This window comes from Anguilla rostrata, chromosome 2, assembly GCF_018555375.3.
Source record: "Anguilla rostrata isolate EN2019 chromosome 2, ASM1855537v3, whole genome shotgun sequence".
In the NCBI taxonomy this organism is placed as follows: Eukaryota; Metazoa; Chordata; class Actinopteri; order Anguilliformes; family Anguillidae; genus Anguilla; species Anguilla rostrata.
The window spans coordinates 16760298-17034551 of NC_057934.1; the positions used below are offsets into that span (position 1 = coordinate 16760298).

Here is a 274254-nt window from a genome sequence, read left to right on the forward strand (position 1 = left end):
CATTTCTCTCTCTCTCTCTCTCTCTCTCTCTCTCAGTGTAAGAAAGGAAAGTCATATTCAACTCAAAGAGAGCTCAGTGTGGTCATGCCAAACGGTCAGCGCATCCTGGTCAAGTGTGATGTTAAGTCCAAGAGTGGGGATGTCTTTGACATGGTCGTGGCTCATGCAAACCTGGTCGAGCACTTCTACTTTGGCCTTGCTTTCATCGACGGTGAATGTTTTTCCTCCACTGACAGCATTTTGCTGCCTATTTTGTCTAACACTGAGTAACATTGGGACCATTCTTTGAAATGCAAGCATTTCTTGACCATGCTTTTGTTTAGCGTTAATTGTATGTCTCATAAAGAGAAAATAAAACATTTTTCAATGCCACTAAGGATTTCATTTGGTTGACACCTTGTAAGTACCACTCTTGATAAATCCAGAAATGGAACATAAGGTCTAATGGGGGCTATAAAAATTGTCCTGCATTTTATCTATTATTGCTTTCACCATGATGCTTTTTTATATTGTTTTATTGATTCATCATTGTTACTTTTATTAATTTCATCATCATGACTTTGTTTTCTTGCTAGATGATGAATTTTTCTTTCTGGACCATGACACAAAAATCTCAAAAGTGGCCCCTGATTGTTGGAAAAAACAGCCTTCTACGAATTTCCTTCTTTTCCTCCGAGTTAAGTTTTTCGTGGATGACATCGATTTAATTTTGTACGTGTCACAAGTTTTTCATTGTCACTCATCTTTATTGTACCATGTGTGTATATGCAGACTAATACCAAACTTCCCATGCTGCTAAAATGGTTCTGATTATTACGGATGTATTTGTTATTTCTTTTTTGGCAATAGTATTTGGCTGTGGTTAGAGGCATAATGATGGTTTGGTTGGCTGCTTTTGGAAGGCACAGGCTCACCCGTCACCAGTACTATCTTCAGCTGCGGAAGGACATCCTGGAGGACAGGGTGCGCTGCGATGAAGAGACAAGCTTGTTCCTTGCTGCTCTGGCCCTACAAGCTGAATATGGGGACTACATCCCACAAGTATGCATAGCTATTATTATGATAACAAATATTCTATATCCATAGCAACAAAGATGGTAGAATCTCTGCAGATTGAAGAGCTGAGTTCAAATATTCTGAAATGGTCTGAATGATGAAGTGATGACTAATTCCATGGTCGCCTACATTCAGTAAGGCTGTACATTGATCCAGTTATATAACTTAGATTTGTTTCTGGATGGAGCAAAAAACAGAATCAAATCTTTGACCAGTGAACCATTTGCCTCCCCCTGTTGTAGAGTTTCGTCACTGCAAGAACTTTAAAGCTATTTAACATTCTATTTAATTTTATAGTGTCTAGTCTTCCTGGCAAAGATATTAAAGATAGTGTAAAGATATTAACCAAGGAATGTGGTAAATATGCATTGTAAAATTTTAAAAATAGGTTGAAAATAATGTGTTTCCATGTTATGGCCTGTAAGTAAAAGGTTCAGTAAATTAACAGCATATAACTTTGTTGCATGGAAAGTAAAGTGCGTGTATGATTTTTCACAAAGGTGTATGGGAAGAATTACTTTCAACCAGAGCAGTATGTGTCTCGGAGGTTGTTGGAGAAGATGGCCTTGCCCTGTTTAAAAGAGGAGTTACCCAGACTCCATGCCCAGTGTTTCCAGATGCTGCCACAGGAAGCTGAGCTGGAATTCCTGAAGGTAACAGTTGTCTACAGTCCTTATCTATAAACTCTTTCAAGATGGAGGACATCTCAGGTGTGCCCACTTCAGCCTGATGGGTGGGGTTGTGACATAATGGCTAGGGAACCAGGTTTGCAACTCCTAGGTCATAGGTTCAATTATTTTAGCAATGCAAGGCATCTAACATGAATTGCTGTAGTAAATATCCAGATGTATAAGTGGATTGTATGCAAAGAAAGTAAGCTGTGTCAGTATAGTCTCAATACGAGCATCTGCTAAATGTCTGAAATCCAATGTCATGAAAGATGTGTTGTGTTCTAGTATGAGAAGGCAGCCTGCGCCATGCTAATCAACAGTGCCCTCCTTAAGAAGCTATATCATATATGTCATTAAACAGCACTTTTTATGGGCAGTAGGGTATAGCAGAAAGTGTGCAGCATGCTATGCTCAGGGCTTGGGTGGGGGGGGCTCTAAAAGAACTTCCTGACCATCCACCCCCCGCCAATAGGTTACCCAGCAGCTACCAGAGTACGGAGTTATGTTTCACCGTGTTGCCCGGGAGAAAAAAGCTGCTATGGGGGAGCTGATCCTCGGAATATGTGCCAAAGGAATCATTGTGTACGAGGTCAAAAACAACTCCCGGATCAGCAGTCTCAGACTGCAGTGGAGTGAGACGGACAGCATTTCCTCTACAGTGAGCGCTCTTCCCAGCGTTATGGCCTGAATTCAACCACCCTTTGTCCTTTCACTTACTTTACATACCTGTACTTATCAACAAAGTCTAGCACTTGGTTGTTTTGTTTTAGTTTTTTGGTATTTTGATGAGATTTGTGATCTGTAATTTTAGTGCTAATCTCAAATTGTGTTTGTGAGGAAAAAACTATTGCTTGCATTTATTTGTAAGTCAAATGAGTAATCACTGAGTACCTCAGGATGTATGTATCTGTCTTTATATTCTGTCTTTATATTTATCTTAGTCACTTTCTATATGATTATTGATTAAATCTGAGCAGTGCTTTAATTGAATTAATGTGTACATATAGTGAATGCTAGTAACTGCTTACCCCCTCATTCTTTTTCCAAAGCGCCGTAAATTCAGTGTCCAGAACAGTGTCAGTCGGCGAAGACACACCTTTCTAATGGAGAGCTCAAAAATCTCCAAATATCTCCTCAATCTCTGCTGCGCCCAGCACAAGTTTTACAATGAAATGAACTCACGACAGCTCAGCCACAGCTTAGCCTCAGGTAAGAAACAGTTCAAAACTAATGCTACTGCTATCCCGACTGATAGCCTACTATTCCAGCTGCCGCTACTATTAATATTACTGTTACTACCGCTGCTACTACTGCTAGTATCACAAATAATACTCTTACTGCTACTCCTGCAATGATTAATACTACAAATGCTGAAACTTTTCTGTCCCAGAGGAGAGCATTGTGCTATACGCAACCATGTGCAAGCCCCCGCGTGGCCAGGAGAAGGCGCTGTCGTACTCAGAGGTCATGCTCAATGGCGGCGGCCCACACCTTTTGGGCACCCCGCCCAGTGACTCCATGAGCAAGCACTGTGATGACCTGGCGGCCAGGATGGAGGCACGCATCAAACAGCAGAGAGAGGAGAGAGAGCAGAGAGAGGCGAGAGAGACTCGTTTGCAGCAGGAAGACAAGGACAAGCGTCCGGTCTGGAGGTACACACCCCATACAACTTACTTGTAGTTTTCACCCCCCATATTTCTTTTATTTTGTCGTAATTGGGAATAGTCAGCTGTTTTTCCTGACCAATCACAGGGCAGCAAATTGCAGTGAACTCATTAAACAGTGTAATAGTTCTAATTGCATCTACTGTATATTTAAATCAAAATTAAGTGAAAATATTGATTGAATCCATATTTTGAAAAACATTTTTTTTTTGAAGTACTGACCTCAGTAAGTAGTACATCTGAGTGCAGTCCTCATATTCAGGCTGTTCAGTGAGACCTGTGTCAAGATTTGTGTGTCCTTTGCAACACTGTTGTTTTTTTTTCCAAGAGCTCCAGATCCAAGCCCCCGTAAAGAATCCACCTCATCATTACAGAAGCGAGATTCGGAGGTTCACTCTGTGGCTTCAACCTTCAGAGGTACGGATAGATTAACTTCGCTGAGCAAAATCGACCCCTAAACACGGCACAATCAGGGAAAGGATCAGTGTCGAAATCCTGGATTTCGATTCTCCGCAGACAGCACCTTAATCTTAATGGAAAGGTATTGACGTCCACTGTGAATGACATCACATCAGAGCACGAGGCGCTTAGTTACTTTTACAGATGGATGATTTAAGCTTAAAGGTGATCAGATACAATAAACGCAGGGTGTTCTAGTCCCATTGGTGTTCATTTTATATCTAGGTTGCAAACATAATACATTATGACTAAAGGAAGTGTTTTGTGCACATCTTGGTGTGGTGTTCCAAATTTAAATGTGAGGTCAGATTTTGCTCGTCAGCAGACAGCATGGATGTTTTAGCTGAAATATTCAGTTGTCTGCAAACGATCTGTGAACAGTACAAACATAATAGAACACATAGAAGCAGTGAGTGGTGTGTAACTCACCTTAGCATGTTAGTATGTGTGCTATCCTGATGGCTGTGGAAAATTATGGATTGTGTATTTTGTTATAAAATGTAAGCCTGGTTCAATGAATCCAGTCACTTTTGAATTGTGTATTTCACACAGTAGATACCCCAACAAGGTTTGCCATGCCCGAGAGAGAAATCGTCTGTGTTTCCCTGAAGAAGGATCCTAAACTGGGACTTGGTAGGTGTCTCTAAAAGTAAAGTTCCTTCAATTTAGTTTGAAAGAGCTTCTGACATTTACGACACAAATTAAATACATAACTATTTATTGCATTTAAACATTGCCTCTAATTTATGCTACTGAACATAACATCTTTTAACACAGTAATATAATTGATAGTGAATACTGATATGATTGTGATATTTGGTCAATTCATCTTTTAACAAAGCAATACATTGGATATACTCTTAGAAACTACAACACAAACTGTTCAACACAAGAACCACAGAGGTATTAACCTTTTGTTGTACCTACGTGTAGTTATTTAGGGAGAGTGTGACTCATTTCTGATTCATGCTACTGGTTTGCATTAATGATAATAACATGGAGGATCTACATATTCCATAATGAAGCTTGAAAATGCATAATTGCTTGGGCTACTTCTGGTTCTATGCCATTTGTTGAGTCCAAAACCATCAGGTTTGCATCTCTGAGGTTTTGCTATATAAGTATGGGGCATGCACCCAAAAAGACATAACTTGGCAAATGGCATTTGTAGCATCCCAAAATATATATTACATATACTACTCACTACTGTAACATTCAGTTAATGTATGCAACCATTAATTGAGCTTAGGGATGTGTAACTGTCTGATCTAGAGCTGTCCTTCATAAAGAAGCGCTAAATGCTGGAAGTCATCTTTTGTGTTTAGGCATTATAATCATCGGAGAAGAAAACACGGAGAACTTGGATCTGGGGATATTTATCGCATCCATCGTCCCTGATGGGCCGGCCGACAAAGATGGTCGTATAAAACCAGGTACCGAGCTGTAAATCAACAATGTGACTCTGAAGACACATAGATAAAAGCGCATGTTATATACGGTAGGTGTTAAATATGGAGAGTGTTTTTGGCTTATTAAAATGTCGAACAGATGGCTCACAGCAGGTGGGGACTGAGGAAATGCACAGATTTCTGTAAAACATGTATTATATGGTGACTTGTAGCTGCCCAAGACATGCTACAATAAGTGAAATATGGGTGACTCAAACTGTAATGTGCTGTAATGTAAAGAGACAGGTCTGATGAACTGAGCTGCTGATTTACCTGATTATGCCAAGAGACTCTGCCACTTTATTGCCAACAGAACTTACTTGAATTAATGAATTACTGATAAAATGAATTGAGATGAATTGTGCGTATCAAATGTACAGTCAAATTGTGAAAAATTGCCTCCCTCCATTACCAGGAGCCCAGCCGCGAAGCAGCCTGTCTCTGCCTGACTCTGGTCTTTGTGTGTGTCTCTGCAGGTGGTCGGCTGATTTCTCTCAACAAGACCAGTCTGGAGGGCGTGACCTTCAGCTCTGCGGCTGAGATCATACAGAGCTGCCCCGATGACGTGGAGCTCATCGTCTCCCAGCCCAGACGTGCGTTCATCGATTAAGTGACTCCTTTTGATAATTCATTAAAATACAATGTTATCGCCACCCTTGCATATGCATATTGCACTTAAAAATAATTGACGACGAGTCAATAAAGCCTTAATCGTTCTGCCTTTTGCTTATGGCTGCAAACTTAAAGGCCACCTTTAAAGCACACAAATCGATTCAGCGCTGTACATGCACAGAAACGGTTCTATACTGTATCTTGCAGATGTTTATTATGACTTGATGGGTTCATTGATACTGTGTAAGAAGTACATGTAGGTTTATTTCCTGACGCTTGCTTTTACAAAAAGGCATAAAAAAATAACTTGACAGTATTGTTTTGAAGTATCCATTAATTAATTAACAACCATATCCATCAGGAGACATTTTCATGGTGTTCTGCTTGCCTCTTGTCTGCTGCTTGTAGTGTATTAAATGAAAAGGAAAAAAGACCCCTCAGAACCTCAAGATTCATAAATAAAAGCATGTAACGTCTCAGTTTTATTCATGTACTGTATGTCTTTCAAAAGGTACTCCTGCACATAACCACGCAGGAGCCGTACTTGAACGAAACTACGACTCCCAGACTACGCTGACGGCTGAGTTCCGTCCCAGCGAGGATGACCCTGACGAGGTCCTGACCGTGGTGATGACCCCCAGATCTAGCAGCCGTCTGCCTGTACCCGTGGTTCGAGTAATGGATGCACAGGTGTGGTCCCCGTACCTCGTTTTCACCATGTCCCAAAACCGAATTTTTTAAAAGTTTGTTTTTTTGTTTTTCCCAGTGAAGGCACATTCTGTGAGAAGCGCACCAGTGTGGCAGGTTTTGTGAGTGTCTCCATGCTAATCCATCCCACAGGAGTGCTACTCCAGGTCGTCATCTTTTTCCAGCCTGAAAGATGATGAAGTGATCTCACTGGAGCTGAGGAAGATTGATGGTACTTTAGGACTGAGCATAACTGTGAGTAAATTAAGGGTTTTATTAATTACCGGCATACTGTATATATGTGGCAATACTGGCCATGTCTAGTACAGCATTGCTGTACATGCAGTAACTTATTTGTTATCTATTAATATAGTATGTTCATAACATATGAATTAATCATCTATTGTGTGTCTGAATATTAACTGAAATGATTCAAGCTACTGTAAGCATCTCACCTGGACAACAAAATTTTTTCACCAAAGATAACCAGACCAAAATGCAAGGGAGTTTAATATGTCTGGGTGTCCTGGCCTGGGAATTTAGCGCAGTGACGGGTACAGTAATTGACCTTTCAGCTTAGAAGGTGTGAGTTGAGCTGTGCATGCTGGGAGATACAGTAGCAGGCAACACATTTAAAACCCTTGTGGCCTTCAGTCACGACACCTATAAATTTCACACATATCCCTCTTTCACCATTTGCATCACCACATGCCTAAATACAAATCTATATGTGATTGCTTTGTAGTTTCCAAACTCCTCTGTCCTACCTCTGTTTAACTTGAAAACAGATGTAAGACTCTATTGTACTTCAATTAAAACATTAACAGTTGTTTGCCTGAATAGCATTTACATCACTGCAATGGCACATTACTAGATTTCCCTATCTTCTTTTGTCTTTAGGGGGGCATCGACACCAATGTGCGCGACGGTGGGGTCTACATTAAAAGTCTTGTGCCAGGAGGAGCTGCTGAACAAAATGGCCGCATCCAGATAGGTTTGTGTACACCTTGCATGGACTATACTATCTAGAGCAATGGCTGATGGGACAAGGCAGGTATATAGGGCAATGGACCTGTGCAGATGTGGCTAGGTCTAGCCAGGACTTTCTCACAATGCAAATGTAATCCTGCACTGAAGCTATGAGTAGTTTATGTTAGTCTTGCATATTTATATACTGCATTGTAGTTATTGTATACGGTGTAAACTTTATTCTGGTTTCTTATGGTTTTTGTTCTATTCAACAACCTGCAACTCTTATTCTGTGTATCTAAGTACTAAAATGCAGTACACCTCAGATATACAGATCTTGCCACTAGGTGTAAAGGTTAATTGAGTTATTTGCTGATTTGATGAATGCCAAAAAGGGCAATGCCAATATAAAATATGTGATGAAAATGTAATATCGACATCCTTGAAGGAGAACTCAGTTCCCACTCTTATACAGTGTGCACTTCAAACAGAAGTTCCTCTGTGTGTCTGCTCCAATGTAAATCATGCTTGTCCATTATTGGCTCTCGATACAAAGGAACAGCAGACATATGTAATAGTCGGCCTTCCATAGCAGTGCCTTATGGGAAAATGCGTCGTGACTCTGCGCTAAAACCACTGCTCTTTGTCGAGCTGTTGGGCTCCTCGCCGGCTGAGTGGCGGTGTGGGCGGGCGGACGCGGCGATGGGGGTGTGAGAGGTGTTAATTGGCCGCGCTGCCTCCGCACGGTGGACTCTGAGAGGGTGATGACGCTAGCGTCCGGCTCGCACCGACAGGTGACAGACTGCTGGCGGTGGACAGAGCCAGGATGAAGGGAGTCACCCACCGGCAGGCTGTGGAGACGCTGATGAGGACGGGAGAGGTATGCATTAACCCCGCGGCGAACAGTGCTCTTTAATGACGTCATTACATCATTACATCTAGCCTGTTTTGCTCATTCTGTTCAAGTGTTGAAGCAATGTCACTCGGCGAATGTGATGGGGAGTCAGTCTGTCAGGCTTCATCCTACACAGTAAAATGTCCAGCGTTAATTCAACACTAACAGTGTTAATTCAACTCAATGGGGACTGAACATTATCTGTTAGGGTTGAATTAACACTGTCAGAGTTTAATTAACACTGGTCATTGTACTGTGTATTAGGGGCAGAATGGGTCTTAAGTTGGCGATGCTTCCCACAGTTACACACCTAACACCCACAGGCTTCTCGTCATTATTGTGAGGTAAGCCTGTCCTCTTGACTGGTATTGACTCCCTGGGAAGTGCACAGGAGGAGTTGGTATGCATAACTGCGGTGCTCACTGTATGTGGGTGCAGGTGTTATAGTTGTCGAGTGGTATGATTTGCCTCTATAAATTGTGAAAAGGGAAGTTGGAAAAATTATAAAATAAACGATTGGATTGGGCTGAAGATGGCCAATCATGACACAGTACTGCCCGTCTCGTGTACGCATTGGCGTCTGTCCAGCAGCTTGGCTTGGTTTTGGTAATGATCTTCAGATTACCTGGGCGGTGTTCCATTAACATCTCTGACTGGGTTAATTGGTCGAGCGGTCACATGACATCCGGCTGGGTCAGGTTCAAAGGCGCAGTGCAGGGGGCACCTGTAGCTTAAGCTGCCCATGTGGTCTTAATCCTCTGTCTGCTGCCCGTGCTCGCTGATGAATACTGCTCTGCTCAATGCGACTGACCTTGGCATCTGTGGCACACAGGGCATCAGCCACAGAACAGATCCCAGCCAGGGGCTCAACGGTGCCAGTGCAGGTTTCCTTGACAGCCATGTAGCTGCCAGCAAACCCTCTGTTTGTCTTGTGGCGGTCAAGGATAGAGCACAGAGAAGCGATGTTATGATCTCTCTCCCTCTCTCTCTCTCTCTCTTGCTCTCTTGCTCTCTCTCTCTCTCTCTCTCTCGCTCAGACACAAAGCAATTACACACAGTAGGAAAGCATATGTTTACATTTGTTGTTATTTTTACTGTCGCTAATTAGATTGGGGCCCTAAGATGGGCTAAAACTTCCTTTCGTCTACCCGTCACATGGGCCAGCTGGCTCCATCCCCCACGAGGGGCAGGTGGAGAGAGGGGCTTACTGTAATCCCTCACCCCTCTCCCCACACGCAGCATTGTCCTCAGACTTATCTGTGTGAAACCAGGAAATGGCTGCCCAGCACTGGTTTGACTGGTGACTTGTCTTTTAGGTGGTGAACCTGGTTCTGCAGCGGGAGCTGCTGGCTGAGCTGTGCTCCAGCCCCGACACGCAGAATGCCCCGCCTACCCTGCAGGCCCTGCCCGCCCCTCGAAGCCCCCAGACCATCCATATCAGGAAGATCAGCTGCCCCGCCGTTCCCATGACGACATCCTTTTCCATCAAGGCCAAGGACAACAGCTTCATGTCGGCGGGTAGGCTGGGAGGCGTGTCCACGGGGCTTGACAGAAAGATTTGAGCCTGCTGTCGCAAAGTGACAGGGGACTAAACAAAAACACAATGACACTTCCTCTGGCTGTTTGAACTTCAGTTTGGCCAAAATGCTCTACATTTGACCTTCTGCTGTGTCAAACATGCAGGAAAATTGCTCACTCATATACAGTAGATTTAGAAAACACACTGTATTTAGTAATGATGTTCTAAATACATAATTTAGCAAATATGTAGTTTGCCAACATAATTGCTCAGCTTTATATTGAATAACTGACCACCATGTTCCGACCACCACAAAGTGCTACATTGTACCATATCCAAAATTATTTTATATAATTTTTTTATTTTCCTGCGGCATATATAACAGCATGCTCCTGTAGTCTGTCATTATAACACTGTTTTTGAGATTCATAAACAGGTCGTGTAACAGATGTGTCGTATCAAGAGAGAATGTTATTGCGGACCAGCGATTCCAGTGATAGCTGCCCTTTCCGCAGAATAGTGAGTGCTTTCGGTTTGTCTGCAGACAACACGGTGGACGTGATGGTGAGAAAGAGCCTTAGCGGCCTGGGGTTCAGCTTCATGATCTCACCCCTGGACACCCTGGGGGATTCTGGGACCCTTGTCCAGATCAAGAGGCTTTTCCCGGGCCAGCCGGCAGAGGAGTCGGGGCTGATCCAGGAAGGAGACATCATCTTAGCCGTCAATGGCCAGCCCCTCAGGGACATGTCCTATCAGGTACCAGGAAGGAAGGGACGTGTCCTTCAGTTTGACCATTTGAACCAATGTTCATTTCTAAGTCCTCGGAGTTCAGTGTTAATACCTCCTGACCCAGGTTAAGTTGTATGTGGGGATGGGGATTCACTGGGGGGAACTGACCTATCAGCTAACAAGAAGGGAGCGAATGCGTTGTTTCCTCTGAACACATGAACACATTCTACTTTTTTTTTCTTCAGACAAGAAGCACTCTTTATTTAATGAAAAACATTTTGTTTTGTCCTTACCTATTATTACTGTCAATCTCTGCAGATTTCTGTTGGCAGTCATTATTTTGTAGTGAATTGCCTGTCAGTCATGTATTATCTGTGTGCTTTTATATCTATTTAGTCCTGATAACAGATTTGATTGGTGAGACAAGCCGCTAATTTAACACCCCAGAAAAAGTCATGGTGGCTGATGAAAAAGAACAAGAAAAACTAGGAAATTAAATTATTAAATTGTTCCTTGACCTTCAAGTAGACTCACATTTCTAAGTAACCACAGTAACAGGCAGTGTCTCTCTCGATAAAACAGACATTCTTATTTTCATAACCTTACCCTGCCCTACTCCTGAGGAAAAAGGTGTCTTTCTGCTGCACTGAATAACTATGTTTTCATATCAGACAGGCTTCCTGATGCTTGAGGCACAATCTGTGATCTGTGAAGGGCAGACTTTGGCCCACAATGCATTGCATTGACCTCTGCTGACCAATTCTGGAACACAGAGTTCCCACAGTATAGTGATTTTGAGCCCTTTTGTGTCCTTCCATGACAGAAGTCTTCCACTGCATTGTAAATGATCCCTACTGTTCCCTCTCCTTGTAGAGATTTCCCACAATGCATTGCATCTGACTTGCTCTCTGGTCCCCTCCACAGAAAGTTCTCCACCTTTTGAGGGGAGTCCAGTCTGACGTCAGGCTGACCCTGTGTCGCCCTGCTGTGGGCAACCATATCAGGGTAAGGACAGCGGACCCTAAACTGCCCCCACTGTCTCCAGATTCGGCTTGAGAGCTTTCAGTCCATTAACCTCACTGTTTCTATTCCTGTAATAATTATTGTGGAGAAAACCATCATATGAAAAAAACTGGTTGCATCAGTGCATTTCAATATACCATAAAAGGCTGTATAACTAAATGCATCACATGAGATTGAGCTCTCTCTGCCCACCTGTCATTGGGCCACAAGTGAGGATCCTAAAAGAACAGTTCCTGGCTATTCATCGGCTTTTCATTGGCAGAATTGAACTCTTCCGCCCTGTCTTGTCTGTGTAGAGCCCTGCTTCCCTGGTGAGGGAAACCAGGTCAATGTCGCTCGACGTGCGGCCAAACTATGTCATTCCGCGCGGGAGCACAGGCTTCTCCGTGAAACGGGCCCAAGACACAGCTCCGAGATGAGCGCTGACCTCCCCTGCCCCCCTCCCCAAAAAAAAGAGGAAGAGGAACACAAACAAGAGCCCCAAGAGCCTCAGGAGGAGGCAGACAGTGGTGATGGTGGAGCGACCATGGGGAACTAAGAGCTAAGACCTGGACGCAGTCTGAAAGGTGATAATGCATTCCATGCGTATTGTACATTATACCACTGTCCATACAAAGATTTAAGGGACAGTATGTTGCTTTAAAGATGAATGCTCTTAAAGTTGTGCCAGTATCCACTTCAAATGGAACAGACAACACGTGTACACATACATACACACACGCACACACACACAAGCATACATCCGTAGTACACACAAGCACACACATACATGCACACATACATGCATACACAACCACACGCACATGCACACACAACTTGCATGCATACGGCGCGCACACATACACTCACATCCACTATCATACCAGATGCACATGCACACTCATACAAAGACACACAGTCAAGCATACAAGATACTAAATATTTTGCAGTTGTGGATGTGTGGCCTTCATCATAAGTAACATCTCATGGCCTTGTTTGCATTGTCATTACAGTTGATATGGGCATCAGCAAAGCCTCATGGGTAAATGAGGAGTCATTCTCTGCTGGTGGGGACTGCCAGATGATGGGCTTCAACTTAGAAAACCAACATCACCCCAGGGCCTCTTCCAGCAGTGACAGAGACACGAAGAGGAGGATGAGATGAAGGTGGGAGGTACTGTGATCGATCCTGTGTGTGTATTTCTGTATTGTTCAGATCCTTCCCATATTGGGAAACTTGCAAAATCTTAAGGCAATCTGGCCTGGTATTTCAATAAAAAACTCACCCCTAGTCTGTGAAAATAACAAGACAAATATAACCCAATGGTTTCTGACACTTGTTTTAAGTTTACTGATTGTGCTCAATGGCGAGATGCTGGCCCATAACTTGCCACAGGCCACACAGTCAGAGTACTGATCTTTTTTTCCACTCAATACTAAAACAGCTGGTGGGGGAAGGTGGCCAAATTAGAGGCAAAATTAAAAACTCTGCTTGCACTGCAGTAACTAGAAAAATCCCCCATTGCACTCTGGCCTGTCTGGATTATCCTGCTGTAGGAGGTGAGACTGCAAGGGCAGGAGATTACGCACCATGGTACAGAAGGGAATTAGCAGTCAGTATTCAGCCCAAGGAGTGCACAGTCTTGAGTGACAGTTCCTTTGGAGTGCCAGCTCAATCCCAACTGAGCCCCATTTCCAAGCTGCTAGAGCGTGTCTTACAGTAAATCACAGATCTTCTAAATGACCTCTTAATTGAATATCTTACACTGCCCTGGTGAGCGTGTCTGGGGGCATGGTTTGAGTGCCACTCTGAAAATACTGCGTCGGTCTCTGCCAGGTGGTACGGGCGCAAAGCCGACAGGGGCATTAAGCGTCTTTAGCGGGCGCAGGCATCCACTGCAAGTTCGGAGGGTGGACGCGCAGCTCAGAAGCTAAATCCTCCGTGGCCGTGGCAATGAATCATGGGAGTGACCCTGGTGTGAAGGGCTGCCTGCAGTTCGTCTGGAGAAAAAAAATACCAAGTAATATCACCGCAGTACATGTGGAGGGAATCCTCCTGAAAGCGCATTTATGTCTAGTGTTTAACTATATGTTTAATTTTTGAGAATAGATAAATATATATTGGAAACACATGAAACCCCTAATTTGGGAAATACTGTCAAATTGGATGTTGTGTATTGTGTAGCATTACCAGTCTATTTCATTGCCATTCCTTGTTACAGCATCTTGTTATTCACTGATGTTTCTCACTCTTATTATGGACTTAAAACACCTATGAATTTGTTTATTTAGGTTTTAAAAACGGGTTCCTCACAAATATAATATGGGTTCATATTTGTCATAAATTTCAGTAGCCCTCAGTTGTCTTCAACCAAAATATAGCATATCACAAGGGGGCAGCAGAGAACCATTAATGAAATACAGGACCTTCTATAAGGAGCTTAATGTAAATGCAATTTTCAGAATACATTTTTCCACATTTCTGGTAGCAGATATGTTTATTTTAAATTTTGGAAGGTTCAGTACATAGTTGGTACATATTCATGTCAGCATGAATATAAATAATTTATATTAAAGATGTTTTGATTAAAACGTTAATAACCCTCATGTAATTAATTGAATAATATTTACTTAACGGTAAAAGCAATAAAATATTATGGGGGAGTGAGATTTTATTATTGGATGTCTTCTTGAGATTCTTGAGCCAAAGACAGGGGAATGATAAAAACAGGAGGCAGGCATCTCCAAAACCAGAATGGCTGTTCAGTACAGTCAAAACCAGATTTGTCCCAGAATCCCCCTCTACTCACACTGACCTTTGACATTGGTTGACTAAAAAACAATACTTTAGAGCTATTGTACACTGGGCCCCATTTCATTGCGAATATCTTTAACCATTACAGGAGGAAAATAATTTCTGAAAGATGCCAGGCCATGTGCATTTGATCACCATATAAAAGGTAATATTTGGATTTAATACGTGAGAATGCCCCCTTTGTTTTCTTTAGGTCCTGAAACTGAAATCCTCTGACAACAACACTGTACAGGAGAAAAAGCGTGTGGGAGCACAAATTGTGACCCTTTTTAAGGTAGCGTAATCCAGTGGTTGGGGGGAAGTTGAACAACAAGCCTGCCAAGAACCTTCAGCATGAATCCCTTATTTTATTGCTTCTCATATTTAATATGTTTTATTACTGCTTTTCCATTTGCATGCTTTGATTTCCACACAAGCTACATTTAGTGGCACACCTTTCAAGGTTGACAGAGCTGAGGTATGTGGAGCAAGGTTGCTTTGCCTTGAGAGTAACAGAACATAAAATGAGAGACAAGTTCTGTGCACAGTTCTTCTCAGGTTGGTATGCCAGGTGTAGAATTACTTAGCTTTGCACCGCACTTGTATGCTATGTATCAAATTGCATGCATCTGTGCTAACAGAATGGGATTCTGCCCTTTGTGTCCATGGGCAAAATGTGAAAGTTATTAGTTGCACTCACATTTGCGTGCATTGTTTAGATCACATAGACACATAGCTGCTCATATATTTTTTAATCAGAAGCAAAGGAGAGGTTGCAACTACTGCTGTTGGTGCAGACTGGTATTTTAGCATGCCCAGACATGCCCGAAAACACTTTTGAAGTAAATCAGACTAAACAAAGATGGGTGTTGTGGATAGTATCTCAGTATAGGCAACACACTAAATGGGGGGGAAGTCGTTTGCCTTGTAGAAGGTGAGGTATACTCCCCACCTCCCCTTGCCAAATTTAGACTGTCAAACCCCCCCATAAGATTCCTTAGGTAATTACTTGGATCATTTTTACTCCAGTGGACCATAGATCATCCAGAAATTTCCAAAAGCAGAGTTGTGAGTCAGGCAAGTGTCTCCAGTTCTTCCCAGGAGCCTCCTGCTTCTTTCATTTCTGCTTTTCTGCTGCTGTTTCTTTTCACCCTGCAGGGCACCAGGTTAAGAACAGTCTTGTAACTTTGTTTCTTGGTTTTCTCGCCCTGCGTCCCCCTTAGAGTTCTACATGACAAGTATACAGTAGGCCTGTGTGAGTGGATACAGGTTCACAGTGAATCTCACTGTGAGACTGCACAGTAAACTGCACCCAAGATTATTTAAACCAGCCAGATACTATAATCAGCTCTGCATCCTTCACGCTGAAAGTGAATTGAAACCGTCTCCCCATCACTGAAGCTGAAACCATCTCATTTGATGTGTCTACTGAAAATTAATTAAAGTGCATGACCTAGGAGAGCACTGAGGCAATGGACATTCTGTACTGTTATATAGCACCAGATTCTTACCAACTGGCAGTAGTTAGGACACTACTGAGGGGATGGAAGAAATGCAGATGAGTCTAAAGAATCAATGGCTGCTCCTTCCCAGAATGCACTATTTGCTTTCACTCGTGCGTTTGCCGAGACTCTTCTGTGAAGGAAAGAAGGGGATGGTGAGGGTTGAGTTCTGCTGTTATTGCTGGAAGAACTTCAAAGGTGCAACCCACCTTTGTGGTCTCCATCCCCCCTCCCTTCACCCTCAATGACTGCCCAATATGTTTCTTAAATTATTTTCTTTGACCCTTTTAGGCATAAGATCATAAATATGTGATTAGAATGTTCTTAACTGAACATTATAATGCTGATGTAACAATCACTACTGGTAACTGAAAGCAATGGAGTTCTCGAACACTGAGTTGTAATGCAGATATAAAAAAAACATATCAAAGGGTTAAATTGTCAAATTGAAAAGGATTTTCCAGGAATATTCAAAGCAGCTTGAGGTCCGATGTTAGATGGCAGCCATACTTCATCCCTGAGATTGAGCATCTCTGCATTTAGTCTGGAAGCATCCATGTGTGTTTAATTTCCCTGAGGTAGTTCCTTATCTCTTCCCTGCCACACAGGGATAGAACGGCAGCTGGATCAGCGGAGAGAGATGGGACAGCAGCAGGATGGAGGTGTGGTTGGATGAGCTTTACAGCTGAAGACCAGTCCAGACGCAGCAGACAGCATGCCAACGCAGGAAGTGAGATTGGGTGAGGATGAGTGCCTCTGCTTAGTCCCCCATACAGAAGAGCTCAAAGCCCCTGTGATCTCACCTCCAAATCCAAAATGGTACAGGTCCATGCAACGATTATGCTGTTCTCGTGATGTAGAAAGAGGTGAGTGGGACATTTGATTATTATACTTTCTCAATGAGTTTTGTTTGCTGTGATTGTGCTGTGATATATGATTGTTTTTTTGTTTTTTGTTTCTTTTGTTTGTTTTTTTAGGAATCCTTCCATAATAAAAGTTTTTATGAAAAACAAAAAATATAGTAGCATTACTAACATTATAATTACTTAATAGTATAATTACATTTTTGTTCTCTGTATAATAGAACAAATGTTCTATAATGTTGTAATGGTTGTTATTTTAAGTCCTGCTTGGTAACAGGTTTGATATCGTTCACTGCAAAAATTGTCTCGTATAATCCTTTTTAAGATATGAATCACCGTTAAGTGTTCACAGGGAATTGTGGAGACTTATCCAGTCAGCCTGACCTTGCTTGTTGTGTTTCAGGGGCCCGGTTTCTTTTTGAGCCATGCCTACAGTATGTGGGTTCATTTTAAAGCATGAAGAAATTTGTACGTTTGACCTTTGACCTTGTGGCCCTGCACTGTGAGGCCCCAATGACCTCCTATTGCACGGGCGGTGTCGACAGGGCCAGGGGCCCCATCTGCACCAATTTCATCAATGGAGGTAAGAGCTTTCGCTGTCTACTCTCCCTCAACATCCCTTCATTTTCTCCCATCATCCATCTCTCCTGCAGTCTACCCACATCTGTTGTTCATCATCCAGATGCTACCCTCTCTCCTTTCACCTTATTTACATTCTCTACTTCAGTCTTATTCTGTCCTCCCTGCCAGTTTGCCCTCCACCGTTTCTTCTGCTTTTTTCCAACATCTATGATCCTATTTTCCCTCAAACCCGCTTCCTGTTCGCTCTCTCTTTTCACTTGATGCTCCCTTTTTCCTGACATTGTCCACCCTCCCTCGTTCATCCAGACTACATTAGTCTCTCCCTGTCCTCCCTACCTCCCAGCGTGTTTGTCCTTTTTGCTAATATTCTCCACCCTACTCTCCTCCCAGACTCCCTCTCTTTCTCTCACAGATGTTACATCCTGTCTGAAAGGTCTTTGTTTGCTGTAGGATTGTATGTGGACATAATACATGTGCTGTGCTGTTCCTACAGATGGGTGAAGGCAGTAATAGTGAAGACAGTGGAGAGACTGCAGAGGCTAGGTACTCTCAGAAACAGCGGGACACAGACTCCAGGGAACCCTTAAGATGAATAGAAGTTTATACTGAATCATTTGTTCCTTTCCTCGGCCCCTTCAACTGCAAGACAAATAGAGTATCAATCAAATTTTTATTTATATAGCTCATTTTAAAAAGGATTTGTCACAATATGCTTCACAGTTTATGCTGGCCTAAACCCCTACAGAGCAAGCCAGCGGCGAAAGTAGGCCACTGTAGAGCCTGAACCCCCACAAAGCAAGCCAGAAACAGCAGTAGGCCACTATAGAGCCTGAACCCGCCAGAGCAAGCCAGCAGCGAAAGTAGGCCACTGTAGAGCCTGAACCCCCACAGGGCAAGCCAGAGACAGCAGTAGGCCACTATAGAGCCTGAACCCGCCAGAGCAAGCCAGAGACAGCAGTAGGCCACTATAGAGCCTGAACCCCCCCAGAGCAAGCCAGAGGTGAAAGTAGGCCACTGTAGAATCTGAACCCCCACAGAGCAAGCCAGAGGCGACAGTAGGCCCCTGTAGAGCCTGAACCCCCTCAGAGCAAGCCAGAGGTGACAGTAGGCCACTATAGAGCCAGAAAATCTTCCACCCCAGATATTACCAGGTATTTTCCAACGAAACTCATAATTTGTCATTCAAATATCCTCTTCTTAGCTGTGGATATTGCTGCTTGCTTCACTCTAGTGATTGTTCCATCCTCCATAAGTGTGATGAATGGGAAATTGAGTGACAGAAAACTTCTGATATAGAATGCTGTATTATTGGGACCTAAATTCCATCTCGTTAGGAACTGCTCCTTCTTTGTTATAAAGGTTTCCTACACAACATGGTAACCAGTGGCAACAGCAGAAAACTCTAATTAAACATGCTCGCAGGCACAAGTAATTCTATCCCTCTCAAGGAAGAGAGTGAATTCATATTTAAGAGTGTGTTCATATATAAGATAAAAATATATTATATGATGAGGAGAACAGACCATTTAACCCATAGGTATATAATTTGCCTACCAAACATTATTAATGAAAGTTTTCATTCTTAAAACTGGCTTTGCCTATTGTATGGTATAATTTTATGTTTATTGCCTGTTATATGCAATGATTTTATGTTTATCCATATGTCGTGTGTGACATCTGATTATGTAAGAATTTAAGGATTATGAGTGATTGATTCTGCATGACATTGCATTTATTTAGCAGATTCTCTCATCCTGAGCAACTTAAAATAGAATACTTACAATGTAAGGGACATAGGTACATTCTGATTTACATAAACAAGAGTGCCAGACAGACCAGTGAATGTGTATGCAACATCACTAAAGCAATCATGCAAATGAATTATACCCTGGATATTTTGAACACACTACACTGAAATAAGCAATACAAGAAACAAGTTAACTTAGCCAAATAAATTCATAAAATTAAGCTGTAAATTATTAGCTGGTAAAACAATTATCTTTTTTCATGGAATGAACACCAGGCATGAAATTGTTCAGTGATTCAGAACATTCAAGAGCATTTTCACATCAACGTGTCTAGTTGATGCTATTACCATAGTTATATTTTGAAAACTACAACTTTTCAGTTATAACATTAATACTCTTTCTATAACTTTTACTAAAAATTGTTGAACAAATTTCTGTGTATCCTGTTTGTGACTGTCCAGTTTATGTTTGTCAGTGATTAGTAGTATGCACTGATTGCTTATGAATAACAAAAAAACAAAATTGCCATTATTATTAAAGGGACACTGGGAAAAAAAAATGTGTGCATTCATTATTGTCTATGTACTTGTTATATGTGGTTGTATATTCAGACAAATGTCTTAATGCATTTAATGTATTTTAAATTAATTAAAATAACTTCTGAAAGGGGTTTAAGATCAAACATGAGAAAAAAAACTTGTTTATGTCCCACACTTTTTAATCTTGTTTTCATTGCTAATAATTCTTGTAATGTTCTGTGTTGAATCACATATAGAAAAACTCTGAAATAGAAATACTCTGTTCTCTTGCCATTTTGATTATATTGGCAGTCATACTTATTATATTTATTTGGTACCACATTCAGTTGGACATAATGTACTTATAAATCATCCAAATAATTTCCACTGACATTGTGTGTGCTTATTATGTCTAACCAAACACTTTCTCTGGGGATAATTTTAGAAATTTTATTGACTTCTTCCAGAACCATTAAATGTGGTTTCATTTATACGGTAAAAAAACAAACAAATGCAATAAACTGCATGTAATAGTGATTACATGTACAATGTACAGTATATTTCACTTTATATTTTATCAAATGTATATTTTACATCGTATGTACTGTATATACATACTGTATGTCAGTTGGTACAGTTAAAGTACAAGTGTTTTCCTTTCAGAGAACAGCCCTAGGTGACCTTAAATGGTTGAAATTATACCTTCTTCCTGAGCTTTAGTAGCTTGCGATATTTTGCCACCAGTGAATGGTGTCATTGTTCGCGAGGCCATTGAAGTGAATTACAAGGTCAGGTATACGTTAGCGCCCATGATTTATCCCTTTCCCCTTGGTTTTTAAAGCGCTCAGTTTCCCCAATGAGACCCTCAGTCTTAGAGTAAATGGCAGCAAACCTGAATGGATCCCTCATGTGAAATGCATTTGCGACACGCAGTCCTGTGTTTGACTGGCTGACTGTCGAACGGACAGATTAACTGAATGGTTTGTTTCCTCACCTTTTCTTCACCCAGCAGATCTGCTCGAATACAGAGTTTTTGCACTCGTTTGCTCATGTGGCAGAAGTGTACTTATGGTTGCAGTGGAATATTATGTGTGATAGTGGTCAGTCAGACCTGTTAATCATCTGTCAGCGCTGTCATTTAGTGATAAATAGTGAATTATGTAATAATAATAATAATAATAATAATAATAATAATAATCCATCCATTATCTGCTTATCCTGGTTACAGATTGTGAGTGGTGCTGAAGCCTATCCCAGTGTGCATTGAGCGAGAGGCAGGAATACACCCAATCTATCGCAGGGCACATACATTCACTCACCATTCTCTCACACACTCATACGTATGGGCAATTTAGAGACTCCAATTAAACTACCTGCATGTCTTTGGACTGCGGGAGGAAAACGGAGTACCCGGAGGAAACCTATGCGGACACGGGGATAACATGCAAACTCCACACAGAAAGGCCCAGGCCGGATTCAAACCCAGGACCTTCTTGCTGTGAGGAGACAGTGCTACCCACTGCAATACTGTATTAGTATTATTATTATAAGTTATCACTTTGAGACTTATGAATGTATGTCATGTCTGTCAGTTATCTGTGTCAGGATTCTGCCCCTGCATTGCTGCAACTGCATGTATGTGCATTTGATTTTACAGACTGGAACTGCAGGAAAGGCCCAGACCCAGACCAAAGTGCATCTACTCCGGCTTCACCACTGAGTAAACAGCTCATTTCAGAGAGACATTTGTGACTATATGTTAAATGTTTGGTTTGACGCCCGAAACTAGGAAAGTGAAATAAAAGTCAGGACTTGTGGAGGAAACCGTAACCACTGAGTTTAATTAAATTCCACACTTTGTATTTGTTTAAAATCTGCTGGCCCCAACATGGTACACAATGTTGTGATACAGGAAACTTCCATGTCCTCTAGTCGGCATTTACCAGAAATGAACGCCACTTTTTCAAGTGGAACATTTTTGTGGGTTGTAAGAAAACAAATATGCAAACAGTTCAGCTTCCTGTCTTAAATGTGCGCACACTTGCACAAAATGCCAAAATGTTTTGATTGTAAGGCAGAAAAACCCACATATAAATGGAATACTGTCCTTCCTGTCGATGAATCCCTTTCCCTCATGGGGGTCTACAGTAGGTTTTGGACCTTCCTAAAGCCCCTTCCTTAAATGGACAGCTATTTTTCTTTTTTTGGAATCCAGAAGTCCATCTGGTCTGCATTTATGCTTCTGATCCCTTGAAAAATGGCCCAAATGTTTTCAATCTGTCAAGTTCAATAATGCCTTTAGGAGGCCTCCACAGAATGTTTCTTTATTCTTCATTTTCTTCTTCCTTTTTCTTCTTTAGCAACAGTGTCACTGTACTGATTCCTGTACTAACACTGTGTCTGGTAGCTTGCCCGTGTGGTGACTGATTACTGACATCCCATAGGCAGCGGTCTCCACACAGTTGTAAATATCTCCCAGCTTCCCCTGATCGTGAGAACAGGAGCCCCGCGTTTTTTAATCCAGCCTGCACTCTATGGTGCTTCGAGGGCAGACAACCCCCTGTGCAGAGCAAAGAGATGTCACGCGTTGCCAGGGGAATTGGGTCCACCGGTGTGCTAAAGTCATTTAGGGAAGAGGCCAAAAAACCTGTCCTGTGACTCAGGGACCCATGGAAAGTATGGGGATGACCTCACAGCCCACTTTTAAACCCTACTGTTGAGCTCACCTCATGGTGCACATCAATCTACTCTTTAGGTCTTTTTTTTTTGTTTCATATTTAAAATGAGCTCACATAACGTGCAGCCCTGTCCACCTCCTCCACCTCCATTAAAAAAGGAACAACAAAAAAAGACAATTTGCCTCAGGCAGCTGCAAACACTTTGTGCGCCTTCAAAAAATGAAAGCAAAGTAAATGTTCCTTTTTTTTCCGCAGCGATTACACAAGATCCGGCATCACATATGTAATCTAAAAAGTCCAAAGCCACATTGATGTTACCGGGCAGTTTCCTCAGAAGCGTAGCGTGGTATTAATGCGTTACGTCGGTAATGCAGTTAGTTTGACACCAGCTCTGTTTTCACTGTGAGAACCCCAAATTCATCACCTTCAGGGAGCTGGGATCTGAGAAAAGACATTTCTTCTAATCACGCTGAGATTTTCCAAGAAATAAATACACACTAGAATAATTACTGTTCAGGGGCTATGACTACTTTGGCACATTCCAATATTACTGACTTTTCCCCATCTGTTGATTCATCTACTGTCTCATACAGTATATGAATGTACACCCAGATATAATATGTACCGTACAACTTGAGGATGCGAGAAGAGAATGCAAATGTATAGCCCTGTTGAATATGGTGCACAAATGTCTTACAAAAAATGACAAGCCACACCAGTCATCGTGTCGATCTACAGTTTACATAACAGGACCTGGATCTTGTGTGAGTGAGTGACACACTCTAGCTTATGCTGCTGCATAATCACGGCCAAAAGACACAACTATTCTGGTTTTGAGTCCACATAAGCTGCTTTGTTTGGAAGCTGCTTTGTCTGAGTTGCTGAGTATGGGGGCGTAAGTGACTTACTATAGCCGCGTTTCCACCGCAGGAACTATACCCCGGAACTAGGAACCTTTTGAGGAACTCAGTGCGTTTCCACCGCAGGAACTAGGGTCTAAATTTAGTTCTGGGGGCTTTGTTTTACCCCCCAAAACGTTCCTGCTCGGAGGGTAGTACTTTCCGAAAGTACAGGAACCTTTTGGGTGGAGCTTGCAGCGCTGAACATTTCTGATTGGTCGAGTACTCGCAGCACTTGTGTTGTATTTATTTTCCGCCATTACCCGCCATGTTTGAAAATATGCCGGCGCAACCCGATTTATTTTCATAATAACTTCAAATCAAACTTGTATGTTATGCCGCGCAGTAGCCTAGTTTTGGTTATAGCCTGCCAACGTCTTGGAATTATAACGTGTGCTCTTCTGTTCTTTTCTTGCTTTAGTATTCGTTTTATAAAATGCTAAGCATTCGTGCTGGGACAGCATATTACGTACTAAAACATTCAAACGGATTAATTCGGTTGCTGAATATTTTCTTCCGGATTTTCTTTGTTAGCCCATTGTAATTGAATCAAAACGTTTGATTCAGTTATGTGAGGTATGCGGTAGTTCTGCGTAATTCACATTGGTGATACAGTAAAAGCAAACTGGAAATCACCTTCCGCACTTTTTGTCATGGTAAAATAACAGGTTAATTCCAGTAATAGTACCTTTAGCTTTTTCAGACTGCCGTAATTTTACTCTGCCATTCTTCAATTTCACAAAAAGACCAGGAAGACTATGGACTAATTTATGGTGCATGGTTCGCATCTGGAGGGCACACTTCGCTGCTCGGCTAGCAGTAACTCCGAAGGAAAACAAACGGTGGCTGTACCACTACTAATTTAAAATTTCACGCAAGTCCGAGTTTTCGTTCTATTCTTGTCATTTTGCGATTAGCCTATATAGAATTGACGATGAGAAAGTAATCAAACAGCAAATTGTTTACAACGTGTGCATGTTTTCTGCTGTTGTTGCCAGTTATATTGGAAATGTGAATGCATTCTGTCGCTTCGGATGTCAAGACATGAAAGCGAATGTTCGCATGAAAACATAATGAATGTGTTTGAGAGGATATATAAAACAGTTACAATCTGACTATTGGTCTGTTATATCCTATTTGTTGCATAACGGTCCAAGTTCAACTACCAACGACAGTTTTGCTTGACAACGGTAAAATATGCCCAAACGGCTGCAGAAGAATATTTCAATTCCATGTGATTAAATCGATAAAAATCAATAAATACAAAAGTAACCATATATAGTCATTGTTGGCAACCCGTTGTATATAAGTGGAATAAACCCCTCCGGGCTGTCCCGGTTATTAGAAAATAATGTAGGCTACTTCGGTGGTAGTATGGGGTTACAGAAGAAATCATATGACAGATGGACCGACGACAACGTCGCTTTTCCATACGTCAGTGGGCTAATTTGCCTAATCTTCGCGGGACTTTAGACCCCGGTGGAAACGCAGACAGCCATTGGTTGAAGGAACCTTTTAGTTCCTGGTAAAGCAGTTCCTGGGACTGAAAGTTCCGGGTAATTTTGGTGGAAACGCGGCTTATGCCATTGGCTAAGACATACAACTGGTAGCACATGCTTGAAATTGAGTATTGTGAAGCATTGATAAGGCCTTCCTCAGATCTAAATAGTGGTCATAACATGTTTTCTGTATATATACAGTGGAGGCCAAAAGTATTAGGCCAACTACGGTTTTAAAAAATAATTTTGGGTAGAAATGAATTCAGTTAAATCAAAGTAAAAACTTTTTTCTCCCTACAATAACACAAAAAGTTGAGTTTTACTTTAAAATAATCTTAAACACAACTTTCCTCAAAATAGTATGGATGACTTGTCCTTTTTGAAGGGACCATGAAGGAGAATGTTCGGTCATCTGTCTGCGAGCTGAAGCTGAAGCGTAATTTGGATATGCAGCAAGACGATGATCCAAAACACAAAATAAAGTCCACATCGGAATGGCTGAAAAGAAACAAAATTAAAGTTTTGGAATGGACTAGTCAAAATCCTGACTTGAACCCAGTAGAGATGCTGTGCCAGGACTTGAAACAAGCAGTTCATGCTCGAAAACCTACCCATTTTTTAAATTAAAGTGGGCTAATATTCCTCCACAGCGATGTCAAAAAACTGATATCAAATTATAGAAAGTGTTTGGTTGCAGTTATTGCTGCTGAAGGCAATGCAACCAGTCATTAAGTTCAAGAGGACAATGACTTTTTCACATGGGTAATATGGACCTTTGATAACCTTTTCCATGAAATTAATAATTTATCATTTTTGTTACTCAGGTTCCCTTTGTCTAATATTACATTTTGTCTAAAGACCGAGGCAGCAGTGTAGTATAATAGGTAAGGAACTGGCCTTGTAAGCTAGTCTAAGTTGCTCTGGAGTGTCTGCTAAATGCCTGTAATGTACATGCAATCTGAAACCATTCAGTGTGACAAATATTCAATAATAGAGGAAATCAGATCAAGGGGCAAATACTAATTTCAGAGCATTGGCTCATTTCATCGACTTTGAAAGCTTTGTATCTTTTGTATTTCGTATGATTTGTTTATTCTTTTAAGTCACTTTTCTACATACTTCACCATCTTACACAAACGGGATGCTGGAGGTGCTCATAGCGCCCCAGTGTTCCAGCAGAATGACGGACAGAGCTGGATTTCTATGGCTGCCATTTTTGGAGATGACCAGACCTGCCATTAAATCCTGATGGAAACCATCCTTCCACGTTTAATCAAATGCAATGGCACGGAATCCAAGAATGGTGCTTTGCACAAAAGCAAGGGATTGAACAAGCAGTAAAAGCACTTCGTATGTGATCTCGCTCAGTATTTTGCACTGTAGGCCTACAGTATCATTTATCCACAGCGGTGAGAAAGGATGATTGAAAAACCATTTTGTGCCTGGAACTTCTTTATGAACCATCTTCCCCTCTCAGAGGCCTGTAAATTGGATAACAGGACTTTGAATTTACTATTTGCGTATGATGTATGGTTCATCCAATTGCATGGTATTGCATATCCAACTAAATACTGTACATAATCCAATTTCAAAAGCACCCTTAGTGTGACTTCACTACATTGAATATATCACATTTCAAAACATGCCGTACATCCAGCATAGTAGGAGCCACATTAAAAGTGTGCACCTTGTTTTTAGCAACTTAAGAACTTAAGTGCTTTTCACACACCGATTAAATATAAAAATGTGCACTATCATAGTGGCAAAAAAATTGTGTGGGATGATGGATCATCTACCACTGCCACCTATCATCCACTAATAATTATTCAGGTACAGGTCCATGATTAGACTGAAGACATAGAAGCTCATTATCACTGGGGTCAGTCGCCTCCTCTCTAGCTCCTCTCTAGTTCCTGCTTCATCGCACATCACACAATTGGGTCATACAACCCCCCCACCCCCCTTCCCCCCAAAGGACCACCCACAAACCCACAGCGTGGGACGGGTCTGTCGCTGGGCCTTGTTAATGTCAGCGGGCTTGACACTTGAGGAGGCTGCAGCTCCGCGAACTACACTTTACAAGATGTCCTCCTTCCCCAAAGTCAATACTGCACATCAATTCCAAAGCAAATAAGTAAAGCAGAGGAATTTGGGATTTTTTTGGCCTGGAGTCAAGACGTGAAAAACCTGAACGTCGGCCAGTGCGGACAGAGAGGAATTCAGCTGCACCAGTGGACTGTGCTAAAGAGGTTTTAGCATATGCCATCCATATCTGCCTTTTCAACACCCTGTTCCGCCCCTCAGCAGAAGTAATAGTTCATGTTTTCACTCTTACACGTCTCTGCACATCCCATAGGGGAACAGTGCCTAACATGATTGAAAACCTATGCGCTGCATACCTACATCTCCTCATAAAGTTATTTTTATTTACTCGCAAGCACGTATGAAGGGCAACTCACAAGACCGTTGCTATCATTTGATTGGCCTGTCTTTTGCAGTTCTGTAGTCTTTAATACCCTTGGAAATTGTTATCTGCTCAATTTAATTTCGTAAACTGAAATGTCTACTCACCACCATTCGCATCCAACTTAAAAAAAAAAAAAGCAATCCAGAGAATGTTGGTCTCTGGTTAACTGTGACAGCCAGCTACATATCATCACTCGGACAACAGATGGCTGCACTAAGTACTCTACATCAGGAGTATCAAACACGTTCCTAGCGGGCTCTGACTACGAATGCTGGCTTCAGCTCCTGCCTCAGCTCTTAATGATGTAAGCTTCCCTTGTTATTGTTGGTGTTTTGTATTTTTGCTAAGGATACATCATACATTAAAATACTTGGTTACATAAATCTAATTTTACTGCAGTGCATTGTGGGAAATGAACAGGCAGCCAGTTAACCATTTGTTCCACAAAAGCCAGTGGAATTGGTTGAGACCTAAAGTATTAGCCAAACAGACATAGCGCCATCCAAAAATCAAGTTTGACACCTGAACTTGCTACTGAATTAGAGCACACCTTAAGTCTGGGCAGGAGGCCAGAGACCACAGACTGCGATCCCTCTGCACAGAGCACACCTGCAGGTATGTTGGAAAGCATCCACCTAACTGAACAGACATTAGATGTGTGCTCTTTGTCAAGCAGTCTACAGACTTACTTCATAATAAAGGGCTTGCATAACAATTCTTTCCATGAAACCATGTGTTTTGACTGGCAGCAGTGCTGTCTTCAGGTGACAGGTCCATTGAGTCATCTAATGCCCTAGGTCCATGACACATTGATAGGCAACAAACATGTTAAACATTTTAAATGTGTAATATCGCGCTTAATAATATGTATACCGGAATTCAGCATTTTATGACATATAAAACATGTAACACTTTGACAGAAAATACGTTTACATAGAGTATGATAAAATATGGGCTGCACTGTGGGGAGATACGGCAGAACAATGTGTTCCTCATGGTATTCATCTTGCTTATGGCAGTCAGTGAAAGGATACAAGTGACCACTTTCACATTCTGTCACTTTGGACAAAGTGTGCTGGTCATTTGTCACTTCACCTCACTACTGGCCATCATGTCTGAGGAGGATCAGAAAAGGTTGCACATTACATGGGTGCAGAGGGACTGAGAGGCAGATGGATGTCATGGAAGGGAAGCAAGGCATCTGCAGAAGCTTTCTTCATCAGCCAGTTTCAACCGTCTGGAGACAGAAAAGTATTTTGGATCTATTAAAATACACATAATGATATATTTTATTAAATAAAAATGTAGTAAAAACAGGACTGTTTTGGCACAAAAAAATGGAAAATAGCTATACAACATTTGCAGCGTTTTACAGTTTTGAAGATGTCGCAAGTGAAATATATTGTCCTCATAACAGGTTAAACAGTTCCAAATGGATCGTTCAGCCAGTGTTGGTCAGAGTGTCGTCAGTGTGTGCGTTCAACAGTGTCTCAGGTGACATATTTCTGGCTAGAGAAGAGCATCGCTCATTGGGATTGTTATGGTGGAGATAAAAACACACTCCAGACACCTGCAAGGGACGTGGGCCAGCACTTTCTCTAGTGCTGAATCCACACTCGTGAAGGGATTTAAGGATTTTAGAGTAATTACGGTCTCAAAATATTCAGCCAGGATTTAGAACAAGCCCATGTGATTCATTTTATTAATTCAATGACATCAGGATTTTTTTAACAACAATATTTTTTAACAGCATGTATAATTATTCTTCCCAGTCTGCTTTGTAAATTGTCCTTTCTACATGAAGTATTTGGGAGTGATGTCGTTATTAAAAAAAAATTCAGTTAAAATATAAATCAGTGTTATATATTCATTTCATATTTATTTAACATGTATATATTATTAAATGAATAGTATTACCTTTTATTTATAGGTTTTTATTTAATAATTTAATTTTATTTATAGATTTTTGCTGCGTTGGGTCATGCTATTTGGCTGACCAGTAGATGGTGCAAATAGGCCTTCAGCAAAGAATTCCAACTTTGTATATGTTTAGAATTCCTCCAAATACTTTGCAGGCAGTCGTTTTGAAGAACATTCAATAAGACAGCGGGAGATGTGAATACATGCCTGTACATTGAAGGGGGTTTCAGAAATTCTGTCTCCTTCTCCTCCCTAGGCTGGAGGCATTAGAAGGAGCCTGGACTTGCGAGCATCATGTCACTGTAGCCTGGCAAAGGGCATGGGAATAGCTTGGCTAAGTGCAGTTTCAAGGACAACTGTATAACTGACAATATTCACATACAGGGTTCATCCCCACAAGTGATTGACCCCTGTTCAGGCAATGGGCAAGGCATGTGGAAATATAGCAGCAGACATGCCAGAGGTGGATATGTTCAGTAGTATACATAAATCCTCTATTTACAGTCAATATTTTGTCTTTACTTCCTTGTGTGTGTGGGGGGGAGGGGGAGGGTGATTTATTGGTAGTTTCCACTGACATTGTTTTGCACTTTCTCCCTTGGCTCATCAAGACTCTCCATGAACAATGTTACAGTCAATGTCCTTTACCACACAGGACACAGACCTGTTTTCGTATTTTTTTCTCACCTATGATTGCTTTATCTGCTGGAGCTATGTTTTTTGGGGGTGTGAAAGGGTGGGTCTAATTGCTGTTTTTGTCATTTACACATCCATCATTCAACTCACGGGACAACCGCAGGTGAGGTTCCTGCCCCCTGAATGACCCCCCGCCCTTCCCTTCCCTCTATCACAGATGCCGCGGTTGCGTGAGAGGGAAATGCGCGCGGCAATGCGCCACAGGTGTTTTGACTCACTCTGTCGAGGTGAGAAATAAAAACAGCACGCTAGCGTTCACCCCCAGCGTCGGCGCCCGGCTGCGCGGCGTTCTCTCGTCTCCACTTGGATCAGCTGCCGCGTCAGTCTCGTTAGCAGGAGCCGCTGAGAGAAGCCGCGCGGGTCTTCTCTGTCACCAGCGCCAGATTCTCCAGCTGCGCTGCGAAATCAGCTAAAAATACGCACATGCGCGCTAATGCGCACCTACAAAAAAGCACGCGCAAACACATGCACATATGCTCAGCGATATGCAGAAGTGTAAAAACATCTCTAGCTGTTTATATTCGGGAACAGGGAGTCCAATGGGGACTGCTTTCTTGCACACACTCCCATGCATTTACGTATGCATGCACGCACATAAACACATGCAAACTCGTATGAGAAAAGACAAATTGTTTTTTTGTGCGCACAAACGTTCCATCTCTGGTCAACTGGTTACATTTTCAAAGCTCTCAGATCTGTTGTTTTTTTTAGCAAGTGCAGACCAAATCCTAAACGATTAACCTTCAAAACAACTCCTCGCGGACATCAGAGGTTTCTTCGCAGTTTCTCTGAAGCCTGCAGCAAACCCCCAGCTCCACAAAGCGCTTTCCTTTCTACTCACGGGCTATTCAGCAATTCACAGGAAAATTGCATAATTGCCCAGCAGCTAATGTCAACAGAAACACTGGACAACGAAGTGAAAACCGAGGTGACTTGCCTGAGTTCTGAGAGACAGGTTCACGGCTGGTTATGCGTGATGATGGGGGACTGAAAATTGGGCATGGGAAGAACAATTAAATTAGAGAAAAAAGAAGGCCGGGGATTACAGAGAGGAAACCAGGGAGGGAGGGCGAAGCAGCACCTGCAATTTAGCAGGAACTAATTAGGTCCAGGAACATGCGTGTCTGAGTCAAAATGGAGTTGGCTCTTGCCGCTGCATCACACGTGCATGCCCCCCCCCCCCCCCCCAATCCCTCTCCATACTTAATCACTGGAAATTGCAGGTTTTCCTTTTTTGTAATTGTCCTCAGATCTGGGGCCCTGGAAGAGAAAGAAAGCTCTCTGCTTTGTCCTTTCTGGGCCTCTTGAGTTACCGTTGGGGCGCCTGCACACGTGCATTGGGGAACAATGTATATGCGGCTGAAGCATATGCTCTCCTGTGATGCATTCCCAGGCCCATCGGTGACTACTTTACGCAGCACAGACCCCACAGAGCTGGTGTTGCTTGGAGGAGAGCCACAGCTCTCACTGACGTCAACGGGCAGTCTGCGGCCACCTGGCGTGTCCTTGAGAGGAACTAATGTAGAAGTAACGTGAGAAACCTTGGCTGACTTGAACCCCCCCCCCCCCTGCCCCGAATGGGACAAGGACAACTGTGTCCCACCAGAGCCAACTCCCCCAATCATAAACGACATAGTTATTCACCAGAGGCCGAGGGTCCACCTTCAAACTGTATCGATGGGACACAGCCTTTGCTTGTGGCAAGTCCTGTCACCAGCAGAAGCACTCAGGAGCCCGGCTTCCTCAGATGATATTAACAGGAAGCCAAAGCCACAGCTGAACTGCCCTGAAACAAATAGCTCTGGCTTTCGTCTTTCTTCCAGAGCAAGAAGTGCACGGATCGCAGACCCTATTAAAATATTGGGTTTCCTGAAATGGCCCCGATGGAAATGAGCGCACGAATGTAACTTCCAGAGCAAGGGCATCCGGCCGTCTCCTTTACCGTGCGTCACCGAGATCGTCTGCAATAATGTCTCCAGTCCAGGCACTCCTTTAGCGACAGTATTACTGTTTTTTTTTTTTTTTTTTTATGCAGTCGTAGTGAAATCTCATTTTCAAAAAAAAAAAATGTTCTAATGTGAATACAATACTGGCTTTGGATGGAGAGAGCGCTAATGTTTCAGTGCTAGTCCGGCCAATATCTCATTATGATGGAGTTAGTCGCCTTGCCCGGCGGTTGAGTATCACATCATCTTTTTATTAATCCCAGACCTCAGACCTTTTCAGATTTCCTGCTCTGAAAGCTGTCACTGGGAAAGAAAGTATTTTTGTATTCCGCTAATATAAATAAATAAATAAATAAAAGATACACTTTTCTTGGCACGCAGTTAGCTAGCAGATACCCTTTGTTCTAAATCTTCTTTAAAGTCTCAAACACCTCTTGGGCTAAAGTGTTACATTTGAAACCAGCAAAATCCTCTCATGAAAGCATTTCGATACTGGAGACTTGAAAGGAAATTGCAAGAGCTGGTATCTCCATCATCTCTGAAAATGAAATAGACCGCAAAAATCTTTATGAACCGCGGCTGTCGTCGCCGTCAAATAGATCTGAGATCAAAACATAAAATAAAACTGCTTGTCTCCTGCTGAGGCTCACGGCAAAGAGTGTATTAATATCTTTAAAAATAATAATAATAAAAATCATCTCTACTGTCATGATGAGGTTGTGCTCAATTAGACTGCTCACTCTGACATGCAGTATTTACTTTATCCCATATAACCCTGATCTCTCCTCGCTGTTAAGTACACTTGGCATAAACAGAAGACAGTGACACTTCAAATTAAGTTGACCTTACACACATGTACAATATACAAATAATCTAATTGAAATTATATTGCAATTACTTCAGAAGTTAGTGATGATGCGTTTTTACATAGCCAACACACAGCAACAACTGTGTAAGTTGTGTGATTACACAGGTTGCCTAAGTAAACCTTTCCCCTCCCCCATATCCCGACCTTCAGCTCTACCACTCATTATAATGTCAAATAGCCAAAGTCCTAAATATAAACAAATGAACCATAGCCATTTCTGTTATTGTACAGAGTGCATAGCAGTAACTGCTTCCCCTGGGGTCCAGAAATGTGACCAATGTACAACCGAATCAATTAGTTTATTAATTAACTAAAGGCTACACAGCACATGCTTGCAACTTGGTTTACATGAATTGAATTCATTGTTTTAAATGAAGGAGTAGTCCTAAGATTTCAGTCAGGCAATTAATGTAGACTATTATACAATGCTCTTTTTTATGAGGAACCTAATTTATCATGGCTGCAATAAGGTACTCCTGTTTCTGCTTGTATTTGTAAGATTTTTTTGTCATCTTATTGTCTGAATTGTGTTCTATTCTGCATTTTAAAGAACTTCTTCAACATCCAAACACCATACTCAAATGCTTCTCACATTATATTACACTGTAAGTGCTACTCATAATACCTATTTATTCACATTTACTTACATTTAAAGGGAATAATGCTTACAGTATAATTACAGTATAACCAAAACCATGAAAACATATCCTGTTTACAGATCCTCAAGAAATGCTTTCCTTTCTCTTTGTCTCTTTGAAGGAGCTCCTAAATGCGCCAAACGCCGACAACAATGCTGATGTCCGACTCACACTGATCGCGGAAATGGAATACAAAATGCGAGCTTTAGTTTCAGCTGCTTTGAGCTTTATACCCATAAACCATCACTTGTAAGCGTGACTAATTAACACTTATGAGAGCACTTATCGTTGGGGTGATTAGCAGTTCCCTCTTACGAGAGGCTCAGCAGGATGAGAGTGGGCCTCCTGGCATGGGCCTCGTTTCCCCGTACAACATCGGCGACAGCACGGGTGGTCATGGGAAAAGACCAGAGCCGCTCACCTGGCAATCATCCCAACACTTGATCATATTCAAAACTCGCCCCTGCTGCTTCTGCCAAAAGAAAACGCTTCAAAAAGCCCTTTTTACTTCAATTACACACTCCGTTTCCACGGGGTATTCACTGGTGGCAGTCAAACCAAGGCTGGCAAGAGAATCATCCAGGACGTGTCATACTGGCGTGCTGGAAACAAATGAAAAAAAGTTTTTTGACTTTGATTAAATAAACCAGCTGAATTGTATTTTTATTATTATTTTATTTTTAGTTTTTAAAAATGTATTTATCTATTTATTTGTTTGTTTATTTATTTATTTTTGCTGCCACTGAAACTGAAACCCTATCTGTAAGAATTGTGGTTGGCATTTACTGTAGTAAGAGCAAAATGATGCAATATTCGTTATAAACATCATCTGTAGACAGTTCTCCCCAAAAAGGTAAGTTATTTCTTACTGCAAATCTTTTGTGTCTAAATCTCAAAAAGGCCCTTGAACCCTGAACCCGTGACAGTTCTGAACTGGCCGTTAGGTCACACACAAGTCCAGGTGCCGTAGGAAACAGGTCTGAATGTCACTTTGTCCTGAGGCAAAACTATGCCCTCTCCGTAAGCATTGGGAGACCACCGCCCTGCTGGTGGGTCTACGTAATCAAAAATAGCACCGTATATGGAAACAGTTGTACAGATAGTAAATGACTCATAATGAGGGCTGGCTGTAGCCTAGTGAATCTGGACTGTTTAGACAGCAGGATTATGAGACTTCAATAAAAACGTGCTTGGCCAACAGCAGTGCACACTAATGAGGCCACACAGTGACCAAACCACCTTCATCTCTCTCTCTCTGTCTCTGTCTATCACTCTCTATCTCTCTGGTTTCTCTTTTTCCATCACCCACAAACTGTATGGTATGGCAGCAGTCACTGTTGTTTGGCTTTGGTCAAATTTTTTAAAACTTTTTATTTGAACCACAGTTATTTTTAATGAGATTTGATGCCTGACACATAGCCATGCCAAATTTCATGCATGCCCATTCATCTTTGCAAACACATACGCATCCTTGCTCATACAGACACCCAGATGCACACACACACCCACACACAAATTCACACAAAGACAGACAGATCATTATCTAAAAGCTCCACAATAGAGGTATGTGTTTGAATGTGCCTGCATAACAAGCAATTTGTGTGATGTTTGTTGTGGGACCCAATTTAGTCTAACTTACTGCTGGACCGAATTTATCACACAGTTTATTTATTCTTTCTGTAAATCATCAAAGCACAGTCTACAATCACTATAGCACTGATATAGTGCTTTTCATCCACAGACCTCAAAGCACTTTTATTGTACAACTGATATCAGTCTTTGTTGTGTTGATAGAGCAAAATGTTCCTTCCTCTTTTCCCTTCTGCCATCTTCCATACTCGGTTCTTAAGCTGAGTTCCCTATGACTCTAACTTTTTAAAATTGATGCGGAGGCATTTTTGACCGTTTAATCCTTCAGGGCATAAGATCATGTGGTTAGAATTATAAAATTATAATGTTCATGTAACAATCACTTCGAGTAATTTAAAGGAATGGAGTTCTAGAACCCTGACTTGGAATTTAGAAAAATATTCCAAAAAAACATTCAAAGTGTAACAATCAGGACTGGAAATTGAAAGCAATGGAGTCTTAGAGCACAAATTTAGAAAAAACATTTCACGAACGTATTCTACTAAGGGTTAAACCCGCTTGTATAAAAACTGCTCATTCCTTGCGCCAGTTTTGGTGTCTTCATGAATCATTTCACTTCCCAAAAGGAACATTTTTGTCGTGTAATTAAATGTGTAATTTGTAGAATTTCAGTTGATCTCTCCCCTGATAATTTGCCATTTCCCCAAATTAAATCATTTTAACAATTTAAAACTTTACCGGTTGTTTTCACCCAGACTGGCTGAAACCCATGAGATCAGCTATTCTTCTGGGAGAAGGACTGAGAGGTGTCTCGAGTCAGAAATGAAGCCTGAGAACGAGAGGCGCAAAAACACCTCGCCGCTCCAAGACAAACCCGCAGGCAGCCCTCGGGTTTATACTGGCCGGTCTCTGCGGCCGGGCTGTACCTGGGAGAAAAGCCGCATTGATGAGATCCAGCCCCGGCGTTTGAAGCGTGGCGAAGCGGCTGCCTGGGAGGAGACGCTGGCTTTTTCCACCACGCCGCGCCCCGCTGAAACACTTGTCTGGGCTGCGCTTTTGAGTCTTGTTTGGACAAGAATGTGAGAAACGCTCGCCGGTCCTCTGTGTTCATTTACTTAATTTCTCCTCGACAAATGTCCTTGGATATGCGCCTTTTGAGAAAACGTTAGGGTTTCTCAGTTTTTTTTAATCGCATGATTGTATAGTAAATATGGTTATGAATGCCTCTTTACATAAATCAAGGCGAGACCTTTAAAGTTAAAAGAAAATCAACATGGTATGCGTACTTTAAAGCCTTCCCGCATGCAAAGCCTGGCATATATCACCCAATACAATTATGAAGACTGAAAGAGAGTCGGATATAAATGACATAGTAAGTAGCATACATCTAAAAATGGAAAATCTCTGAAACTTTTTTGCATAACTTATTGGCCTGGTTTCAATAAACATTGGTCCTTAGCTTTGACTCATAATTACATGAAAGTGCTACTCTTATAAACACAGCAAGGTAGTCTTGTTCTATTTTTTTCCCACCAAAAAAGGAGCATTTGCATCAATGTAAGTGTTCCTCAAAGTTAAGGACAAATGTTGATTGAATCCAGGCAATTGTAATGAGGCACCGCCCTCACCAAGTGATTTAAAAGGAAAACAGACCTCAAACTCTGCAGTCCCATGTGACTTCAAGCATGCAGATTTTGATGGGGAAACATACAGGCAACTACTGGCGTTGGAGCAGCATTCTTTTCTATTTCCTGAAGAATCACCATCCAGTCGCAGGCTTATGTAACCTTTCTAGACTGTTGTTGCCCTTTGTCTCATTGTTGCCGCTATCCATTATTTCCAGTCTTTAATTTTAATACCAGTCCTTGCTCTTCCAGTTTAGAGCTCCCCTTTAGGACAGTACGCACCGCCCAACTTTAGCCATTAAGAAATTTTAGGTACTTCTGGGAGTTCATCACCCGATAATGACCTGAGGGGAGCATAATATGGAAATTCAAACAAGAGCTGCCTTTTTTAACGAGAATGGGGCTTACTGTTAAATTTCACATTATGGTAATGGGTAACGATACGCTCCGTTAAAAATACATTTTAGTGGTGAGGCCCAGGTATTTAAACTGTGGAATGCACACCGCCGCCCCCAAGCAAAAAACTGTGCTTTGATACGTACAGTACGGACAGAGAGATCGTAAAAAGATTAATGTTTCAGCCATCTGATAAGCATCCCATTGCGAGAGGTTCTCAGGTCTTTCTCAGCCACCGTGTGCTGTGGTTGGAACAGTGGAGCAATATGATAGGGCTCCTAAAGAAATATCCACACAGCACATAAAAATAAGAAATACAGCATCAGCACATTCGGTAGAACATTAATCACTTCGCGTGTGCAGTTTTCTCCTTTTTTTTCATTTTAATTTAGACAGTAAACGGCACATTGAGTAAAAGTATACCCACAAGGATGTTGCAGTGGAAGAAAAGCAACATTGGTTCTATTTGCTTGCATGAAGTTCTGACTGAGATGTCCAGTCTGATATCAGACTGAAGAAGGACAGGATCATTTGATGTGACTGACTTTGAACTGGTCCCCTTTTGAGTCCCGGCTCTTCCATTAACCGGGAGAGCCTACAAAGGAATCTCTTGATTTCCATCATTAGCGCAACCGAAACTAGCGGTTTCAGTGTGATTTGGATGAATTCCTGACAGAATGAAGCAGTGCCCAAGTTCGGTGGAAGGGACTTCTGTAGCTTCTGTGTTTTCCTTTGGTAAATACTTCTTCCCTTCCCCAGCCCCTTGGCCCCCTGCCACAGAAACCCCTGGGGAGTTTAAATGAGCCCAGCGTGTCACTGGAATATCGCTATGGTTTAGTCACTCACGGGCTGAGAATGCCAGCTGGTGCGAGTGTGTCGGCACGACAATGGCAACAATCCTCTCCGTAGCTGGGACCCGCGGCGGCAGGACGCATGACGAGCAACAACAGAGCAGAGGATTGTGGGAAGAAACGTACGGGGCACGAGGGAGCCGTAAAAGAGCTTTATTTAAGCAGAGGTCTGGAGAAAAACCACAGCATAAAAAGGAAAAAGAGCAATTAAGGAAACGGCTGTGCTCCACTGCCAGTCAAACAAAGCCAGTGTGTTTGGAAATCAAGAGTTTTAGAAAACCAAATGGAATGGTGCAACAGCCATACTGTACTTCTGCTGGCTTGATATAATCATTATGCTATTGCTGAGCTAAACGATCACCACGCATTTTGACAATGTAGATAGGAGCATGCTTTTTCCATAAGGAATGACTAATTTATTATTTAACACTTTTGTAAAGAATGCATACAGTATAAAGCTTAAAGATTGACTCAAAAGAATACAGCACCAGGTTGAATCCAAATAGTCAAGTCTTATCATGTCAGCCACAAAACCTGAAAATGACCTTAGAATAGTTGATTGCAATGAAGCCACACTTTTTTTCTTTTAAGAGCCATGAGACATTTTTCCTTTATGAGCCATTTCAAGGTCTGGAAGCGAAAACTGAACATATTGCAATCCAGTTTGGGGCTACCTACATTATTCTATTGCAATAATGACTGCTTCAGTCAATCAGACACCTACAGTACAGTCTGCTTGAAGCAGCTGCATGAGAAGTGCAGTGCTCTGATTACAGCATGACCAATACAGTTGTCATGTTGTTTCCCAGCCTGAGATCCCCCGGCATCACGGATAGCTTGACTTAAGGATCCGTGAAAAATTTCCCGCTTTTGCATGAACAGCTTCTCAGCTGGAAAGATGGTCCTTTGTCCCCACAATAGACACTCACTGTCTGGATTACTCTGCTGGTAGTACAGAAATGCACTCCTCTCCATCAACAAAAAACAGCATGTTCTGGTTCACAAAAAAAGCAGCACTTAAAATATTACTCAAAACAGGTAATAATATTGGCAGTCTGATCCAATTTAGAGAATTTTGATTGAGGAAGGCCTAACACTATGAGAGCCTGCCTGTGTAATCAAATGTGATTACCTTCTGGACATGTATGCTCCTGGCAGCTGCACTTGTGATAGATGTGGTAACAGACAGAGACTGGAGCGACCGTGCTGTGGTATTCTGCTGGCATGCAATGTTACTTTACCCTTTTGAAGACAGACTCAAAAAAAGAATAATAAGCCTTCAAACATGGCCTCAAGCGCTGTAACACATCTTTTCATATTTGTGTTTTTGTTTGTTTCGTTTTGTTCATTACTTGCCTTGTGGCCTTGTTCAGCATGGGACTGCTCAGTGCTTCAGGAAGACACTGCAAAACTACACAACATGGTAAACAGAACTAGGAAAAAGATAGATGTCAGACAGTATTTTTTTTTAAATGGTGCAGAAATCTGACTGGCCTTTTTGTCTGGAGTTGTCAAAGTTCATTACCCAGTCCTTTGACATGTATGGGGTGGGATGGACCACGATTCACATTCTTGTTTCAGACATTCGGTAAGAGTTAAGTCTAACTACTGGAGTGAGCTATTGAATATTTCAATATCCCGTAAAGCAGATGTATAGCATGTTGTCCAGCAGCTCCCTTCGGTCGTGCCATTGGTTGGGGTTGGAGTGCTGGTGGGGGTTAAGATGGTGGCCTGAAAGTGTGTGGAGCTCGAATTCTGGAGGAATTTTCTTCAGCCTCAATGGCTTTTCATTTTTTCAAGGTGCATATAGGTGACTGCATGGCAGTACATGAATCCTCACAGGGAGATGCAGAATAACCTTTTTCATAGTCTCATAGTCAAAAAACGATTGCTGTACATCATTTCTTCAAGTCCAAAATTGCTGTAACATCTTAAAACTTCCCAGTTGCATTGCATGAAAGAAAAAAAATAAACCAAGGGGAGACACAGGGATCCATTCACTCTAAAATCTTCAAGAGGAAGGCATGAATTTGGTGAATATTTGTCCTTATATTAAACTTACAAACAATTGCAAATCCACCCTATTTCCCCTCACAAATACAATTTCTGAGTTAACACCGAGTTAATTGTGAATCAAAGTTAACAACAAATGTTGTTTGGATCCAGGCCTTTTCTTTAACACATTAGACAGATGCTTGTAACTGAATGTGACTGATGTACATATAAACCATTATGACTATTTGTAGTTGTTAGATGGTGCTACAAGTTAAAGTACTGGTGATAATAAAGCAGGAGCAGCTGTGGATTTTATAGATGTCTGAAACAGCGTGACACACACAAACGACACGCTATTGTCATGGTTCGGTGCTAATTTATGCGGGAAAGCTTTTATGTTTCTAAAACACTGGTGCTGGTGCCCTTGTTAAGGTCTCCCCACATGTGTTTCATTAATGTTGTCAATCTCCTACCGTAGCACTGTTCGCTCAACAGTAAAAACTTTTGTTGCGCTGGAACGTACTGGCTGTGACTTAAAGACTCTTTTCCACAACACTGAGTCTGAACTGCACTTCAGTCTGGCCACCTACAGTGTGTCATCCATGATTCCCCTTACCTGAGATAGACTTTTGAGTGTGGTCAAACACAGGCCTGACTAGGCACTGCATGTACAGTACATATGTGCAGCTCGGAAGGGTTAGAATGTGCCGTGAGCAATTAGGCATAGCAAGGGAGAGGGGCAAGGTACAAAATTACAAAACCAAAAGAAAATATATTTTTTCAGCAGGAAAATAACTCACTTTAAGGCTTATAAAAATACCCATCACAGAATGTCCCTACCTTGCCGGTGTGTGTGTGTGTGTGTGTACTGCATGCATGCACTGTACCTTCATATGTGTATGAATATTTGACTGCGTCTATCACTTTATTTACTACAAACAAACAAATGTGATGCCGGTATGGATTCTATTTAGACTTATGCACAATTAACCATTTAAATGGAACCTATACAAAGCAACCCATATCACATGCAATGTGAAAATTTGATGAAGTATGAGGCCTGTAACTCCAAATCAATAATGGAAGACATGCTTGTAGTTGGAAACCACAACCATTACAGTAGTAGAAATCAATAATAATTTCATATTAATATGCAGGCTAATGAAGACCACTGTAAAATGAAAGGAGGAGAAATGTATTATAAATGTATATCATTGATGAAGGGGCTGCACAATAATGTATCAGACTCAACTGTAGCTTTGGGTAAAAATCAATGGCAATGTAAAATGAATCAGCATCTTTAAAGCATGCCACGCTGGCGAGGTATATGTTTCAGGTATTGCTGAATGAAGTGAAGTGCAAAAATCCAATATCAAATGCATTAAACGTAACAGCAGTCTTCCCTGAAGTCTAAATTTACGAACACTGTTATGTAATGACTGTAATTTTGCAATGTGGGTTATGAGGGACTTTATGACCAGCTCACATGGCTAATAAAAAGTTGATTGGGGGGGGCAGCATGTAATTTGCCTCTTGTGAGGTTTAGGGGCCTGGGGTTTCTCCATGGAGACTGCCGTTCTGTCTGCAGACAAAGAGCTGCTGTTCCCCTCGTATTATCACACGTCGTACGGAGCCCAGGGGGCTGGCAGTCGGGTACTACAGTAGGCTTATCAAACCTCTCTTCCAGATGCTTGGATTAGTTTCTGTAGGATTGATAGGTTGGAATGATTGTCTTCACATGCATTTTTGTCAGTCTGTATTTACTCCGGTGGAGTGAGTGGTGCTTTGTCAGGGTTCAATTATGAACTTTTATTACAATATGGACCATATGGTATTCTGGCACATATTTGTTGAAATCTTTATTTAAAAATTCATTAAAAATAAAATGTATAGCTACCATTCCTGATATGTGACAATTGATTCATTTATTTTAATGGAGTGCAGCCAAAGTTCTTTTAAATATAAGCAACTTATTTAAATGCAGGAGACACAAAATCAAAGGGGAAAAAATTACTCTAATCAAAACATTTTTTAGTGCAGCTGGATAATTTCACCACATCAAATGCAATGTAATTTCTAGTTTGATTTGTGATTGTCAAACTGCAGAGCAATATCTGTTTTCAAAGTCTTTATGCAATACCACCACCCACCCACACACCCTAGTTGTTCCCTTTGATGCATTTTCAAAATTTGTGATACAATAATCCACCCAACTTGCTCCAGAACACATGTTTAAAGCAAAGTAGTCAGGTTCATTAACTGACTAGGCTATATATTGCCATATCCTGAATACGTACCAAAAGACTATGACCTTAACCATCAGAGTGAGCCCTCAAAACTCAGTAGACTAAACCTAGCAGGAAATATTACAATTTACAGTCCTAGGGAATGCTAGAATGGCTTATGTTCCCTTTCCAGACTGTTGAGTAACTGGCTACTCCCTATAGGAAAAAAAATTAGTAGAGAGGTCCATACTGTGATGCAAGGGGGTTCGTCACTCACCAACTACATCATGTTTGCCTTTCTTTCAAGTATTAACAAGGGATGAATAATTACTATGTGTTCACATACAGTAAGGAGTATGGGATTGCTCAAAGTTAACAGAAAAGTGGATTAATATTTACCTGTGTATTCAAAACCAGTGATAGATTGTCATAGATTGTAGCCCAGAACATTTGTTAGTACACACATTCACATACATAATATATTTGATTGCCTAGAGATATTTTACAATTTTGGCAGTTTTGAGATACATCTTGAATCTATTTTACACATTGAATTTATTGATTGTACAAGGGTATATGTGCACATTATGAAGTATGTTAACCTGCATTTCCTTGTTTCTTTTACATACAGATATTGCGGAAGGCAAACAACTTTTCTCAATATATCACCTGTCTGGTCATACATCCTGACATTTGACAAAACTTTTATGGTTTTGTACTACTACATTGCAACTGATCCGTAGATTTAAAAAATAATAATAATAATTTACTTGAAGGTGAACTTCATATGCTCTTTCTATGCCTGCTTCTTTCCAGTCTGTAAAATCATGACCCAACTTATTAGCAGGACAATCAGGGTTGCTAACTAAAGTAGACAGTATGGGCAATGGAGTATGGCTATCAAAAACATTGTTCAAATCCCACTGCAGTTATGTAATCATTTTACTTGAATACAAAAAGATTAGATTTTTGTGAAAGTAAATCACAAGCTAAATTTTGAGGTCCGTTTTAAGTTTTCAGCAGACTGTTCTTGAATTTAATGGAAGACGAAAAATGGGGGTGGTATGTGAATTCGATACAACCTCACACTAGACAAAATGTCCGGTGGAGGTTTTGTGAAGATTATTTCTGTTGGGCCTATGTGCAGACTGGATTGAAAGCTTCAGAGACCAGCATCCCCAAAGTTTGTTTTCATAATGAGAGCAAAGATATTGTATGTCCTGGGTAGTTTTGTTGGCAGGTACCACTTCAACTATTTTAATGGTTCATTTTGAACAGCCTTCATGTCAAATTGTGCCTGCCTCTAGCACTTAACTGGACAAGATATGGGAGACTTCCAAATAAAGTCTCCCTCCACATGGATCAGTAATTTTCCATATACTATACCCATGTAAACACTTTTAATTTGATGTAGCTGGTTCTGAAATGATGTCATGTTGACAGAATGTGAGGGCTCGCTCTCTATCTTCTTTCTTTGTCTCTCTCTCTCCCTCTCTATGTAATTTGTAATGTTGTCAGCGGCATATCCAGAAATTTTGAAATTCCATACCAAAACAATGAACTTTGGAACTTGAGTAATTACTTTTCCAGCTTTTTAGTAATGATCTATTGCATATATTCCTATTGGGAGGGGGAGGGTCATCAGGTTCTCTGGGAGCAACTTCCACATATATTCATATCTCTGACATTTCAGGTGCGGGTTAAAACCCAAAAACTCTCTCATCTCCAACTGAAATGTTTACCTGGCATGAAATATAGAGGTTAAATATTGGCAAAGCATAATAACACATAACATGAAAAACAAGCATACATTTTCACCCAGTAAAATTAGTGAACTCCCTGACCCACTGAAGAAATCATAACATAGTATGTGTTCTGTGGTGGTGTTGCCTTAGGTTCTGGGCTTAGATTTCATGAAAGTGTACAGTTTGGATGTACTCAATTGTGTAAGTGCAGCGAAGGAGCTTGGGGCATACCTGGGCTACTGCTCCTGGTAGACTCTGAACCTGCAGAAGATGGGGTTGATAGTCTTGGTCTGAGCAGGGATTGGTTGGTAGCAGTTAGCCACATATGGCTGTGTTGCGCAAATGTGTGTGGGGAGGGGGTCCTGGAGTGAGGTAGAAGGGCTGATGAAGCCGTGAGTTCCACTGTTAGTTTGTCCAGACATATTTTTAATTCACCCATCAGTGTGTTGAGCATAATAACAAGCATTAAACATTATTTACAACCCTCCTGTTTTGAAAGTTACGTTTTTCTGGGTCCTGGTTCATGGTGAATTCTTTTGTATTGTGGATAATTTTAGGTAGCACATTTTTTTGGCTGAATACAGATTTAAACATGGTAAACATAAATAGCTGTAGTATCATAAAAAGGAATCGTTATAAAGGATGTATGTAGATTAAATATGTAAATATTTTCTCAAATCACCTCTACACAACGGAGTAATTATATCACAAAACTTTTATTTTTGCATTTCAGCTGAATAAAACCAACTAATGAATTTGACCAAAAATGCATTTTGTTAAGATTCCATAATATCATTACAAAATGTTTTCTGTGGGGCCATGTTAAGTGATGAAGTAGAATACAACTACACACAGTAGTCCTATGTATTAACTTCCCTCCAAATTCAATTAAACTGGATATTTCCTCAATAAATGGGGTTGCCAAATTGTCCAGGAACATTGATTTAATGTCAACAAAAGCCTTTTCTAACTTCCCCTTCTTTTCAATAAAACCAAATGAGCACTTGAGTTTCCATCATGCTATTTTTCCATGCTTGAAATAAGGCAGCTCGCCTGGCATTCTGGAAATGAAGGATTCCCCCAATGTGATTAATGGCCTAAATGAATGCTAAAAACTGCAGACCTGCTCTCTGGATCCTGTAATTAAAATGGTGTCCCTTCCTGTGCAAGTCCATTAGTTTTATTTATTTATTTATTTATTGTGTGCAATAGCAGTACCTGTTTAAAATAAGGATTGGTAGCATATTTCATCTGCGGGTACATAAATAACAAAATCTGACACTTTTGTAACATTTTCCGGCAGTCTGTCGTTTCCCCTGATGGCAATAATCAGCTTTATCGACTGTTAGGCTTCATCCTTCCAGCTGCAAACTGTATTTTACTGATTGCATGAATCTGAGCACCCTGAGGCAGCATTGCCCTCTAATCCCCGCCTCCGCCCTCGCCTGGCCCAGAAACCTGGCAGATGATGTGTTTTCATTGGCTCGGTATTAGAAAAAGGCTTGGCTGAATTGCACACAGGTAGAGAAATATGTTAAATGGGTCTAGACAAGGTGACTGCCACTGAGCAAAATGGGTTATTGGGGGAATGGTTCCCTATTTTATAACCACAAGAAGAATCTCCAGGTTTTAATCATGGTTAGCAGAGCATATTTTGACATCATATGATTACACATTCATTACACTTTGGCAAACAGCTGCTTCACTTACAAGAGGTTTTTATATTGACGATTCTCTGTGCACTGTACATGTTTGATTTCCTGAGCCAAGTGCAAGCAAGAAATACATAGTTTGTCAGCTATGAGGAAATCAATAGTGGTTCTGACAGCTGTGAACATATAAATGATGTTTGATAAAAGTTTAATTCATTATTAAAATGATAATATCATCATCTTTAATTAGAAATAAATCACAAACACAAATCAGAAAAAATAAGGAAACTTTCCTTCTTCTGCATGTTTACTACCAGAAAAAAATCCATTCTTCTCTGCTAACAGACATGCAGTCCAATGCCAGTCTTTTGGTGGTTAATCAAGCTCCGATTGGTTAAGTCATGCAGGTGTACATGCACACAAAAACAAAACAAATCAAGAACCCAAGACAGGGTTATGCTCAACTAAACAAAGACAAATTAAAAATAAACACTGTCACAGATGGGAGAGAAGTGATCTACTCACACAGTAATGGCTTGATCTGTGGGTTGTTTAATTTGAGATGATATAGCAATGAGCAATGCATCCCCTGCTTAATAGAGGGGTTGCTAGTATCCTTCCAATACATCGCCCTAAACTAGTCAGACCCCTTGAAAAGGGGTGTGTTATGTTGCAAGCAGAGGCTTCAGTGCAAGGACTATTTGAGAGCACATTCTTCCGTTCCACAACCACATTTGAAAAATAAATATGTGTCAACTGTTAAATGTGCCGAGCACAAACCATAAAAATTCCAGTCAGCCTGTAAATCGAACCCTAACATTGCTTTTCAACGCGTGCTGAACTGAGTCAGTTACACACCCCTGCCCCCCATTCCCCACCCCAGGCCCCCCCAAGGGCTGGGAGAAAGGGAATCAAATATCTGAGCAAGTGGTGCTTGGCAATCTGTAGCCAACTGTGTGTCCACTCCTCAACAAGGTGTCAGAGAGGCATAGGCTTTTACACAAAGCCGCAAAATGTACTTACTTTAGCAGAGAAATTGTTCAGAGGTCAAATGGACAAATGAGACAGCTGTCTTCTTGTGCACTGTAAAAGGAAATGTTCCCCCAATTTGTCGACAGAAGACTGTGGAAAAATTCAAATTTAAGATGGGTGATGTAACGCTTGGACACTATGAAAGCCTGGACAGAAAGCAATATTCTGTGAGAGAGTAGTTAGTGTTGAAATCATTTTGATGAAAGTATAGAGTGAGGTAACTGCTGGATCACACAAACAATCCTTAAGTGAGTCTCAGATGACCAAATTCAAGTTACAATTACATAAGATAACCTTTGTCTTCATATTTCGCAGTTTGAAGTCTTTCACTGTCAAACTACCATTGATGACTCATGAAAATACTGATACCAATTGTCCATTTTATGTTGTTTTCTCACACTGGTTCAGGGGACAAAATGGGAATGATCTATATATTTAGGGCCATATAGGGCCACATTTCCCCCAATGTACACAAGCTTCAACCATTTCACATGCTATATTTTCCTCTATGGCTATGTGAGGTAATGTAATGCAGAATGGACCATCCAGTGCAAGTATATTATATGGCCAACAAAACTTTGCCAGTGGAAGAATTTCATATTACTCTTATGGTCTTGCATGCTTTCTGTGTTCCATTTACACTAATTTTCTGTCTTTGCATCCTTGTTTGCATTAGAGTAATGGCCAAAAGGCCCATTTTACTTCACGTTTGCACCCAGGAATATTTCCCGATTTAATGTCAAAGCAAGGCTTTGAAAATATGATATTTCTTAACAATATTCCTATTAATTGGGTTAAGTGCTTGTGCCGATCATGCCTACTGAAGTTGGGGCTGATCAAGAGAGAATTTGTACATGCTGAACAACTAAGTTCTCTTTTCTGCCATCATGATGGACATTTATTTATTGAGCACAGGATCAGCAAAAGGAGCATGTTGGAGCAAACTTGGTCAAAAGGAACATTTCTTTATCTTTCTATAAACAAGACCAGGTCAAAACCTAGTATATGGCTGGACCATGTGTGGGTGTGCGAAAACTCGGCCGACCAATGGTGTAACTTCATCACTCAGCCACTCAGTCACAGACATTCGTGTTTATAGGGCTGGCCCCGCTGTTACAGTCCAGCCAAAAATAGTAATAAAAAGGTATCTGCAGGAAGGTAGCTACCATTTAATGACAAACACTAATTCTGTTGTCAGACCTAATCGGATGTCTGAGGGTTATAACTCATCTTCAAAAGCCTGCATGTGACAAACAGATTTCATCGTGGGTGTCATTTGCAGAAAACGTATCTAAAATAAATTGGAATGTATCTTTCTAAACTAATAATGATACAATGCCATATAAATTCAAGTGCAATATGTCATGGTAATAAACCTCATTAGTAATGGCATCAAGTGGGCAATACATATGGATGGCTGCTGAATGGATCCTAATGGAGTCATTATTAAGGGCAAAGAGTGAGTAGATGTATGCCTCAAAGTGAAACAAAAAGGAACATGCAGTCTTTTCAAAGCAATGATAAAAGACAGGACAGAGCGAGTAATATGATCATACTGAAAATGAAGTGAAACAATATGAAATTCTTGTGATTTATGAACATTGTGATTGCATAATGTGAGTTTGCCTGGCATCCATGAAAACAAATACTACTAGTAAATACAAGTTTGGATCAAATTAAAATAATCTCATAAGGAAAAACATGGAAGTAATATTCAATATAATGCAGCCTACATTTAATTCAATCTCCTGATACCCCAAGCAACTGCTCTTTTCCTAAATGTATTTCTTTTATATGAAATAAATGCTATTAATTGCACTAAATACTGTGGTTTGTGGAGTTGTGGAGTTATTATTTACGAGTAACCTACACTTGTGTTGTTTTCAATATTAGCTTTGTAGGTTGGTCTGGATAGAAGCATCTTTTAGGTGAATACTTGCAATACAGAGATTAATAAAAAGCTATAAGCAAAATTCTGGCTTCATATGTTCCAGAGGGTGGGGTGGGATTGTGCTTTTGAGACAAATTAAAAATCCTTTTGTATGAGGCATGGATTTTTGTTTCCATTCCGAACTGCTGGCAGGCTATTGCAAATTGCAGCTGGCTCCTCACAAAGTATCTGAATGGATGTCGAAATGCTAATAATGATCCTGTTTACAAGCCGATGGACCTCTGGCTGTTCGGTGGTCTGGGGGCGAGCGGATTGAAAGTGTGAGCCCCACAGCAACTCTCCCAGCAACCCACAGTTCTGCTATTTATTAACATCATTCGGCAAGAAGGCAAAAAAGAAAAAAAAGAAACTTTCACCCTATCCACAAAAATCCAGCATGGTGGCGGGGGATTTTTATGGAGCGGAGGGTGCAGATGTTAACTATCACTTCACATTTTTTTCACTGTCTTAGTGGGAGAATTATATCACCAACACATTTAAATTCAGTATAAATGTACACACAGTTAACCATATACACACATAAGAATAAGAATAAGAATAAGAATAAGAATAAGAATAAGAATAAGAATAAGAATAAGAATAAGAATAAGAATAAGAATAAGAATAAGAATAAGAATAAGAATAAGAATAAGAATAAGAATAATGCAAGGGCATTTATTGCTGACAATATGTCTGGATAGACCTGTATTTTTATTATTGTGGAGACCACAAATGTTTAATAGTTCTTGTTGTTGCTAATCAAGCTTGGCTGTCAGTGTTTGGGGTAGATTTAAACATCGAATTTGAATCGAATTTATTCGGTTTAATTTGGTTTCGTTAAAATGACCCCTATAGTGTATTGGGCTGACTCTGTTGCGCATTGATGGATGTGGTGCGTTCCTACTTTTCACTTCACGGGGCTTCCAAAGGAGATGTTGCGCAGTAGCAACTGCACTCGTTGGCTGGTAGCCGAAGACGTCAGCATCTTTCACTGCTTCAGCGTTACCCCTTGGCTTCTGGCGGTAAGAAGAAACAAGTGTGTTAAGTGTAAGGACCGCGTTAAATCTACATCAGAAGTTTCAGTGGTGCGCACGTTAAGAATTGCAAGAATACACTTTTCGAACAACCTGGATATAAAACTGACCGATTCTGAGAAGTTTATTTCTGACCTGAATTTTTGTCACTTCTGTTCCAAACATTTTTCTTTTAACAGGTGTATAATAAAAGCTGCAAATCCTAGTAAATATCAGGCATAATGTCAGTTATATTCGTGTTTCTGTTGCATGCATTCCTCTGTTTAAAAACTGGACTCGGGTCAGCCGCGTCTGAGGATGCCACAAGAAATGGGCAGGACAGCGGAGTGTTTGATGCAGCGGATGGTCAAACTTGGGACACCTCAACGACTGACAGATCGGTGCGAGACATGGTCTCAATACATATGTTCAAGCTCTATGATAAATACAACCGAGAGCTCAACCGACCGAGAGACGGGAATACTGTTAGAAGTTTAAAGGCAAGAGCAGGTGAGTTGGCAACTTTCAATATTTACTTATTTTTAATGAAAAAATAAATAAAATTGACAAGCAATGCTGCAACGTTAAATTGGGGGGGGGGGGGAGGGGGGGGGCGTTACAGAAACGTATTGACAAGTTGTCCCCATTTTTTATTTATTTTATTTTCTACTTTCGTCATTTGTTTTGTCATTTGTTTGTGGGTGTGTGTGTGTGTGTGTGTTCTTACTTTAAAAACTAATATTGTGAAAAATCGTGTTCAATTAAAGTATGTAATTGCGGCAAAATTAATCGCTCCGTCGTGTACAGTAAAACTTTGTTCTTTCAATTCTAAGAAAGACCAAATGAGCTGTAAAGTAGCATATCAGAAAAAAAGAACTTTACTCTATCATTGATTTAACACTATTTTAATTTTACAGTGGGCTCACCATTCTTCTGTGAGATTATCAAGCAGTTATCAAGTAGATGACTATGGTAATACAAATGACTATGAAGTCATAGAGCGCCACCTCTACATATGGCTATAAGTAAAATATTCACCTTCACACATCTATCATACACATATCAGTGAAGTTCATTTCCAGACACAATTAGAAAATTCCCTCCGGCGATACTGCATTTTTCTGTCGGAATCAAAAGATTGTCTGAGAATCCTTGAAAGTCATCTGTGGGTTACTAAGAGCTTCAGGCAGAGTTGTAAATCATTATTTATTTTTACTGTTTCATTCGCTGTGGCAGGGTTATTCTGCTCCGTGCAGAGTTGCCAGTTGCTATGTCAAATCTTCTTCTTCTTCTTCTTTTTAATAATAATAACAATAATAATAATAATAATAATAATAATAATAGTAACAACAACAACAACAACAACAATAATAATAATAATAATGATAATAATAATAATAGATAATAATGAAATAAATAATAATAATAATAATAAAACAGCACTTGTAAAACTAGTAATATTGGTCTTATTAAATTTAATGTTTGGTTTATCTCATTGTAAAAATTTATTTATTTATTTATTTTGTAACCCCCCTGCCCCGTGACTTTAACAAACCAAAATAATGAAGAAAGATGACAAATTAATTGAAAATACAAACTATTTACTGTTTATTATTACTGTAGTATTGTTCTTCCTAGGAGATGCAGATTACCTGTTTGATCCAATTCCTGGACAAAACCCTTAATGTACTAACACCTGTGTTGAAAGCTGTGCATGTTCCACTCAAATAAATGCATGATATGATTTGAAAGAATAAAATATAGGCAGCAGATACAGCCATAGATTTGAAAGGACAACGGCTATATGTCGCAGCCCAAAATAAAATATCTGGCCAAGTGTTGCAGTTCTGAGCCTAAATACAAAAGAGACAGTTTTTTTCCATTAATAATTGTGAGTTTTCCCCATATTTTTGTTTTCTGCAAAATAACAATTGAAATAGATAATATGATTTTTGGACTAAGTGTTTTTTAAAAGGGGCACTTTCAACTAAAGGAAAGCCCCCCTCTTCCCTATCCTGCACATCTATGATACAATTATGTTGGGGCTACAATTCCTCCTGGCTGGTTGAATGCATAGTTATTCTTAGCAGAATTCAGTGTGCTTTAAGAGTAAACAACAACATTTTCATTATATGGTGGACAACTCATTTATTGCTAATTGATTCCAGCACACAACATTGCCACTACATTCCCACTGGCTAATTTATGATGTCAAGTGGTATAACTAAAAAAAAAAGAAAAAAAAAGTCCCCCATTCTGGTTCTTTTCTCCCAATGCAAAGTTTCCCCAAGTAACTCAAGTTCCCTATAAATTAGGCGTTCATTACAACTTGGCAACACTGTTCCTGTGGATTCCCCATCCATATAGCTGGGATGGAATGTATTCCACCACAAGGGAAAACACCTAGGCCACTTGACAACGCAAAATGCAAATTTTATGACATGCAATCATACTATGATATATGAGAACAACACCACAGAAAAATGATGCTCTATAGCTTATACTCACTTTTTGCTGGAGGTTTTGACTGGTGGATCGATTTAATGTGGCAACATTGTGCAATTGCTTCAAATTACTGATTAACTTTTCAATGCCAAAGGGAAAAATGAAGTTCATATATTTTCCTTTGATACTGAGGGAATTTGCAGTATTTCTCCTAGACCCATTTCTTAACGCATAGCCTGTTTTATATTCACATATTATTGCATTCTAATTATAGGAATAAAAGGACCACAGAAAATAACACCTTCAAGGTGTCACAACAGTTTGATGTATGTGGGACTGTTTGATTAGCTCCTATTAAAAGCAGCCAGACATTATTAGAGGCTCATAGAATAGAAACCATAAGGTTGTTTTAGATAAGCATTTCCATATGGCTCAGCTTGATTCCAAAGTAATGCATGTCTTTCCTGTCCCGTGTACCTCACCAGGAGTCACACGCAAAGGAAATGTAGAACTGTTGTTCAAGCCAAAAGATGTAAGAATGAATATTGACCATTCCTCTACAATTCTCTTTTTCTATTCTTACTTTGTTTTTTAATTTAGACATCATCGGTCAGGACTTTTACCAGTTCAACTTGACCTCCATCACGGAGTCTGAGGTGGTACTTTCAGCCACAGTCCACTTCTTCTTCAACCAACGGCCACTGCAACGCTCCTGGGCCTGCAAGCGTTTCAGGGCCCCATCCTGTCGTCCGCAGCACCTCCAGCAGCTGCCCCCCTTCCACCTCATCTTCAGAGGAGCCTCACCAGGCAATGGCCATTGGACACTGCTGGGAAACATCACTTTCTTCCCCCACAAGAGAGGCACGTGGCAATCGAGAGACATATCACACGTCATCAAGGAGGCCAGGAAGATGGGTGAGCCCATGGTTTCAGTCGAGTTCAACTCCATCGCTGGGTACCAGAGACACCAGGATCGCCTCTCACCGTCCAACTTACCCTATGTGCTGGTCTTTGCCGATGACCACGCTATATCAGAACCAAACAGCGTGGCCGCGACCCTACAGAGGTATGACCCTTTCCCCCTCACCGAGGAGCACGCTCGATCCCCAAACACCTCCCCCGACGCACGAGCGAAGAGGGACACGCGTGTCCGGGACCCCATCCAAGACAACGAGCTCCCAGATGTGGAGTACCGCACTCTGAAGAACGCTGAGCTGTGGGAAAGCGCTTACTTGCCACCAAAGCCAAAGTCCTCGACCATGAAAGAGAGCCAGAGGAAAGGCTCAGGAGACACGGAAGGGCCCGGAAAGCCCCAGGTCCTGAGCTTTGATGAGAAGACCATGAAGAAGGCCAGGAGGCGCCAGTGGAGCGAGCCACGCATCTGTGCCAGGCGTTACCTAAAGGTGGACTTCGCCGACGTTGGCTGGAGCGAGTGGATAATTGCCCCAAAATCATTTGATGCCTACTACTGCTCTGGGACCTGCGGTTTTCCCCTCCCCAAGGTCAGAAAGCAAGAGTCCTGCTAACCACTTAATGTCCTAATTTAGTCAATCTTTTTCCATAATTTTGTTTCATGTTTAAATGCACGTTTCCTTTTTTCTTTTACAAACACATATTCGTTAGTTGAGGCATCACCAAATTTAACTGGTCAAACTCTGAAAGAAAAACAAAATTCATGAATTTATTTGTAAATTTTTGTAACCTGATGTTTAAAAAAATGTTTGTTGAGTTCATGGCTAATAACTGGGCCACTGTACACACAGCTGTAAATTCAAGATATCTTGGCACTTTTATAAGTCATTTTAGGCTTCTGTGAATATTGTGGATATTATTGTGTGTAAAACACACATCTGTCCTCAGAGATTAGGAAGCAATGTATTGTATTGCAATGGATATTAACTTTCTGTTGTACAGTATAGTAAGATTTATGTCTAACATCTACAAAGAATTAATCAGTTGTATTTTTCAAATATACAAATAAGGGGAGCTATGTGTAATTGTTTCTTGCTTTATGTCCATATACAATATTTTTCATTGAAGATCAGGCTAAAGAAACATTTCAGCCTCTGCCTTCATCAATACAATGTGTTAAGTGAAATCTATTAAATCTAAATCTGTTGGTTTGCTAAATCTGGAATTAACAGAGAGATACTTCACTGCATGTAATGCATGTTGATCTGTACTCGACTGCTCTAGTCATCCTCATTGATATGCAGTGTGTGGGCGGGTCAAAGAGAATCCCTCCCCCTAAGGAGGCAAGCTCTCTCTGACACCCCATTTTTTGCTTTCTCTGGCTTGATAGATTCTCCGACCATCCAATCACGCCACCATACAGAGCATCGTGAAAGCAGTGGGAATCACTCCCGGAATCCCCGAGCCCTGCTGCGTTCCGGACAAAATGAGCTCCCAGAGTGTCCTGTTCCTGGACGAGGCCAAGAACATGGTGTTAAAGATTTACCCCAACATGTCCGTCCAGACCTGCGCTTGTCGATAGAGAGATCCCAGGGGAGAATGCAAAGAACGAACTAAAACTTTGGTTGGACCAATGTCCTGCAGGCTTGCTGAAATGTAGGCTTGGTGCTGGGATCTGATGGAGGGGACTTGTTGTGTGATGCACAGCTGAGTGGTGGTCCAGGAGCTAGGCTTTTGGACGCACTGCGCTCCGAATGCCACACTGTTGATCAATGTTGTTTTTCTAAAAGTGTTCATAGCCTTCAGTCTGCAAAGTATGTCACCTAGTTTGTTGTTTGCCTCGATACACTTGTTCCTTGTGGCCAGTAACCTCCTGTTATTTAACTGGCCTCCCGACCATTTTTTACTGATTATCCCTTCCCTTTCATTTATCTTAATAATCCATCCTTTTGGCCCTATCATGTCCATTCTCTGCTGAGTTCATATCTTTGAGACAATAAGGACAAATTGTGGGAGTATATTTACACCTGACTTTCCAGAATTACTCTGTGTGCCTACCATTGGTATTATCACGTGTTATGGAGAATTATTTTCTTATTTTCAAATTCTTACCCTAAAAATGAGATTCTAAACACACAACGTCAGTATTTAATAAATTCTATTATTATTATTATTATTATTATTATTATTATTATTATTATTATTATAGAAGCAGAAGTATTAGTAGTATTATTATTTGCAGGCAATACACAGATTTAAAAGTATGGGCCCAAATGTGCCATTGGATCTATGAACCCAGCTAACCTGTCACATTGTTATTCTATACAGTTAAACATTATACAGTTCTATAATGTTGCTGTATTATTGTAATAACGTTACGTTACCAGTATTATTGGCATATTTAATCTCGCAATTTTCCATGATTAACAGAATGCTTGTGTTGAGTGCTTCAGGTGGTATCTATAATTCAATCAGTTCTATGATTTAAGAAATGTAAAAAGGTGATAGATAGGTCAGATAATTATATTTACCCATACTTATTACTATGCCATGTAAATATATACTGTGTTTTATCATTTTAAAAAAATATTATCATGACAAAGTTGGCAATATACATTTTCATCAGTTTCACCTGAGATAACATTTTATTTTCTTATGTTTTTTGGTATCCACAAAATGTTCTTCATTCTCACAAAAAAACAAGAAATATTTGTTTTCATTTGTATAGGTTTTTCATATAAGTCTTTAGTAGCAATATTGTTGTGTGGTTGTTGTTTCAATACTTGTAAATGATGAAGAATTAACTACCAATAACTACCATTATTTGTCAAAATAACGGTTCAGTAAACCAAATAAATTCACTTTTGTGTGAATAATAGTCACACGTGACCTTACTCCTATTCTCAGATAATTATTACAATGTTGACCCAGATGTAATTTAAAAAATAAAATGATCAGTTCCTGTTCTGAGTTTCTATTCAGTTTTCCCTTGTCTTTTTATCTCAATGGGCTGAATTGCACTATTGGAGATACACCAGTTTTAACTTGAACGGGCAATAGTCTCACTCTTTCCATTCTAAGTGAGTCTTTATTTTGTGTTTCCAGAATGAAAAACCAATTTAAAAATTTCCTCTTTCTGCCGAAATAGAATTTGTTAATTGCCATGCTTTCATTTATTTTTTCTGGCAAGCATTTGTAGATGAAGGCAGCCTAATATTGAGCATCGCCTGCTGTGTGAGATCACGCAGTGAAGATGTGAAGAAACTGGGGGCAATGTCCTCAAGGCTCTTAACCTTTCTCTCAGCTTCCCATGGTATAACCTTGGCTGCTGGTTGCAAGATATTCAGGGTATGTGGCACTTGCGGCAACAGATGTGGTGAGGAAACCTTATAGGAATCTTTTGTTGAAGGATGTACAACTCACTGTATATACAAGGTAGTGTCATTGCTGTGTGGGCCATTGCTATGAGGAACTTTTTAAGTACCATTTAGATATACACTCTGGCAATCATAAAGTCAGGCAGTGTTGTGTAATAATACTGTCGCAAACCATCCCATAAAATTGGGGGCAAATTATTATGGGGGGGGTGGCAAAAAAAAACAAAAAACAGATGCATACTTCAACCAACACTTTGAGGTTCTATTTATATACGCAAATGTGAATTCCGGACTTCCACACTGCTGACCCTAAAGTGGGAAGAGAAATTTGCTTCCTGATGACCTCGCGTAGCTTCTAATTTCCAGTGTCCATTCCTCATTACCCTCAAGTGTCCATGTTTACACTATCTTCATTAACTGCAAGCCTCTAGTGATAACAAAGGCTTAGGCAAGACATCAATGGCCCAGATAAGAGGAGATGAACCGTTCTCTTTCTGGTTGACAAGCGGGCGATGTTTACTGAAGACCATAAGAGCTAAACCAGGACTTTGGTTCCCATATTGAGAGTGAATTTAAAGATAATTGTCTGGAGAAAGCTTTCAGCTCATTGGTTTCAGGCATACCGACACAAAGCATAAAAATTCTGATCAAGGCAGAGATGCAGGCTGCGAGGAACCTCTTCATCCCCATCTGTTTCAGTTTGGTGGTGTCCATCGGATACTGCCGTTGCAAGACGTTAGCCAGCGCGGTTGCGAAGGAGGAGGCGGAGGACTTCTTCCACAGCGCTGAGGAAGACCTCTCTGTGGAGGAGGACGAGGACAAACAGGAGAGACAGGGGATCTTCCCCGAGGGCATGAAGGAGGAGTTCCTCCGCAAGCTGAACCTGTCTGGAGTCCCCCAGGAGCACAGCCGGATAGACCCTCCGCAGTTCATGATCGAGCTGTACAACAGATACGCCACCGACAAGTCATCCATGCCTCGATCGGACGTGATCCGCAGCTTCCTCCTCCAAGGTACGTAGAGGAGACAAACCCAAAGCTCTGGTGAACCCAGGACACCTGGGACTGTTCTCAGCAGCTTGCAAATGCCATTCAAGATTTGTATTGAACTGGAAGTCAACTCCTCTCTAAGTTTAATGCCAGGGAGTTTTTAAGAACCAGCCCTAACGAGAAGCCTTTGATCTGCAGGATTGGCAGTAAATACTTTCCCTTACTTAAATACTTCTCCTAGTTCCCCAAGTCTAAATGAAATGGCATTGCCATGTACAGACTTGTGAGAAAGCAATAGGAAATATTTGCACTCATATATAGTTTGTTTGAGCTAGTTTGTTTGGTAAAAAAAGACACTGTACACTTGAATACTATTAGATATTTCGATCTGATCACTTTAAAACATTAGGAATGGGATGGTAAGTGGGTATGTGTAGGGTATGTATCGGTTTTTGCACCTCAATGTGCACATACGCACATGTGTGTAAATGTGTATACTATTAGAGTATGTGTATGTATTTGTATACATTTCTGTATGCTGAGGACTTTCTAATGGCTGCATGTGCTTGTTTTATTTATTGAATTACTGTGTGTCCAAATGCCAAGCAGTGTGTCTGACTATTGCTTTTCTGCCCACCTGGTTCCCCGGTATAGAGATCACACACTCTGAAAAAAGTGACTACATGTCAAAGCACAGACTGCTTTTCAATGTTTCCATTCCTGCCCATGAGGAGGTCACCATGGCGGAACTAAGGTTATTCACCCTCCCCGAAGAGAGGTCAACAGTCGCGGCTCAGGCAACGATAAAAGTATACGCAGTGGAGTACAATGAGGCCGAGCTGACGCTCCGCTTCCTCAGCAGCGAGAACACGGAGGGGACCCACCGCTCCTGGGAGGCGTTCGACATCACCGACACCGTGCAAGACTGGCTGCGGTCAGGCCGTGGGGCCAACGAGCTGGAGGTGCACGTGGAGCGGAGGGGCTGCAGGGCCGTCGGCGGCGGGGGGCTGGACATCAGCCTCAACCTGAAGGGCAACAGCTCGGCGGCCCTCGTCGTGTTCTCGGACGACCTGGGCAGCCGAAAGAAAGAGGCCGCGAAGGAGCTCCGGGACATGATGGCCCACGAGGAGGAGGGGGCCTTCCTGGAGGCGGAAGTGCAAGCTGGGGGCGGCGGCGGCGACGGCAGCGACATCCCGGCCGACATCCTCGCCGGCTTCCCACTGGACGTCCACCTGAGGCAACGACGGCAGGTGCGCAAGGACTACTGCCGGAGGACCTCGCTCCGCGTCAACTTCAAAGACATCGGCTGGGACAAATGGATCGTGGCGCCAAAGGAGTACGACGCTTTCGAGTGCAGGGGCGTGTGCTACTTCCCGTTGACCGATGACCTCACCCCGTCCAAGCACGCCGTGATCCAAACGCTGGTTAACCTCAGGAACCCAAAAAAAGCCAACAAGGCGTGTTGCGTCCCAACCAAACTGGACCCAATTACTGTCCTGTATCGAGAGAAGGACGTAATCACCGTGCGGCAAATGTATGAAGAGATGCAAGTTGCGGAGTGCGGATGTAGGTAGTGAGGTAACATTCGAGCGGTCCCTATTTATCATGTAAATCTGTACATTCCTGGATTAAGTAGTAATTCTTTATTTAATGTATGTACAGTCATAGACGCACAAATAAGTGTAAATACTGAACTGGTCTTAGGCATAATATGCAATTGTAGATATTAATATGGGAAATCAAATATGTTTTTATGGGGGGCCTTTATTGGAATAATGACCAACTTGGTGGAGGAAATAGCTATGCATTATGTAAAGAATTCTGGTTTCATGATTTTCACATGTATGTCCTGTTATGTAAACACTGAAATTGTATTACTGCAATTCAGGGATATGTTATGAAACTATTTGTTTCTTTTTTTTTTTTTTTTTTTTTCTTTGGATTGTTGGTTTAGACTCATTCTGTACCTAGAACCTGAGAAAATTAAAATTGAATGTAGGAATACTTAAAATACTCTAGGTAGCTTTACATCAGCTAATAATACGTGAGCATAAATAATGTATGCATACTGTACAGCAACCAATGTAGCAGTAGGGTTTCAGTTAAACTTTTTAAATACGTTTTCATGCTTTTGTTGGAAAGTTAACTCTCAGAAAATACTGATGCTAAGATAGTATGAATGGATGAATCATTGCATTGATATATCACTTTTCTGAGTGCTGTACGGTGATTGGTGGGAACTCACTTCACCCACCACCAATGTGTAGCACCCACCTGGAGGATGCACGGCAGCCATTTTGCACCAGAACGCTCACCACACATTAAGGTGGAGAGGGAGAGACCATTTTTTAGCCAATTAAATTGCATTTGAGTACTACAGTCTATTTTATTAACCATTATTTTTCAGCCAACATGAGAAGTACGATCAAGTACGGTCAGGAACACAAAATCCTCTGGCAGTGACCATTAACAAATTGTAACATTTGATGTATGCCAATATGTGTAAACATTCTCATATTCGATCAAAGTATGTCTGCTGGGTCAAAAATTGAAAATTGAAAATTGTATTCTCTTCATTTTAAAAAGGGTGATGTATATAATATTTATGTTAGAGAGAATATAATTTTCATGTTGCAAAGCACAGCAGTAAAGGCACTTTTCATTTTTGATTGAAAATAACATTTTCATTATGCATTTTGCTTTATCATGAAAAATCAATATACTGTTTTTTTCATTAAGGAAATTTCTTGTTGATTAATCACTTGATTTAAATAAAATTACTTTCTAAAGAGTGACAATGTCATTAAGGGTTACACAGTCAACAGGGTTTGATTAAGAGGTCTTTGCTTCTCAATGACCTGCCGGTTATTGGCTAACTAAAAACACTAAATATGACAACTACTCTTCCGTTGTATAAATTAAAACTAAAAGAGCTCTTCAAAACACAATGTACTTTCCAAGTATTTTCTGGAACTAGGGGTTACATAGATGACATGCTGCCAACTGGAATAAAATCAAATAGCGTAGCTGTTTGATTTCATTCCAACTGGCAGTCTGTCATTTGCCCTAGCATTTGTTTGCGTGAACAATTTAGTCTGTTTGACTGTCAGCATGTTTGGTAACATATTGATCATTTTTCCCTGGGTGATTCTTGCAAGTGTGAACCATTTTATCTTCAAGGTTCTGCTACATAGCATAAACATACCAAGCAATTCAGAGTGACTAAATGACGCACTGCCCAAAACATACCCCTGGTGTTTGTGTAATTTATATTATATTGTTCTATTGAATTTTAAATGGTTTAAACCTGCTTCTGATGTACAAATGTGAATACAATAATTCAAATGAGATGTGCACTCACTGAATTTTTTTTACAATTCCTCCCCAGCAGGAATCTGATGGACCATGTTTTGAATACTATAATGTCTCAATCCTGATGTTGCATAATCATATTTGAAATATGTGATTACACCATGGTATAAAATTAATTTTAAGACCATTGCAAAGTGGTATTATCAGATAATGTCTTTTAACCATAAATAAAAGTTCCAAACCAATCATTTGTTGTTGATTGCCTACTGGTGTCTCAATATACCCAGTATATAATAAGTGACATTAAGACATGATGTCATGAGAAAAGAAAAAAAAAATCTATGCTCACTAATCTGTGAGGAGAGAGGATATATTCTCCAGTGTGTGTAACTACAAATGTGGAATCAATAAACAGAATAAACCACATCCATTAAAACCTACATGAAATAAACCATATGACTTGGGAGACTGGTAAATCTACACCTTTACAATGTATATATATATATATACATTGCCTCCTTTTTTCATGCAATTACTTAATAAACTTAGATTCTTACAAAAGGTGAGTCCTCAACATTGCCATAACATAATCAGTTCTATGTCTAAAAACTATTCATGTGAGGGATCTGGTATTTCAGTCCACAGTGTCTTAGTTTCTTTCGCTTCCTGCAGTTAAGCATTTCATTTCATTCAACTGCTGATTAAAAGGAAACCAAAGCAAAGTTTAGATATTATGGCTCTCCAGGACTTGAGTTTGAGACACCTAAATTGCATGTACAGCTTCTTTTCCTAGTCTAATTTAAAAGTGGAAGTGGTGATCTTGGTTTTACAGTGTGTAGACAGCACACTCTAGAGGTAAGACTGAATATCTTACACATGAAGCTCTAAGACTCACAGAACAATATCCAGTACTGAGAAATAAAATATACAAAATGAGGTCAGAATCAAGTACAACATACACCTTATCTTTAATTTCATTAGCCAGTGAACATTACATACAAAGTATCTCACCCATATCGATTCATTTATAAACTGGTTCATTGCTGAGAACCATTTGGATGACATGCAGGGTGCTGGAATGCATTTCAGAAAACATTCATATACATAACATATTTTGACATGAAGTACAACATATTCAAATAATTCAGGACTGTATTGAAAATACGTTAAAATACCTTTATACACAACTTGGAATTTTCTGCGTATGTTCATAAAGAACACAAAAAACTTTGTCCACCGTTAAGGGCTATTATGTTGTTGTACTTTAAAAAAAAGGGCTTCAATGAGGTTGATAAGGAGCAATGGACGTAATTAATATATTGTAAAGCTGAACAGGAACTAGCCGCCATCTACTCAGTTCAGCTCATCCTATCTTGATGAATGCCACTTGGTTTTCTCCAGCATCAGTACCAGATCCCTTCACAAGCTCTAAATGGTCCCAAGCACTGCTGCCACTCTTACCAACAACATGACTTGGTACTATACGAAGTCATGCTCAAGCTACAATATCAAGGTACAATGTCATTCCATGTTTACAGAAATCCAACAAACATTGCATGAGCATCAACTACAAAATCCTACTATTAACTACCAACCCACTCACACACTTATGCCCTCTACTGCTGATGGCCATGCAACTCCCTCATCTAACCTCCGCAATTTTGCTTTGTCAAGGGTTGGACCAAACCTTTGAAACGCCATCTTTCTTTAATGACGAACCCAACACCATCTTCCAGTCAAGACTGAAATCGTAACTCTTCTCCCTGGCTTTCCCCCTCTCGTTGCCAAAAGTTTCCCCCAACGTTTCCTCATCTAGCATCTCTCCCTACTGCCTCAGTGTACTGCTTTCCCCAATGCTGTTCATCTGTAATTGTGTGTTGTATGTATGATACTTACTGTTTCTGGATAATGTAAAGTGCCATTTGGCTCCTAATTACCTTAGAATGTACACATTTCTAATGTGAAGCCAGGGCGTAATGAGGCTGTAAAAGCCGTATATATTGCTAATTGCCTTTAAAACAATCACAGCTACATTGACATACACCTTTCTGTATTACAGATTTTTTTAATGAAGAAGCTGGGCCAGCTTTTAGCCTAATTGCTAATAGTGCAATTGCCTTAAATGGCACTCCCACTGGTGATCCTCTTTCTGTCCTGCCAAACATTGCCCCTGACTGATGTACTGAACAATGGCGTGCCATTTTTAGAATGAGAAACCTGATTCCCATTGGCTACCAGAAGTGGCCAGACAGGATTATGTAAACCAGGCGGTATTAAAAGTTAAGCTTGATTAACATTATACCATGGTGATTAGCAGGTGGAATACATGGTTGAAAAATGTAATCTAGTAACAAAGTAATTCAATAAATCTAAGTCTTTCTGGTATTATTTAGGGTATGAAAAAAATGTAACGCTCAAAATGGAAAAATAATTTCTTTCTTTGCCAGGATTTTGCAAATCCTCACAGACTGTGCATGCAATATAGCCTCAAAGGGCTTTTCTGTGCACATGAGAACACACAAGCGACTCGGACATTATGGATATTCTTTGAAATTTCTGTCCAACGCTTTGAGCTTCATGTGTGCATTGGCCATCCATACAAATACAGAAGCATTTCGCTCTACAAGTATTTATCAAGTCACCTTAGCGTGTGTTCACAAACTGTGTATTTATATCATCCACTCAAGGTAACCCAGACATGAACTCACAAAGCCTGACCTCACACTCCAAAAGTACTTTTGCCATGCTGTCAGGAAGGGAACTGATTTGAACATGGGGACTTCTGAATGTTCTGCAGGGAACTGAAGACGGTTCATTAAAAAAAATCAATAAAAGTGTCAGAATGTATCGTTTACTGAAATTGAAATGAAATATTTTATTGATCGTAACATATGCATGTGATTTTTTCAGTTATTTAATCATTTCAATTTGAATCATGGCTTTGGAAAAACCAGTGAATGAAAGTAAATAATGCAGCCTTACAAAAAATTCACCTAGGCAAAAGCAAAAAAAAAATTGTTTTAATTAAAGCAAGGTGGAATGCCGATGACAACTTGCTCATTAATTATTATCTTTCAGACAACATGTTGTACCTTAATTATTAGTCTCTTATTGTCTAACTGATGCACTGGAGATAATGCGATTAAAGGTTCATTAGGAGCAAAAGCTTCTTATGTTGTTTTTGTCTACAGCCATGCTGTGAAAACACTGTCTCTTCCTAACAAAGGGTTGTTCCTCTGAATGAATCCCAGTTGAACTGAGCACTGAAGGGAATGGATCAAAAACCAGCAATCTAAAGAATAAATAAATAAATTAAAAAATGCCAGGGACTTTGGTAGCTTTGGCAACTCTGATCTTCTTTAGCCACCTCTTTCCCATTACCACTTCTTTCCAACCGGACCTGGTGCGGGACATGGCTAAGGTTCTCCAGGAAAACTATTGCTTCCCAGAAAACCTAGTGGGTATGCAGGAAGCCATACAGCAGGCGATCAGCAGTGGGGAGATCCTGCACATATCAGATCGGCGGACTCTGGCGGCCATGCTGACCACTGGAGTGCAGGGTGCACTCAATGACCCCCGACTTAGCATCACCTACGAGCCCGACTACATCCCTGTGGCGCCATCTCCCCTCCCCCCGCTCCCGCCAGAGCAGCTCTTCAGCGCCATCCAGAGTTCTATCAAGGCAGAGGTCCTGGAGGGCAATGTGGGATACCTGAGGATTGATCGTGTGATCGGAAAGGACATTGCTGAGAAGATTGGGCCCCTCCTCTTGGACGCCATCTGGGATAGGGTGGTCCACACCTCCTCGCTGATCCTCGACCTCCGCTATTGTGCTAGAGGGGAAATGTCCGGCATCCCATACATTGTTTCGTACCTCATGGATGCCGAACCTCCTATTCACCTTGACACCGTGTATGACCGTCCTTTCAACACCACAACGGAGCTTTGGACTAGGCCCACAGTCGTGGGAGAGAGGTACGGAAAGGGGAAAGACGTGATGGTCCTCACCAGCAAGGGTACCATGGGTGTCTCTGAGGGGCTGGCCTATGCCCTGAAGCATCTGAAGAGGGCCATTATTGTTGGTGAAAGGTCCGCAGGGGGCTCTGTCAAAATCGAGAAACTGAGGATTGGAGAATCTGATTTTTATATGACAGTCCCCGTCGCCAGAGCAATTAGCCCAGTAACCGGAAGGAGCTGGGAGGTAGGCGGAGTCCTGCCAAACGTGCGCTTGCATGCTAAAGAGGCCGTTGACAGAGCCATATCTCTCATTGAGATCCGAAGAGCAATTCCAAAAATAATCCAGAACGTCACTGATATAATCAAAAGCTTCTATTCATTTACAGATAAGGTCCCAACCATCCTTCAACATCTTTCATCTATAGATTTATTTGAAATCATTTCAGAAGAAGACTTAGCCTCAAAGCTAAACTATGAATTACAGACTGTATCCAATGATCCCCGTTTGATTGTTAAAGTGCCGGCTGAACCCCCCGTCATTATCGAGGAGGATTCAGAGCCAGGAAAAATTCCCAACAATACATCGTTCCTTGAGGTTTTGGTGGACAACCTTTTTCAGGTGACCGTCCTTCCAGGGAACACTGGTTACCTCCGCTTTGATGAATTCGGCGAGGCCAGTATGCTAGCTAGACTGGGAGAGCAGATTGTAAAAAAGGTGTGGGACCCGATTAAAGACACAGACAACCTTGTCATTGACCTGCGCTTCAACATGGGGGGGTCATCAGCGGCTGTGCCCATTCTGCTGTCATACCTCTTTGACTCGACTCCAGCGGTTCATTTCTTCACCATCTATAACCGGATTAGTAACTCTACCACTGAGTTCCACACCTTGCCCAACCTTCTGGATACACCTTATGGTTCAAGACGCGGGGTCTATGTGCTCACAAGCCACCACACAGCGACGGCAGGTGAGGAGTTTGCATATCTTATGCAGACACTCCACCGGGCTACAGTCATTGGCGAAATCACATCAGGGACCCTTCTGCACTCCAAATCTCTCCAAGTTGAAGACACAAACATTGTTGTCACTGTCCCATTCATAAACTTCATCAACAACAATGGAGAGTGCTGGCTAGGAGGAGGTGTTGTCCCGGATGCCATTGTTTTAGCTGAAGAGGCACTGGAGAAAGCTTATGAGGTCATCAAGTTCCATCAGGAAATCCATTCTTTGGTGGAGGGGACAGGAGAGCTGTTGGAGGTCCACTATGCTATCCCAGAGGTTGCTGCGAAAGTCAGGAAGGTCCTAATGTCAAAGTGGGCCGAGGGCTTGTATCGATCTGTGGTGGACTATGAGTCACTAGCCTCCCAGCTCACAGCTGATCTCCAGGAAATGACAGGCGACCACCGCTTGGGCATTTTCTATTGTGACGCTGGGCCTGAGTCCTTCCAAGAGGTGCCTAAAATCCCCACCCCCGAGGAGGTACAACATGTTGTGGATGCCATTTTCAGGGTCGAGGTCCTGCCAGGAAATGTGGGCTACCTGAGGTTTGACATGATGGCAGATGCTGAGGTTCTGAAGGCGGTAAGCCCCCAGCTTCTGGACCTTGTTTGGAACAAATTGGTCAGCACCGATGCCTTGATCGTTGACATGCGGTACAACACCGATGGCAACTCCACCGCTGTCCCTCTCCTCTGCACATACTTCTTCAACACAAAGCCACTCCGGCATCTCTACACTGTGTTTGATCGCTCCACAACAACCATGACAGATGTCACGACTCTGCCCGAGGTGCTGGGCCAGAGATATGGGACAAAAAAGGACGTGTACATACTCACCAGTCACATGACAGGGTCCGCAGCAGAGGTCTTCACGAGAACCATGAAGGACCTGAACAGAGCTTTGGTCATTGGAGAGCCAACCACTGGGGGCTCCCTGTCGAGTGTTATCTATCGGATTGGGAAGAGCATCCTGTATGCATCCATTCCAAATCGAGTAGTTTTAAGTGCAGTGACTGGCAAAGTTTGGAGTGTCTCAGGAGTTGAGCCACATATTGCAACCCAGGCTAATGACGCTCTGAATGTGGCCCAAAAAATAATAGGAGCAAGACTTGTAAAACGGGATTCTTAGTTAATCATTATTATTGTTGTTATTGCTGTTGTTGTCGTTGTTGTTGTTGTGGTTGTTCTTGTTGTTTTTCTTGTTGTTCACTGTCATTTCTGCCAATGCGTTTAGAGTTTCTCTGCTGCTGGTCAATTTTGGTGGGATCACAATGCTGTTTTGAGCGATGTAGTGAAAATATTTAGTGATAATACCGAAACTAACATGTCGACCATAGCTATTCATTGGGTCCTTCCATGGACACAGCCATGAGCAGACCTTCCTTTTTAAGCTAGTGACCAATCCATTGTTGCAAACCAAATATCGATAACAGGTTATTTACCGATGGGACTAAGGCACACACTATCATGTTGACATTGTAACCATTTTGGATACACCTCTGCCCAAATTTCAACTCTGTGCATTCCAGTAATACATCAGCATCCTTTCTGGATTTCTGAAACCAACAATAATGTTATTTGAGATCAGCCATTGGTGCTGGTAGTTTTTTATAATCATATTTAGGATTCTATCTAATACCTGTGTAATTAATAGGGGGTGCATAAAGTTGTAATACAGGGCAGTGCAGTTTTATATCATTGTGTTATACAATATTGTAATTCAAGAGTTGACTACATTTGAAGTACAGTATGTTAACATTTTACTGATTGAGAAAATGCTCAGCAAACCTGCATGTGCTAACTTTAGAAACAACAGATTATGCAGCATGACTCCTTCACCCAGAATCGAATTTGAGACACTGTGGATTACTGACCTAATCTGCAACCAGGAAATTCTACTCTTTTTTTGTTTATGCTATAATTAGAAATGTCATTGCGCATTGTTTGTTATTATTTGCAATGTTATTACAGATGTCAGGGGATCCTGCAGAGCAACTGTGAATACAGAAATGAACAATTACTTAAAGTACAAAGTAATGTGAAGTATTTATTTTGAAGTTAATGTGCATACTCCCACACATTCACCCTTCCATTCTTTTGCTGAGCTATTTTGAGTTTCTTGAATTCTCTGTGCTGGACCAAGGATGGCATGATTATCAGGGAGGCAAATAAAGAGAAATTGATTGGGATGCATCTGATTTTTTTATTGACTCTAAATTTTTATTTTATTTGTACTGCTCGGGTGAAAAACCTTGTCCCATAACCCCGATTGACCTTAATTTGAATAGTACCACATATATAGCAACTATATTTCAGACAACATTCGGCACCTGTATTACTAGTTTGTTATAGTCTTAACAATGCACTGAAGATAATGCGATTAAAGGTTTATTGGGAGGAAAAGCCTCTTATGCGTATGTGCAGTGGAAAAGAGTGGCATTTAACAAAGGACCTCTCCCCCAGACGGAAGCTTGTTTTTCGAGAAGAGGTCTGAACAGCGGCAACATTAAGAATACACACTAAAATGGCCAGAGCCCTGCTACTGCTGGCCTCGCTCGTGGTCTTCGGCAATGTATACACCGTCCACTCTGCCTTCTCACCATCTCTGATCGTGGAGATGGCAAAGCTTTTCATGGATAACTACGCCTTCCCAGAGAAACTAGCCGGCATGCAGGAGGCCATAGGCGAAGCCACCAGCAACACGGAAATTCTCAACATTCCCGACGCGAGCACCTTGGCCTCCGTGCTAACCGCCGGCGTGCAGGGCACCATCAATGACCAGCGAGTGGTCGTCTCCTACGAGCCCAACTACGTGCCCATTTCAGCTCCTGCCGTACCCCCTCTCCCACCGGACCAGCTCATCGACATCATCAAGAGCTCCGTCAAGCTCGACGTTCTGGAGAACAACATCGGCTATATGAGGATCGACCACATCATGGGAGAGGCGATGGCCGAGAAGATAGGGCCCCTCCTGCTGGAAAACATCTGGAACAAAGTCCTCCCAACATCGGCGCTGATCTTTGACCTCCGGCACGCGGCCACCGGGGAGGTGTCGGGAATCCCGTACATCGTGTCTTACTTCACCGACGCCGAACCTGCCATACACATCGACGACGTGTACGACCGCCCCTCCGACACCACCACAGAGCTGTGGTCTCTGTCCACCCTCCTTGGCCAGAGGTACGGCACCACCAAAGACCTGATCGTCCTCACCAGCGCGCACACCACAGGCATTGCCGAGGATGTCGCCTATGCCCTGAAAAGCCTAAAGAGGGCCACCATAGTCGGAGAGAAAACCGCCGGTGGGTCTGTGAAGATCGACAAGCTGAAGGTCGGAGAGACAGACTTTTACGTCTCGGTGCCCGTCGCCAAGTCGACCAGCCCCATCACGGGGAAGACCTGGGAGGGCGTCGGAGTGACGCCCTGTGTCTCTGTGGACGCAGCGGAGGCCCTGGATGCTGCGGTCAAAATCATAACCCTCCGATCCCAGATCCCGGCCATTGTCCAGGCGGCGGCTGGCCTGGTGGCTGAGAACTATGCCTTCGCACAGATCGGGGCGGACGTGGCTGGGAAGCTGAAGGGGCTTTTGGAGAAGGGTCACTACGGCATGGTCAACTCTGAGGAGGAGTTGAAGGCTAAGCTCTCGGCTGACCTCATTGAGCTGTCTGGAGACAAAAACCTGAAGACCGCGGGCAATACCCTCGCTATGCTCCCTCTTGAGGTAAAAACTAGCTGGATGGACGCCACCAGTTAGTTGTTGATGTTAGGTTTTGTTTTCTTAATAAATGATATTTTTGGCACATATCTCGGTAGAATGTTGTGCAATGTCAGGTATGTGTTGTATAATACAATAAATTGCATGATGGGCAATGCAGACAGATTTGACAAAATGAAATAATATTTATAAACATTATAAACATTTATAAATGAGATAATGGCTCTTTTCAAAAATATCAAGCATAATTTTTTATATAAGATCGCTCAAAGTTTCCAAAATTAAAAATAATCTCTACATTTACAAGAGAAATTGTTATGATGCACTCCTTATTACAAACTCTGATAACCGCTCTACACATTCTTTCAAGTCTTTATATTTTAAATAATTTTTTATTAGAATCCAACACCCGAGATGTTGGCCGATCTGATCAAGCTCTCCTTCCACACGGATGTGCTGGAGAACAACATTGGCTACCTTCGCTTCGACATGTTCGGTGACTTTGACCAAGTCGCCGCCGTAGCCCAGATCATTGTGGAGCACATCTGGAGCAAGATTGTGAACACAGATGCCTTGATCCTAGACCTCAGGTAACACCGAGCCAAAAGGATCAGTTTCCTTTACATGAGAATCATTTGCATATTGTGTACACAAACATCCTTATGGATCTGTATTTAAACATAAGGAATGATTTTAAATCATCACTCTGGCAGTGGTGAATATAATAAAAGATCACATAGTTTGCATGAAAGACTTGATTTATTTACATCCTATTCTGCTGTCATATCCAGAAATTAATTTATCCCGTTTATATAATTGTGCAAACCTCTTAACAGGTACAACATAGGTGGACCCACCTCCTCCATTGCAGGCTTCTGTTCTTATTTTTTTGACGCGGACAAACAAATCCTGTTGGACAAACTGTACAACAGACGCACTGACGCCATCAGTGAAATGTGGACCCTGCCAGATCTCACAGGTAATTCATTCATTCATTCATTCATTAATAAATTTGTGTTCTCACAGATTGTATCATAATCCAAGTTTATTCAACGCGACTATACAGAACACAATATCCTAAAATTATACCTTCTAAAATTGGAATTCGTAGAGTAACCCAAGGTGACTTCGGTGTAGCTTATTACTACTGCAAGCTTAGTCATCTATAATTAGACTTTGTCTGTTTTGAGTCATGATCTGACGGACTTGTCGGATGTTTGACGTGTTTCCAAAGGCCCACGCTACGGACTGAAAAAGAGCCTGATCATCCTCACGAGCGAGGTGACCTCCGGGGCCGCGGAAGAGTTCGTGTACATCATGAAGAAGGTCGGCAGGGCCATGATCGTCGGGGAGGTGACCAACGGGGGCAGCCACCCGCCAGAGAAGTTCCGCGTGGGCAAGACGGACGTCTTCCTGAGCATTCCCGTCATCCACTCGGACACCGCGCAGGGACCCGCCTGGGAGGGCGCCGGAATCAGCCCGCACATCCCCGTACCCGCGGATTCCGCCCTGGACAAGGCCAAAGAGATCCTCAGCACGCACTTGGCCGGCCGGAAATGAATTGTCCGTGCCAGTCGAGAGAAAGGCAGCCAAAGGGTTTAATGCGTAAACTCCCAGGTAATTGTTGTGTCTCTTCAGGTTGGGAAGGCCAGCCTCAACACCTCAGCCTTCCCAAGCGTGTTGCTTTAGCGTTTTGAGCCTGGTAATGTATCAGACATGGCCGTAGTCTTTCTTTTTTTTTCTTCAAAACATTCTACTTGGCAATGACAATTCTAGAAAAATAAGGTTGAGGGTAGGCTATAGCATGCGTGGTGTTCTGTGGATTCGGCACTTAATTTGTTAACATGTCATTTAATGTGTAGCTGAAATGAGGATAAAATGTGTTTAATCCACACAGACCTTATCCATGTTGATTTCTTACTATTTTTAGCTTAGATATAATTTATGTAACTGGTAGAAATTGGACATAAATGTATTAATTTTGCTGTTAACCAGAACCACCAAGCCTTTCTTTGACAGAGAAGAAAGAAATCGACAAAGACTTATTCCAGGGTTCCTCAGGAATTTAAATATTTTGTGTGAAAATTGTTATTTATTACAATCTACCGACATAAACATTTTTAAACTAATGTAATTATGTGTGCTTTGCCATTCTTATAATTAACACTACTTTACTGATAATTACTGCTGTGGATTATTCAAATGATTTTCCCTGATTTGAATATTTGAATGTTAATGTTCGAAGCGGGTGTGTATTTCTTATGAATGGAGGTTGGAATGTGTTCATGGGTTTGGGCAGTTTGGGTTGTATCACTTCCAAATGTGGTAAAAACACAATAAAGATAATACATTTGAGTTTCATATCTGAATTTCTTCAATTGACAGCTTCGGAATGAACATGTAGAAGATCTCCCTTCTACTTCTCACTTCGAACTATTTGAGGGGTGGTTCATGTTGACTGTAGTTCCTTTACAGTCCAACAGATGGTAGCAATGTTGTACAGTATTTGTTTCCTGACAAATACTGCAAATGGAAGAAGCAATACTCTTTCCAGTAGACATACTGCCCAGATTTGGCTAACAAATTCCTATTACTGCAGGAAACATGGGTGCTTATACGGAAATTGGTTTTATAACCAAGCAAATTAAACTGAGTCCAGTTGTCAGCACATAATATGTCATACACAAGCAGCAATCTAAGTGTGTTTAACTGAACTCCAAACCCATATCAGTGGTGGAAAGCCTATGAGTCAGAAGCCCTGCATGTGTTTCTTCCACCCATTAACTGATTTCACTAATTAGTACTATCTCTTGGCCGAAAAATTGTGCCAATAAGCAAATCCAGATTATTGGACCAAAATACTGAGGTAGACTTATTTTCTGAACCTAGATTTTCCACCTCTGCAAGTGATGCTGAAATAAATCACCAATGCTAATCGCAAAATACAAATATGAATCCATAAAATTATATATTCCCTCCTCACACATACTGAAATGTAATTTTTGGCATAACTACTCTAAACTGGTATCTGGGGATACAGGACCAAGCACTTCCTCTCCCCTTTGTATTTAATGTGGAGAATCAACGGATCTTCTCTTATGATGCCCAGTTAACCTCAGGGAGCATGCTCTGTTCCAACTCTCCTTACATTGAGTTTTTGTCTGCTTTAAGATGAATAGTTGAGGCTGCAGTTAGCTCTGGTTCATGTGTGTTTATGTGACTAATCTTATTATCCTTAGAGATCCTGGTTTTCTTCAGCAGAATAGCACCCCTGGTCCGGGGCCTCTAACAATCTTTACCCTTCCTTTTCAATAGAAATAAGTGGATGGCATCTTTGGGTTTTTACACTTGTTTTGTGCATGCGTGGGTGCGTGCATGCGTGTGCGTGTGTGTGTGTGTGTGTGCGAGTGTTCTGTGCTCTCTGGCCATGTCATGGAATTCTGTGACTTGAAATTGCTATTTTGCATTTGAGGTTATTTATTTCCATGCATTTACATTCAACTCTTCCCAGATAACACTTGACACCACTCTGGAATGTGGGACCAAATGAAATCTGCAAAGAGTTTAATTAACACTTTTAGAGGTGAATTAACACTGGACATTTTACTGTGTAATTCCCAGGGATGTTTATTATTTATGGTCTTAGTACTTTTATGTCACTGAGTCACGACAGAAGAAAGAGTTCTTCATTGCACCATACAAGCAACTCTTTAATCTGCCATAAGGGGAAAGAGAATGTCACCACCCCCTTTCTATGAATGCCACTATATATTCATGATTCCTTATTGGCTTATGGCTTCCCCCCACCCTCAGCCAGGCACCACCATCAGGGGGTGGGGCCTTTCTGTTTCAGTTTATAAATAAATATGGGTGTTCATACACTGCAAAGCATGAAAAATAACAACACTATATTTTGACGGTTTCAAAAATTATTCTTTTATCATATTGAGTTTTGTGCTGTCTGCTTAGAACACATAATTGTGCATTCGCTCCACCTGTGAATAAGGGTGTTTTTAAAGCTAACACTTAAATGCTTCTACACCTTTTAAATGGTACTTAATAAGCCTAATTGCACAGTAATTATGCAAATAAGTACTGTGTAATTGCTGGAAACTGCTATGTGCGTACGCATTGTCACCTTGTGTAATTACAGGAATGGTTTGGGTTGGGATAGGGTTCACAACAGAGGTTAGGAGCAGGGGTTTGTTTGCAGTTTTTATCAGGGGTAAAGTTAATAGAACAATGCAAAATTACAATATCAGTAAAATACTGTTTGTAGCCATGTATGGTCTGCAGTCAAAGGTAACTTTATATGCTGAATCAACCAAATGAGTAAGCCTACAACACAGCATTGCAATTTATGAGTAGGCCGACATACAAAATATAAATAAATTGTTTTTCTGTTTGCAAATCGTATTACATTTCCTTAAAAAATTATCGGTTTTCAGACAATCAACATTTTTCTCCAGTTGCATGCCTGAAAAACTTAAAATAAATTCATTTATCACAAGGATCTAATCAAGAAAGGCAATGGTATTGTGTATGTTGTGAAGAACGTAAGGTTGAACGAAGCTCCAGTGAGAAGGGCCCACCAGTCTCTTGCAAACATAGTGGAGCTGCTCAGTGGCCAACAATAGAGGATTGTGGTTGTACTGGGCAGATCCCAGGTATGAATGTGTACGAGTGTGAAGCAGGGCGTTCCTGCAAAAGAGCATCCAAGCTCAGTGAACCTACCCTGGGTAAATAAAGGTTAAATGTATGGAGATTGCGTTGTGCTCCTGGGTGTTACACTGAGCTGAAATAGTTGCGCTTTGTGCAGTAGAGTGACCTACAGCCTGGCTCAAGGCTGTGTCAGTGACCGCTGTGACCGGGAGTTCCTTGAAGCTACAAATTATTAGCCACAGCACTGTCCAGGGAGGGAGGGAGCCAATCAGAAGGGTGCCCCAGCCTAATGGAGCAATAGAGAATCCTCTGACCAATGAGGACAGTGTTAAATGCTAAAACATTTTAAGGCATAAAAGAAAGCCAATCCATAGAAGCCGCATTAAGAGCTCCATTAATTAAACTTAAATTGATTCAGTTACCCACTTGAGATGGAGGTCTTCGTAATGCTTTGAATATAGTTATTAACGATTAATAAAGCATCCACAACTGCATGGGACATTATTAAACTAAAAACAGATTGTAGGCGTTTACTCCAGTATTAAGCCTCTGTAATTATATTGTCTGAACAAGTGGAAAATGGAAAACCAAGATTCCTCCAATTATGTGCAGGCGCACAGAATTGCAAACAAGGTGGCGCAAGTTCAGCATCTGACCCAGTATTTTTTTGTCTAAAGCAGAAATATGAAACCAGATTCATTTGCCAAGTCGTCTTGTAACCCTTGCAACTGCTTCCATTTCCCAAAGCGCTATCTCTGCACAACATCGCTCTCAATGAAAAATACATAGGCTACTTTCAAAAATCGCCTTTACCTATCGTATTCTGTTTTTGTACATTTTGGGACTTATTTTTGGCTTAAAAGTCCTGCTTTATTCCCCCTACTATATAAGAAGGAATCCTATTAATTTTAAACCAAAATAAAATCTGGGATTGTTTTTGGAGACCTTATATGTGTTGAATACGTAGTACAAGCATTTCCACAGTTTTTCTGGAAAGGGGAGCAGTTCCATAGGGTGTAAACTTTAGTATAGTAGAATCTTACCCTTCTGTTCAAAGTTGCGCGAAGAAAGACTTTCTGACGGTCTGAGTAATGCTCAAGAAACAGAGCCTCTTAGCGGAAGCAAAGAAAGCGTCACCAACAAGAACCGAGACCATCCTTTGTGCCTGACGCCTCCTGGACACATCTGCCGGGAGAAAACATTTTCAAGAATTTTGAGATAATGTGAAACGCCGCACAGCATTTATTCACTGTGTTTTTTGGAAATCTAGCGAACCAACTTTCTGGGGAAATGGCGAGCGCTTTGTCGAATTTCTCTCTTGTCCTAGTTTTGCTTGGATTTTTGATGTGCACGCTGCCCCTTGTCAAGGGAGAGCCGGGAGAACAAGAAGATGAGGAGCGATCTTGTCAAGGGGCTTTCGACTTGTACTTTGTCCTCGACAAGTAAGTGACAGTCACTTTGGCTATATTACTTTTTAATTGACCATTGTACTCACTGCACTCCAAACAACTAAACAGTGCAGTTTTTAGGCTGGAGTGCAGGGCGTAATGGTGATCTCCGCACGTTTGTTTCTTTTGTTCACAGATCAAACCAGTAAAACTCAATCCTTATGGTTATACATACACGTTTTATTTAAAACAAGAACATGGCAGTCATAACTAAGACAAACTTAAATAATAAAGGAACTTAATATCTTGCGAATGTTTCTGTAAAATTACAGTGATTTTGGATCTATGGTGTTTGCTAAAAGCTAGTTGTCACTTGAACTCGAAAAACAGATCACTGTATGGATGCATTTTGTTTCGGGTTTTTGTTTTTGGACAATACAACAAATGGTGCATGCCTTGTGTGCTATTGCCTACTAGAAAGCAAAGAAAACATCACATCCCCCACATCGGGGCAGGATGCGAGCTACATTTCACTCCAGCTGTTCGGTCTGTCTGCCCTGAGCAACAGGGCTGGAGTACAAAGTTTTCAAGCAAAAGGTGGAAAAGTGTGGGCCGTCTTCATTTACCATATTGCGAAGTAGATTTTTTTAGTGTTGGAAGTTTTTTTGCGACTGACGTCTTTTGTTCTTCAGCCACAAAGATGGTTAGCTTGCAATTTCTTCGTTCTTATGCAACACACTCTGTAGTCTTTTTTGCTAATTACTGCTGCAAATGAAAGCATTTAATGATGCAAAACAATGATCTCCGTGGGAAAAGTAAAACAATATATACATACGCATAAGTATGGTAGAATAGAAAAGAGGTGGAGTGCGCTGAATAAAGTTAACAATAAAGTTAGCTGACCATGCACTTTCGAAGATCGTGATTATGTTCCTTTGTGGTCGGTCTTTTTTCCCCTTGGATACTAATGGGAATTCATGTTACCGCGTCTGGGAACGAATCGTTTCCTTTCTCACAGTCCTGTGAACTGATAGAAACAGACTTTATTCCAAAGAACTGTGGGAATAAAACCTGTACATTTTCTGGGCAATCTTTGAATAATTTGACTCGGACACTTAATTACAATCGATTGCTAATTATTGTTGAATGTACATTGACTCTTTTTGGCTCATTTTCTGGCTGAAGAAAAAAGAATGGCCATAATAGTGCAATCAATGAACTTGAGTTAAAATACAGATTATGATCCTGTGGAGGATTTGATTGGTAGATCATTTATGATTAAAAAAAAAAAAACCATATGTCATCATATTGTGGGACAGTGTACCAGGCATATTTTGTGACTTTCATTACGTCAGTCTTTGAAACTCTCATTGGTGAAGTTCCGTTGATTCAGTAACCTCCAAATACCAGAAGCCCAGTATGTACCTTCACAAGTTCAATGCCTTTTGCATTCTAATGAGATCGGTGCAATGTCACATCTATTAGGACAGCAGTATGACTCCTGCCATGAAGGTTGTCAGTGCCTGCTGGTTTTTGGTGCGCTTCTGCACTGTATGATGCAAGTAACTCATTTGCTAAAGTCTGCACACCGTTTGTCCAAGGCCTAAATGTGCTGCTGGCTGAACATAAATGACAAAAAACGTCGAACACAGTGACCCTCTACGACTTGAGTTTAAAACCACTGCTATAGGATGAATATAGTTTCCCAAAGGAATCTAATATGTGCATCTAGAGATGTCAGTCATAGTATTCAAGCCCATAAAAAACTAATAAGTTGGTTATACAACACTCATAAATTGCTTATATATCCATGAAATTCTGTCAACTTAGCATACATCGAGCAAATTGTATAGAGTGCACACATGTCGTTTTCTCTTTGTGGACAGAAATAGAGTATAAATAAAGGGAAAGGACTCTTAAAAACAAATTAATTTAATGTTGCATTTGGCTCAGAACAAAGAGTTACAGTAAAAGTGATACATCAGTGTTACACACTGTCTTTTACAGCTGTTTTTCTACATGCATGTTTAAGAACCTTTGTTGGACTCTCATGTGGTGGATGACTAATTTGAAATTGTGTTCTCTGCAAGCAGGCAAGTCAGAAGCCTATCTGTGTTTTGATGATGAAATTTCTGTGACATTTAAAAAGTCTTTCGTCCAACTTCAGAAAGCGTCTAAGTAATCCCAGCAGAAGGCAGTAGTCATCCACACAATTTATACAGCTTTTCTGTTTTGATTATGTGAACTCAGATTGGCAGAAAAAAAATGGTACACAGTGAAATGTCCAGTGTTAATTCAACTCTAACAGTGTTTATTCAAGTCTTAACAGATAATATTTGGTCACATTCCAGAATGGGACCAGCTGTTGTCTGTTAAGAGTTGAATTAACACTGTTAGAGTTGAATTAAAACACAGGACATTTTACTGTGTAAGGATGCAGCTCTAGATAAGCGTATGTCTTGAGGCTTAAGGATGTATTGCTGAATACATATTTTTGCTAGTGTTCGGAAAATGGAAAATGTTCCTTTTATTAATGTTTTGAACTGAGAAATATACAACTTTTGGGTACATTGGATTTTGCCAAGGATACCCCTTGCAGCACTTGTTTTACCTTTGAACATTTGAAATCTGTCACAATCAGGGAGATTGATGTTTTTGAAAGTAAGCTATCTCAGTTGCTAGTCCCAGGAATAAGTGAAAAACTTGAATAAATGTAACAAACACTTTCTGCATATGGTGGTAAAGAAGGAACCATTGTCTTTAGATCTCTCCTGTTCAAACCCCAGTGTAATGTGCTCTTAGGAGTGTCTGTGGCTGTGGAAATTAGCTTGGTAGTTGAGGTAGTCAGGTCAAAGAAATCAATTGACAGCTTACAGTAAGTACAAAACAAATATAATACAGTCTGAACAGTATAGACAGTATATCATTTATAACAAAAGAATACAGAAAAAACAACATCATATTTAATTATATATTTTTTTAAAACATTCGTTTGCGTATATAACATGATCCAGGAATTGCTTCGGATAGTGATACACAAAACTACCATGGTTTCAGTGCCCCTCTGCCTAGTCTTAACCATTTACCTTCAGTGTTAAGATATAATATGTCCATGGTCATGTTGCTAGCTGATAAGTAGCCTACTCCAGGTTTCCTAATGAATTGGGCCAAGTAAAGTCAATGGATGTATCCATCCAGAGGCCAAAACTGTCATGTTGGGTCTTCCATGTGGAACAATCACTGTGTGTAGCCAAGGAACTGCAATGTTTCTGGTGAATTCACACTTAGAGGAGGCATGAAGGCTATGGTATCTGGGTGGTGTTTTTAATGACAGATTATTACTCAGGACTGGAAGTGCATTCTTCTATTAGATGGCCATTCATTTGTTTAACCTGTCTTGGACGGTTAGAAGACCCTGCATATTGAAATAGTAATTGCAGCCAGTCCTGTACCACTCCCCACTGAACAAGACTGCCGGGTCCTTACATGCTGTTTAATGGGGCCCACTAAACAATAGGGCTTGTTTCTCTGCTGGTTTGCCTTCACCACAGAGCATCTCCACTTTTTTCACTGAGAACAGTAGTGGTGGTATATGCTTCCATGGTCCATCATTATCATCAGAGTTTAAGAGTGCATGACAATCACAATGAATCATGACAATCACCAAAGCTACAGTGTGCTAAACCCATAGGGAAACTAGGCCGGAAAACATGGTCTAAAAATAAGCAAACCCAACAAGGGAGAAATCAATGGAGAAAGGAGTAGAATTTCCTGGTTTGGCTGTTTTCTTATTCATATTGCATCAGTAATTCATTTGTGGTTCAGTGGCTATATGACTAGTGATGAGCTCATAATGTTGTATTGGAAACCACCGAGCATATACTACTGGTAAAAAAGTGAAGAATCGTATGTCTGCTGTATAAGTTCTCATGTCCCATCTGTGCCTGACATTTTGTCTGCACACATTTGATGAAATTAGCTAATAATGCTGTGTACCTCCCGTCATGTTTTTCTAACTTTATTTATAGACATACCCTTGGATTCAAACAACCTTTGTTCACTTACAAATAAATGCAAATTTTGCACTTTCAATTGTCCTTAACATTCAACTTACAAAGGCAAATGTTGAATTCTTGCTTTTCAAAACGGACATTTTGTTTTCATTTATTTTGATTACTGTACTTGGCAGTTTGCCTTTGGGAAGATAAAGTAAGCTAAAGTTTAGTTTGAAAGTTTGGAGTTGTGAGGCATAGTTCAGGAAAGCTGCTGATTGTGTCCAGGGGTTATTTTGGGTTCTCATTAAGAAATATGAGCATGTGTGTGGGTATACATGTCTGTGCATATGGATGTGAAGAAGCGCAGAACACAGAAGAGCTCCTGAAGTATGTTGTGAACCCTGTGACCCAGCGACAAGATGAGCAACCAGAGGAAACCCAAATCTTCTGCATTTGAGAGAAACCCAAATCTTCCGCACACACTTTCCGCACAGCAGCTCGATCTGCACACATCATGTGAGATCGGCGTGTCTCTGTATCCCCCAACAGGTTTTCTAAAGCCTGTGGAGTTTCGGTTACAGCCTGATCTCCAGATGAAACACCTTACCCCAAATCCTGGTTGGTTGGTGGGGGGGGGGGGGGGCTATGGGGAGAAGGGGGGCTATTTTTGGAATCGATGGCAGTTTTTTTCTCCCCATGGGGGCGCTGTTCGGAGGAGCTACGTGTCGGGCTCTTGAAGTTGAAGCTGGCCACTGGAGAATTTTAATCACTGCAAAACGTTGTCAGATTCGCAAATTGTTATTTAACTTGCCGTGGCCTGGGCGTTAAGTCATGCTTCTAAAGACAGATGAGAGCGCCTAAGATACAGCTGCAAGCTATAAATAATGCAGACATGCCGAAACCTGCTACCTATGGAATGTGTTTTTCAGGGATGTAGAGCAGTAGGTTTTTAACCCAGTTAAACACCAGAGCCTTGAGGCCATGTCTTGCATCCCATTCCTTGCCAGTAAGGACTAATGAGACAAGAGAAAGCAGTGTTCAGCAAGGGCTTTGCTTAAGGGTCAGGTTCACGTTCCAAGGCTGGACCTACTGTTTTACCCCTAAGCAAGGTTGTGAAGGATGTCTACATGAATTGTTTCAGTGGAAATGCTGCTGTGTGAATGGATTATTTGGTTAAAAAAGTAAAATGAATATTACTCTGGATTAGGGAGTCTGATGAGAAAATCTTTTGAAAGTCTTAAATCTGAAATCCTTTCAGAACGTTTATCACCCCATTTTAGCAACGTTGAGTTTAAGGGTATCAAACCTTTTATTGTGCACCAGAAGTAAAGATGGCAGTCATTGTATGGAGTAAATCACTGGTCTGTTTGCAGAAGCATGTGTCAGAGAGGTTCTTAAATATGTTGTTTGAGGAGGCGAGGGCTGGGGATGCAGAGAAGGCCCCCGAGAGAAAGTAGGTTAGCGGTTTCAGCGCAAGCCCCAGCCCACACTGGCCTAAATGGGAGCAGCCCTTATTGGTTGCAGGCGGGGGAGGTTCTGTGCCAGCTTCTGCTGGAAGAGGATACAGCACCTCACAGCGCTGGAAGCGTGCTCCTTCCACGCTCGCGAGCGCTCGAGTGCATTCCACTCTCCAGATTGCGCAGATGAGGTCATCAACATATCGTCTCCACCAACCCGCCCCTCCCCCACCTCTCCTTTTGAAAATGCAAAGGATGTGCCTAAGTGATCTTGCAGTTGCTTACAATCTTTTTTTCTTTTTTTGTTGCCACATAATTCTAATTGTGTCCAGACAGGGATCAGTATTCGATAATTTCACTAATGCGTTTATTTCAATATTTATTTGTTTTACTTTCAGTTTCATCATACTTTATAGACATAAAGGGCGTGGCCTCCACAAGCTTCCTGGCTCTTGCTGCTCATCCCTGAAGCAGATCTTGGTGATTGTTATCACAAAATTTGACTGGGCAATATTGGTCTACTCATTAAAAAAATAAAACAAAATCCAATTTAGTGCATGTATAATGGAGCATGAGACTATAACCACAGTCTATTACCCTGTACAAAGGCATCGTCTTAGCAAACAAATAATAACTGTAATGAACACTCAGCGATGACTAACCATAACATGTTCTGTACGATTAAGCCATTTGCATTACTGGGCTCTTTGGTTGTTGTATTAAACTGGTCGGAAATATTTCATGGAGATATTGTCGCTGGTCTATGGAGACAAAACTTTCTATTCACAGTGGCGATAATATAGTTATATTCCGCATTCTCAAAACATTTTTGTTTCCCTGCATTATTTTATAAATAGATGTATGATGTTTTGTTTCCTTTCAGTCATGAACAATACCATGCCAGTTTGTATAGTATGCACAGGAAGCATATTAGAGGCACAATGTTTACTCATTTCCTTAATTTTCACAGTCTTCCTGAAGCCCTTGAAGCTTCTTGCTTATTGTTACATTTATCTGAAATGAGTTCCATAGATTCACCTGTATGTGCATTACATGTGTATATAAAGAGACTGGAGCGTTTGTTGAAATCTGTTTCATCTTAGTCATGTTCAGATAATCCTTAATTATATGTTTATATTGATATACTAAATACATTTAACGTACTGCATAGGTTGGCAACTTGGCACTAAAGCTGGTGAAAGTTGTGCTTTTGCTCTGGAAAAGTGAAGCTGGAAATTTTTATTTAAACACAGGCTGTCCACCTTAGATCAAACAAAGAACACCGCATGAAAAAAAGTCCTCTAATGGTATTTATATTGCTTTCATCGCAGATTTCACCAAGAAATTAGCCACATCCTTTTTTTATGCTGTTTGGACAGGTGAGGAAAGTGCAAGCAAGGCAGCAATCCCACAATTACCGATGGCTTGAAAAACCAAGACCACTAAAATCCATTGTGATGCAAAAAAAGATCTTAGAACTTCAAAAACCGAGACCCCAGTCTTCAGGTTACCCTCTGTTTTGGAAAAAAAGAACACACATATATATATATATATATATATATATATACACACACACACACACACACAAAATTTTCCAACAGCTGTCAACATCAAAGGGAACTAGGAGTTTGCTTCTTGTATAAAAGGCCGAACTCCGGAGTGTTTCAGAGTGGCTGGGTCCCCCTCCCGCTGCTGGTCACTGCATTCCAACCCTGTGTGTTCACGCCACTGCAGAATGGCTTTTCAGCACATTCGCTGTCCTCACAAATAAAACGCTGGCTTGCCTACGCAAGTGCAATTTGGGTTTTTGCGTTCGAGTTTCAAAGTCTGGCAGGGTTTCGGAGTGGTGCGGCAGTGCACATTTTTAAAAGAAAGTTCTTTCGTTCTCTGTCTTTCTCTCCATCCCTCTCTTTCTTGCTCCCTCTCTCCCATCTCTTTCTCAAACAAAATCATGAGGTTTGCATGGTAAAAAAAAAAGAAAATTTGTATTGGTCATAAAACCAAAACTGGGGAACTGATTTGTGTGTGATGTAAATACTCTCATAATCCCTTTAAATTCCATTATTAATGTAATGGTTCCAAAACGCTGGATTGGGACTTGGGTTGTGAGAAGGGTCAAAGCAGGTCACAGGATGCAGGATTAGGGTGACACTTCTAATTATTTTGTTAGCAAGCGATCTTAAATCTTTTAAAGCAAACTGTTTCTACCACATAAGAACAAAAATCCCCTGTTAATAATGCTTAATGCTTAATAGAAAACAAATTTGCTCCTGGGGACTGTAATGGTTGGGAACTGTTTTTCCAAACGATCTCAGACATCAATGCAGACATCAGTGTAAATGGTAAATATACTGAGGAGAGCTGCTGCCGCTCACCAGTCTAAATGTTTTATGTCTGCCTGGCAGTTGGATTTCTCTCATCGCTGTGCTATTTTCGCTGGGGGTTGAGAGGGGCCAGTGAGCTCACGTCTGTTTCGTCTAGCCCTCTGTCGCGCGTCATGTGCTGGTATGGTCTTACTAGCCCAAAAAGAAGGTACGGGGGCCCTTTCCTTCTGTGCTTTCCTCCCCCCGTCCCTCGGGGAGTTGAGCTCGGTGCTAAATTAGGTTAAGGAGCTGCCATTAAGTTATCAGTCGTTCTCCTCCTTTCCTCTCACCTTCGGAGAGGAGGTGGGGGAGGTGTCCCTCGGAAGTCAAATTAGTCACGGTTTATTTACGGCTTGTTTTTCTCTTTTTTTTCGGACTGAGAATTCGTTCGCTGCCATCTGCGACCGTTCAAATGGTCTGCTGCAAGGAGAAAAAAAGGGGGTGTCAAGCCTCACTTGCTTGTGCAGATACATCTGGCAAAAAAAAGGCAATTAGCCTACATGTGGAGCTCTCTTGGGCCTGCGATTAATCAGTGGTGCTGTGTTTATGTTGAAGGGTGTTCCAAGACATACAAAATGCGAGAAATGGATATAGCTAGGCATAATGATGGGAACTATGGATTACGGAGAGCTAGTAAAAATAATGTAGCAATGTTTTCGTCAGATAGGCTTCCAGCTGAATCGCTATTACTCAATCTCAATCAAAAGTGCAATTAAGTAAATGTACAGTATTCTCACTTACTGTGAATTGAAGATTTTGACTTTTTTCTTTCAGATCTGGAAGTGTGAAACATCACTGGATAGAGATCTACTCGTTTGTCGAACATCTGGCTGAAAAATTCATTAGGTAAAACCATTTTGAAGAGAAACCTTATAAAACTATACCATACAAAATCTTCAGATGATTTACATGGAAATAAGTTAATATTAAATATTTTAGTTTAGCATTGCATGTATAGTATGCAATTACTACATTCTGCCTGAGACAGTCGGTTGTATTAATGATGCTCCATCCCTATTCTTTTCCTCTTCCTGCTTGTCTGTCTGGTGGTGATGGAAGCATAAGGCTTCAGAACCTTCTCTATGGGTGGTGCCATCAAGGAAATGAAATTAACCAATAATAGTGCTTTGCTTTGGATTCCACTACCTTTTTATTGGTTCCTTCTGGTTAGAAATGAGCAGCAAATGTAGCTCTGCTCATCATTACATTCAGGAAGCCTTGTTGTTTTTCCATCAATGTTGTACTCTAACCGCCATATGATCATGTGATCACCAGCTTGTGTAATTTTGTATTTTATGACATTTTTAAACATTTTACTGTACTTGTGGCCAGCAGGAGATGTTTAACTGTGAGAAGAAACATTACCTCAACTCAGTGTGACACATTTCCTGTTTGGAATTCGTCCTGTTTTCATTTTTGTTTTCTTGCAGTCCAATGTTGCGGATGTCCTTCATCGTGTTCTCAACACGTGGAACTACAATAATGGAACTAACTGAGAACAGGTAAAGTTTGTTATGAATAAAAATGCTATCCCTTATTTGTTATTTACTCCCAATACGGAATGCCCATTCTCAGTCGTCAGCCAGCCTCTGTTCCGGTTTGACGGATCAAGGGCTAGTAGGCACAGCCTCCAAAAAACATGCTGCCAACTGCTGTTTCTGTCTGGCGTGCAGCTCACTAGCCAAGCTCCATAGCCACATGTACTAGAGCACTGCTCTGTTTATGCGGCTGGTAAAGGTGGAATCATCAATGATTGCATAATGAGGCAGGGACTAACTGGTTGATCTAATCCCTCATTCCCTAGGTTATAGGGTGCCCAATTATACACCAGCCTACAGGGCCGCTGACTGTAATTGGTTCTGGCACACGCTCTAACAAGTATTGTCTATTAAGTATTTTGTTGACCTGCAGTCAACAAAATACTTATGTTGGATGCTGATTGTTCTGTGTTGTGGTAATGTGGCTAGACCTTATGGGTCTGTCGTCCATGTTGTTTATTAATATTTTGTATTGGATTATTCTTCAGTTAAAACCTGTTGACGCATTACCCATTTCACTGTATCCAAAAAAACGAAACTATTGTGAGTGATATAGGGTTTCTGATATTTTTTCCTGTTGTTTTTAATTTTCTGATTTCAAGGGATGAAATACGAAAAGGGCTTAATTTCTTGAGAAGGGAGATACCAGGTGGGGATACCTTTATGCATCTCGGACTGGAAAAGGTAAATAATGTCCTTTTTCTTTTATTACTTTTTGCTGTTTAATATTGTCATTCCGTTGATATTTATTGTTGTACACGTGTTGTTTCAGGCAAATGAACAAATACGCAGAGAGAACTTTGGTAAGTATCTGTTTGGAAAAGCAGCTTTATGGACTGTTTTGTGGAAGAAAGGTGCTTTATATTGGCATGTGCTTTACAGGTACAGCAAGTGTCATCATCGCATTGACTGATGGAGAGCTAAATGAACATCAACTGACAGATGCACAGCAAGAGGTCAGTTAAGCAAACCTGTGGCAGCCTTTTGAGAGCTGGTGTGTTTTGGATGGATGTGGTATGAACAGCCTCCTTTTACCCTTATACAGGCAGAGAAAGCTAGGGCCTTAGGAGCCATCGTGTACTGCGTGGGAGTGAAAGACTTCAATGAGACACAGGTAAGACTGATCAGTTAATCAGTCCAACATTTTTCCCATAATGCCATTAACTGTCAGATTTTCCTTGAGCACTTTTTGCAAAATCGTTAGCATGGTAACACAGAAGATAAAGTGATTAATAAGTCAGTTAATAAGTGCCTTTGTAATGAGCATGGTTCTGGGGATTCCTAACTGCAATGCAGTCGAAGAGGTTCTATATTATGAAGAGCAAATTATGCTGTGAAATGTGGCCCTGGGGCACTGGGTTAACAATTAATTTTTTTCCCTCATAAAATCAGCTAAGAATAAGGCTCTGGACTTTTCACTTCCAACGTGTCTATAGCCTACTTTTATTTTAATGTATAGACATACATACACCTATATTTACGTTTTCAGTACTTCAGATGCCAACTTGGACGCAGTTGGCTTGTTTAAATAAATAAGACAGCTCATCTTTTTCCTTAGCTGGCTACCATCGCGGACACCATCGAACATGTGTTTCCTGTGATGGGTGGGTTCCAGGCGCTCAGAGGGATAATTGACTCGGTAAACTGAACGCCGACACTATAGAATATTACAGTAACATGTTAATCTGCTAAAACATGACCATTTTTAACACTTCAAAATTTTAAAAAAGTATTACATTTTAAACAAGCATTCCGTTACAAGACTAAAACATTTGTTAGTACTGTTTTCATTAGGTCACACCTACACATTAGAATTGGAAATTAAACAAGGAATGGCAAACACATACAAATATGCATGCATATAGACATAACACTGCAATGTCTATATGAGTGAAGTTATGAATGTAGCATATACTGCATCTCATGTTACTTCAAATACATTTTTCAGTATTCAGCAACTTAAATGTGGCATTACAACATGGCATACTGTTTGTTTATTTGGCATATTTTTAAATGTATTCAAAATTGCATGATTTTTTAAACCCATTCTAGATTATCAAGAAGTCTTGCATTGAGATTTTAGCAGCTGAGCCCTCCAGTGTCTGTGCGGGAGGTAAGAACCCCAGCGTTGAGACAGACTCCTGTGTTTTATCAACATCACGTGCGAGTGCTCGCTTTTTTCTTCACAATCAGTTATCGGGCTTAATTCTGGCGATTTATGAATGTGCCGAACTGCATCTGACATTTTTCAGCAAAGTTAAGGACGAGTGTTAATTGAATCCAGACCTGCGTGTATCACACGGCAGTGTCGATAACATTTAAAGCCTCTGGCATATTTACACAATACAGCTGTTACAATGATTACTCTGATGTCTAAGCCCTGCTTCAGGGTTTAGACATGTCTGCTGGGATGTCTTCTGGTGAACTTATGGCATCCATCCAAACAACACTAAAAGGAAAGAATTGGAGCCAAAATACTTTCGTGTTACTGAAATTCTGCGTTTAAGAAGGCAATATTACCATATGTAATGACTCTGACAATAGATCAATGGAAAGCACACCATGAGTAATGGTATAGGCCCATGTTTCCAGGTCTGATTAATTTACAGCTCCATTCATCAGGCTCTGGATTTGCATTAGTGCCCCCTGGAGGCCAGCTGCTGATGAAAATGGATGATGCCCGCAAATAAGAAATCCATGGAGACTCATTTCCATTGAGATAATGTAATACATTGGAGTGCCTTGCTTCTGGGTGTGCCGATGAAGTCAACTGAGGCTGAATTCACTTTCTGCCCTCAAGCCTTATGGAGCAGCTAATTGAATAAGTAGCTGGGTACCCATTAAAAAAATTCCTGGAACTGTAAGTGGAATGGGATCGTGGAATTTCTGCTAGCGCATGTGGTAACTAGGACAGACAGAAGCATTTCCGCTGAAACAAACCTTCTGGCTGTCTAGTGTACTCTTGACAATGAATAGAAATCCTGGGCCATATTGGTTTTAATCAGTGGTTCTTGACCCTGGACCTGAGCAGTGAAGAGAAGTAGTATTTATCATTCACTATGTATGTGTATTATACCAGTAGTTACATATTGTGATGTACATGTACTGGCATGGTGTGTATATATTTACGTACATACACACAGCACTAAAATGTATGTATTATGAAGCAATAAACAGGAAGTATCAAATGGGGCTTTATAAAGCTTTTTTATGCGTTTAATGCTGGGTGGTTAAATTGCGGTTGTGTGCTGTCAGCTGTGTTGTGAAATATGTGCAGCTGCAACAATTGTGTTTTTCCTTGGTGTGTCTAAATAATGATGTGTTTTACACAACCAGTCTTAGTTAATTGGCTGTTGGTTTCCTGCTGAGTGTGATTCAGCTGACTGAGCCTGCATTTTTAGCATTGGGTTCCTACTTTTATTATATAGGGGCCTGGTATTTTTCCTTACTCAAGCGTTTCCCTATGATGGGCAGCTCACTGATCTGTGGATGCCTTATATTATATCTCCCAAAAACACTAACGTGTTAAAATATTACATTTTTACAGATGTTTACTAATTGTTTACTAATATGTTTCTGGACTTGCTATGGATGTGTGAATCCAGAATTTTTATTTTTTCTTGGTTAGCATAGTTAAGTTGCACTTGTGCTTTTGTTGTGTTACACCTCTGCTTGCTAGTCTTGGAATGTTGTTAGCCAGACCGAGCACTGTTGCTCATATTAATTAGGTGTTTGCATTTATGTTTCTCCTGCATCCTCTGTTGCTCTGGATAAAAGTGTCTGCTAAATTAATGTAATGCTATATCAATACGAATGCTCAAAATCAACAAGCATGTCATTTGTAATACATGTTCAAACGTGTTATATGTATAAATTGGCAGTTTTAAATTCCTACCTATATATTGTGTATTCTCTGTAATAGAAGCATACATAAAACACCAGTAATTGTGTAATATCTGGTATATATTTTTTATAGTTCACGTGAATAGGTCTGCACATATTTTACTAGTTTGGAAGGTTTTTCCAAATTTCAAGATTTTGTTTGTCCTTCATTTTCAGAGTCGTTCCAAGTGGTCGTGAGAGGGAACGGGTTTTTACACGCCAGAAATATCGACCAGGTCCTATGTAGCTTCAAGGTCAATGACACAGTAACTGTCAGTAAGTACTCCTGTGTGTAATTCATGCTGTGCTCAGTGGAATTCACTCCTTTCTGAATCCTTCAGATAAGTAAAATGTCGATGTAGTGCCAGTTTGCATTAATGTTAGCCACTGGAAAGAACCTTTGAACTTGCTTTCTGCTTTTTTCAGGAAAGACAGCAGGCTTTTTTCAGTTAAAAGAAAAAAGATTTGTCTACATTTATTCTTAGTGTTTTAAAATACAGTTTCCACGTTAATTTGGAAGATAATGATAACATTTTTTTCGAAACGTTTGAACTAATAGCAATGCATATGTCTTTCTAGATACGAAACCTGCGGACATAGAAGACACATACTTGCTGTGCCCTGCACCAGTCATAGAAGAAGTTGGGAAGTAAGTGTCTATTAGTCTGCATTACTGTATTTTATGTGTTTCCTGAAAATGTATGAAAAACATTGACAATAACCTCTAAGCTTTATTAAAAAAATGATTTGTACAAAAGTTGTTGTTAAAAATTGTCAATGTCACTTGAAATTCTGCTTTACAGTGTGCAATTTCTCCCTAATCTAGACGGACAATCACTTTGTTATAAGTAAATCTGAGATGTCTGTTCAAGTTAGCCCTTCAGCCTGAAAATCCACTGCAGCTTCACTTAGTTTGACAAGCCTTTGTCTTGGCCTTTAGACAGCAGAACAGTCATGGCCTGGTCTGAAGACTAGCAGAACCATTCCAAAACAAGCTATAGTACAGCGCAGGGCAGGGAAGTTCCCATGTCTGGCTTTTGTTTTTCGGCACTGGCAGTGTTGAACCCCAAGTGGCCATCCAGCCCGACCCAAACACTCAGCTATCTGTTCAGCTGGCTGCAGACGGTGTGAGGAATGTGTCAGCCTTGGTCTTGTCTGGGAGAATTCTTGGGATTGTTCGAGCTTTTACTTTACTTGATGAAAGTGGACCACTGCCACCGCAGCTGATTTTTAGGCTTTTATTCAACCTGGCGTTTGCAATGTGCTGTTTGATCTCCAGCTAAGCAAGTTTGATTTGGTAAAAGTGTCACACACAGCAACTTTTTTTTTCCATTATTTTTTGAGGTTTCAGGTTAAGCTTGAAGCCTGAAGTTAAACCTTACATTATAGCCAAGTGTCTTCACTGGTGCCTTTGCCCTTTGTTTTTAGTTTTTAGCCACAGTGCAGTGTTTTATTATAGTCAGCTTTTTGTGGTTTTAAAAAAGGCTGTTTTTTTTTAGTCATTTCCTAATAATTATGTTGTTTGAAACCAGCAAATATTTGTGACCTTTTCTTTTTAGTCGGGGCAGGGGGGGCAGGGAGGCAAGTGGTTTCAACTTGACAAGAACCAAGTGAAAATATTAGTTGTATAAAAAAGGTTGAGAAAGCACAAAGATTATATTTTAAATCTGGGGATCAGAGGTGGAAATCCATGTTTGACACACCCTGTTATAAAATGTATCTAAATACTTGAATGAAGATTGCTGTTGGGTGAGCTTCCTACAGTATCCCCATCCACACATACTGTCCCTGTATAAACCCAACGTGTTCTCTTTTTGAGTGTAATAGATGTTTTTGAATGTAGAATTGTGTCTATTGGAATCAGACAGTAGCCTAAGCATCTGCTGTTGTGCTGGGAGAAATCAACCGTGACATGGGTTTCACGATTATGCTTTGGGGAAAATGATGACTTCAGGGGGCTTACAAAAGTGTTGTATTCTATTATAGTCAATGGTGCCTTCGCTGTCAACATGTGACCGCCTACTTTGATTTGATTTCCATGTTATTGGCTGAAAAATGCAACATTTTGGAGTTCTGACATGTTGACCTACTGTTCTCAAACGGTTTGAGCTACACAGTTCCAGACTGGATTCATCCTGCAGCAGAGCTCACACATGTATTAAATTAGCTGGTATGAAGTAGCCCAGGAGAGTCTTGTGATAAGTCACGTGTAAAGAAAATACCTTTCGTCTTTGCACCAAATCTGTATGATGAAATGATTTTTTAAAAATGTGGAGGGAGAGCTGCCTGTCTCCAGCTGCCCTCATTTGGTGAGTTATGGGGAAATTGTTCTGCGTTGTCTGGGAAACAGAATGAAACACTTATCCCATTTTTTGGCACCCGCATCAGGATGTTCAGCTGCGAGCTCCTGATTCAGTTGTTGCGGCGCTGTTTGTCTTTGTCATTATGCCTCCTCCTTGGCGTCCTTGATAACCACAGTGGCTCTCCAGAGACACAGATTTATCAGACTCCAGCTTCTAATGGCCATCGGTTGGATGTGCTTTGATTCTGTTAAAGATTATGGACAGAACTGCGCTGTGTCTGGGCTTATGGTACCATTCATATACACTGCTGTCCCTATGGAATGAGATGTATTATCTTTCTCATGTATGAAACCATTTATCTTGTTGCCATATTTGTCAAAATGTTGAGACATCATTGAGCAATAACTATCGCCAGATGTCGAGGTTTTTTCCAAGCCTGTTTCTGGATTTCCTTTGTTCTTTTTGTTCTAAAAATGACTAGATGTGTCAGTGGAAAAGCAACACTCGTGTGTGTTTATAAGTCAAAGTTAAGGACAAAATAGGATTGAATGAAGTCTGTTATGTTTTTTTCATACCACAATGTAGATATTTGCCACCAGAAACCTTTTGTTGCTTTTCTCTGTACTTGCTGACGAGTTTTTATGTCCTTCATGTAGTGTGGCGCTCAGATATGGACATAGTATTCTATAGAGCTAGATATTAGAGTTCTCCCCAATGACTCCACCATTATTAATAATGCACTTGTGTTGGTACAGCACTCTTGTTATATATCACAGCAGATTGCAGATTTTGCTGTTTTCCCCAACGTTTTGATTTGTCAACAAATTTGTGTTGTGGTGGGAGTTTGAAGATGTTTCACTTTGTTAGATAAGAGTAGTCTGTAACCACACACAGTTTCAATTAAGGAAGAGAGTATACAGATATAATCTGCTCAGCCTAAACACTGCATTTATCCTTCCAAACCCACAATTTCTTACAATCTCTTTTTGTCACCCCACCCCACCCTCGTTTCAAGCCCAATTATTGTGTGGCCTCTATTCCTCAACCACTGAGCCGTCTCTCCCTCCCTCCCTCGCTCCCTCCCCACAAATCCCCGATTTCTTCCTCTTCTCTCACCCATCCTGTCTCCTCCCTCCTCTCCGGTTCCTGGAATCATTACCTCTCCTCTCCCCCCTCGTTTCTCCCCCTGTTTTCTTCTATCTAACGGCATCTCCAAATGCCTCCTCTTCAGCGTAGCACAGCGCTGTTGGCTGGACTCACAGTCTTGTCCGCGCACGCTTATCCACACCTAAACGGCCGTTCCTGGGTCCGTTTCCCTTTTTCTGGTCCCGCCTCCTCTCCTCGCAGCCGAGCCCGGCCTTGGCAGCTGCCTGTCGGCACAGTGGCTCCCACCCCTGCCAGGTTCCAGCCTTTCTCCTTCCAGATTGGATGAGGCTCGTCAGTCAAATGACTCAGCTTTGCTCTCCCTGTCGGCCAGTTAAGCACACACGCACGCGCATGCACACACTAAATTAAAAAAATTAATAAATAAAAAGCCATTTTCAGGTCTGCTGGGTTGTGTTCAGTTTTCCCATTGATGGGGTTAGGATGGGATCTCCTCTCTCTGACTCCAGAAGAGTGATAGCACCTTGAGAAAAACATGCCAGACTGCATGTAAGGCATGCAGCGATAAAATGCAGCGAGAGGAATGCAGTAGACCCTATCGAGCGCAAGTCTGGTGTGCAGCCATCTTCTTTTGATTTCTTATGCTGTTATGGCAAACTTTATCCCTTTTTTCTGCTACTTCTGTGGGTGGAATTATAAGGTTAATTTGTAAGCCTGATGGAGGTATTACCATCAAATCTGCATGATTCACCGAGCTGCTATCTTAATGGAGCTGGTTTTATTTCCCTCCCCAGTTATAAAGCATAACAGATGTGGTGTTAGTCTACTTCACTGCACGGATCCTTCTAAATTTCTTAATTTCCTTCTTCTGCTCTTGATGGAAGTTCTGGTAATTGTGATGTAACTTCTGGTGTTATTGGAAGCACGTCATTTTGTTGTTCTCTTACTCTGAGCTGTTTAATAAAAAGCATCCAGTTAAAGCATTCTTATGCCCAGACATTTAATTTCACTAGAAACATTGCAGGTGAAACATTTAATGGACTTCGAATGTTATTCAATTGTGCTATTTTGTTAGCGACCTTATAAGCTAAACTGTTTCCTTGTGACTTGGAATGTTGGAAGGTTCTTGTCATAACATTTTCTCATAACCAAATGGAAATTTAACTGGAATGTTCCCCATGTTCTTGCCATGTTTTCTGTTAGCTGGGAAGGGGGATGGGAGGCAGGATGAAATGTGGGTGGAGAAGCCAAGTGTGACTGGTGAGGCGAGCCTGGACTTTTTCAGATGTATCACTGATGGGCATGCTCTCTCTCTCTCTCTCTCTCTCTCTCTCTCTCTCTCTCTCTCACTCTCTCTCTCTGTCTCTCTCTCTCTCATAGGGTTGTTTACCTGCAGGTCAGCATGAATGAGGGCCTGTCCTTCATTACCAGTTCTGTGCACATCACCAGCACTGAGTGTGTAAGTACCAAGCTACAATCTAATGCACAGGCACACGCTCATGGTTTCACACAATGATTTGGTACACATTCGTTTTTTAACTCCTTGGTTGAACCTATCCCCCACCTAACTGGGTTCCTACTCTGTACCTAAAAGGCTCAGTTTCATAAGCAGACATATATTGCTCAAGCAGTTATTGATAACTGGGTATAGATATTTGGCAGTGAACAGATGGATAAAAAACTGACAATTACTTCATTTCATTGGAGTGCAGAAGGAAATAAACTGAGCATAAACTTAAATCCATTTCTATTGATTCTAGAATAAGGAATTGAGGTTTTTTGAAATGTAAAATATGTGATAAAAATACTGATAATACCATAATAGCAATTCTGGGCAGACTCTGTCGGTATAAGAATGCAACAAATAGTTTCTTGGTTCATATTATTTCTTCTGTCTGTGCTTTTTGAGGATGATCTTTACATTACATTGTATTGCATGATCTTGTCTCATTTCTACATTTTCCCTTTTCCACTTGTAAGTTTATCTCTCTCTCTCTCTCTCTCTCTCTGTCTCTCTCTCTCTCTCTCTCTCTCTCTCTCTCTCTCTCTTTTCAATCAGATATCTAACAGTGGGGCCTGTGTGGTTATCTGCATTTAAAAGCCCACAGCCCCCACACTGGACTAAAGCAGAGTTCAGGGGCCGCACTGCATAAAGAAGGGGAGGAAGGCAAACAAACTAGCCTTATCTGAGCAGGAATCAGGATTCAAAGAACTTAACAGGGGGAATGGGCCTTTCATGCTGCTTTTTCCCACTGTCCTTATATCTCTCTGATCCTGCTGTCAGTGTTTTACACGATTTATGGACTCATGAGGGTCATGCTCATGTCAGGGGTCTTGTCTGTTCCCTCTTCAGTTTGATGGCACCATCCTGTTCATCACTCTGCTGGTGCTCTTCCTTCTCATGGCCCTCCTGTTCATGTGGTGGTTTTGGCCCCTGTGCTGTACCGTGGTAAGTGCCTACCTGGCTTATCTAGCTCTGCACAGGATTGTAAAAAAGTTTATTCAGCCCCATCTCACCCCATACATACTGTAATATTGTTAGTGTCTTATGAACTCTGACAAGCACCAAATGTATTCTATTAGTGGCAAATACTCTATCAGAGTTGATTTTACACTCAACATTTTGATGTTTAAGCCTGCCACTTTTAGTAGTCTAGATCTATGGTTCCAAAATAATTGCTTTGAGCCCAGCGAAGCATCTTGAGAAGGGTTGAGGTAGGTCGGAAGAGATACAGAATACACATGAAAATAGATGTTCTATCCATGTACAGTCACACTGAATGAGGACAGTACATTGTTTGACATAACGACATAGTGACACACAGTAGTGCCTACTCATTCATAGCTAAAGTAGTTCACAGACTGCATAGATCTTCAGCTATGCGTTTGTTATGTCAGGTATCATTCCATGAACATTGTATAAGCACATTCATTTTAAATGCAAAGTAGCATTTGTTGAAGCAGCAAAAAAAGTCTGTACAGTTCTTTCAGCTCAAATTGTTTGGATGCTATTTTTAATTTTCCATACATGTTTCAACAAGGTAGAATCAGCAGGTGTGCATGGTGTACTAATGTGTCCATTCAATGACCTTTTCAGTCTGCAGTGCAAGCACATTCTTAACCAAAGCAAAGGGCAAGCCTGTACACATCAAGCTTTTGTGCTGAGTATGTTATAATATGGGATTTTCCTCTGTCTGAATAAAGATTTTTATCTCATCATTTTTATCTGCAGGTCATCAAAGAACCCCCTCCTCCCCCTCCCCCAGAACCAGTAAGTCCCCCCCCCTCCCCCATCCACCAGCACACACCCATTTTCTCTCTTTTGTCCATAATTGAACATGAAAGTGTACATATTGATACACACAGAGTGTTCAGCACACTTTCATGTCCAACATCTGCCTACATGAATGCAAGTAACTAAAATAAAATGCAAACATCTCCTGCAAGGACAAGACATTCCAGTCTTCATTTGGGGATTGTGTCTGCTGGCTCCATGTTCAAAGTAGACTGGCAGAGCGTGTGTTTACCTTTTGCATGTCTCTGATGGTTTTATGGGAGGTAAATGAACAGAAGGCTTAACAGCAAGGCCTGGCTTTGAAGCTGGACATGACAGAGAAGGGCCGGTCTGCTCCAAAACAATCACAGCCTGGCTTGCCCTACTGGACAGAGGAATACGGAGGTGGCCCATCTGTAGAACACAGAGGTTCTTTCGATAAGATCTGTGCCATAATGGCTCTCTTGTGTTTTTGTGATTTTTCCCCCAAGGGTTAGACTTAAGCTGCCCTGGAGCCTGATTTCAAATAAAAGAGCTTTGTTAATTTTTTTTTAAATGGGAATAAATAGTTCTGGTTACGAAACAGGGCATCTCAGACTAAAGAGCTTTTAATCTGCCAGAGGTTCAGGACAGCTTACGTTCCCTCTTGGCCAATGCCTTTTTATAGCTGAAAGCGTGCATGGCCCAGTGCTCAAATACATCAGTGCGGCCCTTTAAGGGGATGGCTGCTCTTTTCTTTAGTGGTAGCAGTTGCAGGGTAGACCGCACCTACATTCAGTGCCCTCTGTTTGAATGCCACCTACACAGAGTGCTGTAGAGTTCACTTTCACATCTAATGTATTTTCTCTCGAGTGCCTGTTGGCTTAACAGGTGTGTTTTCTTTTTTTTCTTTTTCTTTTTTTGGATTACATTACAACATTTGTTTTGATTTGCAAATGGCCTCATTTCTAGGGCCGCTCAAAGCGCTCGAAACTTTATTCACTTCATGCAGTCCGTAATCCGTTTACACAGCTGGAGTTTTCTGGGGCAGTTGAAGCGACTTTGCCCTACGGTACAGCGGTTTTGCTCTGTTGGGGCTTTGAACCCATCACCACCTGTGTCTGGCTTTCTTAGCTGTGCGCATACGCTGGTGCTTGCTGATGACTTTATGCTTATATTAGCAGAAACCCTCTGTTCCCCTCGAGCATCGATCACCTTTTTGCATTTATACAAGTGAATATTTACTGGGCTTTGAACCTGAAACTGCTGACTTGAAAGTTCAGTTTTTAAACCCCTACACCTTGCTGCCACCCATCAGAACTGCATCAGTCATATTTAGAAGGTCAATTAGAGGGCATTGGATCCCATGGCTTTGGGTGGAACCAAACGTCTCGTATGAGGACAAAGAGCAGTCACCCACTCTTTTATACTTAAGAGCATACAACCCGAGTAATCTTAAGAGTAATCAACAATTTATGAATAGTTGGTTATTTGATATATTATGTATTGCTGTGCAGGCTTTTTAATACATGATCTGTTTTTTACTTGATGTTGAATGTTGGTCTGTCAGTCTCGTTTGAAGTTGTCTGTCTGTGTTCAGGTTTTGGTGGTTGTTCATTCATGCCTGCAACTGTTTTCAGGAGTCAGATGACGAGGACGGGATGCCCAAGAAGAAGTGGCCCACCGTGGACGCGTCCTATTATGGTGGGCGAGGGGTCGGGGGCATCAAGAGGATGGAGGTAATGCAGGCGCTGCTATACTCCGTATGCACCCTATGCACTTTCACCTGTAGCATTCCGTAGCTGGGCTGACCACCCACATGACATGGGAATATGGCAGGGATCTCATGTGATTTTTCCACTGGTAAAGGCAGAAGTAAGAACCACTTGTGTGGGAAAGTGGTCGTGCCTGACAGGTATGGGGCGTTTTGCATCTTGGTCTCACATTGGTAAAAACAACAGAGACCACCAATATTGTGGGAAATGCCTAATTGTCAGCAGAGTCGAAATAACAGGATAAGATCAGTATGTCCACCATAACCGTATGATTCTAAAGAGAGATAGCCCCGCCCAGGTCTGCTCGGTGTTTTCATGCATGAGATGTATCATCTTTCATACATTGTACACACTTACTCATGCTCAGAAACATGCACAAGCCTGGACAAATGTAACATCTGTCCTTTGCTTTGATTCATGCAATTAAATGCACGTGTTCAGAGATAAGCTAAACTGACTTAAACTGTGTTTGTGAAGAAAAAAATCCAACAGGCCACACAGATTTACACACATTCCCATATGGTCTCAACATACTCACTTGACGCACGAGTGAATGCACGCATGCACACACACACACACGCATATGCGTGCACGCACACGTACACAGACACAAAAGCACCCAAACAGACACACACGCACACCCACACTCACAGACACACACACCAGGCCCTTGTGTCTGAATTCAGTTCTCCAGTCACAGTACTCATTTCAGCATTTCATTGGCCACCTGCAGGTTCGCTGGGGAGGGAAGGGCTCCACAGAGGAGGGAGCCAAGCTGGAGAAGCCCAAGAACGCCGTTGTCAAAATGCCCGAGCAGGAATTTGAGCCCTTCGAACCCAAACCAAGGAAGGCAGGAGGCAGGAAGCAGGCGCAGGACAGGAAGTGGTACTCGCCCATCCAGGTAAAAGCGCTCGCGCACTCCTCAAAAGCTCACTTTGGCCCCTTTGGTTCCTCAGCCGAGCTCACGTTCTCCTCTCTCCTCCCTTCAGGGGAAACTGGACGCGCTGTGGGCCCTGTTTCGCCGTGGGTACGACCAGGTGTCTCTCATGAGGCCCAAACCCGGGGATCAGGTAAGCTCCGCCCCCTGCTCTCCCCCCAAACACACTCATCACACAGACTCTCTCGTCACAATCCCACAATTCCCCTGGTTGGCACCCCGTCAAGTGCCAAAATAAATCGCGAGGAAACGGCAACACCTGCCCCATGTCACTACCACTGAATGTGAAAAGAAACAGATGTGAAAACTCCAGGCCATTTTCAATGGCAACACTTGGCAGGTCGAGCACATACATCAACTCCCAAGTACCAAATTCTTCAATGTTCTGTAAAGTAGTTTTCAGTCCTTTTTTTGGCAGTTCTTGTAGAACCGGTTATGTTACTGTAGTCTGAGGTTGAGTTTTTAAGAGTAACCCACTACCCCTCTATAGAGAAAGATTAAGATTTCACCTTGGCGATGGAAGCCTTCCAGGTGCCAGTTCAAATTATGCATCATTTGCGGAAAGTAACTTGAGTAACATTTTTATTGGCATTCCTAACGTAAAAGAAGCAATCAACCCGGGAAGGCACAAAAAAGGATGTTGCCAGCTGTTTGTAGAGCCAACGAATGAACAAAGTCAACACACAGCTACGCAGAATCACAAACAGAATAGCGTATTTAGCCGTGGAAAATATTTTTAAAGGCTATTCTTGTTTTATGAATGTCTTTGTTGTGCAACCTGAAACTCACTGGAAGTTTTATTCGAGAAATATTTTAACAATACACACATGCAAAAAAAAAAGCTTTTAACAGATTAAATTTAATTTCAGAGGAAGTGTTTCTTCCTCTTTCTAGGCATCTGTGATGTGCATGTGTGAGGTTTAGCAATACACACGAAAAAGTCCCTGTACTAATCTGAATCACATTTCTACAGAATAGCTGTTTGTAAGCAGAGGGGGCTTTGGGTATTTTCCCGCCAGTCACTGCTCTGGTTGCTGTATGATTTTTGTCCTGGTCATCCACCATCTCTGTCCGCATCATTGATCATCTCCCTGTTTGAGCGTGTGTTTGGCTTACCACAGGGTTTGCCATGGTAACACAACTGTGGCTCTCTCAATGAAGCCATTCACGAAGCTTTGGCACAACAGTTTTATGTCCCCATTAAAACAGGGCAATTCCTTCCATTTCCCCCGTTTTGGGAGCGATCTGATTTACCCTGCATTCATTTTGTTTAGTGCTCTCTCGCCCTCTCCCATTCTCTCTCTCTCTCTTCCTCTCTTTATCTCTCTCTCTTTCATATTTACTTTTATTTTTCATTACTGTATGTATTATCATTATTATTATTGCTTTTATCTTTTATTCTTCTGTATTGAATTGACAATGATGTTCTAATAAAGGGGCATCAAAGTCTCTCTCTCAATCTCTCTCTTATTTACATTCATTTTTCATGACTGTACTGTGGCTACAATATATGGCTTTGAGGCCATTGTTGCATTAAGACTGGATTGAGGGTGCTGTATATTATGTTGCAAGGTGGTGGGTGCAGTGTGGCATGTGACAGATACGAGGTGCTGTGCATTGTGTGGCAGATGTGAGATAATATATATAATGGAGAATGAGTTTAGGATTATTCTGAAAATACCACCACACACTGTGGTCCAAGTGTGACTGGTTTATTTTGGGGTTCTGGGTTGTTGCCAGTCACAGCTAGGCTCCTCATCCCCCTTTGAAGTCTGTTGTTGTCTTTCTTTTATCTGCACACTTTACAAGGACAGAGACACTTTTTAACTACCTCTTTTTGGCCCCTGTTATTGTTATGATCTGCTCCTTAAAATCTGTTTCTCGGGATGGAAGAATGTTGAAAGGCATTTTCAAGAGGTGGCTATTCGTGCCTTAGAGTTAAGTTGTTTTCTACTAACTACTTAATGGAATGTCACAGTGGTTTCCAAAGAGACAGAGTATGGTCACCAGAGGAATTCGATTATTTTTTTCTCCTTCTTCATCTTGCATAATTTATAAGTAAGGATGAATGGAATGTGTTTTTGGTTTTTCTCATTGATTTTCTAGCGTTGTGGCTTTGTGTGTGTGTGTCTGGGTGGCTGTGTGTGTGTATCTGTGTGTCTGTGTCTGTGTGTGAATATTGGTTAGGGGAGGATTGGAGAGAAGGCAATTGCTGGTTTGGTTTACTAAAATATAACAGCCTGTCTCTTTAAGTGATGTGGGTGGATTAGGAGTGGAGGATAGTGAATTTATTGTAATGAGCTGTTATGGGAGGACTGGGAGAAGGAGTGGCAGAGAGTGATTTGAAAAGAGACAATTGGTGAGAATCCTTTTAAACGCATGCCCCTTGAGTGTTGGGGGTAGATACATATGTATTCAAGTTGGCAAGCAGCAAGTTGTTTGTGTCGCCATTGTTGCTGCTCCTGTTTTATGCATTAGCTGAGTTAAGTGTCCCCACATGCATGTGAGCATGCCCTGAATTCACTCACACACACACACACACACACACAACGTGACATGATGGGCTTGCTTGTTCTTGGTCGCTGGCTGGGTGGCTTTGCATTCTGAGTGTGTTCTCTCCCTGCAGGGTCGATGTATTAACTTCACACGGGTGAAAGAAGAGGCAGCCAGGGCCCCGCCCAGACCCAACTCTGCTCCGCCCCCGCCCGCCTACCAACCCCTGATCCAGCCCACCATGCCCCCTCCACAAAGCTGCCCGCCCCCAAACGGACCCCCCACAAAACCACCACCCAACGGGCTGCCTCACGGACCACCCCCGGCCCGCACGCCCCCCGGCCCCCCCGTCCCACCTCCCTCGCGCCCCCCGCCCTGCCCCGAAAGGAGGCTGTGAGAACAGCAGACGCCCCACCCACTTCAATGAACGCAAATGTTTCCCAAAAAAAAGAAGAAGAAAAAAGTCTCTCTCTTTTTACACCAGAATAGTATTTATTTGAAATTGGGGTTCAACTGAAGAGGTTTGTTGTTTGTTGCTGGACAGCAAAAAAAGAAAAAGAAAATGAAAAAAAAGAAAAAAATCCCTTTGAGAAAGACGTGAAATCAACTACTGAGGGTGCCCACAATGTCAGAGTCTAGAGGAGAGCAGCTGGGTTTTCAGGTGCACAGATTTGCCCTTCTGCCTTTCCTTGTAAAATAGACTAGATGTTCACTCCCTCCAACAGTCAGCAAACATTCGGTCTTTCCAGCCTCACATTAAAAATGAAGAGGGAGAAATCTGCATTTCTGAATACGGCGCATTTGCCAAAGATCAATTTTTTAACTAACATCCTAAATGAAAATGCAGTAGGGCACAGAGATGTCTATATGGAAGTAAAAACATGGGCACAGCACCCTTCAGTATTCCCACCAGATATAATCCTGGTTAGAAACACCCTCTGTTTTTTCCCTTCAGCCAATCAGGCATTAAGTTTTAGCCAAAGGCATGTCAGATTCTTAGTTAAAACCAAAGGAAATAATGACCGAATAATGACCAAAGTACTCCTTCCTCTGGGTGATTTTGCTGATCCATATCGGATGTGTACCCCCATTGAACACCCTTAAACATGGATTTATATAGTAAATTCAAACTTTGTGCTGGGATCCACTGTTATATGCTGGTTTATTTGACCCAGCAAGTATCTTGGTCAATTAAGGATCTTGAAATCATGTATATTTAAATGAATTATGCACTTTTGCGTATTCCCACGAAATGCAGGTTTGGCGTATTGTCATTTGCTGTCATTGAACTTCACGTTTCACAAATTGTTTAGGTTCAATGTCCAGGTGACCAGACTTTCATTATATTACATTGCAGTCACTTAGACGGTACTAATCCAGAACAATTTTGCCGAAGTGTAAAGCTCACAAATACAAAAGGGCCATGTTAAGCTCAGGAATACAAAAGTGCAATATTTCCTAGAAATCCCAAAAGGCACAAAAGTCACAAAATGGTGGCTGAAGGGGGTCTGGGGAGCTATGGTCCGATCTGAAGAGGTGGGTCTTTAGTCTGCGTCAGAAGATGGGCAGGGTTTCTGCTGTCCTGACTGTAGTGGGAAGCTCATTCCACCACCAGGTGGCCAGAACAGTCAGGGTACATACCTCGGAAGTGCAGGCATACTGGGGTGGAGAGGGCAATGTCAGGGATTTTATTTCACCTCTATAACTCATCTGTAATTGAATCAATTCAAAAATGTAACCTCTTTCAAAAAGTATCATTATTCCTGCAGCTCGTAACAGAAAATTAAAGCATTTGTCGATCTGACTGATTAAAAGTCCAAGGATATGAATATGGAATGTTTATTCTTTGTGGCATACAGCTATTTTAGATATAACATGACCATATGAGGCTAAATCATCCTTCAGTAGACATTGAGTGTCTAATTAAGAACAATGAACAGCTCATAACTATTCAGAGGTTACAATTATGGAAGAAATGAAAACCAGCATAAACAGTGGGTCCCCAGTTTGAAAAACGCCGCAGTAAATCACAACTTAGTGCTATTTGCATCTGCTCCAGCACAGGTTGCTTTTATATCTCATTTTTTTAAAAAGGACGCAGAACACCACAACTGCCATGGCATATTACCAGGACGTAAGGCCCATGGAAGTAAAGATTGTATAGTGAAGTTTTATGTACAGCGATTGTGAAATGACGCAGGAATCTCAAAACAGTATGTGCATCTAAGAAGCTTTAGGTATGTCCCGAAACAAAGATGTTCAGTGGAAAAAAGGAAGTGTGGTTACGAATGAATAAAAACTTGCTTTGTAAAGCAGATGAGACAATTTTGGAACAAAGAATGCATTATTTACCAGCATTGAGAAATGAATGTGGTAGCTATGGGTTCATTTCTTTATTTTTCGTGTTTTTTTTTTTTGTTTTGTTTTGTTTTTTTTGTTTTTACAAGAGGTCCGTCCCCTCCCACACACACATACAACACATATTTCACACAGAAATAGTCGGGTCAGTGTCTCAAAGCATATATATTCGATATTCCACAACTGTACAATATTATAATGTGTATGGGTATTGTTACGTTTTTACAAATTGATTCAGCAAACACATTGCAACTGCGGGGCAGTTCACAGCTTCTAATTTATTAACCCACAGTCAACACGAAGGTACTTGAATATGACAAGGTGTCCTCTGGTAATACAGGACACAATGCATGTGATGAGTAAAGAATTCATTTAACCTCATGTACCAAAAACAGTGCCTTCTGGATTTTTTGCGTTTTGAATTTTTGTACTTTTATAGTTTTGTAATTCACCTTGCTTCAGTAATGCAGATTTAGCTGTATTCTTTTGTTAGTTTGCACTGTTCACTTGTATGGAATAAGAAAAAGGGTGTTGCATGCATTTTTCCTGTTACAATGTTCTGAACATAAAATAGATGCAATGCAATTCCGTGGTATCTAAGATGTATGTGCATTCCACCAAGTGTCAACCATGATTTCCATACATTTGTGTAAACAGTTAGTGGTAATATCCTGCTTGAACAATGGGATGATCTAGTTACACTAGACAGTGCTTTTATATAAAACTTTTGTATTAAGTGTTTCCTTGTACCAATCTTGTTTTGTTTGATTCAGGGTGACTATCGAGGTGGCTTTGTGGAGATGTAACACCTTTGTTCTCCAAAAAGACTATGACCTTAAATGCTGGTATGATAAAAACAAATAATAAAAAAGATTGCTATAAATTGTACATGTATTAACAACAGTACTGCGAGAAATATTGAAAAAAATGTTAATGTTTCTTTTTTCATTAAATGTTTTTATTGACAGTTCTAATAAAGGTTGAAGTTCCAAGCTTTTCTCCCAAATCTTCTCTTTTTCTTTCAGATAAACATTTAGTCGAGCTACAAATCAAGTCCTTGATGTCTGGGACCCTTAAACCAGATGTTTCAAGGATCATTTAATTGCAAATGCAGTGATGGAGGAGCTCTGGAGCTTTGGGTGTGCGCATATGTGTGCGTGTGTGTACGCATGTGTACTGTATATATGTGTGTGTGTAGGTATGCGTGTGTACATGTGCATGCTTTTTGTATATGTGCATGTGTTTACATGCATGTTTTACATGCATATTAATGTACACATGTGTTTATGTACAGTATGCACAAGTTAGTGTCCTTAGCAGTGAGAGCATTGACCTCCCCCATGAAAACATGAAGTGGTCCCATCCAGTTTCCCCATACACACACTACCACACACACATATGCGTACACACACACACGCATATACACTGTCTGTTTCTGGGTGCAGTTTCCTGTCCTTACCCAGACCCTCCCATTCAGCTTCATATTCACCCGCCAACAATCTCCATCCTTAAATGCCTACTCTAACCAATAAGATGTCTTTATACTTCTGCATTTAAATCTGAAACATGTAAATAGTTCACCATCTAATGATGTCACCACTATCTTAATGGAACTCACAAATCAGTCCAACATGAAATGAGGTTTTGTTACACATTTGCAAGGGTCACAATATTTTAAGCTACGCAAGGAGGATATAAGCCATTAAAATGTTTTTAATTGTAGTAGCTCTTTCAAATTTTGCAGGAAGCACTGAATAATCCAAAAATAATGAAATGTGACAAATGGCAATTTTATTTACACAATAATTGTTTAATGGAGGGTGGAGTTGCAAAACAAATGTTGTTTTTATTGTGCAGCCACTAAATCTCCAAATAACTATAATCCAACAGAATGTGTATGCTCCCTGGAATTATTATAATGACCCAAAATGATGATGAAGCTCTGGGAATCGGACTCAGAGGGCCCTGGAGTAAAGTTCCCCACGCCCACCTTGGCTTGTGGCTGTGGTGTACTTGGAGCAGGAAATTCCCTTGGCTTTGTTTATGTGGAGATAAACCAAGTACATGGATTGTCAGGGATATTTTTCAGCACTGAAGCAGTGTCTGGAATGTGCTGATTTTCCGCTTTTGGCTAATTTTGCCTTGCGGCCTAGTCCAACAAAAAAAAGCTCCCCCCCTTTCCTCCTCCTTCTTGTCCTCCCTCTGCCTTCAGTATGTTTTAGACCATTCTCACATATCATTGTTTATTGCCATCACCACTGACTGCATAAATGCTTTTGTACAGTCGAGTGTGGTTTAGTACAAGGCAATGATATCTCAGTGCAAGCAGCTTTCCAGTTTTTGCTTCTCTAGTGGCCAGCCAAGGACCAGCAACTGGTAATCCTCAGCTGGTGTCACTCTGCTTCTGCACCAGCCAATCAGCAAAAACATAATGATTTGAGAGGGTGGAGCAGGGAAATAATTAACACATCCAAACATTTAAAATAAATAATGATAAATAATTCCCTGTAACATTTCAAGATTTCCAATCAGCTTTTGTTCTCATGTTCATGAGAAACAGAATAGACGCACCTAACATATGGTAAAAAAAACTAAAAAAAAACCTTGACCTCTCATGAAAACCCCATCTGTAGCGTGGGTGGGAGCTGAAAAGACATCTTGACAATAATGCACACACATCACAGATATAAGATGATTATACACAGATGGAGATCCTCCCATTTGTGCTTGTCTGAAACAGATTTTGATCTGTGAAATCAGTGGTAGATCCAGTGGACATGATTGCTCTTAGCAATCAGACCTACGGAGCACAGGACAGGAGCTCGGTAATCGAGGCTAAAGCATGACTACTGCAGAGACCTGCTAATTAGGGACAAAGAAGCATATTGCTCATACACCAGAACTCCAGACACCCATATATAACAGGTTAAAGCCACATATGAAAGGTCTTCCTTTGACTCTAGACTATGCAAGCTTAGCTGTAGTCTGTGGTGTGAAAAGAAGAGTGACACCATGTGTTGTGGAGTATAACTGCGGCTGCCTACACTTTCAAATCCGCAGTGGAGTTTGCACATGAACACGGCTGCAGTTATAGACATTTGGCCATTCAGAATTAAGGAGGGAATTGGACATGATCAGCTCCATGTTGGGTGCTAAACTAAAAATATAAATATATGTCAATTTTATATTTAAGGATCTGTGAGCTCTTCAACCGTGACAAAGCAATGCAAACTAACTCACCCTGGGAAAGTGCTCCCTTGTTTAAATCTATGTTGTAAAATGTAGACCCTCTTAAACAGTTGTGGCTTTCATTAGTCTCAATAGGTGACCAGTGTAAGCGCAGCATTTTGAATTTTGTGAGCCTCCAGTTCCACATGAATTCGTCCTGGCCACACACACACACACGCGCGCGCGTGTGCGCACAGACGCACACATACATGTATGCACAGTTGTCTTCCTCTATCTGTGGTACAAACAAGATCCTAAAAAGGAGGTACAGAGTTTTATATGTGAGTGTGTTTATGTGTTTGTGCGTGTCCAAGTGCGTGTGGAAGCATCGGATTGTGAGATGACACAAATTCTAAGGAGGTGACGCTTCCTGTTTGTGTGCCATTATGGAGCTCTTACTTCGGAGGAACTCTCGAAGCCCAGAGGTGAATTCTTTCAATGACCGTAAAATCAACAACGAGGGCAGGCACAACAACAGCATCAGTCTCGCCAGGAGTGGATGGAAGTGATTAGGCTTCATGTCCTCTACTACCACGGGCATCAGAGGTAAGTCTGTGCCTGCAGAACCAGAGTCTCTGAGCTGTTTTAGCCTATTTTTATCCCTCATTTGTCCTCCAGGATGGAATAACCATTTGCATTTGAGGGCCTGTCCACTGAGTTAATGTCCACCATCAGTTCGGGGAAGTTTAAATTATAAATGCCTTGAGTCTCCTGGGAGTCTCCAGAGTTTAATCTTCATCTCCCACAGGGATTAGAAATGTTATTACATCCCCCAAAAGTGGTTCAGACAATCAACATGGGTTACACTAAGAGCTTACAAAACCAATAAAAACGTAAAACAAATTATTGAAAAAGAAAAGCCATGTTGTTATGCGCTGTTTTTCTGAATGGATCTCTCGTGTGGTCATATACAATGAAGGCATGAGTGATTAAAGGTAATGTCGAGTCGGTATAGCAACCGTGGGGGGGCATAGAATTTGTTGTGAAAGTTCCTCCAAACTAGCATCATTGGCAACCAACAGAGAACGCTTGGCAATCAGACAGGCAAGGTTGTCACATTGATGCTAACGTATATAGCCCAGAAACATAACCGGCAACATAACATAGAATTTGTTGGTGGGATAGAATTTGTTGTGACAGGGCCACTGAGGTAACTTGTCTTGTGCTGTGTTTCAAATCATAAATCGCACCTCTCTTTTCTCTCTCTCTCTCTCTCTCTCTCTCTCTCTCACACACACACACACACACACACACACACACACACACACGCACAAACACACAGACTTCAGTGGACTCCCCTCAGGCAGTCACGGTGAGAAGAGTAGAGTCCACAGGGGGACTGGGACAGGAAATGGAGGAATGCTAGAGCTGACAGGGAAGAGAAGGGAACGGGGGGGGGAGAAATATATGTTTTCTTCCCCGTTTCCTCAGGTGCTGAGCTCCCAAAAAACAAGGCAGGGCGGCGTAGCCTCACGGCACCCCTTGGACAGGCGAGGCCCTTTCTGCCTCAGCACTTCTGGCAGAGGTTGTTGTGTTTGGAAGGGCTCTGCACATATGGTGCTGTTCTGAGGCTCTGCCCTCACGCAGGCCGCGAGGAAAAAAACAGCTCGCGAAAAGAAACAGGAGGAGGCAGGAGACACTCTCTGAGAAAACTGCTCAGAAACTGCGCCTCTCCTAGTTCCACATTTCCGTAGGTGTTGAGTTAAGCTCTCGCAGAGGAGCGAGCCGAGAAGGACGAGAGCTCTCTTCAGCTCTCTCATTGGATCAGTCCGCTGAGACCAGCCCTGTTATTTTTCTCTCTTTTTTTTTTTTCTCTGCTCCTTGTATTTTTGAACAGCTGACCGCAGGCTGCAGGAAGACCAAAAGAATGCCGGCTTCATGCGATCACACAAATACACACACACAGACACACACATGCAAACCTACATGCGCACACACACACACGCACACACACATGCACACATACACACACACACACGCAAGCACACACACGCACACACATGCATACACACAGGCACGCACATACACGTACGCACACACACACACATCCCTGTCTACTGGAAGGAAGAGCTGCAGGTTCAGAATGGACTCCCCTGAGGCATTGTCTGTCCTTTAGGGCTTATCAGACACTGTTAGCATTTCTACTGCAACAAAGGTCAGAAATTATGTCAGACTAAATATTATCTTTTTGATTAACAAGCCATTGAAATCACATTACCACCTCAAAATTATAGTCCTAAACACAACAAGAAAAGACTATTATAGTCTGGGTTAAAAGTTTCAGCTAACAATGGCGGACTAAACTGGAGAAGCAAAGGCAGATTATAAGTCCATAAAGTCTGTATAAGTTATTGTTTTACTCCCCCTATTCAAATATTTAAGCACAAATTCAATGCTCTGAAGTTCACCAAACAGATAGATCTCCATTTAGAAACAATTACAGACAGTAAAAACTGCTGTGCTTAATGCATAGTGACTGATCGATGGCAGTCGTTTTGTTAGAACACACATGTAGACCCTCATATGTATGTTCCACTACCGAGAAATGTGGCGGGCGGATTGGAATCTCGTCTTCTTTTCAAGAATGTCAGTGCCTCAGCCCCATTTTCCCAGCAGGGGTTTCTTTTTTACTACATCCTGGAAACATACTCATTTTTTTGTGTTTGCGTTGCATCCTAAACCATATAATTGTACAGTTGTGAAACTGCGACTCGAATCCAAAGATGCAGCCGTAGCCTGCTTCATATGCGCATAACGTTGCGCAAACAGATTCCCCGCCAATCACAGACAAATCAATCGAGAAGTGCCTGACGGGCTTCTTTAAGCCAATATAAACAGCTGGAGGGCCCTGTGTCTGACTCGGAGCAGTAAATGGCAGCGTATAATTAGCATGTGGGTCAGCCGTGGGCTGTGAGCATCGTTCATTCGTTTCGAGGCGACGGCAGAAAGGGAAACCATTTGGCCGGCAGACTCGGGCCGGCATGCAGGACGTAAGCACCGGCCTGTTGAAAGAGAAAGGGCCCTCACACATAAAAATCTGACCTCAAATTGAAGTAGACCAGGGCAGAAGGACAAGAGGCCGTACAGTACGGCCAGTGCTGGCATTTATCCAGCCTTATCCCCTGAGCTGGCAGACGGCACACGATGCACCCACGAAACGCACGCACGTGGTAGCCCTGCACTCTACTCCCGCATTCAAACTTGAGGCAGAGGTGAGGCGTTTAAACTGTTTTAACCCTGTAAGGTGTAAGATAAAAATATGTGATTAGAATGTTACTGTCACTACTGGTGCTTGAAAGCAAAGGAGTTCTAGAACACTGACTTAAAATTATGAAAAAAAAACATAAACAAAGGGTTCATTTCCTGTTACCTGAACTGCCAACACCGGAAGGTGAAAATGCATTGGCACTGCACAACCATGTGAGCGACACAAAAGCACAGACATCAGCAGGTACCCCATCCGGTCGGTGACGTTGCCACGTTCGATGACGGCAGGTGTGGGGTGAGTGGGCCGGCAGCCTGAACGGCTGAAGATGTCGGTTACTGGAAGTGCTTCCAGTAACAAGCAGACCAGCAGATTAGCGTCTAAGCCCTTGTGTTCTGTAGGTCTGAAGGTGAGAGGATTGGCTCTTCTATTCTTGTCTGGGCTTTTGGTTATTCAGACCAGAGCTGCTCTTAGCGCCCACGCCTTGCCCATAGTCCATTGCCTGACAGCTGTGACCTTCAAATCCTCTCTATGGCCTAAAAGTAGCATTCGCTAGACGTCTGCACAGCCGCCGTCGGATAAAGAGAGGAACAGTTCACCGAGGCCTTACAAATTTCAAAAGGCAATGCTACACAATGCTATTTTGCAGTGCTACACAAATATGCCCTCACCCCGTTGATATCAGCATGTTATTGCAGTTGAAACATTGCCTGTTTTGCCGAGCTGAGACGGATGTCCGTCTCCAGAAAGGGGGAACAAAAGTCTGGAATGGAAGCAAAAAGACATTAAGCAAGAATTGGAAAATTGTTCGAAAGCCATTTCAAGCATTTCCACCGAACCACAGGGATTTCCAGGCTGCCTGACTTAATACAAACACTCAGCTATTTGTTAAGTATCATAAATGGTAGCTTTTCTCCTCCAGCAGCACAGCCCCAGGGCTCGCGTGTCATTCGCAGAAGTCCAGGCAGAGCAGGGCTCATTCTGATGCCCTGGAGGCTACTCGGTTTCCACACTATTTAATGCAAACGTTCACGTCATTGGGCCATCCTATAGCTTTTCACTGCCAGCCTCTCCACACTCTCTGTCTTTGTTCAGTTCTTCATTGGCATGGCATACATTTAGTACATCTTTCCAAAGTAGCAAAGGTCACCGTGCCGGCAATGCCGATGGCAGTGTGACCACTGATCGTGATGTTGTATTATAAGAAATATAACCAAAAGGAATTCCAGGGATATTGTTATTATTATCACCAACAACAGCACCAGCATTATTGATATCATTATAATCAAATCATCATCATCACCATCAGAGTCATCATCGTCTTCATCACCATCATCATCCTAGAAGGGAACTGTGTCCAGTATTATGATTACTATGATTTAACAGCTCAGGAAGGCAAATATTTTGAAGGTGATATTTTCTCATTCTTATGGAATGTATTGTTACAGATTTGTGTTGTTGTGAATCATAGTCAGCTGACTGAGGACCTCCCTCCCTCCTTCCCTCTGTCCTTCCTTTCTTCTGTCTGTGCAGCATAGCTTCCTCTCTCCCTCCTTCCCTTTGCCCCTCCTCTGTGCGCGATAGTTATCTCTCTCCCCTCCCTCCCTCACTTAACAATTGTATGCCAGTACTGGTTATGAGGAACATATTTGCAATAGGAGCCCGCTGTAGTTCCTGGGTCAACACACACCATCGTGGACTCAGCAATGACCACGCCCTAGTGTTCAGGAACTGGGTCCCCAGCCAGCCACCCTGACAAATTGTTGGGAGGAAATTCAAGGCCGGGGACAGCGGTAAACGTACACTTATGACCCTTGGTAGAACCCAGAGTTCTCCACAGAACTCCCAGTATTTTCTGCTGGAGTGAGCTGAAAAACAAAAGCACTGACTTCATTCAACATTCCTCACTTAAAAATGACTGAACATTAATGAAGGGACTGGAAAAAGATTAAGGGAATCGATTGTTAGAAAATCTTGAGCAAAACAAATATATTTGTTCAGTACACTAACTGAACTATTTTAATGTGTACTGCATACTTTTTAGTTTGCTATGTGTAAACTACCATATGGTGTATGTCTCCTTATGTTTTGTAGTCCCAATGTTTGTGTACACAGTGCCACCTGGTGTTAGAAGCTGAGAAATGCCAGTGGGAATTTCAACCGCAGAAACTGTAAAAAATGTTTAAGTAAATCAAGAGAAAGCAGTTTAATATCTAAAAACCTCAAGAAATGTTTTATGTGTGTGTGTGTGTGTGTGTGTGTGTGTCTGTGTCAGTGCGTGTGAGCCATGAAAAAATCAGAGGTAGTCAAATGCACAGGGACGTGATCAGCTTGATTCTGTAATTCTATAAACAGAGGGCTGTCTAGAAGAGATGGATGGGTCCTGATTTGCTGAAGTGCAGACAGGACTAGACTGAAAGTCTGTGTAGAGGAGAGAATGAGATGCAGGGATCTTGTACAGGACAGCATTGGTCATGCTTTAACAGCACTGCTTTGAAGTCTAATGGAATCCATTCCAGAACCCCGTCTGAACTCCCCACAAGAGCTCCCAGAGACAGGCCAATGGAGCGAGCGGTAGAGAGAGCAGAGCACAAAACTAGCACAGTACAGCACATAGGGGAATGGAACGTTGCATAGGACAAAGAGCAAAGCATAGAACAGACCCAGTGTAGCACATATAGGGGCACAGAACTGACTTCACATAACACTTAGATTCTTAGATTAGGGCACAGAACTGGCAAAGTATAACACATATAGGGGCACAGAACTGACTCAACATAATACTTACATTAGGGCACAGAACTGGCAAATATAGCACATATAGGGGCACAGAACTAACTCCATGTAACACTTACGATAGGACACATCACTGACCACGTATAGCACTTATAGGGGCACAGAGCAGGCCTAGTATCACCCTCAGACCAGGGGACACAGCAAGTTTGGTAGCACATCTACAACAGGGCACAGAACTGAGGCCTTATAGAGTAACACTTAAAGCAAGACACGGAATCAAGCCTAGCCCATAGGGCACTGACCAGGCCCAGATTCATGTATAGAACAGAGCATAGAACTGACCTGGTAGGACACTTCCAGGATGTCACAGAAATGACCAAATGTAGCTCTTAGAACTGGGCACAGAACTGACCCAGATGCCTAGAGTAGGGCTAATAACTTACCTAGTATATCACTTTGAGCCGGAACACAGAATTGACAGTGGAGGAAATCACAGTTCTGTTTAATATTTGAAAAATACATTTCCAAGAATGCATTGCTTAAAGGATTAATAAAGGAAAACAATAGATATGAATAGATGCTTCCACAGTATGAATTGATATCTGATAACTAAGATTAGTCTAAATTACTTTAGCTATAATTTTAATGACTTAATTATTTAAGATTTAAGTGTGTTTGATAAGTCCTCACCATCTTCCATGTTTTTGGAAGTTGGTGAAAGGATACCTGTCAAAATAAAAGACGCTTTCATGTTTTAAGGAGCAGAATTTATTTAAATGTAATTTACTAAATTCTACTTCCTGTAATTCCAATTCTTGAAATAAAATTAAATGAATTCCAAAATTCTGAACTGACAGCAACTCTGGCCCCCAACCCCCTTGGTTTTTATTTTCTGGAAAGCCATGCATTTTTCTTCCATTCCCTACAGGGGGCAGTGTTTTGTTTTTTTTCCTCACACACTGCATCCTATGAGTAATCGCTGGCCCGGCCTCAGACAGCAGTCTGGCCAGCACAAGAGCATTTAGGGTGAGTCACTCAGCTGGTTAATGAGGAACAGACCAATCAGCCACATCCTGCAGACATGCGACGCCCCCCCCCAATTCACAAGTCCAATCAAAACACCGGGGAACACACAGTAACTCGTGAGACCCTGGGTTCGGATGTTGCCGTGTTGTGAAACCAGTTGTTTGTCATAATAAAACCGTTGAGCGCCATGTGGTGGAGCTCTGAGCTCAGAGCAGGCACTACCAGGGGTGTCGGGAGCCTTAACGTATTACCTGCAGCTGTTCGATTTAGCGCACAGGAATTTCACACACATTTCTGGCATCCTGTTGCTTAGGCTCAACTAGGTTAAAGGGAATCGACCTTTAAGAAAAAAAAACACACAAGTTCCAGAATTATCGACCACAGAGGCAAGTGTAGCCCTGCGGATGTATGGTGTATATATACATACGGGAGGATATACAGTATAACTGAACATACAATTTGTCATTTTTATGTACGTGATACGTGTTGTAAGACAGAAATACAATGCTATTTCGCATTATAATGTGCATTTAAAAATGACAGTAATTGATTATGAGGCATAATGCCTCAGGCATTACTTGAATTTCACACACCAATACATTTGACCTTTTCAGAAGGATCACAATACTCCCATATTTCACTAAGGACATGACTCTCTGCACACTCGCTGACCCTTTGTTACAGACAGACAGGATGCAGGAAGACCACCGCGTGTGCCTTTTCATGGTCGGGACTCTCAAGAGCTGAACTCTCTCTCCATGACTGCAGCAGACAGACAAGATGGCTTTCTGCCTCTGACTAATGCAAGCGCAGACTACAGGGAGCCTGGAGGAAAGTGAGGTAATGAATTAAAGTGCACAAACGCCATTCCGGATGCACTTGCGAAGCCGGTCCAGTTTCCTGCAGAAAACATGGCTGTCATCTGTGGGGCAGAGGGGTCCCCGCTACATCATCACAAACTGCAGAACTTTGTAAGGCCTTTGCTTTAGATTGATGGTTAAGAAAAAGAGGAATGTCCAGTCCAAGGGTTATAGGGTCCAGGGGTTATAATTTCATAAGATTTATCACAAGAAAAAAGTGAGACAAAAAAATGGTATGCTTGTACCTCTTGGAGATGAAAAGCAATTAAGATTCATCCCACCTATTCTTGGGTGTGCATACACTGCAAAGGATGGCAGATCAAGTTAATGGGCAGTGTTCTTGGCCAGCACTGTGCCTCATTAAATGATGTGCATTAAACCTGAATGTATACTAAAATGGCTCTGATTTTATTTCACACACAGGGAGAGAAAGACTGTCTTACCTTTGATGTGGCTTTTTAAACTGGCAAAGCACTTGGAATCTGATGGGAGAGACTGATCCACCATTTTTTGTCAAAAACCTCTGTACCATCAGTTTGTATTAGCTGACAGTCTTATCAGCTGAAATGTGTTCTCACTTAAAATCACTGGACCTCTTTCTAAACCAGGAGTGGGGAACCTCCGGCAGCAAAAGCTCCATTACCTCTGACACTCTAACCACTGGGTGGCAGCGCAGCCTAAGATAGCACTCCATTTTAAAACTATCTTTCTGAATTGACAAAGCTTTGTAGTTTACATAAAATATACAACAAAAAATTAATAAAGGGATCGACATTGTCAATCAGCTGACTCCCATTGCCATACTGCCATGCCGCAACCAATGTCAATCATGAAATTTGGGTTATAAAAATCCTATTGGTTCTGGCTAGCTAATCAAAACATTTGAAGCTGGCGGAACCTTGGATAATATGACGACATCATTTGCTGAATTTCTAACAATGTGAATTCGAAATGGGCATTAGCTACCACTATAAATAGCTTCCTAGTAACCAAGAGATCATCTTATTCTAATCCACAACACAGTACACTGCAGTTGAGGAAAGGATGAATGTGACTCAAAATAATACAGCCTAACTCACCTTAAATACACTTTTCACTTTCCACAATGTGAACAAAGAAGATACAAAACAAAAACGGACAATAATTCATTTTAATTGACAGTTTATAAAACAGATGAAAATGAAATTGGTTTATAAATGTACACATCACTTGTAAAATAAATCGTAGGCATATTAAATTATCAGAATTCCTATAATATATAATCACTTATATTTCCAAAAAAAAAAAAAAAAAGACTAAATATACATATTTTTATACATTTGTGTCCTCGCGGACATCATCAAAACACTTTCTTCCAACAATTTCTCCGAGCGTTTTCTGAGGACAAGGAGTCCGGAGATGTCGGTCCCATTCGATTCCCCAGGCGAGCTCCACCACCACAGAATTCCCTGGGCCAAAAACAACAGGATGGCTTCTTGATTTTCCAGGTTGTGGTGGGAAGCGTTCCATGGCCAGTCACTACCTGCCACCCCCCAAAGAAAAATAAATATTCATGGCTTTGTAGCTCCGCCTGTACCTACAGTCACGGTGTGCGTCTTCGTCGAGTCCTCGATGGCTTAGGGTAGAGGCAGCGCTGAAAAGCTTTTCCCACAATTCCCGAATAGACACACTTTACATGAAGCTCCCAATTTAACCCCGCCCATGAAAAAAAAGAAAAGAAAAAAACACACACAGAGTGATACATTCTCACTGGGGGGGAAAAAAAGCTGGGGAATGAAAGAAAACAGAAAAGCCCATCATTGGATGACGAGCGTTTTGATCTCCGAATCACAAGAGTGACCGGACCCGCAGGCACAGCGGAGGACACCTCAAACAGCGACGTGTTCACATCTCCTGCTCTGAGAGCAAGCAATGTACCATAGGGGCGAGAAGGATTGTATATATCAAATTATGATTTACTGCCATTAACATTTAGATCTCTCACCAGTGAGTGTGAATTCTTTTACATTTATTTTTGTGCCGACATATATACAGTAAACCTTGTATCTGAACGTAGCCCTCTAATAATGCACTCATTCTTCAATTAAACTTTGTTTCAGCGATAACATTGTCATCCATCAGCATCTCACAATGTATTAGTGCCATTACAAGACAGATTCACAACAGCTAGAATGTGTTTCATGTTCTGTTCAGCCATAGGGGATCCCTGTCTCACCGGTTCTGTGCAAAGACGACAGGAAAACCCGGATGACTCCAAATATTGTAATAATTTTGCGATCAGCAAGGTCTAGTTCCTGGAAATAAGCAACCTTAATGGTGTCAGTTACAGCGGGCTGCTTCTCCCTTCCTCTGGCCGTGCAGATTAATCCGATTGGTCGCGAGGAGTCACATGGCGTGAGTCATTCAGTCAAGCAAAGGGCAACGTGGGTTATAGCCAAGCAGAAACACACCCCAGTCTCGTCGAATCAGGGGTATAAGATGCATTTATAGAACGTACAGGGTCAAACAGTATCTTTAAAAGGGGCAGCAAAGTTCTGCAAATGAATTAATTCTAATAGGCTATTTAATATGCGACTCGAGCTCAAAATGTTTTACCACAGACAGAGGCATAGGTCAGCAGGGCCTTAACAAGGCTGATAGAAGGGGTTTCCAGGTACCATCCACCCAAGCAATTTCCCTGGGGGTTTATTTCATCATAGTACCAGCATATCTAAATCCCTGGGCACTTCAGCATCTTGCCCTATACAGCTACAGATGACAGGTCTCACCACAAACTCAACACAAATATGGGGTGAAAATAATGAACAGTGTCACATATAATTGCACAGCACTTGAGAAGTGTCAGTTCAGGGTCTTTGGGATGGGAAAATAAAATAAAAAAATACAACACCAAAAAAAACGCCATTGTTTTCGCACTGAACGCACACTGAATTTCCACAATGAAGATTATATGTGATGAGAAAAGAAAGAGAGGTCTGTCCAGCCTCTGCCGACTAGCGTGAGTGCAATTACCCTCCGAGTCCATATTAAGACTTTAAATGAATTCAGTCTGACGAACATTTAGTACCTCTGCTAGGAGATATTCCCTGCAGGCCCCACCCCTCCTCCTCCGGCCACGCCTACACTGGCTTTAGGTGGTGTAAGAGGGTAAGAATGCTCCGTTCTGGGCAGTAAAAGCTGTTTAGTTGCTTTTCAGGACGCCGCATGTCTCTAGGCTCGGGGGAATCGGACCAGCCAATCCCCTGGCTGCGCTCGTTCTGCTTGCTGTGTATGGTGGGCGTGGCTACGGGTCCTGCTCTGTCAGATTACCTGCGCTAGTACCAGCTTGCTGTACTGTCAGTGAGAGCACTAGGAGAAACAAACACACTGTTGTGAGAGCTGGGGGGTGGTGAGTGTTTGTTTGTGCAAAGGAAAGCCTGCCCTTTGGGGGGGGCACAACTGCAGGCCTTGCCCCCAAACCCTGGTCACTACCCCCACCCCCACCCTCTCACCCCAATTATCTCCAGCTTCTGTGGATATTCAACCGTTTGCCTCTTTCTCTGGGCTGCTTCCGGAAATTTCTAAAGCTCCAAAGAGCTCCAAATACACAGAGCACAGAACGTTTAAATGAAGTCAAAACGCATAAAGCCAGAGAGAGCCAGAGGACTGGATAACCGTTTATGAGACCTGTGCCACTCTGCAGAGAACAGGTTTGAATATGTTGATAGAAGGCAGCTAATTTACACAGTTCGTCTATTTAAAATTCCTGAATATTACCTGTGAAGAACTGCAGCAAGGAAAGCGCATCAATAGACCTACAATTCCAGAAATCAAGTTTTTCTTTTTTTTTTTTATACATCTTTTCCTCAAAAGGCACACAGCTCCATATACTCAAGTGTGCAAAAAAGCTTATATCGCTTGGATAGTCTTTCTTCTGGAAACAAAAAACAAAATAATATTAATAAGAATAACAAGAATAATAATAACGATTTGTTCATGATCACATTTGGAGAAGTTCGCGGGTGCCTTGGTTGCCAGGATACAACGCAGACGCCCGAAGCCCTGGGCGCGGGGGCTCCCAAATAGTTCTTGGGGGGGGGGGGAGACTTAAAGATGTGCTTTACGCCGGATGCAGCTCGCTCTGTATGGCTCTGTGAAGCATGGGGTGGGGTGGGGGGAAGAAGACAGGCCTGATCTCCAGTTTACCAGTGTCTGCTAGGCAGGTACTGGAAACCCTGAGCGCCCCCCCCCCCGCCCCCGCTCCCTCAGCCCCACTGGGCGAGCAAGCCAACTGGACAGAGATGTCACATGAGTCACATGACCGTGCGCTCTCGTGGACTGGATGAAACAAACATAGGCCCGCAAGAGCAATGCAAAACAGCGCTTCCCCCTTTTCCCTACCGCTCTTCTCGCTAGAAAAGCACCCCTCTGACCCCGCCCCTGCTCCTCTCTGTCCCCCACGCTCCCTCCCCGCCCTGCCCTGCCCCGCCCCCCTCCCCTCCCCTCCTCCCCCTGGCTCAGTCGGGAACGGCCGGCTGGTTGACGATGACCTGTATGACGAAGTCCTTCTGGATCTTGGTGTCCTGCAGGCGGGTCTTGTCCGTCAGCAGCTTCCCGGAGAAGAACCAGCGCTGGTGGGTGGCGTCGATGTCCTCCTGGGCCTGCAGCTGCTTCTTGAGCAGGCCGATGGAGTCGGCCATGCTGGCGCTCAGGCGCAGGTCCTTGCCCGTGGAGAGGCGCACCTTCAGCTGGAACTCCTTCTTGGGCGCCGCCTGTGGCTCCGGGTGTTCGGGGGCCTCCTCGTCGCTCCGCTCTGAGATCAGGTTGACGGGCGGGGCCAGGCAGTAGACCGGCAGCTGGTAGCGGTTCCCCAGCTCGTCGTAGCACTCGGTCAGGGAACCTTGGGACGAGGGAGGGAGGGAGGGACGGCGGCATCAGTTACCACCCCAGCTTACTGTATCCCAGCGGTTACCAACGCTGTTCCTGGAGATCTACCGTCAGGTAAGTTTTCACTCCAACGCTAACACTGTCCACCTCATTCATCTTGAGCTGTTAATTAGTAGAATCAGGTGTGCCAAATTAGGGCTGAAATGAAAACTTAAACAATGGTAGATCTCCAGGAACAGGGTTGGTTACCACTAAAGGGGATCGGGCTAAAGGGGATCGGGCTTTCTCTGTTGCTGCCCCCAGGCTCTGGAACAACCTCCCGTCCCACATTAAGTCCTGTCCCACCATTGATCATTTTAAATCACATTTAAAGACCCGCCTTTTTTCTCTTGCTTTTAGTGCAGTTTGAAGTTGCCCTACGGTTTTCTCCACCCTTATTTTATTTTTAAAATCCTCTCACTGCGTTTTTAATCTGTTGTTGGTCTTATTCAGTCTTTCTTAAATTGATTTTATCCTGTACTTTTATCCCCTTACTCCTTATTCTTTTAATTTTTTATGTTGTATTGTTAATACATGTATTGTATTGTGATGTAATTTTGTTGTGGTTTGTTGTGTTGTATTGTAGTGACTGGAAAGCACTTTGGCGCAACTCCTGTTGTTTTTAAATGTGCTATACATGTGCTTGACATGACTTGACTTGACCACTGCTTTATTCAGGGGCTCCCAGCCTTGTTCCTAGAGAGCTAGCGTCCTGTGGGTTTTCATTTCAACCCTAATTTGGCACACCTGATCCTACTAATTAACAGCTCAATAAGCTCTCCATCTGTTGAATGAGGTGTGCTGTGTTACAGTTGGAATGAAAACCTACAGGACGGTGGATCTCCAGGAACACAAGTCTATTTCAACTGCCCAAACGGACGTTTATGGCATGGATACTCAAATCTGGACCTTGAATCTAAATCTGACCCTGGTTCTCTTTTCTCCCAGGTAATCAGCAATTAATAGTACCGATTGGCCAGACTGTCTTCACACCTGACTCCCAGGTACAGAGAGGGCGGAAAACCAGCAGCTCTCGGCTCTTGAAGACCGTGATTTGAGTAACACATTTAGGGGTGTATGTGCGCGCAGCTATATAAGGTTTAACCATTTTCATTCATTTTTTAAGACAAATGCTCAAATAAATAAGTAACAATAACTAGTCTTGGGGGGAGACTGAATGTAGTCTTGAAACAGAAATAAATATCTGTAAATATTCTAAACATATCCCTAAGCAGAGATTATATTGGTATAGGAATAGGAAAACCAAAAAGAATAGGCCCCACCCCCTGAAAATGTGCTTATTTCTTTAAATGGACTGCATTTATAAATGGACTGCATTTATATAGCGCTTTTATCCAAAGCGCTTTACAATTGATGCCTCTCATTCGCCAGAGCAGTTAGGGGTTAGGTGTCTTGCTCAAGGACACTTCGACACGCCCAGGGCGGGGTTTGAACCGGCAACCCTCCGACTGCCAGACAATCGGTCTTACCTCCTGAGCTATGTCTTTACCTTATGATTAATCACTATGGAGATGTAACTGGGGCCAGGAATTCTGAATTTCCAGGAACAAGTAATAGGGTGCTTTTCACAAAATTAACCCCATGGAAAGATGTTTATTTGAGCTATCACAGCCCACACAAGCAAAAATGCCGACTCGGTTCGTGATTCCCCTCCGATTTCTGAATAATCAGAACACTGAATTCTCTGTCCTAACAGGAGCGTACTTACATGCTTACGTTTCTTTTCGCACCCAGATCCTAAGCGTCACCCGTCAAACATTCGATCACATTTTGTGCGCAAGATAAAAGAACTATGCGTGTTGCGCCTTTCACTTTCACAGAAGAAGGATGTTTTGTCACTCTTTTTTTTTGAAAGCTCTTTGTTCTGCAATTTGAATCCTTTGTGCATCGCTCTTGGGTTCACTCTGTGCTGTGCCAATTACGGTTTTGACACAACAGGACTGACATGAAGGAATGAATAAAACTCAACAGCCTACATGCTTCTCAAAAAACCCCTCACATCCAAGACTAATAAGCCCTCAGTCACCACGGAAACTGCAGCGTGATGAAGAGAGGCCACCATATTCTGAGCGCGACGATTTTAGCAGAGAGGATACGCGTCCTGTTAATAAAGTTTCTCTGATTCAGAGCAGTCATTTGCATATCCAAACGTGTTATTACAGTAGTTCTGTGAATCACTTTGTTCCCTAGCACTGTACACATGACTAATGCGCCCGCAGAGTATATTTGCACGGACACACCTGAGCTGGATAGAAACTAGCGGTGGGAGACGGACGTTCCATGAGCATACGCCATCAGCAACCTACCTGTGTGAACCAACCGCTGCGCTCTGCCGGAGAGCAAAGCGGTTTTATTTGTTCAGACAGGTTTGTGATTGACAGCTCTAGCTCCACCTATAAAGGGGTTTATGAAACCTCACTCGCCCCTCGCTAATCGAGACATTGTCCATGGGTGTGTCTATGTAAGCCAGTGGTAACCAACCCCGTTCCTGGAGATCTACCATCTGGTAGGTTTCCATTTCAACCTTAATTTGGCACACCTGACTCTACTAATTAGCAGCTCAACAAAGACCTCCAGCTGTTGAATGGGGGTGTGCTTTGTCAGGGTTAGAGTGAAAATCTACAGGATGGTAGATCTCCGGGAACACGGTTGGTTACCACTTACGCAAGCTTTCTGCGGCAGCGTTGCGTTACGCTAGGGTACGTGTGGGAGGGCGGAGTCTCACCGTGCGGCAGTGTGATGCTGGCTCCGTCCACGATGGCCTGGGCCAGCTCGTGGTCGTTGCACTCGATGGCGACGGCGGCCGCCTTCAGGGCGTCCCAGATCTCCTTGCGGCCCTCGAAGGCGGGCGCCGTGTCCCAGAACTCGTCCCGCTTGCTGCGGAGCTGGCCCTCGGTCATGGGGTAGTCACTCTTCCACTTCAGCTTGTCCTTCTTAAGGGGCTCGTTGCGACCTGGGCGGGACGATACGCGCACGGGGACATTCAGATCGTTTCACTTACTCGGCCATTTTCTCCTCAGGTGTGGAACAGTCAGCAGTCCCCGCAGCCCTGTCCCTGTTCAGCTGTCCTCTTTCATTCTAAATGAGTGCGTGCTAGCAGGCTGCTAAGAGCGTTAGCCGGCTTCTAAATGCGCGACAGGTTTCTAAGAGTGCTAGCGGGTTTCTAAGAGCACTGCCAGGCTTCTAAGCGTGCTAACAGGCTTCTAAAAGCACTAGCAGGCTTCCAAGCGAGCTAGCAGGCTTCTAAGCACACCAGCAAGTTTCTACGTGTACTAGCAGGCCTCCAAGCGCACTGGAAAGCTTCTAAGAGTGCTAGCAGGCTTCTAAGCATGCTAGAAGGCTGCTAAGCGCACTAGCAGGCCTCGATAAGCACACTACCAGGCTTCACTACAAGTGAGCTGGCAGGCATCTAAGCCTGCTAGCAGGCTTCCGAGCATGTTAGCATCCAGCTGCGGCCACTGCCTCTTCACTTCCGCCAGCTCAGCGCATGCAGCTGCTGTATACCAGGACTGCGCAAACACTACCCTGCTGACCGAAGCCTAACTCAGGCCAACAACAGTCAAACAGTACAGCTTCATTGGAACCCGCCACAGTAACCCCGACGAGGTCAAGACGGGTATACACCATTCGGGAGCCTGGCGTGAGGTCTTGGCAAACTGGATATGCAATCACTGCACTTAACACTGTACCCAATAGGCCTACCATACAAGTCTGCAATCTTGGCACTTAACACTACACCCTACAGGCCTACCATGAGCCTGAAATCTTTGCACTTAACACTACACGCTACAGGCCTACCATACGAACCTGAAATCTCTGCACTTGACACTACACGCAACAGGCCTACCATATGACCCTGCAATCTGTGCACTTAACACTGCACCCTACATGACAAACACACGACCCTCTCACCCTTTGGTGGTGCCGCCAGGTACAGCCAGTTTCCTCATTGCCGCAGGGCAAAGTTCGACGGCGAGCAGAACTAGGATACGGACGGGGAGAGAGAGCGATAACACAAGACACAAAAGCATTCTTTCGGACACAATCGCCTCCGTTCCTGGAGATAGACGGGGGCAAAGGGGAGACCGCAGATACAGCGGGCGCACCGGCACGTAAACAAACGCGGGCGTGCTGAACGCTTCCCTCCTGCCCGACCTAAGAGCCTCCACCGCGGGCCGCCATCTTGTCCCTCGGGACGAGTGCTTTCCAGTGAGACACAGCTCCCAGTTTCAAGCCTTCGCCGTGTTCGTGCAGCAGCCAGGCTTCTTTACAGGATGACAGAGCGGCACAACGCAGGGCTCTACGCTATTTTTTCCAAGGAGCACACATGCTCCTAAGTTGAACACTTTAGGAGCACACTAACACATCCCAATTAGTAGATGCGCTTCTAAATTATTTTTTAAGTTGGCACACATCAATTTTTAGGAGCATATGCCCTCAAAATGGGGGCACTGCAGAGCCCTGTAACGGCGAGGGAACTGTATCAAACGGAATAATAACACTGTCTGTTGCGTGCAAGGTCATCTGCTCAGGAATTACTTGTGCTTATTAAGCCTAACAATCATAAGTGCTCCTACAACAGCAGCAGCTGTGTCCCTTGCTGGAGATAATGAGTCTGCAGTGCTAAGAAAATAACAGCAACATGAGCGAGCGTCTGCTCGTCTTCCTCCCCGACAGGACCTCCCAGAGCCCTCGCCCGCTCAAACACACACACAATCACCTAATCTCTCTCTCTCTCACATATACACACACACACACACACAGACACAAAATCACCCACCCACACATATACACCACTTCCTAATTGGATGTGCTTAAGGCCCTACCACGAGCACCAAGTTCAGTGCGCATGCGTGTCTCCGTTTGTGTCCACGAGTAATACCACCCAGCTTACCTACCACAGGGGTTTTGGGGTACCGTACAGTATGGGGCGCTCTACTCTCCCCCAGTGCGGCGGGGTTCTGCGGGCGGGCGGCCGGGCGGAAAGGGCGTTCCGCTCCGAGGAGCAGCGCTGTCTAACCACCAGTCCGCCTCAGTGTGAAATGCGACCACGCCGTGCTTAATGAGGTACAGTGATGCTCAATTCATTCAGCCCGGGCTCTGGTCTTTCGGCACTGAATCATCATGAAGGGGATCCGCTTTAGCTGTAGGACCTCTGTCACCAGGCATGGACACTGCAAACACGCGGGGTCAGAGCCGAATGCCTGGCACACAAACATTATGGGGGGGGGGGTTGCAGGGGGGAGGCGGGGACAGCGGTCACTAGGACCGCACGTGTCAGGAATCGACCTCTCACCTCAGTGCTGTAATATGACCACACCCTCCCCTCCCACCCTGGGCAAGCGTACGCGCCCCACCCCAAACTCTGCCTCATTGACAACTGCCCGAGATGGGAGGGAGGGGCGGGCGATGCCACTTTGCCAAGCATTTAAAAGGTCGCCTTTCATCCAAACAAATTATTTATAGCGCCTGGGATTACACGGTGTAATCGGGACAGCGGACAGAGAGCGGGATTTACGATTCCGTCAGTAAATAGCAGGTGAGTGTGTGGAGGGTGACAGTGCTCACTGTATACTGGCTCTTCCTTGTCACGGACTCTCATTACATATTAAAGAGGCACACCTGCGCCTCGTTAAGGTCTTTGAGGGCTCTCCCGTCCCACGGGGCACAGAGCTCGTGCATACGATGCGCTGCGCCGCGCTGCGCCGCGCTTGTTATCGGAGGGAGCGCGCGTGAGGCGCCGAACGCGATGTTCCGGGGCTCGAAATGAGTCGCGCCGCGATGTTCCGCCGCTCCCAAAATTATTTCGTCCCAGAATTTTACGATATTATGATATTACTGCGGCCCGCCACCGTCGCAACCGTCGGAGTACCTCAGATTTCAAAACGGGCATCGCCAAGCTCTGTTATCCTGTCGACAGCACTTCCAAACTGTCACAAATGCATTATAGAAAGAGCATACGAGTCCAGTTGTTTGGCCTTTAAATAAACAACGTAAATACACAATGGCTGCTGCACAATGTGCAATTAGACCTGTGCCAGCACAATGGCATTAGCTACGTTAGGCTCGTCACGCTAATCCATTTACACGCCAGCTGTGTCACCTACGAACACATCCGCCCTCAACCGTGCCACGCAACAGACGTACCGAGCAGTCGATTTTAGAAAAATAGCCGGCCAGTGGAAAGACACGCAGCATGCAATTCATGTGAAACTCGTTCTAACAGCAATATTTCCAAGCATTTATAAAGAAATACTTAAACTGCCGAAGATAAATATAATGTTAGTGACCGAAAACCCTACGTTTCAACAAGAATTAACATTTTTTTACCTGAGGTATGTTGGTCATTTTTACCAAAATCAGTTTTCAAACCAATTACCCTTACTTAAAGGACCTCTTTATTGTACAAGACTATGTGAATGATCTTGTTATCTTTCAGTAAGCAGCGGTATGTATTAAGAGTACTTTATGAGCAGTGCTAATCTTTTAATACAGGCCACAGTCATTTATTTTTGTTATCTGTATCTTACGACCAACGCCACCCTTGCTGTGCTTCACTAGTGGGCCCGGACCTGCAGTTTTGGGAACAGCCTGTCTAAGAGCTGACCTGCGCTCCAGCTGTACGAACAGACCTGTGCTCTCGCTGTGCCGACAGACTCGCTGCCCCTCTGCACAGCGCTTCCGTTCGCTTTCTTCGACGCAATTCTCATCGAGCTGGGAAGAAGAGCCGCGCCAAGCCTTCTCGGAATAGAAGTCCGCGTTTCCGGGCACCGGCTCCACTTAACACGCGCGTGCGCTACCACAGAAGAAGAGTGCTGCACTTCACTTCCAATGCGCATTAAGAGCAGGGCCCACAGGAGACCGATCTGCATCCAGAGGCCCTGAAGCAGTACCGACTCTGCCGGTGATGAAATTAACACATACAATCACACAGTTCGTCCTCAATTAAATAAAAAGGTTTTAGCATTTGGGGAATGATGGGATATGTAGGCTACCCTAGCTGCGGCAGCACTGGAGCACATGCAGTCAAGCACAACACTATTGTAGTCCAACACAGTCCCTTCTAAAGTATATTATCCGCAGATTCACTTTTTTTATCCTTTGTTCCCCACACAGTGTCATGTTTCAGTCAGCACCCAGCAGGTATGCACACTAACACTTGCGTGATCTGGCCAGTAGACCAATCAACAGACAATTTGATAGGTCAATTGATCGGATGTAGGCTACTTAATACAGTCCCCTTTAGACCACGGGGCAATTAAAAGCACATTAGACACCGGGGAAAGCCATTTCAGTTGAAACCAAAAGCACAACGTCCAGAGGCAGTGCTAAAGTTCTGTTTTCCCCATCACAAACGTAGCTAACGGACCATGCGTATTCCGAGGCAGTACTGTCACCCATTTTGAAAATTCCTTGAGAGTGGCATGACTGCCCTAAGCGGCGAGGAGACAAAACATGCCTCGGAAAGAAAACAAAAGGTGTATTGAGCGCAGGTATGTGCACAACTCCTGACACATTCTTGCTCAAAGCACTTAAGCCTACTTGTTTAGCCAATGACAAAGACATTCCAAATCCTTCCCAACTGGTCCGCCTCATTATCCAATACAGTGACTTATTTACAATAACAAGAGAGAAAGAAATGCAAAGGCACGCTCACTGCGACGCACAGTCAAGTCACCTCCATCTGTAGGTCACATTATTATACACAAAATGGAGTGAGGTTTTAAAATGACCATAACTGTGAGAACATGTGGCAACAGGGATCACGCTGAGCTATAAAAACTGTGCATTTTACAACTAGTTTGGCATTACTGAAGAACTAAATCATAAAGCTCATATTTTGAAGCTTCAGATGACTATATAATGCAGCAAAAAAAACAAGACAAGGTCAATAAGATGGTGCCACATTGTTAAGAATGCATGAAGTAGTCTTGAGAATTCTTGTAGCTGACTCAAGTTGAGCCTCCAGGGCCCAGCTATAGTTGGCCAAGTGACATCATACCCGCAAAAAAAATAAAACTTACATGAAAATTGGGGTTTTCCATCAGGCTGCCTAGGCCCCACCCAACAAATCAAATATTTTTTTGCTGAAACAGCAATCTGGCCAGACAGCACAACCTTGAGCCCACAGATTAGACCCCAAACTACCGTGAAATTCTACTGCGTGTGAACTCAACCGTATCCAGTCCAATACCAGAGAATAAAAAAGGAAAATGATAATTCAGGGTATGTGCAGGAAGGCATGACACGTACTAGCCGAACCACCCGCCACCACCTCACCCAAATTAAAAATACTTGGCCCTGGAAATTATGACAACGTCATTCATTTTGCCACAGAATCGGCCTGCTCAGTTCCGCCCGCGGCTAAAGATACGGCGCGGTGCTGTGCTACTTGACCGCAGGACTGCGTAAGATCTAAAAGTTGGGCTATTTTTGAACGGCTATCAACTAACCCTGATTCTGGATGCGCGCTGGCACGGAGCGGTGCGGAGCAAACAGCTGCCTGCTAATAGAAGTGAGGATTCCAGAGAGACAGCCTACATTCCAAGGTCAGCCCGTGCGAGGCAGCGAATAAAACATTCGGAGAGGAGAGGCGCTTTTCCGGGACGAAAGGCGCGACGGAGCGCTACGCTTGCGTCACGCCGAAAAACGAAATAGTCGACATAAATGTCAGAGCTAGCGCTCAGGTCTCAGGCCTTGCCAACCCATGAGGAAAATATAGCATACTAAGCCTACTGGACAAACTTAAACTATACTTCAAGTATCCTTGATACAAAACAGCATAGACCCTATTTGAGATAGCTATGCTTCAGCATACTATTTTTTCACATGGGAAGCAAAGATGAGTTTTCCTATCTTGAAACCTAGTCTCAACATACAACTACTGCTACTTTTACAGATTGGCATAATCCTGTTGAGGTAAAGGGGGAGGAGCTACCAGGTAAAGAGGAGAGAGGTATAATTTGGTTCTGCATCCCGGGGAGATCTGGCAGCGCCTGGCAGGAGATGCGGTGAGTCTTAAACGCTTAGCCGGGAGGGGATGTAACTGTTGCACGCCGTCGCTCTCTGAAGACAAAGGGCCGCCACCCAGGAAGATGAAGGAGGACCAATTCCCTGGAAAACACAGGCCAACGTGGGAGCCGCAGGGGCGGGAGTGAGCGAGTGCCACTCACCGTTAGAACCTTGAGCAAAGTGCACCTTTTCAGCTGCTGTACATGTACCAGTGTGCAAGCTGGGCGATATACAAAATGCAAGCTGCATTAATTCTCCACCCTATAGATAAGGTATCGGCTAATGAAATATGATCATTTACCTGCATTTTGCCTTGTCAGAGGAACAGTAGGTTATGAGCTTTTAAATCTGATAGGCACGCAGAATCCATTCCAAGCCTTGTATCAGAGGGCAAATGGAGTTTTCCACCTCCCCATGACGCTCTCCAGTGACCGACAGATAATCTCATTCAAGGCTAAATAAATAAAGGGGGTTGGCCTACCTAAACCTGCAGGTGCAGAGTCTGGCTGTCTCACAGCTGACTAAGAAAAAAAAAAGCCCAATACGCATGCTGCAGACTGCGCTTGTTCCTCACGCGGCGCAGCTGCCAAAAACGCTCCTTCCCCCAGTTTGCAAACTGCGACGATGATGACGGATGTGTGTGAATCGGAAAAGGGGGAGACGCGTTGTCGTAACCGAGGGAATAAAGCCAAAGGAATAAAGGGAAATGACGACGATTAAGCGTGGCTGCCCACGGATTCTTTGAAACAAATGTGATGCGCTTCCAACAGCACACAGAAAGAGGCCGTGTGTCCTAATAGTTCAGGCAAAAAATAAAAAATAGACACTTAACTGAACCTGAACACATAACCCAGTAAGGTTTCTGCAAAGAGCAATCCGCTAGGCTCAAGGGTGTCAAAGCACAGCAAACGCTGTTCTAATTAACGTTACTATTATTGTAAGACATGTGGTCTTAGCCAAGCCTAATTAAGGTTACAATTTTATGCAACTGTGTACCAGCTAGATAATTATTAAAGCAAATACTCTGCCCACTTGCTCACTTTGGAATAAACCTGCAAACTACAGGCTATACTACTAGTTCCTCAAGTACTTTTCCTCAATGTTGTCTATCAAGTCACTCATACCCAATCATCGGTGTGCAATGTTGCATTTGTTTTCCCCGTTTCAGCTCCCAGTCTTATTGCTGCCACTGGATGCTATTTTAGTTGATTCCTGTTAGGGTAGCTCTTAATGAGTGCGCCTTTTTATACTCTGTATACAAGGAAACACCCTTCACGCAACTGCTGTCCCTTTGATATAGGCTAAACAAAGCATCGAAAGCATTAGTCATCAGCTGCACATGATAACCGCTTCACGTTTTCCCACCCAGTGCCTGTATCTGCAATAACACTAAGTGCTTCTGCAGCAATCCCGATTCTGCCAATCTATTTTAGACCCAGGAATCAAAAATAAAGCATGAAAGCATAGCTTCCGTTTGTCTGGCACAGGGAATGATTATCCCCGAGTGGTTGTACCATAGCAATTTCCCACTGCACCTTCAAGGAAGAGTGTTGCATGACCGTACCAATAACAACCACAATGTTCTCAGGAATCCAGAAAGGTCAAGAGCAAGGAAAAAAGGCCTGGCTGTATCAACACCGGGCATTACTCATTACTCATGTCGACCGACAGGAAATGACGTCTTGCATGCTTCGGACTGCCCCACAGTTCCTTTTGTAGAACTTTATAGGGACATTTAACCGTGAACCCTTCAGGGCTGCAAAATGTACCTTCCCTCAGGAGGGTCAAAGTAATTAAAAAACGATAAATTAAAAATGATAAATGAAAATTAATGTGAGTGTGTGACAGAGAGAGAGAGAGAGAGAGAGAGAGAGAGAGAGAGAGAGAGAGAGAGAGAGAAGACTAATGCTGCTGCCACTGATTTCCTTTTATAAGCTGTTGAACCAATCATACTGGTTTGTAAAAGTACTGTTTTCCCCAAATCAGGGTATCATCACCACAAATGGCCAAAATAGGAGAAGATAATGCTTGGTTACACATGCTCGTTTACACATGCTCGTTTTTCGTCTTACTCTGCAACCTGTACTCACTGATCTTAAATTGACATGTACAACACTAAACTGGAGAAAACACTGACAAAACACGTTAGTTTCCTACATTCGCATGGCTACTTAAATATGCATGGAATGAAAATAATATGCTGTGCAAAAACTAAAAACTACATGTTACACAGTGGACGACCTATTTGAATAAGCCCATTCATTTAGCTAGCAAAGTAACGATGAAACTAGAGAAGGAAATCAGACAGGCAAAACGTTGAATGCGATCTCTAGCTAGCTTCCTTCTCTTAGGTTTTGCAAGTAATTTATACAACTGTGTAGTTCCCCGTGAACAAACGCACACTTATTCTTTACTATGACTGCAATTATTCGTGTGTCCCTGGTAACATAAACCTGGATGTATTGGGACAAGCATAAAAATAGTTGCAAATTAAAAATAGCTACTGTTGAGTTAGTTTACTATCTATCTGCTACACTTGGTAGTGAAAGTGTTGACAAGTTTTAACAAGCTAGCAAGCTACAGATAACAGGAAGTGTGGATAAGCAGGTCGTTTGGAGGCGCACGCCACGGGGTAAACATTGTCTGTTTCCTCAAAGTACTTTAATTATAGGTAACTAGCTACCTGATATCTTTGTTGCACATTTCAGACAGTATTAAATTACCCGACGTCGTTAGTAACGTAGCAGGTAAGGCTAATACACAGTCCAAATCACACTTCCGCAAAGTAGCTAACGTTAAATCGAGCAGCAATGATTGACCATCGCTGGAGCACCTTGGCTGAAACCTTACCTCCTCGCTTTCTGTGTGTTCTTCCACCGTTCCTGGACGACCCGTGGCCCTGTCTGTCCCCACTCTCTCTTCCAACACATCCTCCCATGGTGGCTGTCGTTCTTATCGTGTCCCCATTAGCTCAATGAAAAGCTCCAATGGGAAAATACTGCAAATGAGGAAGTTTTGCGATCTATCAACGTTTCGTTGACTGCATCCACCTCGATACAGTCCTGTGAACATCAAGCAGAAAAAAATCATGGACGTATTCAATGATCTTAGCTTTGCACGCTTGCAGGCAAAGATAACATTAAGATTCGCCACGATTCCAAAAGTAGCTGATTAAGTTCATAAAGCCGAGCCTCTCTCGTTGCTTGTTAGTCGTCAAGTCTTACTTTGGCTGACTGACTAGATAACTAGAATGTGTTGTGTTTTTTTAAAGTGTTCCAAGAAACGTCCACGTGACAAAAATTCTCAAACCAGCCACTCGCTTGTAGTACCAAAGTGGAATAAGACCACTCGTTCTGCAAGTCGGAAGCTTTCTTCTTAAGAATACCTAGCTAGCTAGTTTGGTAGTCTAGTTACCCAACTCCATTCTTCATATTTGTACGAACATCATTAACCAGTTAGCTAGCACTAGTTTATTTGATCATCAGACGAGAGCACACGCAAGTTAGCACTACGTCCTACTTGTCTGGTTTGTTGATCTCAGCTATTTCGGGATAGGTAACGTTAGCGAGCTAGCCAAATAGCTAGATTGCTAGCTACAGCATGTCTAGATAGCTAGCCAACTTTCTCTGGCACCTTTACAGCTCGTGCTAACGTAAGCGAATCCTACTCAAGCCACGTTTCATATAGTCTAAACACCTTCGCCCATACAATTTCTCATCTTAAACACCTTTTGGCCCTTGGAGAAATTTCCAACATCTCTTGATCTTCCTCCGCTTTTCTCCAAAGGTTTAAATCCCTTTCCCTTCCTGGTGGAAAACTAATTCGCACGCCTGCGCGGGTACATGGACCTGTATTAAATTACGTCACGTGACCAACAAAAAAAACCCTTGGCACAGTGACTAGATCACGTGAATTGTTTACAAGATACTAGTGTTCTGGTGAACAGTGCCACCTAGAACCCACCCAAGATTAGTTAAATCAACATTCAAACAAAATAAGGACATTAGGACAATTAAGATCACGTCATTACGTCGGGCGCAAGATAATAACTATACGCTAGCAATAGAAATAACAAATGTTTCTGTATGTATCAGGTTGTGATTAAAACAGGATTGTACTGCTTACAGGTTCCATGAATATAGTCTTCCACTCTATAAAATCAATTTTTACTCGAGCACAATACAAAACACTGTCTATAAGTCATTCATTAAAACTCGCAAAATCTAGGCCTGGTGATAAGTATATTGATACCCAAATGAGGCCTAGAATCAAAGAAAATTGTAAAAATTAAGTATAAATCTTTCAATTCTGCAGTGTAATTTTTCATAATTCAGTTTTTCTAAAGTGTAATATCATTCATTTAAATAATATCTTCTTCCACGATGCAATTTTTGTCATTTGGCACACTGATGTGACACATAAAGTTTGAATGTCCACATTCTGTTCAGATGGTAAGATGAAAAAACACAGGGACATGGAATACTTCGGGAAACATTGGGTAGCATTGCTTTGCTATAAAAATAGCCAATATTGTTTGTTGTAACTTTGCCTAGTTTTGATATCAATACTTCTAACGGCAGGCCTAGATTTTACAGGTTTTCTATGAAGACCTATAGGCAATGCTTTGTATGTGTGAGTAATTTGGTGTTTTTGTATGTTAAAAACATTTTTATTGAGATTAAAAATGTTTTTTCACGGCAGACCTACTAATTTGTTGTACATTGGTAGATGATCTATAGGCATGACATTAATTTAAAAACATGGCATTTGCAAGGTAGCTACAGTAGTTAAAAAGTAAACACTAGAAATGTCAAAGAGGTCAATCTGACTGTTATCACCTTAAAAAAATCAATAAATCTGCCATCATGAAATCCATATGGCTCCCACTTTGTGACCTTTCCGAAACATACTGTATGTATTTAACATTTTGATATAATTTGTATATCAATATTGCATAAGGAAATAAAGTTATAAACATTTACTTGAATGGCCATGAACGGCAAATTGACCATCATTTATCTTGCCTGTACGCTTAAATCAGTTTGATCACTTTGTGTGATGTTATTGCTAAAGGACTCCAATAGTTCCCAGCTGCAGCCCCACAGTACAAGCCCCTGGCTACGCGAAACCTGCAATAGGGTTGAGCACCAAAACCCGGTAGCACTGTAGCACCAGTTCCCATATGACTGGTACCTACCAGACAGAGTGGCAATGACCTATTGGCAGGGGTAACATACGCCTATCAGTATCCACTACGAATTTTCTGTGGTGCGAAAAACATCAACGGGACCAACGCAGTACTCTGGATCATAGATGTGTAGACTGACTAGATGTATCAGCATTCAAAATTGGTCAAAAGCAAGGGGACTGCATAGCTATATTGGACCGAAATGTATAGCTTCGCAGCTTACGCTATGTATTTTCTGAAAATAGTTAGGCAACTTTTTAGCATGTCATTAAAATAACATAAAATCAAAATTATGTACAATGTAGTTATTCTATATCTATATCGGAGACCAGCAGTTCTCAGGAAAACTTCCGCTTTACGAGCATGCGTAGATCAGTTTTGGAACGAGGCAGCCCACGATGGCCGCGAATAGTGTGCTCCTGGGCTTGGTAGAAGAATTCGTTTCAGGACAACAGGACAGCAAGGCTTCAGAAACTGCAACAGGTACCTAAGCTATGTTACATATTTCGACATTTCCGCACACATCATCTCCAGGGAGCTTTGATAAAGTTAAATACATAGAACATGCTCCCGCAGGATGCACAGGCTTGGATCTCCATGACATGATGTAGTGCTAGCTAACTAAACCAGGTAGCTAACGAATGAACACCAGTACCTGGATTTACACAGTAACATTAAACTGTAAAAGAAAACGAACGTAGTTCACTAGCTGGCGATATCATCATCAACAAGTTTATACGGAGTTAACTCGCTTGTTACGTACTCGGACATGGTTATTTGGCCTGCTGCCTAGCTAAGTAGCTGAACTTGACAAGCTAGCTAGCTGACGTTGTCCCAAATTGAGACTCCAGAGTTTTCTGTTGTGTGACAGTATGTGCGCAGTGTTCGAATTACCTGCCTCAATTGGTTGCACGTTAGCTACTGTCACCTGAACTCTGGACCTCTGAAGTTAACATCGATTGCCCTCTGTCAGACTCTAACATAGGGCAGTCATTAAACTAGTTATGAAAGGTGTTATTTAAAATGCACATTGTCCATTTTCTACTGTTGTTGTTGTTTTGTTTTTTCTGATTAGTTGTTATTTATAGCTGTGCAAATTTCACTCAGTGATATTTTCCCAGTTAGCACATTGTCACTACCTTATGAAATGCATGGGACTATATAAATGTGCTAGCTCTACCAACCAAACACAGGTCCATCACATCCGCAAACAGGACAGATATCGAGCTGCTATTGTATGTAGCTAACACTCAACACTCTTTTTATCTACAGGAGGAAAGTATAAGTTGTACATTTAAATTGCCTGGAGTGTCATGTCTGTTTATTTATTTTTTTCATCTAGGAGTGAAAACTGGACAGTTCACAGTATTAGAGTTGGTTGAAGCATTGGGGTAAAGTATTAATATCATAATTATTTATAATTCCCTTGTCATTTAATCATGTACCACCTGGGTAGATATCTATTCAGATGAATGGAGTGTGCTTTAAAGGATATTGGGTCAGTTGATTTTCCACAAATTATGAAATATACAGATTGTAGTCAACTTGTCATGGTTTATATGTAGGATTATGGGAAATTAGTTTTTAAAATGCATTTTTGTTGACTGCATATAGGCTATTTTACATCTCTAAAATGGATAGTTTTATTTTTGTTATTATTGGTAAGCTGGCAAGCTATTTTCTGGAGAAACAGAAGGTGGCATCCATGGGGTGGGGGTTGGGGGTTCTCAGAGGAATTGGAAGTTAAGAGTATGGCCTTGGGTGTCCTGGGTATTGATGAGAAGAAGTATTAAGGAGGTTTGGAATCCACTAATATACATCCCTTACTGGTTTTGGTTCAAACCTCAGCGTTGCAGGGGCATGTCTCCATGTTTGTCTGAAATGGAATATCAGCCCATCACAAGACAGTCTTTTAAATAACTGTTCCAATGTAGTCTTGATTTAGGGCATTTTGTCATACAGATTTGCTGCAGATTGATGGCTTTTTGATGGCTTTTCCCATTCCATGTACCCATAATATTACCTGTACCTGTAAATCTCAACAGAGCACTTCACATCCTGGCTTTTCAAATTTGTCAACTGAAGCGCATTTAGCCCACACTCTTATCCAAAACAGCTTGCGAAGCAGAGAACGAGTGCATTCTTAGGTTTACTAGAGCTGTAGTAGCCGCAGAAATGGATTGTTCAAACCCTATTACAGCCTGTAATGGTACTAGAATAAATTCTGCAGTTATCTGTAGTGTTAGTCCTCTTGTGTCAGATGCAATGGCTCCGCACAGCGGAATGCCTGTAAAACACGGCCTGCGTTCTCCCCGCGCAGGCTGAGTCTGACGAGCTCGCAGGCCCAGACGAGAGGCCGGGGCGTCCAGCTCCTGTCGTTGGTCCTGCAGGAGTGCTACGCCAGCCTCTCGGAGAGGGAAGGTGAGGCCGCCGTGTAAGACGCCCCACCGGCTTCGTCACAGTCACCGGGGCGTCGCTAGCATGACCTTCACCCATTCACGCACCTTTCCGCCCCATGTGTTACTCTCGTTTAAACTGAGCGTGAAGATGAAGTATTTGTGTTTGGCACAGTGTCAGGCAGCGACAGTGTTCTCATTGTTCCACTGATGAGGTTGAAATTAAGGCGCCCTTGACCAGTGATTAAAATGCGGATCTTTGGAGTTTGCATTGTTCTCTTGTTGTAGCTATTCTCCCTATGAGACTGTTTTCCTGAACGAATGCATTTTTCTCTCCCTGTTTTCCTGAATGAATGCATTTTTCTCTCCCTGTGTGGTGTGCAGTTTTGCACCTGTGCTTTAAATTCAGCGTGCTTCCTCACCGCTTTCTGTCGGGTAGCGATCTCATCTCCTGTTTTACTTCTTTTTTTGCACACAGTGGAGGTCCTGGTGGCCTTTTATGAAAACCGATTGAAGGACCATTATGCCATCACACCGTATGTCTTACAAGGGATCAAAGCCCTGGTAAGTCCCAGCATAGCTAGACCCTGGCCTTCTCTCCACATACTTAACAATGTGTTTTGTGCTATCAGTGACATGTGGTCTGTACTGTAAGTTATTTTAATTGGCTGACACGGAATGGTATCACCAGTTTGTGCACTATTTGTAAGATGAGTGAATGTGCTTAATGGAGCCTAACGTATGTAAGGCATTCTGAAATTCAATTTTTTTTGTCTGAATTGCCATTGAAATGAAAACACTGGGGACTGACTGTTTAAGTATAGGTGAAATCCATAAAATATATAGAACAGACAAGAGGGCATGGTGAAAGACAAATGAGCTAAGTGCTGATAAATAAATAGAAAATGAAAATGTTTTTCTAAAACAGGCAAGTGTATAATGTATGTAATTAACAGACATGTTATAGGAATTGGCTGTATAAAAAAGCAAAATTCATAAAATAATACTGTGACACATCGCTGGTGTTTTCACAAAGCCAACTGTGAATGGACTGGAGCAATGTGTTTAGTCCCTGTGAAAGTATAGTGAAAGCATTGTTCCTGAAAATTGACACACAGACGACTGAGAATAATCAACTGCCCTCATTTGTTTCCTGAAATGCAAAGCGGTGACAAGGCACGGATGCTGCGTATATTTACACTTTTGCTAGATTTTTTTTTTTAATCTGGTCTGCTGTATCTGTTTTACCAACAGAATATTGGCTCGTTCTTTAAATCAAACTTTTTTTGGGGCAAAATTGCGAAATTCTTAAAGAAATGTCTGTCTTTTGTCTTTTTTTTTTTTTTTTTTTGCTTTATTATTTGAAACTAAACTCATTTTTCGTGATGGAATCATGATATTTATTATTATGGAAATATTTGATTGTTGCTGTTATTGCAATATGTTTCCATGTTATTACACCAGCTGTAGTGTACAAAAGTAAGCACAACCCATTGCGAGCTGCAAGGTGTTCATTGCATTTGCTGTAAAACATTCTCTGTCTCAGTGCTCACACCATCAGGCTCACGTGGCCTCCTGTGATTATTGTGATCCGTGTTTTCAGACCAAATGCCCCAAGCTTCCTCCCGGCTTGTCCGTCTCCATTCTGAAGTCTCTCTTCCAGGACGTACACGTGCAGGTGAGCACGGTCCCCGCCGCGTCCGCGCCATACCAACGCGTAATTAGCCGTAGCTTCGCCCGGGGAACAGGGCCTTTATTGGACAGGCCACTCACTGACTCATAGGGATGAATCAGACACTTGCGACAGTGCTACTGTACGCTAACCGCTGAACTCAGCTGATAGGCTACAGAGTGACAACCAGCTACAACTGGCATGCTAATAATAAACATGTCTTTTGAACATGTTGTTGATTGTCAAGCAGTCAATGTTTATTTTGCCCCTTCATAGATAGCAGAATAATTACCATATTGGCAGATTAAATAAAAACATATTAGATATTAATAAACATTGGATGGAGAATGGCAAAACTGTAAAATATGCATATGTATGACAGATAAGAGTAAATTACATTTACAGTGGATCATTTTTTTCTATTGGTTCTTATTGTGCAGGTTAGTATGTAGTTTACCAAGATTCATGGTCAGGACAAGGCAGTGCACTAGTTGCAGGTCAGAATGAAGGAGTTAATAAATATTATTTGTGTGTGTGTGTGTGCGTGTGTGCCCATTTGCTTGCCTCCTCACTGTATAGTCCCTAATGCTAAAGGAGAGGTCATGTGTCTACACCATCCTGCTCAATCTGATGGAGTCTCAGGAGGAAGGTAAGATGAGGGGTGGGTAGTTGGTGGGTGGCGGTTTGGGTGGTGCTTTGTCTGAGTGAAGGTGCAGAGATGGGACAAGGTTGGGTGGAGGCAGACCAGAAGGCAGGAGCGTAATAGCCAAACCTACAAAATGGTGACACTCCTATTTTTGAGGATGTTATAATGGAGTTAACTTGGCATAGGAGCTGTGGAACTGGACGTGTATTCAGAAGTTTGTAGGTCTGAATTCTGTGTATGGTGCTTTTGTACGGCCATGATTACTGACCCAAATAGAAGGGAAGTCGGATGAAAAAGTAGGCGATGTAATGTGTTTGTTGTGTTATTTTATCCCTAAAAGCACCCATATCTTAAAATGACATCCAGTTCTACTTTAAAAGGACACCCCTGTGTCCTGATCAAACGCAAACACAACTGGCTCTGCGGCTGTCTACCTTATCATACTACATACATCTCATTGGCTACACAGTCCCTTGTGTTTCCTAGCAGTTTTGATTCCACAGGTCCTCATTTCAAGTGAGAATTTTTGACTGTTCTCAGTTGATCGCCCTGGCTTAAGGAAATGAAAAGGAAACATGTTCTGTTTGTCTCTCTGCAAGGGGCACTTCAGTGGCATTTACGCACAGAGGTTGAGATGGAATAAGAGGAACGTGGATCTCCACTCTGTGATCACAGCTTGTTATTCTTCCCCCTGCGTACAGAGCTGAAGGGCTTGGGCGCGGACTTTGTTTTCGGTTTCGTCCAAGCGATGGACGGGGAGCGGGACCCCCGAAACCTCCTCCTGGCCTTCCAGATCGCGGGGAACATCGTTCACCGGGGCTACGAGCTGGGTGAGGCTCCGCCCACACCTTTTCCAGAAGACCAAAACTGCACCCATGAGACTTTCCGATTAGCTATCTGGATGCTCTCTTTTTAAAATGGCAAATGCAACCATTTGTGGTTTAATTGCAGCTGCTGGCCTTCAGGTCTTAGTAAAAAGGGTAGAAGAGAAATTTCTAGAATCATATCAATAAAATGAATTAGTTTGGGCCTGAGCTTACTATGCCCTGATATTAAGCATGTAGTTAGTGCACCAGAAAACGTGCGCAAGACTTTCCATTGGTCCATTTAATAAAAGTACATTTCGGGTGGATTTTAAAAAGCACTCTCCAACTGTCAGCAAACTGTTCATAACAGATGATGATATTGCAGAATGCAATGACATTGAGATTTGTAGTATAGAATTCATTTCTTGATTCCAGTCCTGATGCATGAATACATCTTATCAGGACAATTGCAAGGAAAATTGCAGTGCATGTCTAATGACAAAGTCTTCACAAGAATACTGAATATAACTGTAAAGTGTATCTCAATGTTTTATTCAGGTAAATTCACCGAGGAGCTGTTTGAAGTGACTTCCTGCTATTTCCCCATAGACTTCACTCCAGTAAGTGTCTCAGTCAGCACAGTCGATTGGTCTGCTTGGCTCTGGTGTTTATAGCATTGCCCTGGGAGGAAGGGTTATGGTCTGCAGGACAGTTCATTGTGCACTATCGACTCCTACTGGTCGATCGGGGACCTGCAGGTCATCTTCACCAGCTGCACGTGAAGCGTGGTCCTCCAACAGAATAACTGCACTGTTCCGCTGGTTGACTGTGAATTGATGGTAAATGGTTGGCACAAGATGTTCTCTATGCTCTCCTGAATTGATGAAGGATGTTGTAGCAATGAGATGGACTTATGTATGTGACTGGATATTCCAAATGTGGAGAAAAGAAAGTCAGGTGATATTAATTATCTTGAGGAAAAAGGACACCAGCTTGGCCTTTATGGTAGTTACAGCTGACTTATCCGTGGCTGTTACAGACTGGCTGGTATAAGCAGTTTACTCTGTGACCGGGATGACCGTTTGAGACCTTCAGGGTACGAGAGAACGTGACGGCGCTCACCTAGACCGGGCGCCAGAGCGTTGGTCGTAGCACAGCCCTTCCCATCATCCTCTCTTGTCCGTTTGCAGCCGCCGAGCGACCCCCACGGCATCACCCAGGAGGACCTGATCCTGTCGCTGAGGACCGTGCTGACGGGGACCCCCCGCTTCGCTGAGGTACGGACGGGGGAGAACGCCCGCGCTTCCTCCAGCGGCTCTGAGATCCGGCAGCGAGCCGGAGGGCGTGGCGATTCGGGGGCATGTGTACAAGCTGAAATCACGAGCTGACAACTCAACAGCTTCACGCAACGGCTACAAGCCAACATCGCTAGTGTTTAGAGTTACGAGCCGGTTTGCTTTGGTGTCATTTTCATTTCCGAGCTGGTTTGCTCCAGTGTATCATTTTTGTTACTGAGCTGTTTTTCTATGGTGTCCTTTTCCTTGACTGATCGCTTGAATTTCCTGCTTTGACAGTACTTGCTGCCACTCATCATTGAGAAAGTTGACTCGGACGTGCAGAGCGCCAAGCTGGACTCGCTGCAGACACTGGTAAAAACACGACATTATCCAAACATGTCTGTCTGCCACCCTCCCTCCCAATGCTTGGTAGACAAGCTTGGTAGGCTAAGTGTCTGGGGCCAGTGTTAGGAAGGTGACTCCTGTGGTCCTGCGTTTCAGACCGCCTGCACCACTCTGTACACACACAAGGACCTGGCAGAGTTCCTGACAGGGCTGTGGACCTCGCTGCGCCGAGAGGTGGGCATATACAGTGGACTGGGAGCAACTGCTACCATTTGGTGGCCATTTTGGAGACTGACCTGAATACATCCTGCATTGCTCCTTATATTCGACTTAGAAATAATTTCATGTGAAAGATTTTAAAGAAAGACATTGACAAACAGTTTTGCAAGTTAATGTTGGCAATTGCCAAACTAGGCAAACTATGCTTATGAAGAAAAAAAAACTACCAATTAATTGAAAATTGTTTTGAGTTGAGGACAAATGTTTTAATGATTAAATGCAGGCTATTGTTTCCCTTGGGAATGGTGGACGATGGCTGAACAGAGACCGGTGTGGCCATTTTGGCTTACGGCGTGCGTCCCTCTCTCCCCTCCTCAGGTCTTCCAGACGGCCAGTGAGAAGGTGGAGGCGGCCAGCCTCTCGGCCCTCACCGCCCTCACGGCCTGCCTCTCCCGCTCCGTCCGGCACTCCGACTCTGAAGACGGCCTGGAGGTCTTCCTGGACCTGGTCCTCAGAGGTACCCCCTCTCCGACCCTCACACTTCATCTTCCCAACCGTCAACCCACCCCCTACATACCCACATCCCCACTTCCACCTCACCCTCCTCCCACTTCCAACTCACCCAACCCCCCTACAAAAATGCACCGTTGGGATGGAATGCAACCAGTCAACATTTGTCCTTAACTGCGGCTACCAAAGAAATAAATAATTTAGTGCTTTAGCGGTTGCGGAACTCATCTGACTGTGTTAAAAAACAAACTTTTACGTGTGAGTCGATGTTGAGGACAAACGTTTACCGAATACAGGCCAGTGCGTAGAAACGGCTTGTTTCCAAGGATACGCGCTGGGTCAGCTGTTCCCATGCAATCCCCTGACGGTAAATGTGTCCGATGACTCACAGAACGACGTGGCTTGCTCCCAACACTGAATTACTACGAGCCGTCTGCAGTCGTTGCTTACTCATCGCCTGCTGTTCCACACGCCCGCCTCTTCAATAATTTATCCGCCCTCCTCCGGCACCCCCTTTTGTCTGAGATTCGCCGTCTGCTGTGTTCCTTTGTCCCAGACTGCCAGCACCACCTCTGCGAGCCAGACCTGAAGCTGGTCTGGCCGAGCGCCAAGCTCCTGCAGGCGGCCGCCGGCGCCTCCTACAGGGCGAGCCGCAAGATCGCGGCCTCCGTGGTGCCCCTGCTCCTGGAGCAGTACAGCACGCGCACGCAGGTGAGCCAGCCGCGCTGTAGACGCTGGTCAGTAAGCCCCCGCTGAGGCTCACTGCGTGTAGGTTTCTATTTTAAACGCACCGGTAGAACTTTGTGGATAATGAGTTTCTATCCCAGAGCTTTTCTTCTGTCACACACCGGAATGCCTGCCAGGGCTCTACAGTGCTCCCATTTTAAGAGCATTTGCTTCTGAAAATTCATGTGTTCTAACTGGGGGAAAAAATAATTTAGATGCACAGTTACTAATTGGGGTGCATTAGCCTGCTCCTAAATTTTTTAGCTTTGGTGTAAATATGATCTTTGGAGAAAATGTTAGCGTAGCTCCCTGACTGTTTTAGTAAGCCCCTCCCATTGCTGCAACATCGTGTGTCAATCAGGGAGAGCAGACACAAGCACACAGCCGTGTTCCGTGTTGGCCTCTAAGCTCAGTGGGTTGCATGTCCTTTTTCAGTGTGCTCAGCGGCGCACCCTGCTGGAGGTGGTGCAGGGCTTCGTCCAGCCGGCACAGAACAGTCTCCCAGGTGATGGAGGTACGTGTAAAGAGCTGAAACTCAGACCATGCTCTTACTTGTGCTGTTTTTCACTCAAAGAAACAATTGCAGAGTAATTCGGTCATGTTCTGTTCATTCATGCGGTTCCACTCAAATAGTATTTAATTGTGAGTAATAAAATTCTCTCTGTCTCTCTTTCTGTCTCCCTCTTTCTCTCGCCCTGTTCCCCATCCCTTTCTCACTTCTCTCTCTCTCTGTCTCTCTCCCTCTCTCAGAAGAGAGCATTCTCTCCGGGTTCCAGCAGCCCTTGTGCAGTCTGGTGTTCTCCGCGCTGTCCGAATCCAACACAGGCCTGCGGGTTATCGCCAGCCGCGTTCTCACCGCGCTGGGCCAGCAGCCAGGTGTGCCCTCTGTGCCCCCTCTGTGCCCCCTCCGTGCCCCCTCCGTGCCTCCTCCGTGCCTCCTCCGTGCCCCCTCCGTGCCTCCTCCTCCGTGCCCTCCGTGCCCCTCCGTGCCCCCTCCGTGCCCCTCTGTGCCCCCTCTGTGCCCCCTCCGTGCCCCCTCCGTGCCTCCTCCGTGCCTCCTCCGTGCCCCCTCCGTGCCCCCTCCGTGCCCCCTCCGTGCCTCCTCCGCGCCCCCTCCGTGCCCCCTCCGTGCCCCCTCTGTGCCTCCTCCGTGCCCCCTCCGTGCCCCCTCCGTGCCCCCTCCGTACCCCCTCCGTGCCCCCTCCGTGTCCCGTCTACGTCCCCTCTACGCTTCACTCCTCCCACACTCCTCTGTCTGAGCCCAGTCCTTACGCTGCCCAGCACCTCAGCCCTGCACTCGGTCTACACGGTCTATCCCAGCATGCACTGCGAGAGCATGCTGCTTTAAGGGGCGGGGCAATATCGCTCTTATGCTGCCATGCCAAAAGGGTGTATTTGAGTTTGAATAACAGTGGATATGTATATGTATATAGGGAATTACACAGCACACATTGTCCCACACCTCAGCCCCTGCCTCTGAATCGCGGTCTGACGCTCTCTGTCCCAGCATTCACTGAGACTGACGCTGCTGTGTTCTTTGCCAGCTGGTGATGCTGGGCAGGAAGTGGGCGTGAGCCAAAATGGAACCCGACTGGGTATTTCAAAAGATGCGTGCAGAAGCACAACAGGCCCTTTTATTTGTTTGCTCATGCAAATGGTCTCCACGTATACGGCTTCCTCTGGTACCGTCTGTCTGCATGCGGCGCACAGTGCTCCTGTTGTTCCCCCTGCTCCAGAGCGAAGGAGGAGAGTGATGGTCTCGCGCAGTCTGTAATGTCCAGGCCCGTTCTCCCTCTTTTAAGGCCTGCTGTTGCCGTCGGATGTCGAACTGGCTGCCGACCACCTGACCCGGCTGGTCCTGGAGGAGGACGAGCCGCAAATCTGGTAAAGACGCCGCTTCGTCGGTTCTCTTCAAATCAGTGAAAACCGCAGGGCTTTGTCATGATTAAGCACTCATTTGAGTAATCCAACCAAACTCTCCTTGCCTCTCTCTCTCTCGCTCCGTCTTTCTCTCTCTCTCCCGTTCTCGCTCTCTCTCTCTCTTTCTCTTTCTCTCTCTCTCCCTCTCTCACCCCCATTTCGCTCGTTTTCCCCGTTCTCTCCTCCCTCCTCAGCTCGGCGGTCATGGACTGCTCGTGCGCCCTGGCCCGTCTCTACCCCGATGCGTTCGCCTCAAAGATGATCCCAAAGCTGAAGGGGGAGATCTTCTCCGGTAGGTCAGAGGTCACAGTAAGGCCTCTCCATATTGAACTGACCCTTGATCGAAAGCACATTCGAGAATTTTAACGGAAGGTTCTGGAACATATGACAAGTTTACAAATGCGTCTGACTTTCCCTGCTAATGAAATTACACTGTAACAAGTGTTATTTTGACCCAATTAAGTCTTCATATTGTTTATTTGTGAAAGCCTCATTTTGATGGCTTGATGTCAGTGGTTTTTTAAAAAGCAATTAGGAAAACAAAAAGGTGATATATACGCCAACAGGTTTGGGTTTGTGAGCGTGTTGCCCCTCCCCCCCAGAGCCGATGGTGCAGGATGACGGGTCGACACCAGCACAGACGCAGTCCCGGCAGGCGGTGCGGCAGCGGTGCGTGGCGGCGCTGGCGGTAATGTCCTCCAAGCCCAGCGTGGTGCAGGAGAGCGCCCCCATCCTGCTGGAGGTCCTCTCTTCAGCGCACGCAGGTAATGGGCCAGATAAGGTAGCGTGAGGCGAGGCATGTATATGTATATATGCTGGCCAGTTATATTTTTCTAATAATTTGAGTTGGGTCTTCTCTGTGCGTCTCAGTAAGCTAGTAAGGCCTGTGAAATGTGTTGTCATTTTGTATCATGTTATTATCGTATAATTGCTTTGTATCAACTTCTGAGTTTCACTTATTTATTTATGGCTGCGTTGGAAGACCGAAAGAGGGCTGTTTGTGCGGTGTTGGTTGCAGCTTTACTGCAAGATGATGACCTTGTACAGTAAAAAAAACAAAGCGTTTGTGGGTTAATGGCTAATTTCTAAAATAGGCCTGCCCACAGTACAGCTAATATTGGTCTGTGTGTTTGTTTATTGTCAACAAAGAACTGACAAGCTTGCCAGCTCATTAACAATGTGTTATTAACGTTATTTAGGCTACCAATCTTGGCATAAACACAATGGCTGTAATCTCCTTTTCGGAAGTAATGGAAATGGCACTGAATGCACAGCAGTTGGAGCCGTTGGTACACTAACCTGCTTCTAATAAGACCCGGAATGGCTCCTGCTGCTAAGCACATTCATTAATCACTTGATGAATTCACGTACCTCGCATACGCCCTCACGTGCTTCTGCGTAGAGCCGGGTGTCCCGTGGAGTAACCGAGCTTCTCTTTGGTCCTCAGGCAGCGGCCTGTTCTCATTGGAGGAAGTGGTGTCCACGTGTCACAGCCTACAGCGGGTAGCAGCGCAGGCGCAGGACACGGAGGAGACCGGGCGCTTCTTTCATGACATCATCATCCCGCGCCTGCTTGGGCTGGCCCTGCAGGCAGCTCTACAGGGTTAGTAAAAGTAAAACAATGGACGTGAGTTTTATTCATATACCATCTTGTCTGAGGTACTTTATTGATGTTAATTGTTAATGTGGGTTTTTTGGGGGGGAAACTTCTGGAGATTGCAATGAAAAGTATGTCCCCGTTTTGAATAAATTGGAAATTCCATGTACAAAAATTGGGGTCTGGGTTGGGGTGAAAGATCTAATTCTGCACCAGAATTCATTTTCAGGAATAGTCTGGCCATTTTATTTTGCTTTGTCTTTTGAGTTCTTTGATTTTACGTCCCCAACACTTCCCTTCCACATGACTGTTTTGAGGTGAATTCTCATTGGCCGTTGGGTTTTGTTCTCTGATTGGCTGCAGGTGAGAGGGAGGGGGCCCAGCGGAGCCCGCTGACAGAGGAGGCTGTGCTCTCTGCTCTGGTCCCTGTGATGAGCACAGCATGTAGCCGACTGCAGTCACAGTGAGTGAGAGAGACAGAGACACCTGGACACACGCACTTACACACACACTCATACACACACACTCATACGCACACACACACACACACACACACACACGCATACATACACACACATCACACGCACACATACACACACACACACACTTACACACACACACGCACATACATGCACACACACACACACACACACACACATGCACACACACACACACACACACACAGACACACACACGTGTGCACAAACACATGGATGCACACACACATATATGCATACACGGACATGTATACCACAAGCACACACAAGCATGCTCACAAACACACGCTTACACTCACATGTATACACACATGTACCACAAACTCACACAAGCATGCTCACTAACACATGCACACACGGGGCATTCTCACAGAAGCACAATTTTTACGCGCACACGCACACATTCACACTCAACTTCAGGCGAATTGACAAGCTAAGACTGGCTGAGCGGCTTCCTTTGCTCCTTATAAAATGCCTTGCGTTCTTATACATACCTGCATGAACACATATTCGAGCGGCTGCGCATGCCGGTATGCATGCCTGCGTCCGCACGCGTTCTTCCGCGTGTCCGCACATGCTAGCACGCCCTCATCTGTGCGCCTCCGCATACTTATAAAGCTCCAATATTACAGGAATTTTTGAGCGTGGGGAGTTATTTATGGAAGCGGAGACCTTGGAGGCATTCGGTGCCACGCCCGTCACGGTGCTAGACGAACTGTACGAGGGGAGGAGGAAAGAAGGAGACTCAATGAGATGAATCACAAACGCACGCTAACGGCGCTATCGGCGCCTGCGAAATCCATCAGGCGCGAAGTTGCCTGCTCTGTAAATAGAGAACAATGGGCTATGGGAGGAAGCAATCCCTCTTGCTTAGTCAGTGCTATAAATGCCATTGCAGTACTCCCTAGTGCTGAGCGCTACATTTCCAATGAAGCCCCCTGCAGTTATTAGTATCATAGCAACAAGGGAACTGGTGGTGGATAGAGATGGGGGTTCAGAACAGTGTTGAGGCCTGGTGTGTGTGCAGGTTATGTAATGTTTGGGAGATCTCCAGGACTACAGCAAACCCCGATAACTGTTGATTCCACCTACCCTCCCTCCCCCCCCTTGTAGGATGGCAGCCCTCACAGCCTCCCGGGCGGTGTCCCTCTTCCTGGACGGGGACGTGTCCTTTCTGCCTGAGAACGACTTCCCGTCCCCCCTCCAACTACTAAAGGTGGGTTTGGGGCTTTCTGCCATAAAGGTGCATCCTGGGAACTGTAGTCCTTGTACGTCTGGGCCGATACGATCCATTGGTATTATATGTATTTTGCAGAAGCAGTCGGAGGCCTGGCGCCGGTCCCAGCTGGTGTGCCTGCTCATGGCCTGCGTGTGCTCCATGCCAAGGAGTGTAAGCTGATCCAGCGCCCCCCCCCACCCCACCCCACCTTCGTCTCGCACCATCTCACAGAGCAGAGTCAGTCTCAATCATCAGGTTTATGTTAGCTTGGTTCAGCTGAGGACAAACACCACCCTCTGAAAATCCACAGCTGCTCCAGTCTTTATTGTTTTCTATGAGACTTCCTGACTCCTGTTTAATATAACGGCTACTTTTCCTCCTGTTCCTCTTCTTTTGGGACATGTTTAGACTGATATAAATTTAGATTAGCAAGCCAGATGGATCTGGTTTTGTTTCAGAGAGTGAATGTAGGGAATGTGGCACAGCGTGTGTTAAATGCACATTGAATTGAATAGAACAAGCACGCAAAGTAAACTTTGCTTATTCGGTACCTCTTTTTCAATGAGAACAAGGGGCGTCATACCTTTCATTTTAATAGGTGGAGATTCCCCAGATTGACAGGCTGTTTGAGGAATTGGAGGAGCTGAGCTGTACGTCACCCCACCCCTTTTCCTACACTGCGGCAGCAAAGTGCTTTGCAGGGCTGGTCAACAAGAGGCCTGGGGGTAAGAGCTTGAACCTTGCTGGAGAACTTTTCTTTTCTCTGTCAGTTTGGAACATCAAATAGTAGTTGGTGGCCCATCTCATTGCTGATACCTCTGTGTTTTTGGAGAGCAGACATGCTCTTCTCTGAAGTGATTGTTGCCTGCCCCCATGCCCAGAGGCCCTTACTGGGCAACGAGAGACCTGGACAGTACCATTGTCCGAAACTGTCCCTCCCCAGGCAACACTGGCTAATCGCGCACTTCTCCCCATTTTTCTTTTATTTAGCATCGAGCGCTAGCAGAATTGCATTGTTTCAGGGGAGTCTGGTGTGGTTTTGGCTATGTTCCAGTGATTGTGCAAGTGCAGCAATTTCCTGTCTGGCGTGTTTTCTCAGGAGACCAGCTGGACTCGGTGCTGGAGAGAATGATGAAGAGGATCAGCTCGGAGCTGGACTGTGCGTCCTCTTCCTTCCGTGTACAGGCTTTCACACTACTGCTGTGGGTGAGAAAAATAAGGGCGCACTATTGTATCATACACTGCACTGACCCCTAAAAGAGGGCACACAATTGAATCATACACTGCACTGACCCCTAAAAGAGGGCACACTATTGTATCATACACTGCACTGACCCCTAAAACAAGGGCCCACTATTCTATCAGACACTGCACTGACCCCTAAAACAAGGGCACACTGTTCTATTGCACTGCTGTGATCCCTAAAACAAGGGCACACTATTCTATAACACACTGCTCTGATACCTAAAACCAGGGCACGCTATCCTGTCATACACCCCTCTGACCCCTCATACACCCCTCTGACCTCTTACTTTCTTTCATGGCTGTGCTTTTATAATCTGTCCCCATGGTAAGTATTGAGTTGATGATTCACTATCATGATATTTGATATTTTCCACAGCATCTGCTTTAGTGCTGAACAGCAGTTTACCTCTTTTCACCTCAGGTGGCCAAAGCCCTCCTCATCCGATACCATCCCCTGTCCACAGCCCTGACGGACAAGGTGAGGCGTTGCTGTCGCCTGTGGCTAGTCTTTGACAGATAGCCACGATGTTCATTTTTATTCCTGCCAATGCCCTTACACCAGCGCATAACTAACTAAGTAAAACACTACATCACTGTTCTTTTTACCCTTAAGGCATGTAACAAATTTTGAACAGTTTTATGTTTATTTTTGTTTTGTTACCGGACTCCATAAATGACAGTGCGGAGAGCTCGTCTTTCAAACCGAAGGAGAAAGTGCATTACTGTTAGACTGAGGATGAAAGGGAGCCCCAGACTCTTCTTATCATTCAGATCCGACTCCTATAGGCTACTTTCACTTGCCTCAGCTTTTTTGCAGAGTTGACTGAACTATTCCCACTGGTACTTTCAGGTAGTTTCACTTGAAGTGTGAAGCCATGTCTTTCAACACCATGCTTGACATGAATACTGTAATTATTTTAGATAGCCTGTGGGTTAGCTGTACTACATTGAAACTTTTACTGCAATGTAGTGGGTGGGCAGCTCATATACTATTAGCTCATAGGTTAGCATATGTATCATTTAACTCTGTATCTGTTAGCACTGAATGCTAAAGTCCCACTTCTTGCCGCTGGACGTTCACGTAAGCATGGCTTCCATTTTGGAGTGATGGTTTCGCATGTCGGCTAGGCTCGGCGAACGGCTCCTAACTCCTCCCCTGCGCGCGTCCCTCCCTCAGCTCTTCTCCCTGCTGCCGGACCCGGAGCTGGCCGACGCGGCGGCCGAGGGCTTCTCCCTGCTGCTCAGCGACCCGGCGGACGTGCTGAGCCGCGAGTGCCACGCCGACGTGCGCATCATGTACCGCCAGAGGTTCTTCACCGAGAACTCGGCCAAGCTCTTCCAGGGCTTCTACTCGGCGGACAAAGGTACCGGGGCAGAGAGCGGGGGATTCAGGGGAGGAGTAAGCCCGTGTTGTCGCTGATTTAATGAGGGGCTGTGTCTCGTGGGGTCAGGTCTCATTCCAAGCACTGAGTTATAGTATAACACTGAGTCAATTACCCACAATCCATCACTGTAGGTCATACAGGGAGGCAGTGATTCTGTAATCATCGTCTCCGCTTAGGAGCCTAGAGCCTCCAGTTTCCGGCAGCAGGGTTGGTTTATGGTCTGTCAGATTGAAGCAGAGGCTTAGAGGAGCCCCGTGCACCAGATTCTCTGCGCCGCTGTGACTTAGCAAAGCCTTCTCGTGACGCAGAAACTAGGCCAGAGTGTTCCTGTGCGCGCGGCCTGGTTTCCTTTTCCCCGTCTGGGCGAGCTCAGAGACGTCGACTTAAACGCGCAAAGCTTCGAAATGTCACACCTGCTGCCGCTGTTGTTATGGTTGCTCTACCCCCACCCCCCCGCCCCCCCGCCCCCACCCCCCATCGGCTGTCGCCTTGGCAATGGTGCCAAGAGCGCCGTGGTTACCCTGCGTCACCGCCGAGGGGAAGCGGGAGAAGAGGCAGAACGCCGCGTTCTCCGCCTCGCCGATCATCCGCTCGTTTTTCTTTTTTTTTTTTTTTTTTATGTACCCACACAAAGGCGACGCCCTTCCCTCCTTTGTCCCGACCCGTCTGGGTTTTCACTTTCCGAGCGCGCTCAGAGAGGGGGCGGTCGAGGATGCCCTCGCCAGGGCCGCCACGATGAGGTCGGGCTGCGTTTTGGCGCCCCGCGGTGCGGCTGACGCGTCTCCCTCGTTCTCCCGCAGACAGGAAGCCGGGGTACCTGAAGGCGCTGTCGCACATCGTCAACCACCTGCCCAGACAGGTCCAGCTGACCGAGCTCCCCGCGGTAAGAGGCGCGGCGCGGGGGAACGTTGTCGCGAACCGACCAATGCGCCGTGGTGTCCTGCGCTGACCCCGCCCACCCTGTGTCTGCAGCTCCTCCCCCTGCTCCTGGAAGCCCTGTCCTCCCCGGACAGACGGGTGCAGCTGTCCACCCTGTCCTGCCTGCACCCCGTCCTGATGGACCCCCCGCCGGCCCTCACCCCACAGGTGGACGGGCTGGTGTGCCACCTGCTGGAGCTCACCACCAGCCCGGGCATGGTACTGAGCCCAGCGCGCCTGCATGACCACACACGTGTAACCACACACGTGTAGCCACACACATTCGTATACATGCGTAACCACACACGCACAGACACACAAGACCTCACGTGCACGCAGATGCACACACACGGCCACACAAATACACACACTCACACAGGTGTACACACACACACACACAGAAGCTCACTTATCCAGATTCATGCCCCCACACAGTTTTCCACACACAAAAATGTGCACGCATACACAAATACACACTGGCACCAGCCACACTCTTTCTTAGTTGAATACAGACCTTTCTCAATTACAGTGCAGACATAGTGTCTACCCCTCCTATTGTGAATGCCTACAGCACACTCTCCTGTAACTGTGCAGCACTCTCTCCTCTATCTGTGCAGCACTCTCTCCTCTATCTGTGCAGCACTCTCTCCTCTATCTGTGCAGCACTCTCTCCTCTATCTGTGCAGCACTCTCTCCTCTATCTGTGCAGCACTCTCTCCTCTATCTGTGCAGCACTCTCTCCTCTATCTGTGCAGCACTCTCTCCTCTAGCTGTGCTGCACTCTCTCCTCTAGCTGTGCAGCACTCTCTCCTCTAGCTGTGCAGCACTCTCTCCTCTAGCTGTGGGGAGCAGTGCTGACTCTGTACTGTAAGCAGAAACGGGCTGGCCGCCTGTCGATACGCCCCGCTGCTCCGATACTCCGAACCGAGCCGCCGCCCTGAAAATGCAATTATCGCCGGCGCCACGGTGACTCGGCACTTTCAGCCCGTGCGTCATATTTCAGCCTGCGTCGGCCCAGAGGTTTCCACGGCGACCTTAGTGCAGATGACCCTCGTAGCGCGGCAGCACGCGGCCAAGCGCGGCGTGCGCCGAGGGTGTGATTCACGCCGCCCGAGCCGGTGCTTCCGCCGTAGCGGGCGTGAGAAAAACCCCTCGCCCTCCAGGCGCGTTTGAATTCATTCCCTCCTCTCTGACCTCTATCATGTGCCAGTGTCATTCAAACTGAGGAATGAACCTGAGGTTCCATAAACTATACCCCTGATCCCAGGGAGGCCTTGTGAGTGGGCCGTGTCTAATTGAGTTTTGTCCCGCCCCCCCGCAGGCCGTGCGGATTGCCTCCCTGCGTTGCCTGCACGCCCTCTCTCGGCTCCCAGAGCACATGGTAAGAGCCGCTTCCGCCCACGACGACCTCATTACCCGCCGCTGTTTACTGTAACCCCACGCCACGCCGGCGTTTGTCTGGTCTTGCCTTTTTTATTTCTTGCATAGTAGCGCAGTTCACTTTCACATACCTGTCCTACATGGCTGTGTTAAATAGGGAGAAGCAGTTAGCACGTTCATTCACTTCTGGCAGTCTGGAATCTGCTAGCAGACCCACCGCTAGAGCTGCAGGTGTTAAGATTAGCCGCAGATGTCCACTTAAGACGGTCTGTAAACCCTGAGATTGTGCAGTTTAACTCTGTCAATCAAAGTTTTTGAATCAGATGCATGTTAATCCATTCTCCGTGTCCCTTTGCTTGAATCTCATTGAGTTTCAGTCACTTCACATTACATTACATTACAGACATTTAGCAGACGCTCTTATCCATACACATTTTCACATAGCATTTGCATTGCATCCATTTATACAGCTGGATTTATACTGAAGCAATGCAGGCCAAGTACCTTGCTTAAGGGTACAACTAGCCAGGAATCAAACCTGCAACCTTTAGGTTACAAGTTCCCAGTTCCTTACCCATTATACTGCACTGCCGCCCTACCAAACTCTCCAACCCAGGCAAGGTGCACCTGCCCCCTCCTCCCCCCCAATACCCCCCTTGCAGCCTCAGTAAGCCCTGTGTACCGCCCCCTGCAGATCCTCCCGTTCCGCGCCCGGGTGATCCGCGCGCTGGCCAAAGCGCTCGACGACCGCAAGAGGCTGGTGAGGAAGGAGGCCGTAGAGGCGCGGGGAGAGTGGTGAGTCACACCGCCGAAATAACGAGGCATTCCATCAAAAAGGAATCGAGGTGTTACCCAGATAATTTTCATTAATCATTTCAAGCAACTCAGGCTTTCATCCAGTTTAAAATATTTACGGTAAAAAGTTTAGCGGGGCCAACTTTATCCTGCCTCGTGAAATACTCTCAGAGTCTGTGGACACGGAGCCATACTGGGGTTAACCTGGAAACCAAAACAAAATAAGATCCACCCTGTTCTTGGAGATCTGCTATCCTGTAGGTTTTCACTCCAAAAACCACAACTCATTCAGCAGCTAGAGGTCTTGTTAAGCTGCTAATTAGTAGAATTAGTGGTGTGGCAAATTAGGGTTGCAATGGAAACCTACAAGGAAGGTAGATCTCCAGGAACAGGGTTGGGCAGCCCTGGTTTGACTGAAAGGCTTTGTGGAACTGACCTGAATCCCACTCCTTCGTCCTCATGTTATGTTACACTCTGGTCAAAGGCATACATTACATCATCGGCGTTTTCTCCCGTTGTTCAGGTTCCTGGTGGGGTGTCCGGGAAGGTGAGGCAAACCCCGCCCCCCAACCATTGCCCCGCCCCTTCGACCCGTCCAGCCTTGGAAAGATGGACAATCCCTTTGAAGGAGAGGCCCCCCGAGCCCTGGAGCCAGCCCCCCCTTCCCCCGTCCCGTGGAAAAAACGGCCTCGCCCATAGGCCTTCGCCACTACCGCCTTTAACCTTTTAAAAAAAAAAGAAAGTTTGAGAGTTTTCTTCCCTCCGTGTTTTTGTACTGCTTCTGCCGTTAAAGCGCACAAAGTGAGGAGTTGGGCCCCGGCTGAGCTGCTTCCCCCACAGTCACGGCCGCGCCCACTCTCAGCCCCTCCCCTAAGGCAGACCGTACCAAACTGAGCAACCCAGCTGCGGCCTTCAGTGTCAATGGGAACCGGGGCAGCTGCCCTACGGCTGCAGTGGATCATGTACGATTGCCCCCTCCCACCCGATCTTATGGTGAACGCCACGGAAGTTATGTTTAACCACCCACCGATTCAAAACTACTGACTCAAGGTCTGATCCGATATGTAACTATATTAATGACTTTGGAGGAATTTCACACGGTGACCTTAAATCAGTTTTCAGGTGGGGAGCATATTTGAGTTTCTACGTGTATTTATACTGGTCAAAGCCTGACGCCGTCACATCAATACTGACACCTCACAGTCACTTCCTGGTCGATTGTTTCACAACTGTAGTCAGATAATCTCACTGCACTGACTTACTTAAAAACCTCATGGTAAAAATATAACGTATGCCAAGGATATTGTTAGGACAGTATTTAAGTTAACATGTCAATAAACCTTTTTGGTAAATCTATCAACTTCTGAGTACTGCATAAATTACTTTTTTTTTTAAGCTGGTTAATATTCTGAAGGTAAAGGTGTTCACCACCATTGAAACAGAAGAGGATACATACACTTGGGTGTCTTTAAGGTTTCTACTAAAACAAAGAAAACGCAGAATATCAAAATAGAAATATCCCCATTTTATTAAATGAGATACACCATACAGTTAGAAATATCCAGTCATTTTTCCGCGGAGCTCAGCTCCACACGGTCCCAGCTGTTGTGGCAGTGAACGCTGCGATCTGAAATTCAATAGGGCGCTTCCAAGCAAGACCCCTCCCATAATTGCCACGACAACCCCAAAGTACTTGTGGCGACCGGAGCCTCGGCAGCGGCCACTACCGAAATCAAACAAAGCCTTTGGGTGCCCCGGAAAGTTCCTCAGAGCTTCTCATGATCTTCTTAGCAAAAACAAAAAAAACACCCCAGCAGTCCTGTGAGGCTACACAATGAAGAAACATGTCATCATCACATCAACTCGCACAGACACATCCACAATCCGACACACTCATTAGTACACTCATTAGTACAGCAGAGGACATGCTGAATACTTCAGAGGGCTGGCAGCTCTTAACAGGCGGTCCTGTGGGCACTGCCTCCATAGGCCCAGAACTCATGGGGCACAGTCCAGTTTCCCCAGTGCCTTGTGGTTCTGTGGCGTGAGAGTTTAAAAACTATCACCAGGGTCTCGGGGGTCAGATCGCCACCAGGTCTCTTCTCTGAGGGGACCAATCCCACGTCATTCCGTCTCCATAGGGATCGTGGCCAGAAGGCAGAAGAACTCGAGTCAACCAATGACTGAGAGAGAGAGACAAACGGAATGGTATACCATCACATGGTTATTTAAAATATTAGTTTTGTCTAATATTGGAGCGCAAGTGTCTGGGTTTTCTTTCCAAATTTCCTAATATGATATTTTGACTGCACCTTTCACCACCAATGGAGTGCATGTTTGCTCTCTCAAAGTAAAGGACATAAGTGAAAGTAGTTTTCTTTTTTTTTTCTCCTGCTGCATTTCAAATGGTTCATTAAACCCTGTTGCTAGTTATGTTTGATGGCTATAGGCTGGATTGTCTTGCTTCATTTAACCCCAAGCTCTCATTCCTTGGTTATCTTGCCCTGTTATCCCCTTCACCAGTCATTGCAGAAGAATGCTGAGACTCACCTTCTCTTCTCCACAACTAAGAACACCTTCCAATTGTTAAATATCCCAAAATGATGTGGGTTCCGGAAAACCTGTCGAAATTAAAATATCAGGTATATTACCTATAGCTCTGAAGAGCATTTGGAATTTCCAGATGTGGTTATAATATTTATCCTTAAAATTAACAATCAAGTAATTTCTAGTGACCACTATAGTGTGGCAGTACTTTTTACCCCAGCTTTAGACAATATCTCTTGAACTAACTTTCTTTTAGTGCAATAAAATGTGTACTAAAAGAGAATGGCAAAGATTAAACCCGCAATTAGCCGATGAGAAAATCAACCATATTGTTGCTACCAAGTTGTATGCACTGAACTCGTCAATGACCCGGTCGTGTGTGTGTGTGTACGGAACTCCTGCCATGCCCATGCCTCACCTTCCCTCTCTGCTTTAAACGCTGGGTCTCTTTTCTGTTGATGTGTCTCTCGATGCTGGTCTCGCCTCGGGTGATAAGTATGGCGTGCCAGAGAGTAAGGCCTCCCAGAGCTACTGCCACTGAGCTGTAAGGAGAGCCAATCACAGAACACCTCTTACTATGAGGAACATACCAGCCCTATATATCTGTCCATATCTGAGTACAGTCACTTGGGTCCCTATCCTTGCTTCTGGAGATTTGTAGGTTCTTCTGCTTTTAAGGTGCTTTTCCACTTTAAAATAAACCAATTTCGATCCATGAAATTATTAGGGGAATTAACTGTGTAATCGACTGCTTTAATGGCTTGATTATGTGTTAAGAAACAAAGAAAACCAGCCGATCCTGAGGTTCTTAGAGACTAGGGTTGGGGGGCCAATGGTGTAATGGTGTTGGGAAATTCCCAAATGTGGAATTTCCCAACTGGGTCTCTCGAGTCACTGTTGGTTCACTTGAATACACTCCTGATACACTTGCCTTAGGGCCAGTGACTATACCCCCCTGCTTCAGGCTACAGAGTACAACAGGAGAGCTGGTCAAAGGAGAGGTGCATCTCCCACCGATGACCAGCAGTAGTCTATGGATGCCTGGGTACGCCACATTATGTTTGCGTAGCTTTGTAGGTAAATTTGTAAAAATGGAAAATAAATAAAAGTGTCAGCAGTGTGAAAACCAGGTTAATGCCACATTAATCCAAAAATACAAGAGTATGTAAACATTTGCATATAAAAGATAGAGACAAAAGTCTTAATCATACAGAAGAATGTAATGTAATGTAATGGATTCATGATGATGAAAACAAGCTATTCGGCCCATATAGGGCTTTTAGTTACAATCCTAGACACTAACCAGCACTGTGTCAAGGCTGGACTTGAATACCCAGAAGGTCTTTGCTTTTACTACATGACCCAGCAAGCTGTTCCACTCTCTGTAATTAAATACTTGCCAATACCTGTGCAGAATTTACCTTTGCCTAATTTCCATTTATGCCCCCTTGTTCTATGGACAGAATGTATCATAAAATACATTCTGAATTTGCTTTTTTCGATCCCTTTTATACATTTTAAAACCTCAACCAAATCCCTTCCTTCTCTCCTTTATTTAAGACTTTAGAGATTAAGGAACATTTCATGTTAAACCTCATACTAACAATCAAATTTGTCATCATCTCAGAAACATTGCATCAGTTATTAGAATGTATTACCTTGTGAGCACCCACAGGTAAATGATGCTCTTATGGAGCACCTTTTCCTTGAAGGTAAAGGGAGGCGGTGGTGTCTGGTAATAGGTCTTCAAGGGCGAAAAAAAGGAAAAGGATTAAAGAAAACATCCATCTTTGCCATTGTAATCTCGGCCTTTCTTTTTAAAACAACCAATCAAAACTGGACATGCGGTGTCATGCAATAGGCATCTGCAGGGCTGCTTGTTGTGCAGTCTTAAGGTTTGACATTTCAGTGGGGAAGGATTTGAGACCATTGAATGACTGGGTGTAACATTCACTTTGTGCTTGTATCACTGTTAATAAAATTACACAGCATTCCCAATAAAGGTACCAGTCACGTGAGTGAACTGCTTACAGGTCTCTATTCAGCCTGAGAATGTGGTTCTCTTGGGGTCTCTACAAGGACTGCTGATGTCCTTACAAACAACCCCATCACATGCAGCGAGCAGATGGCTCTTGAAATGCTTTAGCCTGGAAATTACAATCCACTTTCACCTACTGTAACACAAAGCCATACAAAGTACACCAACAACATCCACAGTCAATCATGTCTATGTCATACAAGGGTAGCCAATCAAAAGGGGGTTCGGCTGTGATCTACAGATTCACCGGACTTTAATTCGGCAACCAGACATTCAAACCAGCTCACACAGGGTGAGGATGGATGGGAGGAAGAAGTATGGAGTCTCATCGACCAGATTATTCTTTCCTACAGAGATTATAATGTTTTACAATTTTTTGGAGGTACCCCAGACTTTGAGGAGCAAATGTGAGCTGAGAAATGACACCCCCTCCCCCAGGCCATCCTGTTATAGCTAATTAAGCTAATTAACAGCTAAAATCCAACTGGAGGACAAGCAGGGGCCAGGTGGAAGGTGCTGGGGGGTGTAGCTCAGGCATGTGGGTCGGGAACTGCCCAGGCTCTCTGCACTACCTGCCCGGTCACCATTCCTGGGGGCAGGACCCTAAAAAGCAGCCCTGCCCCTGTCACCACTTCCCCTTGGGTCTCCTCCACACTTCTGTAGCTCTATTGGGACACAACGTGAACAGACGGCCAGGGGTTAATTGACAGCTGACCTGGCCACACCCACATCTGCCAAGAGGGTGCCGGGGCCTAGAATGGGCCTTGGGGTACACCCAGATACTATGCCCTTATGATCTCAGCTGGGTGAGACCTCGGAGGCTATTGCCACAGACAGAGATGGGGAGAAAACACGCTGGGAATAGCCTGACGACAAAATCATGTCATTCCTAGAAACTTTTCACACATCACGAAGAGTAGTTGGCACTGATGTACACTGACTGTTAGGGAACTGTATTCGGCATCACCACCTCAGGATACCATTGATTCTTACCATATTAAGAATGTGATTTACAATTACTGTGTTGCTCAAACATGGAAAATCCCAAACTGTCCCAGTCCACTTGGCTGTTTCTACCTGGTCATCATATTTTGGTTTCTCTTTTGATTCTCTGCTGATGAACCACATAAACATTTAAACTCTCCCACAACTGAATTGACTCATTTTCTTCAGCTGTTCTTTTTTTTGCTGTGAAACCTGCATCTTGTTGCCACTGTGTCCATCATCTTCCATGGCTTGCTGACTCCAGCGGCTGTGGTTCTACACAGCTAAACAGCTGCTGGCACAATTCCTGAGAGTCTATTCTTCATTGCCAGCTGGCATTCCCTCTTGCTTTGGTTAGCAAACCTTAATGCTGAATAGGATTCTGGGTGCGTTTTTCTCACTACCTAGGAATTGAAAATCAGCTGAAAGAATTTCAGGGACTTCCAAAAAGCTATTATTTCAGCTGGTGAGACCTTCGCCAGGGAAAAGGTCGCTGTGGCATCCGGTGTCTTAGAATTCCCCTAGCAACAAAATGATGAGGCAACTGCTCCGCTAACATTGATAGTGAGCCCATAGACTTGAATAATTTGTAGTTCATCAGTGGCAATACACTTTGTCTGGATATTACACAAGTATTTTCTCAGTAGTCTGGAAGGGTCATTTGGCATGGTAAAGTGCCACATTAAAATTATTGAGCTTCTGAAATGTCCACAGGCCCACAGATTGTAAAGACACAGGTTGGTTTACTAATCCTAAGCGATGAATATCCTGATCTTTATAACTGCATTGATTTTAACATTCCATTAGCACTGTCTGTTCTCTGTTTAGCCTCTGTGTTCAATAAATTGTGTTTAGTATGGTTGGTTTTTTCTCTCCATACAAGTCAATGATGGATTCCTTCCACTTTGTCTCCAATGCTAATGGCCTCAGATAAGTTACCCAGATGTTTGGCTTATTCCATTAAAGTAGTGGACTGATTCAGCAAGATTGCAAGAGCCATGTCTCAGTAATAATCATAGCAAGAGCAGTTACTGTGTGCAGATGTTAATGATGAAGTCATTAAGACTCCAGCCTCATAAGCACCTGTAATATGTAAACAGTCAGGAGTGACTGTGAAGCCACAAACATGTTATGAAACAAGAGTAGCTTGTTGTTTTATTGTATATATCAATTACACATTAACTTGGGGTTGTTCCATCTTACCCATAAGCAATTTTACTTCATGAAATATCTGTCAAGATAACAGGGTAAGATAACAGAGTCAGTCGATGACAGCCATGTACAAAGTCGAGGGCGACTCCGGTAACACACTGTGATGGGAAAGAAAGGGGCCGGAGGGGTGGGCCTTCTCGACCGCGTGGCGACCGTGCAGCAACCGCGTGCTCACCTCAATGGCGCCGTAGGCGTCGACGAACATGCCTCGGGAGCTGAGGCTGCAGTAGACGCAGCCCATGGTCATGAAGAGGCAGAAGCAGAAGAAGTAGCGGTGGTTGAAGTGGCCGACGCAGTTGTTGAGCCAGGCTGAGCGGGGGGACGGGTCAAGGACAGGAGGGAAATGAAAACAGACGAAAGCGGCTATCGCGCCATCACCGCGCTGAACAATCACCAGAAACTGGAGAAACAAGCCTTCAGTAAACAATTCCCAAGCTCCCCGAAAAATGGTATGAGTAATGGTATTATCCATTTCCCATAACATTATGGTATTCTCACACTTGTCTCACTGACAATTGCGAATGCAAAAGCAGCAAAAAAAAGAGAGCAAAAAATTGGAATCGTGCATTAAGGCCTGTGGTGTCTGTCTATGCACCGATTATCTTTTTTTAGCTCAGTAGATTTGTTATCTTTGACTAAATGGTATGCATACATTCTACTATCATTATTTACCATCAGTACAGCAGTTGAAATATGTTATGTAACCAACCGAACTCACTAGGAATGTCTAAGAAATATAGCTGACTGACAGCACAGATAAACAGACAGGTACAGTGGACTTTCTTTAGAGATTTATCTTTTATGTAAAGGAGTACAGGCACCCTGTTTTTGGGGCCTCTGGTATCTCTGGAGAAAGGATACGGCAGTGATGATCCATCTTCAGCACACAGCTGCAGGGGGAGAGAAGGAAGAGAGGAGCGATTTTACTACAAGGACCAACTCGTCAAAACCAGTCTGACACCTCTGAGCTCATTCCTGGGGCAAGACCAGTCAGAGCTTCTCATCGTTCAGCTTGTTTTGCGGCAATAGGATTCGTGAAGGCCCTCACCGAGATTGTATCTGCTGTGAGGTCAGTTAAGGCCATGCTTACTTTAAACCTGTTCTTGCTTCAAAACCTTATGTCAACTGTCTAAAGATACAGTTTTTGCAGCAGGACTAATCAAGCTGACCCAGTTCTGTGAAAACAATCTGAAGAACCTGTATATGCCCTGCATGTCAATGTACTCAAAAGGTCAGCAAAAAACATTCCTGTGTGTGTGTGTGTGTGTGAGACCCCTGTTACCTGTTGCAGATGCTGCAATGATGCGTCCTAGGTGGTTTGGGAATAATGCACTTTTTGCAGATGGACACAGACGGTGTGTCACATTTTACCTGTTGAATTTAAAACAAAGGAAACTATATTAAAACACACAAAGCTTTTGCATTGCCATATCTGCATTTCCCAGAATTCCCTGTTCGGTCCTCTCTTCAGAAACTCTTACAGGGCACTGGATGGCATGTGTACCTTTGGGGGGTGGCCAGGGGAGGTGGTGGTGGCCTTATAATAGTGGAAGACGATCATCACCAGGTTCCAGTGGCCAAAGCAGAGGTGCCACGTGGCCCAGGGGGCGGGGTAGGTGCTGACGACCGTGGGCAGCACGAAGGAGTAGACGATGATCAGGACGGAGCTGGTCAGAACGACAACCAGACACACAAAAACCTGGAGAAGAGGAGAGGGTGGCATCAAACACACATAGAACAGTGAGACAAACCGCAAATGAAAGACAAGAATAGGCAGACACACAGAAACAAGAAGAGCAACCATGCAGTGACTCTCAACCCAACATCAGCATTGTATTTTGTAGGAAACTGCAATATGTACAAAAAATAAATAAATAGTTTTGTGTGTATACTGGTCTGGATAATGGCATCTGCTAAGCAATAAATAGTATAATCTACAGTATCGCATATAAGATCTTTCTACATGGACATGGCCTTTGAGTGTCCATTAGGGGGTCAAGCAGCAGCCAATTATGTACCATCTATAAAACTATCCACATGATGCAGATGTGTACATATAACCAATAAAACTAGCTATAAATTCATAAACAGGACAGAATATTCCATCTTAGTTAAGGGAAATAGCGGATTGTAGCTTCAATGGTTGCCATGGTGACTTACCACGCCAAACCAGCGGGTCAGGTGGTCCACCAGCCAGTACACTGGCTCGAAGAGGGAGTCTACGACCACGTCAGAGTTGGTGGTCTCGCTGAAGCAGAGGGAGCGGAGCAGCAGCCTGCTGTAGAGCCACAGCTCCCCCAGCCGCTTGGAGGGCTTACTGCGTCCCTGTTTCACACACGACCGCAGCCATCGTAGGAGCAGCCGCATGGCTCGCCGGAATAGCCAGCTCCCGCTGGGCATCCCCCGCCTGCAACGCACAGCCAGAGACAGACAAACTGACAGGCATGTTCACAGACAGGGAGACTGACAGGTGGACTGACCCAATCGCAAACAGAGAGACTGACATACTGGCTGACCTGAGCGCATTGACTTACTTGATAACAGACGGAGAAAGTTATCCACTGTCGGAACAGACGCTGAACAGACAAAGGCTGACACAGTAACTAACCTGTTCACAGACAAATGCTGACACACTGACGAACAAACAGAAAGACCAGACCACAGAACTGACACACTGACTGACCTTTTCACAGATGACTCTCACCTCTGTCTGCAGAGAGAAATGTTCTCCTCCACCATACATTTCCAAAAGGAAATTGGATAATGGGTCCAACGACAAATCAGAACTCGGAAAACGGTCTGTTTCCCGTTTCCCATTCTCTCATTGTGAAACAAAAATCGAATGGCCGTTACATACATGGACCCACAACAAAACTGACGCACTGTCTACCTTAACTGCCCATAGAACCAATGAGACACAAGAGCCTTCACTTCCACATTTAGCCAAATGAAGCATCCACTCTCAGTCCAGCAAACATCAAATTCAGTTAAAACAGCAGAATGCTCATCATAGCCAGCGTAATTCCTGGGGCACACCAACCCAATGAACCTGACCAGTCAACATGCACGAGTGGAGATAGGACCTCATGAGACCCATCAACCAAGATATTAGATGTAACATCCTGAAGACTCATTGTCAGCCCAAGCCAACTAGAAACATAAAGTACACTGGGGTGCCATTGATGTGTATAATCTGGATGGAAAGGAGTACCATTCAGCTTTTGCAGGAAGTGAATAAAGAGAAGCATAATACAGCAGTGCTGTACAGAGGCACTTGCTTCAAAAAGCCTTTTTATTTGAATGTTTTGCACTACGGTCAGAATTAATTTACCACTGGGACACCACTGAGAACCAGTGCTTTAGCTATGACCCTTCACCCTTCCTGTAATACTGCCTATTATTTCATTTTTTTATCTATTTTATTTATTTATTTGTTGTGGGGGGAGGGGGGGGCATTAATATGGCACATAAATGGGAGACATGTGGGACCGGCCTTTCCTCTTTGGTTCCTATAAGCCAATTACACTGGGTGGAGAATGAGATCCCTCCCCTAAGCTGCTCAGGTGGAATTCCAGAAATTCTGTAGAGATAAAGTCTTGGCTTTGCTTCTGAGTTTAAATAAGAGGTTTGGATGACTATGATAAGGCTACTTTCTGAGCCTTAATAATAACCCAACATGTAAGTATTAGTATTGTTGCTACTGTAAACCATTAATCAACTTCATCATTAACATGATTATTTTGTTTTCATATTATGTGACTATAAGGCTCAGGAAGAGGAGCAGACCATTTTGGAGAGAACTACTCCCTATTATCGAATACATGTCCTCTGCTATATGCTTTTAGTAGTACATAATGCATGTGTATGCTTTAGATTTTTGTCTAAACTGCGTCACATTCAAACGCGATGTTAACAAACGAAAACACTTGGAATCTAAATGACTGACAGTGACACGCACCGTCACATAACTATATTGTGGTCTGCCGAATATATTTACAGCTAGGCCACATCGACCTGATTTTAATATATTCTTCCGGTGATCGTGATTCTTCATGCACAGCGCGATGTTATGGGTGAATCGAGTTGAATCAGAAAGTGTCTGCACTGCTGACTCACAGTATAGTATAGGAAGCACGCTTATATAAGGAAGGGCAGCTATAGCTAAGACACAAGTGAATCCATGCAAGGCCAAGCCAATCGGAAGGTTAAACTAATACGTCCTGGCACGAGGGATTACCTACTTGTATCCTTTGTTGGCTAGTCAATAATGTAATGCAGTGCTTAGACCCTAATATACCTAGTAAGTTTGCTAGTCACTGAATCCCTCAAAAGCACAAGCGTTGCCTTCCATGGAAAGCATACTGTTGAGACAAGATTTCACTTAAGACATTTCATAATTCTTTAATCTTTCCATAGTTTGTACATTTAGCTTTATAAAAACGAGGATACCCTAACACATGAAAACAGCCAGGCATAACAGAGTGTACTACGAATAACTGTAGCAACAAACAGCAATGTTCTGCGGCAATTTATTGTTAGCTAGCTAGGGTTTGCAACATGTATTCGTAACATCTTAATGATGGTGTCACTGACTGAGCCGGTTTCATTACACAGCTCCGTTAGAAAATGTAATTAAATAGGCTCGTTTAAGGTGTGAGCAACGGAAGTGGAGTAATTGTCTGATATTTTGCATATTTCACAATCAGCTGACTGGTGGGCACTTTGCTGACTGATGATGCTCCTGGAGTTAGCAGAACTGGCAGTGGACTTGTTAGCAAGATACCAGGCGGGACAGCGTCAGTCTATCAACGACAGCCGGGGTCTCTAAAAGTAAAATACATACTCACCTGAGCTACAGTCGATGGACGTCCCACCGTTAACAACCTGCTTATTTAAGCCATGATTAATCAGCTCAACTTCATTTCCAAACGTAAACTGATTAAAATGAGATAAACGTAGCAAGCTCTATTATCTCCAGCAGCCCCTTACACGACGCATAATGGCACCGGAGCATTGTGGGAACTGAAGTTTTTTCTCACTTCCGGACATTTTACCGTAACAAAAAACTAATTCATCGTTACATTTATTATAGGTGGTAAGAAATCTCAACCAATAAACGAGATTAGAATATGGGACAGTTGTAGATTATCATTATGGGAACTGTTTCTCTTCAACACCCTGTGTTGTTGACGTGCACGTGCAAAGACTCCAGGATATATATATTTTAATCACTTGTACATCAGTCCAGTTCCAGCATCATTTCCTTTTTTCATGCTTATATAAACAGGGTGAATATTTCATGATCAAAGCATCATTCTGAAGGATCATACAAAAGCAGGCAAATCAGTTCGCTTCTTTTAAACCTAGGGCGACATGGCTCAGGAGGTAAGAGCGATTGTCTGGCAGTTGGAGGGTTGTCGGTTCAAACCCCGGCCTGGGCGTGTTGAAGTGTCCTTGAGCAAGACACCTAACCCCTAACTGCTCTGCCGAATGAGAGGCATCAATTGTAAAGCGCTATATAAATGCAGTCCATTTACCATTTACCAAACCCTTGATTTGCCTATTGACTGAAGCCAGGTGAATATAGTTACCACTGTTCCTGAATTGGAAACCTGATCAACCATCAGTATGCATTGGATCTTACTGAAACAAAGGCCATTTCTTATGTCTTTTTAGCTTGTAGGCAGTTTCTGTAGCTAGGTAGAGTGGTTTGGCTTTAAGGACAGGCTTTAAGGAAATACTGACAAAAAACTATCATAATCATGGCAGTACCACAGTAACCTCGCTGGTCAGGATCATAACCAACACCACTGGGAGTCTGACCAGGCTTACACTCAGATGAGTTGACCCCAAGGGATGTGCTTTGCTAATGAAACAATAATCAGTTACTTCTTTAGATACATTATAAACTTTTGCAACTGGGGGCTCAATTTGGGGTGCTGGCACAGCCACTGACCTACAACTCAGCTCGCCAAACCTAACCACAATCAGATTGCAGGGCTATTAGCAGAGAAAAATTCACAAATTCCCTTTCATGGTGCAATAGAGTTGGGCTTTTTGAAGTCAGAACTTGTGCCAGAGTAACTAAATGGCACTCCCAATATATATTAGCATTTAAATAAATGCTAGTCATAGATCAGCATCAGCTCAGTGTGTGGGCCATACATTTGGGGCATGTCACATTTTTAGTCCTGCTTTTAACCAACCAAAACTTTATTTCTTCTGCAAATGAATAACCTCCAAATTTGTGACAAAAGAAACACTGATAATGTACATAAATCCAAAGAAGCAAAATATTTTAGTCAAAAATATTTTATTTGGTTCGGGATAATATATTCAGAGTCTTCATAACAGTGCTGTAAATTACCATTTGTAATTAAGAACATTTACTTCAAAATCCCGATTGCTTTATTTCTGTGACTTGTGTCAACTTACAAAAAAAAACAAAATAAAAAATTATGTAGTCATCATGTCAGATGTAACCATCTCCCAAGTCTGTCTCCAAGAGTTGGGAAATACAGCCATTTAACCCAGTCGTACACAGGGTGTGGCCCACATTGTCTTGGGGGGGAGGGGGGGGGGCTGTGTTGAAGCTGTGTGTTCCTTGAGGAAAGGGAATGCTAGTGGGGACCGCAGAGGAAACCAGAACATCCCCTCAGGCCTGGAGGTACTCCGGCTGCACCCTGGCCACTTTACGGAACTCCTTGGCATGAGTGCGAGGGCACTGCATCTCACACCAGCTGATCGGAACCATCTGCACACCTGCCGTGCAAATAAAATGGCGGGGAAAACAGAAATAAATTATCGTTATAGGACGCACGAAAGCACGTTAATGCGGACTCTGCTAGACTGCCACCAAATCGCCCTTATCTAACCTCGTGGAAACAATTTGCCAACTTCAATGTGGTATTGCACGTCTGGCATCATTTTCTAGATACCTTTTGGTGTTATTCCATGTACTGAATGACTATGTGTGATTGCTTATCAAATGTTACTTCCTGCATTGCTTGGATTACATTCAATGACATTTATAATCTTGTCTTGTACTTCTGCTCACCCCGCCCCGCCTGAACATGGCTACTCACCTGCCTCACTGTGGGCCACCACCACGCCCAGCTCGTTCTCCGCTGTGGTCAGCAGATAGTTGGACTGAACGTCACCCAGAGAGATCTGAGCCCTGGTCAAGGACAACACCAGCCACAAGCCAGCTGACTGAGAGCAACAAGCAACAAGGGCCATAGCAGAACACAGGTGAAGGGTCATCACCTAGAGGCTTAATACAATAGATCGACACAGATGCCACAATCTTCCAAATTCATTATATGTTACTCACACAGGGTTCCGATCTTTTTAAATGTTTAATACGTACATCTGCATAGCTAGTGTTGTAGTGTGGCTGCAATGTCTATAGCTGGAGATACCCTGAGCATCTCCTTCAGCCTATGGGCACTATGTCAATGCCAAACATGTAAGTGCATCCCATTTCAGTGCATTTTCACAGACAGCCTGCTGCTGAAAGGATACCACTTTGGCAAGGACAATGTCTCCAGGCCGGAAACTTTTGTACGTCTCAACCTGAAAGGAAATAAACCGAACAAATGAGCAATTACACATCACTATGCTGTACACCCATCCAATACACACAAACATTTTTTGTGTGTAATTTGATTTTTTATTTTTTTTAAATGAATGAAGACTCTTTGGGCCATTGGGTATACCTTGTCTTTTTCCGTTGCTCTAACGTCTTCTTTCCTGTGAAAGATAGTCATTAAAATTCATCACTTGACGACAGATCATTTTTGTCAGTCAATTCATCAGTCACTTCACCTTTGTCTTCAATGAACAGTCAATCAATCTGGAGCTATACTACAAAAATGAACAACACGATGATAAACTATACTTTTATCATACAAAATGCATGATTATATCTAGCAAGGCACAAAAGCATCTTAAATCCAAGTTACCTGATTGTTCCTCTGAATCTGTCCTTCAGAGGTGTGGAACCAACATACAGGATGTGGACTTTAGCAAACCTTGGATTGATACTGGTAACCTAAAAGATACATGAATTACAATTGGAAAGTGTACAAACTGCGTAGTATTCAGTTATTCCTGGATTCATGGATCACATAAATCATATAGCATGCACTACATTGTGATTCACAGACTGGAAAACATGTCGATATGAAACAGGAGTTTAAATTTGTTAAACTCAGAAATTGTGTCCATTCACTTACCTTGCACGTGACTATAGCGCCTACATCAGGCAGCAATTGTGCCTCTGTTTCTCTCACAACAGATATTACAGGAAGCTGAAAACAAACAATTTCATATAATGGGCTCAACACTGCTAATCTAATTATAGTACGGCTCATATGAGAAAATTATTATCAGTGTGCATGCATATACAGTATGTGTCTCTCTCCCTCTTGGGAAGATGGTTTTGTTTTGCAGTGGTTTCCAATATCAGCAATAGAATATGTAAATATGAAAATATGTAAAGTCATTTAACCTAAACTGCTCCAGTATATATTCAGCTGTATAAATGTATACTATATAAAAAAATCAAAAGCTGTGTAAGTAACTCTGGATAAGAGCATCTGCTAAATGCCTGTAATGCAATGTGCATAATAGTTTTAATGTCCATAACAGGAAAAAAGACAGTCAATTGCCGATCACATACGGACCTCTTCTCCTTCATTTTTCCTCAAAACATAGCCAGCAAGAGAGGCAAAGATGTAACCATGTCGCAGGTAGGTGCCCGTCCCTGGAATACAGTCTTCTGTGCTGCACAGCCTCTCCCCTTCATAAGCAAAAAAATAAAAAAATTTAAAGAACCCTCCAATTTTTAAAAAAGAGATGACTGTCGCTAGCAATATTCGAATTTCAGATAACATGCTCTGTGCAAATACACAGTAAATTCAGAAAAAAAATTAAATTTGAATAATCACTACCAAGACAACTATGTAATCATATAGGCTATGTAGGAAACTACCTAACAAGTGTTTATGCGATAGTGTTCATGAATAGAGGTTTATAGGTAGAACTCCCCGTCGCGTTAATTTACTTGCATTTACATCAGATTAAAAACCTTAAATAAACTAGGTGTTTTTGTACGAAATCTGCCCCGGGCAACGAGGCGGGTCGAAAGGAAAGTTGATTTGTATGATAAGTTAAGCCAGAGAGTGAGCAAGCTAGCGAACAGGTTAAAAATCCACTAATTGCCTACGAGTTATGAATACGTTGAGTCACTAGCAAAATCAGTGTCTACCATGGACCACAGCCCTTAATGTCTGTTACACAATAACCGATAGTCAGTTTGGCGTTTTAAAAGTACAAGATGAACACACGACACACCCTGCACACAGCGTTCACTCAGCTATCTAACTTAGAAGTTGGCTAGTTAGCCTTTTAGCCACACATGATGATTTCAGCATACGCCCGAGAAGCATCACGAGAGCACGTGTGTGAAATACGAAAGGGCGAAAAGTGTGATCCAATCACATCTGCTCAACTGCCTCTACATTTAGACTTGTAAAAAGGCAATAAAAATGGGATAACTACATTGAAATGTTTACTACCAAGACTCACCTGGAACACACAGCTTCATAGGAGACATGTTTTCAAGAAGACCTATCTTATTTTTCATTGGACAATGTAGTAGACGTGAAATATTGGTCACGTGGTATTAACCACTTTGCTATTTTACTACGCCATATTTGTTGTGGCAATACTGAACTATTGAACTACAACATGCCTCAATTTCCAGTAATGTTAAGTATTTTCGGATTGCAGTCGTTACAATATTTAAAACGGGGATGATTACAAGTTTGAGTGACGATACAAAAACGACTCAAGCTGTGTGGGTCGGGGTCTTGTTGCTGGACAAGGAAGCCATTACTCTGAGCAGACTGCCACATCATATGATTTTCATACTTAATGTATAAATATCATGAAATTCCCCAGTCTATCATATATAAAGTGTGACATCTTAATTATCTAGGATTACCTAATAAATCAAATGTTTTACATCCTGCATGTTTACACCACATATTAGTATAGAAGTACATATTTGTAAAATTTGAGGCAGCTGCTGCCATAGACCAGGGCTTTAAGTTTTAAAACTGTTGCAGTGAATCGCCTAATCAGTTACAACCTTTGTAATTCTTCCCTGAAGCATAAATTAACATATTTGAGGATTGGCTTCTTATCATTTGCTCTGTCGCTAGACTCTTAATTTTTCACAAATGGTCCAGTATCAGTGACCAGGCGTGAATATTCAGCAATTAACACCCAGCTTAAGTCTATAATTAATTGATTAATTATTATTAATTTATATTATTTATTTATTGGGGGAGGAGGGGTATATGTCAGTAAATCAGTGAATTTCAGAAAATACATTTCCTTTCTGCAATGCTCCATTCGTCCACAAGAGGTCCAGGCTGCTCCAATTTTAAAGAAAAGGTTTCAAACTGGTGTGACAGACGACCTTTGGCACACATTCCACAATTTCACCTTCACAGTATGGTACACTTTTTCTGGAAAATTATTCCTGCTGCAATTTTCCAGATGGTTCAGTAATATCGCAGCAAATCCCAATGAACAAATAATTCATACTTTGGTGTTTTTTCTTCTTCTGGTGGTTCCTTCCTACTGCTTGGGTGTTCAATCCTGATCATGCCAATGCTGACAGCCACAATGCCGCCCAGGCACTGTTGGGTTCAATTGGCAGGGTAGTGCCCATACAATTGCACAAGGGTGACTTGTAGTCAAATAGGCACCAGCAGCTTGTTACAGCATCTGTTCATGAAGTGTACTCATCCTGTCCTCATCATGCGCATAATACAAAGTAACTGCACAGCTCAGCATCTAGGAGGAAAGTATGCCCCGCTCTGTCAAATTCACAGTGGATATGAGAAGAGGTAAAAAATAATTTTTTTAAAACTTCACTTTTTAACTTTTCAGCAAGAAATATATACCACATTTATTAGATAACCCAAATAACATAAGTGATCAACAGCCAGATAGCACTGGCAAGAGCAGGGCTAATGAATACACACATATTGGTAAACAAATAAAAAAACAAAGCCATAACAAATGTTTAAGGTTTAAAACACTTTAATCTCTACATCAGTCTTGTTAAACCTTTTGCTGGACAATCTTTTGAGAGGGGCATCTGGCGTATCAGTGCTCATACAGGTTTCATGCAGTACAAGGGCAGTCAACGATGACTGGATGAATTCCGGAACAGTGTGTGGAGATCTCTCACGTGACACTAACTTAATACAGAAAATCTCATGCAGACACTCTATACACTGCGAAATCAGCTTCAACAAGCCCACAGTAACAAGGTGTGACATACTGACACACAAAACAAATCGCAACACAGAGGTACAGTATGTATTAGCACAGGGGAAAAGGGGATTAGAGGGGTGTCTTTGCCACAGCTCTCAAAGGGGATAAAAGCCAATGCCCTTTCTGGGTGTAACTGGCTCTATGATTGTGGTCACATGATTGACAAAAGACAGTTTTCCTCTTCCCTGTCTTGAAGCTCTGGAATGTGCAATACAAAAAAAGCGAGGAAAGACAACTCTGCTGAATAAAGTGTCGCTATGTGCACCAGGTAGGTCAGAAAAATACAGTAGGACACCCATGTGCAATCTCATTTAGAAATCACACACCTAAACATTCTAAACAAGAAAAAAAAAAACAGGGACTGCAATCACTGTTGTAATTTCCATGTGCTCTGACACAGCAAATAATGCCTTTGCTTTCCAACTAAATTACATTTTCATGTCAAAATTTCCCTTTTGTAATCCACAGTCCACTTTGAGTTTAAAATTTCAAGTGTATGTTACATGCAAACATTCTCTACGGTCCTCAGTATGACACAAAAGTACGAAACAGTAAAATAAATACCGAAATTCAATAAAGGTTGTGGGCTGAAAGTGCAAGGAGGAATGTGGGGGAAGAAATGTCATTCGAGCACGACCTCAGATTGTGAAATGGATCCGTCTCATTTTGAGTACGGTCCCTAATCTCTGCTCTGGCCTACGAATATTCACACTTACTTTATACTATTCATGTCCAGTGTATAATACGGATAACCCTTTCTATGCGTAAGTAGATAGTGACCTAGGAGAGAAGCGCTACATTGTGTTAGCATGTGTAGAGTATGTGTGCGGTGTGTGTGTGCAGAGCGAGTGTGAATCCCTATGAGTGAGAGCTGTAGAGTGCTGCCCTCTCATCCTCCACCCCCCCCCCCACCCCCCCACTGCTCCGCCCTGCCTCTAGGGTTCTCAGACAGGGGAAGCCTTCTACTTCTTGGCTTTGCCCTGAGCAGCAACGGCCTCCATTGCCTTGCGCACGGTCTCCTCGTCTCCCAGGAACTGCATGGGCTTGACCGGCTTCAGGTTCTTGTCCAGCTCGTACAGGATGGGGATTCCCGTGGGGAGGTTCAGCTCCATGATGGCCTCTTCCGACATGCCTGTCGTCAAGAACCGACCCCACAGGAAGTCAGAATCTATATTTCTACTCAACTACAGCTAACCGACTGAGAAAAAGAGGGACCCTGTCCCTGCTCCCCAAACACTAACCACACTCCGAATAAATGTTTGCGGCTTGTTTAAAAACTTTTTGAATTGCATTTATTTTGAGTGGCTTTCTTGTCAATACTGGATTAATGCTATCTGGAAGTCTTCTGAGGCAAGCAGCATATTTTGAAATACAGAGGTCTCTTTCAGGCCAAGGTAAATATTTACTAGAGATATCAGGGAACTGAGGGCTGTTTTGTTGTTTAAAACTCAGAACACAGAGCAAAACTAAACAAACCTGCACACTGTGTTGCAAAATATATTTCAAAAATTGTCTTTAAAGAGCACCAAGCAACCATTGTTGCATTCTGTAATTTTTTAATAATGTGATTCTCTGCGCCATGCAATCTAGCACAAAAAGGTATCTTCTTCTACTCTCAACCCAGGGCAGTGGGTCCCCAGGACCAGGGTTGAGAAACACTGCTCTAAGAATATTTGAGCACCTACATATTCCACTTAACATAAGTGTTTTGAAAAAATCTCCTAAAAAATAACAGTCAGGTAATATTAATTTAATGAATGAGACATTTGGCTCATAAGCTAATATAAAAGCTGAGTTATATATAATGATATAATGGGTATACACAGTATAGCTTATAATTCAGAACAGAGAGGAAACAGTAGGGTTCCTAAAAGGGACTGCAGTGTCACAGTAGGGCACCTAATAGGGCCCAGAGTGGATGCATTAGGACACAAAGCAGGGTTCCGGAGAGGGCACAATAGCCGGCCTACCCTCCAGATGTTTGACGATGCCCCTCAGACTGTTCCCATGAGCAGCAATCAGGACTCTCTTCCCCTCTTTGATCTGCGGGACGATCTCCTCATTCCAGAAGGGCAAGGCACGGGCGATGGTGTCCTTAAGGCTCTCACAAGAGGGCAGCTGTTCCTCCGTCAGGTCGGCATAGCGACGGTCCTGCAGGGAAACGTACAGTGCCGTCACAAAGTCAACAGCTGGAGGGACAGATATTTCAAGCTTAATAGGAAAAGGTAGTAAAGGGAGTCCATTCTTACCCTTTGATTCTATAGTCTATAGCTTACGAGAAAGGTAATTTTAAGTAATGAAAACATTTGAACATCATTCATGTTACAAACAGACAAGGGATTATTCATATAGAGATACACCCCTGAAAATACTGTGTCATAGTGGTCCTTTTGAACTGGCTTGAGGGTAAACCCCTGGTCAATATCTCTAAGGCAGAAGACACCATTCACATGCCTGCACTGATTTTCAGGGCTTAAGGTACATTTGCTCAATGTCAGATTAGAAGTGTGCTCTTTTCCCAACTTAGTCCTCAGTAAACCTCCTCTTAGCCTCAGGATGCCACACACACACATCCCACAACGGCTCCCTGCAAACACCAGAGCCGTTGTGGTTCAACACTTGTTGCTATAACGATGACACCAAAGCTTGTCCAATAAGAATGCATGACACTGTGCCCACCCCCACCTCACAGAATGAAACAGCATTTCCTGAGCAACAATATAGATCTACCTCTAGGCAAGAGTCTCCCTTCTTTATGGTTAACAGAACAATTTTGCAACCACGGCACCCACAAATGGTATCGTACAGAACAGAACTCCAGCAATTACTCTCCAAGTAATGTAATTATAACCACACTTCCAGTAAATATACACGTACTATTAACATAAAATACTGAGACACAGTTACCATTTCATTCCAATATCTGTATGAACAGAAATATCTTAACTGCCAACAGACTGAAGGGCAGTATGTGAATGTGCTAATATATCATTCAAGATACAGGAAATGCACCCGCTCTGATGGCACCAAAATTCAACAAAACCATGTTATACACGTTTTGAGGGTTACCAGGGCCACTCACCTTGCTTATGTTGGTATAGTAGTCGTGGTCAGGATCCATGGTGGGCGGGGGGGTGTCGTAGGACCGCCTCCAGATCTTGACCTGCGCCTCCCCGTGCTTGGCGGCCGTCTCGGCCTTGTTGAGCCCGGTCAGGCCCCCGTAGTGCCTCTCGTTCAGCCTCCAGGTCCGGTGCACGGGCAGCCACATCTGGTCGATGTTGTCCAGCACAATCCACAGAGTGCGGATGGCCCTCTTCAGCACGGAGGTGTAGCAGACGTCAAACTCATAGCCGGCATCTGCAAAGGGGTGGCCAGGGAGGCAGATACAAAGTGGCCGTCGGTTAAGATATTATTGAACAGAAATTTAAATTTAACGCACTTTGATCCAACAGTATGAGCCTCCCTGAATTTTCAGTCAATACGCATCCCAATTTGGCTATCAGTTTTCAAAATGTGTTTATGACAGCCAAAATCCAATCTTTCTTCTGGGGCCTTTCCATCACTGAAATATGCTCGACAAATTTAGGATAGCAGACAAGCACACACCCTGTGAGATGTGTACTGCCACCTGCCACTTATTGACTTTTCGGGCCACAATCTGACACTACGGTCAATTAATTATGCATGGGCTCCTTTGGCAATGGGCAGGATACCACAGCACAGCAGACCAGAGCTTTAACTGGGGGGGCACCAACCAGGAGGTCCAAGAATGAAACTATGAGCCTATGTGCCATAAATCAACCCTCTGTTGCATGTTTATTGCTAAAGTAATTCAAGTTCAGCATTTAAAATAACTATAACAAACTAGTATTAGTGTGTCTTTTCAAGAGATTATAGTATACCTAACTTGTATTTCATGTGTATTTAATACAATTTAATAACAAAACACCAGAGTAATAAAACAGCACAAGTGAAAAAAATAAATAAAAAAGATTTTACATCGCTATCCTGCAGCATCAGAAATGGACACCACCTTTACTTTGCGCTTCCCTAATGTTTTTAACGTGTATAAGTGGTGATGTATTGTTTTGTATACTTAATTTCTGCCATGATGTGTGTGTTTAACACTTGTAAGGCGTTTCCAGAGGGTAACATAATACTTCTAGTACACAGTGAACGGAGGGAATTAAACACGAGTTTTGGTTCTGGCGCAGTCAATGCATCGCATGCACGTGCACGCTGACATCCTTGGAAAATTACCATACCGTTTGCCTGGATGTTGAACACACTGAATACATCAATATGAAAAATCTTTTAAATATCACTGAATTTTTTTTAGAGAATAATCCGAAATGGCGATTGATAATATATTTTACGAAACATGCGGAGGTGGGGGATAAGGCTTGGCTGAAATCAGGAAGAGATTCCATGACACATGCAAATACAATTTATACAACCGGACTACAGGCCCTGCCGCAATACGTGTACGCGGTTTTCAGAACGGTCGAACCACTGTGTTCAGTTTAGATTGTCACCTACTGTGCTAAGCTTATGATACAGACGTTGCGAGCTTTATTCGCATTCAGTGCATTCACGTCACGTTGCTTAATCATGGTTTTGTAATTTGTTAGTTCGCAAGGTCTCTCATCTGGCGCCGGAAAACAAAAACGATTTAAAACAGCGTATGTTATTGCAAATCACCAAAGCATCACCTTTCAGTGCTTCCCCTCCTCTCTTCGCCTCACGAACCCCGGTCTCGCTCAGATCTGCGTCAAACCATCCGCAGAAGCGGTTCTCCTGATTCCAGCTGCTCTCCCCGTGACGGATGAGCACCAGTTTATACGCGGCCATTCCGATGAGTTCGCTGTTCCTGCTGTATTTCTGAAGCCTGAAAAATATAACGCCCCTCTTTAATTGTAACAAAATGTTCGGGGTGATGATGAAGCCCGCAGCTTGACTCCTCCGGGACAGAAAAGGCGAACCTCTTTTCGAAGGTATTTAGGCAACTATTGAACTTGCCTGAATGTGACGTAAAGACTTCCTGCACGTTTCCTCCAATGAGAATGCAGCGGGTCTCCCTGTGTCCTCCGGGGAAACGTCGAACCCGCACGTCAACAGTGGAGCGGCTTGCTCCTCTAACTGAATGTGACCTTCAGTAAAGACAAGCGTGGATTCGAGTAGCCTAGCAAGGGCAGCATTGCACTATCAGTCGCTATAAGCAGTTTGCTTTTGATCAACCAGCCCTTAATGTGTGTGTAATTTTGGTTTGTTCTTGTTTTTAAATGATTTCAATGTATCGCATGCTGTTTTAATTGAAAAAGCCTATATAAACTTGTCTTTGTTGTAGAATGTCCCCCCGTTAAGTTACATGACGTTCGATTAAATATTTACTTTTACAGTAATTTTGTAAAAAAAAAAAATAGATTTTTACAAGTCTATAATATAGTTCCAATTTTATTATTAAATGGGAAAGATTCCGGGGGATAAATAAGCGTATTTTTATTAAAGGATACACAATTATTTTTTTGCACAACCAGTCCAAGAATATGGGCAAACTCTGCAATATGTATATCCTTAATTAAATTTTATTTGTAACATCTCTGGCATGGTAGACTACACATCTGATTTAAAAAGCTGCTTCTTTCTGTGTTGTATGGTGCGTGATCTTCTCTTCCTACGGAATCTGTACAGTTGCTCCCTGAAGTCTCTGTGGAGCATCGGGACGTAGCCAGAAGGTTCACACAGGCCCTGGAGAGGAACAGTTTTAAGAGACAGTCATACCCATGAGCTTAAACTAAGAGGAGGTCTTTTTAGATGATGTCACCTCAGTGGTTATTAGACTGGGAAATGGCGGTATTTACCGGAAACTGGGAGTAGAATTCTTTGTATCCTCCATCTAGGACATACAGTTCTGGGTAAAAAAGCTGAGGGTAAACGTTGAGGCCTCTATCCAGCTTTCGCAGGTTTCTATATCTGGAGGAGTGGACAGGAGGCACATGAATAAACTACCAAAAGTTATAATTGTCAGATATTAGGACATCCTGGCCAACCCTGGTACTGGGGAGCCACTGGACCTGCTGGTTGTTTTTCACCTGAAATACAACAACCACTTAGACCAAAGAAACCGAGTGAGGTTCATCAATTAATTGCTGAGTAACAACGACAACCAGCAGACCCTGCGGCTCTCCATGACCAGGGTGGGTCACTCCTGCTTACTTACAAAACAAACATTATTATTTCACCATATATCATATCGATGCATGGTAAACCATTCTTGTCAAAAAGTGTTAGTGAATGCAAGTCTCTGTTGAAAGTAATTATTTACACATATCTGAGTAGATAAAGTCCATGCAGTGTTTGGGGAAAGATAGCACAGAGCAAGTATTTGAATACTTAATCTGGGCAGCAATAGAATGTTTGAAATTTAGATTCAAGACTGATCGACACCAAACACAAATTAAGAGATTTTCTCGATTTTGTAGCATGCATGTGTGTGTGATGATTTTTTTTATGTGCATGCATACAATTTGGTTGTGTGTTTGAGTTATTGCTGTGTGTGTGATTTGGATATGCGATTATGTGGTTTTCTGTGCGCATGTGTGTGTGATTTGAATATGTGATTGTGTGGTTTTATGTGTGCTTGTGTGTGTCTGTCTGTATCTGGGTCAGTGTGTGTTGATGGAGGAAGGTTTCACGTACAAGCGGGGACCTCTTTCAGTAGAATACTCGCAGTGAAAGACTATGAGTTTCCTTGGCAAGGGACCACCTGGCGGGGACCCACTCTCTAATGTGCCCCTTTGTGGCGTTTGTCCCTGAAAAGTACCCCCTTGGCTGGGAAGGCCTGTATCTGGGAGGGGGGCTGCAGTAGGGGGGCTGCTGGGAGACATTGTCCGGGGGGGCTTCTGGAACATGACAGTATCCTGGAAAAGAGCTTCCTGCAGCTGCACTTCAGAGTGAAGGTTTATGGCCCCCTGTGTGGACACACAGCAGTAAGTGATATTTACTACAGCAAACTTCCATATTACAGCCTCCTGAGTAAGAGACCTCTTGGATTTTCAGATGAGTTAAATTAAATGTTAATGTCAATTTCTAATCGAGACTGACATCCTGGTGAAGTGTCAACTTTTACATGAGTGCAGTAGCCAACTACATTAACGATGGGTCCATACTTTCATTCTTGGTGCAAGCTAGGACTACTGGACGTCCCCCGCCTTATGTAAGTGATTTTTAGATAGGCCTAGTGTCAAACAACAATGAATGTATCTTATTCATTTCAGAATTTGCATTTTAAAAGGTATTCTAAGCTGATTACAGCACTTGGTGTTTGTAAACTGATTACGCAATACAGATTTCAAGTAATCTGTTACTACCCAACACTGGTTATGAGGGAATTTATTCCACCTGTTATGCCATATGTGCTATGTGGAATGTATGGCAAACATCGTAGTTTGTCACAACACAAGATTGCAGAATAAAATTTTTCCTTAACCAGCTGATTTATGTGCTGTTCATCGTGGAATATCTTTTCACACTTCAGTGCCTGAAAACCCTTTCCTAGTAATGCTTATGTATACTATATTGGAATTGCATTAACTACATCTGTCCGGCCATAAGCTATAGTGGCAGAAATGAACATGCACACCTTTATTGATATCGATAGAGTATCAGTTCACCAAGTGCTCCAAAACGATAGTAGATTTACCCTGATATGTCCCCCTTTAAATTCGTAAGGGTAGCGACAGTCTATGATGAGGTAGCTCGACACAACGCTCTTGTATTTTCCATTGACCAGAGATGCCACCTGCAGGACACAGTGAGAAATGCATATCATGTTCACGAGGAGAAAAAAGTCAACTGCAATAATTATTTATTAATGTGACGAACAGTTCTACAGAAAACAAAAACTGCTGTTTATGGCATTGGCAAAGATAGCATATTGCACTTTAGTTTAGTTTCCAATATGATTTTGCACATATTTGCCTCAAATGTTAACCACAAATGGTGGAATATAATATCATCTGTTTATAGGAATTTGCTTTCATTATGGTAAAAAAAAAAACTCTGCACTCACTGTCTGTGATGATATATACTGCAGATCCAAGTGTCCCCCTCTCTTCACAGGAAAGAGATGTGGCTACAGATAAATATACTCTTTCAGCAACAGGTACAGTTTAACACCAATCTTACATTTTTCACAGAAAAACCTGCTTTTTAGAGTGTATGTCCTGTTAGTTAAAAGATGATGGTACCTTTCAACAAATCATCGCTATCAGAATCAGAGAATTCATTATGAAGGCCATCAGATTGTGAACTAACAGGTGTATATTCCGCCATGTTATAACAAGTATCAGTCCATCTGCCAGACAGGATGATGTTGCAAGACTTGAACCTGGGATCAGAATGAATTCATACACTTGCAATATGGGAATGTCCACACACTGTGGAACAGGTCTTTTAAATGGTCTGGCTGGCTTGTTTGACATAGCCTCACTCTGGTCACATTGGTTTTAATAGTTGGACACGTTCTGGTAGAGTAGAGTGAAGTCCGGTGACCGTACTCAAAAACTAGGGTGACATTGTTACAATTGAGAATGGTAGTTCAACCAGTGATGTGTTACTACTTTTTAATGGTACCTAGCCTCTTACCTTGCTGTAGTCTCCAATGAGATTTTTGTCTTCAGCTACAGAATTAGGGATGTCCAGGGGGTGTGGCTGATGTCTGGATTGAGTCCACTGTCCAGGAAACAAAGTCTGTTGGGAAAAGGGGGGACAGAATTTGAGTCAGTCTATAGAACGTAGAACCAAAAAAGCTTCAAATAACATTGGAGATTTTTTAGGGTCAGTGTGCTGTGACCAGACTCCATTAATTGATAGTTCCTGTTTGCAATTGCGGTGTGTATTGCTAAATGCTTTACTGTAACAGTACCATTGTGTAAATTCCAGAGGAGTAACATCCTCTTTATTGGTGTATTCAGTGCACATTTTGGTCTTGGTGTTTGTTAGGCCTACCGCAAGCTCAGTCCATCGCTCTTCCACAGGATCCCAGCTGGCCTCTGGACTCTGTCTCTGTCCCCTTCCACTTCTGGTCAGACCTTGAAGTGCAGTGGAACCGGCAAACCGACTGGACAACGTCACTCGCAACCGCTTCTACACACCAAACAACAGTAGCCATGGAAACACACATATTTGTTTCTAGCTCTTCATCATGAAGGAAATCATTAGATGTAATGATTTTTTTTAAATCCACACTAATTTAACAAAAGAGACCCAGAATTTAAAAAAACGTTTTAACACAATGTACATTGATAACAGTGTAATAAAGCTTGCCTTTTGCTCTTTTGCAGCTGGAAGGAATAAATAAAACATAGGAGGCCATAACGATTTTGTTTGATAAACCATGAGTGCCATGAAAAAAATATAGCTAAATTGGTGAAATCAAAAAAGGTCACTTGTCAAAATCAAATCAGTATGCATACCCAAAACACTGGGAATATTGAACAGATACTGTGAGTGCTTCATCATCAAACATTTTTATTTCACTTCTGTGTCTTACATTCTCTTTATTCGCTTCCCTCGTCCCCTGTGACTTCCGTGTATTTTGTCCCTGCAAATCCAGGAAGACATTCCATTGCTTAAACATGCAATAAAACCATGAACAACCACTTTGTAAATTTCATGATGTGTTAGTGCTATCAAAACATAAGTGATATCTGGTCCAAGTCGATTAATAATTTCAGCTAGAGACTGGATGCAGAATCCATACAAAGCCAACAGCCTTTAGTAAAGACACCACCGAAGGAAAACAAATATTACCATTTTTGGATCAGAGCATCTTTGTGAGCCAGATCTACAGAGAAAAGAAGAGACAGATAACTGCAAACAGTATTTATTTTTTTTTTTTAAAAAGGGGGTTCCAAGTCATAACACCACAGGATTATATACTTTAAAATATAATAATGTAGTCAATTATTTTTGGATAATGGAATAGCTCCTGTAGACTTTTCCTCAATAAAGCCATTAAATCCACATAATGAGAGTGATTTCAATTCAATGTTTCAATGAATATCTGAATACCATTTTACCTATAAATATGTTGGCCCACTGCACTTACCTCTCCCCTTTCCTTTTCGCGACTTCACATTCAGCTATGGTTTTATCTAATAAAACAGATGACAAGAACAGTTCAAATTTGAAAATTATTGCTTTCAGTCCTATATTTAGTTTTGTCAATAGTTCAGGTAGGCTAATCTATCTAATGAAAACGTAATGAAATGCCAGGTTAAGGAAGGACGATTCCCTTGGTCCTGAATAGCAGCTGAGGTCAAATTATTTAATTGGTCAGAAATTAACATGGTATCCCGTTAAAAAAATAAAAAAAAGTTTAAGGTGCCACCGCAAAGACAGCTGTCAATTCAACTCACAATATAGCGACATCATTATCATGCGCGTTCTCAAGCTGTGAGAAACCGCCAGAGCTAATTAAAAACTCTCTACTAGCCTGAACCTGTCGGCGTCGTCATCTCTTGGGAAACACCTTTGTTCTGAATCGGGCTAGGAGTCAGAAGTTCCGGCGTCAGCTGTAGTCTTCTCTGTGGGGTGGAGCTGCGGAGGAATTACCCATATGTCAAACAGCCTTAATATTAGGTCAATAAAGACCACACGCGGTGTAGGTTACTACAACATTTCACAGACTAATTTACTGTATGTCAATCTCATTATTGTTTTGTTGTAAATGTGATAATACGATAGCTTACTCCTGACAATGAAGGTTATCCAGACAGAAGGAGAGTTCAGAGTCTGATGATGGTCCTGGGTCCGGGGACAGGCTCCATGTTGTACTAATATTTTGAGGAGAACAAATATCTGCCTCGAGGTCTGCGTGTTCTTGTGATACCTCCATGCAGTGCGTCGGAAAACAATACTAAAACAGTGCAAAGAAAACATTAAAATGTCACTTCGAATATCTTATCTTGGATCAAGTTGTCAAAATTTGATGCAACGGAGGAACTGTCTGTAAGCTGTTAATTCGATAGGCTATATTTGTATAATAGGCTAATTAAGAAAACACACAGCCTATGAATAATGGCATTATGTTGCCGTTTTGTTTTGTTTTTTTAGTTTTTTAATTTTTTTTTTTTTTTACAGAATTTTATATTCATTAACAACCAACTTTTGGACTGGTGAGCTATAGGTTATAGATAGCCTATTATATATATATCGCTTACTTATATATTGTCGCAACTTAATAATATTCTCTTAAATCTTTACAGAATATGCATCTTATTGTAGTTTGCAAATATTTATTTATTTATTTATGTATTTATTCTGGCAATATAGGCCTAAATGGTTAGTAGGTCGCAAAGTGCAATCGAACAGTGAACTATTGTAGTCACCTTACCTTCGTTGTGGACTGTCAGCTGCACCTTGTCGCCATCCTCGCCGCTTTCTGGGGGTCTGCATTTAATATTCTCCCTTGGAAACGGCTGTTGCTACAACACGCATTCATTAGCAAATGTATCCCCGCCCCCTTCTAGCCAAGCCGTTCAATCAATGCCACATATGACACCGAAACCAACGAATACATCACTCGACGCTTGAAAGCATTGTGTGTCACAACACCACAGGGAAGTAATGCAATGGAAAAGGAAGCAACTTATTGTCACTAATGCAGGTATAACCACAGCAACACTAACAGACCAGCTCACGATTTGCTGCGCGAGGCGGACATCTTCAATTTCTTCATCAGTTTTGCCACATAAAACAATTATGTTATATTATCCACTAATTATTATTATTGATTGACACGACTGAAATGCACTCGGATAATTTAAAGCATAGCCTATAGGCTACCGTTTATTGATAGCTCAATACATAATAATAATAATAATAATAATAATAATCCTTGCATTTATATCGCGATTTAATCGCAATTTACAGATATAAACTTGCCTCAACCACCAAATAGCCTATGTGTAGCACCCACCTAGGTGATGCACGACAGCTGCGCTCACCGGACTACAGCGGTGGTGAGGGAGAGAACATTTTTAGACAAAATTTAAATTGGGTGATGATGAGGCGGCAGGTACAGAAAGCCCCCCTTCCCTTTGCGCTTTAATAGGTATTTAATGACCTCAATCAGGACCTTGGTCCTTGAGCATTTCCTACAGCACAGAGTCCCCATCACTGATTGTTGGTTTATTTGACCAGAGGGAAGACCAACCCTGGCCTACCAGCAACTTGTTTTTTCCCCCTGAGGTCTCCCGTTCAAGTAGGCTACTGGCCAATCCCACGCTTGCTTAGCTTCAGCCATTTGTCGGAAGCAGGATAAACGGTATAGCTGCTGGCTAGGGAGCTTTAAATCAATTTGGCTTATTCTGCGCAACAGCAGATTATTTTTTTTCCGCAGTGTGCATGCATTTTAATAGATGCTGCAGATTTTTGTTTCTGATTGCAATTATATTTGTCTTTGAACCGATTGCGTTTATGACCTTACTGATGGCCACGTAAATATTTTGCAATGAAGTGACAAAACGGCTATGTCACCCAGCACATGGCCAATATGATGGTACTTCGTCACCCATGTAAAAAGGCGGCGTCCAGCATTACGGCCAATAGCAGCGTGCTAGCATGCTTCAGTTCGGCGGTATTTTAAGAGTGGGTGGAGTTTAGCCCATGTTGAAGATTGGATTTATAACGTTTCGTCTGCTGAAACTCTGATTCTGGATCAGCTAAACTGTGTTTCATTGATGCGTTCGGGTGAGGTTTAGAGGTGGGTGAACTGATCCTGATACGGATAGCTATTCCAGGCAGAATTGGTCTGATTGAGTGGGAGGGCTCCTACCCGGAAGCTGACCATCAGCTGCTCTGTAAATTGATGAACACGCAGGCCGAGAGCATAGATAAATTCAGATTCGTGGTTTACACACCTTCCCTTCGCTTTCTTTTTTATTCGTCCATTTATCACCGGAATGGACGAGACGAGCCCGCTAGTCTCCCCACTGCGGGACTCCCACGATTTCTCCCACTGTCCCACTGAGCCTCCGAGTCCCCGGGGCGCTTTCGGAGGGACGCCGGGGTCCGTGGTTCGTGTGCCTGCTGGAAGCCCTGGACGCAACCGAGAGCGACAGCCCCTGCTTGAACGGGATAGAGGAAATTCTCCGCGAGACCCCCATAGTAACGAGTTTCCAGAAGATCCTGAATTTAGGGAAATAATCCGAAAAGCAGAACGTGCTATAGAAGAAGGAATTTTCCCAGAAAGAATCTACCAAGGTTCCAGCGGCAGCTATTTCGTTAAAGATTCGCGGGGGGTGAGACATTTATTCATTTTTGTATCATAATACGTGAAACGGTGTTGTAGCCTACTCGACCGTTTCAGTACTCATGCTATGGACGGTTGCTTAAGTAACACCTTCGTTTAAGGACCCAAAGGGTTTCTGCTGTTGTCTGTTTTAACAGGTATCAGGCCTTTGGTCCACTCTGAAATGTTTCGCTGGCAAGCTAACCGATTTATGATGGCAACAGAGGACGGTGTAAACAGAATTCATGATTCTCTATAGATAACCCGTACAAAAGTATTTACATAGCTATTGTTTAGAACCACATTTTATACATGCTGCAATACACTATATCTGCGTACTTTAAATATAGTCAGTGGCTGCTTATTTCCATCAATGGGGACCGTTGAGCTAGGTTAGCTCTCTACCATTGTGAAGTAAACGCTGCATTGACGCAGCACTGGATAACCTGGATAAAGTGTAACAGCTGTGTCAGTGAACTGCATCAGTGTTTGCGCAACACTGTATGTGCAGATACTGAGACCATGCTTTTTTTAACCTATCGGCTAAAGGCAGCGCAGATTAACCAATCTTTATATTATGAGAATCTGTTGATACAGACTCAATGGGCTCGTATAGGTGATCCTGGGAATAATTTGCATGTATATATATATATATAAACTGCTGTACGTGACGTTTTTAGCTAGGCCCATTTTCCTGAATGTAACACTGGAATTATCGACTTAAACCACTAAGATCACAAATATCTGCTTAGAACTTAGAACTTAGAACTCTTAACTGAACATTCTAATGCTGATGTAACAATCACTTATGGTAATTGAAAGTAGTGAACTTCTAGACGTAGTTAGAGTTTTGAAAAAAGAAAAAAAAACATTCCAAAAGAAAGGGTTAACGGGAAGTCAAAAGGCTTACTTCCTCCGTGATGTCACAAAAGGTAATCACTTCTTGCTTTTTCAACAGTTAAATCAAGCCCTTTGAAAAAATATATGCTTGTCTGTTATCTTATTCGTAATGAGCTTTTTTTGATGTAGTTTAATTGCAGCCAGGTAGTCCCTTTGAAATAACATGGCATATATCACATTTTTGTCATGTGCCAATCAACATTAATGGATGTCAAGAGAAAAAATCTACATTTCTATTTTTTAAGAGGTGATGCTAAAAGGCTCTGCTATATTTGTCTTCCTATAGAAAATACAATTTAGTGCCTAGTGGAGATTATCCTGTGTGATCCAAAACAGGACTTGCCCAATGCACAAACATGGTCATTAGATATTATGTATGAGGGTTGGCTTAGCTCCCATATCTTGTCTGTCCAGACAGGAGTGCAGCCTGCAGCTGAACCTGGTCTTCTTGCTCTGCTCATTGAATTTAGGGGAATTGTGAGGGGGCCCCCAAAATCAAGGCCCGGAAGTGGACCGATCTTTACTACAAGAGATCAGCCAATGTGCTGGTGAAAGAAGGCTAAACTTCTGCTTATGCATTTGACAAGAATTTACATTGGGATTTAAAACCCCTTTCTGGAAGGGAGAACTAGTCAAGGCATGGTAGGCAGAACAGAACACAAAAGAGTACAGAGGACAGTGGGGAAAATAACCAAGAAAACCTCTAATCCAAACAAGATAAGCAAATATAATGTGCACATCATCAGGGGACATCATTCTGTAAAAGCAAAGTCGTGTAGTGAAACCTGCTGTCGCGCATCCTGTTCCCTAACCATTTTGCTGAACGGTGACTACAGGTGTGGTGGGCTGTGAATCTGATCAAAGGCCCTGCTCTCTGTTCTCGCACGTTACATTGTTCTCAGATCCGCTTCATTGTATATGGCCTCCATTCTCAGATCCACTTTTATTTTTTGCGTGGCATTGTAGCAGTCGCTTTGGACTCGTTGAGCAACCCCTTAGTTTCCCCTTGTTAAGGTTTTTCCGTAGGCAGTGTGCGGATGTGCAGTTCTTGTGGTCATGTGCTGCCGCTCTTCACGAGCTGGCCCCTTTCCTGCTGCGTCATAACTAACGCGGTTTGTCACGGATACGAGCGATACTGGATCAGGAATTGGAACTCTGGGGAAGCAAGCGGCATAGTTGGAATTTTGAATCCACGATGTCCTCTGTATATGGAGCGCTTAATGTTCTGCGTCTGTGTGTTTATATCCGTGAAAACGCAAGAATTGTCCCCCCCTCCCTTTAATGCCGGTTATTGAGAGGGACGAAAGTGACGGCTTTACAGAGCGAGAGTCTGTCTGTTCAGACCCATGGTATTTCATAAGCGGTCATGTGAAGAAACCTCAGCTAATCTCATTGATATAATGAGCCGCAAACCTTTCCAATTACCAGTCGTTAGCTGCTACAGAAGGGCTGCTGTATGGCCCAGAAGCCCTCTACCATGGGAACCCTGGGTTTCAGGGTATGCTGTTGCCCAAGGATGCGACACTTAAGCCACGCAATGTCCGTCACAAGACCGATGAGGTGGCCACCATTTCCTTTTTGCAGTTACTTTGATGTGTGTCTCTATGACAACACAACTTTAATGTGAATAAAATGTTTTGGTTAGCAAGGGCTAATTATATTTAAACATGAAACGAGCCTTACAGTTTGCCCAAAAAGGTAAAGCTTTCATTCATTTGAACGTATTTATTGCAGTGACTTTAAATGCTTACAGGACGATGCTGCAGTGCTAATGCATGAGTGTTTGAACAATCACACCCTCTCCATTGCATTTCTAATAACACTAGCTCTAATGTCCGTTCTGAGAATGAAAAGAATATAAAGACTGCTCTGGTTGATTTGGTGGGACTGGATTTAGCCACCAGACAGAAATTAAAGGCTCAGTTTCACAGTGTAATAGACTTCATACGAAACGCTGAAATGTCTAGTCTGCACATTTGCATTGCATGGTGATAATAGCGTTGTATAATTTCAGGGTAGTCATGTGTAACATTATGATATTATTTATTTGCTTAGCAGATGGCATTATCCAGGGCAGCTTGTTGTGCATATTATTACCCATTACTTAGGGTGGATATGAGAGTCAGTGTGTAACCTCTGAATTACAAGCACGGTTCTTTAACCACTGAAGTGCCACAGTACTGCTTTCACACTGTGGTCCGCTGCGTCTGACTACGCCCCCACCGTGTCATTCATTCTGCAGAAGATCATCGGCGTGTTCAAGCCCAAGAACGAGGAGCCGTACGGTCAGCTCAACCCCAAATGGACCAAGTGGCTGCAGAAGCTGTGCTGTCCGTGCTGTTTCGGGCGGGACTGCCTGGTGCTCAACCAGGGCTACCTCTCGGAGGCCGGCGCCAGCCTGGTGGACCAGAAACTCGAGCTCAACGTCGTCCCCAGGACCAAGGTAACCCAGTAATTGAGGGCCTCTGTATTTCTCTCTCTGTCCTAAGTGCTTCTTTATGCTCCATTCAGTAATACTGGCTGTACCAACCCTGCTCCATACAGTGTATGTGTGTGTGTGTAATTGTTTGTGTGTGTGTGTGTATTTGTGGTTATGCGTCTTCAGAAAAAATGCACTGATGTGTGGTTGTACAGCCGTTGTGTCTTTGCTGTTCGTATTGTTAGCTTCCTATTTGTGTAGCGTTGTCCAGACTGCCTTGTGTCAGTGATGTGTGTGTGTGAATGTGTGTTGTGTGTGTGTTAGTAATCCTATTGTTGCGCTTATGTTCTCATGACTATGCACTGATGTGTGGTTGTACAGCCGTTGTGTCTTTGCTAGTTCCTCATCTGTTAGCCCCCCTATCCTACTCTTGTGTCAGCAGTTGCTCCAGCCAACTGCCCTTGTGTCAGCTGCATTCTGTGACACGAAACCTTGCTGTGTCACTGGAGCCCCATCTCTCTCATATCCTAATCTATTGCCTATTCTCAGCCTGCTTGATTCGGTGGGCTATTGAGAGCATTCACTAACATCGACGGTCAGTCCCGGCAGAGCTGGCCTCAAAGTCCAGTGGCCAGCTCCAGATAGGCTCTAAGTATCAAGACAGTTCCCAACATCTACTCTCATCACCCTGGAAGCTCCCATCTTTTAAAATACTACAGATTGATAATTCCCTGGGTCACTGTCACCATCTCTTCAGTATCCGAGGAGTATCTTCAGTCTGTGTCCTCAGTGTTCAAGCTGCCTTTAGCTGCCTGTTTGCACATCATAAAATCTGTCTGTGTGCTTTGCCTGTCATAAACGTGCCCTACTTTCTCCTTGTTCATTAAGCTCCTATCGTAAATGTTTACAGAGCCGCAGATTAGCTATGTATGACTGCACATCTTTTTTATTGAAAGGTAAATAAGCCACCTTTTTGTTGTAGATGTCGTGCTCTGCCTTAACTGCAATAGACTGCAAGCTCTATGTCACACAAGGCTAAACGTATGGCCCTGTTATCAACTGAAACCCAGACGACTTCAGTGCTAATGTCTCTGTTCATTACTGATGTCTAGCTGTTAGCTATGGTAACTCTGTCCTTTTGCCATCTCTCTACTTCCTGTAGGTGGGATCTTTCCAAATATTTGTAGAAGGGTACAAAGATGCAGATTTCTGGTTGCGGCGTTTTGAGGCCGAGCCTCTGCCAGAAAACACCAACCGCCAACTGCAGCTACAGTTTGAGAGGCTGGTGGTTCTGGATTACATCATCAGAAATACTGGTAAGCTCTTGAGCACCCTCTGGTGGCTGTATAAAAAAAAAAATTCAAATTCCTGCTGAACTTGAATAAAACTTGTGGTCAGTCCCTTCTTTTGTTGTAAAGTTGCCATTTTGCTTTTCGTTTGCATCGCATCCGTATGCTGTAGCGTCTGTTCTTGTGCCAACAGATCGAGGGAATGACAACTGGCTTGTAAAATATGACTGTCCAATGGATATGGGAGGCGCTCGGGTAAGTGGACAGGCACTGTTTCTTCACGCAAGCTTCTTTTCTGCTAAACTCTTCCTTAATTTCATTGATTACACTAACTTACTGAGACTGGTCAAGTGCTGAATGCTGGTAATTGTTGGGAATAGACTGCGTGCGAGTAGTAATGTCGTTATACACCTTATTTCATCTGGCTGCCATCTGACATTTTGCCTCATCAGTCTGCCACTCGGGCTACACGTGAAATGGCTTCCTCAGACACGTGTATGTACGAGCCCAGCTTGTAGATTGCACTGTGATGGAAAGCAGCGTCTGACATCGCTGGCTTCAGAGGAGAGCACATGCTAGTCTGCACTCTCCCAAATCGACAGCTCGATTGGATAACCGTTACATAATGAGTATCGTACCGTATCGGGCCTGTGTTTTGTAGTTGTCCAATGACCTTTGGTATGCACTTACTGTATGTCGATTGGATAAAAGCGTCTGCCAAATAAATGTAATTGCGGAGGCCGCGGCAGTGCTGTTAAAGAACATGAATGGGCCTTCAAAAATGGGAGAAACAGGATAAAAATTATTTAAAAATGGAAAGATATTCAAGCTTCAGGAGGTGTGCTGGATGATAATAGGATTTTTTGCCAGAGTGAAATAATGAAGCATCTGCTTGGTGCCTGTGGTCATTCAGGGTAAACGCGTCATGGTATTCGGTAAGGGGACATCGCTCTCACTGTCTGTTTTCTGCTCTCTCTGGCAGGACACTGACTGGGTGTTGGTGAAGGAACCCATTATCAAACTAGCAGCCATAGATAATGGCCTGGCCTTCCCCCTCAAACACCCCGATTCCTGGAGAGCCTGTGAGTACCGTGGCCCCTTCCAGGGGTCCCCTCGGTCCCTTAACATCTCCCAAAAATATTCTCTTTCAGTCCTGTACTGGTGTTCAGATACTGTATTACACTGTCCCTCAAGTCATAGAAAATGGCACAAATCCTTTTTTTTTTTTTTTTTTTTAATGTTCTTTTTCAGCAGGTACAGAACTGCAGAAGTATAAACAAGAAAAAAAAAAAAAAAACCCCAGCATAATACCAATTCTATGGTAAACAAAAACCAACAAGTAACTAGTTAAAAATAATTTGGCATAGATACATCTGTAACATGTTCTGTTGTTTAAGACTACACCTAACCGATAGGGAGCTATTGATTTATAATTCTTAATTTTAAATGTATAAACCAGCATAATTAAGTCTTAATGCAATGGGAACAGTTAATGTATTGAAGGCATTTTCTCTGTCCTTGACATTGAGTTTTCACAAATTCTGAATGACGGTCTCTCCTGATGCATGAAAACCAGCTGTGTCATTCTCCAATGCGCCTCCAGCCATTTCTCCTACCAGCTTTGGAGCTGTGTGCACCATTTCAGTATGTGGGGCAGGAAGATCAATTGCGAACTTGTTATGTTGATGTTTCATAGAGGAAAAATACAAGTTGCCATGGTAACGGTAACCTCTCTGTGCTCCGGGTTTTTTTTTTTTTTTTAAACAGTCTCGACGACTATTGAAGCCTAGAAAACCAATTTGCTGCTGTTCTCAGTACGTTTGGCCAGCGTTGTGACTGCGCAGTCCTCTTTGTCTGAACAAATTGAAAGAGCTCGGCCAATTTTCAAAGGGTCTCTTTGATTTAGAGGCACACGGAGAGCGTGACTCCCCCAGACCGTACTGTATACCTCTTAAAGTGACAGCACCTAAAAAAACTTGTGACAAAATGGAGTGTCTGCCTAAAGCCTGCTCCACGGGTCTCTCTCACGGTTTGTCTGTGCATTCAGATCCATTCTACTGGGCCTGGCTGGCCCAGGCCAAAGTTCCCTTCTCTCAAGAAATCAGGGACCTGGTCCTGCCCAAATTCTCAGACCCCAACTTCATCAAAGACCTGGAGGAGGATCTGTACGAGCTCTTTAAGGTGAGCGCTAACTTTAACCCAAATGCTTCATCTCCATACAGAATCTCAGAATATCTTTCATTTTTGTCTAGTCATTTAATTTCTGAATGAAACGATGAGTGAGCCTGGATTTAATCTTAACTATATGACTATGAAAAACACATACAGATGAACAAAATTGTGTTTACATAATTTAATAATTCTATTGGATTTAAATTTAACAGATTAAAAAGAAGGCTTGTTTCTATACATTATGTATATTGTAATGCAATATTACATCCAGTGAGCGTGTTTGCGTTTGTCCTACAGAAAGACCCCGGGTTCGACAGGGGACAGTTCCACAAGCAGATTGCTGTGATGAGAGGCCAGGTAATCTATCACAGAGTGTCTCCTTTGATCTGTCTAACTGTGTGTGATTTCTATGGCTGGGATGGTGAGGCTTCATAAATCCCAATGTGGGAGGAGCAGAACAATTTGTACAAATCACATTTTGCTGTGATGAGCAAAGTCTTGGTATTTTGTTTGCTCAAGTCAGTCAACAGCCTACATTGACCGAACATTGATAAATCAGTATGACCCAAAGGTTTAGCCACGCATTGTTAGATAAACTGCAAACTACATGTGAATATCAGTCACCAGCCATATCAGTCATGCAGGTCAGGGATGGCTGCAATAGAGTAGCTCAACAATTCATCACATGCTGTTTGGTAATGTGTAAATCACACTACGGACTTGTTTGTTCGGCCCTTGTCAATGACTAATTGCCATTGTCGTTGGCCATTTTAGGTCATCCGTAAGCACGCCTACCACTGGCTGAATAATAGAAATGACATTTGGTCATCACTGAGCCAACCTGTTCCGCACTTCTTTCTTCCCGCCCACCCTTCCCAGATCCTGAACCTGAGTCAGGCCCTGAAGGACGGGAAGACGCCCCTGCAGCTGGTGCAGATGCCCCCCGTGATCGTGGAGACTGCGCGGGCCCCCCAGCGGGCCAACAGCGAGTCCTACACGCAGAGCTTCCAGAGTCGAAGGCCCTTCTTCACCTGGTGGTAGCGAGGGTGCGTGGGGGCTCCCCCTGCAGGGCAGAACGGTGGCTGCGCCCTCTCCGGGCAGCGTGGGCAGGAGAGAGGGAGAGAACTGCGGGACGGCTCTCCCTTTTGCGCCTTGTGCCTTCCTTTTTGCGTAAAAGGTGAGGAGGAAGAGGGAGGAAGAGTTAAAGAGGCCGACACCCTCTCCGCAACATGCGCACACACACACACACTCTCGGACTGAAACGCACACAGACACGGACGCATTTCCTGGCTGAAACCCTGTAGTTCTCAACAGGGCCTGTTTACATTCCCAGAGATCTCCAGGTTATGAAGCAAAAAGTTTACCTTTTCAGTGCAATCGCAAGAGTTGCAGTAGCCCCCCTGCGTGCATGTCTCCTGTTGGCTGGCTTGCCTCGATACCAGATACCAACTCAACCCTTCTGTGACGCTAGCCAATCACAGGTCTCTTAAGATGGTGGGGAAGAGGCAGGGGCACCAGTAGGCAAGCAGTCCGGATGGTTATGTGGAGGCGGATTCTTCTAGAATGACTGCTAAGCCCTGAACAGGAAGCGCTTACTCGCCTGCTGGGGGAGGGCTGCATGCAAAAGCCCCAGTCGTGTGGTTGTTTTCTGTGGAAGTTGATTGTGCCGTTGTACGGGCATGAGAGGCGTGCCATGCGATGCCAGACTCAACGTTAGGGCCTTCAACTCAACACTGGCGCTCATCCTGCTGATTTCAAAATGGTTTCCTTTCATTTTTAAAGACTGTCATGGACTTGCTGATCACCGAGACTGAGGAACGGGCAGACGTTCTTCCAAGACGTGCATAGATTAAAAAGAGTTTCAATTGAAATGCCAAAAAAATAAAGTTACATTTATGTTCCAGGGAAATTTATAATGGCTTCATTAGGCAGTGAGGCTAATTCTCTGGAAAGATGCCTTTTGCTAAGTATTTAAAAAAAAAAAAAACCTATCAAACGGAGATGGTCACAAAATTTGACTTCGAAAGACTTGTAGGATATAAATTATTTAATGGATAAACCGGTTTGCAAAGCTCATTACCTCACTATACTCATGAATAGGTGGTTAATAAACGGTCCACTGGGCACAATTAAAATGGGTCCTAATGTATGTGGCTGGAATAACCTGAGGCTCAGTTGGGTGAATTAAATGTTCTAGGTACTCCAGTTGCCCCCCCTCTGTAGTGCTCATTGCTGGGACCTCCGCCGTTGATTTGGCAGAGCGCCAGCAAAGAACATGCTCTCCTGTATAGTATGCAATACCGTGCGCTACTTATAAAACTGTGGCTTGCAAGTCGGAGGAATGAGTGGAGATGAGTTGGGAGAACACTTAATGTACAGCTTATCATGGACTTGCAGGTGCCCGATGGACCAGCAGGGGTCACTAGAGAGCGAGGAGACGCCGATCCCTCCCTAACCCTGGGCAACGCTGCCGCCAATGACGCATTTCCTTATGAGGCCCTCGGCCACAGTCAGCGCTGGTGTGGTCTGGTTTCGAAATGAATTCAATTAATTTAGCTTCTCATGATGCTCTCTGTTCTGAGTTACCTGAGTCCTGTTCTTCTTAGTCATGCAGTAATAGAGTTGGTTTCCTGTGCAGGGTTCTGTAAAAGGTCGTGGGGAGCCTGGGTCTTACCACACCGTTGGCAGATTTCCGCCATAATGAAACACACCTATGGCCCTTACTGAGAGAGGTCTGTCTGTCCCCTTCCTCTTTTGAAAACCGTCCTCTCTGATTCAGTTACTCTTTCGTCACTGGTCAACTCTGTGCTCTGACTCCATGTACAGTGCATCTGCCTGTGTTGAAGCAGGAAGCAGGAAGCTGGTGTTGCCTGTGGGCCTGGACCTTGGCCCCCTGTTATCGGAGCTCGTATCACAGTACTGGGGTGGTGAAGTGACTGGAGGTGTGATTTCAGAAGCTAGCAAGCTAACAAAAACGGGTAATGTTTGAACCAGCATGAGTCTAGCTGAAAACTGCATCAGCTTCCTGTACAGGAAGAGGGTAGGGCTAGACTGTTGGGTGGAAGTGCTAAGCCTGTAGCATACGGTGTACTCGTAGCCAGGGCTGTCAGCAGTGCTCTGGTGATGTGCATGTTTCATACACTCCACCCAGCAACCAGCAAGGCGTATCAAAGACCCAGCCTTGGGAGGGGCGAGTGTCCTAGAACACTGTAACAGTCAATCTGTGAAGGAGGGTGATGCTGAATCACTGGATTACCCACAGTTCCCTCTGGCTAATGTCCTCAGTGATTATCCCCCCCCCCTTTTTTTCTTTGGTCTGTCAACTGGATTAAAAAACATTTTTTTTACTACATACGTAGCTACCAAACAGACCACAACTGAACTGTATTGTCCTGACAATGCACTGTATAATTTGTATGTAATGTATTTAATGAAAGAAATGCATATAACAAAGATATTCATTTAACAGTTTGTCACATGATTGTTTTTGTCTCATGGGTGGGGCCTACTTTAGCTGTGTGCTGAAATTATGAACAATGCCTTTAACAGCTTTCTTTACAGGGAAAAAATAAGTGACCTTTGTTTTTCGTGTAACCAAGTGAAATTCCTTTGTTTACACTTGCAGCTTTGAAAACTGTGGGTTGAGCGTCACCAGTTTAGTTTGGGATAAGAGGCAGTGTTTGTCAGGCTATGACTGACAGAAGGCCTTCAGACTGTGTAATCCAATTCCCAGAATGTGAGTTCTTGTGTAATTAATTTCCATGTGGTTTCAGTGCATTGGGGAATGGCTACCGCCCCCCCCCGTAGCCTTGATTGCTGTTTTGTATTAATCCTGTTTTACTCCGGGCATGGCCTATATCAGGAGCTAGACAGCTCTGGTGTAAGCAACTGTGACACAGCTACATTTGCATTACACTGCTTAATTCCATTTACGTTACTCTGAAGATCGTGACTGAACTTTTCAGAATATAACAATGAAATGTCTCTGTCCACTAGATGGCATTTATGACTGCAAATGGGAAAGGTGTTTGTTCTTATGATACTAGCGCCACAACCCATGACAAGCCTGTACTTGTGTCCAAAGAAAACAAAAAAGATAGACATTACCCATATTCCATGCTGTGCAGACAACAGCTATAACTGTTTTTTACAGGCTTCAAATATTGTGATCTGGATAGAATTTTTGAATGCTTCAGTTGTTTCCCTTCATTTTAAAATGGTGGAAGTTCACGAGCCTCAGGCCATTTCTGCTATGAGATTTCATATAGTCGCTCAAATGGCCGTACAAGCTGCACCCTCTCACTCTCTGATTGACTCAGTGGATAAAGACCATTTGCTGATGGCCTACAAGGGTTCTACCGAAAGGACTGGTGGAGAATTGAATTGCTGCAGTGCACATATCCAAAAGTCCCAGCAGACTGATCTGCTAGATGAAAGTATCGAATGCTAACATGCACGCATTTCTCGATTATTTTTTTTTTTAGCCGAAAGTAAACTCATCAGTCAGCAGAGTAGATGACTACATACATAGTAATGCCAGGCAACTGGCAAAACAACTGATGCACAGAAACTGTCACACTGCCTCGACCAGTGCGGTTCCTCCCTGAGGTCACACCGTTGCCACATCTGATTAGCACTGCTGTGTGGTTGTCATGAAGCGCACGGTTACCCTCCGCCCACATCATAATTTGCATGCCATCACTGACGGTACACAAAAGGTTTGCAGTACCAAAAGCAGCAGTCTTCAGCAAAAGAAAAAAACAGTATGAGGTCTGCAAGACACAAAGCTGACAATGCTTTTAGTGTAAACATTTTCAAAATTGACAAAGGACATAACTGTTTTTGTATAAGCCTGATGTTATGCAACAGCAGCACACAGTCCCAATGTTTAAAAAAAACACAAACTTTTAATTGGTAACAATTTGCAATAATAATGACATTATCTGTACACGCAAGTTTGGTTTAGTATTTCCATTTGCAATGATTTTAGAGTTTTGAGATTTAGAAAGAAATACACATGTCACTAAGAATAGAGCCTTTTGTAAATTGTCTTTTTGCACATGGTTACACCATACATTGTTCATGAGGGTTTTATATATATATATTTAATGACCTTTATATCTAGAATATGCCCTCCCAACGGAGAAGTGTGAAGTAACAAGCTATAATTTGTATGTATAAAAGGTTCACATATCCTGAATATAGATTAAAATGTCTTTTCAGAAAAATCACTCTTGACCCATGCTTGACAAAGGTTTAAAAAAAACCCAGTATAACTCACACATATACATATGTATGCACATATACACATTGTATTCTGAGTTGAAACGGGCATGCTTGTTAAGCAGAGAGAGATTTAAGGATGAAGACCATGGCTAATGGTAGTACACAGGAATGCTATTTGGCTACATGTCTGTTCGCTGTCTCTTGGCTCTGTTCCAAACTGACTGGTCAAAGTGGGTCTGCCTTCCTTGAAACATGCTTTTTTTTAAGGATAGGGAAATCTTGCGACGATGCATTTTATGAGGACAGTCATCCACATGCCCCAGTGACCCTATGTTTGCTGTAGGGAGGGTACTGCCATATCCTGGGGAAACAGACTGTGGTTGTGATATTTTTTTTTGCCATATTATGCGGATGCTGACAATTCTGGTAAAAACAGGACGGCACTGTAGTTTCAATTCCTGGCTCGTCAGCTTTGCCATGTTGTAAAAATCAAGATGCCTCCCTGAGGCAATTGGTGTTGCAACAGCCGTTTATGGCAACGATAACCAATTCCGTTTCAGGAGATCCACCGTCCTGTAGGTTTTCACTCTGACCCTACGAAAGCACACCTCATTCAACAGCTAGAGATCTTGTGTTGCTAATTAGTAGTGTCAGGTGTGCCAAATTAGGGTTGAAACAGAATGGTAGATCTCCAGGAAGAGGGTTGGTTACTACTGGTTTAGGGTAAACAGATGTGATCTCTGGCAACCTAACCATGATAGGGTAAAGCTGCTTATGGCAGCCATGATGTGAACACCAAAATATATTTTCAAAACAGTCTTCACACTGTTCTCTCTCTGTCTTATCTTTCATTGCATCTTAAGTAGTAGATCTGCATTGTGCTCAAACAGCAAACTATTGGCTACATTGTGAACAGACTCAGGTTTAGCAGCTGTTTCCTGATCATGGAGACAGTACAACATGTGAGTGTTTTAAGGTGCCATGTTAATAAACACCCTCCCCTGCAAATATTTCATTGAGGGTCCTTTAGTGTCTTTGTGCAAGGAATACCAGACCAGCATGGTGTCCTGTGCTCAGTATACATGTACCTCCTGAACTGATCATAAACCTGGGAAATTGGCTCCACCCCTCCCAGTCCTTGCTCCTCCCACTTTATCTCAGTCTTCTATCGTCTCATTCGGTGCCATCCTGTACCTTTCAGTGCAGTATGCGATGAAGGTACCGCTCTGGGTTCCTCTCCCTGCCCTGACTTGCGATCCCGGGTCTGCTCCACAGGGAGCTAACTGGGGCGTTCTGGAGCCGTTCAGAATCTATATGTCCTTCTGCCAATGGCTTGTCCCCTTGGCCCCCAGGCACACCCCCTGGGGCGGGGTCGGGCCTACTGAAGGGACTGGGCTCCACCTCTGTGTCCTCATCACCAGGGGCGGCCACGGACGCCTCGTTGATCCTGGGGACAGAGGTTACACATGCTAAGCAGCTGTCCATTACAGTCCTTACACTGTATTTGTTACTGGTTTCATTTTAAACGATGGGCATGTCCGACCACACACCCTCTCTTGTTTAACATTCGTCAGAACAACCCTGTGGGCCCGTTAAAACATGCCCATAAAATACCAGCAGGAGTTTTCAGAAAAACACAGCAACACATGCAAATGTAGGCTATTAAATGTACACCACTTTGTTCATCTAAATACCATGTGCTTTAATTATTTTTTAACACAAAAATAAAACGGCATTCTGACAAAGTCTTTCAGAATTTGATTACCAAATATAAATGTGTGTAACCTGTTAATTAACAATTCATTCACCAGTGAATTATGGCCAAAAAAGGCTGCTGACCTAGCAGTGTTTTTCATCAAAACAGAAACACAAAGCCTAGTCCTTCCCCACTGACCTAAATAAATTGCAAGCATCTAATTCTGTCCTCTACAGCTAAAATCATGAGACTCTCACGTGCTTAAGCTCACGTTCATGTCATTGTTCTGTGTTACTATAGTGATAAGATCTCTGGTTTTGGGAACAAGTTGTACTGAAAATTGTATTTGATTAGCTTTGTACATGGGCTTTCCAAATTCAGTCTTAGGGACCCCTGTGAATGCCTTTTTCCCCCCAGTGAAATGGATTAAATCTATGAAAAAGGCTACAGTACATACATCTGATTGTTTGACAGTAGAAATTACACTCAAGTCCTAAAGGAAAAAAGACTGACACTGTGGGAAAGGAAGGACTCAAAGCAAATGGCAAGGATTTAACCCTCATTCTGAGTAAATAAAATACATAAACAAGGAAGCATGTGATGCACATTTGCAATGACCTCATCAACAAAGACACATAGAAATGCAGTAATTTGAATGTTGCGGCAGCACCAGCTCAGAGAAAGGGATTCCATATGGCCTCGCTCACCTGAGATGGCCGAAGGCTTGGAGCCACTTGGACCCCTGGGGGTCGCGGGCCCCCTCCACCCTGAGCCTGGTCCTGCGGCCCCGGGCCCTCAGGGCGATCAGGGCCTGGGCCAGCTCCGCCGCGTCGCCGTGGCCCCACACCAGCTGCGCCCGCTGCTCGGCGTCCTGGTCCCCCGCGCGCTGGAAGAGCCGCTGAAGCTGCCGCAGGTTCACGTCCCGGAAGATGTTGGGAGAGCCGGACTTTCGGCTGCGCCGCTCCGACACCCGCCAAAACTGGGATGGCCCGGCTACCGTGGAAGGCGGGGTGAGGTCCTCCATCCCAGAAATAAGGCTGGGAGAGGGGGGAGGTCCAACAGTTTAGCTGAAAAGTCCAACTACTCCACCAGGTTGGGCCTACTACCACAGAACACTGTCACCAAATCACCTAACCAGGACAGCATGGTGGAGATTAGCCAGTGTTTAAGGTCAGGGTATCCACAGTCATGTGGGACAATGATGCCTTATCCCGTGGCTTTATCGACTCTGTGCACACTGCACACTTGCCACTGTATGATCAACACAAGCTGTTGGTCTTTAACTTTGTTTATAAACCAGCTTAACAGACCAGGCAGGGAAGAAGAACCTACACTTTTGCAGTCGATGTGAACCAGGATTTAACCACAGCCCTGTACCAGCTGCCTAATGCCAGTGTGTAGACTGGCAGTGGACAAGCATGATGTACTATGACATAAAATAACCACGGGGTATGGCCTTTAAATTATATCAAATAGCCTAATAAGCGAGCAGGCAGGAAGAGGCCAAAACCTGTCTGCTTTTGTTTGTTGTAAGACTGGCAAAAGAACCGACTACTGACACAACGCCGTCTCTGTTGGGTCATATTCTGGGGAATGATTATATTCCTGATGCACGCACACATAGGCGCATTTATTAATTTATTGTGTAAGATAGCATTCTGCAATGGAGCAATAACCTAGACGTTAAATTTCTAATCAACATAAAGCTTCACAGCATGCCTTTTAACATCGACTCTTTGTAACATTTTACTACCTCCGATTTGCTGAGGCTTTTGGAAGCCAGAAAACTGCAACATGTCACGCCATTTGTTATAGAACTAACCCAGCTGTCAATTCTATTTAGGTTTAGCGAACTAACTAACAAACCACCACCAAATGCACATTACTAATTCGTCTTAAAGATGCATTTCTTACCCCGTGTCCACGGAGTTCTAGGTACCGCCGATTGCTCCGTGTTTACACACTTTATCTGGTCTGTGCCAACGTTACAGAAGAATAACCGTATGTTTAAAGCGCGCCTCCGTCTGCAGCTTAGTTTCGGCTGTTGGCAACAAGGGCGGACATTTTCATTTTATGAGTGCAATAATGTCCAATGAGAAAAAACAGGATCCGCCTATGGGCGTGTGTTAGGCTTTTTTCAACCATCAGGCAAATCGGAGGCGTGGCAGAATATTCACATCCTCCTAGCTACGTATTGAGATGTGTAATCCACCATTGACGTCAATGCCCCAGGCTCTTACCTCAGTGTGATATGCGGTGAGAATGAGGTATTTATGCAAGAGAAGAAAACGCCGCTGTTGTACTCACGTGTAGTTTATCTGTAAACTCGCCCACAGACATAAATATAAGGAGGTGTATGACATGTGCACACATTACTATCTCAATAAACATCACAATGTGACCATGTGACCTGGCACAGGAGTGTGTTTGAAAAAATACACGGAGTTGGGAAAGTATAAACGTAACATTAAGAATTGCCAAACCAGATCGCTTGCGAAATCTACGGTTTTCCGTGAGCATTAATCCGTTATTGCTCCTTTACAAAGGGATGATATGGAAATATATAATTACTTGATGGGTACAGTCGTATATAAAATTTACTTGGTATAGTCTGGTTTTAATTTAATTTCACGTTTAACGGTTTCTCTTGACCATTCCTGAGGGTCACCAGCTCCTTAATTTTCATTGCATTGGACTTGTTATCGTTTCCTTATCCGTGGTATCAGGTGATTTTACGCGATGCGATCACTGGCCCTTAGCACAACCTTCCTTCTCATCCGTGAGTTTGGGACCTTGCAAAGGTGAAGTTGCAGGGGTCAGGGAGGGATCTTTTTGCAGTGCTTTGTGACAATACAACTGTAAAAAAGCATTATTACAAATTCATGTGGATTGACTGACTGACTAACAGATAGATTGGTCAATAGATTTGTGAGGAAAGATTACGCATGCATTGGCGGCTCTATGTTTGAGAGGAGGGTTTATTTGTGTTATTGTGCTGAGATGAACGATGATGGGAGAGCGCATGGCTTTGAGGACAGTACGTATTAGCGCAATTAAAGCCACATTACAATGACCGAGAATAGCTGTATTAGCCTTAACTGCATCTTAATATGAATTCAATGACAGTAAGGTATCAGGTGATAGATGAAACGCATTTCTGTAGATATAGGCTATGAGAGCATCATGCTGATTTAGACTTTCTTCTGGAGGAAGTCCTGAGGCTGATTTAGAGCTGGCTTGGACCGCTAGTGTGACGCTAATGCAAAGACATGACACATCTTTGATTCACTTTCAAGTTGGCATCGCAGTACGTATGTTCTGCTGCTGTTTGAAAACATAAAACAGATTTGTTTATTTCACTGCCTCTCCTAAACATTTGGCCACAGAGACAAGCTTCTTTGTGTGCCTCTATCCCTTGTCAGCATTCACAACACATTTTGTGTATCATTTATTTAATAGAAAATGGTGCAATCACTCTTTTTTTGTCAGCTACAAAACTTTGACGTCAATAACAGATTAATAAATTACATAATCTGAAATAAGTGTTGTCAAATGAAATGAAGGGACGCTGAATAGGAAAAGGGAATTATTTTTTTAAAAGCAGGTCAGTGAAACTTTAATGAGGAGCAGAGAGCCAAGCTGAGTGAAACTTCATTCAGGAGTTATACACTGAAGAATCCTGTGCTTGCACACAGACACACACACACAGACACACACACACAAATGAATGTGAATCTACACAAAACACATACACATGTAATGTGCACAGCTACATGTAGTTAGACACAAAAATCACAAAAATACACGCACATGCATTTACAAATATGCACACGCAAACTTGCTTCCACAAAGAAACACACACCATCACAAATAAAGGGTGACACACATCCAAAACTACATCAAAAGAAATGTGCATGCAACACGGAACTGCACACGCACATGTAAATGTACACACACCTACACACAGTTCTGCATTCATTCATACACATAGAACTATGCAGGCACACAGATAAACATATAAAGCATGCTACACATGCACAAAACTATATATGTGCATCCAGAGACACACACTCACATACAATTATATAGGCACATATGCTAAGGCATAGACACACATGTACCGAACACCAACCCCCCATTTCCTGTGGGGAAGTGTTACCTCGCAAGAGGATGGAAGGGAGGGAGGAGGGTGAAGGGGGAAAGGGATTCAAATTTCAGGCCAGCCCTCACCCTCATAGCTCCCTCCCCCCGACCATTTGAAGAAAGGGAAGGAGCGGCCACAGAGGAAATGGAAGAGACGAAAAAAGACAGGCTGCAGATTTTCAAAAACCCGCAGGCTGGAAGTACGCCTCTCTCTTTGCTCTCTTCCGTCTCGCGATCTTCCTTTGCCTTTTCCTCCCACCTCGCTCGAGGCCCAGCTCGACGCTCTCGCGAACCCTTCCCGACCCCATCCCTGCCTTGAGAGAGGAAGACGGGAAGAGGAGCGCCGGTCCGCCACATCGGGGAGATGCCCCCTCAGCCGCAGGCGAGGAAGAACTTCCTGGAGTTCTTGAGGAGCCCCTATGGGGTCCTGAGGGTGCTGCAGATAGTGCTGGGAGCCGGGCTGTGGGTCACCATCGCCGCCAACAAATACGAGGGCTCCATCCACTTCGTCCTGTTCGTGGCCGTGCTCTTCTGGCTGCTCACCCTGGCCCTCTTCTTCCTCACCCTGCTGGACAAGCAGGACCTTGTACCCATCGTGGGCGGGGAGCGCTGGTTACTCAGCAACCTGGTTCACGACCTGGCAGCCACCGCTCTCTACCTCCCGGCCATCGGGATCATGATCTACAAGACGGAGAAGAACGAGTACTGCAACCTGGAGCACTACAAGCACTACTGTCTGTACAAAGTATACCTCGTCGCCTCGGTCTTCGCCTGCCTCACCGCGGCCGCCTATCTGGTCTCCGCCATTTACGGCTCCTGCAGGAAGTGCAGGGGTCAGCAGACGCTCGTTTGATGTTCTCTAATCGGGAACAGGAGGACACGGGGGGGGGGGGGGGAGAATGGTTTGGCTTGCTTGGCTTTTGCACTCTCAGGAGGAGAAAAAAAAACAAAAAACCTATCCAAGCTAAGAGAAGGAGGTTACTTATCTGCTCAGGCAGGGAAAAGTTGAATTTTTGGAACCAAAAAAAAGGTGTGTCTTCTGCTGTGGTTTGTCACTGCCTCTGACCAGAAAGGTTTGTTCGATATTTGTTTCAATAAATTAATGCTATCGTTTTAGTTACTGTAAATGTGTACATACAAATGTTATTTGTATGTGTTTTTTATAGATCTTTTCTGATGTTTAGGAAAAGCTGTAGCGCTGCAAAAGTGTGAATAGTTTTGGTGAAATGCTAGTAATTAGTTGTGATTACACTCTGTGAAAATGTTTGTGGCTGTGCTTGCTTCCATTTTTGACGCAAACATTACATGGAAAAGAAAATGGACTGTCTGCCAAAACCAGGGGTGACAATTACCAGTTTGCCTGATCTCACACAACCATGGACTTTATTTTAGTGCCTTTGTAGTGCTCTCCAACATGCTGCTGGAGAGAAAGGGGGTAATATTAACACTGTAAGATTTAAAGTGGAACAACATGAACACAATGAAATGTGTGATGAATAGTAGACACTGTCATTCGTTTTTCAGTGTCTCTGTTTTCGCGTGATCCTTTTTCATCAGATGTAAAATCGAAAACAGAGTGTAGAATAAACACAAACTCTCTGAACTTAAGAAATGAGATGAGCCAACTTTTTGCTGTTGTCATTATTCTTTCACCACGGCTTATTGCTTGCTTCCTGTATGCTAGCTAAAAGCAGTGAGGTCAACCTGCACACAGATCACTTGCTGTATGTGTCAGCTGTGCCAAAGGAGGGTGTGCAAGTGTATGCACTGCCACAGCTGCCATTAAGATGGCACAGGGAAAGGAAGGCATTGGAGCGGGAGGAAGAGACAAGTTCTTGCAGGTACAATAAAATTTGCAGTGCCTGCTGCTCAATTCTGGGTACTATTAACATTCCACACAGTGGGCATGGCGTATAGGGCATGAGGCACACAGTCTTCGCCCTGTAATTAGATCCCAGTTAAACCCACCAGTTCAGACGAGCAGCATCCGGTGTGCTCGGGAAGCCAGCGGAAAACCAGCAGAGAGAAGGAGACTCAGCCAGTCTGGAGGGCAGAGGAATGGGGGAGGGGAAGGTCTCTAGGGATGTGGGGGCTGGGGGAGTGTGGGTGGGGGTGTGGGTGTGTAAATATGTGAGAATTGTCTCTTCCTGTCCAGGTATTCTGGAATCCAGCAGTAAATGGCTATTGCAATTTAGCTTGCTGTTGTTCCAAGAAAAACAACTAATGCTATGCCTTTCTACTACTGTTTAAAATGTGTGCCTATGGGATATGGGAGACTTGAAATGAAGTTTCAGGTATATGCCCAAATTAAAAGATTAGGTCTGCTTTGCAACAAGGAAAAAGATTATAGTTCAGTGGATCCGGTGTTTTCCACTGGGAATTCAAAAGGAGGAAGAAAAGTGCATGCATGAACACAATATGGAGGTTTTTTAGGGCAAGTATGGTGCTGCAGCATGTAAACACACCTGGGTATGTGTCTGAAAGACCCTTAAGGGCAGTGGAGGCTAATGGGACTGGGCAGCAGAGGGGCTGGAAGATCCCTCCACCCTCCAACCAACAGCCACCCCCACTCCAATCTGGTAATCCCATTATAGCCTCTCAGAAGCAGCTTTAATGCACAGATGCTCCGGGGGACCAGCAGTCATCCTCCTCAAAGCTGCTAGACACACACATACACACGCACACACACTGCACATATGCACATACTCCCACATACTGCCTCATTCACATTCACATACTGAATACACACATACAGTTTAGAGCTAACACACACAAACTGTTCAGCAGGTTCGGTGGAGGGGTGCAAAGGTACAGTTTTGTTTGACAGGAAAATATATTTATCCCTGCAAAATAACAGAAGGAGTGATATCTCCTTCCACAGCCACAGATCCCTGCTAAAGCTTTTAACACTTACATTTCAACAATCAGCGAATCTGATATCCCCACTCAGCTACTTATCAATTAGGTTTTGTCATGTTGCATTTGAGCTATGTTTACTGCACTTTTGATTTCAAGCTGGAACAAAGCCTGGAGCCATTTTATTTACCACTGAAAGGCTGTTGGCATCAGCGCTCTGATAGTTAGAGAGGATCATGCAGTATCAAATGAATCATTGGCTGGTGCTCTGCCACCCCTATCACTAGTTCCCCCTTCTCTCTGTCATAAATTAAGTAGCCACAAAAGTGTAATCTATTTCAATTTAATATGTATATAACGCTTCTGAATTTGCTGCTATAAGTGGTAGCATACATCCTATCTGAAAATAGAGGCTTTGATTGGCATTTACTATAATTAACCTGTAACCTGTAACGATGATTGAGTTTGTGTATAAAGATTGCTATCAGGCATACCATTTCACTGGCAATTGCAGTATGCCAAACTGTTGGATTTCTTTTGCTGAAAAAATATTTTTTCAAAAAGATCTTTTCTGAATGTGCTATTCTCTCAGGCTATGTGCCTCTATTTTTAACTTATAGGGTTGAAATATGATTGCAATTCATTTCTTCAGTCAACTAGTAAAGCCTTACAAGGACAGTCTTATGAGCATGTTCACAGCAGGAGGTTTTGCAGTCAAAGCTTGGTTCTCCAGCAATTACCCAGCAGTCTTCCTTCCCAAAATTCCACACATTCACTTACTGATTAGATCATTGGTCTCTGCATAGATATCCAACAGAAATAATATCTGACACACTTTTTCTCAATCCAGGATACATATTTTTTCTTCTTCTTCATTGGATTGTTGATTTTCTAATGATAACATTCCCATCTACTCCCAAAAGTGTGTCAACTGCCTTCACAGAACAAAGCTAATTAGGTTTTCTGCATTGACAGAGTGAGTGTGAGAGTGAGAGCAAGAGAGAAAGAGAGAGGGGAGGCAGAGAGAGACAGAGAGAGAGAGAGAGACCGGGTGAGCGGGGCTGGAATTTAAACTAACCAGCCTGTTTATGGGAGCCAGTGAAGTGGTATTTGCACTACCCTCTCTAATCTGGGAAACCATTTCCTGCATTGACCAAAGCCCAGAGCAAGTGGCTGTTCCCAGATACAGCACAAATACTCTGTAGCCTAACCAGATGGTCAGCTCCTGCATATCCTTCTGTCTTCTACTTCATAACAATGGAAGTTCTGATTGTTTCCTGCGCTGTATTAGATTTTATGAATATTCATGAAAAAGTGTACACATGGACAGAAAATCCATCACACTAGCATTGCCGTTGATTATGGTGTTTTATAAATATTCAAGACATGCACATTTTGATATTGGTATTTGCATTCATGACATTTCCACACAGGGGGAACTTTTAATATTAGGAATACAGAGTGGAGAATCAGGTGGGTCTATAAAGTCTGTGGTGACATTGCCCTAGGCCTCAGTGCTTTGCCACACATCTCTTTCCCTCTTTGACCACGTTGCCACTTGGAGTGTGATCCGGAGTCCTGGACATTTACTTACATGGGAAGACCATGGGCAGCAATTCCAAGCCCTGATGCCAGACACATTGTATCAGTGTAGGAGAGGGAGGGAGGAGCCTCAGGGCCAATCACTGATCCAAATCAAGTATAACGGATAACTCTGGGGGATAGGTCTTTTGTTGCTATAAGACACATTCCAGAGGGCATCCTTGGCTACAAACTAGGAGATGTTGAATGGTTATGGGGTGGAGGGAGTTGGGGTGCCATTGGTGCTAATGAACAGCCTCTGCCTTTATCAATCTGTGTCCTTCTTTTCCACTAGAACAAAACATCCACTGAAAATGCACGACATTGCCATTTTTATCTTCGTTGCATGAACACTGTGACCATTTTATTTGACTGCTTGTTTTGCAGACAATGTATGTAAAACATACCCGAAGAACATTCTACTGCAAAACAGGGAAAGTGCATCTGCAGGTTTATTGAGAAGCTGCCCTGTCCGGTCAAGAGGTTACTGTTTGCAGAATCCTGGAGTCACTGAGCTGAGACAAAAGGCTTTGAACACCATTTCTTTCACGTTAGCATGTAGGATGTCCCCCCTACAAATTGGAACAGGAGTACAATTTTGGACAGTTGGAAATGCTAACCCCAGCAGTGTTGGATAGTATACTTCAGCATGACTCAAAGCATACATTTATATGTACTACAATACAGCACACAGCTGGAGAGCAGTATGACAAACACGGACTCAAAAGTGATAGTACACCTCAGGAGAATGGCCCAGGGACAAACTGTTTGGAATATCTGACAAGGGGGTAGGGGTTGCCATAGAAAAGGATTAGCCGGAAAGTTTAGAACAAAGCCTGATTGTAAGAAAACAACCACTTTTTCAGTCAGAATGACCTCTTTCCACCTTCCTCATGGAAAAGAACACAACTGTCACACTGAGTTTCAGTGAACCCTGGGATAAACTAATGCACAGTGGTATATTGACTCTATTTTCACTTAATCAGCTCTCTCGGAAGCACATTTTCAGGGAAAAAAAGGCCCTGAGCTCGACTGAGTGACTTCCCTTCCCTAGGACAGGAGAATCAATGCTTGATGGGAGAGACCAATACAGTAAATGATTTACCAACAGCACTCAGGGCTCCTGATTACAATGCCTGGTTATATGCAATGACACTGAAATTCTCAAAAACAATCAACTGATGGACCCTCATCCAATGGATTATGCAAATATAAATATAAAATCATAGCAACATTAAAATTAGGTAATATTCTCAATCCATCCTCAGCTAATATTTGCCAGTATGCAAACCTCTTTCGGTTGTTATGCACTTAGCAGTGTTATGCCCCTCAAGTTGCATTGCGTGGTACATGGGGTATCATGACATTGTTATTAAACAAAGCTAAATGCTACATGTTGGTGCTTGAATACATTCACATACTTTCCCTATAAAAATAATCTATTAATAATAATAAAATCTATGGCATTCAGTAACAAATCTTTGTGCCTTTAAATAAGTTTTGTGTTTAGTTTAGGTATGTTGAGTTTTTATTGAACAAAAATCTAAAACAATCCTGAAATCTCAGGATTTATTGCAATCTATTGATATTGACATATTGTGGTTTAAACTCTTATTTGTGTCAACCATTAGCTCTGATACCTGGAGTTGCATCGAGACATTTCAGGGGTATGGATAGAGATAAAATCATCTTGTAGCCCCCTGGAAGCTTAATGGATCATCACACAGTGCCTTGCCATTCAGTGGCTTGCCATTCAGACAGTGGCTTTCTCACACTCCTCCAGCTGACCTAGCCCAGTAGCGCTGGGCCCAGGGCTCAACCCATACCCTGCCACAGCACTGCTGACCGCACTCCTTTCAGAGTGCTGAAACTCGCATTCCTCCACACAACACGTAACAGCGGAGCGGGAGGGGTAGAGGGGGAGTGTGAGGAGGGAGACGAAAGTGAAGGATATGAAAGGAATGAGCGAGAGAGAGAGAGAGAAGTGAGGACAAGGAATGGGTTAGAGAGAACAGAGGACAAAAGCATGATGGGTAGAGGAAGAAGACGACTGATGAGTGAGTGAGTGAGGGAGAGCAGTGTAAGGAAGAAGAGAGTGAGAGAGAACAAAGATATATTTAGAAAAGCGTGATGAAAGATGAGAGCAACAAAGAGAAGAGGAAGATGAGAGAGGGAAGAAGCACAAAGAGGCTGGAGTGTAATTTTCCACAGAACTTGAGCATGAGGGAGTTACACAGACTTGCATCTGTGCTTGATAACCACACAGTGAGGTTAAAACACATACTGCATGCTGCCCCTAGCAGTGGCATTAACACACATCAGCAAATGGGCACAACTTCAGAAGCATTAAATACAGAGCCTCTCTTAATAGACTGGCAGGACATCTGTAATGAACAATGACATTTTAATGCAGATTACACAGCTGACATTTGAGAGAATTCCATTCAGTAAACCACATTCTTCATTTCAGTGGCTCAGCGCTCTACATTTTGTATCCGCCCTGCTGGCCTTCTGTTGAGCATCTTCTTGGCAGGAAATAGAGTCCTGTTTGTCACTTTATTGTTATTCAGTCATCAGTCAAGCAAATGGGACAATCCCCACAAACTGACATTTAAGCGAGTGGAACATGTCCCCGCGAGGAAGGTGGAGGGAAAATTATCCAGAATGCTTTGAGACAGTCCTCACATTCAGTCCCCCAGGGGAAGTGACATCACTACCTGTTGCGCTCTCACGATGAATGGGTTCTCTGTTCTCAGAGTTGGGTGGCAGAAGGCTGTAGCTCCTGCGAAATGTGGGACTATTTATAGCACGCTGGAAAAAACCAAGACCATTTTGCTGCCAACCCCTAACAGATGGTAAGAATGTGTAACTGAACGTGTTAATATGCAGGCAAACCGGCTGAGTAAGACAGTAGCTTCTCTGTTTCAAAAGCAGGAATGTTCTCTGTTGTCCGCCGTACCAGTGACACAGCCACCGTCTGTATACTGGCCGCTTCTTCATCAAGCTAGCGGGATTAGTATAAATTGTACACCTCTTGCTGGAAGCCATGCACAGACAACTACTGGTATGGATTTAACCGAGAGATTTAGAGACATGGAATCTTTAGATTGATGTTCTGAATCACAAATGGGGAAAAGGCATTGAAGAGGGGTTCCCAAATGTACCAAACTGAAAACTTACTTTATGAGAGACTATGGTTGGGATTCACTCAACAAGAAATTAAAAGCAATAGTGATTGTTTTCTTCACAAACACAATTTGGAGTGCTAAGGAATCAGTAAAACAAACTTGCCAAACTGAGTTTGTGATGAAAAAGTATAATGTTTGCATGTACAGTACTTGTAAGTTAAGTTAAGGACAAATGTTAAATTGAATACAGACCTATGTTTTATGAGACCTATACCGTATCAAAATATATCCTTACACATGGTCTGAATATGAAATTAATGTTTATGCATACATCAGAACCACAGGAATGTGAATAATGTTTTCTTATGTATCTTGCGAAATGCTTCAACCCCTTGGGCTAGGAACTAAAACACTAATAAAGAGGCAGTAACGGCAGGCTTTTTTTCCTAGGTGAGCTTTCCATTCTGTTGTATTACTGCATGTACACTCTCAGAGAAAATGTGCAAAAATTGTACCTACACAGGTACAATGGCTTGTCACTGGGGCAGTACCCTCAAAGGTATGCCCACTGTGTACCCCTTACATTAGAATTCTAAGGTACAAATATGACCCAGTGAGGGAACATTAACAGGAATTGTAACTTAAAAAACAAAAACAGACCCCAAGTGTAGCCCTTTTTCCTGACAGTGTAGGCCTACTAATATTTGGTTTCCCTTAAATGTTAATGTATTGATTTAATTGTATATAGTTCTGTATAACTTTCTAGTTATGAACCCAATTCCCCAAAATTTATGTAAAAAATGACTGCACACAGTTCACATTTCTGTGTTGCTTCTTGGAAGAACAGATATGAATGTTAAGAGAGTGATGAGCAGTTGTATTCATTGTATAATTCTACAATAACTGTGTTTATCATCAGCGTCAGATATAAGTGTGCTTATGCCCATGGAGATGCATCTAGTGGAGAGGGCAGTCAGATGGCTATGTTGGATCCCTAATCATTTTACAATTAATTACTTATTCAGGTCGCAACATATTGGCAAAAGTTCAACACATAATTTATGCCAATTTGTCCACGAAATATGGAAAAATATTTGTTAAACATTATCCGATTTATTCCCACGATTACAGTGTAAACACGCAATTTTATTCACTAGGAGGAAGTTTGCCGATTCTGTCCTTGAGTCTGCGCGTCACCGCCTGTGACAGGTGAGTAAAGTGTTGTTTGTCCAGGTAGTGGCACCACCCAAGAGAAGCTTGAGAGCTGCCAGTGTTAAAGGTGTATCGCAGGTAATGAATCCCACATTTAGCGCTTTGTTTCTGGACAAAACTAAGAGGGCAGCGCAACGAGATACTATTTACACGCTCCAAAACTAACATAAGATAAAATCAGTCAGACCAGACAGATTACGCCTCGCTCCAAACCACGCCACGCATATGGGTATTTGTTTTCACCCTGAAGCTAACATTTACTGACAAAAATTTAACATGCTGTTCGCAGTAAAGTAAGCAATGTATGAGAGGTTACCGTGATTGAAAATGTTCACCAGAACGATGCAACTCCATAAAACTGTCAGTGGGAACACCAGGGACACTTGCAATGTAGCTAGGCAAGGCCACCCTCGCCGCCATACTGATGACAGCGCCATGAAGTGTGGCGATCATCAACTTGGAAATAACACACAGTCCTTGCGGATGCTGCTGTGTTTGTTGTCTTTCAATACGCTAAAAAGTAAGATTGGCACACAAAGCTATAATCGTATGTAATTTGATTATTGTAACATCCCTGTTTGTAAGTAATGAAGGTGTGTTGCAAAATCGGTTATCCCTGAAATAAGACACCTGTAACAATCCAAAAATCTAAATTCAAGGTCAAAACAAAGCAATTGTGCTCTTTATCGGTCTGCAGTCCGCGCAAAGTAAGCTAAACTATCTGAAATTCAGATGATGGTGAACATACTACTTCTGAGCACAGTTCAGCCGGGAAAATGTGCCGAGAGGGCAAGCATTGGCTACTACTACTCCGTCAGCAATCCTGCTTGTGCGGGTTGTTCCAAAGCTGTCTGCGAAGTTAAAACTCAACTATTACAACAATCGGTCGCTAGAGGTCAGGGTATCTTTGCTGATAACGGTTTTCAGACTCTCTAAATAAATGTTTTTCACTGAACACCCGAAAGTCTATTACTGCGCACTAGAAAGCCAAACCCGCGTCAAATTATAAATTAAGTATACTCTCTCGCTGTACGATGGCACTTGTGAACAGTCTTTCAAATACCCTGCAGTGTTTAATGAGTCAGCTAATTGACAGAATTTCAATAACGCACACGACACGTTTATTGCAAACATTTAGCAGAAGTCATTAGCAGCCAGTGCTCCCCTGCAATGGTATAACGAGACGCACGCTTTGAAATCATGCGGGTTTGTATATTCCTGTTTTTACCTCGGGTCTGTGGTTATTATGGGAGCTGCCGGGGCTGAATATGTGCTTCTGACACAGGGCCACTGCGAGCCAGTGTGGGAGACAGTGTGAAAGAAAAGAGCTCTGCATGGCGCAAGGCTCACCCATCATTGGGCAGAACGAGATGTGACGGTTATCACCTCTTTTAAACCCAAATGGAATCAGGCAGTCGTTTCGGATTTCGATTGGAGTGTTCTTTTAAAAACGCGAAGAATAAACAGCAAAGAGTGCAGTGACATTTTCCTTCATGTGGTGGCTATCGACATTTGAGACCTAGGTGGTCTGCTTGCCCTCTCGGCACAAAGGTACTAAGGAGTAAAAATATGTTCTGTGCCGCATGCCTGCTCCGTTGCTGCTTTCCCAGTGCTCTGTTCCTGCATTGGGGGAAAATGGCTCATGTGCTGTGCAGTTAGTACCCCTGGAGTTTCTCACAGAGGCGCACACATTCCTCTACAGTGTGGCATTACACCTTCAAATGTTTTCTCCCACTTCCAAATGACTAATACCTGCTTGTGTCCTTAGGGAAATTAACTTGATGTGTGTCTTGCTTGCTACAATCAGGGGAAATATATGTAAGGGTGGGCTATAGGCTTGCGATGTTACTTGTGTGAAAAAGTCCCTAGAATGGGTTCAGGGGTAGAGCACATGCCTACACACACAGACACACTCATACACACACAATCACATGCATCCACAAATGCATCCACACACACACACACACACACACACACACATACTTGTTTATATTCAGTCGTGGGGACGCAAGTACTGACAGTGACTTGTGGGGACTCCCTGTTCCACACATGTCACAGAGTTTAAAAAAATCAAGCATGTTCTAATGCTGTTTCTAAGTACAAATACCACTTTAAATTTTCAATAGGACCTAAATAAAGCAAATTGACATTTCGCTGCCTCCTGGGGACTAGAAATTTCAGGTATAAAAATCATACTGAGGACCATCTGAAACACTGTGTTTTCAGGTATAACATCATACCGAGGACAATCTGAAACACTGTAATTTCAGGTATAAAAATCATACTGAGGACCATCTGAAACACAATGTTTTCAGGTATAAAATCATACTGAGGACCATCTGAAACAGAAAATGTTTGGTCTTGTTATCCTAAGGACATGGGTGTATTCATTTTAAAATTGATCTTACAATACCAAAGGTAACAACTGACAACTGTTGTAATACTGTACATTTAAACTGATACTGTACTTTGTACATTTCAGAGAACTGCACTTCAGTACACTAATAAAATTATGTGACCGAGGCACCAAATACTGTCATTTAAATGATTCCAAAACCTTTCACACATCCCAAAACTACAAAACTTTAAATTCTGGAAAGGATCCACACAGACATTGTGTACAGAAAAAATAAAGCCTCCATGTTGCTTGACGTAGTGTGGCAGCCAGCAATTGATCTAACCAGACTCCCATTCAAATGCATGTCATGACCTAAGACCTAGACCAAAAAGCAAAACAAGCTGCACTCAATGAAATTCATATCAGTAATGTTGCCTGTTTATACTTTTGTGCATGTAAAACTGTAGCTCCTTAGGGATTTTTTCCCTATGGATGTCTACATTACCTATTAGAAATGTTTGAAGGCTTATCTCTGGTCACCTTATTTTAACATTTTTCACACACCCATTATCTAGTAAATTATCCTATTCTCCTAATAGCAAAAATAGCTGGTTGGAGGACTTGCCATTTAACTGTGAATCTATAAACGGGTGCACAATACACACATGACCTTCTGTATATACATAAGGGATTAAAAAATGAAAACATCAGGAGCAAAAATGTCTGGAAATAATTTATTTATTTCCCCCAAAAAGGAACATTAACAAGTGTAACCCAAAGGTACATTACACATGTAGAACATGTAAATGCTAGTACATGTAGCATTTCTGAAAAGGAGCAGTGCATGTAACAGGACTGAAACAAAATAGGTGTACATTCTCAAATACCCACTCTCTGTTTCTGGAGATCTCAAATGAATGTATTTAATGTACCAACATTAAACCAATGTTACACTTAGCTCTTCAGGATAGAAACCGACCAATTGTTAAATGTAACTCAAAATTGCTAAATGCAATGTCATAGCACGCAACACGTTGAACTTGTTACCTTCTCAAATGTTCAATGTTCAAAATAAATGCACCGACTTTGGTGTCTTAGGATTTAATCTTTTCTCTGTAATGCCGTTATGCGGTTTTTAATGTAGAATTTAACAGCTAGCCAATTTCTATCCTTAAGAGATAGTGGCTCAGCCTTGATGCAAGCCTCGCATGCATCCTTTCCTGGGACCTGATATGTTTGGATGAAGTGCATCAAGTGTTTTTCCACAGCGCGGACTTCCGGTCTGACCCAGCTCCTCCTTTTCTTCTGCACTCCTTTACCTAAGTAAATATATATAATTAAGTTATATTTAAAGAAAACAACTCAAATCAAAAATATGTATTCTTGTAAACCGAGACATTACCTTTAAAAGGGGGCTTCACTTCTATCCCCTTTTCTGCTTGGCGTTGAGACTGTTCCGCTGTTTGCAGAAGACACCCTGTAGTCTGGTCCTGAGATGCTGCCATTGTGAGAAAGTGTTTGGTAAAGAGTAAGGTGAAGATACTCCACACTACTAACATATGATATTACATTTTCATCAGTGGGCTAGCTGAAAGCTAGCGCACTCATTCTTACCATTTCTTATTAGTGAGCTCGCTGAAAGTTATTCTTGCTGCTACTTATTCCCAAATTTTGGTATCCAACTACTTCCACATACATTGAACTAGGAACTCTGTTTAAATTTCAGACTGTGTAGCTGCTTCAGGGCATGTGCTTGTTCTTAAAATTTTAAATTATTGTAAAAATACAAAAGATATTTAACTTTTAATGCGCAAATCTTACCCATAGAAATGAATGGTGGAATGTTCGGGTGAACTACATTGGACTGTTGCATAAACAGCTGATTTCACAAATCACTCTGAGTCTCATCTACCTCCGTAATATTCATAACTTAGTTATTACACTACCACTCATTAGCTGTCTCTAAAACTGTATATTTCATTATTTCAACTAGGCATAGCTTGTACACAGCCATTCCGGAGTCCAAACCAGAGTATGGTAGCATGGGGCATGCATGAACTACTCGTTTACATCGTTTACATCGTTTGGCCAAAATTTCCCTTTTGAGAAAACGGCCATTGGCAATTTCCACTGTAATTACGGACACCTGCTTGGTCCTTAACATATGAAGTGACAAGTGTCTTAAGCTATAACATCGTTCATATTCTTATTCATATTCTTGTATGTACTGGAAGTATAACTGGAGTGAAAATATGATTGTAAACCCCTTTGTGTGATATAAAAAGGCAATATGATCAACTTGAAGTTCCTAGCCATACCTGGCTAAATGCTGCTCATGTTCCTGTCCATACTAGACAACATATAGCAAACTACTTAGCTATACTGTTAACTATAATGCTAGGTAGTGACCTAACATTATTCCTCTGGTTCACTTACCAACTAGAATGGGAATATTATGAACATTTTCCATACAGTTACAGGGAAGGTTGAAGATTATGAATCAAATGTAGCGAATGCATCTCAGTACTGTCCACTGCAACCACCTAATACTATGCCTAGCAACCCCCAGAAACTACTTAGAAAGTAGTATTTACCAACTAGTAGTGCTCTAGTATCAGGATATTCTTTAATTTAAAAGATATTTATATTTTTGCATTTACATGTAATTGGAAAAAATCTTTGTTGGTATGATAATGAAACTTCAAGTGTTTCAGCTTTGCATTCAGCTAGCCCACACACATTCTTCAGGAAATTTACTTTTCTAGTTATACCTGTTACTTCCGTTTCGAGGGACTCGCATTCTTCCTCATCAGCTGACATATCACTCTGTACCTGTATTTGTTCTAAGAGGAACAAAACATAAATAAATCAATGGAATCCAACTATGGAAGATGTTAAACAATTTAAAAAAAGCCGTGTAAAATGACTGTCTGACATACCTTCTGGATCAATGTGGATCTGGTCCAAGTTTTTCCCTCGTTTTTCTGCATGGAATGTATTTACATTAATAAGCATAGGCATCCGGTGGTGGGTTAAACTCATAAAATTGAATGGTAAAGTCCACACAACACAACTATCTTCGGTGCTCGGGAAGCATCATTGCAAAACAAAGTTAACTGTGCGGGTCCATGTTTTCCGACATCCACGCTTGGAACGCTCTGACGTTCTACCAAGGAGTTCCCAACATGGAATTACATCATCCCCGAGGACTCGCGAACACAGCTTATGTAGTATTTCGGATGCGCTTCTATTATGTTAATTAAGGAATCGTGAACGCGCTTCCCATTTACGATTGTTTGGGATTTATCAACATGCGCACGAGGTAGGATTGAAACCAGGTGCCTCCGAATTTTGATAAATGCGGCGGTTTTTCGGTCGTAAGCATTTTAGGCGGAAATTTAAGCAATATTTACGAACTTATTGATAAATGAGGCCCTATGAGTTTTCAGCAGGTACTACTGCTGGTGACGAAACAGCCAAAATGTAGCTAAATGTACACATGGTTTTCAAATGCAACTCTGGTTTTACTGTTGGTCAGTTCGATATATTTGAGACTGGCAAGTCACTGCTGTTAGAAAACATTTCCCAAGAATTAGAAACCACAAGTCGGCACTTTAACTCCTTGAACCCAGATGATGCCAATTGGCATCATAAAGCGCTCCCTTTAATCTCCGTCGAATAACTCTTACTCCTGAATGTAGGACCGTTTTTTTGTTATGTAGTTAACAATTAAGATAATAGTATAAGTCAATGCTGATGTCAGAAACAACTGCAATGTTCATTGTGATTTTAAGTCCATTATGGTTTTTCTCTCGGTAATATTCGATTGGTTTTTAGTCCCCACGAGATTCACCAAGAGAGTGTGTATGACGGATTTCATTGTCAAGCTTCTTGCAATCAGTGAGGTAGTTGGTGACACAAGGTTTCTGGTTTACCGTCACGGGGACCTGATGAAGTGGCACAGGATGACACCTTGTTCTTAGCTTCACATGAAGTCACGGGGTCCTTCAGCTTGCCATGTAGAACTGCGGCAGAGTCACAGATCTCATCTTCATCCAACATATCAGCAACAAGCGTAGCCTCACCAGTTATCTGCAAATATTTCATAAAAACAGTCAGTACAAAGTGCACACACTTAACTTCAGTCACTTTCCGTGGAATTGACATTAATAAACCACAATACACCCGCCTTTACATTTTACCACCAAAGCTTACCTGGTCAATCAGAAGCGGGCTACAGCTGGAGGCCATTTCAGTGTCCACAGTGTCTGTTCCAGAAGGTATGGCCACAGCAGTGACCTGCAAAGATTATTTAACATCACATATACAGATAAAGTGCTTAAATGAATATTTAATGGAGAATACAGTGACTTCAAGTTTTCTCTCTCCAAAACCAGTCAACAAAAGAAATAGACTTTAAACCTTGACCATGACATTATACTGCCAAATCATTTGATATTAATATACCTATATCCTGTAACCACCTACATATCACATTACCAACTGTTAACTTCAGTCACTTTCTGTGATAAACCACAACACACCCTCCTTTTTATTTTACCAACAAAGCTTACCTGGTCAATCAGATGTGGACTTGAGCTAGAGGCCATTTCAGTGTCCACAGTGTCTGTTCCAGTAGGTATGGTCACAGCAGTGACCTGCACAGATTATTTAATATCACATATAAAGATAATGTGCTTAAAATAATGTATTTTCTTAGACAGCTTTGTGAAATACCCCCCAGGTCCCCAAATATGTGCGTAGGTGGTAACAGGATGCACTTTGAAGCAGTTCAGTTTACAGTGCTGAGACGAAACAAAACTATGTATGATTCTCACATTACCTTTAAATCACAGGATGACACCTTGTGCTTGGCATCATGTGAAGTCAAGGAGTCCTTCAGCTTGCCATGTAGAACTTCGCCAGAGTCACAGATCTCATCTTCGTCTAAAACATCAGCAACAAGCGTAGCTTCACCAGTCATCTGCAAATATTTAATAAAACCAGTCAATACCAGGTGGAAATATGCCCAGAGAACTGCAATGGTAAAATAAGTTTTTATTTTGATGACACTGCAACCAATTCAAACAATAACTATGCTTAACAATAATGAATTTTAAAAGAAGAAAAAGTAACATTATATGTATAATGATATAAAAACAAAAAATAACTATTCACATAACTAAGTATTTTTGCCAAAAACTGAATGATTAGTCTACAAGCTACTGAACCAGGTGACAACAGCCTACAAAAAGTGACACGAATCGCAATGTAACAAACACAGTTTGAAAATAACTGTAGGTTTTGTATTGTCTGTAAAACATTGGTTATATTCCAATAGTCATAATAGCAAATATAGCGGCATATAAACAACAAGTAACATTCGTATTTTCTTACACAAACAGTAAAAACAACACACATTGTCCAGCAATTGCGTCCAGTCCATGAAAATAAAAATCCTCAACCCCAGAAAGTGCGTGTTTAGTTTCACCAACGTTTTCTGGAAGCATGTTACCGAAGTATTGCACTCGAGTGGAGCGTCTTCTCAGTGCTCTCTATGGCCCTCATTTATCAAAAGAACGTAGGAACTCATGCAGATCTGACCAAATATATCATCTTACACTAGGGTTCAGGTGTGATTCATGAAACTTCCGTATCTCGCCTATTACAGCGTAAGAATAATCGGACGTTGATAAATGTGGTGGCAGAAAACTATCGTCATTTAAATACCACGCCCCTATATATTCTCAGTTTAGAGGCCTCGCTCCTAGAGTTTACAACATGGAGATGCGTAATACGGCCAAGAGGAGAAACTTTTTCCCCGTGACGCGGACACCACACAGACAGACAACCAATCACATGCAACCAGTCAAAACAGACCAGTCACACACAAACAGCAGAAACAGACACGAATTTGCATATGTACAGCGAGCCGGTCATAATTGTGAAATGAACTTCGGTAACCGGCTCGCTGTAGCCTACATGATCCCGCTTATTACAAGCTCCGCTTTATTCGCCGCCTAGCTCCCAGGCAGTCTGTTACCACCACCACGTAAAGGTGCTTTTGAGTTCGCTTACAATAATGAGCAGTAAAACTTTTTAAACACGACTACGCTGCAGACTATCACACTGGTCACGATCACATACTAACTCTCTGTAGGCCACCCTGCATGATCTATGTAAAAGTTGTGAGACAGATTTACTATGCTGCACCGCAAGTACACGGTGACTCGAACGTGCGTACACGAGCTGAGACTTGACGTGACATTTGGTCGTAGCCTCCGCTCACGTCCAAATTGATAAATGCCGAGCTTTGCGTGGAAATGACCGTACACCCATTTTTCTGCCGTACGTTCGTTTGATAAATGAGGGCCTATGAGTTTTCAGCAGGTACTACTGCTGGTGACGAAACAGCCAAAATGTAGCTAAATGTACACATGGTTTTCAAATGCAATTCTGGTTTTACTGTTGGTCAGTTTGATATATTTGAGACTGGCAAGTCACTGCTGCTAGTAAACATTTGCCAAGAATTTGAAATCACAAGTCAGCACTTTAACTCCTTGAACCCAGATGATGACAATTGGCATCATAAAGCGCTTCCTTTACTCTCCGTCAAATAACTCTTATTCCTGAACGTAGGACCGTTTTTTTGTTATGTAGTTAATTATTAAGATAATAGTATAAGTCAATGCTGATGTCAGAAACAACTGCAATGTTCATTGTGATTTTAAGTCCATTGTGGTTTTTCTCTCGGTAATATTCGATTGGTTTTTAGTCCCCTTATGGGTCCCCACGAGGTTCACCAAGAGAGTGTGTATGACAGATTTCATTGTCAAGCTTCTTGCAATCAGTGAGGTAGCTGGTCACACAAGGTTTCTGGTTTACCGTCATGGGGACCTGGTGAAGTGGCACATTCTCAATTAACTGCTGAACCATTTTCTTCTATGAAGACATGTAACTGTACGATTAGACATCTTACATTAAAAAATAAAAAAATAGCCATCACCGTTTAAAAATTTGAATAATAAGGCTATAACCTAGTTTTCAAATGGATACACAGGTGGTTACAGGATGCACTTCAGAAGCGGTTCATTTTGTAATGCTGCGACCAAACAAAACAATGTTTGATTCTCACATAACCTGTAAATCACAGGATGACACCTTGTTCTTAGCTTCACATGAAGTCACGAACACAGCTTATGTAGTATTTCTGATGCGCTTCTATTACGTTAATTAAGGAATCGTGAACGCGCTTCCCATTTACGATTGTTTGGGGTTTATCAACATGCGCACGAGGTAGGATTGAAACCAGGTGCCTCCGAATTTTGATAAATGCGGCGGAGGTTTTTCGGTCGTAAGCATTTTAGGCGGAAATTTAAGCAATATTTACAAACTTATTGATAAATGAGGCCCTATGTGTTTTCAGCAGGTACTACTGCTGGTGACGAAACAGCCAAATTGTAGCTAAATGTACACATGGTTTTCAAATGCACTTCTGGTTTTACTGTTGGTCAGTTCGATATATTTGAGACTGGCAAGTCACTGCTACTAGAAAACATTTCCCAGGAATTAGAAACCACAAGTCGGCACTTTAACTCCTTGAACCCGGATGATGCCAACTGGCATCATAAAGCGCTCCCTTTAATCTCTGTTGAATAACTCTTATTCCTGAACGTAGGACCGTTTTTTTGTTATGTAGTTAACAATTAAGATAATAGTATAAGTCAATGCTGATGTCAGAAACAACTGCAATGTCCATTGTGATTTTAAGTCCATTATGGTTTTTCTCTCTGTAATATTCGATTGGTTTTTAGTCCCCTTATGGGTCCCCACGAGGTTCACCAAGAGTGTGTATGACAGATTTCATTGTCAAGCTTCTTGCGATCAGTGAGGTAGTCGGTGACACAAGGTTTCTGGTTTACCATCACGGGGACCTGGTGAAGTGGCACATTCTCAATTAACTGCTGAACCATTTTCTTCTATGTAGACATGTAACTGTACGATTAGACATCTTAAACATTAAAAAATAAAGAAATAGCCATCACCGTTTAAAAATTTGAATAATAAGGCTATAACCTAGTTTTCAAATGGATACACAGGTGGTTACAGGATGCACTTCAGAAGCGGTTCATTTTGTAATGCTGCGACTAAACAAAACAATGTTTGATTCTCACATAACCTGTAAATCACAGGATGATACCTTGTTCTTAGCTTCACATGAAGTCACGGGGTCCTTCAGCTTGCCATGTAGAACTGCGGCAGAGTCACAGATCTCATCTTCATCCAACATATCAGCAACAAGCGTAGCCTCACCAGTTATCTGCAAATATTTCATAAAAACAGTCAGTACAAAGTGCACACACTTAACTTCAGTCACTTTCCGTGGAATTGACATTAATAAACCACAATACACCCGCCTTTACATTTTACCACCAAAGCTTACCTGGTCAATCAGAAGTGGGCTACAGCTGGAGGCCATTTCAGTGTCCACAGTGTCTGTTCCAGTAGGTATGGCCACAGCAGTGAGCTGAAAAGATTATTTAACATCACATATACAGATAAGGTGCTTAAATGAATATTTAATGGAGAATACAGTGACTTCAAGTTTTCTCTCTCCAAAACCAGTCAACAAAAAAAATAGACTTTAAACCTTGACCATGACATTATACTGCCAAATCATTTGATATCAATATACCTACATCCTGTAACCACCTACATATCACATTACCAACTGTTAACTTCAGTCACTTTCTGTGATAAACCACAACACACCCTCTATTTTACCGACAAAGCTTACCTAGTCAATCAGATGTGGACTTGAGCTAGAGGCCATTTCAGTGTCCACAGTGTCTGTTCCAAAGTTTACCAGAAAAAATATTAGTTTATTGACTTGAAATTCTCCCATATTTTATCATATATCACGGATTGCACAAACACATTCAGTATTTGTAATTTAGCTTAACAGCTAACGTGACCTCATATCTGCAGATGTTTTCTCGCAAGCTAGCTAGCTAGTAATGTTATTAACCTAACTTGTAGCTAGTAACATTAGCTAATTGTACGCATATTACAAAAATCTTGGGCACCGTACTAAACGTAAAAACAAACTCATATGCATATATGTATATTTGTATGCCTTTTTTTATAGCCACATAATAAATCTTGAGCAGAATCCAAACCTATATAGCTATTTTTATAAATAAAGGCTAAGCTACCTTTTCCTTGCTGTTTGTATTTAAGGTTAGCTAGCTCAAAATTTCTGTCATTTTAGACATCCCATCTGCAACTGGCTAGCCAGCCACTTGTAGCTAGCTAAATGTAGCTAGCTAGAAAGCTACCATGCATTTTAATTTGTTATAACTTATAACATATTTGTCGGATTGCACAAGCACATAACTCGTAGCTACTAGCTACATTTACTCTAAAAGTAGCTTACACTACCGCTGGTGAGCTAATGTCAATTGCAGAAAGTTCGACAACTAGCTAGCTAGCTAGCGAAATTTAACCTAGCTAACTAGCTAGGTCTAAAACACATAATATATATTAATATATATTAACAATATTTTATTAATGGTAGCCATATCATAAAAATTCCAAGCATAATTTGAAACAGGAAAGTATAATTTGTATGGTTCGCTTACCTTTTTCCTTGCTATTTGCTCAGCTGAACTTCAAGTGGACCGCAATTTTCGCACACTGCAGCTCCTTGGGTAGGCGTGTCTACCGGGACTGGCTTTTATAGTATGACGTAAACGAACTCTTACTTGGAGATGACCAATCAATCGTAGGCGTGTGCTTATGCCTGCAATACCACCCCCTACCTCTAAGCTAAAAGTGCTTAAAGCATTCTCAAAAATTCGGTTTACACACTCACACTCCAAAATGGGAATTGGTCAATCATGGGGACTACTGAGATTTTTTGAGCTAGCATATTAGCATGGTCTCCTGCATCATCTGTAATGGTCAGTTTCGTGGGGACGCAGTTTTCGGTCCCCACAATATTTTTGGTCCCCATCGCGTGAGTGTGCAAACAGGTCTTCGTCCCCAGCATGATAGGAATACAAGTGCACAATCACATGCATCCACAAATGCACCCAAACACATGCACACACACACAGGCACACGTACACACACACACACACACAATCACATGCACCCAAATACATGCATGCGCACATATGCACACACACTCACACTAATGAGGATAGGTCTGCTTTTGGTTTTTACCATTGCCTGTAATGAATGAAAGAAGGGACTAATTGCTGTTTTTCTCAGCCACTATAGTTGATGGCATCCTGTGTTGCACATGTTCAACTTCACGCAAACAAGTTATTAATATATGGTACAACACAAATAATAAATACTTTTTGTATTTAGCACATGCGCTTATACACGCACACACACACACACACACTGAAGTGTACTTGCTGTGGGATCTTTGTCATGGTGTTACACATACTTGGTTTGGGAAGGTATAGCGAAACTACACCTACCTGAGTGAATTGGCAAATGGGGAGGCCCTCTGAGGTGAAGGCATTGTGACATCACAGTTTACAACAACAAACCAGGTGTACATTCTCAAGAGAAAGAGAGTCTCTCAAACTATAATGCAGTTCCCCTTTACCTAGACAGCTCAAATCAAATTGCTCAAGCCTGCAAGAGATTTACGTGTGATCCTGAGAGTGTGTAGAGTTTATGGGAGAAGGTAGCTCACAGATTTATAGTTTTTTTCTTTTGGCAAACATGGAGTGTAGTAAAAAAAAAAATCAATAATACTAATGTGAAATAGAACAATTAAGTCAGCAGAGCTCAAATTGTCTCCTTTAACTACACTTAATTATTACTTTAGATCTAATAAATGCTCTTTGTTCTTTTGAGCAGGCATGTTTCTACAGAACATATTTCCTACATTAATCTATGCAGATATGTGACTGATTTGATATGACTACTGCTTTTAGCAGTGTTGTATTTTTGGACTATGTCAGGAAGCAAAGTCCTCTATCTCCATTTAGATATGAAAGAACTGGCATGGTATAGATCCTTCCTGCCAATTACTATTGGTCCCACAGGCCGAGAGAAAGATTGCAGCTCCCGTTTTAATAAACTTCTGGAAATTTGCTAAACAGTCAGCTGCATGCGTAGGTGTCAGAAAGGCATTGGTGAGCTGCTGAGCCTTGGCTGAAACGGGATTATCGATTGGCTGAACAGCTTATCATGACCATTATCATTATGAGTTATGATAGTTACCTAATCTAATGGACCAAAGATTCCATTACATTGCCTGATAAAGAATTGGATCCGAAACACTTTGCCGTTTATGAGACATTTTGTGCTTCCGGTATTCACCAAGATTCTTGCTGAAATTCTTGTATCCCATTCCTTTTCAACAACTAGATTGTAAATAGAATAAAAAAATTTTTTTTAAATTATGTTTATAATAAGTAATGCCCAGTCCTGTCTGTAACTCTGTCTGAACTTCCATTCCTGAATTTGGGAGAGAGTAGACAAGCAAGCTAAAGGGAGAGTGTACTTCTCTTTATATCAATACAACATGTCCCCAACCCAATGCAGTTACACCTAGCCTCCTTTGGTCCTTTTCTGTCACTGGTAAAAAAAAAGCAGGCCAGTAGGTGGTAAGACAAATCTTTTCCCTGCCCTTTTGTAAGAACAGCACAGGACCGGGATGGGGAGGGGGGGGACTCCTTCCTAGTTTGGCCGCAGCAGGTCGAAACCTGTCTGTGATGCTTCCCTCTCTCTCCCCTCCCCGTGGGGACAGCAGCACTTTTTTCCCTCCTTATCGCCCGCTGAACCTCGAAAACTCTTCCATCCCCGCAGGCGTCGCCTCGGCGCTGAATGGATTCCACAGTCATTTTCCCTCTTAATTGCCCACTTATCGTGCCTCCATTCATAGTGCGGCACTAGAGATTGACTAGACCTCTTATTTCCCTCCTGCAACACAGGCACAATGGGCTCATAATGAAAAGCTCTTTGGGCGCCAGTGAAGGGTAGGATTAGCTCAGGATTTGGCGTCTCCTTCGCCTCGCACAATATTCCTCCTCGAGCTGCTCCCAGATCGATCGATCACAGTAAATAAAATACGAGAGCAGACGTCTGCGGGACGAGACAGCGGAGTATTGCGGAAAGCACAAATACCAACTGATGGTTGCGAAAATGTCAGGGACCCCAGCTGAAAAACTCTAGATGCGCCAAACAAAGGAAGAAAGAAAGAAAAAGAAAAAGAAATTGCCTGAAGGGGTTACCGCCGCTATTGGTCTTGTGTGAAATGCTCTGTGTGAGCAGTGCACCGTGTCTGTCTGTCTGTTTGTCTCGTTCTGTTTTTTTTAAGCACATAAATGGAGCATGCAGAACGCCCAAATAAATCAAAAGGGAGACTTGGCTGTGTCAAAAAAGTCAAGTTACAATTGTAATTGAATAATGATACTCAAATTTAAATTTAATAAATTAAAATGAACTGCTTTATCGGTGACAGAGGCTACAGGTCCTCTTCTGGTCCTCTTTTTTTGTTTTAGTTTCCATGGTACAGGATTGTTTTGCACACTACAGTTGAGATTTTTTTGTCTGTGGTGATGTGTCTGTGCCCACACTCTCACAGTCAGAAGGAAATCGGGGGAATAATCGCATCCCATTCTTGATCTCCGGACTCGGTGATCGAGTCTAACCAAATGTGATTGAGTTCAGGACGCCGACTGTACATCGTCAGTGCCTTCAGAGAGAAGTGACATCTCTGGTTCTATGCTTAGGCACTACATTGACTACATCGATTCTTCGACTACATTCGTCAGTCAAAAGCTGAATTCCTCAGCTTTTAGCCAGAGTTATCGAAGGGTTTGCATACCTTGTGAAGGCCAGTTTCAGCATTCTGGAGCCACAGGGGTCCTCATCCCTAACATGTGCATTATTTACAGGTGCAAGCAGCTATTTCAGGTGGCACTGCTGATCGGGTGGGGCTTGTTTCAGCCAGTCCTGGATTTCACCTGCTTAGGTACCAGCTCAGCATGCTCACAATTGTCTGGGCTTCCCTAATCTGTTGCTAGTTGGACCGTAGATGGAAACCCATCAGTGTCTGGGGAGACGACTTGAGCACTCCCCTGAGGACTTGAGCTGGCTTTGAGTGGCAGTCCTTCGGGTCCTTTTAAACAGTAGCACTGTGAAACTGATCAGCTGCTCCCCAGCACTAAAGTTGTTAGGGAACAGAGGATCAGTCTCACAGCACAGCAAAAGAAAAGGGCTTTAAGACAAACAGGGAATACACACATAGGACGTGGACCATCCTTCCCGCAGAGAGTGTGACCGACAGTTTGAACAAACGGAAAGTTCAAACGAATGAGCAACAGCCTGAACAACTGAGCAGCAGTTCAAACAAAGGATATTTGAATGAACAGATGAGTCTGAAGGAATGAATGAACGTCATTTTTCATTCTTTTCTTGCCACATCGATTGGCCCCATCCCTCGGCAAAATCCAGCCCACTTTCATAGTGCCTCAGTACATTATATATGTGAAGCAGATTACTGAACAATAATTCCAGTCAGCTGGAAACAAGCCTTAAGCTTTTCTATTTTAAAATATTATCTTTTAACAAGTGTTCTGTTCCTGTCACGGGTGTCCTAACCCATTATAATTAACTGGAAACTGGCATAATGACAAAGAGAATCTCTTTGACACATCCTGTCAGAGGAAAACGTGTTCCCCCATGCTGATCTCCTCTACTCAGATTTACATACCTCCCATAAAAAAAAAACCTTTGTCTCCTCTCCTCAAACCTATTTCTTGCTCCCAAACTGTGTTCTCATTCCATTTGAGTTCATCGCAAACTGTGTCTTGCCTTCACTGGTCATTTAGCGCTGTACTAAATAACCAGTTCATAGTAAAAAAAAAAAAAAAAGCCTTTAGTGGCTAAGGGGCCAGCTTGTGTTGGAGAAGTCTTTATCAGCAATGAAAGGACTAGGGCGATATCCCAGAGGTGGGCCCAAATTAAACGTGTCTGTGTGTATATGATCAAGATTAATGGGCAAGAGCATATTGCAAGCCAAGCCATCCAAGAGAAGCAGCTTTTATTTGAAAAAAAGAGAAAAAGATTCAACACAGTTGCACAGAGGTGCTTAATACAGCACGGAGTGGAGGCTGGTAGGTTGCATTATTATGAATCTTTGTAATGTAAAGCTTTTGGAGATAAAAAAAAAAAAACATCTAAAGAAGGATACTATTTTAAAGGCCTTTGATTACTGCATGTCATGACGAGCTCCCAGTCATTTTGCAGTCACATGGAAATATGTTTCTTTTACTTTCAGTTTCTGTGTTTGCTTCAAATATGTTGAATTATCTGTTTTTAAATATAGTGCTTGAAATAAAATAAAAAGTTATTGTATTTGCTCTTTGTGAATGCCCAGATTAGACAAATGGCTTCACTGTTATTGGGACTGTTTGCCTGTGTTGAATATATTTACATGGTGCAAGTCAATTTGACCTGTAACATAATGGATGTAACTATGTTTCAGGCTAATAACATGTTCAGGACAAGCAGAATAACAAACTCTTCTGTCTTTTGAATTCTAGGAAATATGCTGTCACCTGAAAATTACTGCAGTAACTTGATAAACAGATATACAGGCTTTGCTTACATGATTGTAGTGTTCGTTGCTAGGCTAGAAATGATCAGGGATAATTAAAGGGAATAATTAGCACGTTGAATTTTCTGTACGGAGACAGTCATTAAAAAAGAAGGGACCTTTGGTAAAGAACCATGCAAAGGTGCTAAGTGTTCTTCCTGGAAGCTGGAAGGATCAAATTGGACTCCAGCTGGCCAGGACCGGAGTGCTGACTCCGGTCCTGTGGTGCTCGTGGCATGCATACGCGTGATGTCGAAAGCACTCAGTCAATGTCCCTCATGCAGTTTTTCTAGGAAATGGCGTAACATGATGAAGGGTGGCTTTCTCAGCAATCACAGCCGAGTGACCTCCCGGTGCTAATTAATTGATGCCACACAAAAGGACAATTTTAGCATCGAAATGAATGAAACTGCTGTGCAAGTCTACCCAGGGTCCTGATTTGCAATGGCACACCAGCTTATTCATACAGACACCCTGCCTGCTAATGAACACAGGCTGTGAGAGTGTACGCATTTCTGCTCGTGTGTGGCTGTGTGTGCATGTGTGCGTCTGCGTGCCTTGTGCATGTATTTTTGTGGGCATGTGTGTTTCTGAGCGTTTGTGTGTGCAGCTCCCATGGTAATCTTCAGCGAACCAGTTTTGCATCTGTAAGTGTTTTCGCCGGGGAAAGATTTAAAATGTAAATACAGGGCCAGTACATTGGCCATAAGAGATTCTACAGATTCAAATCAGAGTTAATATGAACATACACATTTTTTAAAATTATTCTAATCATTTATATTTTTGCAAAGACATTTCTTCTTGTTCATTTCACTCTTTGCCAAGTAAGTGATGAAGTGTTGGATGGTTGGGCAATATTCAGTTTGTTTGTCATCTTGGATCCCCTAATCGAGTAAACCCTCTGACCACAGTGTTTTTTTCTCATAGACCAGCTTCATCATCTTGATTTAAAAGCCTACTGCCAGCTGTAGACCTCTGCAGAAATGCAGAACTATGTTCATACGACTACCTTTTTGATAGAATATAAACAGGTGCACCACATACTATTTGTCTGCACAGCCATGGAAAAGGTTGGTAAGGTGGGTAAGCACTGTGATGTGATTAATTGGAGTCAAACCTCTGTTGGATTGTTGTGTAAATGACCTATCCACAAGCTGCCTGAAATGCGCTCAAGGACAGTTATTAAACCGACTGCTGACTCAAACTGAAGGGAGAAAAAACTGACCAGGTCAAACTCAAGGCGAGTGAACCTGACCCGGTCGAAGGAGAAACTGCATACCCGTGGGGGTAGATAGCGACCTAAAACGCCTCTCACAGCAACTGCAAACAATAAGCGAGAGTGAAAAATAATGAAAAGAGAAAGCCAGACTGGCAAAAATCCAAAGCAACTAAGCAAAACAGTCACAGCCCTTCTCGTGAAACGTGAACCGGGGAAGAGCAGAAGCTCGCGGTGATTAATAATGGAGTTTGCCGACTCGCTCTGGCGTGAGCGAGCCGAGCCGAGCCGCTCTCTCTCCCTCAGACAGCTGGACTGAGTCAGAACTGCGACTGTGTTCGAGTGGGAGGGGCCGCGTGCGGAGGAGACGCTGCGCCATGCCAAATCGTGCCAGTCACAGGCAGACTCACAATGAGAGATACCACGCAAAAGGGCGGGGGGAGAAGAAACGCATCGGCTGAATGTCAGCTGACGTCTTGCTTGAGTCACAAAATCTGTTTTGCCAACGAGGCCAGGGAGACACACTTGGCTTTGTGCGAAACTGAAAGGGCAAAAGACAGAGTCAGAAGTTTGCAGCTAAGGGTGAGGTGCGTGTGCGTGTGTGTATTGAGGGTTCTGATTAAATGACACTGGAATATAATTATTACAGTAGCAGTCATACGCTCAAAGTCAACAGTGTGCGCAAGTGCAGAAATCCTCCTAAGGTTATTAAAAATGAGCGCCTTTGATGTTGGGGAAAGCAGTGTGAGGAAACACAGGTAGAGCGTAAGCCAGGAAAATAATAATGAAAAAGACGCAGTGCAGATAAGAATCAACGCCTCACTTCTGGTCCTTTTATTGCACTGCTCATAGCAAACAGATTCGTCCATCGCGTTTAAAGTTGCCAAAATAAGTAAATAAATAAATATGAAAATGGTTCCTTTAAAGCTGGACACAATCTCATTGAAACCTGGATTTGGCAGCAAGGCCTGTAATTGGTCGGTCTATCATATGATTGTCATCCTGTTCGTTCTCATGAATTAAAGTGACAGAAGGTCAGAGCATTAGGTTTGGCTTTGTCCTGGTTCTGCCATGCTTCTGACAGGGTAAATCTGTTGACGATCCCATCTTCTCACATGTACCCGATCAACCATGAAATCACTGTTTTGTCCAGCTGCCATTTGGCTGTAGGTACAGGAGCCTGTGCTTTAAAAGGCATGTTTCAATAAAAGGTATTGTGGGACTATTTATAGGTTTTATTTTTAAGCTCCAGCATTTCGTTTTTGCACTATTTTTCTCTGTCTGAAATGAAATATGCAAATAAACCAAATGCAGTCTTGAAAGGTGCAATGTTAGTTTGCACCTTTCAAAACATCAAGTACATGTTTGTTTTTTTAATCATGTCATGAAACATCAGCATTGCTGTCAAATATAGTACATAGCCTGTGCACTAACGTTATGCCACTGACAGGCTCAGGAGAATATGCATTAAAGTCTGTATGAATGTCTCTGGGCACTAGTGTCTGTAAATTCTTTGATTAAAGGAGGGGAAAAATCCATTGTTGACAGAACTAAGCGTGGCAGGGTAGATCCATTAAAGGGCCACTGTAATAATAGGCTGTTGAGTCTGTTGACTCATCCACTACGCCTTGGTGTAGTAATGTGCCCAACAGTCAATCGTCCACTCATTGATAGTGGCTCTGCAGACTATGACCTGGACTCCAGGTGACACAACATTGGCAACGGTGTCAGCCAGTGAGGGTGGAAGTCAATCACCGGGTTGTCCTCACCATTTTGACAGTTGATCTGACACCCACATTAAATCTGCTCAGCAGCTCAAGAATTGCTTTTTCCAGAACAATGCTAACGTAGTTCAGACAGTGGGCTGAAGAGTAAAAAAAATCAGGGGGTAGCTAGAGGCTCTTTGAAGTACACACATGCTGGTCAACATTCTCCTGGTTGACAGATGAAGTCACAGCTATTCGGTAAGCCTGCAAATATTACTGGCCATTCCAAACCCGGGGGGGGGGGGGGGGGGGTTGTGTTATTTTAGGACATAACCTTTTTGGGGGCATCTCTAGGGAACTCTGGCGGAGGAGTGAAATGAAAACTGAAGGGCTAACAGAGTAGTTCAGAACAAAAGTGACAGAACGCCATCTGCAAGAACATGTGGCACCCTCACACGGCTCTTGTTGGCCGCACGATATCCTAATGCGTTAGTACGTTTGGGGGAAGAAAAAAAAGCACAGCAAACGATAAACAAGAAAAAACATTTTCTCTATGTTCAGTCACTGTGCCCACATTTAATCTGCTGGATTTATGTTTCCAACATTAACTGGTCTGTTGATCCAACTTGATTTCCAGAATAATTAACACTCTGTCTCCCTAATTAAACATACCAGTGCGGTGTGTTGTAGTTTTTATACTATCGTAATTGCTTTTTATGGGCCCATTAAGTCCAAACGGCAATCATGTTCACCAAATAACAAGCAATAGTCAGCAGCTTCCGTTTTGATTTCGATCGTAGGACTGAAGAAAGGAAGATGTTGTGAATTCTTTTGTGATTAAATAATTTCACATGAAATTGGCGTGATAATGAGGGGCTCCAGTTTTCACACAAACCGATTCCGGAACAAAAGCAAGGCTACCCTTTATTTTTGGAGTCATCTGAATATTTATATAATTGCATGTGTTTTGCCAGCCACGCTTTCATGTGAAAACAAAAGCGCCTGACTTTTTATGGGAAACGTGAACACAATTTGCGTCAAACAACTTGGCAGCGGTTTGAATCTCACACTGAGGCAGTATTTTCCCTGTAAATAGCTCCAGAATGAAAACCGTAGAAAACTGTTAACGGGGATTGACTGCTTTAAGAAAAAAATATCCCCTAATTATAAGATAGAATTAAAAGAACAATTCACAAGCGCGTGGATTATGCAAAATATGGCTCAGGGCGTACTCCTCGAGAACAAAAGTGATCGCCACATCATTGCTTTATCTATGAATAGCAGGAAACATTTCCAAAAGGATTAAAACAAAAGAGAGAAAGGGCTTTATCTTCTCTTTTCACTTAGCTGAATTCCCTGTGCAGACCCTACCCATAAAGACTGAACCCCTTCATATAAAATGTCCTTATTGTAATGTATTACATAATTTGCAGTGCTATTATAATTACTCTTGAGATTTTACATACCTTCTGTACCTTTGAACTGAAGATGTAGCCTTGAAAACCGCCTTAATTCTTGATGAGATGATAATCAAGCTTTGCATGTATGATTCAGAACTCACAGTAGTGCTCTAATCATCCTCTATGTATTCACATGTACATTCTGTCCCAGAAATGTCCCTCATGTTAGTACAAAGAAAGAGTGAAGGAAACAACACAGCTAAAAAATAACCCCCCCCCCCCCATTTTCTTGATTCACTGTCCAAAAATAAGGCCAAAGAAGTTTGCCTCTGAAAATGTGGCTTTTGGATTGAGTGACGTGCGTATTCTCTTCATCTTCCCTTCAGAATGCTGCTCTGTTTCTTTGTGCATGTTGACACCTCTTTTTTGTCTGAAATTCAGTTTGTTCATCTACCAGTTGGCCTAACATCTGAGATCATGTTAAAAGAGGGAGAAAAAAAAGTTAACTTTTCAGAATTCAGTGCAGTAATACAGTCTTGATTAATTATTGATAACAGTAATATACGCAGTTAAAGGTGCATAGTTATTGGATGGACCAATATCTCAGCTGTCATGCTTTGATTCACCAGAGCCTGGTTGCCTTCTTGATATGGGGTTTGTATAAAATACATGTAATTGCAAATAAATATGCCAAGTTGCATACTGTACAAGAGGACTCAAGAAGGAGGGAACCTGCTCGGTTATTCTTTATTTTAAAAAATCTCTTAGAAAATTCAGCCCTTAAAATAGTTCAATGATTCATTATCACCAAACAACACAGTAACTCATAACTCATAAACTTTGATTCATTAAAATTTTCCCTAAACTTTTTTCATTAAATTTGACAGCATGGTGTGATAATTGTGGTGTTTGGTGAACTCACCCAACTGTCTGAATATACAAATTAACACTTCCATTTAATTGGCGCAAAGAATTGCAGGGAAATATTGTCTGAACACAGATCTGCAACCTCGTTTGTGCTAACTGCAAATCCCATATACAGTTAAACGCCCTGAATATTAGGCGTAACGTTTTATATTAAAGAAGTTCCTTGAATCCAAAACAAATAAAAATCTGTATCTTTCCAAAAAAAAGCTACAAGTAACTATGAAACATGACGTGACCTAAATAAGATTCTGCCCTATAAATCTCAATAAGAGCGAGAAGGAGAGGCCTTGTGTGAGCCTACAGTGAAAACGTCCCATGGCACTTCCTGAAAGAGGCGAGATACGGCAAAAGGCCATCAATAACCCGAAAGGTTACAGGATCCGCTGCAATGCTTAGGGACAATGCCTTCCGTCTCTGGGGCGCAGATGTGTTTGCAGACAAGATGTCCCTCGTGCCTACTGTCTCTGTACATTTTTTTTTTTCGCTCTCTCTGAATGCCATAAATCACATCATGGGACAGGATGAGCTAATAGATTCACCTCACCTCAACTCCCCCTCACCTGATGATGTCCCAGTAGAAGATATCTGGCCTGATGAGGAAGGGTTTCTTAAAGGAACACTCCTCACAGTGTACTTTGGGACTTCATTCCACACTGATCTAATTAGTTTTCTGTTTCCTTAGCTCCCCGGAGGTGTGACATTGTCAGAGCCGCTGAAGAGTTCTACTCAAATTATTCTAAATCCAGCCAGTCTTGGACAGGGACATTCAGGGTATGCAAATGATCCCATGTCCATGTCGTACGTGTCACCGTTAGTGTGTGCCTGTGTGCTCGAGTGTGTAAATATGCATGAGGGTGGGCTTGTGTAGGTGCACATACACATATGTGTTCATATACTGTACGTGTGTGTGTAGGTGGGTATGTTCAGGCATGTGGATAAGGATGTGTGTGTGTATGATTGCATGTGTGTGTGCATGCGTTTACGTGTGTGTGTGTGTGTGTGTGTGTGCGTGTGTGTGTGTGTGTGTGTGTGTATTTGTGTGTGTGTGTGTGTGTGTGCGTGCGTGCGTGTGTGTACAGTATATACCTGTATGTCTGTGTGTGTGACTGGGAGGTGGTGGGGTGGGGATGAAACTGTAAAGAACACCTCGTAAGCAGCCTTTCTGACTCCATCATTCGAAGCACCACATTTAATTAATTAGGTCTGTTGTACTCGGCACACCAAAAGGATTTATGTTGCAATAATTTGACTTTCTGCTGAATTCATCTCATTAAACTTTCCAGTGATACAGGCCGGCTATGGTCCGAAAGGCTGCTTTGCTTCTTCTTCTTTTTTTTTTTTTGCAACTCAAGAATTGGATCCTGCCTGACCGCAAATGGATGGGCATTTGACAGAATATTTGTGTCCTCTGATCTTAGAGCACCCCAACTCCTGAAAGAGTGTCCTCATTTAGCCAGAACTGTGTAGCTGGCAGAGGCCAAAGAATATGCTATTACATTATCGAATGAACAAGACAAAAATCTAATCATGTCAACTGCTGCTTTATCACAATGCTTTTATTATATTTCCAAAACCAGGACATCTGAGAATAAATTTAGATAAGCCCTCACAGAATGCACCTATAGATTCAGCCTTTATAATGTGATCATACTAGTAGGCAGCTTTAATTACACTTTATTGATTGTATTTTTTGACTGAAGAAAGTTTTGTGCGCTTACTGATGCATTCTGTTTATTTAAACCAACATCTGTCATCTAGCTTTTGGGATTTGGATGTGTATAGTATTTGCAAGCATTTTTCTTTTAAAAATAAGAAAAATGGTAGACAAAATCCCATTAGACTTCATTATTGCGGAGTTCAAATGCTGGTAATCTGAAGGTGACATTCTTTTAGCGTATTATAACCAAATAACTAAACTACTCTTGGAGAACACATATTGAATTATTTTTGTTCTACCACAGAATTTAGAAAATAAAACAAGTTGAACTTCCAGGTAAAATACTCAGGACCAATAAAATATTCTTAAAGGGACCCCACTGTCAGCACATATCTGAAGGCACTAAATGAGCTTAGTGGCACTCTTGTGCCTTTGTCTTATGGGAGGACTGGATTATGATTTCATTGCATCTCCAAGCACTGAGAAAACAGAATATCTCTTCCTGAGAAGGCCTCATTTCAAAATATGAGAGGACCTACTTGTGGATATTCAGCATATAAAGCATTCGATTTTAAGAAATTATTTTTATCCAATCTGCCTATCTGTCCAATTTCCACTAAATTATTCAGGTCTGTTCCACGTCAATGACATCAATAGTAGGCCTTACTGGAGCATGATACGTAAGTGATCTGAAAGAGTATGGTGAATCCTGATTAAAATCCCTTTCCACTGCACACACACATGTATAATTCATCCTTATTTCAGAGCTGGGAGGGGGAGGACAAGACACCTGCAAAATGGTAAATTACTTTTTTCGGTGTGGAGGTTTATTGCAGGGATAAGCAGGATTTGGGGGCTCACGCCAGACTTTGATTCCAGAGCTGCTGACGTTAAGCCTGAAGGTGACACGAACGTCATTCAAAATACGCATTCCTTGGGTGTAGACATAATTAACCTTCCTTTCAGGCTGAACTTGAATTTGCCGAGTGATCTTAAATAGTTGGTCAGAAAGGGCATTTGGGGGATGAGAGCTTCTTCCTCTCTTGCTTTAACCCTTGTGTTCAGTTTGGGTTGTCAAATTTACCTGTTTTAAACTTTTGGTGACAGAGAAATGACATTTGAGGCAGGCATTTCATAACCAGTGACTAATGCAGTGTAATGTATTTCTATTTCTTGTTCATCATCTGTTTGTGCTTTATGTCTGTTTGACTTAATGGTTTCTTTCAATATAATAAGATAAATAAGAACATATTTTCACAGATAAATATGATTTATTCCCTCCCCATGTCTTCATTATAGTGCATTTATTTTGTTACATAAATCACATCTATATCATAATTTAACAACACTTTCACTGTTAAATGTGATCTAACAGAGGTAAATGACCACCATTAAACATAAATATTGTTTATATCATTGAAATTGAGATGAAGATAATATTGACTATTTCTGCATGGATTTTTGTTTCTGTATTGCTTCAAATTCACAATAATGTCCTGAGATTATTTGACCCAGGCTAACGGTTTCACAGGTGCTAGTAAGTAAGCAGAACACAAGGGTTAAAACTGAAGCCAGGGACACATTTCCATCCTTTTCCATCTTATGTATCCCTATATGAGGCTGCATTGTTTCAGGCATGAGACCTTTCCCTGAAAGTATAAAAGTTAACTTAGCGGCAAAGCTTACTTTGTGTTGCGATTAACAGGCTGTACGTTGCACAGATGCAGACGGTAAGAAGTCTCCACAGAGATATGAATCCGCTGAACCTCCACAAATGAGTTGACCACAGCAAATGTGAGACATTGACAAATGACCCCTTGTCTTTCTATTTTTAAAAACCCAAACTCAAGTCAACCAATTTTCCTCAAGGGCTCTCACAGCAACTGTGCGTATGTCTGTTTTTGTGTGTACCCTCCTGCGAAGCACCAACCAACCAATAGTATTTCTTCAAGACTAGCTCTGCTGTGTGAACTGTTTGTATAGTAATACCAGGTCAATTACTGCTGGGAAATAATGTGTGTGTGTGTGTATATGTATGTGTGTGTGTGTGTGTGTGAGAGAGAGAGAAACAGAGAGAGAGAGATCATGAGAGGTGGCCTGAGATAACTATTCATGAGGATAATGATGCTTCTTGCTCCTACTTATCCCTAGCAGGAAAAACATGAGTGTTTGTTTAGGGCTTTAAAATCCTCTCTCTGCGCATACAGTACTGTACAAAAGTCAGAGCCCACCCTTTCTTTTATTTAATGCCCAGTGAAAACAGCCAGTAAGTGCAAGTTATTCATTTTTCAGTGCCAGAAAAGAATGCAGCAATAATGCACCAAACATTCCATTCTTTTTGGGAGACTTGATTTGAGTTTTCTGAAGAAATCTGCAGGGATGTTCCGTGCTTGTTAAGTTAAGTCTTAGAAGTCCAGGGGGTATTGCATGATATGTTCAGAATTGTTTGTATTTATTAGCATTCATGATGCCTTCAATCAAAACCAAATCAACAACTCCAGATGTTGTCACACAACCACTAACTTGCGCTGATCCTCCACCATACTTGACTGATGGTTGTAAACATGGTTCCGAGAGTCTTTAATTGCGTCAGTGGTGCACATTCTGTTACATTACATTACATTCATTTGGCAGACGCTTTTATCCAAAGCGACGTACAAAAAGTGCATTTTCATGATCGTAGACAACTGCTGAACACGGGTTCAGTAAGGTACAATTACTTATTTTGTACAGCTATTTCTAGCCGAGAACAATGAACACTATCCTGGTCTAACATCTGCAAAGCCAAACTAGGCAGAAGAATAAGCTACAGTATTAGGACAAATACAATTTACCAAGAAGTGCAGGGATGGGGCAACATGTAACAAGTGACAGGGAAAAAGGGTTTTTTTTATTTTATTTTTTTTATTTTTTTAAATACAGCGTGGTGGTGGTTATTCTAGGTATAGTCTGAAGAGATGAGTCTTCAGGCCACGGCGGAAGATGGATAGTGAGGGGGAGGTTCGGAGAGGGACGGGGAGTTCGTTCCACCACTGGGGAGCTAGGGTGGAGAAGCTCTGTGATCCCTTTGGGCGGGTGGGAGGGGTTACAAGACGCCCTGCTGCCGCAGAGCGGAGTGGTCGAGCAGGCACATAGAATTGAGTCATGTCCTGCAAGTAGATGGGGGCTGTCCTGTTGGCAGCAGTGTAGGCAAGGGTCAGGGCTTTGAATCGGATCCTGGCAGCGACCGGTAGCCAGTGAAGTGATCGCAGCAGAGGAGTGACGTGGGAGAATTTCTGTCTTTTCTTACATCTGAAAATAGCATCTAGGCATACAATCCAGGGTTCCACTGCCTGCAGAGTTTATCTCTGAAGGGACACCAGAACATAAAGCTATTTATGGGGTGTCAGGTTCCAGTTTGGCCACAGATCGCCATAAGGGTCAGGGTTTTCTTTTTCCCATTTTAAGTTTGAATGCCAATCCGTGACATTCAACTGAAATCATCAACTGAAAGTCCTATTGTCAGTGTAGTACTGGTTTCCGAGGTCTGCCGCATCACAACAAAAAGGAGGAGTAAATTTTCAGCTTTGCAGAAGTATTTAATAGCTGAGCTGAATTTCCTCAAAACATATTCATGTTTGGTATCATTAGAAAGATGCTAAAACCATGAATATCTTAATAATATCATGGTGCGTAGCCCTGATTTCAAATATGTAAGGTCACTTCAATTAATGAGCAATTTGTCAGTTTTAAGATAAGCTGGTCCCTGTCATAACCCCCCTGAACCCCCCCGCCACACCTTTACTCAGCATCACCCAATCAGGGCAAGCATTCTCAAACCATGCTGGGTAAGGATAGCTATAGGAAAAGGTTGTGCTATGTTGCAGTTTGTTTTGGAGCCTTGGAAAAGAAGGGTTTTCCTATTTTTATTTTGTGGTGGTTCCTTGGTTGTGTGTTCACTACATCCCTAACTTGTTTACCTTTGCTTCTGTGGTGCTGAAACTGGAAGAGAGTAATACTCTGGCAAGGTCTGGCTTACCGGTCTCTCTCTTTTCTGGTAATTTCAAATTAAAATCGTGTTCAATGTCTCCTGTTTTGTTGCATAATTAGTGAGCCTACATGAAAAAATGTATGATATAAATTAATTATTCATTATACTTCTAATTTAATAAATTATTTAATCTTACAGCCTGACATAGAGTATGTTTTAACTTATTGGTTGATTCCACCAGGTTACTGTGCACTGACCTATCAACAAATTTGGCAATTTAAATTCATAATACTCAATAATAATTCTCAATAATAATTATTGAATTAAATCACGTGAAATATATTTTATGCGTATGTTCAGTGTGAAGTTTTAGCACATAATGCCAGTTGTGTTCAGTATTGTGAGTGCTGAACATTTTAACAAAAGCATTGACTGTTGGATCCGCTGGGTTCAGAAAATAGACATATTTTTAATTAATCCTCGCTTCCCCGACATATCTAATCTCATCAGAAATATCTCCTTTAGCTATTTTAGATGCACATGACAAAGAAATCTGAAAGGCAGCAAAGGTGTGTTTGGGTAGTTTGTTTGAATGTTACCATCACTTTTGAGGGCAAAGGGTTCTAACTTAAGGTCACTGACGCTTCTGGCAACAACTTTTCTTGGGAGGACACTGCTGTTACTTGTTTGTGGATTGAAGGATGGAAGACTTAAGGTGGAAGTAGGGTGTACAAAAGAAAGAGGGGACAACTACTGATACAGTTGATATAATATGTAGTAACCTGGTAACCTGAGATGTGGAGTGAGACCTACATGTCAGATGGAGGGAATGAGGAAAAGTGTCATCAGCAGAGAAATGGTGTGAGAAACCATGAGAGAAGATGACAGCCCCCAGAATTGCACATTAAGGGAAAAGAGGAGAGGGCCAAGTACAAAGCCTGGGGGGACGCCTCTAGGAAGATCCCAGGGCATGACACAAGCCGCCATCTCAGGAACCCCTAAAGAAGCATCCAGAGACGTAGAATTAAATTGATTTTAGAGCAGTGCCTGAGATCTGATGTGAGGTTTGGGTCAGAGAGGTCAGAGAGGTGTGTGTGGTCTATGGTGTCAAAGGCTGCAGAAGGTTTCAGTAGGATTAGAACAGAAGAAAGGGAATATGCTCCAGGATCACGCTGTTACCTCTCTGTCACTGTGTGACAGACAGCCCTGTGCTTTCCAGTGCCAGCATAGCATATAAGCAACAAATAAGGGAGGATTGTTAACTTCAAAGTATAAAATTTGTTCCAAACCCATTTTTTTATTTTTCTCTGTCTCTCTGGATTAGGGCTTGTCGATTTCAGTCAGGATCACCCGCCCACACAAAGGACGGCGAAGGTTGCTAGTCCTTGCATCACGGTCCCCTGTTCTCCAGACACTGCAATATCTTTTTTTTCATCATGGCCTTGTCCCTTCAATCAAGTAACGGAGGGACGGCTCTTGAAGCCATCTGTATTCCCCTCCTGCCCCGTGTCTCTCTTGTGCGCCGCTGCCAAAATGTCAAAGCACTTATGTTTCCATACAACAGAGGCTATGTGTGAAAGCCTTTTTGCAATATGACTGCAATGATTTTTTGTTTCAGCTATGAGTATCTGGCAGCAGACCACTGAAAGTTTTATTTACTTTTAACCTGCTCCCCAGGGCAGGATGTTTCTCTGGCTAATGCAAAAAAAGTCACTCTCATGTAATCACGGAAAATGCAACCACTCGTTAATGCCATTCCGGGAACATAGGCAGTCATCGGGTCATTGATATGGAAATGGCATGAAATAAAATAATTATTAAAGTAAAAAAGAAAGTGAATGAAAAAAAGTAAATGAAAAGGACAGCGCTCGCATTTGTTCTGAAGATGATTTAATTTGAAGCCATAGAAAGAAAGAGCAAGATAAAGAGAGACAGAGAGAAAGAAAGAAAGAGAGAGAGATAATAAACAGATTTTTGTGACAGATGCAATGGTATGTGGGAGGAGAGAAACATGGCAACCATCGACATCTGTCTCATGTCTGGGTTTCTTGTGAATGAAAGATCACTCATGCAAGAGTGTGTACCTTAGCCATCTTTGGAAATAGCAACTTTTTCTTTGCAGTCTAAAGCCTACTGCAATGGCCCAATATAACAAGTTTCAAGTCAGTATTACCTCACTTCATGGAAAGATCATTATTAGAAGTCAAAGCAATGCAGCTGCTGGTAAGGACATTTCTGGGATTTTTCACATGAACAAAATTCTTAATTTTTTCGAATATCCTTACAAAACAACAACACACACTTTGAGTGACAGGCTAAAAGATTACAGAATGGAGTTATATGGAGTTGTATTGTTTGTTATGACATACTGAATACATTGATAATGGCTGTGTGGGTGGAACTTGTTGGTGTGTAGAATCATCAAATACTGGATGTGTGGTTATGATTAAAATCTACAGGGCAGATTTGTGTTTCTCTATATGTGTGTGTGCTTGTGTGTGTGGGTGTGTGTGTGTTTGTGTGTGTATGTGCAAGTATAAAAGGTTGGAGTAGGCTGAGATGAATATTCATGATGATAAAGGCACTTTTTGCTCTGACTTCAGGCCTGAAAAGACTGTTGCTGAGTGCATTTGATGCTTTCAGATCTGTGCTGAAAAACTCTCGATTCCTACATGCGCACTCACACACAGGCACACACACAGAGACGCACATTCACGCATACTCATGCATTCTTGCAGGCACTCACTTGCATTCCTTCACAGGGCATTATATGGCTCAAGCGGTGGGAGGCACGCGGGAGTTCGAATCGGAGGCCGAAGACTGATGCCACCACAGCTTCAACAAGCAACGATGTGTAGGTGTGCAAAACCACTTTATATCAGCTTGAGCACAAATAGGTAGTGATGTGAGCAGGCTGGAGTACCATTTTGTGGCCATCAACAGAAGGCAACTTCATTCTAAATTCTGATTAATTTGTGCGCCTGAACCAGGCTGGATTGAGCTGGAGCCAAAACGGGCTGGCGTTCAGAAGCACAGTTGTTTCTCACTAGCTTTATTTGTGAATAAATCTGTAGTCTCTGACACACAGATTCAGGTCGTCATCAGTGTTTGTAAACATTTGTATTCCGTACTTATTGGTAATGAGCAACCCTGCAGCAGACCAGTGATTTAAATGAAAGGACCACTATTAAGCAGGAGATAGCCTTCTTCTACCACCCCAATCTTCTGTCGAAGTCGTCTGGCCATTTATTGCATACTAATAATTTGGAATTATCCACTTGTCCTGTGGAATATTTATCATTTTATAGCACCTTTATTGAATCTGGAATGACATCCAGCTGTAGCTCAAGGCTGTCTTTCCCCCCCGCTGATACACGATTCGCCTTCACTGTTGATTCAGGCCATAAATCATATGTATTATGTTTGCTTGTTTTTAAATGTCAGGATATTGATATCCGCTATGCATGATATATTGCTAAATTGAAAGTTGTACAAAACAAATTAAATCTCTCTGTGCGCAGTGTACCAAGTGGATCCTGTCGCACTTGACATGTTTTTGTTGTGTGTGCATTTTACAATCCATCCATGTTCACTTTCCTTCCTTTCACTCTCTCAGGATTGGGTCAACTAATTATTTTGATAAACATCACAATTAGCCACTCAGCTATGCAATTAGTCTTGACTGTGCCGTTCGAGCACCTGCAGGGATGCTTGGGTGATAACAATTGAAAAACAAAGTTAAAATCCACTTGGGTCACATGATAGAGACAAACTGGTGGCCCGAGCTATGGGGAGAATTTAGGAAGGTTCAGATGCATCAATGAACGCGTGAACATCCCCTACAGAAGGTGACTTAACACTCTGGTGCCTTAATAAGAGTGTGATTAGTTCCCTTAACTGGGGGCCTTACTTTTTACTTTAGTGAGGCCATGGTATCTCCTGTGGCAATGGGAGCAGTCTACCAACCCCCATTACACAGTTTCACATATTTCTTACAAACACAAGTCAGTCATCTTTGCACTGATTTAGAATGGAAACATAGTTTCAGTATGTTGATCCAGTTACTGCCCAGTGCTGACATCAGCACAGACTGGGGATGAGCAGGAACTTCACCTTTATTCCAAGGCTGAGGTTTGTCCAAAATACCAATGCTATCTGATTTCTCCTCCTTTCATTTCTCTCTCTCTGACCTAACTCAAAGAGTAGTGACTTTGCTTACATCCTTAGCTCTAGCACTGGCCGAGGTGGCGATATGTCATAGCTTGCTGACTCAAATCCACAGCTTGTTTGGGCCAATGTCAATAATGACAACAAACTGAGTTGACTTGGCTTGCTTTGCTTTGGCTTGACAGAAAAGATCATCGAAACCCACACAAAATATGAGCTGACGGAACCAGCCTGGTCCCAACACCATAGCTAGTAAGAGTAATTTAGCACCAATACTGTATATACAGACCACGCATTCAGGTCTTGCGATCCTTTTTCCCTTCTTATCTAGAACTGTGAAGTATCCATTTATTTGAGCCAAACCCGAAGCTATTTTGCCATGGAAACAAATGGGCTGCTTAGTTCCCATGCGACTCCAATAAGTGAACATAATAATTTTTTTTTATTACCCTGGATTAGGAATCACCAGTTAGTGACAGATTTTAGTGCTGTCCTCATTGCTGTTCTGGCTGTGAGTGTTCCATCTTTGACCACGCCCATGGATGAATATTCATAACGATTCATAAGCAACTCTCAGTGTAAAATTAAGCATGGTCTCTGTTTAGTATGTAAAATCTGTGATAGAAGCATCTGCTCCAGCTCCTGAGTGACAGAGAATATGAAGCCTAGTATGAGAGTATGAGTCAGGCTTCATGATTTATAAACCTCAGAGAAAACTAATAACTCAGACACCGATATGTGTCAGCTGTTATCATGTTTTATGACTTTGTCCGACGAAAAATGGGAACCATCATTCATAAAGGACATATGGCTAGCATGTGTGACTCCTTCACTGTTGCAGTAAGTGGAGTTTAGGGAGCTGGGCTTTTAACCAGAGGAATGTTGGTTAAAATTCTGGAACGGTGCTGTTAGTGCAGATGAGCAAGGCACCGTAAATGAATATTAAATTTTATAATTAGACTACACACACACACACACACACACTTACTTAATGTCTGTCCATCGATGTGGATGATGACATTGCTCCAAATTATGTACATACATATTAAATTGTATAATTAGACTACACACACACGCACACACCCACACACTAAGGTTAGCTCGTAGTTGATGAATGTGAAAACGAAAAGCTCAGAGTCATAGGCTCCAGACGTCTGCTTCAGGAAACAAAAAAATCATTTTTTCAACATCCCTTTGAAGTGGGGATGTATGGACCAAGACACATGGCTTCAGGTCTGAAATAAGGGAGTTAATGATCCTTCCATACCCTACCTGCTCAGCCTCAGTAATTCTCTGTCTAACCGTGCTGAGTGGCTCCACCATACGCCATCATGAGTGGAGCAATGTTGGGTCAAGGGAGAGGGACTGAATTCGGGGCACGGGGTGTTTAGTCCCGATGTTCGGCTGCTGCTTTAGCTCAGCGTTTCCGCCTCGGATTCGATAGCGCTTGGCGTGCATGAATTTGATCTAGCTGCCTGCTTCAAAGCAATCGTTTCCATTTCTTCACGGGCCAAACGCTTCTGTCCCTCCTCATCTAATGTATGATTCATTAGCTTCCTCAGTTCCTCTCAGCGCAGGCATGCTGTTTGGGCCCTCATTCCCCCCAGCTCAGTCGACTCTGGCTCAGCACGACCACGGCAAAGTCCAAAAAACAACTCCGGGGGAAATAATAAAAAAAAAAATTAAAAAGCAGAACACACAATAAATAAAAATGTGTGCTCGACATTCGATGCCGTAAATTCATCATGCTTTCTTGAAAATGAAGCAGGCAGAATATACAGAATAAAGTACTTTCTGTCAAACTGATTTAAACCAAATAAATGAAATGGGCCTGTATGGGTTCGACTGAAATCTGGTTTGATGACGGGCTGATTCTGGTGCAGGACTGGGACTGATTAGAAGTGTACTAAAGCAGAATATTTCAAACTGTGGAACACAGACAGGGTGTTTTGACAGATAACTGTCTGTATGCCATCTCCGAGTCCACCCTGTGACCTTACATTAATATATATGTATATATGCAACCTCACATTAAATTTTAGAACATTAAAATGGTTGCATTATTAAAAACTGGTACAAATTTCAGTTGGGTGAGAAACTGTGACAAATTACTTTTAGTACTGATAAAACTTTTTATTTAAACATTTTACATATTTTTCATCCCAATTTGCAATGCGCAAACATGACCATTGGCCCAAATCCTCGCTGCAATATTCATTGTCAATTTAGTATGGCGACACACGATCATTTCAGCCCTCTGAAGTGTGTGTAGCCAGAGGACACTTCCATCCCAATCTCAAATCCTCCAGGTTAACGGTTCAGCTGTGCTGGAGGACATTGCTACTGCCAGAGGTAGACTGCAGGCACTCCACTCTATTCTAGAAAATGATGAGCTGTGGGACACTTTGCCATCTGAAAACTTCCCTTTCTGGGTGATGCTAAGGCTAATTGTCCATTTCCTCTTGGGAGTAACAGCCACAGTCAGCAATCATATTTTCTGGATTCAGTTTGGACTGTAGGTGTGCACCACTGCACTTTGCATAAGTTTGGTACATCGACATAAAACTATTTCAAATAGAGCTTTCATCTATTGTTGGAATTTTCCCGTGGATTGAGTCTCAAAAGCATCTTGACGTTTGACCCTTTTTCGCAAAGTTTCAAAGTCCCACTGCAGTACTTTTTTCTTTGAAATATCTTTGGATTTCTGAAGCTGCAAGATCATGCTGAGTAGTCAACTTGTGACTGAAGTGTCAGTAAACATTAAAACATATTTTGCTTGTTTGTGCCTTAAACTGTCCTGCTGATTCACGGTTGTGTGGTTGGTGAATGCCAGGTGGTGTGATGTGATGTCAGAAGAGGCCAGGAAGGCACATTCAAACTGCGAACCCATCTCTCGCAGTGTAATAAGCCCACAACTTATTAAACAGTTCTGATTAAAGAGGAAGACTGCAGGTTCAGGGTTTCTGGTTTGCTCCATTATATGGCTTTGCCTCTGATCGTCTGTCTCTTGAGGGATAAAAATACCCAAGGAACAGGCTCCATCAGCCTCTCAGCATGAGATTTGTGCATAGGCATGATTCTCAGTTTCCTGGTAGTATAAATGTCCAATGTGAGCCATGATGTTGAGGCAGGGGACCATGGACAGGGGCACTGAGGGTCAGAATGGAGGTAATTGATTTTTGTGGGCTGCAGTGTTAGAAAGCTAGTGATGCACTAAAAATGCCTTTTGTGCAACACAAATGGAGAATAAAAACAGTGGGCATTTGACCTCATTGTCAAAGTTGCTTTCTTTTTTATGTGAATTATTTTTTTTCGTTTGCAGCATACATACTTCTGGCAATTTAGGCACGTCATGCAGCAAACTTATATTAACAAAAAAATATAGGTTAAAAGTAAAAAAAATAAAGTAATTTTGTGTTAAGCAGTACGTCTGTCCCTGTCATTCAGACGGAAATAGGCTGATTGTTACCATGGACACTTATAAATCATGGGTGGGCGCGGTGTGCATTCATTAGACACATGGTATCTTCATATCCAGCTGTAATAAATTAAAGGTCGCCTCCACTGCGCGTGCAGGAGGTGGCGGAAATTAGAAATGGAAAAACTCATTATTTTTGACACCATGGGCCGTCGGCTGAGAACTACCCCTCTTTTGACGGTAACCAACGGCGCCCGCATGCTATTTGCTTTCGGCCTGGAGGTGTCACATTTTATTCACAAAATGTAACGTTCCGGGAAACTTGGAGGGATGAAAATATGTCGTGCGAAGTCAGGTGTCTGTGCCGGATTCATACTTAGACCAGCGAAGACTGACGCACACAAGGGCAAAAGCAGACAGTCATAGCGACGAGGAACCTTGACACAAGCCTCGTTCTACCCGTCACTTACAGCAGACCCAGGGGATTACTGGGATTACTTGGAATGAGCCGGACATGCTGATGGACGCTTTGAAATGTACGGGGCTGTTTTTCGGCGCCTCCGCCCTGTCTTTACGGGGATCCGTCCCGCTCTGCCCGCTCCTGCGTGCGCCAAATCCGCTCGCTTGACAAGGATCCCGCTTTTATAAAGGCAAAGGGGATCCTAGTTGATATGCAGAGTGTGCCATCAAAACACCTCCTTTTCAGAAGTGGGAGATTAAATATTTATGACCTTGGGTGAGCTGCTTGTAAGGAGGAGGGACAGGGTTGTAGGATGTGTGTGTGTTGGTGTGTGTGTGTAGGGGGGGTTTATTAGACACTCTCCTTGCCCCAAACCCCCTTATTCATTACTGAGACTCCATCTGCCAAGTCCTCCCTCCACATTGCCCGCGTTCCAGCCGTAATGTACAGCTGAATATTGGTGCTAAAAATGATTAGCATGGACGGGGTCTGTAACCATTTGTTCCGAGGATCTCCTCTTCTTTTTTCTTCTTTAGTTTCTCTTCACAGAACAGACAGCTGCTGTTGCTCCTTTTATGGATGGAAATAAGTTTCATCAAACTTTTAGCTCTTCCACATTGTGATAGGATTTTCATCCCAGCTTTTAGGACTCAGGCCAAATGTTCTTCAGAGGATAAGAGTTGTGAGCAGAATCAAGGTGAATATCAGAGTGCCAACTTAATGAGGGAGAACCTCATCTGATTTGGTGCTTGATTGATACCTTTACACACCTCCCTCTGCCTTACATTAAACCCTGAAATTTATTGCCAGTGATTCCACATTTATGACCATTAAATCATTATTGGGATGTCTTAAAGGTTATTTTGAAGTGTATTACTTACTGAAGTATGTAACTTTTGATTGATAACAGATACTCATATACCTCTCCCCCAGCTCTTCTATGTAATAAATCCATCTGTTTGAAGTTTCTGTGTATATTACAAAATGAAAAGGAACAAAAAAATAACAATGCTACCACTGCCAGGCTTGGGCAGGAGAAACAAAATTGCTGGTGCTAATTATTTATGAGTGCATGGCTTATTGATCAAAAGAATTCATTATCACAGAAACTGCAAATAGAACATGTTTGGAATTGTTTTGTTTGGTTTCAATCAAATGCTTTTCACAGCTATGGATGGTGATGTGGGTTGACTAATCCTGTAACAGAATTAAGTGAATAATGAAGATTAAACCCGATCATTTCCCCTTCAAGGTCTTGTGGAGTATTTAAATTATATAGAGCACCAGTGTACACTTTAACCCCATAAGTCTTATTTGGGCCAAAGTGGGTTTATTTGCATTCATTCTAGTTTTTTTTACAATTAAATTTTCAATCAATTTAGTCACATGATATGCTGTTTGAAAGTATCAAAACTACCGGTTCTATATCTATAAACTATTTTACGATGCCAATGTTTCAGCAACAATCGTTCCTTATTTTGTAAGGTGGGGTGGCAAAACAAGCTTGGGGGTCCTCGCCTTTGTTGCACTTTGGAAATCCACAGGTCAATATGCTTGTCATGAGAAGAATCCAGTGAACAAAGTCCACAGTCATTTTTAGTCTCAGAAACATGCTAATTAAGCAAACATCAATAGAATGTCCATTGTTTACTTAGAAATTCTCCAGAGGATTTATCACTGTTGTCCGTTTCACTGTTGCATGCACATAAAAAAATCTGTGCACAAAAGAATATTATCTCTAGTTTGTATATATTCTCTGGAACAAAACAAACCCATCTATAAGCTTTTATGACCAGTACTGGCCAAGCAGTCTCTCAATATAGCCAATGGGACATGCAACAACTATAATTTCTGCCCAGTACACTGCCAGCCAGGCAAGCTTTTATATTAATGACTGAGAAAGATTTTAGAAAATAAAATTCGATTTCTAATGGTGTATCGGATGTTAGCATTGCATAAAAGGACACACATTGTTTCTCCGGCGTGAACAAACCATATCTTTTTCAGTGCACATGCTGAAAACATACACATGAGTCTGAATGTTCTTGAGAATTTAGGGGGAATTGCAGGGGGGAAAGTATGCCACTACTTCTTCCATGAGCATATAGTATGTTTTATTGTAATATAGTGATTTTACACCTTTAATAACCCATAATACTATTTGGTTACCATGTGTCCTGCCTAGACATATCCCATGAAAAAAACAATACAGAATGCTAATTTTTGCTGGTATTGTGATTAAATTTGAACCAGGATTGCTATAGTGGTGTCTGCATTGTGTTTCTGCGCCCACCAGGCACAGCCTCAAGCATTTGTATCCACTCAAAAAGTATTTTAGTTGAGAAAAAACTTCCACTTCCACTGTCTTTTAGCTTCTGTTACTTTTGAGTATTTTGAGTACTTCAGACACTTGGAGAACAAACTCCCAATGGTTACCTTTCAGAAGAGACCAGGATTATGCCTATCGTCAAAAAAGGTTCAATAATAGTAACCATTTTATTTTTGGTATGTCATTTTCAGGCATGTCTTAAAAAGGAGGCGATACATAAGGGGTGGCTAATGGTTTACAATATCTGTAGTTCCCTGTACCAATATTTTTCTTATGTCTTTGACTTGTTTTCGATTGATAATTTGAAAGTGGTATATATCCTTGTACTTTATCCTTGTCATTTTAGTTTTGTAAAAAACAAACAACAACAACAAAAAAAAAACTTCAGAGCAAGAAGAATAATCCCTGTAAGAACAAAATGAAAAGGCTTGTTGCCTTTGAAAACTTATAACTTATAAGAGCTTATAAGGAAAGAGTTTGTAACTCCTTAAAAAATGTATTTGTTGTCATTTTTGTTTTGATAATACATGGACATTTTTTGTGCTTCGAAAATTCCTTCCATTTCAAAAAAGTTTTAAAAGAAATGTTTTTGTTCAATGTCCCTGCTTTTCACTTATTATCAGACAATTCTACTGCTAGAAAGTGGAACTGCATTTGCTATTGTTTAAGCCACAGTTACTGTAAGGAGCTCATGGCACAGGTTTGCATCAGCTCTAAGTTTGCTAAGTTCTGGAGAGGAGACACCAGGTGTCAGTTTAGCTATCCTGTACCGGTACATGGATAAAACGATGCTGCTGTAATGTGTGAGCGATGAAATGCTTGTGCATGACACGAGTAGAACCTGATTACACGTTTTGAGCATACGGGATGGCGGTAGCTGATGCAAGCCTCGTTCGCCCCTTCACCCAGCCTTCTCTCTCTCAACCTGGTTGAATTTGTCATCCATTTAGGGTGTGATATCTGTAGTCATGCTAACTGGTGGGTTGAAGGAGGATGTGTGCATGATGGAGCATAGAGCAACAGCTCTTAGTCTCATGTAGACAAGCCTCATGGAGCAAGAAGGTGCATGTCGATCATGCTATCAGCTTTTTATATAATCCCTGGAAAAACCACAGGACCTGTGTTTCATCACGGTGAAGCCTGAGTCTACATTTTGTGGAGGACATTTTCAGAATCCAAAAAACCAGACAGAACAATTCAACAGATACAATATCATCTTCATAAAAAGCCTTAAACCACTCAGAACAAGTCATGTTAAATATGATTCCCACACCCTGAAAAAGTAGATAATATAAACACATTTTTCAAGCAAGCATAATGCAGAAGCATCCTGTCCATGCAGTTCATGACCTTGAATATATTTTACCAAACTGGTGACTGGGAGACAACCATTAAATACTTTCTAGGGGAGGGAAAAGGTGCTTGCCTGATCATTATAAGGTCATTTCTTGAGCTACCCTAAGGTAAAAACATCCTGTATCCTACTTGATGCCCTCGCTCAACACAAACACAAACACACAGACGCACAGACACACACACACACACACACACAGGCACACAAACACACACATGCAGACATGCACACTCACACATACACTCTCACACACACACACACACACACACACACACAGAGTGTCTGCAGGTCTGCACTGCGGCAAGGCGCTTCGTGTATGCCTTTGCAGCAGATTTCACACATAGGAGGGGAAGGAGGTGAGGTGAATCGCAGGTTGCACTGTTCTCTCCTGAAAGACAGTCATTCTTTTCTGCTTCTCTGTGCTGGCTGACATTAACAGGACAGCAGGGCCTGGATCAAAAGGAGGGATGTAAGACCGTAGGATCTAAAGACCCTTTCCTCTCCGCTGATGGATTAGGAGCTGGACTGTGTGACGAGGGGATAGATCATGTGTCTATTTTATCAGGGATTACGTCTGTAAATTTACTTTGATTGTTATCAGTGGATTATGAGAATGCTATATACTTGCCAATCATGGATTGTTTTCTTACAAAATACATTCTGGCTTGTTGGGCTTTGTTAAGAATCAAGCCAACAAATGTGTGGTTACAAGCATATTCACTTATAACTTAATACTTGCAACTTAATTTGTATTGAATTTGTATTATTGTTTATTACGCTTTCCACCTTCTTTTCTATGCTATTTAACATTTCACTAATTATACCCATTGGATGAAAGCTTCCAATGAAAAAAAAAAAAAAGTGATTTAAAATGAGAAGGTCAGAGGTGTACTGTAATTAAGGTTCTGTTTCTCCGCTCATCTGTGCATATGAGAAGAAGACATTCAGGTAATGACTGACCTATGGTACTGATACAGGTCAGACCAGACCGGCTGCTCATCAGAGATAGCACTGGATGTAGTCTGCTGCCTTCATAAGACAATCATATGAGAGCTTCTACCTGCATTTCTATTGTCTGCATGCTGCTATGGGACCTGCTCTCGCTGCTACCCCCAGACCATTGAAAGCCCGGACAAAAAAACATAAAATTCCAATTCAGAATCTTAGCTGAGCATAATAGCAATTCTTTGAGACACAGAAGCATTGAATATTCACATCTTGTGTTTTTTTTTGTTGTTGTTTTTTTTCATGTGGTATGTGAAAATTGCAGTATGTAAGTTTGTTTTAAGAACACTGTTGTTCATTTTTGGTTGAATTTCCTTCACAAATTAAATGGTCGAAGAAACATTCTGGTCTCTTTGCCTGCCCCAGGCTCTGAAATCATCCACTCCAATTTTCAGTGCCCCTGAATCTTAGCAACCAATCAGGACAGCAGTCTGCCCTGCCTTTGGTTGTGCATTCACATCACTGCCAGAGCGAGGCTAGGGCTACACAGATAAGTGCAGCGCAGAGGTAACGTTAGCTAGACCTCCAAATGATGTGAAACTCCGGTACAAACTTGTCATCTTTTGTTTCAAACCTTTAACATTATATTTTTACTCTGAATGTGACATTAAGATATAAAGATAATGAATGCAAAGAAATTTTGAGTGTAATCAGATGAAACCCAATACACCAGCTTGTAACTGCAAAAGCAGCTGATGCGATGTGACTGGTGACTGGTTACAAGCTGGCTGGCCTCAAAACTACACGACTCTTCAGTGCTACGTTGCCGTCTTACGGCAACAAAACTGTACAGCTTCAAAACTGTATTTTACACAGAATGTGTCCACAGTAGAAACCAAACTGGTGGAAAATTCCACTACTCTGAGAACCACATCTAGTGCCAGTATAACATTCAAAATGGGTATTACTAATCTCTGCCTCGGACAAAAAGGTCAAAAGGTCCTTCCAATAGCTCATATAATCACTTCTATTGCTCTCTTTCTGGCCTTCATAGCTGTTACAAATCACAAAACCCTACATTATAAAGTGAGTCATTTCTTCTTTTTTTATACCAATTTTAATACAATGGCAGTTGAATCTATATAAAGAAAAAAGTAATGAAACATCCATTCATTTTGAATGCAAGAGAATTGTAATCATATTAATAATTACACAAGTTTAAACATTACATGACTTTGATTTAAATGAAGCATTGCCACAGGCTTTAAGATGTGGCTATATTTCTAGCTCACCTTTTTGGATGTAGCCATACAAGTACTCTGCTTGTAAACCTCACTTGTCTCTTCAGTGTCCCCTGACATCAGCCAAACCATCATGCTCATAAATTAAAAGGGCACTTCCACTTCGTCACCAGGAACTGAGGTCATGTCACACTTAAATCCTGTTCAAGGCCCGCCATGACAACAGCTCTGGGGTGTCAGAATCAGTTCCATATGGATGAGCATGTTTGTCGTGACTGTGTCCCAGTTTCTGCTCTTTCATCATCTGTTTATATTCCCAAATTGTCTTCCATTTTTTCCTTAAAATTATGCATTGCAGCTGAAGGCTGCACGTAACAATATTATACCACCGTGCATTCTTAAAAATGCCTTATTGTCACTGCATAAGACATTAATAACTAGCTGCACCAGCTCTGATAGTCGGTTGGAACAAAAACAGACACTAGTCAGCAATGATGAGTTGTTGAAACTCCTGTTCTAGTGTTAATATGCTGAGAATTATGTTATCATGATTTTGTCCTTTTTCTGGTACAGATGACAGAAGCTGAACTGCTTGGCTTCAGGGGAAGCCTGAATTAATTCATTTTCAGAATAACAGGTCTTATATCGCCTGCCCTTCCTTAAAGGTCTCATATTAACCAAGATGTCACGTTACCATTTCATATGAGATCTATAGGCCATAGTAATTACACAGTATACAGCAGCCAGGCTGCCTGGTGATCAAGCAAAGCGAACTGGTTCTTAGCGCAGCGATGCGACCCATACCCTGAGATCACATTCTAACTGTGCCATTGCCTGCTGCAGCCAGGAACCCTGCAGTGTCGCATGTAATTGTACACTGCACTGCTCAGGTGGGGAGGGATTCAGTTGGCAGGGGTGTCCCATTCACCATTGTGAAAAATGAGCACCTCTAGTTGACCAGATGCCAATTTCCCTGTGCAGGGGGTGTGTTCTTCCAGTGCAATGGCTGCACACCTTAGCCGTAGACTGTGGAATGCAAAAAAGAAGCAGCTGGCAGAACTGCTTACAGAGTCTCTGCTCTCTGGAATTGATGCAGGATTTGCTCATAATGGGACTGGCCTACATATATGATCATACGTTCCAAATCATTAAAACAGAGTTGTCCCATATGAATTCTGAGATATTGTCTATGATTGTCTATGATCACATTCCTATTTATTTTTCAATTTTCCTTCGAAAAAAAGCAGAACAGTGTCTCCAAAATGAAACATTACATTACATTACATTACATTACATTACATTATAGGCATTTAGCAGACGCTCTTATCCAGAGCGACTTACACAACTTTTACTTAGCACTTTACATTGTATCCATTTATACAGCTGGATATATACTGAAGCAATGCAGGTTAAGTACCTTGCTCAAGGGTACAACGGCAGTGTCCTTACCCGGGATTCGAACCTACGACCTTTCGGTTACAAGCGCAGTTCCTTACCCACTGCGCCCATCAAATATTTATGAAATTCAAGATAAGAAATTATTTGATGAATTATAAGTGAAATATTGCTATGAGGTGTGAATGTTTTTGACAATGTATTGAAGTATAAATGTTCAACAATAATTTGTAACAAATAAGCAGGCCCAGACTGTCAGTGAGTGTTCATTTTGATGTTGACTTTAAGGAAGGCAACCTGCCAACTTTATTTCCAACAATATTTATTTATTTAGGTATTTGCTGTTGGTTTTCCGCAGAGGTGTTATTAGCAGACAAACTTCTCTGTTTTTCTTTAGAAGTTTCTAGCTTTATAACAACAGTAATGCACCGCAGTTACCGTGGTAATCATTGAACTGCTATGCGGTCAGATTTTATTCAGGGAATGGAAATACATGGTCCCCTTTGCATTATCAAGATAGAAAAGGCCCTTTGCCAAAGGACAGACACCTGCTATAAGGTATATTAATCAGTATTCAGTCAATTATACTGATTGATGAGATACAGATTATATGTAGTTAAATAAAGAAAACACTCATAAGGACCTAATCAACACATTTTGAGAAGAATAAACTGGTATCATGTGGCTAAACATTAATGCAATGCATGCATGAATGCATAAATGTAGGCTATACATGCACGTATGTCTGAAAATACAAATGTTGTGGATGTATGTTATGGATATCCCAATACTAAAGCTTCTTGATTAATTAGGTACATTAGTATTTGCACCAATATTAACTTGACATTTTCTGTTCAGAAGAATGACTAACCAAAAAGCACCTCCCTACCCCTTTTAACTGCCATTTGATTGTTCTAGTGTTGGGTATTGATGGATATGGTGGGTCATTATCAGAGGCCAGCATCACCATACTCTTGGTTGTGCAGTAATCAATCAACTATTTTCAAATTTATCATTTGCTACTAACCCATCAGTGACTAATGTTGGTCTTGCAGCTCCCATTACATTTCTCAAACAAGATCTCATCAATGCTACCATACCGAAGCAAACTGAAACATTGGCACAAAGTTGGATGCATTAAGCATAATAAAAATGTGAATATCGGTAAGCATCCTGCCAGAGATTGGTAAAATAGAATAGCCAGGCAATTCGTCACATGTTGTTTGCTGTTGAGAAAACTGTGCTATCATGGCTTTTTTGTTGGGTCATAGCTGGTGGCCAATGTTGGGGTGTTCTTGTTGGCCCTTGATGTTACAAATGTTCAAAATGTTAATTAATTGAGAAAAATGACATTAAGCCAACATTTTATATATCTCCCATATGCAAAAGATTGTGATAATCAGGTCAGTAATAGAACAAATCGGTGACCTGGTTAGAGGTTTGGCCAGAACTGGGATATGAGGAAATTCTTCAGGGAAAGGAATAAACATTCACTACTGAATGACTGGAATTGAGCTCCCTAGATTCTCAGAACCAAATCAGCCTATTGTGTTTTTAAGCTAATGTTCAGCATTGCAGAGATACTTGACAGTCTCTCTGGGCCATGGTAAGCGGCCATACTGTTGCTCATTACAACTCCAGTCTGCACCACGCGAAAGTCTGAAAAACATGGGGAATTCAGGAAAGCTGCTCAATAACCCCTGAAATGACAGACCGACACCTTATTTTTGAAATACAGTGGTGACATAGTTGGGTCCCTGACCAATGAAAATAGACGTCTGTCACAGCTTGCTTCTGACCTTCAGAAGTGACCCTGTCATCATTTCGTCATTGTCCTTCTCGAGGTGCGTCATCTCCCCGTTTCAAGAAGACAGAGTCACCTGGTACTCTTCATTAACCACCACTCCAGAGTGAACCCTCTCCACTTGGAGTCTAGTGCTGAAAATAGAATAGAATCTTCTATATTTAATACCCAGTGAATAACATAATACCCAGTGAATAAATTCTTCCCCTGTGCATTTGTCACTCTTAAGCTTTAAAAAGTAATGCCATCAGGTAGCTGGAGGGTGTAACCTTTGTTTTACTGGCCCATTATTTTCATTATCAATAGCATTTAGAGCGGGAAAAAGTGCTGAAAAGAACTGCGGTAAAGACGTTCATTCAGTGATTTGTCCTCCTGCCCCATTTGTCCCTGCTTTACTTCTGCTGGATTGCTCAAGCGCTTTTATTTAATTTTGTTATGCACCCTTTGTCCTCCATTTCATAGGATGCCAGTGGAAAATTGTCCTTCAGTCCCCCAGCCAACACAACGTGAGCACAGAGATAAGTGCGGGTCTCCTGCTGTGACCTACCTGTGCATGAAGTGCACTGTGGCAGAGAAACAGAAACCTTGGTGAGGGGAATATGGAAGTCCTAATATTACAGTGGATTTTCCATTTAACCATCCTGATAATAATAATAATAATAATAATAATAATAATAATAATAATAATAATAATAATCCAGCAGCCACTTACAGTGTTTGTGATAAGAATAACAAAGACATTTACCCAGTTTTGATTTCTCACTAAACCACAAACACAGTGTATGATACTGCAAGTTCTCCTATGGGACAGTCAATAACGCATGTCCAGTGATGGCGCTTTCTTTGTGCTCATGGGAAATCAACATTTCGGATTTTAAGAGAATTTATCTTGTCTTTTTCCAGTACAATAGGTAATTTAAATGAACTAGCCCCAATTTAACTGTTTGCTGCCTCGTGCTGGGTTTGCATAAAACATGAATGCACAAATTATCCCGGAACTTTAATGAATTATGTAAGCTATAGTAAGGTGGCTTTTTCCAAAAATAATATGCTTGTATAATTGCTAGTTTAATTGTTCTTTTTCAGTTATCTTCTCATGAATGTGGCAGATGTGATTTTTCACTCAGGTTGGTAGGGATCTTCCTTTTCTCTCTGGTCAGTTAAACCAACCGCATTTTCTATGAAAAAAAAAACAGGAGGGAAATAGAATCATTGGTGCAGCTTCCAAGTTTAAACCACTATGCCCTGAAAACAGTGCCACCATCAAAAGCAACAAATCATCTTAAAAGAAACTGCAATTCAATAAAACAACAATGCTAGAAAGAGCAACAAACGGACTTTTTCCCTGAAGACAACATGTCCACTTTATAAAGAATGTTGTAAAGAAACCGGGGCTTGCCAGTTTTGATGGAATGCAGGGATTATTTCATTGCAGTAAAGCCTATCTTGTGAAAGTTTATTTTATTTTATTATTAATTCCCATAACAAACTGATTACAAATTATAGTTTGGAAGTGCCGTACGCTTCCGGTCAGCAAGAAAAAATGGGGAAAACTACTTCTAGATGTGTGTTAGATGCTAAAAGTATTTGAAAAAGTCTTTGCCCCTTTCCTGATTTCCTCTATTGTTGCATATTTGTCACACTGAATGGTTTCAAACATTTAGACAAAATGTAATATAAGACAAAGGGAGCCTGAGTAAAGATAAAATACATTTTGTAAAATATAATTTCAGTTATTTTTTTCACCTACTACCCATATGAAAAATGAATTGAACCCTTAAATAATAATTGCACCACATTCAGCAGCAATAAATGCAACCAAACACTTTGATATCTGATTTGATATCAGTCTTTCACATCACCATGGATGATCTTTTTGCCCTCTTTTTACAGAACTATTTTAATTCAGACAGATTGGTAGGTTTTTGAGCATGAACTGCATGTTTCAGGTCTTGTCATAGCACCTCTATTGGGTTCAAGTCAGGACTTTGTCCAGGCCTCTCCAAAACTTTCATATTGTTTCCTTTCAGCCATTCAGATGTGAACTTGCTTTTCTGTTTTAGGTCATTTTCTTGCTGCACAACCCAATTTTGCTTCAGTTCCGGCTGTGTTCACCTCACCTGCATCAAATTATCAATTAAATTATCAATTAAATTCGCTTAACTGTTTGATTGAGTAACTAAGGGGGCATTTTCACATGAGTGTTTGATAACTTTTTCCATTAAATAAATGAAATAATAATTTTAAAAATGTGTTTTGTGTTCACTCACTCACTTTCTCTTTGTCTAATATTACATTTTGTCGAAATATGTGATACCATTCCATCTGACAAATGTGCTATAATAGAGGAAATCAGGAAGGGTCAAATAATACTTTTTCACAACACATTAAAATGGGGTTAACTGAAATAACAGTTTGAGTTATGGTAATTTTTTTACAGGAACACTCTATATGTATGCTAATATTTCTTACCCAGTGACCCCCACATGGCTGTCACTCAAGCCTGTCAGCAAATTGCGAATCCTTTGTCTTGAAGAATGTCACCGCTGTCTGTCAAGGACCTCCCCTGGTTCCTGACTCCTGAGCGCTTTGTGCCAATGAGAGACTGGCAGAATGCCTCTCCACAGCTCCACCCCCCTGCTTCGCGCTGTCCTGGACATTTACTGATACAGGTCTGAAGGGAGAAAAATCTGCTTCCGAAATGATCAAAATCGCAATTAGGCATAACTGGACAATGGGAATTGTTGTTTTGTATATAAGTATATATGAAGGATATGCATTAAAAACTACATTGAATTGAGAACAACAGTTTTTACCCTACAGGGAATGGATGCAAAAGTAATATGATAGCTTACATTAATATTCATTTGAGTAAAGCATAGTGCTAAAATGCAGAGTTAATCTGTCCCACCCATTTTATCATATGGGACACGGTTTAGGGGCTGCATTCTGAGATTTTTTGAAATCGCATATTATTGATCTAAAAATATTACCCCATCAACACGTCCGTCCTGGTGCATTTCAATTTTAATTTATTGCCTGTAAAAGGAAATGACGGCGACCGAGGGAGAAATTTATCATATCATATCAAGTTGGGGAGCTTTTGATTAGCTGTTAGTGTGGATGAGCAAATTGATTCTTAAATGGAGGGCACCAGGCACACACACTGCCACTGAGAAAAAAATAAAATAAAATAAATAAAATAATAATCAGCTAGAGTAACTGAAAGGAAATTAGCCCAAAATAAGAGATCACAAGACCAACAGTTACCATGTCTCATAGACCTGGTAATGAGAAGACTATAATAATTCAGACAGATAGATTATATTCATGTTTCTACTGAATATTACCCCAGTTTAGTAGTTTGCAATGTAGCTGTGGGAGCACATTGGTGCGGAGTGTGAGACTTCAGATTGATGGCCTAATTCTATGTCTTGGAACATGAACTAAGCAAAATTAGGCTGTAACCAATTGTTAGTGCTTATAGGATAATTCCTTTTCAAGCACCAAAAACAAAACAAAAAAACAAACAAACAAAAAAAAACTATTGCAGTAATTACTTTCCAATTATACGTAAGTTTGGATAACAGAAGAGTCTTCATTGCAAAGTCCCAGTATGCATCTGGCTGTGTGGCCCTCAGAATGAGAAGCTGATTTAAACAGCCTCATGGCCATGCAGACAACATGTGATGTGATGACAGCCCTTTCTTCTTTTAGCACCCTGTTGATTTCCATTGGCAAGCAAACTGCCAATGGTTGTCCCGGAGGGAATGGTAAAACCGGTGTCTTGAAAGTTCAATCAAACAATTTAACGTTCCCTGTTCAGACAGGGTTCTCCTGGGCACAGAAAGAGAAAAGCACATTTTACTGACTGGGGCCCTGGGGACCTGACAATAGTCCAGCCAATTGGTGCCCCTGTGGTGGTCCATATTTGTGGCTCCGTTGGGTGGGGGAGGTGGGTAGGAGGGGGGAGGGGGGGTTTGGAAGGGAGAGGGTCTCTGAAAATTGACAAGTAATGAAATTTTACTTGTCCTAGGGGTGAGGATATGCAGACAGTAATTGTGCAGAACGGTGTATATGGGCATTGACCCTCAAACAGAGGTAAAAAGCTGTGCCCACACTGTACAAAACAGAATCAGATGGACATAACACACGCACACACATACACATGCACTTAAACTCACCTACTGTACAGAGGTTAAACTCAAATCAGGCACTGCAGTGGACAGCTAAACTCTCACAGGCTCTAATTGTGTCTAATGAGGGGTAGATTATCAGCCTTGCTCTTAGGTCTCAGGAGACTGGGAAGGCATGGGGTCAGGGGAAAAAATGTTGAAAAGTAAGAACCAATTAAAGCTGCCTGTTTGTGTGGTGCTGTGAAATGGAGTGCAGGATGAAGGAGTGTGAAGTGAAGTGTGTGTGCATGTGTGTGCAAGTGTGTGTGTGTCTGTGTGCGCATGTGTGTTTAGGAGAAAACCTTGCTGTTGGCAAGACATAATGGATCATTGTTCATATTCATATGGAATAGTGAGTCATTTGCTGTGTGCACAATGAAAAGCCAAATGCCTCTGAACTTTAACTTCTACCTACCAAGTCAATTATTTTTATTATTTTTCCCATAACATGGGTAACAATGTGGAAGATGTTAAATCAAATCTATGAATATCTATGACATGCACCAAAAGGATTTTTTTTTGTATTTCAGCAATTCATATTTTGTATTGAAATATGCTGCTTTTTCAATAACAAGGACACTGTGGCAAGGACCCTGAACGACCGGTGCAAATGTGGCTATAATGAAGAGCACGAAGCTTGTCAGCGTGACTCTCGCTCAAATCCTCAGGCCTGAAAGAATCTTTCAAAAAACAGTTTGCGTGGAGTTCCGCTGCTTTAATATATGTAAAGCAGGGCCTTTTCAAAAACACCCAGAGAGTCTACTTATTTGACATACCCTGATAGAGGGAATATGGCAACAACAAACACACAATCGATTAGTCAGAATGTCACGTTAAGAATCAGATTGCACAACGAGGATTAACAAGGAGCTATATTGATCACAGAAGTCATACATCGCAACAGTTGTTCTAAGTGCCCATTTCTTTGACATCCAAGCATGAGAAAAACAAAGAAAGATTGTGAACCTGTTTAATAATGGAGCATATGCTGTGTAACATAGGACCGTAACAACGGTTAAATCCACCCAAATGCAAAATCAATAGCTTGCATATTGAAGGGGTAACTCACACAGAACGTATGTAAATAGAAAGCCATTTCTTATGTTTAATTAGCAATTATCCAAAGACCTACAGGGGAAATGAAGGGCTGCACAAATCCGATCCTGCGAACACATTAAAAACCCACCCCCAACAGACAAAAGAGCCACCTTTTAGAGTATATATTTACAATTTTAGCTACAGAGCAGCCTACCATCTGTTTCGCTTTACTTATTGACATTAGTTTAAAAATACTCGCTGTCACTGCATTACAATATCTAGACCTTCCCTAGAGAAAATAAGACAAGTGTGGCTTGAGTAAAATGAATTCTATATTGATAAACCATAACATGGAAAGCCTGGGGGCACCATGGCTGAAGACTTTCTCTATGTATTGCAATTGAGGGACATTTTTTCTTACTGTCTATACAAACTGAAAAAAAATAGCTAAAAACTTCAACACTGATAGTATCATAATGGAGTATAACAGTAAATAAATACCAACACAGTATGTAGGAATTGGTGCCAGCCTGTCTTTCTTGGACATTTGGAGTTTTTATTTCACGCCTCGTATTATCCGTACACAATAATGATTTGCATGATGCTGAGGGATTTAGGGATGCACAAGGTAACTCAGTTGTTTCAGAGGCCATTATGGCTCCCTCAGACTGTGACAAGACAGAGAGGACAACATTGTGCAGGGGATTAGTGTCAGGAAATAAAACATGCGGCGTTTGACAGATTCCATCCCACGGCCTGTATCTAAAAGCGATTTTGTTTAGCTGTCACCTCGCTCGTCGTCACGGTGTCACCTGCGGATATTCCCTTCCCCTCTTCTAAAAAAAAAAAAAACATTAAGATGGTTGAAGCAACCACTGCATTACGAATTCTGCACACTTTTTGCACAAGTTTTTGCAAATCCTATTTTTGTAAGGGATATAAATAGGGCAGATATGTTTCCTGGAACACCATTCCCAGGCAGAAATCCCAGTGCAAACAGCGATGAAAAAAAAGAACATTAACAACTAAAGAATTGAGGTAATGACACACAAGAATGTACAAATAAACAAATAATTTTCAACTGTTATAATAAGGAATGAATTGGATGAACAACAGCTCTGTCATCGGTTTTTCAGTCAGTATTCTCAATATCAGTGATCAGTATTCCTGGAATCAATATATTTCAGCTCTGATCATGGTTTTTGACTGCACTGAACTAACGGACAAGTCATTGACATGGTTAGTCATGATACTTTGATCTCATTGATATGTCTGTCCCTTTCCCAATGTATAATTAAATTGTTTCTAATGTGATTTGCTTTATTTAGTTTTGGGGCGGGCGAGGAGGGGGGAGGGGTAGAGAGCTGTAATTTATACAAATGAGGTAGCTCAGCTGTTGCTAAACCATTACCCAACCTACTTTAAGTAGGCTGTTTTTTTAATTAAAACTGAAAAGAGGCAACACGAAGACCAAATAAAGCCAACTTCTTAAAAATACACAACATGGCCGAACGCTGACTGCGAGCCAGGCCTTATCGCCCAACATCATTGCTCCACCTCACTAATGCTATTGTGGCTGAATGAAAGTGAGTCCCCGCAACCGCAACCATGTTCCAATATATAGTGGATAGTCTTCCCAGAACATTGGAGGCTGTTTTGGCAACAAATGGGGGGACCAACTCCATATTAAAGCCTGTGGTGTTAGAATGAGATGTTTAACAAGCACATATGGGTGTGATGTTATGGCCATGCAGTGCATTTTGTGAATGTGGCTCAAGATGTAATGAAACGAGGTCCGTGTAATGAAAGAAAACCTCTATACTTAGAATCCTGCCACAGTCTGTCAGCCTTCGCTGTTCATTAAAAATAATGCCGCAGAACTGCATGGCTTTTTCACACGATGACGCAGATGCATTGTTATCGTTTGTCAGCCTGTCCACGAAACACGCATAATGCGCTTGTTACGGACCTCAGATTGCCTTTATGTGAAGGAAGTCATTTGTTCCTGGAGACACGATCATCTGGCTTCGTACTATTAGGATCTCATTAAGCAAACGGCTTCTGCAAAGCCCATCCGTGAGATCAAAGCGGAACAAGAACCTTCTGTCCGACGGTAAATTACTTCTCTTTTCCCAGAGGCCTTTTCATCGCCCAGCTGAGAGGCCTTTCTTTTTATGATTTTATAGGAAGAGTTCCAGCTAAACAAAATGCTTGTCTGACCTCTAAAAAGCATGCCCGAAACAAAAATAACTTCTCGGTAAAACAAAGGCCGATGATTTAAGCGTGCGGACGCTGAAGACTCCCAGGCCTGACCAAATAAATTTTAATTGCACCTCTGTTAGCGTTTCACCCAAAAAAAAGTAGCATTCACTTTATTAACCACACAGCAGATTTTTTTCTACAAAAAAGAGAACTGTAGAAATGCACTGTATTAAGCAGCCTAATTTCTCATAAAAATGAGGGACATAGAACAGTCTGTGATTATGCAGTCTGAACCTTTAATAGAACGCGTAGTGGAAGATACAGTTTTTAAAAATTCAGTTGTGCTGAAATGCTGCAGATAGCATATCACTACTCATGTTAAAGTACAGGTAATACATTTTAACTGGTCTTCATTTTTATGCTAAAGCATACAGTATATGGCATGTATGCTTCACTTTTGTCAATCTGAACAGACACTAAGTGGGTAGACATCCCCTGTAGTTTCATTTATCCACTAATAGACACTGTTGTTGGTGCACCAGAAAAAAACCTTTTGTGGTATGAAATGTGCATCCTCATTAAATGTGCGTGTCACCCATGGACTAGTGCAGGTGACTTCACCTCATTGCCTCACAATATTTTGTGCAAATGTTATCATTCTGCGTGTCTGTGTTACTGGTGTTACACACAAACAAGCTCTATTACTGCAGCCTGCTAAGTAGTTAAGTTGATTCATTAAATTAGAGTAGGCTCTAAAGAGTAGGCTACATTGCAACAAACCATACTGCATTATGTCCTAGCTGGTCGTTTTCCTTAACTAGTCTTCCTCAGGCTGGCAATATGTACTAACAAGCTGTGTGGCCTGGATAGCTACATGTAGCAGAGCTGCTCGACTTTGTTGTGTGGTCCGATTTCCTTCATAACAAAACACTTAATCGCTTTTTGTATTTTTGCTTTTTGATTAGAATGAGTTTTAAATCCCTGGTCCTACTTTACTATCTAGCTACCTGAAACTGCTGGGGTTTTCTTCAAAAACTTCAGACGGGCCACCTACTGATTCTTAGCTTTTTCATTTATCGGTGTTTATGGACTGTAAAGTTAGTCTGGCAACTGGTTTCAACCAACATTCAGGAATAAAATATCACACATAACAATGGAGGAAAAATAAAATGCTAATACCAAAGAGGAAGATGCTTAACAAAACGATTTTTACTTTCTCAAGACAACAGCAATTAACGTTCCACCTGCCTTAAATAATTCTCTAGGTAAATCCACCTCAAATATAACAGTAGAGACAAAGCTGTGGAAGAGTGAAGTATGGTCTTTTTCTATTCAGGGATTTTACCAGAACAAATGCAATACTTTATTTACAGGATTTAGCCTCAAAGACAAAATTCAACAAAGTCTTTTTATATTTTGTGAGAGGGGTAGATTCTGGGAGGTGTTTCAGAAAATACATGAGTTTTCTTAAATGCAAAGCATACTTTCTACATTATACCATTATCATATTTTTAATTATTGGGTCCCCACATTTCCACCCTGTTGGACCTTTTTGCATGAAAGTGAATTATCCCTCATTTGAAAGTAATATTAGAAATCTGAGCCAAAGCCCCTCTGGCCTCCATTAGAAGCCAGTGCAGAAAGGAGCACTGCAGACCAATAAAAATAAATCACAACACTTTTAAAAGAAGGGCAGCGCCTCACATCACCCCATTGGGCAATACCACCCTGCTAGAAAAATTATTTCTATGGTCAAAAAAGTAAAATAAAGTAAGTATGGAAACCTTGAGAGCTATTATGAAATAATGAAGCAAATGGAAGGTGACTGGTTCAGAGAGACTCCCATTGTTTTGACTGGGAACCAGATTCTGTACGCCATGTACGGAGGATCAGAGAGGTATCAGACCTCTCTCTGAGATAAACATGACCCTCTGGGGGACGTGACCTCATCCTCAGGAGAGGATGGGGGATAGATGGAGGGATGGGTGGTGACCCCAAGGAGACAAGAGATGAGAAAGGAAAAGAGAGGAAAGGTGAAGGAGAGGAGGTGTGTGAAAAGAATGGAAAAGAATGCACAGCGTGAGTGAAAGAAAAGAGAGAGGTTGCACAGGGCATGCGTTCTTTGAGCATGCTGATGAGAGGGGTGGGTGATGGGAGAAATAGTGGAGAACATGGATATGGGAATAGGGAAGTACTGGTAAAAGAGAACATGTCCGCATGCTCATGCAGTTGAGTGTGTTCACATGCAGGATGGAATCCAATAGCTTGTTCTTGTCACCCAGGTCTGATGGAATTGTGGATACCTGTCTAGTGCACGGGTCTTGTTGTATTTGCATTACAAAGGTGGTAGAAGTCCCAGTAATCCCATGACTTTGCTTCTCTTTAATTCCCTCTGGACTTTTTGCACCTGTGAGAGGCACAGAATAATCAGATATGGAAGCACTCAGCCCTGCTTCAAAGTGCAATTTCCTCTTGGCACTTTTTCAACTTCAGTAAATCCATTTGGACAACCAAGGAAACACTGCCTCAAAATGACTTTGAATTATGTGGCATTAGATTTGGATCAAAACACGGTGGTGCACGCACCCCCACATACACACACACACACACACGCACACTACATTACATTACACACACACACACACACGCACACACATGCAAACACACCCACACATTTTATATTACACAATTGTCCTGAAGTCTTGAGATCATTCTTTTGGATTAAACTAACATTATGACAGCAGTTTCAAGTCTCCCATGATCCACAACATGGATGTAAATGTTTTATACAACGTTTCCTTTGAGGGAAGGAATCTTCCTGTTGTCAGCGTTATAGTCAGTCAATGGCAAAGAGAGGGAAAATGTCAACTGTATAGCACCACATTTAGCATTATTCCATGTGTTATAAGACAGGACAGGACTTATTTTTAAAGACTGTGGTTGTTCAATTTTATAAGCAAACAACAGTTGTCAGTTGAATAAGGAAATCTAAAGTTTCGTTTTCAGTTGCTGAAAGCAAGTTTCAAAGCTTTATTGGTAGTTGCTAGCTATTGATATATGCTGGCTATCACTCAGAGCTACTAATGCGTTTGTGCTAAAAACACCAACTATGATGTTAAACAAATGAACAGAGAAAAAACTGCTAGCTATTTCAATTGATAAAATGTAGTTAGATTATAACCTTAACCTATACAGCAATACAGTAGCTATACCCAGTTAGCTATGTCCCAGGCATTTACCTTCTGTTCTGCTTTGCAGATGTTAGACCAGAATAGTGTTCATTGTTCTCGGCTAGAAATAGCTGTACAAAATAAGTAATTGTACCTTACTGAACCCGTGTTCAGCAGTTGTCTACGACCATGAAATGCACTTTTTTGTACGTCGCTTTGGATAAAAGCGTTTGCCAAATGAATGTAATGTAATGTAATGTAACAGTACGTTCACTTAAGTGTCTAACAATGGAGTCTAACAATGGAGTGGCAATTGTTTCTTAGACATTCTGAGCTAAAGCAAGAAGACAGGCATTGAGAGCTCCTAAAAAAACAGTGGATATTTTCATATTCTTAAATCAAAGATTTATAAAAGCAACCACAGAACACATTCAGCTACGTCTGCCCCAGATATCATGCTTTCTCATTCCCAATGACTCCAGGGCGCATATGTATAAATGAATACCTGGATGTTTAATTATAAAACCACATCAGATGGCTCCAAAGTGCTGCTCACCCCCCTTATCCAACTGCGGGGGCATTAGCATGGGGTCCAAATGAAACTGCGCAATGAGGGTTGATGAGCCTACGTGTGTCCCCCTCCGCACCCCCCACCCCCACTCACACAAAGATTTGCACCACTTGTCAACGCAGCAGCCCGTCACACACAGCAGGCAGGGGAAGGCAATGACCTTCATGCAAAGCCGTCTTTAAGCCAAATTTCCCCTGCCTGAGCACAGATTCATCCAACCTGCAGCATCCTCATCCTCTGAAGTTTGTCCCACATTAGCCCCTTTACTCTATGCTCAAGTGACAGTTATCCCAGTGGACCAGTCAAAAATGTTCCGTGCTCCTGCAGTGAACTTCAATAAACTGTCCGCGCTTTGCTGTGTCATTTCTCCTGATGCAGTAGTTTATAATCCTTTTATTGGCAGAATAAGGAAGATTTGTCGAGCCCTCGGCTGGCACATTTTGCGACAAAGCTCTCAAACTGCATCAGGTTAAAATCCGGGCGGCATTAGTGCGCATCTGGCAGGTCTGTTCCTCGGCCTGCCGTTTGTAGGCCAAGTCCGTAATGTGTGCAGTGAATTAGCTTTCAACATTTTAAACAACATTCTGAAGAATGTTATTAAAAAAGCTTAACAGAAAGCAAAATCTCAACCAGGATGCAGCCACACCACCGCAAAAACAAAACAAAAATAAAACAGTATCACTCGTCAAAAAAGCACATTTATATTTTCTACTAGGGAGAAAGAAATAATATTTTGAGTCTCACTACAAGGCTAAAAATACAGACTTTTTTCAGTGTAATAATGTTATAACTGAATGGGTACAAAGCAGCTGCATTATCATATTATCAAGCCCTTTCATTGAGAGATTATCATCTTTTTCATAATTCATAATAGGAAAGAGTGCTGTAAATGCACCAAATCCTATTAATATATGATTATAGCGACATGCTGGGTTTTTGTGGTGAGATAGAGTGGGGGTGGAAAGGAAGACATTGAGAATTTGAGAGGCACAAAATCGGCGCACAGAGGAAGTGTAAAAAAGAAGCAAAGGATCCTGAGAATCTAAAAGGCTGGCAAAGATGGAGGCAAGGTGTAGTTTGAAGGGGAGTCTCTAGGGTCTTCGTCCTTCACTTCATTTTTTTCTCTTGTTTGAACCTGTGCAGTGAAAAACAGACTTCTGTTCTACTTTCAGTGCATCTACTTTTACAGTATCAGAAAGATGCACCAGCCAGTATCTGCAAGACAGGGACCGTCAAAATGCTTGTGTGTCTGACGAGTCAGTGGCATTTCTGGCAGAGCCTTCCTAAAAAGACAAAAATAAAATCAAATGAAAGCTTAAAAGATCACAGGCAACTGAGAAGCTACAGACTGCACAATGTATGATGTATCCGTTTAAAGGATTTCACTAAAAATGCACACTTTCGCTGTCATTGTAATTAATAATGCAAAGAGACACGATCTTCAAGCATGCTGACAGTTTGTTTCAACTCTGTGTGCTGTAATTCCTGCACAGAGGAAGTGTGAGAGAGACAGTTATAACATGACCGATGACATATCTCAGCATCAGTGTTCTTCCTGGCCCATGGATCTAATGGATCCATAGATTCAAATAATAGAGTTGGTCCATGATCCATGGATTAAATGATTCATAGAATACTGTGATTGATGGACTGAACTGAATATTGGATCTGATGCTGATCTGGATACTAAAATGGAGCCCTGAACTGTTCTAATGTGACTAGGGTGGGATAGTAACATGCACCAGACCAGAAAATTAAAGAACCAGAAAATGATATCTGCCATCATGGAATAGACATACATTTTGGTGAATACTCGGTTGGAGTAATTGGACTACACGAACGTAAAGAAATGGTGTGGCTTGCTCCAGGAAAGCTCTGTCACTCCATTTGGGCACTCGCAGGATAGAGCCCTTTCTCTCTCTCAGTCTGTCTCTCGGCATTGTTGCCTCTGCTTTGATGATCCGAGTTAGTCAGACGAGCGCCCACCAGCCCCATACCCCAGAGGCCAGAAGCATAATGTGTGCGGAATATCTGTCACAGATCCTAGTCGTAGCTGATATGCCTCTCCAGGCAATGAATGATTAGGCGATGCTGACGTAGGAGTTAAGCTCTAAATTAATTTGTGTCAAATGTCAGGGCAGCATTTTCAATTTCACAGATGGAGATTGCGGTGTCTCAAATAAATTGATAAATTCAACTGCTCACAGGTTGTGACCATTTGAGCCTGGGTGGCTTTAATTGCCCCTGTCTGGAACACAGAAAAATATAGAACATATTACACTTTTATATTGAAAACTATTGGGAGAACTAATGCCTTTACCCTACAGTCTCATAAATGGTTTCTTCACATTTCAATATATCATTTGCTGACCGTAAATAGCTGAAATTCGATGTAATGTCAATTTTTTTAATGCTAGATGTTTTAGAAAGCCCATCTGGGATTTATTCAAGTGTGCAAAACCAGCATATTGCAGGGGTTGTGAACGTGCAGCCTTCTAGTTATACAACACATCCAGTAGAGTAAATCTAGCTCTTTACAGTATAACGCATTGCCCAGATGTATTACATAGATCTAGACAGTCTTTCAGTATGCAATTCCTTAAGGCAGTGCAAGGTTTACACAGTACATTTTTAGCCAAACCTTTCAAAGCTGACCTATGCATTGCCAAATTTATTTTACCCATTAACTGAGTTTGTTTAACTTATTTTCAGTACCTTTAAAATAAGGCATCATACAGTTAGACATGACTGAGGAAGTGTGTAATTTATTCAAGTATGTTTACTGAATTCCCTCCTGGGACTGTCTGAACGCATTGCAAACGAGACATCACTCAATTTCCGGACAATGCCCCCAAAGGATTCTGGGATTAATCTCTCAGTTTAACAGCGAGAGGCTGAAGATAACTTCGGTCTCTTTTTTACAAGCCGTGTGCATCCCAAAATAACAAATCAGAAGAAAAACCTGTCAAAGACAACACAGCCCACACGCTGGCTCACCTCAATGCCACTCCGAATTTAAGAACGACAAGCATTATTTTTCAGTTGACGCCGTTGCTAAGCTGAAACACGAAGTGCGCCAGAAATACCTCACAGCCCGCTGCCCGCGCTGTCCTCGGGTGCAGCGCCAACTGTCTCTCATCACCTGCAGCACGCGGCGCCTCTGCAGAGAGTGATGTCACTCATACCGCATCCTGGGGACAGGCTGCAGAACATTTCTCTCATATTAATGCACTGACTGCTGTGTCTGTGGTATTAGGCTGGGGGCTCAAGTGGAGCAGTGTGAGGATTCAGCGCTTGTCCTTAAATTTTGGCTCAAGATTAAACCCAAGTGTTCTTTTTTTCATGGCAAATCTAGTTCACTGAGTTTATTTTAGCAATGACTGAATTTTACAAACTTATGTTTGTGAAAAAAAGCTATAGATGGAATATTTAAAAAGAAAAAATATACAGTAGATAAAATGACCCGTCAGTAGAGTAAAATATAAATAACAGGAGATGGCTATTTCACCTTTGTTGCAACTCACCTTTTTCACCTTTGTTGTTGTGTTTCTGAGGATGAGAAACAGTTCTGCTATGATCCATTACCTGGGGAAATGAAATTGCTTCCCAGGAGATGTCCAGGGATGGGGTCTGAATGGTTCCCGATGGGGGTTTCTTAGTCGGCCTTGTCTGTGAAGAAGCAAGTGGCTGAACAAAAGCACTGACAGGGGAGGACAAATCCACATTCTTCAATCGTTACATAAATTGAAATGAATCATTGACCTTGTTAGCTGATGGTGCGTGGCCTACTGCCGGTCTCTCTTAGGCAGTTTTATTGTACATAACCTCGTGCTTTTGGTGCAAGAAGATACAACATAAGCTGTTTTTCAGTCTACAATGGTCAAATCATTCAGTCTCTTCTGCATATACTTAAACATGTTACTCACAAACCATCAAATCCTCTAGAGACAGTAGTCTACTGCTGAGAGGAACAATAATCTCACTTTCATTTTTGTCCTCTGGAAAGCCTTTTAAATGTACTCTACAGCACAATGTAATCATAAACAATTTCATTACCCCAGGTAACTGCATCACGGCATAAGTGTTTCTCAACCTCAGGAACACAACATGAGTTACAACAACGGTGACATCTGAGGTTTAGCATGAGCTATTTATGGAAATAAGGAAAGCAGGTGGATTCAGAGAAATCAACCAATAGAAATTCTCACCATCTCTGCCCCTCTCTATGAAAAAAAGAGTGATAGTGGGTATACAAAACATCAATGAGAAAATAAAATACACAACACATTTTTCAATATGTCAGATAAAATATTATAAATATTATACTGGTACTTTCATGCACTGCAATTGAATGCATATGCTACTCATAATATATGCTACTTTAAAAACTGATGTAATGACTACAGAATGTAGGGGAGGGAGGGTGTATGTGGGACATCAGTTTGCTCTCTTAATATACAATGTACTTCTAAGAGTTACTATGATATTGTACACACACATCAGGAATAGATCAAATTGTTTTTTCCACATACAAATTTAGCATAGAGTACATGCTGTATTTCACACCATGACTCATATTCACTTTGATATCAGAATTCCAACAACGTGCACATTGGCATTAAGAATGTCAATCTGAATAAAAGTGCAGGACAAATCTGTATGTCTCCATCTCTAAGTCTCTAATCAGAGGCTCAGAGGAACAGAAACAAAGTTGTGGCTTAAGACAGTGGTCCCCAAACTTTTAGACCCTATTACACACTTAATACATTGTATGATCCATCAAACCCATTTGCATATCACATATGAGAGTAACGTATTTTAACACGTCAGAACAACTGTATGCACAAGCACAGTGCATGCAACAATATTAAATTGCTTTACTAAATTTGACTAGTGTGAATTTCAGTTGAAAGTGTATTGTCTATGGTATGCTTTCTTTAGCATACATATCTCCAAGTCCATCTCAACCCACACACAATACATCAGTGGGTTCTGTCCCACAGTAAGCACTGATGCAAGCCTTGGTAGCCTCAGTTGGTTGAAATCCTTTGTTATCAGTGCTACAACTGCACTTTAATGGATGTAAGGAGTTGGAGAGATGGCCTGAGCAAGATAGCCTCTTCTGTGAGCTAACCTGAGCACCGGCCTTCCTCATTGTCCTGTGTTGAAAGGATAGAACCAAGTCTTTGGTCTGATTTTTCTCTTTTGCTAGCCTTTTCTTTCAGCTTATCTCGACATGTCACTATCTAAGCAAGGCTTTAATAAAAGGGAAACAACTCTTTCTGAGCCTTAAGGATAAAAATCCATTAACTGTGTCTCCCGGCTCCTTCTGTGTAACTTGTGATAGCTCTAGTTGCACTTATCAATTCTTATCTTTCCATTGAGAGAATTTCAAACATCATCTCAACAGAATTCCACCTGGAAAAAAAACCCAACTGGTCAGCAAGATGATACAGACTGCAGAGAGCCCTGGAAGAGAAAAATACAACAACCTTGACTCACCTCAGGCTGTCCATTGAACAGGGAAAATGAAACTGTACAGAAAATAATTTAATGACCACAGAATTACAACTAATTTCGCTGCAGTTACAAACACATCAGGAATGGAGGTCTTTCAGAACTATTAAACATTCATGACCTTGACAATGGCATCAACATTATCCTTCATTATCTTGAATAGTTACTAACATTGAAATAGCCTTATTTCTTTCAATAGGATATTTCCACTTTATCCCTGTTTAACCTAGTCTTAATTCATCAATAATGAAAAGCAGTAATTGTGATCTCAGCGTTCAGCGTCAGTGTTCCAAATTATAGATTTTTATTCAATTTTCAGTCACCTCTTGGCCTCTAAATTAAAGTGTTTAATTTTGTTCTGGCTCATCTTTATATCCAACGCTGTAATTCATATTGAAATCTTTTGCAATATGGTCCGTTTTTAATCTGCATAGGATTCAGCTTTTTCTTTTGGCTTAATGCTTACCTTTGCAAATCAGTAACAACAAATTTGATATTTTTTGATGTATTTGATTTATAGATGGATTGATATTGATATTGATAATGAGTGATTGCTTATCTAACTTCTAGTTTCATAGCTATTCAGTTGACCAATCAGTCTAGTTCACCCTGTAACTGAGGTTCTTATCTGTGAGATTCAACAAAACTGCACACTTTTAACAGGCATAGTTGTTGGAGTATTAGCCCCTTTTAATTTACATGGATACACGTAAACCCAATTTTTATTTATTTATTTTACTTGAGCCTTTTTGGTATTGTGCTTGGTCAATCTACTTCGGAAACATTTGCAACATGCCAGTGCAGATTAATGATATCAACATACCCGACTGCCTAATTATTGAACATTTAAAGCTTAAATTTCCTGAAAAGGGCAAACTTTAAATTGAAAACTGACCTGCTCATGCAAAACTGAACTGAATTATGTAATTTCATTCCTGTGAATCTGAATTAATTTCCTGTATGACAGCAAACTAATAGTCATTAAAATCATGCAAAGGATGAAGCCATGGGACAGTCACAGTTTTGAAAGCACCGTCCACACACACAAGTGTGAGTAAGGACAGAGGAAGGGACAGTAAACCTGATGCTTCTGAAAAGGATTCAGGGTCTAGAATAAAGTGTAGCTTCAACAAGAAATGCAATTGCAGTTTCAACATCAGTGCTGACATGGTATGAACCAGGGAAATATGAATGTTACCAAGAAGAACAGACCAGCAGATGACAGGGAGTTTACACTATTTATACTGTTGCTATTTCCTCTATGCAATATACAGTATGCTACTTACATATATGGTATGCGAGAGTGAGTTCAACAAACTGGAATTAAATATTTTACCCACAAGGTAAAATACTGAATGTACTTTATTGAATGTACACACTTTTTACGAAAAGATAAATGTTTTAATTGTTTTAATTAAATAACTGATGCAAATTAAATATACTGACATTGTGAAGGGAGGCAAGCAATTTCTTTCTGACCTTCGCAGAACTGTGTGGTCTCTTCAATGAAAGGGTCAGGGCAATTTTTGCCTTGGCGAGGAGGGCCAGCTTGTTGGAGCCTCTAGGGACGATGGATATACATAGAGGGTGTGCAGGGTTGTAGACTTAGCTCCAGGCTGGATTTTATGTGCACTTCTCATTTCATTTCACGGCGCTCTAAAATAAATGTTCTCCACCACATTGCCCAAACTGGAATTTATTTTTAAACTTTCCACATTAAATGTGCGAGTGTCTGTGGTAAATGTGTCTTGCCTGCAATTCTGGATTTGCTGTTCTCATTGTAAGTCTATTTTGTACAGTTTTTTTAACAGGTTGACCTGTAGAAACACATTTCATCTTGTGAGGAAAATACTTTATACCTGAATCAGAACTGCTTTGATGATGCTAAATATTGGAGGACACCATGAACCGTTGTTGCTGGTTTGGAAATATGTTTTTGCGCCTTGTTCAGCATAGATGCTGAAAATTACAATTCATATTCATAGCACATCATAAGTGTGAATTCATTTCATTTCCGTCATGTGGATTTCCCCTTTCACAGTCTAAAATGAGCTGTTAGGTCACACTGTTTTAAGGGCCTATTTATAGTTATCACTATATAAACATGAATGAATATGACTGAATTTAAATGGGAGTGCTATCACAATACATTACGCATGGGGACAACAAAATATATGATAAATGAGCACTGGCAAATTATGTTGGCTGTAAGTAGGACTGGTATATTCAGAGGAAGTAG

The 274254-nt window shown here is 42.3% G+C and overlaps 15 protein-coding genes and 2 long non-coding RNA genes across 43 annotated transcripts in view; 10 read left to right on the forward strand and 7 right to left on the reverse strand.

The window, feature by feature from the left end:
- The window catches only part of frmpd2 (FERM and PDZ domain containing 2), a 34833-nt gene extending 15074 nt beyond the window's left edge, over nucleotides 1-19759 (forward strand). For 2 of the 9 annotated variants that reach the window (XM_064320829.1, XM_064320838.1), the window contains exons 10-32: nucleotides 37-211; nucleotides 576-711; nucleotides 903-1041; nucleotides 1557-1709; nucleotides 2200-2385; nucleotides 2777-2936; nucleotides 3118-3379; nucleotides 3720-3808; nucleotides 4403-4483; nucleotides 5176-5283; nucleotides 5775-5891; nucleotides 6422-6600; nucleotides 6751-6852; nucleotides 7498-7591; nucleotides 8361-8446; nucleotides 9778-9979; nucleotides 10525-10736; nucleotides 11634-11714; nucleotides 12029-12298; nucleotides 12725-12885; nucleotides 16616-16873; nucleotides 17274-17453; nucleotides 17946-19759. In XM_064320829.1, the coding sequence (XP_064176899.1) occupies nucleotides 37-211; nucleotides 576-711; nucleotides 903-1041; nucleotides 1557-1709; nucleotides 2200-2385; nucleotides 2777-2936; nucleotides 3118-3379; nucleotides 3720-3808; nucleotides 4403-4483; nucleotides 5176-5283; nucleotides 5775-5891; nucleotides 6422-6600; nucleotides 6751-6852; nucleotides 7498-7591; nucleotides 8361-8446; nucleotides 9778-9979; nucleotides 10525-10736; nucleotides 11634-11714; nucleotides 12029-12151 (2685 nt within the window). In that variant the 3' untranslated portion in view covers nucleotides 12152-12298; nucleotides 12725-12885; nucleotides 16616-16873; nucleotides 17274-17453; nucleotides 17946-19759. Of the gene's footprint in view, nucleotides 1-36; nucleotides 212-575; nucleotides 712-902; nucleotides 1042-1556; nucleotides 1710-2199; nucleotides 2386-2776; nucleotides 2937-3117; nucleotides 3380-3719; nucleotides 3809-4402; nucleotides 4484-5175; nucleotides 5284-5774; nucleotides 5892-6421; nucleotides 6601-6750; nucleotides 6853-7497; nucleotides 7592-8360; nucleotides 8447-9777; nucleotides 9980-10524; nucleotides 10737-11633; nucleotides 11715-12028; nucleotides 12299-12724; nucleotides 12886-13548; nucleotides 14089-14614; nucleotides 14672-16615; nucleotides 16874-17273; nucleotides 17454-17945 lie in introns of those variants that run through there. The other 7 variants (XM_064320830.1, XM_064320832.1, XM_064320831.1 and 4 more) reach the window with 7 other exon arrangements.
- Nucleotides 19760-49281: 29522 nt separating this feature from the next.
- On the forward strand, nucleotides 49282-55717 carry LOC135247413 (growth/differentiation factor 10-like). The gene is made up of 3 exons (XM_064320839.1): nucleotides 49282-49893; nucleotides 52429-53330; nucleotides 54131-55717. Exons 1-3 carry the CDS (start codon nucleotides 49626-49628, stop codon nucleotides 54320-54322), a joined length of 1362 nt encoding a protein of 453 aa, XP_064176909.1. The 5' UTR covers nucleotides 49282-49625; the 3' UTR covers nucleotides 54323-55717.
- Nucleotides 55718-56425: 708 nt separating this feature from the next.
- Nucleotides 56426-58863, forward strand: gdf2 (growth differentiation factor 2). The gene is made up of 2 exons (XM_064325119.1): nucleotides 56426-57130; nucleotides 57761-58863. The coding sequence occupies exons 1-2, from the start codon at nucleotides 56776-56778 to the stop codon at nucleotides 58678-58680; spliced, it is 1275 nt and encodes a 424-aa protein (XP_064181189.1). The 5' UTR covers nucleotides 56426-56775; the 3' UTR covers nucleotides 58681-58863.
- A 4793-nt stretch (nucleotides 58864-63656) lies between these two features.
- rbp3 (retinol binding protein 3) lies at nucleotides 63657-71442 on the forward strand. Of its 2 annotated transcripts, XM_064320841.1 has the most exons (5): nucleotides 63657-66474; nucleotides 68851-69095; nucleotides 69489-69679; nucleotides 69926-70068; nucleotides 70324-71442. In XM_064320841.1, the coding sequence occupies exons 1-5, from the start codon at nucleotides 63738-63740 to the stop codon at nucleotides 70647-70649; spliced, it is 3642 nt and encodes a 1213-aa protein (XP_064176911.1). In that variant the 5' UTR covers nucleotides 63657-63737; the 3' UTR covers nucleotides 70650-71442. The 2 variants fall into 2 exon arrangements, with proteins under 2 accessions (XP_064176911.1, XP_064176910.1); XM_064320840.1 differs by lacking the exon at nucleotides 63657-66474 and having other exon boundaries at nucleotides 67798-69095.
- A 3024-nt stretch (nucleotides 71443-74466) lies between these two features.
- On the forward strand, nucleotides 74467-103589 carry antxr1c (ANTXR cell adhesion molecule 1c). The gene is made up of 18 exons (XM_064320842.1): nucleotides 74467-75193; nucleotides 83729-83800; nucleotides 84385-84456; nucleotides 85095-85176; nucleotides 85265-85295; nucleotides 85375-85448; nucleotides 85538-85606; nucleotides 86051-86131; nucleotides 86545-86605; nucleotides 88552-88650; nucleotides 88954-89023; nucleotides 93162-93240; nucleotides 94135-94230; nucleotides 95014-95052; nucleotides 96675-96773; nucleotides 97543-97710; nucleotides 97799-97879; nucleotides 100373-103589. The coding sequence occupies exons 1-18, from the start codon at nucleotides 75042-75044 to the stop codon at nucleotides 100634-100636; spliced, it is 1689 nt and encodes a 562-aa protein (XP_064176912.1). The 5' UTR covers nucleotides 74467-75041; the 3' UTR covers nucleotides 100637-103589.
- Nucleotides 103590-114788: 11199 nt separating this feature from the next.
- ubtd1b (ubiquitin domain containing 1b) lies at nucleotides 114789-131471 on the reverse strand. The gene is made up of 4 exons (XM_064320846.1): nucleotides 131318-131471; nucleotides 130441-130652; nucleotides 121304-121531; nucleotides 114789-118531 (listed from the first exon to the last, which is right to left on the reverse strand). The coding sequence occupies exons 2-4, from the start codon at nucleotides 130526-130528 to the stop codon at nucleotides 118149-118151; spliced, it is 699 nt and encodes a 232-aa protein (XP_064176916.1). The 5' UTR covers nucleotides 130529-130652; nucleotides 131318-131471; the 3' UTR covers nucleotides 114789-118148.
- Nucleotides 131472-133106: 1635 nt separating this feature from the next.
- mms19 (MMS19 homolog, cytosolic iron-sulfur assembly component) lies at nucleotides 133107-153073 on the forward strand. Its single transcript, XM_064320843.1, has 31 exons — nucleotides 133107-133261; nucleotides 134121-134169; nucleotides 135099-135199; nucleotides 135653-135738; nucleotides 136778-136852; nucleotides 137426-137495; nucleotides 138194-138322; nucleotides 138857-138918; nucleotides 139489-139575; nucleotides 139873-139947; nucleotides 140077-140154; nucleotides 140518-140656; nucleotides 141206-141360; nucleotides 141811-141889; nucleotides 142126-142251; nucleotides 143178-143259; nucleotides 143490-143587; nucleotides 143898-144059; nucleotides 144743-144898; nucleotides 145256-145355; nucleotides 146503-146605; nucleotides 146705-146779; nucleotides 147207-147333; nucleotides 147708-147814; nucleotides 148275-148331; nucleotides 149031-149217; nucleotides 150039-150121; nucleotides 150211-150375; nucleotides 151478-151537; nucleotides 152231-152331; nucleotides 152855-153073. The coding sequence occupies exons 1-31, from the start codon at nucleotides 133177-133179 to the stop codon at nucleotides 152880-152882; spliced, it is 3087 nt and encodes a 1028-aa protein (XP_064176913.1). The 5' UTR covers nucleotides 133107-133176; the 3' UTR covers nucleotides 152883-153073.
- Nucleotides 153074-153835: 762 nt separating this feature from the next.
- On the reverse strand, nucleotides 153836-164126 carry zdhhc16b (zinc finger DHHC-type palmitoyltransferase 16b). Its single transcript, XM_064320844.1, has 10 exons — nucleotides 163960-164126; nucleotides 161273-161519; nucleotides 160617-160811; nucleotides 160395-160483; nucleotides 159974-160002; nucleotides 159288-159421; nucleotides 156537-156622; nucleotides 155297-155420; nucleotides 154882-154952; nucleotides 153836-154514 (listed from the first exon to the last, which is right to left on the reverse strand). The coding sequence occupies exons 2-10, from the start codon at nucleotides 161510-161512 to the stop codon at nucleotides 154412-154414; spliced, it is 1071 nt and encodes a 356-aa protein (XP_064176914.1). The 5' UTR covers nucleotides 161513-161519; nucleotides 163960-164126; the 3' UTR covers nucleotides 153836-154411.
- Nucleotides 164127-165408: 1282 nt separating this feature from the next.
- Nucleotides 165409-168854, reverse strand: exosc1 (exosome component 1). Its single transcript, XM_064320847.1, has 8 exons — nucleotides 168704-168854; nucleotides 167800-167915; nucleotides 167350-167424; nucleotides 167077-167165; nucleotides 166831-166864; nucleotides 166637-166687; nucleotides 166198-166282; nucleotides 165409-165874 (listed from the first exon to the last, which is right to left on the reverse strand). The coding sequence occupies exons 1-8, from the start codon at nucleotides 168759-168761 to the stop codon at nucleotides 165768-165770; spliced, it is 615 nt and encodes a 204-aa protein (XP_064176917.1). The 5' UTR covers nucleotides 168762-168854; the 3' UTR covers nucleotides 165409-165767.
- Nucleotides 168855-170212: 1358 nt separating this feature from the next.
- Nucleotides 170213-175457, reverse strand: pgam1b (phosphoglycerate mutase 1b). Its single transcript, XM_064320851.1, has 4 exons — nucleotides 175180-175457; nucleotides 173550-173824; nucleotides 172438-172618; nucleotides 170213-171599 (listed from the first exon to the last, which is right to left on the reverse strand). Exons 1-4 carry the CDS (start codon nucleotides 175316-175318, stop codon nucleotides 171430-171432), a joined length of 765 nt encoding a protein of 254 aa, XP_064176921.1. The 5' UTR covers nucleotides 175319-175457; the 3' UTR covers nucleotides 170213-171429.
- Nucleotides 175458-176034: 577 nt separating this feature from the next.
- On the reverse strand, nucleotides 176035-182088 carry cdc25d (cell division cycle 25 homolog d). 3 transcript variants are annotated; one of them, XM_064320849.1, is made up of 13 exons: nucleotides 181866-182088; nucleotides 181222-181388; nucleotides 180972-181069; nucleotides 180579-180624; nucleotides 180281-180314; nucleotides 180021-180071; nucleotides 179477-179614; nucleotides 179114-179218; nucleotides 178539-178601; nucleotides 178170-178268; nucleotides 177167-177438; nucleotides 176329-176440; nucleotides 176035-176215 (listed from the first exon to the last, which is right to left on the reverse strand). In XM_064320849.1, exons 2-13 carry the CDS (start codon nucleotides 181365-181367, stop codon nucleotides 176081-176083), a joined length of 1299 nt encoding a protein of 432 aa, XP_064176919.1. In that variant the 5' UTR covers nucleotides 181368-181388; nucleotides 181866-182088; the 3' UTR covers nucleotides 176035-176080. The 3 variants fall into 3 exon arrangements, with proteins under 3 accessions (XP_064176919.1, XP_064176920.1, XP_064176918.1); XM_064320850.1 differs by having other exon boundaries at nucleotides 181002-181069; nucleotides 181866-182087; XM_064320848.1 differs by having other exon boundaries at nucleotides 180966-181069; nucleotides 181866-182084.
- LOC135247426 (uncharacterized) lies at nucleotides 177361-180129 on the forward strand. The gene is made up of 3 exons (XR_010328215.1): nucleotides 177361-177456; nucleotides 178589-178631; nucleotides 179506-180129. It is a non-coding gene; the product is annotated as an uncharacterized LOC135247426 (long non-coding RNA).
- A 1086-nt stretch (nucleotides 182089-183174) lies between the features above and the next one.
- On the forward strand, nucleotides 183175-194015 carry pi4k2a (phosphatidylinositol 4-kinase type 2 alpha). Its single transcript, XM_064320854.1, is given in 9 exon segments — nucleotides 183175-183774; nucleotides 186907-187115; nucleotides 187861-187863; nucleotides 188164-188399; nucleotides 188566-188627; nucleotides 189355-189454; nucleotides 190420-190553; nucleotides 190842-190901; nucleotides 191424-194015. Coding segments are annotated over 9 exon segments (1305 nt in total). The 5' UTR covers nucleotides 183175-183435; the 3' UTR covers nucleotides 191586-194015.
- A 1416-nt stretch (nucleotides 194016-195431) lies between these two features.
- On the reverse strand, nucleotides 195432-199540 carry avpi1 (arginine vasopressin induced 1). The gene is made up of 3 exons (XM_064320852.1): nucleotides 199381-199540; nucleotides 198174-198503; nucleotides 195432-197217 (listed from the first exon to the last, which is right to left on the reverse strand). The coding sequence occupies exons 2-3, from the start codon at nucleotides 198488-198490 to the stop codon at nucleotides 196968-196970; spliced, it is 567 nt and encodes a 188-aa protein (XP_064176922.1). The 5' UTR covers nucleotides 198491-198503; nucleotides 199381-199540; the 3' UTR covers nucleotides 195432-196967.
- Nucleotides 199541-200922: 1382 nt separating this feature from the next.
- LOC135247423 (MARVEL domain-containing protein 1-like) lies at nucleotides 200923-203234 on the forward strand. Its single transcript, XM_064320853.1, has one exon. The coding sequence runs from the start codon at nucleotides 201974-201976 to the stop codon at nucleotides 202460-202462; it is 489 nt and encodes a 162-aa protein (XP_064176923.1). The 5' UTR covers nucleotides 200923-201973; the 3' UTR covers nucleotides 202463-203234.
- Nucleotides 203235-208311: 5077 nt separating this feature from the next.
- Nucleotides 208312-235540, forward strand: LOC135247429 (uncharacterized). The gene is made up of 3 exons (XR_010328216.1): nucleotides 208312-208901; nucleotides 210332-210383; nucleotides 233285-235540. It is a non-coding gene; the product is annotated as an uncharacterized LOC135247429 (long non-coding RNA).
- On the reverse strand, nucleotides 213445-222828 carry LOC135247427 (uncharacterized). 16 transcript variants are annotated; one of them, XM_064320863.1, is made up of 13 exons: nucleotides 222366-222828; nucleotides 221522-221574; nucleotides 221168-221251; nucleotides 220925-221044; nucleotides 219865-219885; nucleotides 217568-217708; nucleotides 217299-217382; nucleotides 216940-217023; nucleotides 216660-216816; nucleotides 215664-215708; nucleotides 215496-215567; nucleotides 214127-214222; nucleotides 213445-214043 (listed from the first exon to the last, which is right to left on the reverse strand). In XM_064320863.1, exons 3-13 carry the CDS (start codon nucleotides 221201-221203, stop codon nucleotides 213826-213828), a joined length of 1074 nt encoding a protein of 357 aa, XP_064176933.1. In that variant the 5' UTR covers nucleotides 221204-221251; nucleotides 221522-221574; nucleotides 222366-222828; the 3' UTR covers nucleotides 213445-213825. The 16 variants fall into 16 exon arrangements, with proteins under 16 accessions (XP_064176933.1, XP_064176934.1, XP_064176931.1 ...); XM_064320864.1 differs by lacking the exon at nucleotides 221522-221574; XM_064320861.1 differs by lacking the exon at nucleotides 222366-222828 and having other exon boundaries at nucleotides 221522-222257.
- Nucleotides 235541-274254: the final 38714 nt, after the last annotated feature.

What these genes read in the sequence shown, in the direction of transcription:
- gdf2 (XM_064325119.1), top strand. Translation starts at nt 56,776, where the DNA reads ATGCAGGCTGCGAGGAACCTCTTCATCCCCATCTGTTTCAGTTTGGTG. An exon ending in CCGCAGCTTCCTCCTCCAAG is followed by an intron (nt 57,131 to 57,760) that starts GTACGTAGAGGA and finishes TCCCCGGTATAG; the next exon opens with AGATCACACACTCTGAAAAA.
- rbp3 (XM_064320841.1), top strand. Translation starts at nt 63,738, where the DNA reads ATGCCAGGGACTTTGGTAGCTTTGGCAACTCTGATCTTCTTTAGCCAC. An exon ending in TGTGGCCCAAAAAATAATAG is followed by an intron (nt 66,475 to 68,850) that starts GAGCAAGACTTG and finishes TCAAAATCATAA; the next exon opens with CCCTCCGATCCCAGATCCCG. An exon ending in TCGCTATGCTCCCTCTTGAG is followed by an intron (nt 69,096 to 69,488) that starts GTAAAAACTAGC and finishes ATTTTTTATTAG; the next exon opens with AATCCAACACCCGAGATGTT.
- LOC135247427 (XM_064320858.1), bottom strand. Translation starts at nt 221,119, where the DNA reads ATGTCAATTCCACGGAAAGTGACTGAAGTTAAGTGTGTGCACTTTGTA. An exon ending in TGTCATCCTGTGATTTACAG is followed by an intron (nt 217,709 to 219,864) that starts GTTATGTGAGAA and finishes AAATATTTGCAG; the next exon opens with ATGACTGGTGAAGCTACGCT. An exon ending in GATCCACATTGATCCAGAAG is followed by an intron (nt 215,568 to 215,663) that starts GTATGTCAGACA and finishes TGTTCCTCTTAG; the next exon opens with AACAAATACAGGTACAGAGT.
- pgam1b (XM_064320851.1), bottom strand. Translation starts at nt 175,318, where the DNA reads ATGGCCGCGTATAAACTGGTGCTCATCCGTCACGGGGAGAGCAGCTGG. An exon ending in AGGAGGGGAAGCACTGAAAG is followed by an intron (nt 173,825 to 175,179) that starts GTGATGCTTTGG and finishes ACCCCTTTGCAG; the next exon opens with ATGCCGGCTATGAGTTTGAC. An exon ending in ACTATACCAACATAAGCAAG is followed by an intron (nt 172,619 to 173,549) that starts GTGAGTGGCCCT and finishes GTTTCCCTGCAG; the next exon opens with GACCGTCGCTATGCCGACCT.
- antxr1c (XM_064320842.1), top strand. Translation starts at nt 75,042, where the DNA reads ATGGCGAGCGCTTTGTCGAATTTCTCTCTTGTCCTAGTTTTGCTTGGA. An exon ending in AATACGCAGAGAGAACTTTG is followed by an intron (nt 85,296 to 85,374) that starts GTAAGTATCTGT and finishes TGTGCTTTACAG; the next exon opens with GTACAGCAAGTGTCATCATC. An exon ending in TGACAGATGCACAGCAAGAG is followed by an intron (nt 85,449 to 85,537) that starts GTCAGTTAAGCA and finishes ACCCTTATACAG; the next exon opens with GCAGAGAAAGCTAGGGCCTT.
- cdc25d (XM_064320848.1), bottom strand. Translation starts at nt 181,367, where the DNA reads ATGGAGGTATCACAAGAACACGCAGACCTCGAGGCAGATATTTGTTCT. An exon ending in GACGACGCCGACAGGTTCAG is followed by an intron (nt 180,625 to 180,965) that starts GCTAGTAGAGAG and finishes CTGTTTTATTAG; the next exon opens with ATAAAACCATAGCTGAATGT. An exon ending in AGCGATGGACTGAGCTTGCG is followed by an intron (nt 179,219 to 179,476) that starts GTAGGCCTAACA and finishes TTTTCCCAACAG; the next exon opens with ACTTTGTTTCCTGGACAGTG.
- avpi1 (XM_064320852.1), bottom strand. Translation starts at nt 198,490, where the DNA reads ATGGAGGACCTCACCCCGCCTTCCACGGTAGCCGGGCCATCCCAGTTT. An exon ending in CAAGCCTTCGGCCATCTCAG is followed by an intron (nt 197,218 to 198,173) that starts GTGAGCGAGGCC and finishes CTCTGTCCCCAG; the next exon opens with GATCAACGAGGCGTCCGTGG.
- ubtd1b (XM_064320846.1), bottom strand. Translation starts at nt 130,528, where the DNA reads ATGGGAGGATGTGTTGGAAGAGAGAGTGGGGACAGACAGGGCCACGGG. An exon ending in AACACACAGAAAGCGAGGAG is followed by an intron (nt 121,532 to 130,440) that starts GTAAGGTTTCAG and finishes CGTCCCGCCCAG; the next exon opens with GTCGCAACGAGCCCCTTAAG. An exon ending in CAGCATCACACTGCCGCACG is followed by an intron (nt 118,532 to 121,303) that starts GTGAGACTCCGC and finishes CCTCGTCCCAAG; the next exon opens with GTTCCCTGACCGAGTGCTAC.
- LOC135247413 (XM_064320839.1), top strand. Translation starts at nt 49,626, where the DNA reads ATGTCAGTTATATTCGTGTTTCTGTTGCATGCATTCCTCTGTTTAAAA. An exon ending in AAGTTTAAAGGCAAGAGCAG is followed by an intron (nt 49,894 to 52,428) that starts GTGAGTTGGCAA and finishes TTTTTAATTTAG; the next exon opens with ACATCATCGGTCAGGACTTT. An exon ending in GCGGTTTTCCCCTCCCCAAG is followed by an intron (nt 53,331 to 54,130) that starts GTCAGAAAGCAA and finishes CTGGCTTGATAG; the next exon opens with ATTCTCCGACCATCCAATCA.
- exosc1 (XM_064320847.1), bottom strand. Translation starts at nt 168,761, where the DNA reads ATGAAAAATAAGATAGGTCTTCTTGAAAACATGTCTCCTATGAAGCTG. An exon ending in TATGAAGCTGTGTGTTCCAG is followed by an intron (nt 167,916 to 168,703) that starts GTGAGTCTTGGT and finishes TTGCTTATGAAG; the next exon opens with GGGAGAGGCTGTGCAGCACA. An exon ending in GGAAAAATGAAGGAGAAGAG is followed by an intron (nt 167,425 to 167,799) that starts GTCCGTATGTGA and finishes GTTTGTTTTCAG; the next exon opens with CTTCCTGTAATATCTGTTGT.
- mms19 (XM_064320843.1), top strand. Translation starts at nt 133,177, where the DNA reads ATGGCCGCGAATAGTGTGCTCCTGGGCTTGGTAGAAGAATTCGTTTCA. An exon ending in CAGCCTCTCGGAGAGGGAAG is followed by an intron (nt 135,200 to 135,652) that starts GTGAGGCCGCCG and finishes TTTTGCACACAG; the next exon opens with TGGAGGTCCTGGTGGCCTTT. An exon ending in CTTTCACACTACTGCTGTGG is followed by an intron (nt 147,815 to 148,274) that starts GTGAGAAAAATA and finishes TTTTCACCTCAG; the next exon opens with GTGGCCAAAGCCCTCCTCAT.
- zdhhc16b (XM_064320844.1), bottom strand. Translation starts at nt 161,512, where the DNA reads ATGCCCAGCGGGAGCTGGCTATTCCGGCGAGCCATGCGGCTGCTCCTA. An exon ending in CATTGCAGCATCTGCAACAG is followed by an intron (nt 160,003 to 160,394) that starts GTAACAGGGGTC and finishes CTCCCCCTGCAG; the next exon opens with CTGTGTGCTGAAGATGGATC. An exon ending in TACCTGTGGGTGCTCACAAG is followed by an intron (nt 155,421 to 156,536) that starts GTAATACATTCT and finishes CTCTCCTTACAG; the next exon opens with CTCAGTGGCAGTAGCTCTGG.
- LOC135247423 (XM_064320853.1), top strand. Translation starts at nt 201,974, where the DNA reads ATGCCCCCTCAGCCGCAGGCGAGGAAGAACTTCCTGGAGTTCTTGAGG.